General features: G+C 43.9%; 6 protein-coding genes across 10 annotated transcripts in view; all 6 read right to left on the bottom strand.

Annotated features, from left to right (window-relative positions):
* The window catches only part of nasp (nuclear autoantigenic sperm protein (histone-binding)), a 17,546-nt gene extending 2,213 nt beyond the window's left edge, over positions 1 to 15,333 (bottom strand). For both annotated transcript variants that reach the window (XM_084310432.1, XM_084310433.1), the window contains exons 1-11: positions 15,180 to 15,333; positions 14,104 to 14,148; positions 10,295 to 10,408; positions 9,760 to 9,840; positions 9,479 to 9,588; positions 7,266 to 7,318; positions 7,099 to 7,169; positions 6,329 to 6,402; positions 3,138 to 3,326; positions 862 to 1,016; positions 1 to 55 (exon numbers count right to left, since the gene is read on the bottom strand). The exon at positions 1 to 55 is cut by the window's left edge and continues 20 nt beyond it. In XM_084310432.1, the coding sequence (XP_084166558.1) occupies positions 1 to 55; positions 862 to 1,016; positions 3,138 to 3,326; positions 6,329 to 6,402; positions 7,099 to 7,169; positions 7,266 to 7,318; positions 9,479 to 9,588; positions 9,760 to 9,840; positions 10,295 to 10,408; positions 14,104 to 14,148; positions 15,180 to 15,217 (985 nt within the window). In that variant the 5' untranslated portion in view covers positions 15,218 to 15,333. The remainder of the gene's footprint in view (positions 56 to 861; positions 1,017 to 3,137; positions 3,327 to 6,328; positions 6,403 to 7,098; positions 7,170 to 7,265; positions 7,319 to 9,478; positions 9,589 to 9,759; positions 9,841 to 10,294; positions 10,409 to 14,103; positions 14,149 to 15,179) is intronic.
* A 31,815-nt stretch (positions 15,334 to 47,148) lies between these two features.
* On the bottom strand, positions 47,149 to 48,546 carry LOC311225880 (E3 ubiquitin-protein ligase TRIM35-like; the record flags this gene model as incomplete). Its single annotated transcript, XM_084311272.1, has 1 exon — positions 47,149 to 48,546. One exon carries the CDS (start codon positions 48,544 to 48,546, stop codon positions 47,149 to 47,151), a length of 1,398 nt encoding a protein of 465 aa, XP_084167398.1.
* A 16,665-nt stretch (positions 48,547 to 65,211) lies between these two features.
* LOC311225879 (calcium-activated chloride channel regulator 1-like) lies at positions 65,212 to 138,154 on the bottom strand (the record flags this gene model as incomplete). Its single annotated transcript, XM_084311271.1, has 14 exons — positions 65,212 to 65,546; positions 69,637 to 69,870; positions 70,727 to 70,894; positions 78,810 to 79,080; positions 82,406 to 82,621; positions 85,677 to 85,783; positions 96,895 to 97,069; positions 99,409 to 99,633; positions 102,895 to 103,122; positions 104,928 to 105,090; positions 105,822 to 105,927; positions 120,525 to 120,675; positions 131,019 to 131,156; positions 137,996 to 138,154. 14 exons carry the CDS (start codon positions 138,152 to 138,154, stop codon positions 65,212 to 65,214), a joined length of 2,676 nt encoding a protein of 891 aa, XP_084167397.1.
* Positions 138,155 to 150,226: 12,072 nt separating this feature from the next.
* Positions 150,227 to 189,537, bottom strand: LOC311224885 (proteasome subunit beta type-5-like). The gene is made up of 3 exons (XM_084310024.1): positions 189,296 to 189,537; positions 160,179 to 160,485; positions 150,227 to 150,857 (listed from the first exon to the last, which is right to left on the bottom strand). The coding sequence occupies exons 1-3, from the start codon at positions 189,512 to 189,514 to the stop codon at positions 150,574 to 150,576; spliced, it is 810 nt and encodes a 269-aa protein (XP_084166150.1). The 5' UTR covers positions 189,515 to 189,537; the 3' UTR covers positions 150,227 to 150,573.
* A 19,941-nt stretch (positions 189,538 to 209,478) lies between these two features.
* On the bottom strand, positions 209,479 to 245,314 carry LOC311225878 (hepatic sodium/bile acid cotransporter-like; the record flags this gene model as incomplete). Its single annotated transcript, XM_084311270.1, has 6 exons — positions 244,992 to 245,314; positions 243,130 to 243,334; positions 216,820 to 216,998; positions 213,024 to 213,223; positions 210,083 to 210,126; positions 209,479 to 209,526 (listed from the first exon to the last, which is right to left on the bottom strand). Exons 1-6 carry the CDS (start codon positions 245,279 to 245,281, stop codon positions 209,479 to 209,481), a joined length of 966 nt encoding a protein of 321 aa, XP_084167396.1. The 5' UTR covers positions 245,282 to 245,314.
* A 20,946-nt stretch (positions 245,315 to 266,260) lies between these two features.
* Positions 266,261 to 288,358, bottom strand: part of dock7 (dedicator of cytokinesis 7) — a 303,680-nt gene continuing 281,582 nt past the window's right edge. For 2 of the 4 annotated variants that reach the window (XM_084309449.1, XM_084309451.1), the window contains 8 exons: positions 286,839 to 286,853; positions 279,164 to 279,289; positions 278,452 to 278,541; positions 276,771 to 277,007; positions 275,581 to 275,724; positions 273,175 to 273,281; positions 270,295 to 270,462; positions 266,261 to 267,538 (listed from right to left, as the gene is read on the bottom strand). In XM_084309449.1, coding sequence (XP_084165575.1) covers positions 267,496 to 267,538; positions 270,295 to 270,462; positions 273,175 to 273,281; positions 275,581 to 275,724; positions 276,771 to 277,007; positions 278,452 to 278,541; positions 279,164 to 279,289; positions 286,839 to 286,853 — 930 coding nt within the window. In that variant the 3' untranslated portion in view covers positions 266,261 to 267,495. Of the gene's footprint in view, positions 267,539 to 270,294; positions 270,463 to 273,174; positions 273,282 to 275,580; positions 275,725 to 276,770; positions 277,008 to 278,451; positions 278,542 to 279,163; positions 279,299 to 286,838; positions 286,854 to 288,358 lie in introns of all 4 variants that reach the window. The other 2 variants (XM_084309450.1, XM_084309452.1) reach the window with 1 other exon arrangement.

Here is a 288,358-nt window from a genome sequence, read left to right as displayed (position 1 = left end):
CAGACCCTGAACCTCCATTTTCTCCAGTGAACGCTGAGGAAGTTGAGGCTCCACCCTGAAATAACAGCTCATGTTAGCATACAGGTACAGGTTCATAATCTTCAGTACAGAGTTATCCTCTTCCAGTCTTTACTAGAGTTAAAAAGACTACTAAAGGTTCACACTGCATTATTATAGAAGATGTGTAGAAGATGACAGAAAGGCTAAACAAATTCAGTTGTCATATGATGTTCTGAAATCAATGAGTAATCATGTTTAATAAGTTGTTTAATAAGTTATTTCAATATCAAAATAATGATTTAGCATAATCAAGCAACCATACAATCTACTGAAGGTACAGTAGTCTACACCAGGCCAATCTACTGAATGACCTGGTGGAGACCAGTGTGATTGAAAATTGTATAAACAGATGCAGAATTGGTACAATACAGTACGGCTCAATACACACAATTGTTAAGGGGATGCAGACCAGAGAAAGACGTTTGTCTTGTTTACATCAAGGTCCCCCATTTTCTGTAGTGTACCAATAGTCTACACCAGGCCATCCAACCAATCATGTACCAATCTACTGAATGACCTGGTGTAGACTACTGTACCAATCTACTGCATGACGGTGTAGACTACTGTACCAATCTACTGAATGACCTGGTGTAGACTACTGTACCAATCTACTGAATGACCTGGTGTAGACTACTGTACCAATCTACTGAATGACCTGGTGTAGACTACAATACTGTACCAATCTACTGAATGACCTGGTGTAGACTATGGTAAACATACCAGGGTCTGTTGGATGGCCTGGTGTAGACTATGGTAAACAGGGTCTGGTGGATGGCCTGGTGTAGACTATGGTAAACCTACCAGCAGGGTCTGTTGGATGGCCTGGGAGGCGGTGGCTGTTCTCTGGCTCTCCTTGGCGTCCTCCACCTTCTCCCGGACCTCTGGAAGCAGCAGCTTCAGCTCCTCCATCTCGGTGGCCGCGTCCCCCGCCGCCTCGATCATCTCCTGCAGCATGGCTGAACACAGACGGGGGTCAGTCGGACAGGGAGTTTCAAAAGATATTCAAATTGATTAGTCATTATACAGCTAACAAATTCAAATATGTAGTCCGTCATTGTTCTGACCAGGATTACACTTTGCCTCCCGATAGGAGGCTTTGCGTCTAAGGAACAGGGAAATGCCTGCCAGAAGAGAATGCTTACAAATTCTCCTCCATTCTGCCATCTGCAACACTATTGAGGTCACCAGCGCTGCACTCTGTGTTTAGCGCCGCCCAGGATTATAGTGATTGGTTTAAAGAATTCCAAATGAGCCAGAGTGTTTCCCCCGCCCCGATAGCAGAATGAGCCCTCTCTCGCTCTCCAGTGCCAACATAATGTGGAGAGAGCGTAAGGGTGGGACGATACATCGATCCAGATCGATATATTATCAATCATCAAATAGGATCGATGCAACGTAAAAAAGATTTTGAAAATCCCCTCGTGAGCATATCCGCCCAGCTGCAACAACAACAGTAGCTCAGCGCAGCTCAGCGTGTGTAGACGTTAGACAGCATTGCTTCAGAGTCCGCCAGCACCTACTGTATTGAGGGGTGCCCAATAGGGATGCCCCCCGAAACCCGGTTCTAAATTAGAAAAAAAATTAGTATTGATAAGCACCGACGTTATCGGTACTGCTAACGGTAGTGTAGGAGCGGATTAGCTACGGAGCTCAGAATGTACCACTATGAATTGAAATTGGGGGACCCTGATGTAAACAAGACAAACGTCTTTCTCTGGTCTGCATCCCCTTAACTATTGTGTACATTGAGCCGTACTGTACCCATTCTGCAATCTGTTAATAAAGTTCTCATTCATTCACCATCCATCTGCGACGCAACGGAGCGGATTAGCTACGGAGCTAACAGAGTACCATCCATCTGCGATGCAACAGTGGCAGCAACACTTGAAACGGAGTAACGTTAACGGTATGTCGAATTCATACTACACTACACGTATGAACTCGACATAACGGTAACGTTACTCCGTTTACATGAAGTGTTTAATTAGCAGCAATCTGTTGTTGAAAATGTAACGTTAAACCGGAAATGGAAACGCGAGGACAGGAAGCTGTCATGAAATCGTTGTAGTCATAATGTAGTCTTATTAACTAAAATATTTTAACAATAAAAAGCAGCAGCACTATTGGATAACCGAGTCATGTTTGCTATGTATTTCCCTCTTTAGGGGAGTAGGACATTTGTTTCACAGTTTTAGCATGATGTTTTATAGATGGCTAGGTTAAACACAGGTTTTTGTTTTAAGAGGGGGGTTTGATTTGATTGAAGTTTATTTCAAATATGCAACAAACAAACATCAAGTACAGATATAGCCTTAAGACGTTCAAATAATAATAATCTAAAAGAACCGATAAGAGTATCGATAAAGAACCGAACCGTTAAGCAGTATCGATAAGAGTAGTAGTATCGATAAAATCCTAACGATACCCATCCCTAGTGCCCAATAACCCCGACAGGCCCGGTACAGGGCTGGATTTAATATCACGTCATAAATAGATCAATACAGTCCGTAATGTATTAATTAACGTTGCATTTTTTCTTCTTCAAATGTAGCCAAGAGTAAAGACCCTAACCCTATTAAAACCGCAGTAAATATCTGCATCCAGGCGGAACACTGATGAATTAGCCCCTTTCGTGACTGATGCACGCCAACAAGGTTTGGCCGAGTGAAGACAGTCCCTTGCTCCTCAATAGGAAACCACCCTATTTTAACTCTGAAGAACTGGTCCGACGCGAAACGTTCGTTATACAAGTATCGCAGAGAAATTTCAAAGGTACTCAGTTGCACGAGGGTCTTGGACAGAGAACGGCAATGGTATGAAAGCTCAGCGTTGCTAATAAACATTTAAAATAACTTTTATAAATGTGTAAACATCACAGAGACTACAGTGCGGCTCTGCAGATATACCCTACTCCTCATTGCGGCGTTCAGGGGAGAGCAGCCATACGTTCTTCGCCGTTTACACATTTATAATTATTTTAATTTAAAAAAAATAAAAGTTTATTAGCAACACCGAGCTTTCAAACCATTGGCGTTCTGTCCAAGACCCTGGTGCGACCGGAGCTGCAGGTGGCTCACCCAGGCGGTTCTCGATGACCTTGATTGAACTGTTGTAGTGCTGGATGGCCTGGCTGTACTGGTCCATGTAGCACAGGGTGGTGGCCACGTTGTAGTTGCTCTCGGCCAGCAGGCGGCTGTGAGGGGGCAGGTGCTTCAGCTGCAGGGCCAGGCACTCCTGGAAGTCCTCCAGGGCCTGGGGATAGTTACCTGCTCAAGGAGAAGAGAAGGTTAGTTAGTCCTCCAGGGCCTGGGGATAGTTACCTGCTCAAGGAGAAGAGAAGGTTAGTTAGTCCTCCAGGGCCTGGGGATAGTTACCTGCTCAAGGAGAAGAGAAGGTTAGTTAGTCCTCCAGGGCCTGGGGATAGTTACCTGCTCAAGGAGAAGAGAAGGTTAGTTAGTCCTCCAGGGCCTGGGGGTAGTTACCTGCTCAGGGAGAAGAGAAGGTTAGTTAGTCCTCCAGGGCCTGGGGATAGTTACCTGCTCAAGGAGAAGAGAAGGTTAGTTAGTCCTCCAGGGCCTGGGGATAGTTACCTGCTCAAGGAGAAGAGAAGGTTAGTTAGTCCTCCAGGGCCTGGGGGTAGTTACCTGCTCAGGGAGAAGAGAATGTTAGTTAGTCCTCCAGGGCCTGGGGGTAGTTACCTGCTCAGGGAGAAGAGAAGGTTAGTTAGTTAGTCCCCCAGGGCCTGGGGGTAGTTACCTGCTCAGGGAGAGGAGGGTGAAGAGGAGGTTAGTTAGTCCCCCAGGGCCCGGGGGTAGTTACCTGCTCAGGGAGAAGAGAAGGTTAGTTAGTCCCCCAGGGCCCGGGGGTAGTTACCTGCTCAGGGAGGAGAGGGTGAAGAGAAGGTTAGTTAGTCCTCCAGGGCCTGGAGGTAGTTAACTGCTCAGGGAGAGGAGGGTGAAGAGAAGGTTAGTTAGTCCTCCAGGGCCTGGGGGTAGTTACCTGCTCAGGGAGAAGAGAAGGTTAGTTAGTCCTCCAGGGCCTGGGGGTAGTTAGCTGCTCAGGGAGAGGAAGGTGAAGATAAGGTTAGTTAGTCCTCCAGGGCCCGGGGGTAGTTACCTGCTCAGGGAGAAGAGAAGGTTAGTTAGTCCTCCAGGGCCCGGGGGTAGTTAGCTGCTCAGGGAGAGGAGGGTGAAGATAAGGTTAGTTAGTCCTCCAGGGCCCGGGGGTAGTTACCTGCTCAGGGAGAAGAGAAGGTTAGTTAGTCCTCCAGGGCCCGGGGGTAGTTAGCTGCTCAGGGAGAGGAAAGTGAAGATAAGGTTAGTTAGTCCTCCAGGGCCTGGGGGTAGTTACCTGCTCAGGGAGAGGAGAAGGTTAGTTAGTCCTCCAGGGCCTGGGGGTAGTTACCTGCTCAGGGAGAGGAGAAGGTTAGTTAGTCCTCCAGGGCCTGGGGGTAGTTACCTGCTCAGGGAGAGGAGAAGGTTAGTTAGTCCTCCAGGGCCTGGGGGTAGTTACCTGCTCAGGGAGAGGAGGGTGAAGAGAAGAAGGTTGGTTAGAGTTACAAGAGTCTTCAGGGCCTGAGGGTTAGGAGGAGGACAGGCTGGCTAAAAGGAACACGCCAACTTTGGGGGAAATTCACTCACTTGCCATCTACCCTGGAGTTAGACAAGCAGATACATACCCTTTTCTTCTGTGCATGCAGCATGCATTAGGCTTAGGGATGCCACAATCACGTTTTTTGCCACCGATAGTCTATGAGCCATATCAGCCGATACCGATAGTTTAGTTTTATAAAAATAAATTGAGATATCATTTTAAATTCTTTTATAAAATTATCTGAGACACATCGCCACCACGCAACAAGTCAAAATGCTCGCTATCTGCAAAAAGCTCCACTGTCTGTGTGTATACTCTGACTAACAGGGTCTGAAACATATAAGATATTCGCAGTGTTGTTATGAAGCATGATAGCTAATTAGCCAACAGCTGCAAAAACAAATAATGTCAATTATGTTATAAGACATTGATATCAGGAGCTATTTGTAGCTACTGCTAGCCGGCTAGATACCGTTAGACAATGCATCATGTATTAAACTAAAGTGAACTATTTAGTTTACTGGGTCATTTTGTTTAAACAGTGAGCCAACGTTAGCTACCTAGCTAACGGAGCTGCTCATGCTGACTATTGCCGGAGCTTGTTGACATGAGGAGTCTGGGAGGGGGAGGAGGGGCAGTGCGCTGCAGCAGCAGCTGTGTGCCTGAGAGAGAAGTCAGCGAGTGAGAACTCTGCTGAGAATTGGATCATGTTTTCCACGCGTCTTCGATTGGTTTTCACGATCTGCGAAAATAAAGCATTATCGGAATTCACCGATCTTATATTTATACTGATCGGTCGATACCGATCGCTGGCTCGGGGCATCCCTAATTAGGCTTAGGGAACTAATGCCCAATACATGCAGAGAAGAAAAGGGTATGTATCCGCTTGTCTAACTCTAGGGTAGATGGCAAATAAGCAAAAAAGTTGGCATGTTCCTTTAAGATTTAGAAATCATCCAGCTGCTGAGGGCATCAGAAATCCATAAAGAAAATATTTCAGGAGGTTTTTAATAGGGGTGGGGGGAAAAAACGATACATAGTAGTATCGCGATACTGTATCGATACAGGGACGCCAAGTATCGATATTTAATTATTCAGGGTTTTTTTTTGTATAAGGAAGTTGCATTGTTCATTTCAATACCTGTAATAGTACAGTAGTCCACACACACACACATGTGCATTCAGTTAAGTTGGAATATGACTAATACAAACAGTTCAGTTGTCAGGTACATGCAACACAGATTACAGTGTTTACATCCATCTGCTTGAGAAAATACCATGTTCTGCAATAAAAATGATTGAAGTGAGATGAACAGACTGAACTTTATTTTATTAGATAAAACATGTTGACAGTTTTACTTTGCAGTTGAAAATGGGTAATACATTTAATTAGAAAAGAAAACGCAATACTCTGCGTATCGCGATATATTTAGTATCGTGATACTATTGTATCGTGACGCAAGTATAACAATAGTATCGTGAGGTCTCTGGAGATTCCCACCCCTAGTTTTTAATGACAATTCTGAATTATGCCCATATTTATGTCTACATCACTGCTGTGAAGCGGTAAATTATAATTATCTCAGGAAATTAGAAGTGCATGTCATCACATTGCAGAAGAAAAAAAGCCCCAAACAAAGTACATTTAGGTGAAATGTGTCGAGGAAGAACCCACCAGACTCGGAGCTGACCTCGCCCAGCTTCAGGTAGGCCTGTGCAGCCATGAGCTGATCCTCTTTGTTGTCCTTTCTGCAAGACAAGAATAAAAGAGTTACATCTCCTTTCTGTAAGAGACAGGAATGGTAAAAGCTGCATATATATAGCACTTTATCCAAAGTGCTTTACAATTTGTTACTCACATTTTTACCGACTCACAGACGGCGGCAACCGTGCAAGGTGCCAACTTGCACATCGGGAGCATATAGGGGTTAAGAGTCTTGCTAAAGGACACTTCGACACGCTGCCCGGGAATCTAACCAGGAACCTTATTAATTTGTATAATGGCCAGACGACTGCTCTACCTCCTGAGGCACTGCACATACACTGGCTCTTACAGAAAGGAGACATAAAAGTTGTGTGCTAGACAAAGGCCTGCTGCTAACACATAGCCGCCTGCTGCTAAGACATAGCTGCCTGCTGCCGTTTGGGGTTCAGTGCCTTGCTCAGATATCAGCCACCCTTGAGTTACGAGCTCACCGCTGGCCAGCAGTCAGTGCCGGGACTCAAACCAGCGACCCTTCGGTTGCTGGCCGGCCCCATTACCTCCAAGACCACGGCTCGCCTGTAATATTAACATATTCTACACTGAATTTCTCCAGACCTCTCGGCAGAACCCGAGGTCAGCAGGAGCCAAGGACCACGACAGAACAACTTTGCAAAGTTAACATTACAGATTCTACCTTTAAAGAATTCTATAGCATTTGAAGGTCTACAAAGCCGCCTTACCTTTTGTAAATGACTTTAGCGACCTCCAGCATCTCCCAGGCCAACTGCAGGTTACCTACTTCCTCTTCTTCCTGCAGTACAGAGGGCCGATGTGAGAATCTGATTAATGTGATGTTTTGAGATGAAAGAACGTGATGTTTTGAGATTAAAGAATGTTGAGAGCCCACCTTGTCTTCTGTATTTCCATCACCATCTTCATCATCATCATCGTCGTCATCGTCTAAAAGTTAAGCCACAGGAAAATTACACAATGTAGTGAAACCATGTCACACCATTACCAGGTCTGGGCTCCAGTCAAGATTTCTCAATGACATCCTAGTTCTTCAATAGGGTGGGACAGCTTTCTCAAAAAGGTATTTCGACTTTAAAAAAGAAAATATCACATGTGAAGGAACCCAGGCCTGGCTATGCACAACGCCAAGACATCAGAATTTCATGACGGTTGTCCCAACGTGCTTTCACAAGTTCCAGTGAGTCTCTCGACTTTAATTCCATCTTATAAACACCCATGAGTGAGGTTCCATTACAGAACGCCATAAATCACCCAAATAAAACCCAGCTGTGCAAGCCAACCAATCAGTGCTCTGTATGTAAACATCTACTGCCTTCAGCGCTGTCCTCTTCGCCAATATCCTCCTCGCCAGTCTCTGGTTTAGATTCCTTCTCAGCTTCGTCCGTCTTCCCGTCCTTCAGCTCAGAGTCAGTCTTCCCGTCCTTCAGCTCAGCGTCAGTCTTCCCGTCCTTCAGCTCAGCGTCAGTCTTCCCGTCCTTCAGCTCAGCGTCAGTCTTCCCGTCCTTCAGCTCAGCGTCAGTCTTCCCGTCCTTCAGCTCAGCGTCAGTCTTCCCGTCCTTCAGCTCAGCGTCAGTCTTCCCGTCCTTCAGCTCAGAGTCAGTCTTCCCGTCCTTCAGCTCAGCGTCAGTCTTGCCGTCCTTCAGCTCAGCGTCAGTCTTGCCGTCCTTCAGCTCAGCGTCAGTCTTGCCGTCCTTCAGCTCAGCGTCAGTCTTGCCGTCCTTCAGCTCAGCGTCAGTCTTCCCGTCCTTCAGCTCAGCGTCAGTCTTCCCGTCCTTCAGCTCAGCGTCAGTCTTCCCGTCCTTCTGCTCAGCGTCAGTCTTCCCGTCCTTCGGCTCAGCGTCAGTCTTCCCGTCCTTCGGCTCAGCGTCAGTCTTCCCATCCTTCGGCTCAGCGTCAGTCTTCCCATCCTTCAGCTCAGCGTCAGTCTTCCCGTCCTTCAGCTCAGTGTCAGTCTTCCCATCCTTCAGCTCAGCGTCAGTCTTCCCATCCTTCGGCTCAGTCTCGCTGCCTGCCCCTTCGGTCGGGTCCCTTTCGGCCATGGCCTCGTAAACCTGCACTCGAAGCTCATCTCTGGTTTTCTCTGCCAGGCAGCAAGTGAGGACATGTTTGGTAGGCGTTTGGTTAAGAGGACAGAACAGTGTTAGTTAATGAAGGACAACAGGGTTAATTAAAGCATTACATCACACGCAGGAGTGGGTTGTGAGAATTAGACCATGCCTAGGGGTGGTCGTTAGAGCCCCCCCCTAGGCATGGTCTAATTCTCACAACTGCACGTGGTGTAATGGCTTTTATACAACTGGCGCATTAATCCAACCTTATTGCTATACAATAAACACATTAATTGAAGATTTATTGAAAAAACTATCCGCAGAAAAAGTTAAGTAACAAACCGTTAAGCAGTATCGATAAAATCCTAATTATACCCATCCCTAAACATAATAAGGTCATTTATAGGCCTGATATTCTATAATCATATTTCAACTAGCATGTATCCGGATGGCAGAATTCAGTACTGCATCTACAAAACCTGTTTAATCATCTTCCCTTTATTAATTTGCTTAGATTTTTGTACACGTGATCTCACGGTGCTGAATGAGCTCAGTGGTAATTTTTCATGTCTGGTTAATTTTAGCACGGTGTTATTCACTGTCAAAGACAAAAAATTCTAATAAATAGAATTGATACAATTTACTCAAGCCTAGTAACAGACACAATATGTCTGACACTGGGAATACATTCCCAGAGATCCATAGATGTCCCTAGATACCAAGAACATGCAAATGGACCTTGTAGAAGTGGAGCGATCTTCAATTTACTTGTGTATTTTTAGGTGGATTTTCAGAAAGTAGGGCTAGGGCTTAAGAGGTTAATGAAGGACGTCAACAGGGTTGTTTGTTATACAATTATCCAAAATCAAGCAATGAAAATGCTTGCGTTTCTTTGGCCCAGACTAAATGGTAGTCGCAGTGCAATCCAGAATATATTCTCGGTTAATGCCAAACACATGGGGTACAACAGCATAAGGATGAATCCATAGTTCTGCATCAAATGGATTGATGGTTATTCCAAAGAGACATCGTTACTGACCATCGAGGTTGTCTGCGCTCTCCACCTTGGAGCCATCAGGCTTCTCCTCTTCGTCCCCCTCTTCCTCAGGGACTCCCTCCAGAGCGTTACCCAAGACGCTGTTCTCCATCCTGCAGACAGGGGGCGCACCAACAGAAAACATATCTGGTACCTCAGACAAACAATGTTCTCAAATGTCATTATCCGAAGATGCCATGTTAACATCAGGTCGTTGGATAGTGTCCGGTGGACATGGAGGTTCTGGTGTTGGCTGAGGTCCAGTAACCGAACACCGTACCAACCTGGCCAGCTCTAGTAGAGACTTCCCACACAGGAAGAGGGCCTCTGCACACTCATCTGCTGTGTCCCCGTATCTCTGGGCCCTGAAGGACAAAACAAACTAACATTAACACCCGAGCCCTGTATGGAAGACATCTGCCTGTGCCTGGCCCTTCCCCTACAATACACTCCCACAGTGACACCCATCTTTTGTGTCCCGTCTTCTGTGATATTGTCATCAACTTGGACGTGTACTAGATAAGACTTGAGACTATGGACCCATTGTGTTTTCCAGCCAATACCTCTGAGCTGGAACTCTTTTGCTGGCATCCGTTTGCAAAATAATTCAAGGCGGAAGTTTATATATATATAAAAAAAATCAGTGTGTTCAAACCTCTAACTCTATTACAGTAGCACTCCAAGAGACAGTTTCCTTTCAAAAGAGGCCAGACACGGGCTATAAACGGTTCAAGAATAGCTTTCCAATTACTTGGCAATCGCAGGCGTTATATGCAAACACTGCAGCATCCCACAGGCCATCCTAACAGCAGTACTCACAGCATCCCACAGGCTTCCTGGAAGACGTTGACGGCAGAAACTATATCTCCCATCACCAGGTGTCGGTTTCCTGTGCCAATCAGTTTCTTTGCTTCCTCCATGACATCCACAGAACTGCAAAAAACAAAATCCAATGAATACATAAGACTTCCATTTTCAGATCAAGGCTAAAAACGTTTTTACAGGAGTCATTATGCGACAACCACACGTCACCAACATAACAGGAACCAAACAAAACGTTTACCCATCAACACTCTGTGGGCAATACCATGTGTCAAAAAAGGATTTGATCAACGACAAATCGGATACAGTTGGGGGGCCCCCCTTGACAAAAACATCCTCTTTATATAAAAATAAAAACATACAGCCACTAGATGTCACACTAAAGCACCATCAAGCCATGGGAAGTAGGGAGGGCATATACACACCAACCCTCAATTTGGACACTTTTAATAGTAAATCAATAATTAGTTGGAAAAGCAACACTTTTATTCTAAAACCTCTGGATGTATAATTATAGCACATAATACAAAGCAATTGATAAGCCTACAGGTCTTTTATCGGACAGTTATAGGCAGGTGTTGGCACAAAGCAGCTCCTCAATGGGTTAGGGTTAAAACAGGTGTTGGCACAAAGCAGCTCCTCAATGGGTTAGGGTTAAAACAGGTGTTGGCACAAAGCAGCTCCTGAATCCTTTCTGATACGAGTAGGGATGGGTACCGAATTCGGTACTTTTGAGGTACCGAACCGAAACACGTCGGTACTACCGAGTATCGAATCAAGTGAGAAACTAAAAAAAAAAAAATTATTAATTTCTTTTTACTTTATTTTTATTACTTTTTTCTTTTCATGTCAACGTTCACACGCACAATATATGCTTACCTAGGATTTGACTTGATTCAACAACAAAGCAGTCGGAGCAATGACAAGCCAAAAACTGTCGAAATTGTAGTTATTTGAAGTTTGGATTTTTTTTTTACGACTGAGGTAGGTAAATTAAATTTCTTGAGACTAAAGTACCGAAAAAGGTACCGTTGGGTACCGGTATCGATTCACAGGTACCGGTTCAAAAGGTACCCATCCCTAGATACGAGTCATGTTGTTATCCAGTTTGATGAAAATGGAATTCAGAAGGACCGACCCACCACTTGCAGGGATGGGTTCAAGTTTCAAGTTTCTTTAATAGTTGTCATACAGAAGTACAGAATACTTTCATACAAAATGCTTCTTACTGTTACGCTCCAGAGACTGTGCTAGACAAGATGGTATCAAATAACATAGTATAGCATGTGGTTTAGAAGAAGAAAATGAGGTCACAGTGTTCGGTATAGACATATGTACAATGTTCTGAGTTACCATATAATATACAATACTATGCAGTGTACTAATGTACAGTACTATATAGTGCAAAGCAGAAATGGGATGAGGTACAATTTAGGTACAATTTACAGTAAGGTGTACGAGTTGTAGTGCAATCCTTCATCAATAAATATAAAGTGTGGAGAGTGGGTGCTACAGTGTGTTTGTTTAAAGTGAGTGTGTGCTATAAAGTGTGTGGAGTGGGTGCTACAGTGTGTTTGTTTAAAGTGTGTGCGTGTGGATGTGTGTGCTATGTGCGTTTGGTGGTTGTTGTTGTGTAGTGTTCATTCATTGTTCGTTTAGCAGCCTGATGGCCTGGGGATAGAAGCTTCTTCTGAGTCTTTCTGTGCTCGCCTTGAGACTCCGGTATCGCTTGCCTGACCTCAGCAGTTCAAAGAGGCAGTTGTTCGGGTGACTGGAGTCTTTAATGATTCTCTTAGCCTTGCCCTTGCAACGCTTGTTGTAAATGTTCTGGAGGGTGGGGAGCCCCCCTCCAATTGTGCGTTCGGCTGAACGTGTCACTCTTTGTAGTCTGCTTCGGTCTTGTGCAGTGCTATTCCCAAACCAGGAGGTGATGTTGCCGGTCAAGATGCTCTCTATTGTACATGAGTAGAAGTTCTTAAGGATCTTCTGACTGACTTGGAACTTCCTTAGGCGCCTGAGGAAGTAGAGGCGTTGTCGTGCCTTCTTCACAACACTGTCAATGTGTGTGGTCCATGTCAAGTCCTCGGATATGTAGGCTCCGAGGTACTTAAAGCTGTTGACTCTCTCAACCGGTGCCCCGTCGATGCTGAGGGGGCTGTAGTCCTTGACCCCCGACCTCCTGAAGTCCACAATCATCTCCTTTGTTTTGCTGACGTTCAGGGAGAGGCTGTTTTCCTGGCACCATCCCGCCAGGACCTTGACCTCTTCCAGGTAGGCCCTCTCGTCGTTGGCAGAGATCAGGCCCACCACCACTGTGTCGTCAGCAAATTTGATGATTGTATTGCTACTCCGCTGAGCCACACAGTCGTGTGTGTACAGGGAGTAGAGGAGGGGACTCAGAACACAGCCCTGGGGGGCCCCTATGTTGAGGGTGATGGATGAGGAGGTGCAGTTGCCTGCTCTCACCACCTGGGGTCTGCCAGTCAGGAAGTCCAAGACCCACTGGCAGAGGTCATAGTTCAAGCCCAGGTCCCTGAGCTTGGCTATGAGTATGGAGGGGACTATGGTATTGAATGCCGAGCTGTAGTCGATGAATAGCATTCTCACATAGTTCCCCTGCCTCTTGTCCAGGTGTGATGCTGCTGTGTGCAGCACATGGGCTATGGCGTCCTCCGTGGACCTGTTGGGGCGGTATGCAAATTGCAAGGGGTCCATGTTTGCAGGGGGTTTGCAGTAGGAAAGGCACACGTAACATTTCCCAGATAACGGTACTCTCAATAATTACGCTAGTAATTGTTTAGGGAACTCTATTTTTAGAACACATCTTAAAGTCCATGGCAGCAGCAATAACGAGATATTGAGGAGTCACACTACCAATTTCATTACGTCGCTCCGGACATAATGCACAGCAGTTATCGTCAGTCAGTTACCATTTGTAATAATTACATTAACGCTAGTGGTGGGGGGAAATATCGATACAGTATCGCGATACATGGACACCAAGTATTGATATTTTATTATGCAAAGTAATTTAAAAAAAAAAAAAAGGAAGTTGCATTGTTCATTTCAATACCTGTATAGTACAGTAGTCCATTCATTCAGTTAAGTTGGAATATGACTAGATTAGTGTTGACATCCGTCAGTGTCTGCTTGAGAAAATCACATTTGCTGCAATAAAAATGATTGAAGTGAGATGAACAAACTTAACTTTATTTTATTAGATGAAATATGTTGACAGATTCACTTTACAGTTGAAAAAGTAATAAATCGCAATATTAATATCACAATATATTTTGAATCGCAATACTATGGTATCGGGACAATATCGTATTGTGAGGCCTCTGGTGATTCCCACCCCTAATTAACGCCACCTTCCACAGCAGGTCTCTGCTCATGGAACGGCATGGCACGTCCGTATCAATACTACGCAAACGGTGCGCAAAGTGGGAGACATGTTGGCCCAATTTGGAAATGCAAACACTAACGTCTGTATTGATCCTTTAAACAACAAACTTTTTGCAGAAACGTTAAGTGTGCTATCCATGCTCCACAGCTTCCTGCAACAGGATTTTAGAGCTAGATTTCAGAGTGACGTTTGCGTATCAGTGGCACAAACGAGCACTTTTGGCAGAGTATTGTGGTGGTAACCAACGTCAAATTGAGCACCCTAAAAAAAACACGAGTTCAGTTGAACGGTGAGTACTCCAGTAATCCATTACTCACTGCAATCCCTCATCTGCAGTGTTTTCAAGTGGCTCTAAAGCGAGCCTCAGCCTAATTGTAATAGTGTGGTAATCATGACTCACCCGTCTACAGCTGCACTGGTCGATGAACAGGGTTTTTCTTCCATGCTGGAAACAAGTCAATGAAAGTCAAATGAGTCATGTGATTCAACTCTGTTTGCTAACACGCCAGGAGTTTCACAGCAGCCTTTTTTTGGTAAAAATATACAAAACATTCAGGCATACAAGTAATTTGGTGACAGACTTCAAACATTAAAGTACATGCATTCTTCTGTCAAATTTAAGAGAAGCTCAAAATAAATTTAAATTAGAAACAACTTTAAGAAAGAAGTGTAGCTTTATGTACGTTTTGAAATTGTGCATATTGTTATCACTAGTCAATTTGTGATAATGTTTCACTTCTATGATAAACATATGTATGGTATGTGTAATACTTCCAGGTGTATTTCTCAAATCTAGTTGGTGATGAGAAATCTTAAAAAAAATAAATAAAATAAAAAAGCCATGCCTTGCACCGGTCATAATAGCAATAGTTTATAGAATGTCACACAGAAATCAACTTCATTCAGTCACGATACTTACGATTTCTATAATATATATATAAATGAATGACATTTACCTAAGCTAACGATACAGTGAGACATGTCAAACGTTATATTAGTTTGGGTATAAAACACTAAATGAGCAACGTTATCGATACAACACTTAATTAACTCCACTAGATGTTACCTGCTCGTTTAGCACGAAGCTAACTAGCTGCTCGGCTAAAGCATCGCTGTAGTTGAACGGTACTCGGCTACACACAGCTAGCTACACAGGCTACACACAGCTAGCGTTAGCAACTTCATCCGTTTTACGTTGTATCGCTAAGACAGCCGTCTAGTAAGATTTAAAACAATCACATAAAGGGATATAGTATATTATCATAGCTTATTAATAGGAGTGTGTCTTAGCGATACACAACGCACACAAACAAATTAAGTCGCTAACGCTAGCTGTGTGTAGCCTGTGTAGCTAGCTGTGTGTAGCCGAGTACCGTTCAACTACAGCGATGCTTTAGCCAAGCAGCTAGTTAGCTTCGCGCTAAACGAGCAGGTAACGTTGTAGATTATTCCAGCCACTTGCAACATAATGCTTACCTCGTGGAGCTCGAAGCTGCGGACGTTTCTTCTGGCATGATATATATCTAATATCTTGCAAGAAACAGGATACAAACTAAATGTCTGTCCAGGAGTGTGCAGAGAGGCGAGGGACGAGAGCAGCTCTGGACTGTCACCAAGTGGGACTGTTGTTGGCGCGTTTAAATAAGAGGAGAGGAGCGCTGCTTCCTGTTTCCGCTCCACCCGGAGCGCGGGAGATTGGAATTAAAGGGATACGTACCGCAGTCAGAGACCGTGTAGGTACAGGGCCTGCAGTCAGAGACCGTGTAGGACTCATAGGCAGGGGTGCAGTCGTAATATGGGCGAAGGCCAAACGCCCGCGCACGCGCATACATGTTCCCTCGGTTCTCGGTTCCCATGTTCCCATGTTCCCACAGAACAGATGATATCCTTCCAGTCGGGAGATCAAACAACCCCCCACCACACCTACAGGGCTTGTATTTGGTTGTCGGTATCCTATTATTATGCAAAGTCTAGGTGATAAGTGCCGGCGGCCGGGGTATACGGCGCGACGAGTCATTTTTGTGTCATCGCGCCGGCACTTATCACCTAGACCAGTGGTTCTCAAACTTTTTACACCAAGTACCACCTGAGAACGTAGCTGGCTCTCCAAGTACCACCATATGACCGGCGTTAAAATACAGTCTATTCAGATATGCGCAGTTCACACAGGAGGCAAATGTATTCCTAATACCATTATGTATTGTTAACTTTTGTCAGACACAGCCACAATGTACAAAGGGATAGCACTAGAACTAGCAAACGCTTCCACACAACTCATACAATGCAAGGGGCATTGAGAACATAATAACTATAACATTCTCACATAGCAAGTGAGAAAATTAAGAGCAACTGTATTTCAGCAAATGTACTTAATATTCTCTCTCTCTCTCTCACACACACACACACACACACACACACACACACACACACACACACACACACACACACACACACACACACACACACAATTATTTTGTTACAAAAACTTAATTTCCTGCATTCTGGTGCAGGGATTTTTGAATTTTTACCCTTTAAATGCCAGTGTTTGTGATGGGCATCACAAATTATTGTAAAAAAGAAAAGAAAACACATTTAATACATTTTTTAATGTTTACCATTTAAATGCCAGTTTGTGTGATGGCATCACAAATTATTGTTAAAAAAACACACACAAAAAGTAAAATATTTTCAATATATCAAATGCAAAGTAAATTTTTCTGGGGGGGATTGTTACAGGCTAGGCATGTGTCAATGATTAGCAGCAACACAGATTTTGATGGATTTTTTGTAATGTCAGATTTTTTTATCTGACATTACAAAACATCTAAAAATAAATGGTTATGATCAGGGCTGAAGTTGAATTAAAGATTTATGACTGTTTAGACTGCATTACTCTCTGTCACAGTGATCTCCTGGTTGTTCCCCACTTAGGTTATCTAACTATTGCGCCACCGCAACCAGAAACACTGGCCTGGCCTGCTTCTAAGTTCAGTGGCCTGACTGCAAAAAAAATGTTTACTGGATGTTTACTGTTAATGCCTGTGTGTCTAATTTGATGTTATGTTTAAAAAATAATAATAAAAAAAAAATAGTAAAAAAGAAAAAAAAAAATTGCTTTTTTGTAAATGTTTTCAAGTACCACCAGCAGTACCACCAAGTACCACTAGTGGTATGCGTACCACAGTTTGAGAACCACTGACCTAGACTTTGCATAATAATAGGATGCGCGCACTTCGGCCTCAGTGACGAAGCCCAAACGTCGTTTGACCGCGTATGCCCAGCACTGCACCCCTGCTCATAGGTGTCAAACTCATGGCCCGCGGGCCAAATGTGGCCCGCCACGTCATTTGATGTGGCCCCCCCAAGAGCTCTGGTAAAAAAAAAAAACGTTTTTTTTTTTTTTTTTTTTTAACATTAATCTTGGGTTAAAAATAGCGGCGTTAAAATAATTGTGGGTTAATGCGTTAATAAAGCTTTAACTTTGACAGCCTTAGTTATTACACATTCTTACACATACATGTATGTTGAACATCTGAGGTATTGATGAAGTAACAAAGGAAAAAAGCCAAAAGCACTTACTCCTCAGACATTCTTTGACAATTTCACCTCCCAAAATACAAAAAAGATCCAGGCGGAATAGGTAACAAAGGGTTGAAGAAATATTGTCTGAACTGTCAGATGCAAACTGGCTGTGTGACATAACCGAGCATCTCGCTCAATTGAATAAGAAGCTGTAGGGACGCAAACAAGTCCCACCCAAAACTTGACCAATATAGTTATAGTATATAACTATAACTATATATAGTGAACTGAGACAACCTTTATTTTGTTATTTTTGAGTACAGTTACAGTTGTGTGTTCATGCAGACACATAATAGCAATTTCATTACGAATTGAAAATGGTGGACCCTGATGTAAACAAGTCGAAAGTCTTTCTCTGGTCTGCATCCCCTTAACAATTGTGTGTATTGAGCTGTACTGTACTGTACCCATTCTGCAATCTGTTAATTAAAGTTAATTAAACTATCTTCCCTTAGTTGGATGTATGGCATCTGCAAGGTTGTGTGCAGCCATTTGTTTTTGTAACATCTGCTACATCTGTCCCACGTGTTCTTTGCAGCTCAGTTGTTAGTTCTGCCCCTCTTGACTGTGACAAAAAGGTTTTGAACAAACTTAATGTCATAGCTTGTATTTGATGATCTTCTTCTTTGTTATTTACTTGAATGGTTTGATCATTGATTAATGGAGTAATATGGGGTTCTGATAAACTAAAATTATTTGTTAAAATAACATAAGCTAACATATATTTTTACATCTATGCAAATGCATATGCAATATGTATAACTTGAATAAGTAATAAATACAGAAACAACATGTTTAACAATATGTAAATGAGTAGCTACATTTATTTTACATACATTAACATTTATACGGTCTTTGGCCCTTTGAGGGCAACTGTAACTGAGGGGTACAATTCCCTGACTGTATTATATAAGTATGGTATCATTAAACCACTACTGTCTTATGTACATTACTACTGGCCATACAGTACACAGGTATCTTTAGATGAACACTTCCCACAATGACTCGGTTCCACACAAAACTGGGTTTAAGAGTATTTATTAGCAGCAATGATAGTACATAATATACTTTACGTAGGGTGCGCTTATAAGGCAAAGGAATGTGCGTAAGCAAATCAATAACGTATGTCCATTCTCATATTACGCAGGAGATAATGAATACCACCTGTATCTTAGGAATTATATCTATGGTACTCTAGTAAGGTAGCGGGATATACTGGTAGGGTCCCTCCGGTTGTAAGCCAGCAAGGGGAGAGGATTTGTCGGTAGTAGAGTCTGGGTCAACGATGAGTAAAGAGACTCCAAGTACAGGAGACGGTGCAATAATCTCTTGATCCGCAGACGAATACAGCTGTTCTCCGTGGCATGCAGCTCCGCATGGAAGAAAGCTAGCCAGCCTCAGGCTTCTGAGAGGCGGGCTCGACGTTGCTCCTCACAGGGTAAATCCCACACAATTGTGGGTGTAGGCGATTCTCCGCTCCATCATTTACAGGACCAAAGCAAATATAATCCAGCCGAAAAGGGCTATGCATTCGTCGGGTAGGTTATCCAGTGTACATGTCCACACGGTCCTCGTCTAGGGCTCCTCGGGTGAAGGCGCCAGAGTAGGCTGCCCAGCCTGGATAAGCACACTAGCTGGTACGAGGAAACGTTGGTGATGCTGGTCACTGTAGAACGGTCGCCGCACGATACACTATACATAAATAGACTATTACTGAATTAATAGAATAGGTCGAACTCGACGGTACAGCGTTAAACTCTGATACTTCAGTTATTAATTCGCACGCGGTCTCAATGCTCTACTTGGGGCCAAACAGGCCATACTTCACCGCACGTTGTATCGTGGGTGAGGCTTCAACTTATTGGGTAACAGACTAAGACTAACAACTTTAGGCTAAGTGCTTCTGTATTCACCTGCGCCGTATTTATACGTTAGGTGAACAAACTAGTACCAGCTTTATTCCTGTCTCGTATCCTTGCGCAGAGCCGTTCATGCCCAGGCATGTCCCCGGCGGTGACTTTGAACTAGACCCTGGGGGTATGGCAATGGCGCCTAGGGGACCGCTGTCCAATAGGAGAACGAAATATTATGGTCTGTACTAGGTTAAAGGGATATTCCGTGTATATGTACAAGGAATACACAAGGGATATCAAACGATATACAAATACTATGCAATATATATCAATTAATAAATATATATATTCGGTTTAATCTGATCCTTCGTAACAGCCGCCTCCTAATTAGTCCCACCTAATTAGATAAGCAGAGACAGATTAACCGCACTGTCCACTACTCAATGTCTGTTGTGAGGGTAGGCAGTTCACAAAGTCAGGGGGTCATGGTCGTCATCAAGAGTGTCGGGGAGCCTTGGCAACTCTATTAGCCTCGCCACGAGCCGGGTGTATGTCCGCCCTTGGACGAGCACTTCTGCCGCTCTGACCTTTCCGTCGGCACCAGTGATCACTTTGCTTACGCGGCCGGCCGGCCACATAGCTCGGGGTAGTGACTGGTCGATAATCATGACGACTGTTCCTTCTGTCAAATTGTCTCTTTCTTTCACCCATTTCTGGCGGGTCTGTAGAGACGGTAGATAGTGGAGTAGGAAACTGTTCCAAAATTTGTCAGCCAATACTTGACTGTACCTCCACATTCTTCGGCCGTTCGCTTCTTCAGGCCTGTACACTGTGTGTGGTAGCGCGGGGTCCAGCCGCCCCATCAAGAGAGTGTTGGGGGTGACTGGGTCGACATCTGCTACATCACTTGAGACGTAACCGAGGGGTTTTGAGTTCAATACTCCCTCGATCTCCGTGAGGACTGTCGTGAGGACTTCTTCCGCCACGGTCTGGGCCCCAAGCACGGCGTACAGGGCTGTCTTTATTGAACGTACTTCTCGTTCCCAAGTTCCACCGAAGTGAGGTGCATTCGGGGGGTTAAACTGGAAATCAATCTGATATGGAGCGAGGTGGGTCTTAAGTTCTGGGCCCATAGCTTGGAAGCTCTCTCTCAGCTCTCTTTCTCCGCCTTTGAAGTTTGTCCCGTGATCAGACAATAATATAGATGGTTTCCCTTTCCGCGATGTGAATCTTCGGAAGGCCATAAGGAATGAGTCTGTGCTCATGGTTGGAAGGAGTTCTATGTGTATCGCTCGGGTGGTCATGCATTTGAATACAATACCCCACCGCTTCTCAGTCCCTCTTCCTTTCTTTACATACAGCGGGCCGAAACAATCCATACCGGTGGAGTGAAAGGGCTTGTCGCCGAGTCGGAGGCGACAGGGGGGTAGGTCAGCCATCCGGGGTATACTGGGCTGTGCTCGCCATTTACGACAGTCTAGACAAGTCCGCTGGAAGCGTCGTACTGCTTCTCTTCCTTGCAGTATCCAATAACGATGTCTGATCTCCACGAAGACTCTCTCTGCCCCGGCGTGATGCACGTCCTCGTCGTATTTCTTTATGATAAGCTCTGTGACCTTGTGTCGGCTGTTTAAGACTATCGGGTACTTGACGTCATCCGGTAAGTCTGGGGCTCTCCTCAGACGACCACCCACTCTGATGAGATTATGGGCGTCGCTCTCAGGGGCTAGGTGGAGCAATCTGCTGTCTGACGGGACTGGCTTTGATCCCTGTAGACAGTCTACATCGGAGCAGGTCCTAAATTATAAAAAATTATTATTATTCTGTTAAATCTTGGATCTCTGTGATTCTGACTCCCACGAAGACCTTGTATCTACACGAATCAGACTGGATCCATGTGAGTACGGTCATGGAGTCTGACCACAGGATTGTTCTTTGCACCGGAATGGTGAGTTCACGTTGGATTAACGTGGCGAGTTGCGCTCCTGCTAGGGCTGCGCAGAGCTCTAGACGCGGGATAGATTGTTGCTTGCGGGGGGCTATTCTTGAGCGAGCCAGGATGAAGGCAGTATGTATTTCTCCTCCCTCCTCTCGGGCCCGCAAGTAGGCCACCGAACCGTAGGCTACTTCGGAGGCGTCGCTGAAGACGTGCAGGTCTATCTGGCACGTCTCCGGCCTCACTGTGGGTGGGAAGTAGCTGCGGCGTATGTTGACACCTGGGAGTGAGCTGAGTTCTGTCTCCCACTCTCTCCATGTGGAGGCAAGGTGTTCGGGTATGGGGTCGTCCCAGCCCTGGTCCTTGTCCCATAACGCTCTTACAATCATCTTTGCCCTGGTGGTGTAAGGTAGAATACATCCCAACGGGTCATATTGTCTGGCGAGTGTTCTGTATACACTCCGTCTTGTGGTCGGTAGTGCAGTCGACCTTCCCTGCTCCTTGGTCAGGGGTGTGTGTTTATAATGGAGTGAGTCTGTTTTGAAGCGCCAGACTAGTCCTAATGTCATTTCTTGGGCTTCTCCTGGGATGGTCGCCATCCAGGTCTCGCTGCTTGCTGCCTTGTCCTCTGGGGAGAGGCTGCGCAATACTTGAGGGTCGCTGCTGGCCCACTGCCGGAGATCAAAGTCGCCTTTGATCAGGGAGGCGCAGAGCTTGAGTAGGAGGGCCTCGGCTTCTTCTGGCGTCGAGACGCTTTGCAGACAGTTGTCCACGTAGAAACTATTTCCTACACTTTGTCGGACCTCTTCATCAGCTGCTGGGTCCTCTGCGACGTGTTTTTGCAGTGCAAACGTAGCACAGCATGGGCTGCATGTGGTTCCGAAAGGGAGGACTTCCCATTGATAGATGGATGGTTGCTCGTCCCCGATCCTCTCTCTCCATAGGAACCGCAGCAGGGGCTTGTCCTCCTCCACTAGTCGCACCTGCAGGAACATCCCTTTGATGTCGCCGCTGATGGCCACCTTGTCTTGGCGGAAACGTAGTAACACGCCTAGTAGAGAGGGGCCGGGTGTTGGGCCGGGCAAGAGCTCTTTATTCAGATTTTGTGATCCGATCTGGTAGCTGCAGTTGAACACAATACGATCCTTGCCGTTGTGGTGGACTTTGTGGTGCGGCACGTACCATGATTCGGTCGTCTGATCGGCCTCTTTAATGTCAATTTTCTTTATGTGTCCCGCTGTGATTAGCTTGTCAATCTCAGCGCGGTACACAGTAGCTTGAGCGGGGTCTCTGGCTAGGCGCCGCTCTGTGTTCAATAGATACCGCTCCGTCGCTTCTTTTGGGGCGTGGAAGGTAGGCATACCCTCTCGCCTCATGAGTGGAGTTGCGTATCTCATCACTCCGTTGACTTTGGCTCTCTTTGTCCCCCGCTCGAGGAGGGCTATAGCATAAATGTCTTCCTTGGAACGAATGTGTTTCTTTTCGTTCTTAAAGGGCATTGTCTCTAGTGTCCATAGCCTCTCGACATGCTGTAGGAGGGTGGTGTCTTCTTCTGTCACTCTGGAGTGGAGGCAGCTAGTGGCTGCTGTTCGGTTAGGAGACCTAGAGAGGGGGCCTTGTAGTGTCCATCCTAGGCGGGTCTCGACTGCTGCAGGACAGCCTCTGGGCCCAGTGTGGACCCGGTCCATCGGGACGATGAGGTGTGCATGGTCGGATCCTATCAGCAGGGTCGGGGTGGCACCGTCTATGAGCGGTATAGGTAGTTGACGCAGGTGCACGTATTTATCCATCAGCTTGGCGATGGGGTAGGTGTACTGCGACAGGCCTATGTCTTGGCTGGTGAAAGCGTTAGTGATCCTATACCGTCTCTCTGGCTGCCCGCTTGCTGCGATAGTGAAGGAGACATTCTCGCCCTTTATCGTCTTCAGATCTCTTCTTATTGTCCGAATCGTCATCGTTTCTTCGCTCCCCCGCAGCCCCAGCTGGGCCGCAGCAGACGCGAGGAGAAGGGTCTTCTCTGACCCGTCGTCAAGGACGGCGTAGGTGTCCATGACCTTGTCTTCGTAACTCAATGTTACACGGACCACCTTCAAGAGCACCCGGGCGCCCCCGCTGCTGGCGGGGTCAATGTACATAACACTTGCCTTTGTGCTGCTTGAGAGTGCAGGCTTTCTTCTGTTACTGTCATGTAGGACGTCCAAGTGGGCTCCGTCACACCGACTACACCTCTTCTTTAAGCGGCACTCGGCTGCCATGTGACTGCGCGCACATCGGTAACAGCGTCGGTTGGACTTTATCCATTGACTCACCTCGTCGGCGGTCATCTTCTTGAACGTGTCACAGTGTGACAGCCAGTGTTCCTTTTCGCAGTACGGGCATACCATCTTCCACTTCTCTTTCATCGAGGGGGTACTGTGGGTCTTGTTGCTCGGTACTGATTCTGCTTGGTGCATGACGGTCACCAGTCTGCGGCCATCGTTTGCTCTCCTAGGTCCCTCTCTGGAGCTTGGTGTACTCCGCACGAACGTATCCAACCGTAGGCTGCTGACTTCTCTCGCCAGGAAGTCGGCTAGGTCTAGGAGGGATGGCTCGGGACCGTTAGGATCACGGTGGTCTCTTTGCCGCCTGAAGCGCTCTTGTCGGGCGGGCGGAAGCTTCTCTAAAATCCTCTCGACATTAGAGTTCGCGTGCAGTTCGTACATACCCTTTTCCTTTTGCGCCCCCAGCATCCCTACCAGGGATTGTACCTTGATAGACAGGTCATCTAGTGAGCGATTGTCTGTGGCTGGGGGTAGACGGTCAATATTCCTTATCTCTTGTATTACGTAGTCCCATATGCGTCCATATCGTTGGTCGAGTGCTGCTAGAGCCGCGGTGTATGGGGTAGTAGAGGTGGAATATGCCAGCGCTATATTGTGCGCTCGGGGCACCTTGAGGTGCTTGAGTAGGATAGCATACTTGTACGGTTCATCAGTTACATCGGACATCATTGTCTCTAAGCACATTCGTAGCTCTGTGTACTGTGCTCTGTTCTCGTGTGTGAAGTCCGGGAACGTCGGTGTGCCAAGGTACGATGCCATGGATGGCTGGCACATCGGTGAGCGTTGGAGGAGAGGCCTCCTAGGCGAGTCTCCTCTTACGTGTCGTGGTGGGCTGGTACCTGTCGGGTACCAAGGCCCGCGTACCCAGGTGCTGTTCCTCGGGGCTGGTCGTGCGTCAAGCTCACCCGTGAATTGAGTCGGGGGTCTGTAGCGCAGAGCCGCGGGGGTAAAGTCTGGGCTGTACTGGACCTCCTGGTCCTGTGGAGTACGGTGATGCTGTTGGGCTTGACTCTCCTCCTCTCCCTCTTCTTCTTCCTCTGGCAGGTCATCTAGATCCTGTAGTCGTCTATTTAGCCTCTCCGCGGTATAGGCCGGTTCTACCCTGTGGCTGGGTCTCGCTTGGACCGGTCGGGGAAGGGGTTCGGAGAGGGGTATAGGCTCTCTCTGGTCGCCGGGCTCAGGGTCGCTTGATCGGGTAGGGGAGGGTGCCCTTGACCCTTGTCTTGACGATGCCCTGGAGCCCCGTGCGGAGGGAGGGGGGGTTACCCTGGCAATCAGCTGCTCCATCATCGGCGCTTGTAATCGGTCGCGCTCGGCTTCGCGCTTGGTGAGAGCGAGGTCGCGCTCTGCTTCGCGTTGGGCACCGGCGGCGGCGCGCTGGGCTTCGGCGCGGTCTCTTACCATATTCTCTTCCGTCTGGAGGCGTCTAAACTCTAGGCGTATGCGGTCTTCGTCACTCCGTTGCTGCGCTTGAAGGCGTTCTCGTTCCATGGTAGAATGTTCGCGCTCGCTAAGCGTCTGTGCTTGGAGTCGATCGCGCTCGGTTGAGGCTGCCAGGCTGGCGATAAAGGCCTGCGCCAGCATCTTGTCCGCCTCGCTGGGGGAAGACGCCAGTGGAGGTGATCGGCTTCTGGTAGTACTCGTTGGAGATCCGTTCTCCTGTTGCGTACCGAGGAGATCCATCTCCGGGGTGCGCGTCTCTTCTTGTGGTGGGTCGGGTTCCATCTCTGGAGGGCTTTCTTTATCCTGGAGCTCTCCGGGGACTACCTCGTCGACGTTGGCGGGGGGTAAAGTCATGTCAGGTCCCTCCTGGTCCCCACCGTGAGCTTGGTCAGTTACGTTAGAACCCACTAGGGTCTCTACTGGCGGGGTAGCCTGGTCGGTAGGGTTGGACATAATTTTACTATCTACCTTTTCCGCGTTTAACGTCTGTAGAAAGCTAGGTAGTATACTGGCAACGTAATCCTCTAAGTACTGAGGTGTCTGCCGTCTACGCTGCGGGCGATCTACTTTAGGAGAACCGTTTTGTGGAGTGTTCATCATTGGCCATGTCAATATTAATACTACTATATTAATATTACGCTAGTTACCCTCCGGCTCGAAGGACCAATTGTAACTGAGGGGTACAATTCCCTGACTGTATTATATAAGTATGGTATCATTAAACCACTACTGTCTTATGTACATTACTACTGGCCATACAGTACACAGGTATCTTTAGATGAACACTTCCCACAATGACTCGGTTCCACACAAAACTGTGTTTAAGAGTATTTATTAGCAGCAATGATAGTACATAATATACTTTACGTAGGGTGCGCTTATAAGGCAAAGGAATGTGCGTAAGCAAATCAATAACGTATGTCCATTCTCATATTACGCAGGAGATAATGAATACCACCTGTATCTTAGGAATTATATCTATGGTACTCTAGTAAGGTAGCGGGATATACTGGTAGGGTCCCTCCGGTTGTAAGCCAGCAAGGGGAGAGGATTTGTCGGTAGTAGAGTCTGGGTCAACGATGAGTAAAGAGACTCCAAGTACAGGAGATGGTGCAATAATCTCTTGATCCGCAGACGAATACAGCTGTTCTCCGTGGCATGCAGCTCCGCATGGAAGAAAGCTAGCCAGCCTCAGGCTTCTGAGAGGCGGGCTCGACGTTGCTCCTCACAGGGTAAATCCCACACAATTGTGGGTGTAGGCGATATTCCGCTCCATCATTTACAGGACCAAAGCAAATATAATCCAGCCGAAAAGGGCTATGCATTCGTCGGGTAGGTTATCCAGTGTACATGTCCACACGGTCCTCGTCTAGGGCTCCTCGGGTGAAGGCGCCAGAGTAGGCTGCCCAGCCTGGATAAGCACACTAGCTGGTACGAGGAAACGTTGGTGATGCTGGTCACTGTAGAACGGTCGCCGCACGATACACTATACATAAATAGACTATTACTGAATTAATAGAATAGGTCGAACTCGACGTTACAGCGTTAAACTCTGATACTTCAGTTATTAATTCGCACGCGGTCTCAATGCTCTACTTGGGGCCAAACAGGCCATACTTCACCGCACGTTGTATCGTGGGTGAGGCTTCAACTTATTGGGTAACAGACTAAGACTAACAACTTTAGGCTAAGTGCTTCTGTATTCACCTGCGCCGTATTTATACGTTAGGTGAACAAACTAGTACCAGCTTTATTCCTGTCTCGTATCCTTGCGCAGAGCCGTTCATGCCCAGGCATGTCCCCGGCGGTGACTTTGAACTAGACCCTGGGGGTATGGCAATGGCGCCTAGGGGACCGCTGTCCAATAGGAGAACGAAATATTATGGTCTGTACTAGGTTAAAGGGATATTCCGTGTATATGTACAAGGAATACACAAGGGATATCAAACGATATACAAATACTATGCAATATATATCAATTAATAAATATATATATTCGGTTTAATCTGATCCTTCGTAACAGCAACCATACTGCTGATGTGGCCCTCTGTGAAAATGAGTTTGACACCCCTGGTGTAGGTACTGCAGTCAGAGACCGTGTAGGTACAGGGCCTGCAGCCAGAGACCGTGTAGGTACAGGGCCTGCAGCCAGAGACCGTGTAGGTGGTACAGGGCCTGCAGTCAGAGACCGTGTAGGTACAGGGCCTGCAGCCAGAGACCGTGTAGGTACAGGGCCTGCAGCCAGAGACGTGTAGGTGGTACAGGGCCTGCAGCCAGAGACCGTGTAGGTACAGGGCCTGCAGCCAGAGACCGTGTAGGTGGTACAGGGCCTGCAGCCAGAGACCGTGTAGGTACAGGGCCTGCAGCCAGAGACGTGTAGGTGGTACAGGGCCTGCAGCCAGAGACCGTGTAGGTGGTACAGAGCCTGCAGCCAGAGACCGTGTAGGTGGTACAGGGCCTGCAGCCAGAGACCGTGTAGGTGGTACAGGGCCTGCAGCCAGAGACGTGTAGGTGGTACAGGGCCTGCAGCCAGAGACCGTGTAGGTGGTACAGGGCCTGCAGCCAGAGACCGTGTAGGTGGTACAGGGCCTGCAGCCAGAGACGTGTAGGTACAGGGCCTGCAGCCAGAGACCGTGTAGGTACAGGGCCTGCAGCCAGAGACGTGTAGGTGGTACAGGGCCTGCAGCCAGAGACGTGTAGGTGGTACAGGGCCTGCAGCCAGAGATGTGTAGGTGGTACAGGGCCTGCAGCCAGAGACCAGGTGGTACAGGGCCTGCAGCCAGAGACCAGGTGGTACAGGGCCTGCAGCCAGAGACGTGTAGGTGGTACAGGGCCTGCAGCCAGAGACCAGGTGGTACAGGGCCTGCAGCCAGAGACGTGGAGGTGGTACAGGGCCTGCAGCCAGAGACCAGGTGGTACAGGGCCTGCAGCCAGAGACGTGTAGGGGGTACAGGGCCTGCAGCCAGAGACGTGGTGTAGGTGGTACAGGGCCTGCAGCCAGAGACGTGTAGGTGGTACAGGGCCTGCAGCCAGAGACGTGTAGGAGGTACAGGGCCTGCAGCCAGAGGCGTGTAGGTGGTACAGGGCCTGCAGCCAGAGACGTGGAGGTGGTACAGGGCCTGCAGCCAGAGACGTGGAGGTGGTACAGGGCCTGCAGCCAGAGACATGTAGGAGGTACAGGGCCTGCAGCCAGAGACGTGTAGGAGGTACAGGGCCTGCAGCCAGAGACCAGGTGGTACAGGGCCTGCAGCCAGAGACGTGTAGGTGGTACAGGGCCTGCAGCCAGAGACCAGGTGGTACAGGGCCTGCAGCCAGAGACATGTAGGTGGTACAGGGCCTGCAGCCAGAGACCAGGTGGTACAGGGCCTGCAGCCAGAGACGTGTAGGTGGTACAGGGCCTGCAGCCAGAGACCAGGTGGTACAGGGCCTGCAGCCAGAGACGTGTAGGTGGTACAGGGCCTGCAGCCAGAGACGTGTAGGTGGTACAGGGCCTGCAGCCAGAGACCAGGTGGTACAGGGCCTGCAGCCAGAGACGTGTAGGTGGTACAGGGCCTGCAGCCAGAGACCAGGTGGTACAGGGCCTGCAGCCAGAGACGTGGAGGTGGTACAGGGCCTGCAGCCAGAGACGTGTAGGTGGTACAGGGCCTGCAGCCAGAGACCAGGTGGTACAGGGCCTGCAGCCAGAGACGTGTAGGGGGTACAGGGCCTGCAGCCAGAGACGTGTAGGGGGTACAGGGCCTGCAGCCAGAGACGTGTAGGTGGTACAGGGCCTGCAGCCAGAGACGTGTAGGTGGTACAGGGCCTGCAGCCAGAGACGTGTAGGTGGTACAGGGCCTGCAGCCAGAGACGTGTAGGTGGTACAGGGCCTACAGCCAGAGACGTGTAGGTGGTACAGGGCCTGCAGCCAGAGACGTGTAGGTGGTACAGGGCCTGCAGCCAGAGACGTGTAGGTACAGGGCCTGCAGCCAGAGACGTGTAGGGGGTACAGGGCCTGCAGTCAGAGACGTGTAGGTGGTACAGGGCCTACAGCCAGAGACGTGTAGGTACAGGGCCTGCAGCCAGAGACGTGTAGGTGGTACAGGGCCTGCAGCCAGAGACGTGTAGGTGGTACAGGGCCTGCAGCCAGAGACGTGTAGGGGGTACAGGGCCTGCAGCCAGAGACGTGTAGGTGGTACAGGGCCTGCAGCCAGAGACGTGTAGGTGGTACAGGGCCTGCAGCCAGAGACGTGTAGGTGGTACAGGGCCTGCAGCCAGAGACGTGTAGGTGGTACAGGGCCTGCAGCCAGAGACCAGGTGGTACAGGGCCTGCAGCCAGAGACCAGGTGGTACAGGGCCTGCAGCCAGAGACGTGTAGGTGGTACAGGGCCTGCAGCCAGAGACCAGGTGGTACAGGGCCTGCAGCCAGAGACGTGGAGGTGGTACAGGGCCTGCAGCCAGAGACCAGGTGGTACAGGGCCTGCAGCCAGAGACGTGTAGGGGGTACAGGGCCTGCAGCCAGAGACGTGGTGTAGGTGGTACAGGGCCTGCAGCCAGAGACGTGTAGGTGGTACAGGGCCTGCAGCCAGAGACGTGTAGGAGGTACAGGGCCTGCAGCCAGAGACGTGTAGGTGGTACAGGGCCTGCAGCCAGAGACGTGGAGGTGGTACAGGGCCTGCAGCCAGAGACGTGGAGGTGGTACAGGGCCTGCAGCCAGAGACATGTAGGAGGTACAGGGCCTGCAGCCAGAGACGTGTAGGAGGTACAGGGCCTGCAGCCAGAGACCAGGTGGTACAGGGCCTGCAGCCAGAGACGTGTAGGTGGTACAGGGCCTGCAGCCAGAGACCAGGTGGTACAGGGCCTGCAGCCAGAGACATGTAGGTGGTACAGGGCCTGCAGCCAGAGACCAGGTGGTACAGGGCCTGCAGCCAGAGACGTGTAGGTGGTACAGGGCCTGCAGCCAGAGACCAGGTGGTACAGGGCCTGCAGCCAGAGACGTGTAGGTGGTACAGGGCCTGCAGCCAGAGACGTGTAGGTGGTACAGGGCCTGCAGCCAGAGACCAGGTGGTACAGGGCCTGCAGCCAGAGACGTGTAGGTGGTACAGGGCCTGCAGCCAGAGACCAGGTGGTACAGGGCCTGCAGCCAGAGACGTGTAGGTGGTACAGGGCCTGCAGCCAGAGACGTGTAGGTGGTACAGGGCCTGCAGCCAGAGACCAGGTGGTACAGGGCCTGCAGCCAGAGACGTGTAGGGGGTACAGGGCCTGCAGCCAGAGACGTGTAGGGGGTACAGGGCCTGCAGCCAGAGACGTGTAGGTGGTACAGGGCCTGCAGCCAGAGACGTGTAGGTGGTACAGGGCCTGCAGCCAGAGACGTGTAGGTGGTACAGGGCCTGCAGCCAGAGACGTGTAGGTGGTACAGGGCCTACAGCCAGAGACGTGTAGGTGGTACAGGGCCTGCAGCCAGAGACGTGTAGGTGGTACAGGGCCTGCAGCCAGAGACGTGTAGGTACAGGGCCTGCAGCCAGAGACGTGTAGGGGGTACAGGGCCTGCAGTCAGAGACGTGTAGGTGGTACAGGGCCTACAGCCAGAGACGTGTAGGTACAGGGCCTGCAGCCAGAGACGTGTAGGTGGTACAGGGCCTGCAGCCAGAGACGTGTAGGTGGTACAGGGCCTGCAGCCAGAGACGTGTAGGGGGTACAGGGCCTGCAGCCAGAGACGTGTAGGTGGTACAGGGCCTGCAGCCAGAGACGTGTAGGTGGTACAGGGCCTGCAGCCAGAGACGTGTAGGTGGTACAGGGCCTGCAGCCAGAGACGTGTAGGAGGTACAGGGCCTGCAGCCAGAGACGTGTAGGTTCGGGGTGCTAGTAGAGTAATAATGACGCACGTGACGTCTTTATATATATCAAGTAGGGATGTCCGATATTATCGGCCGACCGATATTATCGGCCGATATCGGCAGTAAAATGTGATATCGGAAAATATCGGTATCGGTTTAAAAAAAAATAACAATAACAATATTTGTTATATATATATCCAGTGAAATTATTAGTTACCTGAAATTATTCAGTTTTTTGGGGGGGGGACCCTGCATATATCGGTATCGGTTGATATCGGTTGATATCGTTTCGGAAATTAAGAGTTGGACAATATCGGAATATCGGTATCTGTTACAAAGGATCAGATTAAACCGAATATATATATTTATTTATTGATATATATTGCATAGTATTTGTATATCGTTTGATATCCCCTGTATATTCCTTGTACATATACACGGAATATCCCTTTAGCCCAGACCATAATAGTTCATTCTCCTATTGGACAGCGGTCCACCGGCGCCAGGGACCGGCCTCCGGAGCCAGGTTCAAAGTCACCGTCAAGATGTGTCTGGACATGCCCGACCTTGCCCAGGGATACGCGACAGAAATGAGATTGGAACTAGTTTGTTCACCGTGCGTATAAATACGGCGCAGGTGAATATAGAAGCCCCTTACCTCCTTACCCTTCGTCCTTAGTATGTTACCGATAAGTTGAAGCCTCACCCACGATACAACGTGCGGTGAAGTATGGCCTGTTTGGCCGCAGAATAGAGCATTGAGACCGCGTGCGAATTAGTAACTGAATTGTCAGAGTTTGGCGCTATACCGTCGAGTGCGACATATTTCTATTAGGTAAATAATAGTCTATTTGTGTATAGTCTATCGTGCGGTTAAAGTTCTACAGTGACCAGCATCGCCAACGCTTTCTCGTATTAGCTAGAGTTCTTATCCAGGCTGGGCTGACCACATGGCGCTTTCACCCGAGGAGACCTAGACGAGAACCGTATGGACATGTACGCTGGATTAATCTACCCGACGACTACATAGCCCTTTGCGGCTGGAATATATTTGCTTTGGTCCTGTGATTTATGGAGCGGATAATCGCCGACGCCTGCACGTGTTGGATTTACCCCGAGAGGAGTCAAGTCGAGTCGGCGCTTCAGAGAGCCTGAGGTCGACTAGCTTTCTTCACTGTGGAGCTACAGTCTACAAGAGAACCAAGCTGTATTCGTCTGTGGATCAAGAGGCTACTGCACCGGCTTCTGTACCTGAAGTCTCCCTAGTCATCGTTGACCAGACGTCCTACTACCGACAGATCTTCTACCCCCCCGCTGGCTTACAACCAGGGGAACCCCTTCCAGTATCTCCCGCTATATTACTAGTGTACCATAGACAGGGCCGCCTGGGAGAAATGCGAGGCCCTGTGCGAGATTTAACGCGAGCCCCCCCCCCCCCCCCCCCCCCAAGGTAAAAAAAAAAAAAAAAAAATTATATATATATATATATATTTTTTTTTTTTATACAGTCAACATATTCTTAAATAATAGCGCTGCCCGAGGCGGGGCATGATACAGTCAACATATAGCAAAAGAGAGAGCGAGAGAGAGCTCCCGTTCTACAGTCAATATACAGTGTACAGAGAGAGAGAGAGAGAGAGACACACACATTGGAAAGAAATTGAAATGCTATTTGGCCCTAAACAGAGAGTACACAGTGGCAGAATACCTGAGCACTGTGACTGAAGATCCTTGAGCACAGCCTAGCCATCGAGAAAGGCCGCCATAGGCAGACTGTGTGTGTTAGAAAGAGAGAGAGAGAGAGAGAGAGAACATGTGTGTTTGTCATGTGTGTGTGTGTTAGAGAGAGACTATAGCATGTATGAGAGATTCAAAAGGACAAAGATCAACACTTAAATCCAACAAGAAGAGCGTCTATACCAGAGAAACCAAAGCAGCAAGGAGCCAATGGCCGACATCAGCTAAATAGGCTAGCCAGGTACTGTGACACCAGGCCACGTGACACACAGCTTTGGCCAACGGCCCAACGCTACCCAAGCTACACAAACGACCATTCACACACAGCACATGTCGTATCTCCAAATGTTGTGAAGTAGCATATGTTTTGCCTGGAAAAAAACATCGTTATTAACAAAACATTCGGGAGGGGAAGGAAGGAAGAGTGGGGTAATGTCATGACATTTTACCTGCACGAGGAACGCAGGGCGAAAGGCCTGCAACACAGGTCTCCACGTTGACGAAAGGCCTCTCGCTGTCGGGACAAAGCTATGGCCAGAGCCTTGTCATGGTGCAGGCCCGACTACATCTTCTGTCAAAGATGATGTCGTAGTCAGAGTGCCAGGGCCTGCTATTCTCAAGGCTAACTGATAGCATCAAACGAACGTTCCCAGCTGACGCTAAACAGCTAACTGGCTAACAGTTAGCTCAATCAGGCACCTGGCTGCATGTAGTAGCCGCATAGCTTGCTTCTGCGTTAGCTAACAGCTAACAAGCTATGCGGCTACTGTCTACATACAGCCAGGTGCTCTCACCAGGCACACACAGTTAGCTACTAGTAGTACTATATATTAGCTAGTCGACCAGTTTGGCTCCAGAGAGAGAGAAAGATAGATAGGTCAGGACAGGTCCACGGCGGGTATATAATCATAGGTTGACTCACATAACGCAGTATCAATGAATGCGGCGCGGCCGGCGCCAATGGTAAAGTTGGAAGGAGACTTGGCCCACGGTGTAATTCTTCTTCTTCTTCTTCTTCGAGTACTTTCCGGCAGACTGGACACCTTTCGGCATATTGCTGCCTAACAGATTTATCTGCTCACAAGTTCTCTTCTCCTTCTTTTGAAAAGACATCCACTCGCCTCGCTCCTCTGAATAGCGCTGAATTATCTACCTCGTGTGTCTTCTTCTTCTATTTGGTATTACGGCGGTCGGCGGACGGGCCGGAAACACTATCCTAAAATCTGTAGAGCAGCAAATCCGCAGAAACCGGAAAACTGCAGTCTGCAGAGTCAGGAAGTCAGACACATTCTACAAACGTGTCTAATGTGAAATATATAAGCATATAAGCAAAACTAGATTTTAGGTCTGTGATGAAAAAGGGCCTCGCGGGAAGGGGGGCCTCGCAAAAAAAAAAAAAAAAAAAAAATTATTTTTATTTTGCGAGGCCCCCCTTCCCGCGAGGCCCTGTGCGACCGCACTGCTCGCACACCCCCTGAGGCGGCCCTGACCATAGATATAATTCCCTAAGATTCAGGTTGTATAATTACCTCCTGCATAACCAGAGAATGGACATTCGTTATTGATTTGCCTACGCATATTCCTTTGCCTTACAAGTGCATTCAAAGAATAATGTAAAGTATCCTATGTACCTTTTGCTCCATTAAATACTTGATTAATACCTTTGACTGGAACCGATTTCATTGTGGGAAGTGTTCATCATATTCATATATCGTGTACTGTATGGCCAGTAGTTAAAGTACATAAAGCGGTAGTGGTTTAATGATACCATACTTATCAATACAGTCAGGGAATTGTACCCCTCAGTTACAATTGGTCTTTCGAGCCGGATGGTAACTAGTGTAATATTAATATAGCGGTATTAATATTGACATGGCCTATGATGAACACTCCACAAAACGGTTCTCCTAAAGTAGATCGCCCGCAGCGTAGACGGCAGACACCTCAGTACTTAGAGGATTACGTTGCCAGTATACTACCTAGCCTTCTACAGACGGTAAACGCGGAAAAAGTAGATAGTAAAATTATGTCCGACCCTATCGCCCAGGTGCCCTATCGCTGCCGGTGCCCAAAGAGAAGCAGAGCGCGCCGCCGCCGAAGCCCAGCGCGCCGCTGCCGGTGCCCAAAGAGAAGCGGAGCGCGACATCGCTCTCACCAAGCGCGAAGCCGAGCGCGACCGATTACAAGCGCAGATAATGGAGCAGCTGATCGCCAGGGCGACACCCCCTCCCTCCGCACGGGGTTCCAGGGCCTCGTCAAGACACGGGTCAAGGGCACCCTCCCCTACCCGATCAAGCGACCCTGAGCCCGACCACCAGAGAGAGCCTATACCCCCCTCCGAACTCCTTCCCCGACCGGTCCACGCGAGGACCAGCTACAAGGAAGAAACGGTCTACACCGCGGAGAGGCTAAATAGACGACTACAGGATCTAGAGGACCTGCCAGAGCAAGAAGAAGAGGGAGAGGAGGAGAGTCAAGCCCGACAGCAGCACAGAACTCCACAGGACCAGGAGGTCCAGTACAGCCCAGGCTCTACCCCCGCGGCTCTGCGCTACAGACCCCCGACTCAATTCACGGGTGAGCTTGACGCACGACCAGCCCTGAGGAATAGCACCTGGATACGCAGGCCATGGTACCCAGCAGGTACCAGCCCACCAAGAGGCGTAAGAGGAGACTCGCCTAGGAGGCCTCTCTTCCAACGCTCACCGATGTGCCAGCCATCCATGGCATCATACATTGGCACACCGACGTTTCCGGACTTCACCCACGAGAACAGAGCACAGTACACCGAGCTACGAATGTGCTTAGAGACAATGATGTCCGATGTAACTGACGAACCGTACAAGTATGCTATCCTACTGAAGCACCTCAAGGTGCCCCGAGCGCACAATATAGCGCTGGCCTATGCCACCTCTACTACCCCATACACAGCGGCTCTAGCAGCACTCGACCAAAGATATGGACGCATATGGGATTACGTAATACAAGAGATAAGGCATATCGACCGCCTACCCCCAGCCACAGACAATCGCTCACTAGATGACCTGTCTATCAAGGTACAATCCCTGGTAGGGATGCTGGGGGCGCAAAGAGAAAAGGGTATGCACGAACTGTACGCGAACTCTAATGTCGAGAGGATTTTAGAGAAGCTTCCGCCCGCCCGACAAGAGCGCTTCAGGCGGCAAAGAGACCACCGTGATCCTAACGGTCCCGAGCCATCCCTCCTAGACCTAGCCGACTTCCTGGCGAGAGAAGTCAACAGCCTACGGTTGGATACGTTCATGCGGAGCACCCCAAGCTCCAGAGAGGGACCTAGGAGAACAAACGATGGCCGAAGATTGGTGACCGTCATGCACCAATCAGAATCAGTACCGAGCAGCAAGAACCACAGTACCCCCTCGATGAAAGAGAAGTGGAAGATGGTGTGCCCATACTGCGAATAGGAACACTGGTTGTCACAATGTGACACATTCAAGAAGATGACCGCCGACGAGGTGGGTCAATGGATAAAGTCCAACCGACGCTGTTACCGATGTGCGCGCAGTCACATGGCAGCCGACTGCCGCTTAAAGAAGAGGTGTAGTCGGTGTGACGGAGCCCACCTAGATGTACTACACGACAGTAACAGAAGAAAGCCTGCACCCTCAAGCAGCACAAAGGCAAGTGTTATGTACATTGACCCCGCCAGCAGCGGGGGCGCCCGAGTGCTCTTAAAGGTGGTCCGCGTAACACTGAGTTACCAAGACAAGGTCATGGACACTTACGCCGTCCTTGACGACGGGTCAGAGAAGACCCTTCTCCTCGCATCCGCTGCGGCCCAGCTGGGGCTGCGGGGGAGCGAAAACCAGATGACGATTCGGACAATAAGAAGAGATCTAAAGACGATAAAGGGCGAGAATGTCTCCTTCACTATCGCAGCAAGCGGGCAGCCAGAGAGACGGTATAGGATTACTAATGCTTTCACCAGCCAAGAAATAGGCCTGTCGCAGTACACCTACCCCATCGCCAAGCTGATGGATAAATATGTGCACCTGCGTCAACTACCTATCCCGCTCATAGACGGTGCCACCCCGACCCTGCTGATAGGCTCCGACCATGCAGACCTCATAGTCCCGATAGACCGGGTCCACACAGGGCCCAGAGGCTGTCCTGCAGCAGTCGAGACCCGCCTAGGATGGACATTACAAGGCCCCCTCGCTAAGTCTCTTACCCGAACAGCAGCCACTAGCTGCCTCCACTCCAGAGTGACAGAAGAAGACACCACCCTACCACAGCATGTCGAGAGGCTATGGACACTAGAGACAATGCCCTTTAAGAACGAAAAGAAAGACATTCGTTCCAAGGAAGACATTTACGCCATAGCACTCCTCGAGCAAGGGACAAAGAGAGTCAAAGTCAACGGAGTGATGAGATACGCAACTCCACTCTTGAGGCGAGAGGGTATGCCTACCTTCCACGCCCCAAAAGAAGCGACGGAGCGGTATCTATTGAACACAGAGCGGCGCCTAGCCAGAGACCCCGCTCAAGAGACTGTGTACCGCGCTGAGATTAACAAGCGAATCACAGCGGGACACATAAAGAAAATTGACTGGCGACGTCGTGCGCTGCTCCGCGCCTCCCTGATCAAAGGCGGCTTTGATCTCAGGCAGTGGGCCAGCAGCGACCCGCAAGTATTGCGCAGCCTCTCCCCCGAGGACAAGGCAGCAAGCAGCGAGACCTGGATGGCGACCATCCCAGGAGAAGCCCAAGAAATGACATTAGGACTAGTCTGGCGCTTCAAAACAGACTCGCTCCATTATAAACACACACCCCTGACCAAGGAGCAGGGAAGGTCGACTGCACTACCGACCACCAGACGGAGTGTATACAGAACACTCGCCAGACAATATGACCCGTTGGGATGTATTCTACCTTACACCACCAGGGCAAAGATGATTGTAAGAGCGTTATGGGACAAGGACCAGGGCTGGGACGACCCCATACCCGAACACCTTGCATCCACATGGAGAGAGTGGGAGACGGAACTCAGCTCACTCCCAGGTGTTAACATACGCCGCAGCTACTTCCCACCCACAGTGAGGCCGGAGACGTGCCAGATGGACCTGCACGTCTTCAGCGACGCCTCCGAAGTAGCCTACGGTTCGGTGGCCTACTTGCGTGCCCGAGAGGAGGGAGGAGAAATACATACTGCCTTCATCCTGGCCCGCTCAAGAATAGCCCCACGAAAGCAACAATCTATCCCGCGTCTAGAGCTCTGCGCAGCCCTAGCAGGAGCGCAACTCGCCACGTTAATCCAACGTGAACTCACCATTCCGGTGCAAAGAACAATCTTGTGGTCAGACTCCACGACAGTACTCACATGGATCCGGTCTGATTCGTGCAGATACAAGGTCTTCGTGGGAGTCAGAGTCACAGAGATTCAAGATTTAACAGAAGTAGCAAGCTGGAGGTATGTGGACACAAAACACAACCCAGCTGACGTCATCACCCGGGGAATGTCCCTGGATGACCTCACCCGTCACAACCTATACAGTGACGGGCCAGAGTTCCTCAAGCTCCCGGAAGAAGAGTGGCCTACACCCACCCCACGGGAAGCGAGTAAAGAGGAGGCAGAAAACAAGAAATCTATGTTCTGTGGATTGAACACACTCGTCTCCACAGACCCCGACATAGACGATTGCCTCACCCTAGAGAGTGTGCAGCTAAAGACATTCCTGTGGCACCACCCAGAGGTTCAGCTCACTACTGACATTACTGCAGCTGACTACGAAGAAGCGGAACTTCTTCTACTACAACGAGCCCAGAGAGACTCGTTCCCCGATGAGCTAGACTGTCTACAGGGAGCAAAGCCTGTCCCATCAGACAGCAGACTGCTCCACCTAGCCCCCGAGAGCGACGCCCATGGTCTCATCAGAGTGGGTGGTCGTCTGCGGAGAGCTCCAGACTTACCGGATGACGTCAAGTACCCGATAGTCTTAAACAGCCGACACAAGGTCACAGAGCTGATCATAAAGAAATACGACGAGGATGTGCATCACGCCGGGGCAGAGAGAGTCTTCGCGGAGATCAGACGTCGTTATTGGATACTGCAAGGGAGAGAAGCAGTGCGGCGCTTCCAGCGAACCTGTCTAGACTGTCGTAAGTGGCGAGCGCAGCCCAGTATACCCCGGATGGCTGACCTACCTCCCTGTCGCCTCCGACTCGGCGACAAGCCTTTTCACTCCACCGGTATGGACTGTTTCGGCCCGCTGTATATAAAGAAAGGAAGAGGTACCGAGAAGCGGTGGGGTATTGTATTCAAATGCATGACCACCCGAGCGATGCATATAGAACTCCTTCCAACCATGAGCACAGACTCATTCCTTATGGCCTTCCGAAGATTCACATCGCGGAAAGGTAAACCGTCTATATTGTTGTCTGATCACGGGACAAACTTCAAAGGCGGAGAAAGAGAGCTGAGAGAGAGCTTCCAAGCTATGGGCCCAGAACTTAAGACCCACCTCGCTCCATACCAGATTGACTTCCAGTTTAATCCCCCGAACGCACCTCACTTCGGTGGAACTTGGGAACGAGAAGTACGTTCAATAAAGACAGCCCTGTACGCCGTGCTTGGGGCCCAGACCGTGGCGGAAGAAGTCTTAATGACAGTCCTCACGGAGATCGAGGGAGTATTGAACTCAAAGCCCCTCGGTTACGTCTCAAGTGATGTAGCAGATGTCGACCCAGTCACCCCCAACACACTCTTGATGGGGCGGCTGGACCCCGCGCTACCACAGACAATGTACAGGCCTGAAGAAGCGAACGGCCGAAGAATGTGGAGGTACAGTCAAGTACTGGCTGACAAGTTTTGGAACAGCTTCCTACTCCACTACCTACCGTCTCTACAGACCCGCCAGAAATGGGTGAAAGAGAGAGACAATTTGACAGAAGGAACAGTCGTCATGATTATCGACCAGTCACTACCCCGAGCTATGTGGCCGGCCGGCCGCGTAAGCAAAGTGATCACCGGTGCCGACGGAAAGGTCCGAGCAGCCGAAGTGCTCGTCCAAGGGCGGACCTACACCCGACCCGTGGCGAGGCTAATAGAACTGCCAAGGCTCCCCGATACCATCGATGACGACCATGACCCCATGACTTTGTGAACTGACAGACCCCTCACAACAGACATTGAGTAGAGGACAGTGCGGTTAATCTGTCTCTGCTTAGCTAATTAGGTGGGACTAATTAGGGGGCGGCTGTTACAAAGGATCAGATTAAACCGAATATATATATTTATTTATTGATATATATTGCATAGTATTTGTATATCGTTTGATATCCCCTGTATATTCCTTGTACATATACACGGAATATCCCTTTAGCCCAGACCATAATAGTTCATTCTCCTATTGGACAGCGGTCCACCGGCGCCAGGGACCGGCCTCCGGAGCCAGGTTCAAAGTCACCGTCAAGATGTGTCTGGACATGCCCGACCTTGCCCAGGGATACGCGACAGAAATGAGATTGGAACTAGTTTGTTCACCGTGCGTATAAATACGGCGCAGGTGAATATAGAAGCCCCTTACCTCCTTACCCTTCGTCCTTAGTATGTTACCGATAAGTTGAAGCCTCACCCACGATACAACGTGCGGTGAAGTATGGCCTGTTTGGCCTCAGAATAGAGCATTGAGACCGCGTGCGAATTAGTAACTGAATTGTCAGAGTTTGGCGCTATACCGTCGAGTGCGACATATTTCTATTAGGTAAATAATAGTCTATTTGTGTATAGTGTATCGTGCGGTTAAAGTTCTACAGTGACCAGCATCTCCAACGCTTTCTCGTATTAGCTAGAGTTCTTATCCAGGCTGGGCTGACCACATGGCGCTTTCACCCGAGGAGACCTAGACGAGAACCGTATGGACATGTACGCTGGATTAATCTACCCGACGACTACATAGCCCTTTGCGGCTGGAATATATTTGCTTTGGTCCTGTGATTTATGGAGCGGATAATCGCAGACGCCTGCACGTGTTGGATTTACCCCGAGAGGAGTCAAGTCGAGTCGGCGCTTCAGAGAGCCTGAGGTCGACTAGCTTTCTTCACTGTGGAGCTACAGTCTACAAGAGAACCAAGCTGTATTCGTCTGTGGATCAAGAGGCTACTGCACCGGCTTCTGTACCTGAAGTCTCCCTAGTCATCGTTGACCAGACGTCCTACTACCGACAGATCTTCTACCCCCCCGCTGGCTTACAACCAGGGGAACCCCTTCCAGTATCTCCCGCTATATTACTAGTGTACCATAGATATAATTCCCTAAGATTCAGGTTGTATAATTACCTCCTGCGTAACCAGAGAATGGACATTCGTTATTGATTTGCCTACGCATATTCCTTTGCCTTACAAGTGCATTCAAAGAATAATGTAAAGTATCCTATGTACCTTTTGCTCCATTAAATACTTGATTAATACCTTTGACTGGAACCGATTTCATTGTGGGAAGTGTTCATCATATTCATATATCGTGTACTGTATGGCCAGTAGTTAAAGTACATAAAGCGGTAGTGGTTTAATGATACCATACTTATCAATACAGTCAGGGAATTGTACCCCTCAGTTACAGTATCGGTAAAAAAGCCAATATCGAGCATCCCTAATATCAAGGAAACTATAAAAGAAGGAATGGTCATCACGTCAGAACACCAGCGTTCTATGCTCTGCTTGGTGCCAGACTTTGGTGCCAGTTCTATTGAAGCTTATATTCGTTTTAGTTTTTTTTGGTTTATTTATTATTTGTCACAATAAAATACAGTAGAGTACTTTACGGTGAAATGCTTGGTTCTGTATATGAGCCCCAAAGTAAGTACAAGAGGAATATACAATATACAATCTAAAGTACAGCCGCCTAAGTATAATCTGAGTAGAGTGAGTAAAAATGAGTAAACAGTGAGGTACAAATGCAGACAATGGGGTACAAAACTTTAAGGTTGACTTTACTAATAAAGTTACTTTAAACTTTATTAAAATTCTCTAACATTATGATCGATAGGGTACAGACCTTCACCTTGTGTAAACTATATTGTTCACTCATAGTATGTATTCAGATTCAATTTTCTTTTTAATCTATTGTCTATATTTATTTTATTGTAACATATAACCAATAGGGCATACAGACACTCACCGGCACCTTTGTTTACACTGTTTACTTTTCTCATATTTTTATATTCAGATTTAATTAGATTGTTTAGACTGTTTATTCTTCTCAATACAATCAATCAATCAATAAAAATGTATTGCCTATATTTATGTCTTTCTTCTATTACCCTGTCCATACCTGTACCTCCCCTCCCCCCTCCCCCATGCTGCTGGGTGTCCTCAGTGTCATCATCTATAACATCATATACTCAGAACATTCTCCTGGGTGTCTCTCAGTGTCATCTACATCATATACTCAGAACATTCTCCTGGGTGTCTCTCAGTGTCATCATCTATAACATCATATACTCAGAACATTCTCCTGGGTGTCTCTCAGTGTCATCTATAACATCATATACTCAGAACATTCTCCTGGGTGTCTCTCAGTGTCATCTATAACATCATATACTCATAACATTCTCCTGGGTGTCTCTCAGTGTCATCTATAACATCATATACTCAGAACATTCTCCTGGGTGTCTCTCAGTGTCATCTATAACATCATATACTCAGAACATTCTCCTGGGTGTCTCTCAGTGTCATCTATATAACATCATATACTCAGAACATTCTCCTGGGTGTCTCTCAGTGTCATCATCTATAACATCATATACTCAGAACATTCTCCTGGGTGTCTCAGTGTCATCATCTATAACATCATATACTCAGAACATTCTCCTGGGTGTCTCAGTGTCATCTATAACATCATATACTCAGGTTGCAGGTTGCTCCGCTCTCCTCTCAGGTGTACCACCCTCTTATACCCTTAGCCCCGCCCCTCACACATGAACCCACCAACCCCAGGGCACCATCATCAAACACACAAGGAGCCCCAAGCTTAGTGGGCCATGAATGATTGACAGCTAAACACCCCTCTCAGTACCTACACATGGGCAGTTGGTCCCAATCAGGGTCACTACAATAGTTAAAACAAATAAACAATAATATTAACTTAACATGAAGTATAAACTTGTTTAATCCTTTAACCCCTTCTCTGCTACTGGGGCAACAGTGGCTCGGGAGGTAGAGCAGTCGTCTGGCAATCCGGAGGTTCCCGGTTCGATTCCCGCTCCTCCTGGGCAGCGTGTCGATGTGTCCTTGAGCAAGACACTTAACCCCTAATTGCTCCCGATGAGCAGGTTGGCACCTTGCATGGTTGCCGGTGAGTGAATGTGTAAAATGTGAGTAACAAATTGTAAAGTGCTTTGGATAAAAACACTATATAAAAAAGCAGCCATTTACCATTTACCATTTACTCAGTGTTTGTGAATATACATCATCACAAGTCACAATACCTAATACATACACATACATACAAGTACACATATCTACACTTAAGTGCACGATTCTTTATAGATTTTAATACAGTTATAGAAATAACGTGAATTCTGTTTTAGGGTGGATGTCATCTATGACGTGTCAAACGACTCTGAGTCTCTGACCATAAAAAGCATAGAAAGCGTGTCCGGCTTCCTCGTTGGTCCCGAGAGGGCAGACAGTACATTGCTGCAGTTACCTCCTATAACCACACGATGGGGATGTAGAGCCTTCAGTGATCTGTTCTCCAGAGGGATTTAACCTTTAGAAGTCATCCCCTTGACAGTCATGTCAAACCCACTCTTACAAAATTTAAAAAGCTTTTCACGGCTGTGCTTTTCTTTCCCGGAAATGGTCCCCCATGTCAGCATAGCTAAGCTAGTGAAACTCAAAGAAACTCCATTCCACAAACTATAATAACAGTAAGAAAAGATAATTGATTGAATGTACAGTATATGTAGGCTATGTTTATTTTATTTTATTTACAACCTTTATTTAAACTTGAAAGGCAACTGAGGTTTCCCTCATTATCAGTCACGTCAAGTGTATACAGAAATAAGCAAAAAACAATGCATATAAAATCACACAGCATATAAAATCATAGCAATAAGACAACAAGACGAGGCAAAGAGCAAGGATAACAAATTAAACAATTTAATACAATTAAAACACATACAACTTGGTTGACAAAGGTTGATGATCTACAGACCGCCAGAACAGAGTGGCTTTTATGATACACTGGATGGGTGTTTAGCTGGAGTTGAGGATGCAGAAAAAATTCTTATTGGGGACTGGAACACGGATATGCAACTGAAGGAAGCACCCGTCTTCAAGGCCTTCAGTAGGTTTTGTGATCTGCACGGCTTCAGCCAGCTAATCACCCAACCCACACAAGTGTGTGATTCAACACAAACTACCATTGATCTCATTCTGACCTGTGACAAGTCCAGGATCTGCAATAAAGGGGTGATAGTATGCGGGTTAAGCCATCATTATGATATTCTGTACCCGCAAAAAGCTAAAACAAAAGGCCGGCTGTCACAAAACAGTCACACCTAGGGACCTCAAAACCTATTCTAGCGAGGCCTTTAACCAAGAACTGGAGAGCCTGGACTGGGCAGATGAGCTTAGTGGTACACTAGTTGAAGAAACATGGCTTGGATTCAAAACCAAATTCTCAACAATACTAAACGACATGGCCCCCCTAAGAACCACCAGGGTTAAAAATCGCACTGAGCCATGGATGCACACTGAAATACTGACCGGAGTGACCGCTATGAAAACAAAACAGAGACAAAAAATGCTCTGAACTTTATAAAAGTCAGACAAAGCTTGCCAAAAGCTCAAACAGTGAACTCCAAGCCCACGATGAACTCAAAATACAAAGAAACAGACTAAGAAACGATGTAAACACCATGATCAAATTGTCATCAATGACAAAACTGAGGAAAACAAAAACAAACCCCGTGAACTTTGGAAATTACTCAACAACCAACTAGGCTGCAGCAAAAAACTAAAAACCAGATTTACAAACATAAACATAAAGATAGAAAACACTCTCATCACAGACAAGCTGGATGTGGCCAAATACCTAAACATATTCTTTACAAACATAGCCACAACACTGGTTAATAAACTACCCTCCCACTCATTTTGGGGTAGAACACATCGTAGCCTACTACAAAAACCTAGGGATCCACAAAGACGACTTCAAACTTGAAATGGTAACAACAGATGAGGTACTAAAAAAACGAGTAAAAATAGTCTACGAACAGGTCAAAAAGTACCTTGCGGAAAAAAATCTAATCTACGAATTCCAGAACATCCCACTCCACTGACACATGCCTTCTCTATTTGAACGACCACATCAAACAAGAGGTGGATGCGGGCAAATACTGCGGCATGGTCATGCTGGACCTACAAAAGGCTTTCGACACCGTCAATCACTCCATTCTGATTGACAAACTAAAAGCGATTGGTTTTGATAGTTTATCAGTGAGCTGGATGCAATCCTACCTGGAGGGGAGAGAACAGATGGTGGAGGTAAACGGTAATCTAACCCCCCCCCCCCTCCAAGTGAGCTGTGGTGTTCCACAAGGAAGCAGACCGTTACTGTTCCTAATTTATGCAAATGACATGTCGTCAGCTTGTGACTGCAACTTGTTCCTGTTCGCGGACGACTCAGCCCTGCTGGTCTCTGACAAAAACAAGTTACAGATTGAAAAAACCCTCAGCTCGGAACTTGGCAGAATCTGCACCTGGCTCGCTGATAACAAACTAACATTACACCTGGGTAAAACAGAGTCCATTCTCTTCGGATCAAATAACAAACTCAGCAAGACCAACGGCTTCTCTGTTACAGTGGGTGACAATATTGTCACAAGGAAAGATTAAATTACATACCTGGGTTCCATCCTAGAGGCAAATCTTTCCTGTGACAAAATGGCATTCAATGTAATAAAAAAAAGTCAACCAACAAACTAGATTCCTGTACCGGATCTCCTCTCTGGCAAACAAGAATACCCTGAAGACTCTAACAGGAGCACTCATTCAAGGGTACTACGACTATGCTTGCACCTCATGGTACCAAAGCACCTCAAAGGCACTAAAAACAAGATTACAAACATCACAAAACAAACTGGTCAGACTACTGCTTGACCTTACTCCTAAAACCCACCTCACCCCTGCCCATTTTGACAACCTAGGATGGCTTAGAGTAGACGACAGAGTACAGCAACTTGCAATGGGCCTGGTCTACAAGATACACTACACCTCTAAGGTACCCATGTACATGTCGAAATACTTCCCAAAGGTCAGTGAATACCACGACCACAACACCAGAGGGAGTTCCACAAATCATGTTCAACCCAGATTCGGCACAAACAAGGGACTAAACACGTTTTGTAATTATGCCACAGCAATGTTGAATGCCCTACCCACAGCCGTAAAATAATGTGAATCCCTACCCACCTTCAAAACTGCTCTCAAAGAGCACCTACAGGAGGCTGAAATTCGAAACTGGCCCCTGTAAATGTCCAAAATCCCCCTCCCACCCCCTCCTAATAATGTACAGTTTCCTCCCCATTGTATGTATATATTTTATGTTAGGATCTCTGTTTAACAGTACTGTATATTTGAATATCTTGTATGTCACAAATGTAACAGTACTGTATACCTGTATGTCATGTATCTCATAAATGTCATGATATATATATGTATATCTGTATGTAGTGTATGTCATAAATGTCATTATGAATTGAAAATGGAGGACCCTGATGTAAACTAGATGAAAGTCTTTCTCTGGTCTGCATCCCCTTAACAATTGTGTGTATTGAGCCGTACTGTATTGTACCCATTCTGCAATCTGTTAATAACGTTTTCAATCAATCAATCAATTTTAAACTCTGCAACAGAGGGGAGAATCTCAAGCGGACTGAGGGCCTTCATAGGAAAATCCTTTTTCGTATAACATCACATATAGCTCTGTATGATAGCATACAAATAATGCTGTATATATTGTATACATATATTTACCGTATACATATCTATCCACATCCGTCTGTACATACATGCACATGATCCTTTTTATATATCTGTAGATAGTATATCTATACAGTATCTGTACATATCCCTTACCTACTCTTACTAGTTACGTTGCTAGCCAGTATGATTTACTACCATAGTATATTTATACCTGTATCACTGTACATAATACTACAACTCTGTACATTATCTGATTAGCACCATTAGTACTTATTCATATATTTTATATCCAGTTTAATCACCTGTACATTGTATATTACTATTGCACTTTACTGTTACATTTGCACTCTGGTTGGATACCAACCCTATTTTCGTTGTACTGTACTTGTGCTGTATATGATGGCAATACATTTGAATCTAATCTATATACGCACATACATACACACACACACACACACACACACACACACACACACGCACACACACACACACACACACACACACACACACACACACACACACACACACACACACACACACACACACACACACACACACACACACACACACACACGCACACACACGCACACTATGATATATATTTTGTTATTATTATTTTGCCATCACTTTAAACACAGTCCAATTATTCTTTTTTTTTTACAACACTATGAAATGTTAACATTGTTTAGGTGGAGGCTTCAAAATGAGCTCTTTAGGTTTTCTTTGTAGGTTATTTCTTATTTTTTTGTAATTTCTGTGTATTTTTAAAATGTGCAAAATAAAAATAAACTAACTGTGTGGCTCCACTCGTACGGTCACCTCGCCGGGTAGGATCCTGAGCGGGTGGAGAGGGGAGTGGTTGAGGACGTACGGATAGACTCGCTCGGTGAACGTGTGTGTGACCGTGCGGAGGTGCGTGTCGGCGTCGGGATCGAAGAACGACAGCATCCCCGCGTCCCAGTCCAGCCGCACTCTGATCCTGCGCCGGTTCTCTCCCGCACGGCGGCCGGCGCCGCTCTCACTGTGACAGAACACTATCCTCCAGGGTTCCTCCTTCGCGCCGTGCCCCCTCTTCCGGACGGACCCCGCCGCCACACCCAGGAGCCAGTGAGCGCCGTCTCCCACCTCCACGTCCCAGCTGTGAGTGCCGCCGTCGAAGCCCTCGGAGCCCAGGACCCAGCCGCGGCGGTCCCACCTCTCCGGGTTGTCGGGGAGCTGCTTGACCTCGTCGTCGAGGTCACCGTCCCTCACGCTGGTCAGATCCTCAGACAGGATGAGTCCCGGGTGGGCAGTGTTTGGGTCCAGAACCACGGGAGTGTACCTCACGATCTCCTTCATCTTGTTCCAGACTCCGAAGGTCAGGTTGCCCAGGTGTTTGGCCTCGTCTATTAGTGCTCCCGAGACCAGCTGTGGATCAGGCAGCGGTCGCCGGGCTCTCGTCAAAGTGGCCTTGTGGTTCTGCAGGAACGAGACGTCTTCGGCTCTCAACGCCTCCTCCGCAGCGCCAATCGTGTCCGACAGGGTTGATATCTCTCTGTTCAGCTCCTCGATCTTCTCCTTCATCATCTGACTCTTCTGCTCCTCTTCCTCCCTAAGGGCGCCCGTCCTGGCCTCCTCTTCCTCTTGTAGAAACTGGCGAAGCTTCACAAACTCCTCCTTGATCTGCCTCTCTGTGCGCCGAGCCTGGACCTGAACGTGCGCTGCCGTGTGATCACAGCTCTGTTTCACTTCCTCCAGAGCCTTTAGCTTCTCCTGTAAAGACCTCAACAGAGTCTGGACTTCCTCCTTGAGATCCTGTGCAGCTTCATAGACGGGTCTGAATCTGTGGTCGGTGTGTTTCTTAGAGTCTCGACAGACGAGACACACCGGACGTTGGTCGTCCAGACAGAAGAGCGTGAGTCTCTCGCCGTGCAGACCGCAGAGCACCTCGGACCCCGCGGCAGCTCTCTGACTCCTCTCCTGGAGGAAGGCCTCACACAGGTTCTTCAGAGCGAGGTTTGAAGGAAAGCTCAGAGGAGACGTTGCCCTACACACCGGGCACTCCCGCTCCTTCCTCAGTTCCCAGTATTCACGCAGACAGGCTTTGCAAAAACTGTGGCTACATCGCAGAATGACGGGGTCTTTGAAAACGTCACGGCACACGGGACACGAGAAGTCCTCCGGTGTGAAGGACAACGGAGAAGACATTTCTGTTTGTCACAGTGATAGTCTCTCAATAGCCAGTGATAGTCTCTGAAATGTTCTCTGAAGTTAAGCGGCTGGTCGAAGGTTGAAGTCCCAGTATTCTCAGTCTGTTTTCCCTCTGCAGGAACCGTGTTCGTCTGGATCTTCTTCTCAGCAGCAGGTGAATCTTGATGTGTGTTTCACCACCAGTGACAGGTGGAAAATCACACTGACGCTGCACCTAAAGGTCTACAGACTGACCTAAAGCCCTACAGACTGACCTAAACTTAACCTAAAGCTCCACAGACTGGCCTAAAGCTCCACAGACTGACCTAAACTGAACCTAAAGCTCCACAGACTTACCTAAACTGAACCTAAAGCTCCACAGACTGACCTAAACTGAACCTAAAGCTCCACAGACTGGTCAGGTAGGACTGAACCTAAAGCTCCACAGACTGGTCAGGTAGGACTGAACCTAAAGCTCCACAGACTGGTCAGGTAGGACTGAACCTAAAGCTCCACAGACTGGTCAGGTAGGACTGAACCTAAAGATCTAAGAACTAGCTGCCTCTGTCAGCGTTACCTGAAGCTGCTCCCTCCTCCTCTGCTCAACAGGCCTGTGAGGACGGGGCTGACTGGCAGGTCCAGTTACCTGACATGTGATCAGGCTCATGTAAAAGGATATCTTGCAGAGAAAAAAAATAATCCTTCATCAAAAATTAAAATGCCTTTAGGTGGAGCACAGACGAGGATATTTAACGGGGGTTATTCCCCCTAGCGTGTGAGTAAGTAAGAAAATACGTTGTTACGGTTCAAAGTAATTTATTAATAAGAGAATAATAAAAGACTCTAGCCACCCAAACAACTGCCTCTTTGAACTGCTGCGGTCAGGCAAGCGATACCGGAGTCTCATGGCAAGCACAGAGATACTCAGAAGGAGCTTCTATCCCCAGGCCATCAGGATGCTCAATGACAATGACAATAACACTATGTAACAAGCCATCAAACACACTCACGCACTGCACACACATCCATATGTACACACTCACTCTAAATAAACAACTCACTGTAGCACCCATAGTGCACAGTGCCGACTTTACACACTTTAGACACTTTACCACACTTTATATTTATTAGCAAGAGATTTCACTACTCATACCTCATTGCACATAGCCAAGCCTTGCACCTTACCACCACAAGGTGGCACCACAAGCTACCTCATCCCATTTATATTGTATTGTAACTCTACTCTGCATTGTATAGTGCAGTGGTTCCCAAAGTGGGGGTCGCCAGATGATTTCCAAAAAAAATTAAAATAATAATAATAATAAAAAATTTATGCAGTCAGGCCACTGAACTTAGAAGTGTTTCTAGTTGCAGCGGCGCAATAGTTAGATAACCTAGGTGGGGAACAACCAGGAGATCACTGCAACTCACACAAGTTGGAGAACTATCTCTCTCTCTCTTGCTCACACACACACAAAGGGAGCCGCATGTGATTGGTGGAGGCGGGACCCTTACAAAAAACTAAAAATCCATCGGAATCAGTGTTGTTGCTAATCATTGCTAGCCTGTAATAATCCCCCCCAGAAAAATCTACTTTGCATTTGATATATTGCAAATATATGCCATCACACACACTGGCATTTAAAGGTTTAGAATTATAAAATGAATATGTGGTGTTATGATCAGGGCTGAAGTTGAATAAAAGATTGTATTATTTTCAATCTGACATTACAAAAAAACAGAAAATCCATTGTTGCTAATCATATGCTAGCCTGTTTTTTAACAATAATTTGTGATGCCATCACAAACACTGGCATTTAAAGGGTACAAATAAATAAATTCCAGAATGCAGGAAATGAAGTCTTTGTAACAAATAATTTCCTGGTGGGGGACCCCCAGACGCCTGTATCAGTTCCGCAACCGTTTCCATTTCCGGGGTAGGCCTGATTGGCCGAGACGGCCACGTGACGCGCGTGGCACGCCCCCGCGGCAGCAAGCGCCCTACTGCTGGAGTTCGCCTCACCTTTCACATCGCTGCCGTTGGCGAAAGCAGGATGAGGCGAGAGCGTAGATTTCGCTGTGTATCATTTAATCATTTATCATTTAACATTTGAAAGGCATACATTGTTGTCATACAGAAGTACAGAATACTTTTATCCAAAATGCTTCTTACTGTTACACTGTTAGAGACTGTGCTAGACAAATGAATGACTAATTCGGTCAGAAATAACGTAACTAATAACGTTAGTAAGCACTGCTTATATGCTTATTATGTCTGCGGGGTACAGTAAACGTTTCTCCCGGTACATTCTGAAGAGCACACCGCTGTATGTTGGAGAACCAGCGGTCTTCCACTCCTCCTCACTCGAGTGAGAGCAAAGCCGTGCACAGCTCAGCCCTGTGTGAGACGCGAGGAGGAGATGGGAGTCCTTCCAATCGGAATATGTTGTTTCTTTACACATATGTTGGATTATGAATATGTCTTTATAGCTATGCTGCCAGGCTGGTCCGCGACCCTCCGTGCTGCGATCACCAGCGGGGAGAATATGCTCACGCGAGCGGCATCGGCTTTGCTCTCACTCGAGTGAGGAGGAGCGGAAGACCGCTGGTTCTCCAACATACAGCAGTGTGCTCTTCAGAATGTACCGGGAGAAACGTTTACTGTACCCCGCAGACATAATAAGCATATAAGCAGTGCTTACTAACGTTATTAGTTACGTTATTTCTGACCGAATTAGTCATTCATTTGTCTAGCACAGTCTCTAACAGTGTAACAGTAAGAAGCATTTTGGATAAAAGTATTCTGTACTTCTGTATGACAACAATGTATGCCTTTCAAATGTTAAATGATAAATGATTAAATGATACACAGCTAAATCTACGCTCTCGCCTCATCCTGCTTTCGCCAACGGCAGCGATGTGAAAGGCGAGGCGAACTCCAGCAGTAGGGCGCTTGCTGCCGCGGGGGCGTGCCACGCGCGTCACGTGGCCGTCTCGGCCAATCAGGCCTACCCCGGAAATGGAAACGGTTGCGGAACTGATACAGGCCCCCCAGACCCCCCGCTTAAAAAGTGGCCTGACTGGGGGCTATATTTCGCACTATATTTCCTGACCTGAATGATTTCCCCAGTCTGGCCCTGGTTAAAAGCCTCCAATGCTTATTAGTGTGTGTGCGTTTGAACGTTTGCATGTTTCAACCATACATTTCCATTTATATAAAAAATTAAATAAAAAAATTATAAATATATTTTAATAAAAAAAATGTTTACCTCCTATAATAGTGGGGGTTGCGGCTCTCTGACACCGTTATTTCGGCGGACGCAGCCTGAATACTTTGGGAACCCCTGTAGTGTATATGTATATTGAACATTTTTGTTTTGTTTACACTTGTTTATGTATTTGACTTTCTATTTTATACTTATTATACTTATTTAATTTTATAATTATCTATTTCATCTAGCACACTCTCAGGAGCAAAACAGAAAGAAGCATTTCATACAAAAGTATTCTGTATTTCTGTATGACAACTAATAAAGAAACTTGAAACTTGAAACTTGAAACTTGAAAGTTGGGCCCCAAAGCAGAGACGGACACGCTGAGTAAAAATTTAATCAAGGGTTTTAAAAATAATTGCCATATCCATATCCACATCAACTGCTATATCGCTATTTCTTTGTCCCGGTTGTTTCAGGGATACAATGGGAGTGACTTTTATTATTCCACGCGCCTCACCTTGGCCACAGTCAAAGTTGTGTTTGCAAATGGCATCCAGGCACTTTGAGTCGGTTCCATGAAAGAGAAGGAGCTCCCAGCAGTTCCTACCCCTGCTGTTCTTCCTCATACTGTAGGAAGTGGGAAATCACGATCAGAGAGAGTTGAGTTTCTTTGACCACACATCAGTGTGCATCATTTATTAGCATAGCGTGCATACATCAACAAACCAAGCAAAGAGTTAATATGGCCGCTCTAGCTACCCACAATGCCCTGTGTCCTTAAAGTAACAGTGTAGGTGGATTATGTCCAGTCCATGTAAGTGTTCATGTAAGTGTCCACTACATATGTCCCCCCAGAATTCACCCTACTAACTCAAAAAACGGGTCGGTAAACGGACCTCCCGACCATAACGGCTCCGAATAACCAGAGCTGGCATATGAGATACCGCGGGACCCCCTTGTGGTGGCGAGGAGGGCAAAGGGCAAGGTGGCTATTGGGCGGTGAGGGACAAAGTGATTTAGGGTGACAAGGTTTAACACAGGGAGGTCGCCCTCGCCGCGGGGGCTGAGCGAGTGCAACGGGGTGATCCACATCCAAGTGAGCTGGCTTAAGCCGGTCCACCGACACATATTCTGGTTTACCGCCAATGTCCACCACAAAGGTCTTAGTTTCCGGCACTAGGACCCAAAATGGGCCATCGTAGGGGGGTTGAAAGGACCCGCGGTGGGCATCGTGCCGTATGAACACATATTCCGTGGCCTGGAGGCCGGGTGGGATACGAGTCCGTGGCAAACCATGCTGCGAGGTGGGGACCGGCACAAATGCCCTAGCGTTCTCCAAGAGCGAAGCCCGCCGTTGGGTCACAGACCCTGCCCTCATTCATCAACGTGGACTTTGACCTTGACCTACTTCCACACGTAAGCACGGAATTTAGAACTAGCGCACGCACAGGGAAGTCGGCATTCATCACACGTGCGTAAGCAGGCTCTACGCACCCCTGTCATGATGAATCCCACCTTGGCCCTGCGCCGCAGCTCGTGCACGCTTTCACGTATTTGCATACCAAAACCGCCCCGACCAACCAAATATGGTCAGGCCCTCCCCTTCAAATACCATGAGGGAATCCCTGTGCGTGGAATGTTGGAGGATGGCAAAGCGAACGAAAAAGAGAAACTACACAGACACCGAGGTGGAGGTCCTCGTAACGGAGGTGGATAAATAAAAGGCGGATTTGTAAACGGTGATGTCAGATATCAACGGCTCCCTAAGACCATTGCTGCAATTCTGCCTGGACAGCTCAAAATACTAATAAAGACCGTTCGTTGACCACTGTTTGGCGTTGGTTGTGTTGTGTGTCATTATAACCGTGCTGTACAATATGAATGCCTTTATTAGTTGTGTTCGATTGGCTATATGATTTTTAGAGGCATCTATTTTGTTGTCGGCTAATAAAGACCGCGCTGGAATATGACTGCCTTTTCCCGTGTTGTTTGATTAATACCCACGGATTAAAGTTCTCCTCAATTCTATTCCAAATCGCGATGGATCTCCCGTCAATTTTCTACCTGCTGCATGATTTCTAGAGGCATACTACTACAATCTATTTTGATGTCAGTATTGGGTAGCCTATATAAACAATATAATACGAGAGCATATACAAGAACAATGAATCTCACTGCATGTATGATGTATCCTGCCTTTCAATACATGAACTTGAATTCCATCATATAGTCTGTCCACTATCTGCATGGTGTCATTGCAATGCGTTTTCTATTCTTTCTTGTACAGTAAAAAGGGGGAAGAACACTATATTCATGACTTATTCTGCTTACAGCTTCGAAATTCCACTTGTTTCGTTTAACGTAAAGCCTTTTAAATATAATCAAAACGTTCCCGTGTTTCGGCGGTCTGTGCGCAAAATAATAACGAGTTGAGCTTTATGATTTATGATGAATTGAAAATGGGGGACCCTGATGTAAACAGGACGAAAGTTGGTCTGCATCCCCAATTAACAATTGTATGTACTGAGCTGTACTGTACTGTACCCATTCTGCAATCTGTTAATAAACTTTTCAATCAATCAATCAATCAAGCTACGCGGAGCGCAGTCAGTCAGTAGCCTACACCCCGTATATTCCGATAACGCTATATAAACCATGAATGAATGAATGAATGAGAACTTTATTAACAGATTGCAGAATGGGTACAGTACAGTACAGCTCAATACATACAATTGTTAAGGGGATGCAGACCAGAGAAAGACTTTCGTCTTGTTTACATCAGGGTCCCCCATTTTCAATTCATCGTAACATATATGACATGCTGCATTCATTCTGAGAGAAAGATCTATTATTCCAAATGCTATTTATAGGGTTTTGACCATAATTACACTACTGTTGCTATTTTACAATGAACTATAATGAACTACGGTTCATAGAACATCCAGTGTTATTATGCACAGAAGCTCATTTCCTTGTTGTAATAATATATTCTACCACTGGGCGCGAGGTACGCCAGGTCCGAAATGTGCGTAGATGTAAGCACGAAGTCAAGTTCAAGTTGAAGTTGATGAATCCCACTCTTTGCTTAGAAATGATCGTACGCACGGGTTACGCACAGATCTGTGCGTAGAACACGTTGATGCATGAGGGCCCTGGGGTCTGTGGTGTCAGGTACTCCCCGGGGACACGCAGCGGTTGGCCATAGACCAGCTCAGCTGACTATGACTGGAGATCCTCCTTGGGGGCGGTCCTGAGACCCAACATGACCCACGGGAGCCTGTCGACCCAACTACCATTGCTAAGGGTAGCTCGGAGAGCGGCCTTCATGGACCTGTGAAACTGCTCACACAAACCGTTAGCCTGCGGGTGATAAGCGGTAGTGCGGTGCAGTCTCACGCCCAAGTTTCTGGCAATCTCAGACCAAAGCTCTGAGGTGAACTGAGGTCTGCGGTCCGACGAAAAGTCAGACGGAGCACCGAACCGGGCCACCCACTTATATATAAATGCCCGAGCCACATCAGTGGACGTTGTGGATGACAGCGGAACGGCCTCTGGCCACCGAGTGGTTCTGTCCACCAGCGTGAGGAGGTATGTGAAACCATGCGATGGGGGCAATGGACCCACCAGGTCCACATTCACATGGTCAAACCTTCTTTCGGGCACGGAGAACTGGGACAAAGGAGCTTTAATGTGGCGGTGTACCTTAGCGTGCTGGCACATCACACAGGTCTTAACATACCCGCTCACATCCTTTTTCAGCCCGTGCCAAATTAACTTGGCTGACACCTGTTTTTGAGATGCCCTGTTTCCGGGGTGAGAGAGACCATGTATGATATCAAAAACATGACGTCTCCAACTGCTGGGCACAACCGGTCGCGGCCGTCCCGTGGAAACGTTGCACAGGAGTGTGCCGTTAGCCTCATTAAATGCCACATCCTCCAGCCTGAGTGCTGTGATGGCCGTCCTGTAGGCCTGAATGTCCAGGTCGGAAACCTGGTCTGAGGCCATGCGTGCGTAGTCCAAACCCACATGGACGGCCCGACTAAGGCCAGAGAGAGACAGTCCGCCACTAGATTGTCCCTGCCTGCGACATGCTGAATATCTGTAGTAAACTCCGAGATATATGCCAGATGCCTCTGCTGACGGGCAGACCATCTCAGTCACTTTGGCCATAGCAAATGTGAGTGGCTTGTGGTCTACAAACGCCGTGAACGAACAAGCCTCCAGCAGGGAACGGAAATGCCGCACGGCCAGATAGAGGGCGAGGAGCTCCCTATCAAAAGTGCTATATTTGCACTCATTAGGTCGAAGCTGCAGGCAAAAACACACCAGTGGCAGCCAAGCCCCACTCACCCACTGTTCGTATACCGCTCCAACAGCAGTCTGAAGCATCAGTGGTGATGGCAACAGGGCATTGGGAAGCGGGTGTGCCAGCCTGGTTGCATTGGCCAGGGCGGTTTTAGTATCGACAAACGCCTTGCGTCTCTCGTCCGTCCAGTCCACCACATGTTTGGCGATTTTACCCCTGAGAGCCTCGTACAGAGGTCACATTAGCTGAGCAGCCCGGGGGACAAACCGATGGTAAAAATGTACCATGCTGCCAAGGAACCCTTGCAGAGCCTTGATGGTGGGTGGCAGTGGAAAATTTGCTATGATGGGAGGGGAACTGCCCCATCTTTGGTGATGTGGTGCCCGAGGAAATCAATCCCAGACAGCCCAAACTGGCTGGTTAACTATGAGCCCATGCTGACTGAGTCGGTGGAAAAGGGTCCGGAGATGGGACAAGTGCTCTGCCCTGGAGGTACTGGCGACCAGGATGTTATCTAAGTAGACAAACAAAAAAGGCGTGCAGCGTTTTTAAGCCCAAATGGCATGCGCAAGAACTCAAATAAACCAAAGGGAGTAATCACTGCTGTCTTAGGGATGTCCGCTGGGTGGACCGGAACCTGGTGGTATCTATTTTTGAAAATATGAGTTTCCGGGCCAGGTGGAATGGAAAAGTCATGAATGTGTGGAACCGGGTATCGGTCCCGTGTAGTTACCTCGTTAAGGCGGCGGTAATCGCAACACGGGCGCCACCCGCCAGCTAGGGTGACCAGATGCAAAAAGTCCAAAAGTGGGACAACAGTAAGATTTTGGTGGGACAAAGTGGGACAACAGTAAGATTTTGGTGGGACAAAGTGGGACAAAGTGGGACAGATAGATTATTTTATTAGAATAACTGCCATGGTCTTCACTGAATAGATTTAAATCAAAGGTTAAAGGTTAAATCAAAATAAATACAAATTAAATACCACCTAACCATGTCTTGTGTTTGATATTCCCTGTTAACACAGAACTAGGGAAAACAGTATGAATGGGAGTGTTGTACTGTGTGATAGACACTTGTTATCTCAGCTGCAGTGACCTTGTCCGTCTGGCTATCATTGTTTGGTTTAAAAAGAAACGTATCCATAGATCTGGATGTTTCTTTTTGGTGAGCCACTTTCAAGTGAGACTCACGTCCACTGTGGCGCTTCAAGTCGTATTCTCCTCCATGCGCAATTGAAAACGAACTATGACACAAAACACAGAAAGCCTGCTGCGGATTGCCTGCCATCTGCCTCACCCAGTCATGTGTCGTTTGCCAGTCTTGGTTGTAACTGCAGGTCCGTTTCTTTTTACTGCTTTCCATCTTGAACTAGTTCGCTTGTAATGTTGTTGTGTTTTTTTTTACCAATCAGATTTGCGATATGAGGTAGCGTCACAAGTTCAACTCTCACGAGCAGAGCAGTGCGCTAAATTACTATAACCAATCAGATCTGCGATATGAGGTAGCGTCACGACTCAGTCACGTCACAAGCAGGCAAGCAGCGCGCTAAAGTACTATAACCAATCAGAGCAATGTGTGTGGACAAGAGGTGGGTTGCTACGTTTACTGTCTGTAGGGAGGGGCTTTTAGATGCATGTTTTTTTTTGGCTTCGAAAAGAGGGACATCCTCTCAATATGAGGGACGCGGGACATTTGGTCAAATGGTGGGACAGTACAACCAAAAGGGGGACACCTGGTCACCCTACCGCCAGCAGCCTTGGGGACAATGTGAAGGGGTGAAGCCTGAAGGCTGTCAGAATGACGGATAATACCCAGGTTCTCCATGTTGGAAAACTTTGCCTTGGCAACGGCCAGCTTGGCAGGATCGAGGCGTCGAGCCCGGGAGTAGACTGGCACACCTGCCGTAGCGATGTGATGCTCCACACCGTGCTTGCTGGTAGAGGACGAGAAGGTGGGCTGGGTAAGGACGGGGAACTCAGCGAGTAGCTGGTGAAACTCATCTGTAACAGACAACATATTAGACAAACCCACAGGAGGCGCTGCCCCGACAGTACATTCAAATGAACAAAAGGTGGTGGCATAGATCACAACAGGATTTAAATTTTTTTTATAATTTAATTAATACTTTATTTTTATTTTTATAATTTATAATTATTAAATAGAATAATTTTCTATAGGCTTGCCGTGGTAGTCAGTGATACTGGTGTCATTCTGTGTTCAGGTATCCACGAGTAAATTAATTGCCTTTAACAACTTATGCTTGATAAGTTTCAGTTTCACTTCTAGAGAGAATTTAACTTCACGAGACTGAATACTAGAGAACAGATGACATGTTAGAACAATGGCAGAGGATTATTTGGATTTAAACACAGTAGCAGTTCAACTGGAGAGGAGCTCAGATGATCAGTCCGGAAAAGTACGTTTCCTTTTTTTATTTGATCAGCTGTGCCTGTGAGAGTCCGGCGGGGGAGAATAGAATGTTGGTGTGTTTGTTGGCGACGTGACGCGTGTGTGTGTCTTTCCATTGGTTTCATTTGGTTGACATTATTGGGCGAACAAGAAAACGAAAGAAAACTGTAAAATTGTAATGACCCTGCAGCTGTTCCAATGTAAATGTGCCTTCCTCCGTGCACTTTCGCCCGCTCTGAAGTCGGACTCGATGTGCCCGGCCACGCGCGCTGTTCTCGCACGGACACGAAACCTGCGAGTGCCTGCATGCATGACTGGTGTGTTTGCGCTGTGAGGCGTATTCTTCGTATGGCTGCACGTACCGCACCGTGACGGCCGTACCGTAAATTCGTGTACATGTACCGTTACACCCCTAATAGGCACACAGAAAATCAGCACCCAGCAGGGGCACAGACACATCAACAGTGATGAAGTCCCAGCTAAACCGCCGCTCACCAAAACACAGTTCCACTAGCCTACTGCCATACGTGTGGATTGTAGTGCCATTGGCAGCTTCCATAGGGGGGCCGTGCCTGTCGGCCAGGGTGTCCACCCTTGACGCAGGCAGTACGCTTCTCTGTGCCCCTGTGTCGCACATGAAACGCCTGCCTGAGATGGTATCCCGAATAAACAGTAGCCTGCCGGCCCCACCAACGCTCATGGCCACTGTTGAGTGCCGGCCCGGGCGTTTCCCGGCCTCTTGTAAGTACATGGGGGACGGCATTGGTTAGCCCTGGCTCCATACTTGGTGTGAAGAAAACACCAGCCAGTGGCTCTCCCTCGCTGCCGAGGGGCTGCCACCGCAGCAGCAACGGTATAATCTCCATGGTGAGAGGTAGAGGGTTGGTCCTGGTAGAACACGGCCGCACAGTGTTGTTGGCTGGCCAAAAAGAACTTATCCGCCTCCGCGGCTAACATACGGCAGTCATTTATTGTTGTGTTGGCCAAAGCAGCCTTTACCTGAGCCGGTAACTGGCGTAAAAACAGCTGTCTGAAGAGAAAGTGGTTGGGCTCATGCTCTCCCATCAACGCCAGCATCCTATCCATAAGCTCGGACGGTTTACTGTCGCCCAGACCTTGCAATGAAAACAGCCGGTTAGCTCTTTCCACCTCAGACAGTTCAAAACACTTTAACAAGTGTGCCTTCAGCGTGCCATATTTGCCGTGCACCGGAGGGTTTGTGAGTAGACTCACCACTCTGGCTGCCATGTTAGTCCCCAGCACAGCGACAATGTGATAGTACTTGGTATCATCCTCCGTTATTTTCTTTATTGCAAACTGCGCTTCTGCCTGCACAAACCATGCAGTAGCTTGCGTTTCCCAGAACTCTGGCAATTTCAGAGCGACTGCTGCTTCCATAATTGTGTCCTGGGTCCGCGCAACAAACACTGGTATTTATTTATTTTTAAAGCCCTTATTGGTAAACAACCTGTTTATATCTCCTCACTGTTAGATTGGAATATTGGAACCTATTCAACTCGATCGAATGACTGGATGGTTCTTAGGGTTCCTCAAATTTGTTCTGAGCTAGGGAAATCAGCCTTTTCCTTTGATGCCTCTAACTCATGGAATGTCCTTCAACTCTCGTTGAAATTGGAGGTTCTCCCTTCCCTTGGAATGTTTAAACGTATGATTTCAGACCATTGCGTGACTACCTGTAACTGTTTTAGTTGATCTTTTAAAATAATTTTTAAACGTTTTAAAAATTTTTACTCTGGTGTTTACATTTCTGTGAATATAGTTTTTTATTATGTACTGTACAATCGTCGTTTCTGTAAATGAGGGAAACAAGAGAAAACCTCAGATGCTTACGATTTTAAATAAAGGTTGAAATGAAAATGAAAATAAGTTTCAGCGCGACTGCCTGCTCCATTGTTCAATCATTCTTGAAAGCGTCCAAGAACGTCAGGTTCACCAATGTAGGAAGTGGGAAATCACGATCAGAGAGTTGAGTTTCTTTGACCACACATCAGTGTGCATCATTTATTAGCATAGCGTGCATACATCAACAAACCAAGCAAAGAGTTAATATGGCCGCTCTAGCTACCCACAATGCCCGTGTCCTTAAAGTGACAGTGTAGGTGGATTATGTCCAGTCCATGTAAGTGTCCATGTAAGTGCCCACTACATATGTCCCCCCAGAATTCACCCTACTAACTCAAAAAACTGGTCGGTAAACGGACCTCCCGACCATAACGGCTCCGAATAACCGGAGCTGGCATATGAGATACCGCGGGACCCCCTTGTGGTGGCGAGGAGGGCAAAGGGCAAGGTGGCTATTGGGCCCACTACAATACGATAGTTTTTCCTAAGAAGGAAGTGACTACAACAGTAAGTACAAACAAAGCAACCAAAACAGGAGAAGGAGGAGTAAGGCACCCCTTACTTAGACATGTATGTAATAGAAATACCTTTGTTAGCTTGGCATGTGAAGGGATAAAGGTTGAAGGCAAGATTGTCCACTACATGTGTTCTGTTTGTATCCTCTTTGTTGGACAGGACAATACATTGTTAGAGTGCATTCATTCTCCTTATTTTCCTTTGTTGATAATCAAGCCTTGTATCCAAAGAGTTACTCTAGATATTGGAACTCAGCTGGTACCTCTTCTCTCTTCTAAAGGGGACATATTTTAATGAATGAATAATTTGTTTATTTCGAATGAATGAATAATTTGTTAATTTCAAATGAATGAATGTATAATTTGTTTATTTACCCCGCCCTACAGAAAGTCAAGTGATCTTCTGATTTCCTCCACTTCCTCAAAAGCAGGGTTCCTTTTTGGCCCCATGTCTTTGCCGTCTAATACGTTAATATGCTACTGGTGTAAAAGGTCAAGGTCAAGTTTATTAGCATGTCTCAAACTGGGCAATTCATGAACAACTTACCTATCTATTTTAGTGATTGGCTGCTGATACAAAGGATGTTGTCAAGTTTGGTTGCGATAAGATTACGTCACAATCACAAATAGAGGTTTCCAACGATACCAAGGTTGCCATGGTGCATGCAGTAGCCGCTTCAGAACAGTTGTGGGTAAAAGTAGTAACTTTTGGCGAATTTATGAAGAAATCAGGCAAAGTTAAGTAAAATAAACAAGTAAATGTGTGTTATTGACATGTGTACAGCAGATAATAAGAACTCCAAAAAACACAATAAACATACATAAACAAGAAGAACATAGACAGACATGTACATAATAATAATAATAATAATAATAATAATAATAATAATAATAATAATAATAATAATAATAATAATAATAATAATAATAATAATAATAATAATAATAATAATAATAATAATAATCAAATTTATATAGCGCCTTTCATAGAACCCAAGGTCGCTTTACAATCAGGACAAAAAATAGGGCAAGGAAAGTAGGGGGGGAGGGGGAAGAGGGGATGAGGGAAAGTAGGGGATAATGGACCTAATTTAATCTAAAACTAACTGATGGGGAAAGCCTTGGTGAAGAGGTGTGTTTTTAGAGCGGATTTGAAGGTGTCCAGGGTTGGGGCGTTGCGGATTTCGGGGGGGAGAGAGTTCCAGAGGGTAGGGGATGCCACGCTGAAGGCTCTGTCCCCAAAAGTCCGTAACCTGGTGCGAGGGATGGAGAGGAGACCTAGATCAGAGGATCGTAGGTTCCGGGATGGAGTGTACTGGTGGAGGAGATCAGACAGGTACCGGGGGGCGAGGGCATGGAGGGATTTGTAGGTGAGGAGCAGGAGTTTGAAGGTGATGCGGAACCTGACTGGAAGCCAGTGGAGATGGATGAGGGTGGGGGTGATGTGCTGCCAGGGCTTGGTGTGAGTGAGAACCCTGGCAGCTGAGTTCTGGACATACTGGAGCCTGTCCAGGGCTTTGCTGGGTACCCCGAACAGGACTCCATTACAATAGTCCAACCGGGAGGTGACAAATGAGTGGATCAGGGTCTCCGCCACAGAGTCTGAGAGTGAGGGTCGGAGACGGGAGATGTTCCTGAGGTGGTAGAAGGCAGACTTAGTCACAAGATCAGATAATGACAACAGTTAACCTCTTAACCCCCTAGACTCTGGGCTGTTATGCTCCTCCTCCCTCAGAATTTTCACATTTCTTTTTTTGTTTAGGTTTCCTGATGAGACTGTGGGCCGAATCCACAAAGGGTTTGCATGGCTTTTTCCGACGCTAAGCCGGCGCAAATAGCGCTGAAACACAGTTTGCTATCCACAGATGAGGCGCAACGGGTGAAATGAGGTGGTAACTGCGTTCCATCAGCATTGCGTCCGGTGCAATTACCGCATATTTAAATGAGGTAATATGGGCGGAACATGTTCCCCTTTCTATGCAAATGAGCCTCGTCCAAAAACGCTCCCAATCCTCAAAGCCCGGCACAAATTGCACCGAGCAGTTAAGGCGACGCACCTACCGTCTTCACAGACCTGGTGGTAACTAAGCGCAAAACCCTAAGCCATCTATAAAGGACACCAGCCACCCAGAGATCCCATGCAATCGTATTTATTATTTAAATATTGTTTCCCAATGTTGTCTGCGTTATTGATTGATTGATTTTGAAACAAGATTTAGATTTTGCATCATGCTGCAACTTTAATTGTGTCTCTATCTGCTTGTTTTATTATGTATTCATTATATAAAGCATTTTGAACGGCAATCCTTGTATGAAAGGTGCTATATAAATAAAGATTATATTATTATAATGATTGACTGCACTCACGTTCCAATTGTACCACCAAGCGGAAACGATTATGCCACGGCACACTCATATGCTCCAGAATAAACGTTTAATTTATAATGTTTCGTCGGGTCCATCGGGTCCATGAGGAGCTGGAAACACGGCCAATGAAAAGTGTATTCTGGAGTATATGATAATGCAGGTTCTATTATCCTAAGTAAACATTATTAAATACAACTTGATCACTCAAAATATTTGTTAATTATAAAATATCTTCATTGGCACAGTGCCTAAATTTGGTATAAAGTGTAACGTTCTGTGTTCTTGTCTTAGGAACCCCACTGTCATTCTGGAGTTAATTCCTCTGGTGGTTGGCATCTGCACTCACTGTTGGTCACGCCCTATTCCTGATGTGTCACTCCTTGTTCTGTCACCACTGGTTGCTGTCACCATAGATATATATAGAACACTAGATAGCTTGCCCGCGCTGCCGGCCAATGGAGAGTGACGTCACTGAACCGCCGCCATCTTGCCATGGGGCAGCCTTGAGTGAGAGTGAGTGAGCTGCACAGACAAAAATACTCATAACTCGCTGAAATATTGACGGATTTACAAACGGTTTGGTTTATTACAAGCATTATTAACGTGGCTATGATTCAAGCGGTTTGTAAAAAAAAAAACATCTTTAAATTTTTTATTTTTTTTTTATAAGTATGCAGTATCATAACTACATCTTTGATGTTTATAGCAAACCAACCCGTTTGTAAATCCGTCAATATTTCAGCGAGTTATGAGTATTTTTGTCTGTGCAGCTCACTCACTCTCACTCAAGGCTGCCCCTGGCAAGATGGCGGCGGTTCAGTGACGCTGGTGACTCCGCCTTAAGCTATCTAGTGTTCTATAGATATCTATGGCTGTCACTGTGCTGTCAATTACCTGTCCCTAATTGACGCATTGGAATGTTTGGGGTTTTGACTATATATTCACTTGTTGTTTCTCTCTGCCCCTGTCGAGGCTTCAGACCGTGTATCGTGTGGAAGGAGCTGGAGATTGTGCTGACCTTCTCGCTCTTGATTATTCTCCTGTATCTACCTTGCTCTCAAGTTGACGCCCGGCGTCTTTCCCTGGATTCTCTGTGCTCTGTGTTCTTACATTAAAAGGCACCGCTAAGAAAGAGCAATCATTCTCCGACTTGTATTATTTCCTCCTCTACTGGACTCACATTTGCTTACCTGCACCGCAACCGTAACAATAAAGATTCTGCACCATGGACAGTTCTGCTCAAAATATTTTATTTGTGAATGACAAACAAATGCAATGACAAAATAAACAAAATACAATACGGAATAAACACAATTGGCATCTGGATCGCGACTTGGAGGTCCTGACGGATGAGGATATAATGATGAAATCAAATATAGGCCAGGGCTGTACAACTTAATAAAGAGATTGAATCAAATTAAATGGGATATCAACTCAATTAAATATAGCACAATAGAATAGAATAGAATTATGAAATCAAATATAGTCCAGAGGGCTGTACCGCAAATGACATCACGTCATAAATCAAGCTCTGCAGACTCATGCTAAACTCGCGCAGTTAAGGGTGCAATTAGCACCACGCAATCCCTTCTTTGTGGATTCGGCCCATGTGTGTCTCAGCCACGGGCCACCATGAATGAATGAATGAATGAATGAATGAATGAATGAAAAAGTTTCTTTTTGAACATGTAATTCTCCATATTCCTCCAAACAAATCACGATCTAGCTCCATCAAACCAAACAATTATAGCACATATATATATATTTTTTTTAATTAAAAAAACATTAAAAAAAAATCTAAAAAAATTAAATCATAACAAAAAATAATAATTATAAACAAATGGTCAAGAGCAATGTGTTTGGTTGGCAGACATGTCCAAAAAAGGAGTAGAGGGAACCTAAGCTTATAGATCCCTACCCCCTTACATTTTTATTTGATCTTCCATTAATTTTACTAGATATAACATAATTTTGTATATTACAGTATAGAATATACTTTTACTTATAATACGAACATGACGGCCCAGACGGCAGCAACAACAGTGGCCACAGCATGAAGAGCCTGAGGACCGCGAGGAGAGCGACTGGGCTCCACGGGGACAGACTGACCGGTGACCTGCGCGAGGTTGGACAGTTCAGAAACAGCACCCTGTCCGCTTTGCGCCCGCGCTGCGAGGAACAGAGTGGTGCCAGCGGAGATGTTGGCGTGGAAGGAGAAGCGCTCTGAGGAGCCTGAATCCTGAGGCCGGAGGCTGGAGGTGTTCACGGCCTCGGCGTCGCTGAAGTTGGACCGGAGGAGCCGGGGGTCCCGGCTGAAGCGGATCTCGTAAGCAGTCGCTGGAAATTTTTTTAAAGAATTGAAACAATTTTGATTCTGTGATAGTGATAGACGTTATCACCAGCATCCTGGAAATACGACACGTCTGAAAATAAATGGTGCATTTATATAGCAGCTATTATCCAAAGAGTAAATCACTGTATACCTTCCTGGACATTTACATTTTACTATAGGTATACCTTCCTGGACATTCACATTTTACTATAGGTATACCTTCCTGGACATTCACATTTTACTATAGGTATACCTTCCTGGACATTCACATTTTACTATACAGTAGGTATAAATGGGGGACCCTGATGGAAACAAGACAAACGTCTTTCTCAGGTCTGCATCCCCTTAACAATTGTATGTATTGAGCCGTACTGTATTGTACCCATTCTGCAATCTGTTAAATAAAGTTTTCATTCATTCATTCATTCATCTTCCTGTACATTTTTTATTTATTAATTCCTTATTAGTATTTGCCACTTTGATAAACAAAACTGTCGGTAACCCCTCTATAGTTCATCTAGTGGCTAGATTCTAGCCATTTTGTATACATCTCAAATTAATACACAGATGAGACTTTGAGCTCCAAGCCTCGACTTTTAGCCTTTATCTTATTTTCACACCAGCGCTCCTATTCCTATGCTTTGTTTTTGCTCTTTTTATAAAAAATTTAAGGCGAGACAGTACTCCCTAATAGGCAAAACAAATATTTTAATAGATATCACTATGAAACTTTCCGAGTTTGTTATGTACATAAATACTAAGGAAAAATGTATTGCAAGTTATGTTCTGTTTACATATGGAAATGAGGCACGTCCTCATTAAATATGCACACATTTGCATATATCGCCAAGACACGAATCACCAACATGGATAATGCCAGATTCGAAAACTTGGTTTCATTTTGTTGATACATTAAAAAAGAAACGTTTTACAGAAGGGATTGTGGCTGTCTACTGTCATAATTCTTTTTTGGTTTTTGTCTAGTTTTGGTATAAAATGTACTATAAATCCGGCTATGAATGATATATCAACAAACCCTTCTGGAAAGTTTGGTGTGTGTAGGTACTAGGGAAATGTCTTTGTGTGTAAGTAAAATGCATAAAAACTAGTTTGAGAAAACAACCTCAAAGTTTTGCATTGTAAAATGCCAAATGAACAATTTACCTATCTATTTTAGTGATTGGCTGCTGATACAAAGGATGTTGTCAAGTTTGGTCGCGATAAGATTGTACGTCACAAATAGAGGTTTCCAACGATACCAAGGTTGCCATGGTGCATGCAGTAGCCGCTTCAGAACAGTTGTGGGTAAAAGTAGTAACTTTTGGCGAATTTATGAAGAAATCAGACAAAATGAAGTAAAATAAACAAGTAAATGTGTGTTATTGACGTTTTATTGTCACTAGTTTCATAGAAGACATGTTTAGAAAGCAAAATATAACAAAATCTCAATATCGTCGAAAAAAAGCAGAAATGTGATTTCGGGGGTACTGTCTCGCCTTAAAATGTTCTTATCTACTTTAGATACTATTGCTACCGCAGGGCCGCCTCAGGGGGTGTGCGAGCAGTGCGGTCGCACAGGGCCTCGCGGGAAGGGGGGCCTCGCAAAATAAAAAAAATAATAAAAAAAAAACATTTTTTTTTAAAAAAAAATTTTAAATTTTTTTTTAAATTTTTTTTAAATTTTTTTGCGAGGCCCCCCTTCCCGCGAGGACCTTTTTCATCACAGACCTAAAATCTAGTTTTGCTTATATGCTTATATATTTCACATTAGACACGTTTGTAGAATGTGTCTGACTTCCTGCCTCTGCGGCTCTGCAGACTGCAGTTTTCCGGTTTCTGCGGATTTGCTGCTCTACAGATTTTAGGATAGTGTTTCCGGCCCGTCCGCCGTAATACCAAATAGAAGAAGAAGACACGACACGAGGTAGATAATTCAGCGCTATTCAGAGGAGCGAGGCGAGTGGATGTCTTTTCAAAAGCCGCATGGATCAGAAAAAATTACACCGTGGGCCAAGAAAGTCTCCTTCCAACTTTACCATTGGCGCCGGATTGATACTGCGTTATGGTGAGTCAACCTATGATTATATTCCCGCCGTGGACCTATGCTCTCTTTCTCTCTCTCTGGAGCCAAACTGGTCGACTAGCTAATATAGTACTACTAGTAGCTAACGGTGTGTGCCTGGTGTCAGCGCCTGTATTGCTTTTCTCATGTTGTAGTTTCAGTGGTAGTGCGTTAGCTCATGGTTAGCGATAGCCGGGTTGAGCTAACTGGCTAACTGATAGCATCAAAGTAACGTGCGCAGCCAGCAGCTAACGTCGTAGCTAGCTGCCGGCTAGCTGCCGGCTGCGCACGTTACTTTGATGCCATCCGTTAGCCTAGGCTAGAGTTAGCTGTTAGCTTGTGCTACGAGTCGACCATTGACATTAGCCGTGAGAATAGCAGGGGGTTCTGGCTTATTTTGTCCCACCAGCGAGAGGCCTTTCGTCAACGTGGAGACCTGTGTTGCGGCCTTTCGCCCTGCGTTCCTTTTGTGCAGGTAAGATTAATGAAAATGTCATGACATTACCCCACTCTTCCTTCCTTCCCCTCCCGAATGTTTTGTTAATAACGATGTTTTTTTCCAGGCAAAACATATGCTACTTCACAACATTTGGAGATACGACATGTGCTGTGTGTGAATGTCTTGGTCGCTTGTGTAGCTTGGGTAGCGTTGGGCCGTTGGCCAAAGCTGTGTGTGGCCTGGTGTCACAGTACCTGGCTAGCCTATTTAGCTGATGTCGGCCATTGGCTCCTTGCTGCTTTGGTTTCTCTGGTATAGACCCTCTTCTTGTTGGATTTAAGTGTTGATCTTTGTCCTTTTGGATCTCTCATACATGCTCTAGTCTCTCTCTAACACACACACACATGACAAACACACATGTTCTCTCTCTCTCTCTCTCTCTTTCTAACACACACAGTCTGCCTATGGCGGCCTTTCTCGATGGCTAGGCTGTGCTCAAGGATCTTCAGTCACAGTGCTCAGGTATTCTGCCACTGTGTACTCTCTGTTTAGGGCCAAATAGCATTTCAATTTCTTTCCAATGTGTCTCTCTCTCTCTCTCTCTCTCTCTCTCTCTCTCTCTTGGATTTAAGTGTTGATCTTTGTCCTTTTGAATCTCTCATACATGCTCTAGTCTCTCTCTAACACACACACACATGACAAACACACATGTTCTCTCTCTCTCTCTCTCTCTTTCTAACACACACAGTCTGCCTATGGCGGCCTTTCTCGATGGCTAGGCTGTGCTCAAGGATCTTCAGTCACAGTGCTCAGGTATTCTGCCACTGTGTACTCTCTGTTTAGGGCCAAATAGCATTTCAATTTCTTTCCAATGTGTCTCTCTCTCTCTCTCTCTGTACACTGTATATTGACTGTAGAACGGGAGCTCTCTCTCGCTCTCTCTTTTGCTATATGTTGACTGTATCATGCCCCGCCTCGGGCAGCGCTATTATTTAAGAATATGTTGACTGTATTAAAAAAAAAAAAAAAATATATATATATATATATATATATATATATATATATATATATATATATATATATATTTTTATTTTTTTATTTATTTTTTTTACCTTTTGGGGGGGGGGGGGGGGGGCTCGCGTTAAATCTCGCACAGGGCCTCGCATTTCTCCCAGGCGGCCCGGCTACCATGTATGTATATATATATGTGTTTCATTACATGTATATACATACCAATTATTCACCTGTTCTATTCTCCATCCATCTCTCATCCATAGCAACACATTATTATAACCGACATCCTGTTGAACAGCCCATCTGAGGTTTCTCTCCTCCACACCGCCTGTGGTGCTTTTTTTCCCTATTGCTAGATTTTTAGTGAGTCGTTCCTTATCTTCATTGGCTAAATTCTGGGAGTGTTGCCTATATGGATTTGATGGTGTTTTTTTGGTTCTGGATCTATTGTGATGTTTCTTCTTGACCTGTAAAGCCCATGGGGGCAATTCCATGTGATCTCGGACTATATAAATACATTTGATTTGATTTGATGAGATTAAAAACACAACTTAGTGCCACCACAGGTCTCCTGCTCTACCTCTGCCCACGTCCAGGTCATCGCCGGGGGCCGTCCAGGTCAGCAGCACGGTGCCGTTCTCCAGACGAGCGCTCAGGTCTGTGATCTTGTTCGGGGGGAACACTGGAGGCGGGACGCTGGGGTCGATGTCCACAGAGAAACTGGCTCCTATGACCGTCCTGCTGAAGACGCCCACGTTAGCCTGTTGGTCCTCCTCGGAGACGGAGGGGTTGGGAGGGTTCAACACCACCTTTCCTGGAAGGTCAAAGGTCGAGGACACACAATTTAAATGGATAGATTGGTATTATTTTACCCAGGGCCTGTTTATGCCAGGGTGAGAAGGTGTTATATATATATTGGGTTTTTGTGTATCGTATTGTTCTATTGTGTATTTTATTGCCATGCTGTAGGTCGAGGGGGCGAGACCCAAGAATTGTGCTTTTTTTTGTGTGTAAATATGACGAAGATGCAACAATAAAGCTGAATCTGAATCTCATTAAATTATCCATCCATCCATCTAAGGTCAGGGCTTTGTGAAGCATGTTAACATGTATTGTGATACTGAACTAAACTACAAATACATTTGACTTGAAAGGGTATTTTCCAGCATATCATGAACATTTCCTTTAGTACACCTAAGATGGCTTCCATAGAATATTGATAATGATGTCCTGAGAAAGAACATTTCCTTTAGTACACCCAAGATGGCTTCCATAGAATATTGATAATGGTTTCCTGAGACAAAGCAACAGTTGGTTGTAGGTACAGTTTCTACGTCAAATGTATATACACTCTTTTCTGGACACTTTTTGTATCACAAACAGTACTGTATTTGCAAATCTGGTATGTCATAAATGTATAGATGTTGCAGTACTGTCTATCTGTATGTCGTGTGTGTCATATATGTTATGATGAATTGAAAATGGGGGACCCTGATGTAAACAAGACGAAACTCTTTCTCTGGTCTGCATCCCCTTAACAATTGTATGTATTGAGCTGTACTGTACTGTACCCATTCTGCAATCTGTTAATAAACTTTTCAATCAATCAATCAATCAATCAATCAATCAATCAATCAATCAATCAATCAATCAGGTGTCATGTACTGTACCGTCTTCTCCCACATATCCAGGGATGTAAAGAGCCCCACTGTGTCCACTAAAGGAGAACCTGGCTCCTCCATCATCGTTACGCACTTTGACTTTCAAGCTGTATCTCCCAGATTCACTTGGAATGAAGTATCTGGAATAAATGCCGTCGTTTCTGAAAGCATCAACACCTAATGGTGACAGGAGTAGAGAATCACATCACATATCACACTACATATACATCACATCACATATACATTACATAATATACACCGCATCACATATACATCACATCACATATACATCACATATACACCACATCACATATACATCACATCACATATACACCACATCACAATACATATCACACCACATATACACCACATCACATATACATACATCACATATACACCACATCACAATACATATAACACCACATAACATATACACCACATCACATATACATCACAACACATCACATATACATCACATCACATATACATCACATATACATCACAACACATCACATATACATCACATATACACCACACATCACATATATATCACATCAAATATACATCACATATACATCACAACAAATCACACCACATCACATATACATCACATCACATATACATCACACCACATCACATATCACACCACATCACATATCACACCACATCACATACCATGAAGTTTTCCATACCTATATTTAATTCCCTTAGTTTTACCATGTATAGGTAATTGACCATGGTACTGCCATGGTGCAAATTTTGTACTTAATTAATACTTATTTTAATAAAATTTTAACACTACCAAGGATGATGATGTCATGGTGTTTTGTACTTAAGTAATACTTAGCACAGGGCTAAGTTAGTGGCGGGCGCAGTGGGCAAGGCGCTCGCCACTAACGCAGGAGATGCTGGGTTCGAGCCCAGCTCTCGGCGTTCCTACCAGCTTGGCTGTGTTAGGGGTGGGAAAGCTGGTGGGTGGGGATTGGACGTTGTGGACGGCGACTCCTACAGGTCGGTTGGTGCGCCTGTACAGCAGAATCAGGAAGTATCGGGGGCAGCATGAGCCGCCCACATGCTACTCCTCGCCACCGAGAGATCGCGCTGTTCAGGTGAAAAGATGCAACAGCTGCCTCCTCGTGTACCGGAGGGGACACATGATGCAAGGCTTGGTCCTCACTGCAGCCAACCAGTGGGAGGCATAGTCTAGCAACGTTCGAGACAGGGGAGGGGAGAATTGAAGGGAGAATTGGCGAGGCGAAATTGGGATGGGAGAAAAATAAGGAGAAAAGGTGGATCAAAGTAATACTTAGCATAATCCAATTTAAACGCCACCATGGATGATGATGTCATGGTGTTTTGTACTTAACCTCTTAAGCCTGGGCCCTCATTCATCAATGTTGCATACGCACCAGTGGAGGTTTCTCTATGACAACACGTGAAATACAAATTCACTCATAATTCATAATTATTATTAATTTACATATACCTATATATATATATATATTTTTTTTATTATTATTATTTTTTTATTATAAATGTTTTCCTCTGTTAACACTTTCAGCGCCACGCCTGGTTTTCCGTTTTACCGCTTGAATGCCACCATCGGCGCCAATGTTAACGTTAATATCGCCTAATCTATGTTTTAAATTATGGCTATGTGTCTAATCTGCCCATCGCATTATCAAAGACTATTTTCCAGTCAGTGCTGTGAAGGCAGATTGTTTTTTTATCGCGTCGTTGCCGTTTCAGAGCAGTTAGAAAAGCCCCCGTTTTGATATAAAAAACAGCTCATTCTGGAGCATTCTATGAAAATCGTCTTTTAGTGGAATATTCCACAACGTTGATATTCGTCTGCCTTTTTATGAATCGTTTTCAAATAAACGCTAGATGATCAATATTATACGTGCACGCACGCACATTACGGCCGCGCACTGATAATCGCTCCGTTGATTTCCTCACGGACTTTTACAGTGAAACCGAAAGAAGACATTTCACAAAACAGCTTATAACTTCATCAAACTTACTCTGATTATCCTACCACTGATAACATAGAGTCCGTACCTGACATCAGATGGTATCCAACTGGTATATTCCAATTCCTGATCACCATTCGAAAAAATCGATACGTGTATGGATCCAACGCGATACAGTAGAACTCCATGATCCGCGGGGATCTGAGGCTCCAGAATGAACTCTAGTAACCCCGGCTGGATCAGTGAACTGGAAAATGTGGAGTACCGGATTTTTTTCCCCATTCATTTTCATTGAGTCCATTCCAAAATCACTTATGTCATCTGGGAGACGACAGGGGGCGCTTTTTTCCACAGTGATCGCCGGCGCCCCTCGGGGGTAGTCTCGGGTGATGCAATAATTTTTCAGATCGCAAAAAAATTATTATAATAATAATTCCGAGAAATCTCGTGAGTGGCATGCAACCACCTATAAAAAAACCAGAGAAATCTCGTGAGTGGCACTGAAAGTGTTAAAAACCAGTGAATTTTTTTTTCTTCAAAAATGGCCAAAATTGACAGCTCTGAGCAGGCCTGCACTGCAGTATTGCCTGCAGTAATTATTCGTGAAGAAAACTTCACAGGTGTGACCCATTGTTAATAAATAATAAATAACAGCGAATCAAAATAGGCTATTAACTTCATCTAAGCACGGTCTGTGCAGTTAAACTCTTGCCATTGAATGGATAACAAGGCTGTCAATCATTCAATCCACCAATCAGCTAATGGTTTCTCTTTGGCTGTTCTGTGGCTCTGCAGCTAGCATGATTGACAGCCTTGTGGCCCAATCAGATAATGGTTTCTCTTGTGCCGTACTGTGGCTCTGCAGCGAGCTTGTTTTCAAAATTATTTTTATCTCAGGAAGATAACTTGTCGTTACGCAAGTCTTGTGAATGTCTAAACAGGGCTGATGGCATTGATGAAGATGATATCAATAACAACAATGCCTCTCCATTGTGCATCGTTTGATGATATATATATTTTTTTATCTCAGTCGTTTTAAAACGAAAGCCTGCAGTGCTTAGCCTGGACGCAGCCGAAGTGTAGTAGTTCTAACGTCACTCGGGAGACAAAAGCCAAACATCAATTTGATGCAACAAGCTGGCTCGCGATGCACTATTGTTTACATTTTCCATGGGATTAATGCAAGCGGCTCGAGTCGGACTTGTCACATGGAGAAGCTGCACTATTCAACGATATGGGTAAGTCGTGTCTTCTTGGCTTTAGAATGTCAGTTTGTGTAACGTTACCGTAACCGAATTGAAACTGCATCATAACTCCTACATCGACCATGTCACTTTTCAAAAGGCATGAATGAATGAAAACTTTATTTAACAGATTGCAGAATGGGTACAATATACAGTACGGCTCAATACACATAATTATTAAGGAGATGCAGACCAGATAAAGACTTTCGTCTTGTTTACATCAGGGTCCCCCATTTTCAATTCATAGTGAAATGTATCTTGTGTTATTAGGAGCCCTGCTAAAGTTGGTAGCTAACGTTATATTGATAATGTTTCAATATTATCAGGTTGATATTATTAGGTTGATAATGGTGTCAGTGTTTCAGATAGCAAGGTGGAGATCTTTGTTAACTAGTAGAGCTTTGGTTGAGAGAGATTACAGTGCTGTCTCTTAAAACTCATAAACAAGTATTGAGCAAGACGAGTTAGTCTGTTGTGTTGTGCGTATTGTATGGGAGGGATAATGATGACTGTGTGTAACTAGGAGGGATATGAGGACTGTGTGTATGTGGCACTGAATTGATGTAAACAAGACGAAAGTCTTTCTCTGGTCTGCATCCCCTTAACAATTGTGTGTATTGAGCCATACTGTATTGTACCCATTCTGCAATCTGTTAAATAAAGTTTTCATTCATCATTCATTCATTCATTCATTCATTCATTCATTCATTCATTCATTCATTCATTCATTCATTCATTCATTCATTCATTCATTCATTCATTCATTCATTCATTGTCCTTGTGTTACATAAAACCCATCTGTGGCCTTGTGCAGAGGAAGGTGGTAAATACATGTTAGATATTCCAATGTACAGTTTTGCATACCATTGACTCTAAGAATGGTCTGTGTTATTGAAATCGTCACAGCAATATAGTTTGTTTATACTTCAGAAGTATGATATTTAAACATGGTCCGCAAAATGAATGGAAGCGAATGAGGAGCCTGACACCTGGGAGGAATGGGGGTGTTGCAGCGTTGGGGATGTTTAAAAAATATAATTTAATATATAATATAATATAATAATTTGTGCTTCACCTAAAAATTTGGTCAGCAGCCTCCACTGATACGCACAGATATGTCCGTAACCCGTGCGTACGATCATTTCTAAGCAAAGTGTGGGACATATCAATTTGAACGTGTGCTTGACTTTGTGCGTATATATACGCACAGCTCCGACCGTGCGTACCTGGCACCCGGCGGTAGAATATGGAGACTGCAGATGCGGAAATAAGCTTTTGTGCATTACTTCCAACACTGGCGCGTGTTCTGTATGAACCGTAATTCATTATAGTTAATTGTAAAATAGCGACAGTAGTGTAATTATAACGGGCTCACGCTCGAAGATGTTGGCCTGCTTGTTTGGCACGGGGGGGGGGGGGGGGGCAGACGCAGAACACCCACCTCCAAACGTGATTAAATATTGTTTAAAATAAAAAGCGAAATACTATTATTTTGTGTGTCATGTTTCCAAATAAGATTGGTCACAACGAAATGCTTTCTACTTCAATTTGTTGGTTAGAATAGATGACCTCCGTTGAAACTTCACTGAGACTAAAAGATAGTCTATTTGTGAGCTCCCGCACAGATGTGATAATAATAATAATAATAATAATAATAATAATAATAATAATAATAATAATAATAATAATAATAATAATAATAATAATAATAATAATAATAATAATAATAATAATAATAATAATAATAATAATAATAATAATAATAATAATAATAATAATAATAATAATAATAATAATAATAATAATAATAATAATAATAATAATAATAATAATAATAATAATAATAATAATAGCTTCATTTTATATAGCACCTTTCAAGAGACCCAATGTCGCTTTACATAGGGGGGGGGGAAATAACAAAGTAACAAACATAGTGGACAGACACAACATATAAATGATGATGATGGAATTCAAGTTCGCGTTTTTATTGATCACATAGGCAGGCTATACATAGGCTACATGGCACAGTCCATTGTGATATTGGAGATGGATCGAGCAATAGACTGTTACTGTCTGTACCACTCATGTAGCTGTCAAAGCTCCATCACAAATGCAGTTATGTGAATAGAAAGGTTCTTGTATATGCTCTCGTATTATTGTTTATATAGACTACCTAATACCGACATCAAAATAGATTGTATGCCTCTACAAATCATATGCAGGTAGAAAATTTACTTTAATCCCTGGGTATTAATCGAACGAAACGAAGAAAAAGCAGTCATATTCCAGCATGGTTATTAATGACACCAATGGCAAACAGTGGTTAACGGTCTTTATTAGTGTTTGCGCTGCCCTGAGGCAGCAATGGTCTTTAGGAAGTTAATAGATGTCTGTCAGCCTGTCGCGTATTTCTCCCAGGCGTTCGCTCGGCTTAGTCCATTATTTCACATCCCATGGGGGTGTTTCATTACCAAATATGGATAATCATGCACAAGCATTGACGGTAGGAACAAATGGTATTTATCAACACGGAGTGTGCGTACGACCTGTGCACGCACGGTTGATAAATCCAGATTTTTCTGTGCGTACACACATTATAAATTCCGTGCGTAGGAACGGAAATAGAACACTTTCTACGCATTGTTGATAAATGAGGGCCCTGGAGCCTATTTTTGGAAAATCTGCCTAAAATACACACCTAAGTAAATGGGATATTGCTCCACTTCTACAAGGACCATTTGCATATTCTTGGTATCTAGGGACATCTATCAGAAATATTGTGTCTATTACTAGGCTTACATGCTTTTGAGAAAGGTCAGTGATGGAGGATGAAGGGTTGGATTTGTAATGCAGTGATGGTGATACAACCAAAGCTCGGGTATAAGAGAATGTTTGCTACTGCTGTACTACACCCAGAGAAGAGAGGTTGACACGTAGTATATTCTGGGTTACCTGTTTATTTATTTATTTTGTTTTGTTGTTGGTTTTTGTGTGTGTCCCCCATGCCCCTTCCCCTTCCCCAAGCATAGCTGTCTCTTAATGATACGGTACAGACATGATGTTGATTAAGAACGTGATGTAAAGTATATCTGCATATCTGTACTGTTTTGATTTTGTGTTGAATAAAAAAAAAATATGATCAAGAACAGATAATGAAATCTACTGTAATCTACTGTACTTTTTTATTTTGATCAGGGTGCAACTGTTTTGAAACTAATTTCAAATCTAATTGTTGCTGCATGCAAAAAATAGGGAAGAGAAACTAACTGCGCTGTCAATAACGTTACGTTTTGTGGTTTATTATCCCGAATAATAAGAGATATTAAAGAAATTCATACAAAAGTATGACGCTTGAAACCCCATAGAGGTTAGTTCTGAAAAATTCCAATGCTGATCGACAGCTAGCGCTGCCCTCTACAAAATGGCTGCAAAAAAACTACAATTCCCATGGTTCAAAATGTCCAAAATGGTCGCCTCTCGCGAAATAAACAGACTAAATCGAAAAGTTTAATCTATCTAATAACACTTTAACCTATTGCTAAACTAATGTATTGATGATAATATACATTATAAATGCTGTTGTGACATGATTATGATGTTTATATTTGAATACGTTTGAAAATAAAAACTATACTTTTGTCAAACAGTCTGGAGATATTGATTTATGACATGATGTCATTTTGGGACCAGTACCGGTCCCGTCGGGCTTAAGAGGTCAAGTAATACTTAGTATAATCCAATTTAGTGGTACTTGGTGGTACTGCTGGTGGTACTTGAAAACATTTACAAAAAAGCAAAAAAAAAAAAAAAAAAAGGCCACTGAACTTAGAAGCAGGCCAGGCCAGTGTTTCTGGTTGCGGCGGCGCGATAGTTAGATAACCTAAGTGGGGAACAACCAGGAGATCACTGTGACAGAGCGTAATGCAGTCTAAACAGTCATAAATCTTTAATTCAACTTCAGCCCTGATCATAACAATTTTTTTTTCTTTTTGTAATGTCAGATAAAAAATGAAATACTCCCACTTTTCTGAAAAGAGTTGGTGTTAAATCTGACATTACAAAAAATCCATCAAAATCTGTGTTGCTGCTAATCATTGACACATGCCTAGCCTGTAATAATCTCCCCCAGAAAACTGTACTTTGCATTTGATATATTGAAAATATTTTACTTTCTGTGTGTTTTTTTTAACAATAATTTGTGATGCCATCACACAAACTGGCATTTAAAGGGTAAACATTCAAACATTTATTGAATATGTGTTTTCTTTTCTTTTTTACAATAATTTGTGATGCCCATCACAAACACTGGCATTTAAAGGGTAAAGTGTGAGTGTGAGAGAGAGAGAGAATGACGGACAATTGCTTGCTGTGTGTGAGAGAGAGAGAGAGAGAGAGAGAGAGAGAGAGAGAGAGAGATAGAGAGAGAGAATTAAGTACATTTGCTGAAATACAGTTGTTCTTAATTTTCTCACTTGCTATGTGAGAATGTTAGTTATTATGTTCTCAATGCCCCTTGCATTGTATGAGTTGTGTGGAAGCGTTTGCTAGTTCTAGTGCTATCCCTTTGTACATTGTGGCTGTGTCTGACAAAAGTTAACAATAAATAATGGTATTAGGAATAAATTTGCCTCCTGCGTGAACTGTGCATAGCTGAATAGACTGTATTTTAATGCCGGTTATATGGTGGTACTTGGAGAGCCAGCTACGTTCTCAGGTGGTACTTGGTGTAAAAAGTTTGAGAACCACTGCCCTAGTGCACAGAGGATTCTGCCAGACGCCTCTCTCCTACAGCGGTACAGCGCTACAAGTTACGCAGCACGGATACTGTTACCTAGCAGATTCAGACTGTACCAGTTACCATGGAAACCAGCTCACCTGCTCCATTGTCCAGCAGATCCAGGTCGTACGATTTCCCGTTTTCAGACAGCAGTGTAGCCGTGACGACAGCCAGAGTCACAGGAACGCCTCCCTGTTGCACCGCTCCATACACCACCAGAGGACTGCTGCCATCGCTGGACAGCTGGCTGATATGAGCCCTCACCATGAGGGGGGCGACGCCAGCGCTGGCGGCCTGGCTGGTGACGGTGAGGGACATGGCCTGTGGTGCTGGTCCACTGTTCAGGAGGCTGTAGGTCCACTTCCCTGCCTACAGTCCAGGAGAGGGAGAGAGCACGGCTCAAGCTAATACTACTGTATGTTATGATGGAGCAGGGCTCATTACCGGAGCACGGTTTACATCCCCCCTCGGAAAACCCGACAGCCCCGTGTGACGTCATCCACGGTGCTATTGCACGTCACCAAACAAAACACCTGAAGGCTCTAATCCTCATCTCATGGGATTTTAATCATGTAAAACTGGACAAATCGCTACCAAATTTCACGCAGTATGTCAGCTGCCACACCAGGGAAAATAGGACTCTGGACCCGCTGTATGCCAACATCAAGGAGGCGTACAGCTCCTCACCACTACCACAGCTGGGCCGGACGGACCACAACCTGGTTCACCCTGTTATGTGCCTCTGGTCAAAAGTCAGCCTGCGACCAAAATAACTGTGAGAAGGTGGTCGGAGGAGGCCCAAAAGTCACTACAGGGCTGTTTTGAGGTCACAGACTGGCAGGCACTCTGAGCCCCATGGAGAGGACTTTGATGGGCTCACAGAGTGCATCATGGACTACATAAACTTTTGTGTGGACCCCAATGTTCCATCAAGGACTGTTACCTGCTACCCTAACAACAAGCCATGGGTCACTAAGGACATCAAAGCCCTACTGAACGAAAAGAAGAGGGCTTTCAATGCAGGTAACAGGGAGGAGGTCAAAGGAGTTCAGGGGCTTCTGAAAACCAACCTCAGAGAGGCAAAAGACAACTAACGTCACGGTGACCAAATGTGTCCACATTTTTATAGGATTCTATCACATTTTCATAACAATAACGAATATAACTTACCCTGCACCTTTTTCATTGAGGTTTCTTACAAATTAACGATGTTTTATTTGTCCTTTATATGCGGATAACATTAAAATCTTAAATTGTACCATTATGTTCCCCTTTAGACAACAAACATAATGCTAATGATACACTTTTGTTAAGATAATTAGGTGACCATTCTCGGTCACTATATTCAGGTCGCATTAACACTTTGAATGCCGACGACGTGTATTCTCGTCTTATCAGACCCCCCGTTGAGTGCCGACGACGTGTATTGTCGTTTGTTTATTTTATTAGCGATCTGAATTCAACCGAGTCTCGCGTTGGTACAGCAGACTCTCTAGGAGCTCAGATGGGAAAAAACCGCCCCCTATCGTCTATCCCTGTGTAACTGCAGGTCAGTCGATTATACTGTGAGATCCCTGTGGGGGTGGCCAACTGGCTCCACTGTGCTGGCGAGCCGTCTGATGATGAGGGATCTGATCGCTAGTTGGAAAGCAGCCTGGAATATATATTTACAGCAGCCAATAATCAATCAATAAACGCGATCGATATTTGGAATGGTGATCAGGAATTGGAATAATCTTTTTTTTTTTTATCCACTTTTTTCTCCCATTTTTCTATATTTTTCTCCCATCCCAATTTCGTATCATCCAATTCAACCCTCCCCTGTCACGAACGCTGTTTCTTGCCTCCCACAAGCCGGCTGCAATGTGGACTAAGTCATACATAGCACAAGTCCCCTCCGGTACTTGAGGTAACAGCAGTCGCATCTTTTCACCTGCGCAGCTCGATCTCTCAGTGTCGAGGAGTAACGCGTGGGAGGCTCACGCTGCCCCCGACACTTCCTGATTCTACTGCGCAGGCGCACCAACCGACTTGTAGGAGTCGCTTGTTCACAACGCCCGATCCCCACCCTTCAGTTTCCCTCCCCGTAATACGGCCAATGTGTATTACTGCGGACGACCAGCTAAACTGAAAACAATGTGGAGAGCTGGATTCGAACACGCGAATCCTAGCGTCTCCACACTGGTGGCGAGTGCCTTGCCCACTACACCACCTAGCCGCCCTAGGAATTGGAATAATCTTTTTGGAGAACATCTGATCTAAGGTAAGGAGTCTATGTTACCAGTTTTAGGATAATCAGATCTGTATTCACTGAGATATCAGCATGTGCCGTGTATGTGTGTGTGTGTGTGATCTTGAGGAAATGGATAATAGATTTTTCAGCCCGCCTCTATAGCGTGCATAAGTACACATATACTATCGATAATGTAGCGTTTATTTGAAAACGATTCATAAATAGGCAGAAAAATGACAACGTTTTTGTGTATGCCAGAATATTCCAGTAAAGGGCGATTATCACGGAATCTATATATTTTCCTGAAAAACGAGGGCTTTTCAAAATGCTATAAAAGGGAAATGAACCGATTAAAAAACAATCCGTCTCGACAATGTTGACTGCAAACAAGTCATTGATAAACGAGGGGCAGATTAGACACATAATTTAAGACAGAGATTATGCGTTCACAACGCTATCATTGAAGTGGGTGGCGGCATTCAACCACGTTTTACCATCTTAACCAGTGGTAATCAAAGTGTTAAGAGTTATTGTTGTAACAGTACAGTAGTCATGGCTACACTGTAATACATTAAGAGTTATTGTTGTAACAGTAACAGTACAGTAGTCATGGCTACACTGTAATACATTAAGAGTTGTTGTTGTAACAGTAACAGTACAGTAGTCATGGCTACACTGTAATACATTAAGAGTTGTTGTTGTAACAGAAACAGTACAGTAGTCATGGCTACACTGTAAAGGCTCCCACATAGTCACATAGTCGGGCGGAATGTAAGCGGAACGGACTCTGCAAAGGTCAGCGCGTACTCAAAGCGTACTCAAAGCGAAGCTCAAAGCGAAGCTCAAATGTTCTACCCGCGCTCCCTTGGTGTCACACAAAAGGCTGCTTGGCGTCTGGGTTGACATCGACCTGCATTAAATATGACACCGATCGGCATTTACTCTGAACACTCACTCCATGCCATGAGAGAGTAGGGCAGGATCATGGTTCTATGGGTAGGATTGGTCCGGTAAAACTTTGACGGAAAATTTTGTTTTACTATCGCTAATCGGTATACATTCCAATTCATATACATTTGGACCATGTCTTTTTTTCACCATCTGAAGAAACTTGAGAAGTTTGAATGGCTTTTCTAATTTTGAAATCTTGGAAGCGGAGATAACCTAGAGACTCTTTATTTTTACATCGGTGGACGACGCCGTGACAGAAAGTGTAAATAGAGCGCAAGGATTGTGGGAAATGTAGTAAACTGGCACGAGAAATGTAGGAAATTGGTACGCGGTGGTACGCTCGACTATGAAACCTCAAACGACTGCGGACATGCCGCGCAGAGTCCGGTCCGCTCACAGTACGCCCGACTATGTGGGCGCCTTTATGTACATTAAGAGTTGTTGTTGTAACAGTAACAGCACAGTAGTCATGGCTACACTACATTTGCAGAACTGTCGAAACAAACAAACCGTTGCGGTTCCAGGAATATTCAGCTTGTAAGACTTGAGCGAGGCCTGGTGGGTGAAGGAGGATGTGGGGTACTCCACAGAGCCGGGGCTCTTCACCAGGATGTCGATGGGAGAGCTCTCGTACAGGATCAGGAAGCTGGTGTTGTTACCAACCGTTCGGTCGACAGACACAGTGCCGTTAAACCAACCTGTGACTCTGCTTCCTATACTCTCCAGCTGGACAGAGACAAATAAAGACATACATATTATAATAATAGTAAGACCATAAATGGGAATATGCATAATAATAATAATCGTAATGTATAGAAACCTTGAAACCAACTACACAGTAGAAAACCCAAAGTAGGTTTCAGCATTTATTTCAGGGCTTGTACAGACTGGATCGTGGCCCCATTGACTTCGCTTGTACAGACTGGATCGTGGGCCCATCGACTTCGCTTGTACAGACTGGATCGTGGGCCCAATGACTTTACTTTAGTTTTGTGGATAACTAGCCAGAGCTGCAGGTATCCAATTGAAAGAACAGCATGGATTGTGCTGAGAAAGGACTCTACCGACATCAGGGAGGTCAAATGTTCTGCTGTAATGTAATCAATGGGAGCCTCCCCCTACTGCTATTTACAGTGCCGTTTCCACCTGATGATTTCAGCCACTTATCTCACAAAAGCCCCAAACCATACTTTCGATTGGTAGAACAAACAGCCACTGAAATTGTAGCCAACCCCTGTGCCACACCATGGCGTTTGTCGGTTAACGATTGGTTGGAGAAATGCCAGTCAAAATGGCGTCTGTGTTTTTCATTCAAATGGCTACTCCCCTATATACCCAATAGGAGCCTGAGCATCTCTTCACTGCTGTTTTTAATTCCTCTAATAGAAATGACATTGCATGTGTCCGGATGGCAGAATTCAGTACTGTATCTACAAAACCTCCTGTAAATCATATGCCCTTTATTAATTTGATTCGATTTTTTGTACACGTGATCTCAGGAGAGTTTTCATTGTCTGGTACATTTTAGCATGGTGTTATTCATTGTCAAAGATATATAAAAAAAAATATAATTGATATTCTCCTTTGGTTCATTACAATTTACTCACGCCTAGTAACAGACACAATATTTCTGACACTGGGAATACATTCCCTGAGATACACAGATGTCCCTAGATAACAAGAACATGCAAATGGACCTTGTAGAAGTGGAGCAATCTTCCATTTACTTAGGTATGTATTTTTAGGTAGATTTTCAGAAAATAGGGCTAGGGCTTAAGAGGTTAAAATCATTGGTAAACAAACGTAGTGCTGAAAATATACACATTGACTGCTGTTTTGACAGGGTTAGGGTCTTACATTTTTACAATTACAAAAACAAACAAAATAAAGAAATGAGTGGCGTTAAGCATTTGTGTTAATTCGTTATTAATGAACCTCGCTAACTTTGACAGCCCTAATATATATACTTATTACATGGCGTTTTCACATTCGCCGAAATGCTTGCTTGTGATTGGTCAACAGCCCCCCGACAGCGGTCATTATTTTTCAATAATGACCGCTGTTTTTTCAATAATGACCGCAGTGCGCAGCTGTTGGCAATCAAGCCCACATCAGTGCAGCAAATCAGACACACCTGCCGCGCTGCACTGACAGCGGAGTGTCAGCGGAGCCAGAACAGAGGCTGCCCGCGATAATAATAATCACTTTATTTGGGCTGACAGAGCCACAGAACAACTGCGATTTGTCAAATGAATTAGGTATATTGTTAGTAAGTTAGCCATGTAATAAGCGGGATAATGTATAGCGCTGCACTGACAGCGGAGTGTCAGCGGAGCCAGAACAGAGGCTGCCCGCGATAATAATAATCACTTTATTTGGGCTGACAGAGCCACAGAACAACTGCGATTTGTCAAATGAATTAGGTATATTGTTAGTAAGTTAGCCATGTAATAAGCGGGATAATGTATAGCCTACTCGGTCATTGTCGCAAAATAATTGACCTTCACTACGTTTAAAACACCTCGGCGCGGCGCCTCGGTATTTTAAACTCTGTGTCGGTCAATTATTTTGCGACAATGACCTCGTAGCCATACATTATCCCTTACATATACGCCACTGAGAAGGGGATGACGCGGTGCAAGAATCTGGATCCGCGTCATCCGCAGAGAGGGGAATCCCGGAAGTGACAGCACGTGGCACCCGCAACGCATCACTCTCCAAGGAGGAAATCCCGGCTGGCGAGACACTGCTGCTGCTGCTACTGCTGTCGAAATCACGGCTAAAGGCGAGGTGGCCGGGATACGGTGAACGTGGCAAGACAGGTCGGCCGAAGGGAGCGTGGAGCGAGGAACGGGCGCGATAATAGCGTTTCCTCATTTCCCCGTTCCCATAGATCGAGGCAGTTAGGTAGCTGATTAGTACTGATGGAATACACACTTGCGCAGCACTAGTCACACACACCTCACACGCACACATGCCCAACACACCCACTAGCTGATTCGAACGGATAAGATACACCTGCGCATAATTAGTTGACGCACTAGTTCTCACGTGCACGCACATAGTCCCACACAGTACATTAACACTAGGATAGAGAGGAATAGGTTGAGCGAGTTGGAGTTGTGTTGTTGAAGAAGAGAGAGATTGGATATTCAGAGGTGCGACAGTGAGAGGTAGTAGAAAGGTGAGGAGAAAGCAGGAGGTGTTCTTTGTGTATCGGACCCTGGACTGGCTGAGATTCCCCCTTGTGTACTGACCCTGGACTAGACGACAACCTTGAGTATTGAACAATTCCCTTTTCTGTCAACGAGCCTCCTTTGTGTATCGACCCCCGAACTGTCTGACCATTCTATTGCTTTTCGTGCGCTTGTGGTGAGCGGGACATTGCGAGGCACAGTCTGCTGGATTTTGATGTTTTGCTATTATTTTGTGATTTAAATAAAGTGAACAAAAGAGACCGTGTGTGTGGAAATTGCAAGTTCTTGTGGGTTTTTGGACTGTGGCGAGCCTGTATTCTATAAGGTTTGTTACAATATACTTATTTTTATTCAAATGTGTACTTATTTTTTTTTATTTACTTTGACTTATTTACTTATTTTATTGCACATACCGCAGACAGTTTATTGTTTATTGTACATAAATACCTGCTTGTTTATTCTGTAAATGGTTGCTTTTCTATTCCTTTATGCTGTGGAGCAAATGGAGAGTAAGAATTCCATTGTACTTGTTGCATATGGCAAATAAAACAGAATGTGAATTAACCACAATGAATTCAACTTACCTGAATAGTCTGTTTAGTCAAATCTCCATCAGATGTCACGAACGAGGCGAAGACGTCCACCAGTGCGTTGCTGTTCAGGGTGTCTGACGCCAGGAGGAAATGGCCATCTTGTTGAATAATGATGTACAGGGTTAAACAAAATGGCCACCTTGTGGAATAATGATGTACAGGGTTAAACAAAATGGCCGCCTTGTGGAATAATGATGTACAGGGTTAAACAAAATGGCCACCTTGTGGAATAATGATGTACAGGGTTAAACAAAATGGCCACCTTGTGGAATAATGATGTACAAGGTTAAACAGAGACTCACTGCCTCGACCTCCTGCCAGGTTATCTTCAGTACATCATGGGAGTATTGTAGTCGAGTCATTAAATCTCAAGTCCAAGTCGAGTCTCGAGTCCCCAGTGTTCGAGTCTGAGTCCAAGTCTGAGTCACCAAAGAAGAGCCCGAGTCGAGTCCCGATTACACTAGTCCGAGTCCAAGTCATCAAGGTTGAGTCCATTCCACTCTGGCAGTCAAAGAGCTGACATACAAATAAAAAAGGTCTACAATTAAACATAAATGACACAGTGGTCACCATTTCAAAGGGAGTTTATTTACTTTGCGACACAATAGCCAAAAAAATGCACTAGCCATCAATATCTTATGCCAAATGATTAGAGCCTATTACAAAATAAATCAGTCAGAGTCCTCGTCTGCACCTTCCGAGTCTGAATGCAGTCCATGCTCGAGTCCAAGTCCAAGTCCAAGTCATCAGTGCTCAAGTCCAAGTCGAGTCACGAGACCTGAAAATCCGTCCAGGACTCGAGTACTACAATACTGCATCATGGGAGTGACATCACAAACCTCCAGGGCACTGCAACAGTTCAAGGTGTCAGTTCTCATACTGAGCTTTTATCAGATTAAATAATCCAGCCTCTTTTCTTTCCACATATCCATGTTATCTTCATTCATTAATGGCCAGACAGTGGATTTGGTGACCACCAAATATCTCGGTTCCATCATTGACAATCGTCTGACATTTTATTTGAACACTGAAATGGTCTGTAAGAAAGGTCAGCAGCGCCTCTTCTGTCTAAGGAAGCTAGCCAAATTTCAGGTGGATAAGTCCTTGATGATTTTGTTCTATAGGGCCTTCATAGAGTCTGTTGTTTCCTTTGCTGCCATTTGTTGGTATGGAAACCTTGGCAGTAAACAAAAGAATGCCCTGAATGGGATTGTGAGGGGGGCTAGCAAAATTGTAGGGGTATACAATTCAGCTGTCTGAGTCATATATATGATGAGCAGGTGCTCAGGAAGGCGTCATTGATTAGAGCGGACAGCTCTCACCCCCTAAATCCGGAGTATCAATTATTGCCTTCTGGCCAAAGTTTGGAGACCCCTGCAGCTAAAAACAATAGATACAAATGATCATTTATACCTACCTCCATTCGTGCCATCAATAGAGGAGGCAGGAGAGGGTGGCTTTGAGGTGGGTGGGTGGGGGGGGGATGGTTGTGTTTGCTTGTTTGACTGTTGTCATGATCTGATCCTGTGACCATCTACTGTACATGTCTGTCTGTATTCCTCTTGTTATGTATGTTTGCTGTGTTTTTTTGGAGCTCCTATTTATCTGCTGTAACATGAATTGCCCAGTTTGGGACATACTAATAAACTTGACCTTGACCTTATCAACGCTACTTTGAAGTTGATGAATAATCTATGCACGTTTCTTTCCCCAGCAAATCTCTTAGAACACGATTGTGCTAGCAGAGAAGTGTTGTGTTTATAGGTGATGTATTCTGTTTTAGGAGAGGGAGTGGGCGTTTTATTTGTTTGTGTACTTAGTGCCCTCTAGTGGCTGCAGATGACTGCAGCTGTAATACAACCACAGATCGTCTCAGACAGCCCGATCTCACTTAAAATAAATAAAGTACTAATCGACCACAGGAAAAATGGTACATTATGTACGTTATGTTATAGCCATGAGTAATATATTTACATATTGGGTAACACTTTATAATAACACTCAGTTATAAGACCTTTATAAGGTATTTGTAGATAATGAACTAATCATGAACAAATCATTTATATACATTCGTAAATTATTATTAAATCATTTATAACTATATTTGTATGACATTTACAAATTAGTTCTACATTATTTATAACTCATTATCAACATTGTTTGTACTTGATTTGTTCATCATTAAATAATGTTGTTTAATGTGTAGTAACACATTTGTAGATGCTTTGAAAAATGGATATGAAAAAACGACTATACTGTACCTCCATGTATTTGTTCATGTTCAACAAATGATTTGTTAAGACATTCATAAAACATCTATAAATCATTTGCAGATGCTATTGTGTGCCCTAATCTAATGTGAAGCCTATTCATCATTAACAAATGTCTATGTTTGTTTATTTGTGGACTTTTATGAATACACACGAAGCAATTACCAGACTTGTCTTTTCATGTTTAACAAATGATTTGTTAAGACATTCATAAAACATCTATAAATCATTTAAAGATGCTATTGTGTGCCCTAATCTGAAGTGAAGCCTATTCATCATTAACAAATGTCTGATACAGTTAATTATTTGTTTACTTTTTCATCACCTGTTACAAATATTGTAGACAGATTTCGGATACACCCTTCTTTGTGACATCAAACAGTGAAAGAATTATGACTAGGGATGATCGATATTGGCTTTTTTACCGATACCGATATTGTCCAACTCTTAATTTCCGATACCGATATCAACCGATATCAACCGATACCGATATATGTAGGGTTTCCCCCCCCCCAAAAAAAACGTAATTATTTCAGGTAATTAACATTACATATCTCTTGTCGTGTAATTAACACAACATTATGCATACTTTGACAATAAATAAAATAATAATTTGTTCTTACTTGCTTGCCTGGGTAAATAAACGTAAAATAAATGTAAAAAAAATAAAAAGACAGAGAGGCTGGACTTTGCCCGGCGGGGCCCTGAGTGTTGGGGGGCCGATGGGCGTGGGGTGGGGCTCTCGGGGGCATGGGGAATAGCGGGCTTGGCTCGGTGGGGGGGAGTCCCCTATCCTTTCCTCTACTGGGCCTGGCCCAATTGATTCAAGGGACCCGTGTCGATGGGGGCCCGGCTACGGGCGCAGCGGCCTAAGATATGGGGGGCGCCAATGGGCTCAACTCAGGGGGGTGGGGGTCAGCGTTTAGGCGGTTTGACCCGGAAGAGTGGGATCCCGTGGGTTGTGGGTTGGTTGTGCGTGGGGTGGGGGGCTTGGTGGCATGGGAGGTAGCGGGCTTGGCTCGGTGGGGGGGAGTATTGCCCCTCGCCCCTCTACTGGGTCGGGCCCAATCAGATTCAAGATGCCTGTGTCGCTGAGTGCTGGACCCCGCATGGGACGGACCTGGGATGCGGGGGAGCCCGGTTTCTAGGGGGGGAGGGTGGGAGGTTCCTCTGGCGGGGGTCTGGGAAGATGAGCGCAGCCGAGCTCAAGGGGCCTACATCATTGTACTGTTGTGTTATTGATGTTATTGTATATGTTGTGTTGTATGTCTATGAGTGTTCAATAAAAATTTACGTTTAAAAAAAATAAAATAAAAAAAAAAAAAAATGAAAAAAATTTGAAAACCGATATCAAATTTGTATGCCAATATCGGCCGATAATATCGGCCATCCCTAATTAGGACTATAGATAAATGCAATTTTATTAACATATAAAATACATGTGCATAACATTATAGTGTAACATGGGGGGGCACTAGGACCCAGGAGTACCCTGGCCAAGTATTGACAGAGTATGTAGAGGAAGTATCACGCGAGTTGTAGGTCGGAAATGATGGAATAGATTTACCAACAAAAAATCTGTTTAGCCTGCTCATACCATAACCCTTTCACCGCCACACTACCAAACGGTTAACCATTTCACTGCGACAATACACAGAAGGTTAACCCTTTCACTGCCACACGACAGCTGGTTAACCCTTTCACTGCCACACTGCCAACCCTAACTTTATGTCTGAGAAAATATGAATATACATTATACATCTTGTTTATTAGCTACTACACAGACCAACAGTCAGATCAATGAAATTTTTAACAAAGTGCAGCAATTTTAGGAATAATATATATAGCCTAGCGCAAAGGACCTTTTGTCTTTTGAAAGGTAACATTCCGAAGTTTCTTACACAATAAAGAAAAATCACCTTGAGTGCTAATGAAATAGTGTAACTGTTACGGTTCCACCTGCACCGTTAAATGAGACGGACTGGGGTTGTTAAATGAGACGGACTGGGGTTGTTAAATGAGACGGACTGGGGTTGTTAAATGAGACGGACTGGGGTTGTTAAATGAGACGGACTGGGGTTGTTAAATGAGACGGACTGGGGTTGTTAAATGAGACGGACTGGGGTTGTTAAATGAGACGGACTGGGTTTGTTAAATGAGACGGACTGGGTTTGTTAAATGAGACGGACTGGGGTTGTTAAATGAGACGGACTGGGGTTGTTAAATGAGACGGACTGGGGTTGTTAAATGAGACGGACTGGGGTTGTTAAATGAGAGGGACTGGGGTTGTTAAATGAGAGGGACTGGGGTTGTTAAATGAGAGGGACTGGGGTTGTTAAATGAGACGGACTGGGGTTGTTAAATGAGACGGACTGGGGTTGTTAAATGAGACGGACTGGGGTTGTTAAATGAGACGGACTGGGTTTGTTAAAGGGGAACTATTTTACTATTTCTTACACTATTTGGGCACTTTTACACAATTCCTGTGAGTCTATGGAACACCTCTGTAATATATATATATATTTTTTTTTATTCATTGTTTTGTATTTCTAATCAAGTCCTCAAAAACAGCATTTTTCTACCTCAAGATCTCGAGCCGTTTTGAGCCTGGGCTCCAGCCACTGTGTGCAGCTCATCATGTACCTGATGCCACACAGCCACATTAACATGCAGCGGTATCTTTCTGACATCACAAATCATCACATTTTCAAATGACTCAGTTCAGTGAGGGTGAATATTGTGAGGAGAATTGGAAGAATGCGCCAATATGAGAATTAGAGACATAGATCATATTAATATAAGTTCACATAGCTAGGAAACAATGCTAAACACTCGAAAATGCCATTTATAAGATAGTTCCCCTTTAAATGAGTCTGTCTGGTCTACAAAGGAGACTGGGTTTGTTAAATGAGTCTGTCTGGTCTACAGAGGAGACTGGGTTTGTTAAATGAGTCTGTCTGGTCTACAGAGGAGACTGGGTTTGTTAAATTAGTCGGACTGGTCTACGGAGGAGACTGGATTTGTTAAATGAGTCGGACTGGGGTTGTTAAATGAGACAGTCAATCAATCAATCAATCAAAGACGGACTGGGTTTGTTAAATGAGTCGGTCTGGTCTACGGAGGAGACTGGGTTTGTTAAATGAGTCGGTCTGGTCTACGGAGGAGACTGGGTTTGTTAAATGAGTCGGTCTGGTCTACGGAGGAGACTGGGTTTGTTAAATGAGTCGGACTGGGGTTGTTAAATGAGACAGTCAATCAATCAATCAATCAAAGACGGACTGGGTTTGTTAAATGAGTCGGTCTGGTCTACGGAGGAGACTGGGTTTGTTAAATGAGTCTGTCTGGTCTACGGAGGAGACTGGGGTTAATGCATGCAGATCGAGGAATCCCTGACGCAGCCACTCGATCTCTGAAAACGATTTCCAAACAAGCGTTGTTTGGACAAACTGACTACATGTGGAATGGTAACCGTTTTATAAAAGCAATAGCTCACTTCAGGCCATGGCATATGGTTATTATATCACAGAACTATGCCCCTTAGCTGAGATATAATAACCATATACCATGGCCTGTCGTGAACTATGCCCCTTAGCTGTGATATAATAACCATATACAATGACCGGTCATGAACTACGCCCCTTAGCTGTGATATATATATAATAACCATATACCATGGCCTGTGCAGTGGTGGTGTAGTGGTTAACACTGTTGCCTCACAGCTAGAAGGTTGTGGGTTCGATACCCACTTGGGGACCAGGTTGCCGTGTTGCCAGTTACCCAGGTGGGGTATCCCCGAGTTTGCATGTTCTCCCCGTGCTCGCAAGGGTTTCCCCTCCCAATAAGATACACCCAATGGAAAAACATGCACAACAGATGGCTAACGCTGTCGCGTCCCCGACGAAGACGGACAGGAGCACTTGGATTGGTCCCTGGGCAGTGGGCACGGCGCTCACTGCAGCCCTTGTCTGCTCCCGGCTGCCCTTGTCTGCTCCCGGCTGCCCTTGTCTGCTCCCGGCTGCCCTTGTCTGCTCCCGGCTGCCCTTGTCTGCTCCCGGCTGCCCTTGTCTGCTCCCTGCCCTTGTCTGCTCCCGGCTGCCCTTGTCTGCTCCCTGCCCTTGTCTGCTCCCGGCTGCCCTTGTCTGCTCCCTGCCCTTGTCTGCTCCCGGCTGCCCTTGTCTGCTCCCGGCTGCCCTTGTCTGCTCCCGGCTGCCCTTGTCTGCTCCCTGCCCTTGTCTGCTCCCGGCTGCCCTTGTCTGCTCCCGGCTGCCCTTGTGGGGAAGGACGGGAGGTGCCGAGAACATTTTGTGTGCGACTCAGTGTGTGTGTTCCTGTGGGTCACCCATCGCATGTGTGTGTGTGTGTGTTAATCTGATGACAAATAAATACTTATTATAATAATAATAATAATAATAATAATAATAATAATAATAATAATAATAATAATAATAATAATAATAATAATAATAATAATAATAATAATAATAATAATAATAATAATAATAATAATAATAATAATAATAATAATAATAATAATAATAATAATAATAATAATAATAATAATAATAATAATAATAATAATAATAATAATAATAATAATAATAATAATAATAATAATAATAATAATAATAATAATAATAATAATAATAATAATAATAATAATAATAATAATAATAATAATAATAATAATAATAATAATAATAATAATAATAATAATAATAATAATAATAATAATAATAATAATAATAATAATAATAATAATAATAATAATAGATTGGATTTTAAGAGAGAAGCGCCTTTCTCAGACTCAAGGACACTGTACAAGGAAAGGATGGAAAAATAAAAAATTTGAAAAAATATAATAAAATATATAAAAGATAAAAAATAAATTATGAATATCTGTGTATAGTAACAACAAGAAAAAACAAATAACAAAAGAGATAAAAAAGGAAGCAAGGTGCTGTCCAATTGGATGAAGTGGTTGAAATTAACAAACAAAACAAACAACAACAAAACAAAATCTGTGGCTTAAAAAAGACAGGGGTGGGCTACTTGGGAGCGGGGCCGTGTTGCGTGAAGGCAAGTGTGAACAGGTGGGTTTTTAGCTTGGTTTTGAAGAGGTTGATGGTGTCAGAGCCTCGGATGAGGGGGGAGAGGGAGTTCCACAGTCTGGGGGCAGCTACAGCGAAAGCTCGGTCTCCCAGTGTGGAACGCCTGGTGCGGGGGATGGTGAGGAGGTCGGAGTTGGAGGATCGGAGGCCTCGTGCTGGAGTGTAGGGGTGGAGTAGGTTGGTCAGGTACTTATACTTATATACCATGGCCTGATTAGCTGTGATATAATAACCATATACCATGGCCTGTTGTGAGCTATTGGCTATTGCTGAACAGGCGCCCCGACCGACCAGTAGGAGTCGCAGTTCACAACGACCAGGACACATATCCCACCGGCTTCCCACCTGCTAACACTGCCAATTGTGTTAGTAGGGACGACTGATCAAGCCGGAGGTAGCGCTGACAGCTGGATTAGATCCCAGAGTATCTGCGGTGGTAGGCGAGTGCTTAGTCCACTGTGCTACCCAGCCGCAGACGCATATTCTTAATCTTTCTATCTCAACAGGAAGATTTCCTAGTGTCTGGAAATCTGCCCATGTGATCCAGTGGCTCGGGAGGTAGGTAGAGCAGCCGTCTGGCAATCCGGAGGTTCCCGGTTCGATTCCCGCTCCTCCCGGGCAGCGTGTCGATGTGTCCTTGAGCAAGACACTTAACACTTTGGGTGCCGGAGGTTAAATTCATTATATACCATGGGTTGCCAGCTCTATTTGTCTATGGAGAAGTTCCCCTTCTTTGCAGGGCTATAACTTTTTAAATCCTATTGCTAGATTGCCATTATTAGGGCCCATTCAAAGTCCTATATGTATTGTTCAGGGTGAAGCAACGTTAAACTTTTTCATTCACATATTCATACTAAAATATGGTCTAATGTATAAGTATGTTTTCATCTCTTTCTGCAGCTTTCTCCAGAACGTGATTTATAGCCCCAAATGCATTATATTGATGATGAAATACAGTTTGATAGCGATCTGTGCCAGATAATAAATTTCAACGGCACGTACTTCTGGAAGTTACTACACGTCATCTGATGTTGACCGGATGGCCGAGGGGGCGTTTATAATTCCGTGGGCAGCGTTATTCATCTAATGTGGGTCAAATGTTCATCATAGCAGTTAGTATCGTACACATTGAAAAATAACGCTGAATCTTACCGTATCTTCCTCGCGCCGTTCGGCGATGAGCGTGGAACAGACATTTTCCTATTATGGGATGTAGAAATATCCGGTCCATTTCCAGGTTGTATAATAATATATACGTCCAAATCATGTTGTTTTTTCGAGTTATTTGCAGCGATCGATGTTCACTGTGTGAAGAGAGAGTCTCTCTAACATTAGCGAGTGCCCGGACCACATATGGAGTGAGTCCTGCCGGGTTAAAGGTAACATCCGTTTTTTCGATCTGCCGATCGGCCACCAGATGGCGGTCTTGAACCGCTAGAGGATTGAGAGGAGATCACACTTGTGTCTCAGGGCCCCTGGAAAGGAAATATGATTCCGATCACAGATTTTTGAAATATTGATATCAAAGACGAGTTACGGCGTCTTCGGCAACTTGAGCATGGCGGGGAAGGACGCCTAAACTCGTCCTTTGGCAACTAAAGTGTTAACCCCTAATTGCTCCCGATGAGCAGGTTGGCACCTTGCATGGTTGCCTCCGCCGTCGGTGTGTGAATGTGTGAGTGAATGGGTAAAATGTAAGTAACAAATTGTAAAGCGCTTTGGATAAAAGCGCTATATAAAAAAGCAGCCATTTACCATTTACATAAAGGTGGTCCTAGAGATAACTACCGTCCTATCTCCAAGTTACCTTGCTTAGCGAAAGTCTTGGAGTCTTTAGTGAATAATCAACTTAAGTCCTTTCACTCTGTACTAAGCCCACACCAATCTGGTTAGTTACTAATGACAGAATATCAGCTTTAGACAAGAAGAAACACTATGCTGCCCTCTTTATTGATCTGTCAAAAGCTTTTGATACAGTGGTTTGGATAGAAATGTTTGTGATTGGTTCCAAGATTATCTATCAGGGAGACGTCAGTGTGTAAAGTCGGGTTATGCCCAATACATTTTTATTAATCAATAACTAAAGGTGTGCCACAAGGTTCAATTCTAGGTCCTGTCCTCTTCACTATTTATATGAATTATATTGTGTCTTCGCTGAATGGTTGTCAATCCCATTTGTATGCAGATGTTACTGTTGTATATTGTATTGCTGACTCTGTACAAGTCTGGCCATTGAGAACTTACAACTTTCCTTTATTACCCTCCAGGAAGCTCTTATTAAACTTAAATTGGTTCTTAATGCTAGTAAAACTAAATGTATGCTGTTTTCTAGAGCCAGAAACATTGAATATGATGGTTTACACATATCTACCGTAAGTGGTTCTAGCATTGAGAGAGTCACTGAATATAAATATCTTGGTGTGTGGCTCGATGAGAAATGTTAATTTAAATTCCATGTTGAACAGAACATTGGCTTCCTATACAGAAACAGAACCGCTTTCCTTTGATTAGTAGGAATAGAGTTGTCGAAGCAGTTTTCTTATCAGTCCTGGACTATGGTGATGTAATTTATAGACATGCTGCGGCCTCAATCCTTAAATCCTTGGACTCTGTATATCACTCTGCCCAGGTGCAACAAACACTGGTATTTGTTCATTTTTAAGGCCCTTATTGGTAAGCTACCTCCTTATGCTACATCATTATTGAAATTGAATTCAATTCCGTTCTAGTGACTGGCTGGTCCTTAAGGTCCCTTGAGTTTGCTTGGAACAGGGTAAATCTGCATTTTGCTATGATGTCCCTAGCCTAGCTCATGGAATGAACTCCAACAGTGCTTGAGGCTTGAGATTCTCTCCTCTGTTGCAGAGTTTAAAACCTTGATCTCCAACCTTTGTCAATCAAGTTGTATTATGTTTCAATTGATTTGTTACCCTTACTTGTCTAATTGTTATGACTGTATTTGTGCTGTGTGATTTCATATGCCTTTTTTGCTTAACTCTGTATGTTTTGCTTAACTCTGTATGTACACTTGACTTGACTGTAAATGAGGGAAACCTCAGTTGCCTTTCAAGTATAAATAAAGGTTTGAAATAAAAAAGAAAATCAACGCAGTCATCACAGACCACCTTAAAACACCCTCTGTGAAGAGTCATCACAGACCACCTTAAAACACCCTCTGTGAAGAGTTATCACAGACCACCCTAAAACACCCTCTGTGAAGTCATCACAGACCACCTTAAAACACCCTCTGTGAAGAGTCACCACAGACCACCTTAAAACACCCTCTGTGAAGAGTTATCACAGACCACCTTAAAACACCCTCTGTGAAGAGTCATCACAGACCACCTTAAAACACCCTCTGTGAAGAGTCATCACAGACCACCTTAAAACAGCCTCTGTGAAGAGTCATCACAGACCACCTTAAAACAGCCTCTGTGAAGAGTCATCACAGACCACCTTAAAACACCCTCTGTGAAGAATCATCACAGACCACCTTAAAACAGCCTCTGTGAAGAATCATCACAGACCACCTTAAAACACCCTCTGTGAAGAGTTATCACAGACCACCTTAAAACACCCTCTGTGAAGAGTCATCACAGACCACCTTAAAACACCCTCTGTGAAGAGTCATCACAGACCACCTTAAAACAGCCTCTGTGAAGAGTCATCACAGACCACCTTAAAACACCCTCTGTGAAGAATCATCACAGACCACCTTAAAACAGCCTCTGTGAAGAATCATCACAGACCACCTTAAAACACCCTCTGTGAAGAATCATCACAGACCACTTTAAAACAGCCTCTGTGAAGTATGATGAAAACATACTGTACCTGTCATCTTTGCCATTTCTTCCAGTTGTTTGTCTGCCTTGTTGCCCAGAGCGACCGTGTGAACGATGGTGCCACTCCTCACAACTTGGCTGAGACAGTTCATTGGACTGCTTGACTCTCCGTCAGTGAGGAGGATGATCTCGTCTCCTCTTGTACTTCCGTCTCTACCCAGCTCCTAAAACACACCATTTCTGCAAATGTAACCCACCTGAATTTGATTGAACACATAGTAAACCAAACTAAAATTAAATTAATGTTGTTGTTTACATGCATGTAAATGGTAAATGGTGCATTTTTTTATCCAAAGCGCTTTACGCTTTTATTTGTTCCTCACATTTTACCCGTTCACTCACACAACGCCTGTCCCGTCTCCCCGTCTCCCTGTGAATGGCTGTCTCGGAGTGATGACCGGAGTGTTGGACGTCCCGTGATGAAGACCGGGAGGATGCGACCCTATCTGCGCCGCCGCTTCGCCTCAAATAGATCTGCTATCAGCTCTATCTTTAATCTTTAAAAAATGTTCAGTTGCTATCAGCTCTATCTTTAATCTTTCAAAACAAAAATCAGTTGCTATCGCTATCAGCTCTATCTTTAATCTTAATCGTAATCTTTCAAAATGTTCAGTTGCTATCGCTACCAGCTCTATCTTTAATCTTTCAAAATGTTCAGTTGGTATCGCATGCACTTATCTGTGTTTCACTACACACATGAGTGCATGCCTACCAACCTGTTTTATTGCAACACTACTATCACCAACATCTAAGAAGGGAGATCCCCCCTTGAATGACCCTTATAAGGCTTCTCTCCTCCACATTGCCTGTGGTGCATTTTTTTCCTATTGCTAGGTTTTAGTGAGTTTTTCCTTACCTTCGCTTGAGGTATGTCTGGGAGTGTTGCATTTATTTATTTTGCATTTATTTTAAATGTTTTGTACTTTATGGTGTTCTTGTTTTGTTCTTGACTTATTGTGATGTTTCTTCTTGACTTGTTTAAAGAAGACGTGTCCGGCCCATGGGGACATTAACGTGTGTTGTCGGGCCTTACAAATACATTTGATTTGATTTTGATTTGATTCACACACCGATGGCAGAAGCAACCATACAAGGTGACACGCTGCCGGGGGGGGCGGGAATCGAACCGGGAACCTCTGGATTACCAGACGACTGTTCTACCTCCCGAGCCACTGTCGCCCCTATGTATCCCCCCGCGTGAATATTTTCGGCAACCAACTTGTGTTTAGCGTTTCTCTGATTGGCCACTACGCCCATGTGACCGCGGCAGTGCGAGAGAGCTGCAGCGCGGAAATAGGCTGTCTATTGCCATTCTCTAAGACAAACTCTAACCTTAACCAGCTCCTTAACAGCGCCTAAACTTAACCCTTCTAACCATAACCAACTCCGAAACATTGCCATTCTCTAAGACAAACTCTAACCTTAACCAGCTCCTTAACAGCGCCTAAACTTAACCCTTCTAACCATAACCAACTCCGAAACATTGCCATTCTCTAAGACAAACTCTAACCTTAACCAGCTCCTTAACAGCGCCTAAACTTAACCCTTCTAAACATAACCAACTCCGAAACAATGCCTAACCTTAACCAACTCCGAAACAATGCTTAAAGTTATGCCTAAACTTAACGGCGAAAGAATGCTAGTGCACGTTAAAAAAAAAAAAAAAAAAAAAAATGAAGGGAATCGAACTTGCCAGCAACAGGCCGTAGGATCCACAGCAATGCAGTGCTGCCAATTGAGCTAGTTCTGGATAGTAAAAAAGGGGGGATTACTGCTACATAATGCTGCCGCGACGGAGCTCCGCGGCAGAGCAGACGCAAGTTGGGCGTGGCTAGACACAAGTTGGTTGCCTTTAATATTTAGGCATCCCCCCCCCCCCCTACCTCCCACTTCCCCCACATGGAATGCACCTGATTGGATAAAAGACATGCTGGTGCTCTAGCGCGACATCTAGTGGCTGAATGTTATCTATAGCATTCATATTATGGGGCGACAGTGAGCAAGACACTTAACCCCTAACTGCTCCTGATGAGCAGGTTGGCACCTTGCATGGCACCTCCGCCGTGAACGTGTGAGTGAGCGGGTAAAATGTGAGGAACAAATTGTAAATCGTTTTTGGATAAAAGCTGTTATATAAATGCAGCCATTTACCATTTATGGCACCTTTAACCCTTTCACTACCGCACTACCAAATGGTTAACCCGTTCACTGCGACAATACAGAAGGTTAACCCTTTCACTACCACACTGCAGAAGGTTAACCCTTTCACTACCACACTGCAGAAGGTTAACCCTTTCACTACCACACTACAGAAGGTTAACCCTTTCACTACCACACTACAGACGGTTAACCGTCTGTAGTGTGGTAGTGAAAGGTTAACCTTCTGCTAGTGAAAGGTTAACCTTCTGTAGTGTGGTAGTGAAAGGGTTCAAATAAATAAATAAAAATAAGTATTCATACAGCAATTGTGGGATTGCTTTTATGAAAGAATGAGTGTCTTTACCTCGAGGCCTTTCTCCAGCCCCAGACAGATCTCGGTCCCACCGTTAGCCACGGTGGGCAAGGCGTCCACCAGGGACTTCCTGGTGTCCGGCCCGTCGATCAGGGTCAAGCGTTTGGCAACCTGAGCCGTACTACTAAATGTCACGATGGCAACATAAGCACGCTCCTCGATGATCTTCTCCACGAAGAGCGAGGCAGCCTGATGCTGGCTGGATATTCTGGAACCCTGTTTGAGAGCAACGTTCTAACATCAGTCACGTGTTCCCTGTTTAGAGACATTTTTAGATTAGATTAAAATGTATTGTCACACAGAAGTACAGTACAACGAAAAGAAGTTTGGCATCCAACCAGAGTGCAAATGCAAAAGTGCAATAGTTATATACTGTACAATGTACAGGTGATTAAACTGGAATAAATATGACTGAGTAATACCATATAAGTTATAAACCATATAAACTCTGAACTCCATTGCCTACACCTAGGCTCTGTTACCATACTGTATGAACTCTGACTCCTACACCTAGGCTCTGTTACCATACTGTATGAACTCTGACTCCTACACCCTAGGCTCTGTTACCATACTGTATGAACTATGAACTCTGACTCCTACACCCTAGGCTCTGTTACCATACTGTATGAACTCTGAACTCTGACTCCTACACCCTAGGCTCTGTTACCATACTGTATGAACTCTGAACTCTGACTCCTACACCCTAGGCTCTGTTACCATACTGTATGAACTCTGACTCCTACACCCTAGGCTCTGTTACCATACTGTACGACTCTGAACTCTGTTGCCTACTCAATGTATACCTACCTACTGCTTTCACTGTCTACAACTGCTCTACACTGTAATCATAGTAATGAACTCTGTTGCCTACTCAATGTATACCTACCTACTGCTTTCACTGTCTACAACTGCTCTACACTGTAATCATAGTAATCATAATAATCTTAACTACCCACCTCAAACTACAGTCTACTCATATCTGTATGATGGCATGTGCTGTATATACTTTATGTTTGTATTTACTGAATATATATATATATATACAAATCTGAATATACCTGTTACAGCCACAGCCAGGGCTTTTCTCTCCCCTGTCTGTCAGCAGGTTCCCATGGCCATACATGGGCCCCTTCCTGTTCCCATCTCACCCTCAACCTACTCACCTGTGCCAGACGACACACCTGCCGGCTATCACCCAATTACCGAACCTGGATAAGAGGCCTGCACTCCTGCCACTCCTCGTGTTGTTTACACCTCCTGTGGTATAGGACTCTCTTCACAAAATTATGTTTTTGTGTGCTCAGTGACCTTGCTCTATACTAATCATTGTTCTCACTGGACCTCACCTCTCCGGCCTACACCTCGCCCACGGATCCTCACCAGCCTGCACCCTCATGGACCTACTCACACACACCATCGGCCTGTCACTCTTCCACTCCTTGTTCCCTGTCTCTAGCTCCTCTCACAACCCTTTGACCCTGCTTCCCCATACTTCAATTAAACATTCTAAACCGCTCTATTCTCCTGTGCCTGTGTTCTGCTCCTGTGTTCTAGAAAACACCTCACCCTAACAACCTGCATATATCTGTATGATAGCATGTACAATAATGCTGTATATATAGTATATATATATATTTATTCTTACCGTATATCCATCCACATCTGTCTGTACATACATGCATGTAATCCTTTTTACACATCTGTAGATACTATATCTATAGCTGTGCATATCCTTACTCAATCTTACTAGTTATACCGCTGGCCAGAATGACTTACTTACTACCATAGTGTATTTATGCATGTATCACTGTACATAATACTGTAACACTGTACATCTGATTAGCACTATTACTCAGTAGTACTAATTGATATATTTTATATCCAGTTGAATCACCTGTACATCGTATATTGCTATTGCACTTTACTGTTACATTTGTACTCTGGTAGGACGCCAAACTTATTTTCTTGTACTGTACTTGCATGATGACAATACATTTTAATCTAATAATGCTAATCTGATGTATGTACAGTGATACAGGTATAGGACACTATGGTACTAAGTCATACTGGCCCGTGTAAGAGTAGGTAAGGGATATACAGATATAGTATATAAAGGTATGTAAACAGGAATATATGCAGGTATATTCATTGTGGATAAATATATACATAAATATGTATATACAGTATTATTGTGCATGCAATTAAAGGGAATTCCACACTAAACAGAATTAGCTCATATTCTTTTCCATCTCACAGACAGTTGGACCATTCAGTCTAGATTTGTGGACAGAAATAAGTATTTGAAGGTAGATGCCATCAAACAGCAACCTCTAGGCCAGGGGTAGGCAACCCTAGGCACGCGTGCCTGCATAGGCACGCGGGGGCATTTTCATAGGCACAGGGGCAGCAAAAAAAAAAAAAAAAAAAAAAAAAAAAAATGAAATATTATAGTGAAATATTTTGCACTGTTGTCGCATTTATCTTGTTGAAATCCTCCCACAGGTTATTTTTATTATTTATTATTTATTGTTTCAATTTAGCTGGAAATACATTGCTACATCATTCAGTAACATTTGCAGAGCCTTATAACAAAAACATTATTACGGTCACCATTGTGACCAGTGGGATTATTCAACACATTTTATTATTTATTTTTTTATTTCATTGAACATTGCACATGTTAAAAGCCATTTTTTTTACTCTAAATGTGAGTATTACCAAGTCAACTTGTGTTCTTAAAACAATGACAATAAACATAGTTTTATTAGGTTGAAATAATGTGGTTGTGTACTTATTTTTCTGTTAACTTATTATGGATTGAAAACTGAAAACCTTAATGCACAGTAACTGAACTCAATATTTTTAAGTTCTGGTAACTTATTATTATATTTTTTTTTACAGTGTAGTCTTGCGATCAATCAAAACTTATTTACACGATATACCTCACATTCACCCTCCATTTACATCCTGGTGTTCTCCTGGTGTTCTCCATTAGGCCTGTAGGTGGAGCTATGACAACACATAGCTCGATGGTGTGTGATGTGTCCAAAAATGAATGGGCAAATGTGAGTGAAATGGTCGCACTGTATGCAGCTGTTTGTCTGCATTGCATCCCCCCCCCCCCCAACTCAGATTTAGGGTTGATACAACCATCATAATAATATTGTTAATAATAACAATAACAATAATGATGTAATAATGTAAAAATTATCATTAAAAAGACCCGATTATGAGGGAAAAAAATTACGATGCATGGAATATTGTTGAGGCACACTAGTTACAACTATATTTCAAACAGGCACTCCATGTCAAAAAGGTTGCTGACCCCTGCTCTAGGCTAAAGAGCCTGAGGTGTGGCCAGCAGTAGCCCCCCCTCTTTTAAATCTAACCCAAACATCAGACAAAAACAAAAGATGTAAACAAAGCCAAGATACAGATGCTAGCTTTAAAACTATTGAGAGATAACAAACATGTAACCTTCATGCTTCCTGACACGTCGAGCACCAGGCAGACGATTCGCCGCTGTCTCTGGACCACTGAGATTTCTACCGGAGGCGGGACATCGACAGGAAGTAGTTCATTATAAACCGAGCTGTCGACGGAACGCGTAGAGATCACTTCCTCCACCGACATCTCGTCACACATCCTGTTCTGTTTGTTCGGGGCCCAGATGTTGTGCGTGTCCTTGGTGCAGAAACTGTCCACCTGGAAGCACAACACAATGGTGACGTGGCGTTTTGTAAAGGGGCGTGCCAGTGTTTTGTAAATGGGCATGCCAGTGTTTTGTAAAGGGGAATGCCAGTGTTTTGTAAAGGGGCATGCCAGTGTTTTGTAAAGGGGCATGCCAGTGTTTTGTAAAGGGGCATACCAGTGTTTTGTAAATGGGCATGCCAGTGTTTTGTAAAGGGTCATGCCAGTGTTTTGTAAAGGGTCATGCCAGTGTTTTGTAAAGGGTCATGCCAGTGTTTTGTAAAGGGTCATGCCAGTGTTTTGTAAAGAGGCATGTCAGTGTTTTGTAAAGGGGCATATCAGTGTTTTGTAAAGGGGCATGCCAGTGTTTTGTAAAGGGTCATGCCAGTGTTTTGTAAAGAGGCATGTCAGTGTTTTGTAAAGGGGCATGCCAGTGTTTTCAACATCATTGACAAGAGCAGTGGTGCCCAACCAGTCGATCGCGATCGACAGGTAGATCGCGGGCTGATTTCAAGTAGATCTCGATTAATAAAATTCGATTATAAAAAATAATATTTCTTTTTAATTTTTTTTGCAAAATCAACTCTGCCTCTCTTTGTTAACTACAACAAGCAATGCTGTTTGTTATTTAAGATGAGGTCGGACTCGGCACTGACAGATTTGAGTTCATTATGCCATATAATATGTTCTGTCATGTGCATATTGAATGGGTATTACTAATACTATTAATACTAATACTAGCCGAGAGTAGGTCAAATTTTGGCTGGTAGCTCTCGGCTAGGTGGTAAATTAAAAAGTAGATCTTGGTTAGAGGCATGTCAGACGAAACAATCAGTTTAATCAGTGTAAACAATATAATTAACTCTGAATATAATAATGAGGAAAAATAAACAGGGTAGGGTAGTGCACCTTGTTGTGTTGTGTATCCTGTTTATTTTTCGTCATTATTATATTCAGAGTTAATTATATTGTTTACACTGTCTTTCTTCTAATATAACCCTGCCCATTCCCAAATCATATTCAGAAAGTATCACAGAGACTTATATTGCGGAATTAGTTATTATTAGTAAGACACAACATTTCCGTAGTAATTGACCACCAGACTCTTTCTCTTAAGGCATTAACTGGGTTAATTAATATAAATGTTATATTGTAACTGTCTAGTTACACATTGGTTCCGAAACATGTATGTTCCAGGCTGCAATTTTGAATCTGAGAGAGCTCTGGTCAGCGAAGCCGTCGCCGTTCACGAATCGCGACCTCCATGTTTTGGGGCTATTCATCAGAAAACTCGGATCCCGGTTCGGCTCCCATCCGTCGGGCAAGAACTGGCGGTTTTCAGCCTCTCTCTCTGGAGCTTAACGGAGTTTCGAGTTTGGGATTCACCGTGTTGAATGGGGCGTCTGAACTAAGCAAGGACCTCATGCGCATGCGCGGCGAAGAATGCGGAAGCGCCCTTGCACTCTTCCGCTGTCATTAAGCAACACGCCTCCTGAAAGGTGCTATATAAATTTAAGATATTATTATTATTATTAAAATGTTGGTGGCCCAACGCAACTGTCGCCCCTAGTAAGACCAGTTAGATCACTAAGACCAGTAAGACCAGTAATACTAGTAAACCTAGTAAGACATTTAAGATTAGTTAGACTAGTTAGACTAATACGATTCGTTAGACTAGCTAGACTAGGAAGATTAGTTGTTTACTGTGAGGGATATCAGATGGCTCAAGGAACACACCGTCACATGAAAGCAAAGCCACACTATCAAATCCCATTGGGCTGAAAGGGTCATACTAGAATATGGAGGCTGGTTTTACGTACAGAGTCCAGGCTTTGAAGGAACATGATGGAAGCCCTGGTTTCCTGCTTCCTATACACAAAGAAGCTACAGTCTGCAGTAGGTAAATCAGTCTGAGGATCCACGTCACAGTCCAGAGAGGGGTTGCTAAGTTTTCTCACAAGGCCTTTAACGTCTTCAGAACACCTGAAACAGTGAAACAACACAATAGCCTCTGTTGATACTTTGTTTAAAGCTGCACCGAGTAGTTCTAGGGGGAAATTAACATAAAGTATTATTATTGAATTCAATCTTTATTATTGAATTAGTCTCGCGTAGCCAGACCTCTCTCCACACTATGTTAGCGCTGTGCCAGCGTTGGACAGGGGTATAGCTGAACCCATTATCATTCAGCTAGCTATAGGGGGAGAAACGCTCTGGCTTGTTTGTATTTTCTTTAAACCAATCACAAACGTCCTGGGCGGCCAATGGCAGCAATTGGCAATAACCAATGGCAGCTTATAAATGATAGAAATCTGTGGTGCTGAATTTCCCTCTGGATTAATAAAGTAATTCTATCCTAGTCTATTCTATTATAAACTATATTTAAGCATTTAGAACCAGTTATTGTAGAGTTAACTAAGTGGTGCAGCTTTAGAAAAAACATATTAGACCATTAGTTGCACATAAATGCAGGTATGTACTGTACACAATGGTTCACACATATATCAACAAACTATGTCACCTGTTGAGGCCTTCGGTTGCAGAATTACAACATCGCTTTTAGCTACAGTATTTAAAAAAAAGTCTGTAAATGTTTACATAGTCAATGGGTCCTGTTGTTCAGCCTCACAATGCTATTGGATAGTAAATGTGTGTATAGGTCTCACCCTCTGGCCTCTGAAGTCGCTAGTGTATTTTTTATTCATGACGCTCACCTTGTGGCCTGGGGTACTCCTCCGTGCAGATAGAACAGCTGATTGGTGTCATATTCATCATAAACTCCCCATCGAAGGTGAGACCATTCGTGTACAAACAGCCTCTCTAGGGGAAGAAGTGAGACATTAAAGCATATGATGATGATGATGATGATGATGATGATGATGATGATGATGATGATGATGATGAAGACTTTATTCCAGACTCAAAGGTCCATATTACACATATAAAACCAATACAAAAAACAAGGACAACAACGTAGATTAAAATACATAAAGGCATCGATTCCAATGTTTCCACAAACCAGAGGAGTATCTTGTATCGCTTTGTTTGACATCAGTAATGGCACCTATTATTAATTTTTTTTACTCTAAGAGTCGACACATACATTTAAACATCAAGTTCCTCAGCAGAGCATGGAAGGTGAGGATGTGTGGAAGGGGACATTTTTTGTCACAAACAAATTGTTACAGGTGGGTGTTGTGGTAGGACCCAATAGCAGACAGAACGAGGAGGAAGCAGGCAGGACACAGCGGGTGTAATTCAAGAGAGGGTGCTTTACTCAACACATAAAGCTAAATACAACAACCAAAAACAAACTCCAAAACACATGAACAAAAACCTCAGCAATGCTGGAAAAAAGTCTAAACGTCAAGGCACAAAAGCTAACACAGGAAAACTAAGTACTATCAAGGAAACAACAGCTAAATGCACAGGAATAACACTAACCACAAATATGACAGGAAACAGGATAAACAGGATACAGGATAACAGAGCAATGAACCGACAAGGAAGGCAGGGCAGACAAGACATATATACACAGATTAATTGACACATGAGGGTTGATTGGAAACGAGACACACCTGGGATGGGAACAGAATGACAAAACAAGACTAAACACACAGGGGACATAATACTAAAGAGAGGAATACAACCTAAACCAGACAAGGGAAAACAAAAGGCAACAGGCACACTGGGAGAGACAACAAGATGGAGAGAACACTGATAAACATAGACAATTTAACCAGACATAAATATACACTGAGTCCAAGGGGTAATGATGGGAATTGTCCAGCAGGTGGAAGAAGAGGACCATGAATGAGTGGGGAGGTGAGGTGCAGGGAGAAGTCCAGGAATGTGAGGGGGACGAGGGCAGGACCGGGTGGAACGTAACACGAATAGCTTGCACTAGTCCATCTTGGGAGCTTAAGGAGGATCCTAAATGCCGCTATGAAAACCAGAGACAAAAAATGCTCTGAACTTCATAAAAGTCAGTCAAAGCTTGCCAAAAGCTCAAACGGTGATCTCCAAGCCCATGTGGTTGAACTTAAACAGCAAAGAAACAGACTAAGAAATGATATAAACACCATGATCGAATCTGCAAATGCAATGACAAAACTGAGGAAAACAAAAACAAACCCTGTGAACTTTGGAAATTACTCAACAACCAACTAGGCTGCAATAACATAGATACAACATAAAACACAGACAAGCTGGATGTGGCCAATTACTTAAACATTTTCTTTACAAACATAGCCACAACACTGGTTAATAAACTACCCTACCACTCAGGGCATTTGGGGTAGAACACATCGTAGCCTTCTACAAAAACCTAGGGGTCCGCAAAGACGACTTCAAACTTGAAATGGTAACAACAGATGAAGTACTAAAAAAACTGAGCGCCCTCCAACCTAACAAGGCCACTGACCATGACAACATCCCCTCCAAATTCCTCAGAGACTCAGCAGCCGCCATCACCCCAGTCATTGTGGGGCGGCGTGGCTCAGGGGTAGAGAGGGTCGTCCAATGATCGAAGGGTTGGTGGTTCGAATCCCGCTCAAGCCCATGTCCATCCCACTGCCGTTGTGTCCTTGGGCAAGACACTTAACCTACTTGCCTCGTATGAATGTGTATGCATGTGAATGAATGTTGGTGGTGGTCGGAGGGGCCGTAGGCGATGATTATTCGCCACGCTTCCGTGAGTCTGCCTCAGGGCAGCTCTGGCTGCAATTGTAGCTTACCACCACCGGTATGACTGTGTATGAACGAATAATGGACTCTGTAAGCGCTCTGGGGTCACTGGGGTGTCATGAAGAGCGCTATATAAATCCAATCCATTATTATTATTATTATTATTATTATTATTATTATTATTATTATTATTATTATTATCATCACCCACATAATAAACCTCTCCATAAAACAGGGACACGTCCCCAAAGACTTAAAAATTGCGAGAGTGACCCCCCTGCACAAAAAATAATTAGACCCAGGCAACTACCACCCTGTTTCTATTCTTACCTCCATCTCGAAAGTCATGGAAAACATTGTCTACGAACAGGTCGAAAAGTACCTTGCAGAAAAACGAATCTACGAATTCCAATCTGGCTTTAGAACATCCCACTCCACTGACACATGCCTTCTCTATTTGAACGACCACATCAAGCAAGAGGTGGACGCGGGAAAATACTGCGGCATCACGGCATGGTCATGCTGGACCTCCAAAAGGCTTTCGACACTGTCAATCACTCCATTCTGATTGACAAACTAAAAGCGATTGGTTTTGATAGTTCATCAATGAGCTGGATGCAATCCTACCTGGAGAGGAGAGAACAGATGGTGGAGGTAAACAGTACACTATCCCCCCCCCCCCCTCCCAGTGAGCTGTGGTGTTCCACAAGGAAGCAAACTAGGACAGCTACTGTACCTAATTTATGCAAATAACATGTCATCAGCTTGTGACTGCAACTTGTTCCTGTTCACGGACGACTCAGCCCTGCTGGTCTCTGACAGGGAAAATTTAAATTTACAGGTTGAAAAATCCCTCAGCTCTGAACTCGACAGAATCTGCACCTGGCTACCTGATAACAAACTATCATTACACCTGGGTAAAACAGAGTACATTCTCTTTGGATCAAATAACAAACTCAGCAAGGCCAACGGCTTCTCTGTTACAGTGGGTGACAATATTGTCACAAGGAAAGATGCAATTACATACCTGGGTTCCATCCTAGAGGCAAATCTTTCCTGTGACGAAATGGCAACCAATTTAATCAAAAAAGTGAACCAACAAACAAGATTCTTGTACCGGATCTCCTCTCTGGTAAACAAGAATACCCTGAAGACTCTAACAGGAGCACTCATTCAAGGGTACTACGACTATGCTTGCACCTCATGGTACCAAAGCACCTCAAAGGCACTAAAAACAAGATTACAAACATCACAAAACCAACTGGTAAACAAACTGCTTGAACTCCTAAAACCCACCTCACATTTATTGCATTCCCTGCCTCGCTCCGTTCCTTTAAGGTACTGTGAGGATTCTGTGTTGATTGGTCCTTGCCGAACACACACTTCTAAGTCAAGTATCAATTACCATCACGCACCTGATGTGTGTTCTAATTAGCGCCCCTGAGGGCTTTAAATACCTGGACTTCCCCTTCAGTCCTCGTCGGGTCGTTCTTTATTCTCTCTCCGTATCCGTATCTTATCGGTATCTGTATGCTGGTTCTTCTCCGGCGTGAGACGAGGTGCCAGCCATCGCCACCTGTCGCCGTTTGCCTGGAGTGGGACACACCCGATGCGCTCTTTAATTCTCTACGGGAGGTTTTCCAGTGTCCCACCCCAGACATCTAGCCGGCGCGCTACTACTCCAGACGCACATCGCTCCCTATCCTACGGGGGGATGCGCGCTCTTCAAGCCGACACGCCCCACTCCAGACGTCTAGCCGGCGCGCTACTACTCCAGACGCACATCGCTCCCTATCCTACGGGGGGATGCGCGCTCTTCAAGCCGACGCGCCCCACTCCAGACGCCTAGCCGGCGCGCTACTACTCCAGACGCGCATCGCTTCCTAATCCTCTACGGGAGGATGCGTCTCTCCGAGCCGGCGCGCTCTCCGAGCCGGCGCGCTCTTCTCCAGACGCTCTCCACTCCAGACCCCCGAGCCGGCGCGCTCTTCTAGCCGGCGCGCTACTACTCCAGACGCGCTCCTACCCCAGACGCGCTCCACTCCAGACCCCCGAGCCGGCGCGCTCTTCTAGCCGGCGCGCTGCTACTCCAGACGCGCTCCTACCCCAGACGCGCTCCACTCCAGACCCCCGAGCCGGCGCGCTCTTCAAGCCAACGCGCCCCACTCCAGACCCCGAGCCGGCGCGCTTTTCAAGCCGACGCGCTCCACTCCAGACGTCTAGCCTGCGCGCTCCTACTCCATCCCTGTAAGCAGCTCTGGCCCTCGCCCTGTCCAAGGCCTTAACCCTGTTTTCTCTGTCCCTGTCTCCAGCCCGCCTCCCCGGGCCTCTGTCCCTGTTCCCCTCTCCAGTGCCCCTGTTCCAGCCCTGTCCTTTGCCCTGGCCCTGTCCTTTAGCCTTAGCCCCTTAGCCTGCTCGCCTCTTAAAGGCACAGTGCCAATTTTTCCCTAATTCTTGTTTCCAGTATTTTGTGTTCTCCCTTAAAGGGACAGTGCCGCTTTTTGTTGTATTCAATAAATGCCCTGTTCTTGGCTTACTCTCATACCTGTCTTGTGTTGTGCGATTGGGGTTGGTTACAAACCATAACAGTACGACCCGACCTGTCGACGACCCCAGCCAGCACAGACAGTGTATGTTGAGTTTGTCCTTTGTTAGCTTCCCTGTTAGCTCCCCTGTTAGCCTGTTAGCTCCCCTGTTAGCCTTTGTTAGTTCCCCTGTTAGTTCCCCTGTTGACTCCCCTGTTAGCTTCCCTGTTAGCTCCCCTGTTTAGCCTGTTAGTCTCCCCTGTTAGCTTCCCTGTTAGCCTCGTTAGCTCCCCTGTAGCTAGCCATGCCCAGGCAGCTAACCCGGTCCCTCTGCTTGGCCTCCACTTTTTGTGTAGCTTTCCCACTGCTAGGACTGCCCCTTCAGCTAGCAAGGTCAGTTTCCCCACTGCTAGGACTGCCCCTTCAGCTAGCAAGGTCAGTCTTCCCCGCTGCTAGGACTGCCCTTTCAGCTAGCAAGGTCAGTTTTCCCCACTGCTAGGACTGCCCCTTCAGCTAGCAAGGTCAGTTTTCTCCCACTGCTAGGACTGCCCCTTCAGCTAGCAAGGTCAGTTTCCCCACTGCTAGGACTGCCCCTTCAGCTAGCAAGGTCAGTTTTCTCCCACTGCTAGGACTGCCCCTTCAGCTAGCAAGGTCAGTTTCCCCGCTGCTAGGACTGCCCTTTCAGCTAGCAAGGTCAGTTTTCCCACTGCTAGGACTGCCCCTTCAGCTAGCAAGGTCAGTCTTCCCCGCTGCTAGGACTGCCCTTTCAGCTAGCAAGGTCAGTTTTCCCCACTGCTAGGACTGCCCCTTCAGCTAGCAAGGTCAGTTTTCCCCACTGCTAGGACTGCCCCTTCAGCTAGCAAGGTCAGTTTCCCCACAGCTAGGACTGTCCTTCCAGCTAGCTTGTTCTCTCATGCTGGACCAGCCCTGTCTGCTAGCCTAGCTCCGGCAGCTAGCGCAGCCTCTATGTTAATGTAGCAGTACAGCTAGCATAGGCCCTGTAGCTAGCAGTGCCCTGGCAGCTTCCCTGTCCCTCTGCTAGCCCCACTTTTGGTGTAGCTTCCCCTGCTAGCATGGCCCAATTTTTTTGTTTGTTGCCTTGTTATGTCCCCTGCCCCTCTGTCTGTGTTTTTGGGTCGCCCGGTGGCTCCCGTGGAGGGGGGGGTACTGTGAGGTTCGCCTCTTCCCTGGACCTTTAATTCCTGTTCCCTGGACCTTTAATTCCCTGTCTCCTCACCTCACCAGCCCCCACCCTCGCGTTGTCGTTGTTTATTTATTGCATTCCCTGCCTCGCTCCGTTCCTTTAAGGTACTGTGAGGATTCTGTGTTGATTGGTCCTTGCCGAACACACACTTCTAAGTCAAGTATCAATTACCATCACGCACCTGATGTGTGTTCTAATTAGCGCCCCTGAGGGCTTTAAATACCTGGACTTCCCCTTCAGTCCTCGTCGGGTCGTTCTTTATTCTCTCTCCGTATCCGTATCTTATCGGTATCTGTATGCTGGTTCTTCTCCGGCGTGAGACGAGGTGCCAGCCATCGCCACCTGTCGCCGTTTGCCTGGAGTGGGACACACCCGATGCGCTCTCTAATTCTCTACGGGAGGTTTTCCAGTGTCCCACCCCAGACGTCTAGCCGGCGCGCTACTACTCCAGACGCACATCGCTCCCTATCCTACGGGGGGATGCGCGCTCTTCAAGCCGACGCGCCCCACTCCAGACGTCTAGCCGGCGCGCTACTACTCCAGACGCACATCGCTCCCTATCCTACGGGGGGATGCGTGCTCTTCAAGCCGACGCGCCCCACTCCAGACGTCTAGCCGGCGCGCTACTACTCCAGACGCGCATCGCTTCCTAATCCTCTACGGGAGGATGCGTCTCTCCGAGCCGGCGCGCTCTCCGAGCCAGCGCGCTCTTCTCCAGACGTTCTCCACTCCAGACCCCCGAGCCGGCGCGCTCTTCTAGCCGGCGCGCTACTACTCCAGACGCGCTCCTACCCCAGACGCGCTCCACTCCAGACCCCCGAGCCGGCGCGCTCTTCTAGCCGGCGCGCTGCTACTCCAGACGCGCTCCTACCCCAGACGCGCTCCACTCCAGACCCCCGAGCCGGCGCGCTCTTCAAGCCAACGCGCCCCACTCCAGACCCCACGCACTCTTCAAGCCGACGCGCTCCACTCCAGACGTCTAGCCTGCGCGCTCCTACTCCATCCCTGTAAGCAGCTCTGGCCCTCGCCCTGTCCAAGGCCTTAACCCTGTTTTCTCTGTCCCTGTCTCCAGCCCGCCTCCCCGGGCCTCTGTCCCTGTTCCCCTCTCCAGTGCCCCTGTTCCAGCCCTGTCCTTTGCCCTGGCCCTGTCCTTTAGCCTTAGCCCCTTAGCCTGCTCGCCTCTTAAAGGCACAGTGCCAATTTTTCCCTAATTCTTGTTTCCAGTATTTTGTGTTCTCCCTTAAAGGGACAGTGCCGCTTTTTGTTGTATTCAATAAATGCCCTGTTCTTGGCTTACTCTCATACCTGTCTTGTGTTGTGCGATTGGGGTCGGTTACAAACCATAACAGTGGAACGCCCTACCCACAGCCGTAAAATAATGTAATCCCTACCCACCTTCAAAACCGCTCTATAAAAGCACCTACGGGAGGCTGTAATTCGAAACTGGCCGCGGTAAATGTCCAAACCCCCCCCTTATCCAACCCCCCCAATGTACAGTTTCCTCCCCCTCAAATCTATATATTGTCTTTTAGAAACTGTCTGTCTGTAAATTAACAGTACTGTATATTTGTATATCTTGTATGTCATAAATGTCTGGATGTAACAGTACTGTATATTTGTATTGTATGTATGTCTATGTCATAAATGTTATGAATTGAAAATGGGGTACCCTGATGTAAACAAGACGAAAGTCTTTCTCTGGTCTACATCCCCTTAACAATTGTGTGTATTGAGCCATACTGTATTGTACCCATTCTGATCAAATGCACACGCACTAATTAGCATTGGAGGCTTTTAACCAGGGCCGAACTGGGGAAATCATTCAGGCCAGGAAATATAGTGCGAAATATAGCCCCAGTCAGGCCACTTTTTAAGCGGGGTGGACATTTGTTATTTGGAATTATTTTATTTGTACCCTTTAAATGCCAGTGTTTGTGATGGCCTCACAAATTATTGTTAAAAAAACAGGCTAGCATATGTCAATGATTAGCAACAACACTGATTTTGATGGATCTTTTGTTTTTTGTAATGTCAGATTGAAAAGAATACTCACACTCTTACCATAAGGGCCTAAATTGTCCTCTTCAAAAACGCCATAAAAATATTATGTTGAAATAATTTACCACTTTTTCTTTCATAATTATTTCTAACCCTTTAAATGCCAGTGTATGTGATGGCATCACAAATTATTGTAAAAGAAAACACACAAAAAGTGAAATATTTGCATATATCAAATGCAAAGTAGATTTTTCTGGGGGGGATTATTATAGTCTAACATCAGCAACAACACTGATTTTGATGTATTTTTCGTTTTTTTCTTTGTGTGTGTGTGTGTGTGAGAGAGAGAGAGAGAGAGAGAGAGAGAGAGAGAGAGAGAGAGAGAGAGAGAGAGAGAGAGAGAGAGAGAGAGAGAGAGAGAGAGAGAGAGAGAGAGAGAGAGAGAGAGAGAGAGAGAGAGAGAGAGAGAGAGAGAGAGAGAGAGAGAGAGAGAGAGAGAGAGAGAGAGAGAGAGAGAGAGAGAGTCCTCCAACTTGTGTGAGTTTAGACTGTGTTACCCTCTGTTGCAGTGATCTCCTGGTTGTTCCCCACCTAGGTTATCTAACTATCACACCGCTGCAACTAGAAACACTGGCCTGGCCTGCTTCTAAGTCCAGTCGCCTGACTGCATAAAAAAAAATATATATATATAATTATAATAACTTTTTATGAAATCAATACATTCTGGAAATCATCTCGCGACCCCTCTCCCACTTTGGGAACCACTGATGTAGACAGCCTGTGTTGCAGACTACAACAACGACTGTACTTTCTACGCCGCCTTAGAGTTCATAGTGTAGATCAAAAATGTATGTAACTTTTTGACCAATCTGTATTAGAGAGTCTCATCAGATACGGTATTACAGCTTGGTTTGGTAACCTGTCTGTACAACTAAAGTCCAAACTGATCCGTCTGATGCAGACTGCATGGAAGATCATAGGGGTGAAAGGTCACCCATCCCTGCAGTCTATTTTTTATTTAGTACATACAATTTATACAATAGTATAAAAACAAGGGGTACAAGGATAACATGTGAAAGTCTGTCGACTTGTTTCCAACATGGTCCCAAGAAAAATACAATAAATCACAAAGAAAGAGTTAAGATAAAATAGATACAACAAGTAGATAAAATAGACAACACAATTTTCTAAGAGCCTCATTACAGCATGTCATGTTCCTGTTCTTCAAGAGTGGTGCCAAAGCACCCTCTGCAACCTATTGTTGCAGATGTCGCTTCACACCCCTCTTGAAGACAGCAATAGTGGGGGAGTTTTGGATGGCCCTGGGCAGAGAGTTCCACAGCTGGCTGGCTGTAGACAGAAAGCCATTCTGTGAATAGGAACCCTTTCTAGGCTCATAAACTGAGAGCTGTCCAGACCGTAACTGTCGTCCGTGGACCTGGCCACGCAGGACAATACGAGAGCATAAATATCTGGGGGCAGATCCATTTAACATTTTATACATATGTCCCAGTTTCAGAAAGGAGACCCTCTGCTCCACAGGGAGCCATCCCACCTCATTGAAGTGACATGGCTCAATATGGGTTCGAGGTGGCAGATTTAGGACCAATCGTATGCAGGGCCGGATTAACGACCGGGCCGACCGGGCCGCGGCCCATGAGGGGCCAAAAAAGAATAATAAAAAATTAAATTAAATTTTAAATTTTTTTGGAGGCCCCTCGTCACTAGAGGCCCCACGTTTTTTTTATTTTTTTTTTAACTTTAATTTTTAATTTTTTGAGGCCCGTCGTCACTAGAGGCCCCACGTTTTTATTTTATTTTTTTTCCTTTTTTTTTTTTTTAATTTGGAGGCCCCTCGTCACTAGAGGCCCCAAATTATTATTATTTTTCTTTTACTTTTATTTTCTTTTCTTTTGGAGGCCCCTCGTCACTAGGGGCCCCAAATATTTGTTTATTTTTTTTTAACTTTTATTTTAAACATGTTTGGAGGCCCCTCGTCACTAGAGGCCCCACATTTTATTTAATTTTTTTTCTTATTTTGGAGATCGATGTCATACTGTGACACTGAATGATTGGCACTGACTGACGCTCTCTGATTGGCCACTGACATGTTTGCCCAATCGCGTGACGAGCTGTGTCTTTGCCCATTTCCTCGTCAAACAGCCTGCAAACTACCTGGCGTTCTATCGCCATGCTCTAAGACAAACTCTAACCTTAACCAACTTCGAAAGAGTGCCTAAGCTTAACCGTCGAAAGAACTTGCCGTCAGCCCGTCACGCTCTAAGACAAACTCTAACCTTAACCAACTTCGAAAGAGTGCCTAAGCTTAACCAGTGTAGAAACAGGCATCGGCCAATCAGAGAGCGTCTTGCCAGAAATGCGGCTAGGTTTAGAAATAACGCGACTAGGGGCCTCCACACCATAAATGTCATGTATGTTGTGTATGTCATAAATGTCTATATGAATTGAAAATGGGGGACCCTGATGTAAACAAGACAAACGTCTTTCTCAGGTCTGCATCCCCTGCCATAACAATTGTGTGTATTGAGCCGTACTGTATTGTACTCATTCTGCAATCTGTTAAATAAAGTTTTCATTCATTCAGTAAAAAAAATAAAAGAGATACGAAAATTAGAAATATAGGCCTCTCTCTTATACATGCCTCCTCCTAATACAAGCCTGGTATCCACTACAGTTGAAACAAATACAAGCCGGGGTTACTATTAGAGGAATTACGGTATTCTATATATTTTTTAAAGTGACATAAAAAACGTGTGTGTGGGGGGGCCTCCACAAGAATCTGGCCCAGGGGCCTCTGAAGTCTTAATCTGGCCTCGATCGTATGGTCTTATTTTGGCTGGTTTGTAGCCTGTGTTTACTTTCCACTGTAACACCACTATACCAGTACGTACTTGCATAGTCATATTGGCTGAGGATCATGCAGTTGGCAAGCAGTTTCATAGAATGCTATGCTTGCACCTCATGGTACCAAAGCACCTCAAAGGCACTAAAAACAAGATTACAAACATCACAAAACAAACTGGTAAACAAACTGGTCAGACTACTGCTTGACTTTACTCCTAGAAGCCACCTCACCCCTGCCCACTTTGACAACCTAGGATGGCTTAGAGTAGACGACACAGTACAGCAACTTGCAATGGGCCTTGTCTACAAGATACACTACACCACTAAGGTACCCATGTACATGTCGAAATACTTCCCAAAGGTCAGTGAATACCACGACCACAACACCAGAGGGAGTTCCACAAATCATGTTCAACCCAGATTCGGCTCAAACAAGGGACAAAACACGTTTCGCAATTATGCCACATCAATGTGGAACACCCTACCCACAGCCGTAAAATAATGTGAATCCCTACCACCTTCAAAACCGCTCTCAAAGAGCACCTACGGGAGGCCGCAATTCGAAACTGGCTCCGGTAAATGCAAAATATAGACTTAAACTATAGTAAAAATATTAAGACGTAGAAAAATAAGGCACGGGTGAGAATAGAGAATAGAAAGAATAGAGAAGAGTTATGTATCATTTTAGACACGTCTCTTGTGGTTTTGTAGCTAACTTGCTCCAGTTAGCATGACCATGCTGCAGTTGTCAGAGGCTTTAAAAGAGAACTATTTTACTATTTCTTTCACTATTTGGGCACTTTTACACAATTCCTGTGAGTCTATGGAACACCTCTGTAAGTTTTTTATTCATTGTTTTGTATTTCTAATCAAGTACTCAAAAACAGCATTTTTCTACCTCAAGATCTTAAGCCGTTTTGAGGCTGGGCTCCAACCACTGTGTGGCCTGGTGCCAACTGCCACATCAACTGCCACATTATTATGCAGCTGAGAAATCACAGATATCACAGATATGCACATTTTCAGATGACTCAGTTCAGTGAAGGTGAATATTGTGAGAGGAGAATTGGAAGAATGCGCCAATATGAGAATTAGAGACATAGATCCTATTAATATAAGTCCACATAGCTAGGAAACAATGCTAAACACTGAAAAAGGCCATTTATAAGATAGTTCCCCTTTAAGTAAATAACCTTTGTTCTGTTGTTGCCACTATCTTGAAGTAGCCTGCTCCTTCAAGGGTTGGGGTGTGCTGGAGGGAACTGGACCTGCATCATTTGACTAACTCAGACGAAGAACCATATAAGTCTGTTTGACGTTTTCAGAGGAACAATGTTTTCTAATTTTATTATCTAAAGATGGTAAGTCAGAATGTTGTGTTCATTCATAGTTAAAGTCTGAGTACTTTATTAGTAGAGGTTGAGTACTTTATTATCTAAAGATGGTAAGTTAGAGTGCTGTGTTCATTCATAGTTAAAGACAGTAGAGGTTGAGTACTTTATTATCTAAAGATGGTAAGTCAGAATGTTGTGTTCATTCATAGTTAAAGTCTGAGTACTTTATTAGTAGAGGTTGAGTACTTTATTATCTAAAGATGGTAAGTTAGAGTGCTGTGTTCATTCATAGTTAAAGACAGTAGAGGTTGAGTACTTTAGGACAAAGGACTTCTTCGTCAACTTTCCCCATCTTCCCCCACTCTCACCCGCCTGTCTGCGATCGCTTTTGGAGCAGACGCTCCTTGGCTACAACGGTGGTCAATCACTTTCGCCATCAGCGGTGATTGGTCAGTTCAGGACCGTTTAGGATGGAGCGGCCTGCCAAATTCCACTCACCGAATATAGACCTGAAGCACGCAAATTCAACTTTGAACGTGTATTGGATGATCGGCAAAGACAGGCATAAAATGAGCACATGAAGTGCAGACATAAAATCACAGTTTTTCACATTAGGATCTAACATTCAGTTTTAAAAGTAGACAATAATACAAAGAGTAAAATAGAATAGACAGAGTAAAATAGTGCAATAGTGCAGTGCAATAAAATAGAGTATATTAAAAGGCTATGGTGAAGAGGTAAGTTTTTAGCTTATTTTGGGAAATATTAAGAGATCTAGCTTCCTTAACTCATTCCCCGCCAACAACGTTTATATACGTTATTGGGCGCCATCCTTTGAACGCCAACCACGTATACAGTATATATGTTATTTGATTGCTTTTCCTTTTTTCCGATATTTTTATTCATTATTCATCCGGGGACCTCGGTGCTACCATAGGGAAGGAGTCTGAAATCGCCAAAGTGCAATACCGGCCGCATCCAGCTAGATGGCGGTATCGAGCACCCTTTGAAACCTTGTATCTTGGCCTGTGCAGCGGTCAAATGTCACCGGGCGCACTTTTCTTTGTCGGGCGAATGGAGCGGTTATAACGATCGGATTGAGAAGCGTCAAATGCTCGGACCGATGCATGATGTGTGGTGGATTATGTTGGCGACACAATCGACACCAATACTGGGACTTGCAATCAGATAATTGGAATATTATTTTTGGGGTACATCCTAGTGAAGGTAAGGGCTATATGATATCAATCCTACATTGATCCAACCATGTCTTCACCTCGATCACAACATGTGTGTGTAACGTTACTCCACAACGTATGCCGTTGGTGACGACCCCCCCCCCCCCCTTTCATGCATTCATGATAACATAATACCTATGATATAGATTTGATTTGGGAATAGTAGCGTGTACAGGCAAGAAACGGCAACGTTTATAGTAGAATTAACGTATAAGGCTATTACTCAGCCTTTCGGGTTCCAGTGGTAACGGGAGGCTAGATTGATGAAATATGAATGGAAATCGCTAATAAAAAAAAAACGATCAAAAACGAGATCTCTCGTCTCTCTGGCACTCAACAGTCGGCATGAATAAACGAGTTATCTCGTCTTTGGCACTCAAAGTGTTAAATATCATTATTGTATGTCCGTCTGTCCTGGGGTTCTGCCACACTTGACTGCCTTTTGTATTATCGTAACAATAGACAGAATAAGAGTAGTGCAATAAAATAGACATAAATTAGCATAAGATAGACAGAGTCTATCCTCATATTATTTTTACGCACAGTTATTGGCATGTTTGAAGGCTCACGGTGTTCCATTAAGGATACCAATTGTACACCACAGATACCACAAATTCTTCTATGAAAGAGAGACATCGAGAGGTTTTGTTTCAGATTTTTATCATCAATTACTAACGGCCTCGTATGAAACCCTACATCTAGACTCAGTCTGGAGGAGGGATATACCAGACCTGGAGATAGACTTTGACTGGCAAGAAGCCTGGGCAAATGTACGCCTTGCATCAAGGAACCCGGACCATCAACAAATCAATCTTAACTATATTCACAGGACATACTTAACTCCTATAAGACTGAACAAAATGGGTCTTAAACAAGACTCCAAATGCTCCTTATGTACAAATGGGGACGAAGGGACATTTATGCACATGTATTGGGACTGCCCACCAGTTAAGATATTTTGGAAAGAAGTGACCCAGCAATTGTCAAATCTCTTAACTCTGGATATACCTGTACACCCCTCTGTATTACTGCTGAATGATGTCTTTGAGCATGCAGTACCTCCACAGCTAAAGAGATTGGTTTTATCCGGTATCACAGTGGCTAAAAAGCTGATAGCATCACAGTGGTTTCAACCGGAAAAAATTTGCCGGAAGGTCTGGATTCTTACATATCTCGATGTGATTTATCAAGAAATATCAACAGCTAGAATTTTGGGTCTCAATGAATCCAAAATGGCAATGTGGTTAGAAGTGGTGGAGAGAATAAAAGCTAGCATATAATGGTAGTGTCTGGTTAGGAACAAATTATAATGGTTGGATTATCCAATGGGGGGTCCGGGAGAGGGGGGTACGAGCTGGAGCATATGTGTATTTGTATATCCTATTGTGTGTTGTCATGTTTGTTTATGTGTTTGTTTAAAAAATTCTAAAAAAATAAAATACAAAAAAATAAGATAGACAGAGTAAAATAGTGCAATACATTTGTTCTCATCTACAGTACAACAATCACAGTCTGGATGCAATGAGTCTAATGTTTGTTACAAAAACAAACACTTAGAGCCTCTTACCTCTTGGTCCATATAGTGTGAGGAAGGTGTCGTTCAGCATGAACTCGGGGGTAAAGTGCATGTATTCGCTGGGAGTCCCACACTCTCCATACTGCAGGACGTGAGGACTGTGATGGTACAGCCTGTTGGGCTTGTCAATGACGATGCTGGCCTGCAGACAGACGGAGACCATGTTGGGTACAGGTTGCTTTAATGACTAATGCAAAGTCAATGGGGTCAAGCTCACGTCCGTAACACTCACTCTTGCCCCCGTAGTTGCCTGCTACAGCTTTAACTAGTTCTTCATATTGCATTCATAATTTATAAATGCATCATACTTGTGAAGTAACAGTGTACTAATAACATGAATGAGTACATTATGGACATGATTCACATGACCACGTTATGTTATATTTGATTATATTCAAATGTATTGTCATCATACAGCACAAGTACAGTACAACGAAAATAAGTTTGGCATCCAACCAGAGTGCAAATGTAACAGTAAAATGCAACAGCAATATACAATGTACAGGTGGTTCAATTGGGTACAAAATATACAAATGAGTACTACTGAGTAATAGTGCTAATGTATGTACAGAGTTGTAGTATAATAAATAAAGCAGCAGTGTACTAGTAAGAGTAGGATATGTAGGGGAGAACAGGGATGGTTGTCACACTTTTTACTCTAGTGTGAATTGCTCATCATCAAAACATCTTTCAATAGTCATTCCTACATTAAATTGAAGCTTAAGATGTTGGCTTGAAATGTGTATCCCTCTTATTTTCCAACATATTGTAACAAAGAGGAAATTACCTATCAAAGACACTCTGACACATTGTGACAACCAACCCCATCACAGGGATGGTTGTCACACACTATGGGCAGTATGGGGTTGGTTGTCACTATGTGTTTTAATGGGGGACATCTTAAAAAGAAGGCAAGAATAACCGAGGATTTGGGACAGAGAGACCTACGTGCTCAGAGTTTTTGAATGCTTTCCCCGACGTGTTTATATTATTGCGGACATATTGGATTTAAGATTGGAACACTCCAGAACATACTGGAACATTCAGACAATGTAAAAATGAAATATTGGAATAATCTAGAACATCGAAGCATTCTTTGATATATGGAGCATTCTGGAATATCAGCAATACGTGGTCATTCACTCTACCAGAAGCCCCTCGGGGGAATAATCAACAGCTATCTAGATGCAGAACCACAGAGCCATCATAGCCGGCCGGCTGAAGATCACTCTACACAAAGATCATCGCCCACCCCGGTCAGGGGAAATGCTGCGTATACGTATTTAAAAACTGTTTTTTATTAACGGGAAATAATTTCACTACTTCTCCAATTAATACTTTAGATGTTTAAGCATAACAATGCTCTTTTAAGATCTAAGTTAATGTTCTCTTCCTTTTACTTGTTTTTTTTTTCTTTTTCATCCGCTCTCTCTGATTTATTGAGGCTCTCTCTTCAGTTCAATACCTTCATATTATTCATGGGTTACTATAAATTACTATAAATTACAAGTTCATATAAAATGTAGTGATTAGGGCATGACAATTGAAGCTTATTTTTGGTCTTTATTTTTAGTTTATCTCATTTAAATTTTTATTTATTTATTTTTTACGGGTAAGTGGCCAAGCCACAGTCGACATTCTACTTATGGTAGAATTTAGAGTGTTAGATCCTATGGTATACATAGGAATGTTAAGGATAATTGGATCATTCTGGGATATCCGGTGGTGCAAGGGAGAGAGTCATACGCAAAGGTTGTGTTCATGGAACACAATCCTGTACGACTCTCGGTGGGAGGGAAGGGTAGGGGATTTTTATTTGTATATATGTATGTTTTTAAGCTCGGCTCTCAACGGGACCTCACTAGTGGGATGTATATCTATTATTGCCTCGCACTCTAGAAGCATTACCAAAAATTACAATGCAACATGTATAGACTATGGCTAGTTTGAATATAATGATATGGAACACCGGGGAATAAATAACCAACTCAAACGCAAAAGCGTGCTCACACTGATGAAAAAAGAACATGTGGACATTGCTCTGCTAAGCGAAACACACATTCTAGGGAAAGACATAGGTAAATTAGCGGACAACATATACCATAATATCAGTCACTCCTCTATTGGTACGAGAACTCGGGGTGTAGCAATAGTCGTTAAACGTAAGTTGAATATTGTACTAAAGGGAGTATGGTCTGATGTAGAAGGTCGGATAACTATAGCTAAGATTGAACATAAGAACAGGAAAATAGCGTTGATAGCGGTATACGCCCCAAATTTGTACGAAGAAGATTTCTTCACTACACTAACCAATGCAATGTTAGACATTCCCGATTACTCATTTATAATAGGAGCGGATTTTAATGCCATCTGGAACCCAAGGATAGACAAATCTTACCTCGCCTTTTCCAGCGAACAAAAGAATTCATCGAAGGCATTAAAGGATTGGTCAAAGATTACAGGTGTAAAGGACTTATGGCGGTTACTTAATCCCACGACCCGAAAGTACTCTTGTTGATCTGCGAGACATAAGACACTATCCAGAATAGATTATGTCTTTGCATCACAGAGACTATTTGATAATTATGAAGTGGAAATGATACCCAACGCACTATCAGATCACTGTTATTTACTCCTTAAAGGTACATTTGGTATACTATCCTCCCGAGCCCCAAGATGGCGATTTAACTCGTTGCTGCTTAACAACAAGGAATTCATTACACAACTCAAAGAAGCTCTTATAGTATTCCAACGGGAGAATGCAAACTCGGTGCAAGACCCCAGAATAATATGGATGTCGGTAAAGGGAATGATCAAAGACTTCACGGATAGCTTTTCCTCCAAAATGCGCAAGAATCAAAGCACAAAACTGGATGAGCTGGAAACGCTTTACTCAACGTTATTTAATTCTCTGAAATACAACAACTCAACTCGACTAGAAAATCAAGTTAACGTACTAAAAATAGAGATCAATGCCATATACAGACAACAATCGGAAATACAAATACGCAGCACAAGACAACAGCAGTACTCCCATGGTTCCAAACCCAGCCACCTATTAGCCATGCGATTAAGAATTAATGCAACATTTGCAGATATAACTACCATTAGAGCACAACAAGTACTTGTAACAGATCCTGTAAAAATAAACGATACATTCAAAGTATTCTACTCCGACTTATATAAATCAGAAATGACCTTCGATCAAAACAAAATTGACACATTTCTTAATCAAATTATTCTCCCTAAACTTTCAGAGGATGACGCTAAACAGTTAGAAATACCGATCACACTAGAGGAACTCAAGAAGGCCATAACCGCAATGAAAAGTGGTAAGGCTCCAGGAAGAGACGGTTTCCCATCAGAAATGTACCTTTCTTGTTGGGACATAATTGGCCCCTTATTACTAAATATGATCTTATACTCAGTCAAGGAGGGGAACTTCCATAAAATTGACAATATTGTACTCATAACAGTCCTCCTTAAAAAAGACAAAGACCCCAACGAGTGCGGTAGTTATAGACCTGTAAGCCTCCTCGGAACAGATATCAAACTGTACTCTAAGGTATTAGCCATCAGATTACAAAAGCATATGACGTCTTTAGTTCACCCGGACCAAACTGGCTTCATAGGAGGCCGCCTGATCACTGAGAACATAAGACGTATACTGCACGTACTTGATGCCGACAAGGAGGACACCATACCTAAGGCGATGCTGTCCCTGGATGCTATGAAGGCCTTTGACAGGCTGGAATGGTCGTATCTGTGGGCAGTGCTAGAAAGGATGGGGTTAGGAAAAGGATTCATCGATATGATTAAAGTATTATACAAAGACCCATCGGCCATGATTACAACAGGCACAATCATCTCTGAAATATTTCCGGTATCACGCTCTGCCAGACAGGGTTGTCCTCTTAGTCCCGGACTGTTCAATCTATCATTAGAGCCTTTAGCACAATATATAAGACAATCCCAATCCATAGAACCTATCGTAATCAAGGGCACACAACAAAAAATCTGTTTATATGCGGACGATGTAATATTGTTCATGAAAAACCCCAACACCACATTGCCTCATCTGCTCAAGTTGATTGAGGACTTTGGTGATTTATCGGGATTTAAGATAAATTGGCCGAAGTCGGCTTTCCTTCCACTTAACACCCCTGCAAAAAAAGATACAACCCTCCCAGGACAGATACCGATGGTAAAACATTTCAGATGCTTGGGAGTGGAAATATTCCCTACCATAAGACAAACGGTGAAGCACAACTACACAAAAATCCAAAACAAAATCAAAGACGACCTTGATAGATGGACAAAACTTAAGAACACAGTACAAGCACGGATATCAATAGTTAAGATGGATGTACTACCTAAAATCAACTTCTTCTGTTCAATGCTACCGTTACCCCCTCCAGAGGGTTACTGGAAAAGATTACACTCCTCCACATACAAATTTATTTGGAATAACAAACCACCACGTATAAAAAGATCCACCGCACAGAGAAATAAAGCAGATGGTGGCATGGCATTTCCAGATTTTTTCCTATATTTTAAGGCGTACTCATTAAGTCCATTGACAACATGGTTTGACTCCCAAGCATTAGCATCTTGGAGAAAAATAGAAGAAAACATAGTAGCCCCACATAGACTGAAGGACATAGCATACACTAAACTACCAATCAAGCACTGTGAACGAAAATTTGGCCCCATAATTACTCATGCGATCCGGATATGGCGTGAATCACAAAAAAAAAATCCTAACCCACAAGAATGGCACAATCATACTCCCTTATTCAATAACAATGCTCTCTTAATTGGAAAACGACCTATAAGATTCCCTATATGGGAAGAGCAAGGCATACACTCATTAGGGGATGTTTTTAACAAACAGGGTTTTTGTAGTGATAAAGAAATACGCAAAAAATTGTATCTCACCAAGTCCACATGGCTTTTTCACAAACAGTTAGAGCTATGTTTGAAGTCTCACGGTGTTCCATTAGACAGACCAATTGAACACCACAGATACCACAAATTCTTCTACTCAAGAGAGACATCGAGAGGTTTTGTTTCAGAATTTTATCATCAATTACTAACGTCCTCGTATGAAACCCTCCAACTTGACTCTGTCTGGAGGAGGGATATACCAGACCTGGAAAATGACTTTGATTGGCAAGGAGCCTGGGCAAATGTCCGACTTACATCAAGGAACCCGGATCATCAACAAATCAATCTTAACTATATTCACAGGACATACTTGACTCCTATAAGACTGTGCCGAATGGGGCTCAAACAAGATTCCAAATGCACCCAATGTACAAATGGGGACGAAGGGACATTTATGCACATGTATTGGGACTGCTCACCAGTTAAGGCATTCTGGAAAGATGTGACCCAACAAATATCAAAACTCGTATCTTGGAATATACCTGTACACCCCTCGGTATTGCTGTTGAATGATGTTTTTGAGTTTGCAGTGAATCCACAGCTAAAGAGATTGGTTTTATCGGGTATCACAGTAGCCAAAAAGCTGATCGCATCACGCTGGTTTCAACCGGAAAAAATATGCCGTAAAGTTTGGTTTCTTACATATCTCGATGTAATTTACCATGAAATATCTACAGCAAGAATTCTGGGTCTCAATGAATCCAAAATGTCAATGTGGTTAGAAGTGGTGGAGAGAATAAAAGCTAGCTTATAATGGTAGTGTCTGGTTAGGTGCGAGGGATAGTGGAGGTACCTCCTAGACCCTAATCAGTCAGGCTTCAGGACTGGTCACTCCACAGAGACAGCCCTCATTGCGGTCACAGAGGCACTTCACTTAGCAAAAGCGAAAGGCCTCTCCTCTGTCCTGATTCTCCTAGATCTATCTGCAGCCTTCGACACAGTCAACCACCAGATCCTCCTCGCGGCCCTCGCAGGAATGGGAGTGGCTGGCTCTGCGCTGACATGGTTGTCATCATACCTCAATGACCGCTCCTACCAAGTGTCATGGAGAGGGACCCTGTCGGCCACCCGCCCCCTGCGGACGGGTGTCCCCCAGGGCTCGGTTTTAGGACCCCTTCTCTTCTCCCTCTACACTAAATCACTGGGTAACATTATCACGTCTCATGGCTTCTCCTACCACTGTTATGCCGACGATACTCAACTCTTCCTCTCCTTCCCTCCCTCAGATATCCACGTCTCTGAGCGGATCTCGGCCTGTCTGTCCGACATCTCCGCCTGGATGACGACCAACCACCTCAAACTGAACCTAAGCAAAACAGAATTGCTCCACCTGCCGGCCAAATCCTCCCCCCTGACCGACCTTTCCATCACAGTCGAGAATGCAGCTGTGACCGCGTCCCCGACCGCCAAGAACCTTGGTGTTGTCCTCGACGACCAGTTGAACTTCTCTGCTCACATCGCAGCGACAACCAGAACCTGCCGATTCCTCCTGAGCAACGTCAGAAGGATACGCCCCTTCCTGACAAAAGAAGCCACCCAACTCCTCGTCCAATCAACAGTCATCTCCCGCCTCGACTACTGCAACGCACTGCTCGCTGGCCTCCCGGCCACTGCCACTAAGCCTCTTCAACTCATTCAGAACGCAGCGGCCCGCCTGATCTCAAACCTACCGAAGTCGGCCCATGTCACCCCACTTCTTAGGGACCTGCACTGGCTCCCCATTGCTGCACGAATCCGCTTCAAGGCCCTTGACCTAGCATACCGTGCGGCAAAGGGAACTGCTCCCGCCTACCTCCGGTCAATGGTCTCTAACTACACACCCTCAAGACCCCTACGCTCTGCATCTTCTGGCCGCCTCAGACCTACTCCTATCCAAGCTCCGGGAGGGTCATCAAAGAGAAGTCGCCTATTCTCAGTCCTTGCCCCACAATGGTGGAATGAACTACCCACCCCAGTTAGGACAGCCGAAACACGTCCAATCTTTCGCCGTCGACTAAAGACTCACTTCTTCAACCATTATCTGAATTAAAAAAAAAAAAAAAAAAAAAAAAAAAATCTAACCCTAACTAACCATACTGTCATGCACTTGTCCTAATAAACTAACCTACACTGTAGCACTCAACACTTTGATGAACATTGTTACTCAGCTGATAGAGTTGTGCTCTTCCTGATGGCTTGTCGTACAGAACTTGTAAGTCGCTTTGGATAAAAGCGTCAGCTAAATGACTAAATGTAAATGTAAATGTAAATGTCAAGGTGGGGTCCGGGAGGGGGGGGTTCGAGCTGAGCATATGTGTGTAGGGTTTTTTTTTTAGATAACAGGTATTATGGGTATATCTTATATAAAACAACTAACCAAAAGGTGATCTCATTGGATGTGCCCTGACAATTAATGCTTGTATATCTTATCGTGTGTTGTCATGTTTGTTTATATGTTTGTTTAAAAAATAATAAAAAAATAAAATACAAAAGAAGGCAAGAAGGAAGAACTAAATTTGAAAGTTGAATTGCATTGACAAGTTGACAAATACATAACTTAATCCATCTTAACATGAACATAAACAGGAAAGACATCTTTAGGCCATCCTATATAACAAAATAAGAACAAAATAAATAGGCCTAACAATAATAGCCAACACAACTAGGCTACACTCATTCACTATCTGAGTTACAGTGATGGCAAATGTAGGGTCTGGGCACTCCAACTAAGCAGAGCTTGTGTGCCAACTGGTTGCACATCCAACACTTCTCCCATACCTCCCCTGAACGGCTGTTGGAGAACGTTTCCATACAAACCAAACAAAAACAATCATCTTCCTCTGATGAAGACTCCTCATGTCTCTTTCTTTTCTGTTTCTTCTTCTTGCTGGCTGCCTTTTCCAGCTGGGGTGGAGTACACTGGGATGTACTAGGCTTGGCAGGTGGTCTAGGCTGGGATGTACTAGGCTTGGCAGATGGTCTAGGCTGGGATGTACTAGGTGGGCTGGGGTGCATTGGGCTCTGCTCTGTCTGTCCTCAGCTCATCCATCACCTCCAAGTTGGTGAAGAAACAGTCCATGTTGTGCTAATTAAAGCACTGTCATGTGCTTGTCACATGTGACAACCAACCCCAAAGAAAATGTGACGACCAACCCCAACTGGAATGTCTTGCTGGTATCAAGGCTAACAACTGTCAAGCTTCCTCCGGTCGGCAACCCTCCTCCCGGTTCGGCTAGATCAGGTGTCGGACCGTCTCAACTCCCCTTCCATACACCCCTTCAAAATACAACATTGCCAACCGGTGGGCTGATGCAGATCTGGCATCAGCTCACTCACCAGCTTATTATTATTTTCTGCCATTTATGTTTATTATGTTTATTGTCTGTGTTGTCATTGTTGTCTCCACTTTGTTAGACTTGTGTTCCCCTGTCTGTGTTTTGTAAATATGTTTTAGTCTTGTTGTTTAATTGTTATTGTTTTTCCCAGTGTGCTCTGTGTTCTGTTGTTTCTGTCTACCACACCTGTGTCCTGTTTGTAATTACCCTCTGTCTCTAATCAGTGTCTGTATATTAGGTGTTGTGGGCCAGCAGTCACTTGCTGGTTCATTGTTTAATGTTACCGTTGTTGTCAGTCGTGTTTGTTGTTTTCTGTTTTAAGTAAAGACCTTTATTATTCATCACTACGCCGTCTCCTGTTTCCTGTTATACCTCTCCATTCTACACTGCAAACTGAGTTCCACCACATCATGCCAGCAAAGCGGCACCACCGTAACAAACAATCATCTAAAAATGTGTTAGTTAGCCAACAATAATCTAAACTATAGCTTTCCCTTCACACTTTTTAAGGGTCACTAACAATTGTTTCATTATAAACCAATTGTGTAAAAGCCTAGAAGAAAAATACTGAGGAGCTGAATATTTACAATTCCACATGAAAAACACAAAAAGTCCTCTCACCTAAAGTTCAGCTGTCTTACTCCAAAGAAGACTATGTAAGTGAGCTCTGATCCCAATTCTGGACATTTCCATACCAAAATATGTGAGAAAGCGCCTTTTGGTAGCGAAATATAATGAATGTGACAACCATCCCCATTCAGACAGATGGATATTTTCTTAGCTTTCTTATACGTTTAAAGATTTTCAATTTGTTCCTTCTGTACAAGAACCTTTGTTTATGTAAATAAACCATCCTTCTTCTGATATGAGATGACGACTCCAGTAAAAAAATTTCCAGCTGCATTAACGGGGGAGAGACAGTATTTTAGTCAGTCAGTCCGTGGGAGGAAAGAATTACACCAAACGAGGGCCTCAACAATACTAAATAAACACAACGCAGATACTTCACGTAAGGCTGATAACAATCAACGAAAGGCTGAAAACATTGAAATCCAACAAGGTATACAAAATCTTCAGACAAATATGGGTAGATATAAATTATATAAAAGATATACATGTAAGTATGCAGTATTATATATTGTATATATATATACAGCACTGTTGTACATGCTATGTACAGAGTATATGGGTAGACTATAGTAAGAGGTGGGTAGTTAAGATTATTATGATTACTATGATTACAGTGTAGGGCAGTTGTAGACAGTGAAAGCAGTAGGTAGGTATAAATTGAGTAGGCAACAGAGTTCAGAGTCATGCAGTATGGTAACAGAGCCTAGGGTGTAGGAGTCAGAGTTCATAGTTCATACAGTATGGTAACAGAGCCTAGAGTGTAGGAGTCAGAGTTCATACAGTATGGTAACAGAGCCTAGGGTGCAGGAGTCAGAGTCCTGTCACTATAGTCTCTAAGCCACGTGGGGTCAGAGTCACAGGCCTCAGATCTGCTTCAACTCCACGGTGAGCTAATGAATGCCTTGTCATGGTCCAGTTAAAAGGTCCATAACGCCAATTTCTCCAGACTTCCAAGCCTGAAATTTGGCCAGCAATACCTCCCCCACGCCCTATCACCACTCATCTCCAACCCACGCATCAGACCAAAACAAAGGATATAAAAAAAAAGTGTAATACCTGCAAGAGATCGCCATTTGGTGGCATTATGGATTCAACCTTTAATATCAAATGCCACCTGTGTTTTCCCCAGGCTCCTTTTCAACACGGACTGACGTATGACTAAGAGAAGAGCGTTAGCTCCAAACCTCACTTGCACTTATGGGTGCTTGAATAAACAACAAATAGTGTGAGGACCTGCATTACATTCCTCTATTGGTCCATCACCTGACTAGAAGGTCATTAGATGTATTCTTCTATAGGTCCATCACCTGACTAGAAGGTCATTAGATGTATTCTTCTATAGGTCCATCACCTGACTAGAAGGTCATTAGATGTATTCTTCTATAGGTCCATCACCTGACTAGAAGGTCATTAGATGTATTCTTCTATAGGTCCATCACCTGACTAGAAGGTCATTAGATGTATTCTTCTATAGGTCCATCACCTGACTAGAAGGTCATTCGATGTGTGTGATCACTGTCAAAGGTTTGAACTCACTTCACACAGTTCCACGCGTTCACATTCAGTTTCTAACAACGATGAGTTATCTCGTTACCTGGTTGTAGACTTCAGTGTTGGCTCTGGAGTAGTTTCCTTTTGTCCAGGACGGAGGGACCAGTATCGTCACCTTTTCAAGGTACAGTTTGTACCTCGTAGCCTTGTGTAGATATGAGGAACCATTTATCAGCATTTCCTAAAAGCAAGCAGTCAAATGAAACAGAAGGTAAAGAGTGAACATGGACATCGTCTTGTTGGATGTCCCCTTGAGACACATACTGTATATGTACTGTATGTCCCCTGAGAGACATATGTACTGTATGTCCCCTTGAGAGACATATACATGTACTGTATGTCCCCTGATATACATATACATGTACTGTATGTCCCCTGATATATATATACATGTACTGTATGTCCCCTGAGATACATATATATGTACTGTATGTCCCCTTGAGAGACATATACTGTATATCCCCTGAGAGACATGATTGATTGATTGATTGATTGATTGAAAACTTTATTAACAGATTGCAGAATGGGTACAATACAGTACGGCTCAATACACACAATCGTTAAGGGGATGCAGACCAGAGAAAGACTTTCGTCTTGTTTACATCAGGGTCCCCCATTTTCAATTCATAGTGACATTTATGACATACACAACATACAGATTTACAGATATATATTATGACATTTATGACATACATGACATACAGATATACAGTACTGTTACATTTGTGACATACAAGATATGCAAATATACGCTATTGTTAAACAGAGAGCCTAACAGAAAAGATATACATACGAGGGGGAGGAAACTGTACCTTAGGAGGGGGTTGGTGGGTGGGAGGGGGGGTTTGGACATTTACGGGGGCCAGTTTCGAATTGCAGCCTCCCGTAGGTGTTCTTTGAGAGTGGTTTTGAAGGTGGGTAGGGATTACATTTTTTTTTACGGCTGTGGGTAGGGCGTTCCACATTGATGTGGCGTAATTGCGAAAAGTGTTTAGTCCCTTGTTTGATCCGAATCTGGGTTGAACATGATTTGTGGAACTCCCTCTGGTGTTGTGGTTGTGGTATTCACTGACCTTTGGGAAGTATTTCGACATGTACATGGTTACCTTAGTGGTGTAGTGTACTATCTTGTAGACCAGGCGCATTGCAAGTTGCTGTACTCTGTCGTCTACTCTTAACCCATTCAGTGTCATTCATGAGAATTCTCGTTTCTGGGCCTAAGTCGTTCAGTGCCATAAATGAAGATTCTCGTTTCTGGGTAGTTTTTCCTTTTTTTCCGATTTTAATACCCTATTCAATGTCAGGGAGCTGTATTTTGCATGTAAAAGGCACAATGGGACTCCGAAGGTGCAGTACCGGCCGCATCCTACGAAACTGACTTTTCTTTGTCGGACAAGTGTAGCGGTTATAACGCTCGGATTGAGAACAAACAATTACTCCCGATCCGTGTTCTGTGGTGGATTATGTTGGCAAAACGATGGACATCAATACTTGGAATGGCGATCAGATAATTGGAATATTCTTTTCGGGGTACATCCTAGTCAAGGTAAGGGCTATATGATATCAATCTTGCGTTGCAAGAATGTTTTCATTGCGATACGAGCGTATGTGTGTAACGCTAGTCCATAACGTATTCCGTTGGTGATGATCAAAGCATCGAAAAACGCCCCCCCCCCCCCCCCCCCCCCCCCCCACCCTTTCATGCATTCATGATGGAACATAATACCTATCATATGCATTTGGTTTTTTTATTGTAGCGTGTGTAGGGACAAAACACCAATGGATTTAGTATAATGGGTCTGAGATCGCAAACGTCCAATACCGCCGCCTAACGCCTTGCGGACGTTATTGCACATCCTTGGAATGGTTTTATATCTATAGTTATGATATTTAATATAGTTTAAGCCCTGCAAACACAGGCATGTATCCTCATTCATTAAAGCGCTGGCACACACATACGGCCCACAGCGACCTCTGGCGCTGAATGTGTTAACACTTTATCCAACATGTCTAAATGTTAACACTTGTATCTCACATGTTTAAATGTTCCTTAACATTTTCTCCAACATGTCTAAATGTTCCTTAACACTTTTATCCAACATGTTTAAATGTTCCTTAACACTTGTATCCAACATGTCTAAATGTTCCTTAACACTTTTATCTTACATGTTTAAATGTTCCTTAACATTTTATCCAACATGTCTAAATGTTCCTTAACACTTTATCCAACATGTCTAAATGTTCATTAACACTTTATCCAACATGTCTAAATGTTCCTTAACACTTTATCCAACATGTCTAAATGTCCCTTAACACTTTTATCCAACATGTCAAAATGTTCATTAACACTTTATCCAACATGTCTAAATGTTCCTTAACACTTTATCCAACATGTCTAAATGTCCCTTAACACTTTTATCCAACATGTCAAAATGTCCCTTATTACATCCACACTGTAAACAATGACATACATTTTGGACCCGCCAAAGTTTTCTAAATGATAAATTCTTTAATCAATCATTTCTTTGGGGGAAAAGCAATACTTGTATTCTGAATGTTTCTAAAATCTCGGTGGATGTATTATTAAATAAGAAACAAAAAGAAAGTCTACATAAAAATTGGGGTTGTCAAAGTTATTAACGTGTTAGCGTGTTGTTAACATGTTAGTGTGTTATTCATGTGTTAAACACAAATGCATAATAATGCCACACATTTTTGGACGCATAACGCACGTAATTTTTTAAAAACGTTTGACCAGTTCATATATCAAGAAAGATTAATGTAATATTGGTGACAGACAATGAAAATAACCTCTCACATGGTACTGTGTGAGAGAGAGACCTTAAGCATTCAACGACCCGCCGGCGGGACCTTTTTAGGACGATTTGCCCACCGGCAGTTTGGCGACCCCTTGTGGCTCGGTGTGCATATTTTGTAATACAATATATATATATCGAATTGAAGTATGCAGTCCTCAAAAACTAAAACTAAAATGGCCAAAATGGCCATTGCAGGTTAAGCCTTAAGGTCCCCCTATAGGACCCCCTGCTTTTCTTTATCATAAATCGATCAATAGAGACCGTATTAGATCCCCAATTATCATATCATGGGGTATCATTGGAAAGCCACACTCATTGGCTACAACCCTGTGCAAAGATTTTCGCTGAGCGGATTTTGTCACCTGAAAGGGCAATCGACAGGCAACAAATAGGGCTTTAATTCTATCTATATATTGTATTAAAAGAAATGCACACCCGAGCCACTAGAGGTCGGCAAAGAATCGTCCACATGTGGGCCCTTGGATGTTAAGAGGTTAATGTTTTTAAATATATTTTTTTTGTAGCAAAGAGTAAAGACCATAACACTATCAAAAACAGTAGTCAAAGTGTATATTTTCATTTTACCGATGTTTTATACGATTTATCGGAAATACGAATTTATCGGAAAATGCTAATTATCGTAAAAACCGCAAAGAAATGACAGATTCCCTGAAATCCAGATTCAACCCTGCCATTGGAAAGAGGAGCATTTCCCCTATCCATAGATGTATGATTTGGCCATAATAAGGTCAAGGTCAAGTTCAAGGTCAAATAGGAATTTATAATTAAAATCGATTATCATTAATTACTGTATCTACAAATCCTTCTGTTTAATCATCTTCCCTTTATTAATTTGCTTAGATTTTTTTATACACATGATCTCAATAAGGTGGTGAATGAGCTCAGTGAGCATTTTCTCCTACCCGTATAAATATTTGATCAAAGATGCAAAAATCATAAATCATAATTTATATTCTCCTTTTCTTCATTACAATTTACTCAGCCTAGTAACAGACACAATATGTCTGACACTGGAAATACATACCCCCAGGTCCCTAGATGTTCCTAGATACCAAGAACATGCAAATTGACCTTGCAGAAGTGGAGCAATCTTCCATTTACTTAGGCATGTACCTTTAGGACGAAAACGGTCTACAGATTAACAGGTTAAGAGGTTTTAATATGGTACTGTGTGTGAGAGAGACCTTCACATGGTACTGTGTGACAGAGAGTTTTGTGATGCATGCCATGTTATGATTGCATATTTATTTGATACTAATTGCAGTACCTTTGTTTTTCTGGACAATATTTGTCAATTTGGTTATTTATTTGATTTAATAAACACACATTTGCATAAGGCAAGCATACTGTCCACTCCCATTGTTCATAAGAGTATTGACAATTTAAAAAATATCCATTTAAGGTACATTTTGAACAAATAAAATAAATTGCGATTAATATGCGATTAATCAGTTAACTATGGACAATCATGCCATTAATCACAGTTAACTACATTTACATTTACATTTAGTCATTTAGCTGACGCTTTTATCCAAAGCGACTTACAAGTTCTGTAGTCATCAGGATGGGCACAACTCTATCAGCTTAGTAACAATGTTCATCGAAGTGTTGAGTGCTACAGTGTAGGTTAGTATATTAGGACAAGTGCATGACGGTAAGGTTAGTTAGGGTTAGTTTAAAAAAAATTATTTCAGATATTGGTTGAAGAAGTGTGTCTTTAGTTGATGGCGAAAGATTGGACGGGTTTCGGCTGTCCTAACTGTGGGGGCACACCATTGTGGGGCAAGGACTGAGAATAGGCGGCTTGTCTTTGATGACCCTCCCGGAGCTCGGATAGGAGTAGGTCTGAGACGGCCAGAAGATGCAGAGCGTAGGAGTCTTGAGGGTGTGTAGTTAGAGACCATTGACCGGAGGTAGGCGGGAGCCATTCCCTTCGCCGCACAATATCAGGTCAGGCTGAGGGCCTTGAAGCAGATTCGTGCAGCAATCGGGAGCCAGTGCAGGTCCCGGACCCTAAGAAGTGGGGTGCCATGGGCCGACTTCGGTAGGTTTGAGATCAGGCGGGCGGCTGTGTTCTGAATGAGTTGAAGAGGCTTGGTGGCAGTGGCCGGGAGGCCAGCAAGCAGTGCGTTGCAGTAGTCGAGGCGGGAGATGACTATGGACAATCATGCCATTAATCACAATTAACTATCCAATCCAATCCAATCCAACTTTATTTATATAGCACGTTTAAAAACAACAAAGTTGTCCAAAGTGCTTCCCAGTCAATCAATAATATAGTAAAAAAAACACATAGACTAAACACAATACAATGCACACAGAACTACAAACAAATTACGGCAGCAGACTGTATAAATTTTTTTAAATCCTAGGGAGAACAGATGTGTTTTAAGATGGGATTTAAACATTGGGAGCGTTGAACAATCATGCCATTAACACTTTGAATGCCCATCACGAGATATCTCGGGTTATCATCAGCCCGCCCCCTGAATGCCCATCACGAGAATTCTCGTTTATTTTTTTTTATTAGCAATCTGAATTCATATTTCATCAACCGAGTCTACCGTTGGTAAACCTGCCCCACCAGGCGCTCAGATGTGAAAAAAGCACCCCCTATCGTCTCCCAGATGGTAATGCACCCTTTTGGATTGGACTCAATGAAAATGGATGAGAAAAAAAAACTCCGGAATCCACATTTTACTTCTCACGCATGTAACCGGAGCCGATCAGATTCATTGTGGACCCTCAGCACAGCGTGTAATATGTGTTTTACAGTATACGCGTTGGATCAATAAAAGGATCGATTTTTGGAATGGCGATCAGGAATTGGAATAATCCATTTGGATACCATCTGATCTCAGGTAAGGAATCTATTTCACCAGTCTTAGGATAATCAGACCTGTTTTCACGGAGATATAAGCTTTTCCCCTATATGTGATATGGCTGTTTGACTGTGCGAGCGATCAGGAACTAAGATAATCGATTTTCAGCTCGCAGCACCAGCGTGCACATATACTATCGATAATCTAGCGTTTATTTGAAAACGATTCATAAATAGGCCGAAAAATGACAACGTTCTAGAATATTACAGTACAAGACGTTTATCACGGATTCTTTTTCCCCCTTGAAAACGAGGGCTTTTCAAAATGCTATAAAACGGAAATGAACCGATAAAAAAACAATCCGCTTCAACAATGTTGACTGGAAAATGAGTCATTGATAAGCGACGGTCAGATTAGACACATAGCCATAATTTAAAACATAGATTAGGCGATATTAATGCTAACATTGAAGTGGATGGTGGGCATTCAAGCACTAAATGTGCGCCCCCTGCTGGGCACTGAAAGTGTTAATCAGTTAACTATGGACAATCATGCCATTAACCTCTTAAGCATCGGACGGCCCAATGGCGCATATCGCGGCACTGCGTTTACGCCGATCAACCAATAAATACATTGTTGGAAAGTTGAATTTGCCGCCTTTCAATCTTCACCCCACTCAACCTATTGCGTGATTCCATTCTCGAGTTACAAGACGAAACATCCGGCGAGCGTCATTTGACAAGCCGTTCGGACAAGTCACGAGTGACCACATCCAGTTGTGAGCGGTCCTGAACTGACCAGTCACCGCTGATGGCGAAAATGATTGACCACCGTTGTTAAACTTTGGACCTGTACTACATAAGACTTCAGGCTATGGAACAATTATGTTTTCCAGCTCCTACCTCTCAGCTGGAACTTAAAAACAGGCATCTGGCAACCAGTAAAAATAAATGTGAATACACAAAACGTTTACTTCAGTGTGTCCAAACCTCTGTTACTCTATTTCATTAGCACTCAAAGTGATTTTTCTTTATTGTATAAGAAACATCAGAATATTACCTTTCAGAAGACATCAGACTCATGCATGTGCTAGTATAAAGTATAATAAATGGCCAATTACTTTGGGTATGCAATCGTCAAAAAACAAAAAAAGAACTAGCCCCATTTTTGACCAATGCTTAAGTGGTTAATTACAGTTAACAATGGACAATCATGCCATTAATCACTGTTAACTATGGACAATCATGCCATTAACCGCAATTAGATATTATCTATAAACCTTTAAACTATTCCCAGTTGTTATGGGAACTCCCCTGGGCGCCCAGGTTGAGAACCACTGGCCTAAAGCGACTCGTTACCTTGATTCTGTGGATGAGGAGAGGATTCTCAGGCACCGCAGGGTTGATGGCCACCAGGAGGTCCTGATACCCATTCCCTTCCAGTCTGATCCCCCAGCACGACGCCGACAGGCAAGCCAGCACCAGCACCATCACCACGGCAACTCCCGCCTCAGCCATCACTCTGTGGGCCTGGTGTGTAAACTGTGGAGCAGGAACAAAACGCATTAGCCTGATCCAGAGACGGTGTCTGAGCCAGAACATAACGCATTAGCCTGATCCAGAGACTGTGTCTGAGCCAGAACATAACGCATTAGCCTGATCCAGAGACGGTGTCTGAGCCAGAACATAACGCATTAGCCTGATCCAGAGACTGTGTCTGAGCCAGAACATAACGCATTAGCCTGATCCAGAGACTGTGTCTGAGCCAGAACATAACGCATTAGCCTGATCCAGAGACTGTGTCTGAGCCAGAACATAACGCATTAGGCTGATCCAGAGACTGTGTCTGAGCCAGAACATAACGCATTAGCCTGATCCAGAGACTGTGTCTGAGCCAGAACATAACGCATTAGCCTGATCCAGAGACTGTGTCTGAGCCAGAACATAACGCATTAGCCTGATCCAGAGACTGTGTCTGAGCCAGAACATAACGCATTAGCCTGATCCAGAGACTGTGTCTGAGCCAGAACATAACGCATTAGGCTGATCCAGAGTACTATAAGATATGATCAGATCAGATACGATATTCCTTTATTGATCCCCTTGGGGAAATTAGGGCATCATACAGTAGCAGCATGGGTGGGGGGGGGGGGGGGGGGTACAGGTATGGGCAGGGTAATAGTAGAAGACATTAATACAGGCAATACAATTATAGTACAGTAGAAAAGTAAAAATAGGCAATGTAAACAATATAATTAACTCTAAATATACGCATCTGAGCAAGTAGGCAGTGTGATCAAAGGTGCAGATGAGGGTCGACTCTGTATGCCCTATCGTTTATATATATGTTTGTATAATATTATATGTTACAATAAATATGGTTATGTAGCCAGTCTCGTATTGCCATCTCTGCGTTGTGTTTCAGTTCGACCACTGTTAACACATTCGGCGCCAAACCAGAGATAAGTTGTGTTAACTCGCCATGTGTTGGACGCCAGACCCGAGATATCTCAGGTTTTGGTAGTTTTTTTTTTTTATTCAATATTTTTATTCATTATTCATCCACTGACCTCGGTGTTGCCATAGGAAAATATTTTGAGATTGCCAAAGTGCAATACCGGCCGCATCCTGCCAGATGGCAGTGTCGCCCACCCTTTCAAACCTTATATCTAACCCTGTGTTACACTCAAATGTCTCCGGGCACTATATTTAGATGGAGCCGAGTAAGTCGCTTCATCCGACCACTTCGAAACGCATCTGGCACACTCGATCCATAAGTTGTGCCAAATTATGTCCGGGACCAGATGGACACCAATACTGGAAATCGCAATCAGACAATTGGAATATTCTTTTTGGAATACCCCCGACCACAGATAACTATCTGACCGGATTACTCCTAAACTATACTTATATTCACCACGGAATAACGTGCGAACGTATGCATGAAATTTTTTTCTCTTTTTTGCATGTTCGACAGAAGAAAGTCACTGTCATGAATGAATGAATGAATGAATGAAAACTTTATTTAACAGATTGCAGAATGGGTACAATACAGTACGGCTCAATACATACAATTGTTAAGGGGATGCAGACCTGAGAAAGACGTTTGTCTTGTTTCCATCAGGGTCCCCCATTTTCAATTCATATAGACATATATGACATACATGACATACAGATAGTCAGTACTGCTACATCTATACATTTATGACATACCAGATTTGCAAATACAGTACTGTTTGTGATACAGAAGGAGTCAAGAAAAGGGAGTATATACATTTGACGTAGAAACTGTACATTGGAGGAGGTTGGGTGGGGGGGGTTGGGTACATTGGGATATTGACAACCATACTGGGTAATTTACATTGGAGGTGGTTGGGGGGGGGGGCGGGGGGCACACTGTATAAACAAGTAACACTGTACATTGAGGGGGGGGGGGAGGAGACACTGTACAAACAAACACAATTGTACATTGAACTATTGACAAAACCATACTAGGTAAATGACTGTACATTGGAGGGGGTTGGAATGATTGGGTTAGGATATTTACAGGGGCCAGTGTTGAATTGCAGTCTCCCGTAGGTGTCCCTTGAGAGAGGTTTTGAAAGTGGGTAGTGATCCACATTCCTTTACAGCTTTGGGTAGGGCGTTCCACATTGATGTGGCATAATTGCGAAACGTGTTTAGTCCCTTATTTGAGCCGAATCTGGGTTTAACATGATTTGTGGAGCTCCCTCTGGTGTTGTGATCGTGGTATTCACTGACCTTTGGGAAGTATTTTGACATGTACATGGGTACCTTGGTCGTGTAGTGTATCTTGTAGACCAGGCCCATTGCAAGTTGTTGTACTCTGTCGTCTACTCTAAGCCATCCTAGGTTGTCGAAGTGGGCAGGGGTGAGGTGGGTTCTAGGAGTAAGGTCAAGCAGTAGTCTGACCAGTTTGTTTTGAGATGTTTGTAATTTTGTTTTTAGCGCCTTTGAGGTGCTTTGGTACCATGAGGTGCAAGCATAGTCGTAGTACCCCTGAATGAGTGCTCCTGCCAGAGTCTTCAGGGTGTTCTTGTTTACCAGAGAGGAGATCCGGTACAAGAATCGAGTTCGTTGGTTGACTTTTTTTATTACATTGGATGCCATTTTGTCACAGGAGAGATTAGCCTCTAGGATGGACCCCAGGTAGGTAATTTCATCTTTCCTTGTGACAATATTGTCACCCACTGTAACTGAGAAGCCGTCGGTCTTGCTGAGTTTGTTATTTGAACCGAAGAGAATGGACTCTGTTTTGCCCATGTGTAATGATAGTTTGTTATCAGCGAGCCATATGCAGATTCTGCCTAGTTCCGAGCTGAGGGTTTTTTCAACCTGTAACTTGTTCTTGTCAGAGACCAGCAGGGCTGAGTCGTCCGCAAACAGGAACAAGTTGCAGTCACAAGCTGACGACATGTCATTTGCATAAATTAGGAACAGTAGCGGTCCTAGTATGCTTCCTTGTGGAACACCACAGCTCACTGTGAGGGGGGGGGATAGGGTACCGTTTACCTCCACCATCTGTTCCCTCCCCTCAAGGTAGGATTGCATCCAGCTCACTGATAGACTATCAAAACCAATTGCTTTTAGCTTGTCAATCAGAATGGAGTGATTGACCGTGTCAAAGGCCTTTTGTAGGTCCAGCATGACCATGCCGCAGTATTTGCCTGCGTCCACCTCTTGTTTGATGTGGTCATTCAAATAGAGAAGGCATGTGTCACAAATGTGTCACAAATGACTATAGTATTGTCTCCATAGCTAGAATATAGAATATAGATATAACTCTCCAAACATAGTGACGCACAGTGAAAATATGTTATGGAAACATGGCACGTTAGCCACAAGACCCGACTAATCCCTGGCGCTGAATGAGTTAAAGGATTGCCCCGAGTGAGTCTCGAACCCCGGTCTAACAACAGCAATGCATCGCTCTTAATACTTTGAGTTTCTTTACAAAGTTCAGTTCTAAATTACTTTATAGAACAACAGAGCAGTGCGTCGCTCTCAACTTAACAACAGAGCAGTGCATCGCTCTCAACACTTTATAGAACAACAGAGCAGTGCATCGCTCTCAACACTTTATAGAACAACAGAGCATGCATAAAAACAGTATTTCTACTACTGGCCAGCAGCGTACTAGTAAGAGTAGGATATGTACATATAGTAAAAGAATCAGAATCAAGAAGAATCAAGAGGTTTATTTGTCACATACATTATTACATACCAGGGCATACAGTGAAATGCGGGTGGTCATGCCCGCATCGATTGTGCAATAATACAATAATAAAATAGACATAGAAAAAAAACAGGTAAGACATAAGATGTGCATGATAAACATAGACATGCTAAATTCCTGAGAAGGCACTGGTTCCTATGCACACTACAATACAATATACAATTTTAATTATGTTATGCTTACTATATCTAAACTATACTATACAAGAACCACATCTGTTCTTTCCTTAAAGTGACTTTTATATTCCTCATTCCTTTCAAGTGACTGTTCCATTTTGTTTAAAGTGACATTTTGTTTAAAGGACTATGTGCAAGTAAGTACAGACAGGTGAGGATAGGTATATATGCGGTGAGAATATATATACTGTATATATCTACATACAGTATATACAGCATTATAGTACATGCTATGAAATATAAAAATTAGTACTACTGGGTGTAGTGCTGGGTGTAGTATGTTTATTGTTTATTGTTATTTGCACTTACAAACATACATTCTGGTAGGGCTGACCCCTATTAATGGATTAGTCGACTAATCGGTCGAAAGGAGCCGTAGTCGACTGGCCAACCTCTTAGTCGAATATAATAAGAAATTATTTTTTTATTTAATTTAAAAGAAAAATTATCATTATTTCCAAAAGAAAAGAGGCCTAGAAGCGTGGCTAACGCTAATGGCACGCATACCAGAGGCTAACTGCCTACGAAAACAGGCACAGAGGCACTGAAAGAGGATTTCACCCATCTAATGAACACACTAGACTAGACAAATATCAAGATGTATCCATCAGTGGACCAATTGCATGTTTTTGCAGAGGACAAGAAGCCTTCAGTCGACTCCTTCAGACATTAAGCACCCCCACAGCCCAAATGGAATGACTGAAGTAGTGCTGTCTTAAATACTTCGAAGCTTCGTTCGATGGCACAAGCTTCGAACATAAAAAAAAAAAACGAAGTTTAAAAAAAAGAAAAAAAAATAATTCAAAAGAAATTAAATTTTTTTTTTTTACTTCAGTGTGTGTGTGTGTGCATGGGGCCATTGGGTGGGGCCGGGGGACAAATACACTGGAGGAAAGTAACCCAGCTCAGCACTGCCCAAATTATATCATCACTATTGCCTGTTTGAAGGATATCATCCTCAAACACATATACACCGCCTACACGCCTATTCTCAGTCCTTGCCCCACAATGGTGGAATGAACTACCCACCCCAGTTAGGACAGCCAAATCCCGTCCAATATTTCGCCGTCGACTAAAGACGCACTTCTTCAACCATTATCTGAAATAAAATAAAAAAAATAAAATAAAAAAAATCTAACCCTAACTAACCTTACTGTCATGCACTTGTCCTAATAAACTAACCTACACTGTAACACGCAACACTTTGATGAATATTGTTACTCAGCTGATAGAGTTGTATCCTTCCTGGTGACCTGTCGTACAGAACTTGTAAGTCGCTTTGGATAAAAGTGTCAGCTAAATGACTAAATGTAAATGTGAATGTAAATGCCTTGTAGAATTCCACACATAAGAAAGAAAGATACTGGGATGAATAAACAAAATAGAAAATAAAATGTAGAAATGCATGCAATACATAAATAAATATGAATCTCCATATATGAAATAGAACATTTAGATAAGGTGCTACTGAGATGTTTTGGTGAGTTTTGTTTTTTTGTGGAAGTAGCCCTTCTTAAAAATGCATGAACATTCACTGATAATTGGTCTGTAGTGGAGTCTACAAGGTCTACATTGCCGGACCTTGTAGACTGACATAATTCTGTGCATAGTTTAGTCTACACAGGCCATATTTCAAATAATCAAAATCTTACTTCATTCATCTTAAACACTCTTGATTTGGGGGATTGGTAGTTCCCATGAAATCTGAAGTTGTTCAAACGACAACAGCGATCCACCTTGAATTAAATCACACAGCCGTGTTGGCTGCGTCAGTCACGAAAGGGGCTACTTAATTCATTAATCCAATCCACTTTATTTATAGAGCACATTTAAAAACAACAAAGTTTACCAAAGTGCTGTACAAGTCCCACAACATAAGATAAAAAAATAAAATTATATAAAAACAAATTTATACATTTTTTTTAATTCGAAGCTTCGAATTAAAATCGAAGCTCGATTGCTTCGATTGCCAAAAAAAATTCGAAGGTCAGCCCTAGACTGAAGTGATGGAGACCATGTTTGAAGGCAATCAAAAAGCAAATCCTCCTCAGATAGCACAGCAACCAGAATAACTGAAATACTTGATTAAACAGCTTTGTGATAGTACGGATGCACCGATCTGACTTTTTCAGTCCCGATACCGATACCAATACCTGGGTTTGGGTATCGGCCAATACCGATACCGATCCGATCCCATTGTCCAAATTATTTTTTACAAAAAAGTACTTCCATCATTCAATTAATAAACTGTATGCCTCACTGTCACTGTGTGGAAGAGACTGGGATCATTCTTTTGTGCAAGGCAACATAGTGCATTTGCGCAGCATTTGCACAGTTAGAGAGACCAGCTTTCTGTTAGAGAGACCAGACATCTGGAGGCTCTTCTGTTAGAGAGACCAGCCACCTGGAGGCCCTTCTGTTAGAGAGACCAGCCACCTGGAGACCCTTCTGTTAGAGAGACCAGACATCTGTTAGAGAGACCAGCCTTCTGTTAGAGACCAGCCTTCTGTTAGAGAGACCAGCCTTCTGTTAGAGACCAGCCTTCAGTTAGAGAGACCAGCCTTCTGTAGAGAGACCAGCCTTCTGTTAGAGACCAGCCTTCTGTTAGAGAGACCAGCCTTCTGTTAGAGACCAGCCTTCTGTTAGAGAGACCAGCCTTCTGTTAGAGAGACCAGCCTTCTGTTAGAGAGACCAGCCTTCTGTAGAGAGACCAGCCTTCTGTTAGAGACCAGCCTTCTGTAGAGAGACCAGCCTTCTGTTAGAGAGACCAGCCTTCTGTTAAGAGACCAGCCTTCTGTTAGAGACCAGCCTTCTGTTAGAGAGACTAGCCTTCTGTTAGAGACCAGCCTTCTGTTAGAGAGACCAGACACCTGGAGGCCCCTAACACACACACTTTTTAGTTTTGTATACTTTTAGACGTTCTCACAATCTCACTGTGCCAACACTAGAGCCTGTGGAGTCCCGCTCACTTAGGAGACAGGAAGTGTGGGGGAGGAGGGGGAGAGGAAAGGGTGGAGGCGAGGCCGGGAGGAAGAGGAAAGGAGTGGAGGGGGGGGGGTCGGTAGAGGAAAGGGTGGAGGCGAGGCCGGGAGGAAGAGGAAAGGAGTGGAGGGGGGGCGGTAGAGGAAAGGGTGGAGGCGAGGCCAGGAGGAAGAGGAAAGGAGTGGAGGAGGAGGGGGGGTCGGTAGAGGAAAGGAGGAAGAGGAAAGGAGTGGAGGAGGAGGGGGGGGGATCGGTAGAGGAAAGGGTGGAGGGAAGAAAACTGCACAACGTATGATGTACTGTATATCATGCCAGTCAGGGTACCCTGTGTATACTGCCCTGTACCCTGTGTATAAACTATGCACCAAAGTTATGACGTCTTGATTAGATAGAGCGCCGAGTGCCAAGTGGATGCAGATAGGCTACATCATTTATGATAAATGTTTTATTAAAATGTGTATGACTAGTCATATACTATAATAGTATAATACTATATTAGTGTAGCCTAATCTTTATCTGCAACTGTGAAGAAAACCCCCATTGGTTTAAACAGAATGAATAGACACATAAAAAAAGATATTACATTTTTATTTTATTTTTAATTCAAAATAAAAAATTCAAATGTCAACATTATGATCGAAGCATTCGGTACAGCCCTACACTCTCACACACACTAACACACACTTGACACTTTAAACACTAATCTTATTTATCTAAAGAGATTTGCACTACATCCATACCTCATTTTGCTATTGCCTTTTTAAAAGGTTTTTGTACCTCATTGTCAGCCTTTGTATGTCACTGTACTTAGAATGTACTTTGGTATATTGTAGTGTTGGGACTTATTCCTCTTTTACTTACTTTTTTACTGTATGAAGCACATTCTCAGGGGGCTCATACAGAACCAAGCATTTCACTGTAATGTACTTTATACGTGACAAATAAAAGCAAACATGAAACTTGAAACAAACTTGGAAAGTGGGTAAGCACAGTAGTGGTTGCATCACAGGTATGACAGTTGGCAGTGATTTATGTTTGTCGTAGTTGCAGGGGGCTATGAGACAAGACTGTACATGTGGTGGAAGCGGGAAGTGGCTTCATCAGTTCATCAGGGAGAGATGAGGATTGTCAACTAATCGAGGCTAGTTTTGTTGCAGATGCGGACTCCCTAGAAATAGGCTACACTGGGAGATTAGTAAAAAAGAACTATGTGATTGAATGTTCTATGCCTTATCTTGACTTTGTCTATTTTGCTGCTATTTTATGCTTATTTTATGTCTGCACGTTATGCATTGCTCTTAAAGTGTAAAGTAAAGTGCAGTAGTAATATACAATGTACATGTGATTAAACTGGGTATGAAATATAAAAATGTGTACTACTGGGTGTAATGCTAATCAGATGTACTGTATAGAGTTGTAGTATTAATATGTACAGTTATACAGGTATGAACTGAAGACACTATGGTAGTAAGTCATACTGGCCAGCAGCATAACTAGTAAGAGTAGGTAAGGGACATGTACAGACGGTAGAGGAACAGACACACATAAACATGGACATGTACACACAGATAGAGGAACAGGCACACATGCACACACACAAGAAGATGCAGAGTGGAGGGGTCTTGAGTGTAGTTAGAAGATGCAGAGGGTAGGGGTCTTGAGGGTGTGTAGTTAGAAGATAAAGAGCGGCGGGGTCTTGAGGGTGTGTTGTTAGAAGATGCAGAGCAGAGGGGTCCTGAGGGTGTGTTGTTAGAAGATGCAGAGCAGAGGGGTCTTGAGGGTGTGTTGTTAGAAGATGCAGAGCGTAGGGGTCTTGAGGGTGTGTAGTTAGAAGATGCAGAGCGGAGGGGTCTTGAGGGTGTGTAGTTAGAAGATGCAGAGCAGAGGGGTCTTGAGGGTGTGTAGTTAGAAGATGCAGAGCGGAGGGGTCTTGAGGGTGTGTAGTTAGAAGATGCAGAGCGGAGGGGTCTTGAGGGTGTGTAGTTAGAAGATGCAGAGCATAGGGGTCTTGAGGGTGTGTAGTTAGAAGATGCAGAGCGTAGGGGTCTTGAGGGTGTGTAGTTAGAAGATGCAGAGCGGAGGGGTCTTGAGGGTGTGTAGTTAGAAGATGCAGAGCATAGGGGTCTTGAGGGTGTGTAGTTAGAAGATGCAGAGCGGAGGGGTCTTGAGGGTGTGTAGTTAGAAGATAAAGGAGGGAGATGTTCCCTTCGCAGCTATGCCAGGTCAAGAACTCCTAAACTGGTCTGTGCTGCCCCTAAAACTGTGCAGACTAAACACTTTTGAACATACTTAAATCAGACAGCAGACGGTCTCTTGGTAAAAGTAGTCCAGAATCATTGCGTTTCATTGTGCAGACTATATTTCACATTATATAACAGTAACATGATAATTCACTTCAGTACAGTAAGGACCTGCAAAAATAATTCTATGTATTTCTATTTGATTAACAAAAAAAATATCCGAATCGGATATTCCCCCCCCCCCCCCCACCCAACCACCTCCAATGTACAGTCCCCACCCCTCCTACCCAACCCCCCCCCCCCCCCCCCACTCCTACCCAAACCCCCCCCCCCCCCCCCACCTCCAATGTACAGTTTCTACGCCTAATGTATATACTCTTTTCTTTCTGGACTCTTTTTGTATCACAAATACAGTACTGTAATTGCAAATCTGGTATGTCATAAATGTATAGATGTAGCAGTACTGTCTATCTGTATGTCATGTATGTCATATATGTTACGATGAATTGGAAATGGGGGACCCTGGTGTAAACAAGACGAAAGTCTTTCTCTGGTCTGCATCCCCTTAACAATTGTATGTATTGAGCTGTACTGCACTGTACCCATTCTGCAATCTGTTAATAAAGTTTTCATTCATTCATTCATTCATCGATGTTTTCTGCCTAGAGATAAATAACCACCTCGCACATCGTAATGAGTTATTATTATCATCATCATGTCTGGCAGAGACGCGCACTTACGTTTCCAAGACGCAGCGAGTGAAGTCCAGTCTCTGTTCCTCTCGTCGCCCTGATCGAAGGATTCTCACTAAACAAACTAGCGTTCAGCTGCTTCACCACTGGATGGTTTGTTAAGTAATATATCAGGCGAAAGACGTTTGATGCTGCAACCACGGACTTCCCCCCCCACGTAAATGTTGCAAACCAGGCGTTGCCTATTGTACTAGATTGCGAAAGTGAAAAAGTGAAAGTGATGTGATTGATTGAAAATTGTATTAACAGATTGCAGAATGGGTACAATACAGTACAGCTCAATACACACAATTGTTAAGGGCATGCAGACCAGAGAAATACTTTCGTCTGGTTTACATCAGACAGGGTCCCCCATTTTCAATTCATCATAACATATAATAATAATAACAATAATAATAATAATAACATCTTAAATTTATATAGCGCCTTTCAGGAGACCCAAGGCGCTTAACAGCTAAGGGAGGTGGACAGGGAACAACGTAACAACAAAATATTTATCAAAAGGAAAGAAAGAAAACGAAAGAAAAAAAAGGGGAAATCGGGCAGAGTCATTTACACATTTGGTGAAAAGGTGGGTTTTGAGTTGGGATTTGAAGGAGTGCAGGGATGTAGCACTACGGATGTTTGGAGGGAGTGAGTTCCAGAGGGTGTGTGCGGCAACAGAGAAGGCTCTGGGATCAACAGTCTGTATGTTGGTGGTGGGGATGGAGAGGAGACCGGAGTCAGAGGACCACAGCCTCCGGGGCGGGATGTAGGGATGGAGGAGGTCAGCTAGGTACCGGGGGGCAAGGGAGTGAAGGGCTTTGTAGGTGATGAGGAGGATCTTGAAATTGATGCAGGACTTGACTGGAAGCCAGTGGAGGTGGATGAGGGTGGGGGTGATGTGGTGCCAGGACTTGGTGCAGGTGAGAACCCTGGCAGCAGAATTTTGCACATATTGTAGCCTGTTCAGGGCATTACTGTGTAGCCCTATGAGGACAGAGTTTGCGTAGTCAAGACGGGAGGTGACGAAAGCGTGGATGAGTCTCTGCTACGGAGTCGGGGAGAGATGGCCGGAGTCGGGAAACATTCCTGAGATGGAAAAAAGATGATTTGGTTATTGTTTTTATGCGGGAATGAAAGGAGAGGGTGGAGTCCAGTATGACACCCAGTTTGCGAACTTCTGGGGAAGGGTGGATTAGGCAGCCGCCCACTTCAAGGAGGAGGTCTCCAACCTTCCGGAGAAGTGACTGCTTGGCCACCATGAGCTCAGTGTTCTTGCTATTTAGCTTCAGGAAATTGGATGACATCCAGGCCTTGATGTCAAGGAGACAGTTGACGAGGTGCTGTGGGGGGAGAGGAGTGGAGGGTGAGGTGCTGATGTAGAGCTGAGTGTCATCAGCGTAGGAGTGGAAATTGAGAAAATGTTTCCCGGATGATGTGACCAAGGGGGAGCAATTAGTAGATTGTGAAGAGGAGTGGACCAAGAACGGAGCCCTGCGGCACACCTTGGTTGACTGGGGCAGGGGTGGAGGTGGAGTTGCAGATGGAGATGGACTGTTTTCGGTCAGTGAGGTAGGACTCGAACCAGGTGAGAGCAGTCCCAGTAACACCCAGGAGGTCAGAGAGGCGGTTGAGGAGAATGGAATGGGAGACCGTGTCAAAGGCCGCAGATAGATCCAGGAGGATGAGGAGGCTGATGTGACCGGAGTCAGAGGCAATGATGTCACATACAAATAGACAGTACTGCTACATCTATACATTTATGACATACCAGATTTACAAATACAGTACTGTTTGTGATACAAAAAGAGTTGTATCACGTTATGGTGACGTTATAACACTGTCATTTCCAGTAAGTTACATAATTAATAATACAAACCAAATGAACTTGATTAAAAGTATTCGATTCAGATTCAAATGTATTGTCCTTGCAGAGCGAGCTTAAAGAGCCATGTAGACGGTGTGCTGCTACTCTAATAAACACTGAACACACAGAAGACACAGGCAGAGCTGTTAACAGCTGCAGGGACAGATGACAGTGTAAACAACTGGCAAAATAACTAGATCAAAAGGACCGTGATGAGAATACACTACGCTGCCGTGTACACGGTATGTATATAAATATATAACATTGGAGTAGATAGAATATAAATTAACATGCATAATTTAGGACAGAAAACGCAAGCAAAGTGACACCCTGGTGGAAAAAAAACAGGTTTTTATTGAGAATGAAGACAGTTTTCTAGGTTATGTGAAGCGCAGCAGGGAGCCTGCTACTCCCACAGGGCAGGGAACCTTCAACCCACTGTGGGGGAGGGGGGGCTGCTGCCACCCACTCTGCTATGGTAAAACATAAATGCTACAAAAGCTAACAACAAGTCCAGATTATGCGTGAAATCAACCCAGAAGATGATGCTCCGTATTAAACACTTTGGACAAACTTTTAACTGAAAAACTCACCCGTTATCCCATCCTCTCCTCCCCCCCCCCTCCCTCCCCATCAAATCCACTTGATTTATAAAGCACATTAACAGCTCCCCCCTCCCCTCTACGCCTGCTCCTTGTATTTGTGGTGCAGCACCAGCACGTCGTCCTGCGACACCTTGGTCCAGCCCTCACTGTGGACGTGGTACAGGTTGACCTGCCCGCCGCTGTAGGCGTCCCGGTAGGTGGCCTGGTAGATGGAGCGCCGGCCCAGCTCGCACGCCTCCTCCACAGTCAGGTCCTGACGCAGGCCGCTGTCCATCACACCATAGGCGTACATGGAGCCGGAGCCCACCGCGAACAGGTCCCCGCACACCCGGTTCCCCTCGGAGTCCACGTAGTACAGGCCTGTGTGGAGAGAGGAGGGGGGGAAGGGGGTAGGGGGGTAGGATGGAGAGAGAGGGGGGGGGGGGGGGGTAGGGTGGAGAGAGAAGATTACATTAGTCTCCGGCAAAAGCCATGTCAGGAACAAGTTAAAACACTGCTTCCCAAAACACACTCTCTAACGATGATCCCTGGTGATAGATACAGCTAGAGGGCGAGGCTAATCACTGACGCTATTGTGATTAAATAGCTATGTAACGTTACAGTACATAGGACTAGAAATGATAGCTTCTTGCTAAATCTTGTGCACCCATCTATTTGTTTAATGCAAATGTTTGTCAGTACACACTGTCCTTTATAAACAAAATCAACAACTAAAGGGCATAAATTATGCATTAATATATTTCATCACAATAGAATAGATATAGCTAGGCTACCGTCAAGTGATACTTGAAATGTGTATTTTTATTTTGTGTGCATTTCTATTTTGTCACAATATTATTTGAAAGATATTGTGTAAAACAGGGTTCGAAATTAACGGGGGCTCTGGGCAAAATGCCCTTGAAAATGGACAAAATGCCCTCGAAAATCAGCTAAGGGGGGCAGAAAATGCCCCCGACAGTTTACTAATTATATATATAATTATATATGATCTACAGTGCGAGCATTTCCCTTGTATTTTCCCCTAATAATATGTGTGTGTGCGCGACCCGGAAAAATCATTTACTCGAGACGAGTGACGATTACAAAACAGCTCCGCTGTTAATAGTCCCACATTACACAAGGCGCATAAACGTCCAATCACAGTAGCGCCCGAAAACAAAGTCACTGTACCGGCTTAGGCAAGTTATACATTCAGAATCAGACAACGCAAACAAATCAGCCAGCCATGAAGCCCATTCATTTTTATTTTGAGCAAAAGAGAGACGAGGAGAAAGAGGAATCCGGCTGACATGGTTTTTTGAAGTGATATTCGCACGTGTTTTTGCGGGTCCAGTCCCCACGGTATGTTGACAGAATTTGCAAAACACCTTATCGACTGAAGCATAAAAGTCATTAGGATACTGCTCTGCTCTGAATTTAGGGCTTAGTGGGGAATTTCTTCCGACGTTAACGACGCACCGAAGCAGCTAGACGCTTGGACATTTCTCCGTGTTGTGTGTAACACGCAGCGGTCCCCGCCTCCCTAGCTCCTTGCAACAAACGTTCCACCCAAAAACGGAATTTCTATTTCATAATGAATTAAATAATTGTATAAAGAATTTTCAATGTTCTGTCATCTAATAATATATTCCATTACCTTTCCTATATCAAAGTCAAAATGTTGGTATCATAACAACACTACAACATACAAAAGCAGCTTGACAACCGATATCCTTTGCGTTTGATTGATTGAAAACTTTATTAACAGATTGCAGAATGGGTACAATACAGTACAGCTCAATACACACAATTGTTAAGGGGATGCAGACCAGAGAAAGACTTTCGTCTTGTTTACATCAGGGTCCCCCATTTTCAATTCATAGTGTGCACACGCACAGTATAATATGCATGTGATAAATAGTTAATAAACTCTGTGTTACTTGAACAATTTTCACTGTGCTCCTAAATTTCTTTGTGTGCTCCTAAATCTTTATTTAGATTTTATTTATTAACATTTTATTTAGGAGCACATGTGCTCCTTGGGGAAAAGGTTAGCGTAGAGCCCTATATATGGAGACATTAACATTACATTATCAAACATAGGGACGAAGACTGTAAAAAACAATGTCAACAATGTTTTATAATCCTTATGTTAATTTTCATCATAAAAATTCAGTGCCCCCGAAATACAAAAAAAAAGCCCCCGAAAATCAATTAACACTTTGCTGCCTAAGGTTAAATTCATGATATACCATAGATTGCCAGCGCTATTTGTCTATGGAGAAAGTCCCCTTCTTTGCAGGGCTATAACTTTTTAAATTCTATTGCTACATTGCCATTATTAGGGCCCATTCAAAGTCCTATATGTATTGTTCATTGTGTCGCAACGTTAAACTTTTTCATTCACATATTCATAGTAAAGTATGGTCTAATGTATAAGTATGTTTTCATCTCTTTCTGCAGCTTTCTCCAGAACGTGATATATAGCCCCAAATGCATTATATTGATGATGAAATACAGTTTGATGGCAATCAGCGCCATATAAAAAATTCCAACTAGACGTACTTCTAGAAGTTACTACACGTCATCTGATGTTGACCGGATGGGCGAGGGGGCATTTATAATTCCGTGGGCAGCGTTATACCAATCATCTAATGTGGGTCAAATGTTGATAATAGCAGTTAGTATCGAAGACGGTAACGTTACACGCTGAAACTCACCCCAGTCTCCGCGCGCCGTTGGGCGATCATCGTAGAGTAGAAATCTTATCATTATGGGATATATTTTTACCCGGTCCATCTCCAGCTTGTATAATGGTATATACGTCCAAATCATGTTGTTTATCGAGTTATTGCCAATCGATCACTGTGTAGCGTGACGAGCCAGAGTCCCATGACCTATAGCGAGCGCCCGGAAGTACTACGGACGTCTAGCACAACCTCTATGCCACATCCTGTTTGGCGATTGCGCCGATCGGCCACCAGATGGCGCTCCTGAACCGCCAGAGAGCTCAGTGGGTCCTGCTGGTGGATCTCAGGCCAGCGGAGGGGACATATGAATCCGATCGCAGATTTTTTAAATATTGATATAAGGACGATGTAACGCGTCCTCCGGCAACTTTAGCATGGCCAGCAAAGACGTCTAAAGACGGTTCCCGGCACCCAAAGTGTTAAGGGGGGCAAAAAAAGCCCTTGAAATTTTTTTTTTTATTTCTAACCCTGGTGTAAAATGTAACTGTATTTCTGAATTGCAGCACTTAAAAACATTAAATGGACCGCTATATCTAATTAAATTGTGGACATTTATTCATTCCCACTTATTAGACACTATTTCTGATGGTAAAATGGGCGTAAAAAGCTAAAATTCTGAATTCTGACATTTTAAAACAGGAAAAAGCGTGATTAAGACGGGGAGGATGCGACCCTCTTTGCGCCGCCCCTGTGCCTCAAATAGATTCGCTATCAGCTCTATCTTTAATTTTTCAAAATGTTCAGTTGCTATTGCATGCACTCATCTGTGTTTCACTACACACATGAGTGCATGCTTACCAACTGTTAGTCTGCAACACTACTATCACCAACATCTAAGAAGGTAGATCCCCCCTTGAATGGCCCTTCTAAGGTTTCTCTCCTCCACACTGCCTGTGGTGCATTTTCCCCTATTGTTAGGTTTTAGTGAGTTTTTCCTTACCTTCGCGTGGGGTATGTCTGGGAGTGCTTGCATTCATTCATTTATTTGCATTTATTTTAAATTCGTTGGACCCTATGGTGTTCTTGACTTATTGTTATGTTTCTTCTTGACTTGTTTAACACTATGACGACCGGCGGGGCCCGGCGATTTAGGCCTCAGAGGACAGCAGAAAGTAAACAAACCGATGTACTTTCTAAGAGCTTTATATATAATTTATAGTATTGCTATCTGTCCATTCTCATTGTCACTTGAGTGCATAAACCGTGCCTTCATAATGGCTTAAAGAAAATAAAAATCCATCGGTTGGTTGTCATTTTATAGCGTCGTGAATATAAGGTTTATCGCACTTTTCGTCTCGTCTTTTTTCCCGGGAGCTAGATAATAGGCTAAACGTTGGCGCCGTTATATCAAACGCCATTTCTACTGTATATATACGAATGAAATAAAACAAACTGCGTAGCATCCGGACTATTACAGAGCATCTATGGATGAAATGAGGGTGGCGGGGAACGACGATTACTATTATTGATTACCAATAGTGTGCGTTCAATATAGCATTTTCATTGACCGATCACGTTACGTTATAAAACAATGTCCACTGGCATTTAAAGGGTACAAATAAAAAAAAATGCCTGCACCAGAATGCAGGAAATTAAGTCTTTGTAACAAGAAATGTCCTGGTGGGGGACCCCCTGCTTAAAAAGTGGCCCGACTGGGGCTATATTTTGCACTATATTTCCTGGCCTGAATGATTTCCCCAGTCCGGCCCTGGTTAAAAGCCTCCAATGCTTATTAGTGTGTGTGCGTTTGAACATGTGCATGTTTCAACCATACATTTCCATTTTTATATATATATATATATATATATATATATATATATATATATATAAAAAACTATAATAGTGGGGGTCGCGGCTCTCTGACCCCGTTATTTTTGGGTCGCGGCCTGAAAAGTTTGGGAACCCCTAGCACCGGAAATACGTTTATTTTGTACATTATCTAACGTTAACACGAACCTAAACTAATGTTACAACTAACCTAAAGTTAGTTTAGGTTCGTGTTAACGTTAGGGATGCCCCGATCACGTTTTTTGCCACCGATACCGATCACCGATCGTCTTGAGCCATATCGGCCGATACCGATCCGATATCGATAGTTTTTGATTAAAAAAAATTATAAATTATTTTATATACAATTTTTTTTTTTATAAAAAATATATATGTTATATAATTAGACTTGTACTTGTAGTTGTATTATCTGCGAGACATAGCCACCACGCAACAAGTCAAAATGCTCGCTATCTGCAAACAGCTCCACTGTCTGTGTGTACTCGAGTAGCCTCCAGCTACGGCCAGGATTCTCCGGCGCTGCAGCTGGACCCTATTGGTATAAATCACATTCAGCATGCCCTCAGCCCGAATACACATCGAATCAATGTTATAAGACATTGATATCAGGAGCTATCTGTAGCTACTGCTAGCCGGCTAGACGTCGCTCTTTTATTTTAGAACCCCCCGACCGGAAGTAAAAATGTACCCTCGTTATTTGCTTTAGTGTCCGGCTGTTGGTTTTCGTTAGCTAGCAGCATATCAACACCAGCCATGGGAATACCGTTTTCTAAATTGGGGAGGCTTTTAATCGTCAAGGTAAGAGGATTTTAAGTCATGGTATCCATAAACTTCAATCGGTTCGGATCCTTTGAATGAAATGATAATGTAAACAAACACTGGCGTCACGTTAGTAAGTATCACTGCATTGCGTGAAATCACTGACTGCGCCCCGAGAGGAGTGGTTTGGCAAAAAATAGTTCAGAGTATATTTGCTTAGAAAACGTAATTGTCGAATTCAATTATTTTTTATTTCTCCACGTGGTAAATACACAGGTCACAACATGTTTACAGGAACGTTTTAGAGTTGTATTTGGAGTGTATTTCGTGACTGTAGGGGACTGTAGGGAATTTCAGGGTAAAGGACTGCCCCACTTCCAGTGATGAAGCTAAGCTACGCTAACGGAGCGGCTGTTCCCTAAGCCTAATGCACGCACAGAGAAGAAAAGGGTATGCATCTTCTGTCTAACTCCAGGGAAGATGGAAAATAAGCTAATTTCCCAAAATGTTGGCGTTTTCCTTTAACCTGCAGTGTTGGGGCTCAGAGCTTTAACCTGCAGCGTTGGTGCTCAGAGCTTTAACCTGCAGTGTTGGTGCTCAGAGCTTTAACCTGCAGTGTTGGTGCTCAGAGCTTTAACCTGCAGTGTTGGTGCTCAGAGCTTTAACCTGCAGTGTTGGTGCTCAGAGCTTTAACCTGCAGTGTTGGGGCCATGCTTAGAGCTTTAATCTGCAGTGTTGGGGCCATGCTTATAGCTTTAACCTGCAGTGTTGGGGCCATGCTTAGAGCTTTGGAAACTGAAGACACAATGGTGACACAATGAAGCAGCTACTGAATTACACACAACCACACTAAATAATGGAAAAGTCACTTTAAAGGAAGGAGGTATAGTATAGTTTAGATACACTAAGTATAAAAATGGCGGAGTTAAAATTGTAAATTGTATATTGTATAGTAGTGTACATAGGAACGAGTTTCTCAGGAACTTAGCATGTCTTTTTTATCATGCACATCTTACCTATTTTTTTTTCTTCTTTCTATGCCTATTTTTATTATTGTATTTTGCACAATCGATGTGGGCATGACCACCCGCATTTCACTGTATGCCGTGGTATGTATGTGACAAATAAACCTCTTGATTCTTGAACCACAAGATGATTAGTTTGTTAGCTAAATCTTCTCATAGCCTCCCATCTCAGGTGGTGTGCCGTCAGATTGAGACATGTATTTAACCGCCCCCAGCTCACAGAAACACACAGCGTCCTCATGAGGACATGAACAGCTGCGTCGTCTCCAAGCGAACCAGGGCCTTCAAATGTGAACAGCTGCCTCCTATCCGGGTGAGGCCACGCCCCTCTTCTCCGTCGTGGACCCGGCACAGAATATTTTTAGGGGCACATTTTTAAATAACAATTTTACCATTATAGTGCACTGTGGTCCTTTTATTTAACATTTAAGTGCGTTTGTTTTCAGGTTTGTATCTTTTATAATGAACCAACTGAGAAAGTGTGTAAATCACTAATAGAACAAAAACAACAAACTGTGTGTGTGTGTGTGCGCGCGCTTGTAGTGCTCCTTGAATGAGATCACCACAACACACACACCATTGCATTAATCAGGAGGACAAGAAACTGCATAGCTTTGTTTCACAATGAAAAGTGCTTTATAAATAAAATGAATTATTATTATTGTAAATAATCCCATGAAAGGTTTATTATTTTTATGGGTAATTACGCGCTTCATTTGTGATGTTACTGGTTTCAGGGTGTGCCTAAAGTGATCAATGTGTTGGGCCGTTTATAGAGATCTATGCCAATTAATGTTTATGTATATCCGGGACTTTTTTTTTATAAGAATTGAGAGGCCTACTACGGTATTTGTATGTGACCTTTATTTTGAAAACCGTGTTGCGACGCAACCTTGTTTAAGTTTGCGCTTTTGACAGTGAAATGTTCAGTTCAACTTAGCTCGAAGGAAAGACTCTAATCCAAAAGGTTTAATGGACCTGTATGAGGCCATAGCTCTTACGGTGGGACTTTATAGAAGAGGAATGTAATACTTTCCAAACGAGAAATAAAGTGATTTTACCAGCAGTAAGTTGCAAGCCACTTTCATACGGGGAACCGTGACAATTATTAGTATTATCTTATTAGCATATTGTCTCATTATTAGATAGATAGGTTGATACTTTATTGATCACCGGAGGGAAATTTAAGTAGACAGTATTATTGAAAAACGTCCCAATAGGGGGCGACTCACCTAATGCATGGCTGAACTGAACATTAGAAGTGTGTCCCCGTCAATCATCACTGCCAGATCCGACTTAATTTCACCGGCTATGGTCGCTTATCATCTACGTGGTTGTCATAAGTAGTGTTGTCAAAAACATCGAAGTATCGATACATAGCGATACTGAATATTTAAAATGGTTTCGATACTAATTTCCCGAAATACCGATACTTTTTTCGTTACATTACCTGCCTGCAGACACTTGAGAAAAGGTTTTGCATTTTTCTATTGCAGTTTTGCACAATAGATGTTCTTAAAATACCTCTGTTCTATGTGAAATATGTCCTAGTAATACAAGAGTACAGTAATAGCTGCCATACCATACCAGTGTTTTACCCCTTCAGAAGCATTTATATAGACATTTTAAGATAAGTTAATATACCGTGATATATACCGTTACCGTCTATGCTTCAAATTATACCGTGATATGCATTTTAGACCATACCGTCCAGGGCCCTATTCCCCGTACCTGGTTCAACTAAGTCGATCAAGAGTCCCATTATCCAGATTCAATTAACCCGATGTTTGAATCCGGGATTTTCCTGTTCCTCGAAGGTGGATTCAGTCTTGTTCATTTGAACCAGACTTGAGACTCAGGATAATTGCGCGCGCCCGCCTCAGCTGAAAAGACAGCAAGTGTCGATAGCAGAAATCCTGATTTTCTAACGGCATTGATTGATTGATGATTTTTTGACTTTATTAACAGATTGCAGTATGGCTCAATAGCCTCGCCGACGAGTTAAATGCATAATCTATAGGCTAATTTTAAGCCCCTTATTACCCCAATCAATCAGATTATATTTCTTTAAACGTGCCTGCTGGCAGTAGGTTTATGGAATGGATAATCAAATGAGATCTTGCTAGCGAAAATAATTAGTTCAACAGTTTCAGAATAAGGATACGGCTCTCTTATCCTTTGATGGATGTATGGTTGATTTGTCTGGCACCGTGGTGTGATGGTTGGTCATTTTGCCTTTCACACGGACGACCCGCGTTCGAATCCCCCTTCTTCTAGTTTTCTTTTTCTTTTTGCAATGTAAATACTTCAATTTAGTGCACGTTGAGAGCTATATAAAGAATGACATCCTCAATTCATGTAGATTTATAATATTTTAACTTAAAACTAGGCTACTTTTGCGTATATTCATTAATATTATATTCCAGAAAAACTATATTGGAAACGCGGGGTTTCGAACTCGGGTCGTCCGCTTGACAGGAGTGAGCACTAGCCATTGCACCACTGTGCCAGATGGGATATATTCATTGTGTATCCATCAATGGACAAGAGACCCGTGTTTAGAATATTTTTCTTTTGAATGAAGTTTTATCTCTTTATTCTCAAATGCATTAATGTGACGTCAACGGCTCATTCAATTGCTCAAATCCGTCAAACAGCGCATCTCAGACATTTTAATCCCAGTTACAATATCACAATAACGTGTGAGTGATGATACAATTCAACAATCCTCAGATTCCTCGTAATTCATAATCCACAAAAACCACAATCCACGCATAGACACTTCCATTTTATGCTTGAATGAAACACAATCCGGGCGCTCCGTTAAGCAAATCTACAGCGGAGAATATATGAAACTAATCAGAGCCAAACGGCCGATAGGTTTCATTCATTAAAAATATCCCCGCGGGATTCACATTTGCAATGCGCCGTTATTAAAATAACCACATGCTGCGTGTATCGCGACTCCGAGCGCCGTATATGACGTGCATTATTTTATTTAGGACAAAGTAAATCTATAGGCTGAATATGATTTATTATCAGCATTTATTATACATTTCAAAAGCCCCCTCTAGGAAAACGAAGCACAAAAACATAATTCAGAATGGTATAATGGGATCTAGACTGAGAAATATTTCAGGAAGCGAGCTGGCATTTCTTTGCGGGGGCGTGGCCATGGTTCATCCAGCTAACTGAACTTAACCCTGCTCCGGACCAGGTTCAAACTTTCTGATCTGTTACCATGGTGATTTAGAAAATCCGACTTCGGGGAACAGAAAGGTCTGGCTTAAGTCAAGCTATGCTGAAAATTATCCGGCTAACTCAGTTAGCCAGGTACGGGGAACGGGGCCCAGGCCTGTGTGTGTGTGTGTGTGTCTCACCTGGCCCTCTCTTGTCCCAGCCACACACCATGGTCCCCATGCTGAGGCCCATGCCCTTGTACTGGTACACCATGTTGGCCAGCAGCTTGGAGGCCGCCGCCACGGAGATGCGCTCCTTGTTGCGCAGCTCGTAGATGCGGCACTGCCGCGCCAGCAGGCGCTCCCAGAAGCTGCAGTCGGCCGCGCCGCCCGCCATGGTGCCCAGCAGGTAGGGGTTGATCTCAATCACCTTCTTCACCGTCTGGGAGGCGATGTAGGAGCCCGCCGTGGCCCTGGAGTCCACCGCCACGATCACGCCGTGCTGGAACTGGAGGAGACGGGAGAGAGGAGGAGACAGGTGAGTAAACACTGAAGGAGACAGGAGAGGAGGGAACAGGAGAGAGGAGGACAGGTCAAGTAAACACTGAAAGAGACAGGAGAGAGGAGGAGACAGGTCAAGTAACTAAACACTGAAGGAGACAGGAGAGAGGAGGGAACAGGAGAGAGGAGGAGACAGGTCAAGTAAACACTGAAGGAGACAGGAGAGAGGAGACAGGAGAGAGGAGGGAACAGGAGAGAGGAGGAAGGAGGAGACAGGTGAGTAAACACTGAAGGAGACAGGAGAGAGGAGGGAACAGGAGAGAGGAGGAGACGGGTCAAGTAAACACTGGCTGAACGATTAATCGATATCGCGATTTGAAAGGATGCAATAAAAAATCGCCAGGCCTGCAATTACATTTTTATTTTATTTATTTAACCAGGAAGTCCCATTGAGATACAAGATCTCCTTTGCAAGGGAGACCTGGCCAAGATGACAGCAATAATATTTGCAATACATCACAGCAATAAAATGTGCGATACATCACACAAGAACATAATAAATGTGCATGTATACAATATACAATACATCACATGTAAACACAAAAACATAAAGCAGAATAGTCTACATGATAGTAAAAGTGTATAATACAGGGTAATACAGTAATTTTGCAGTTGGGACCCAACTACAGAAAGCAGCAACATTCTTCTTGTAGGAAGTTATGTAATACAGATTTAAATTCACCAAGAGAGACCAGGGTTTCTAAGTGGATAATGGTCCTGGGCCCCGTTCCCCGTACCTGGCTAACTGAGTTAGCCGGATAATTTCCAGCATAGCCTGACTTAAGCCGGACCTTTCTGTTCCCCGACGCTCGATTGTCTAAATCACCATGACAACAGATGAAAAAGTTTGAGCCTGGTCGAGAGCAGGGTTAAGTTCAGTTAGCTGGATGAACCATGGCCACGCCCCCGCAAAGAAAAGCCAGCTCGCTTCCTGAAATGATTCTCACAGTGTAGATCTGCATTATACCATTCTGAATTATGTTTCTGTGCTTCGTTTTCCTAGAGGGGGCTTTTGAAATGTATAATAGAACTAAATGCTGATAATAAATCATATTCAGCCTATAGATTTACTTTGTCCTAAATAAAATAATGCACGTCATATACGGCGCTCGGAGTGCGATACACGCTGCAGGCGCATTGCAAATGTGAATCCCGCAGGGATATTTTTAATGAATGAATCGGCCGTTTGGCTCCGATTAGTTTCATATATTCTCCGCTGTAGATTTGCTTAACGGAGCGCCCGGATTGTGTTTCATTCAAGCATAAAATTGAAGTGTCTATGCATGGATTGTGGTTTTTGTGGATTATGAATTACGAGGACTCTGAGGATTGTTGAATTGTATCATCACTCACGTTATTGTGATATTGTAACTGGGATTAAAATGTCTGATGAGATGCGCTGTTTGACGGATTTGAGAAATTGAATTAGCCGTTGACGTCACATTAATGCATTTGAGAATAAAGAGATAAAACTTCATTCAAAAGAAAAATATTCGAAACACGGGTCTCTTGTCCATTAATGGATACACAATGGATATATCCCGTCTGGCACAGTGGTCCAACGGCTAGTGCTTAATCCTGTCAACCGGGCGACCCGAGTTCGAAACCCCGCGTTTCGAATTTAATTTTTTTGGAATATAATATTAATGATTATACGCAAAAGTAGCCTAGTTTTAAGTTAAAATATTATAAATCTACATGCATTGAGGATGTAATTCTTTATATAGCTCTAAACGTGCACCAAAGTATTTACATTGCAAAAAGAAGAAAAAGACTAGAAGGAGGGGGATTCGAACACGGGCCATCTGCGTGAAAGGCAAAAGCACAAACCGTCACACCACAGTGCAGATAAGTAAAATATCCACCATACATCAATCAATAGATAAGAGAGCCGTATCCTTATTCTGAAACAGTTGAACTAATTATTTTCGCTAGCATGATCTCATTTGATTATTCAATGCATAAACCTACTGCCAGCAGGAACGTTTAAAGAAATATAATCTGATTGATTGGGGGTAATGAGAGATTTAAAATTAGCCTATAGATTATGCATTTAACTTGTCGGCGAGGCTATTGAGCCGCCTGCAATCTGTTAATAAAGTTTTAAAACAATCAATCAATCAATGCCATTAGAAGATCAGGATTTCTGCGATCTACACCTGCTGTCTTTTCAACTGAAGCGGCCGCGCGCAATTATCCAGAGTCTCAAGTCTGGTTCGAGTTAACGAGACTGAATCAGCGTTCGAGGAACAGGAAAATCCCGGCTTCAAACATCGGGTTAACTGAATCTGGATAATGGGACTCTTGATCGACTTAGTTGAACCAGGTACGGGGAAGAGGGCCCTGTAGCCAGGGCACGAAATTAACTTTTTGACTCACCGGCCAGTGGCGGGTAGATGGGAAAATTCTACCCGCCAAGCATATTTCTTACCGGCCAAAAAAAAATACGCATTTTTGTGTCACATATCTAAAAAAAAATTCAGTACATTTCAAGTAGATACGCTATTATGTTGAAGAATAGACACTTAAAGAGGCCAGAGTTAAATTTGTACTCTCTCTCTCTGAAGTGACTTCTCGCTATCTGCAAACAGCTCCACTGTCTGTGTGTATACTTAGTAGGGATGGGTACCTTTCACATTTGAACAGATACAAATACTATCGGTATTTAGTCTCAAGAAATTTAATTTACCTACCTCAGTCGTAAAAAAAAAATCCAAACTTCAAATAACTACAATTTCGACAGTTATTGGCTTGTCATTGCTCCGACTGCTTTGTTGTTGAATCAAGTCAAATCCTAGGTAAGCATATATTGTGCGTGTGAACGTTGACATGAAAAGAAAAGGGAAAAAAAAAAAAAAAAAAAAAAAAAAGGAAAAAATTCCTTTTCTCACTTGATTCGATACTCTGTAGTACCGACGACGTGTTTCGGTTCGGTGCCTCAAAAGTACCGAATTCGGTACCCATCCCTAATACTTAGTAGCCTCCAGATGCAGCCAGGATTCTCCGGCGCTGCAGCTGGACCCTATTGGTCAAATCACATTCAGCATGCCCTCAGCTCGAATACGCATAGAATCAATGTTATAAGACATAGATATCAGGAGCTATCTGTAGCTACTGCTAGCCGGCTAGATAACGTTAAGACAACGCCTCAGTGAACTATTTAGTTTACTGGGACATATAGAGCTAACGTGAGCTAACGTTGCCTACCGAGTAGGGGTGGGAATAGGGCTGGGCGATATGACGATATTATATAAATATCGGGTACAGTTCATTAACGATACACTTTTTAAACGTATCGTGGATATCGTGATGTTTTGCCCAAGAGGCTTGTGTCGCGTCAATCTGGTCCACACGGACACTTTTGAACAGCGCCGCCCCACACACACACTACTGCATCAAAAGTGACTACTTATGATAACAAAGGCATTCGTTTTGTGGCATTAACGTTATAATAATAATAATGCAGGACCTGTTCAGAGGTCTCTATATAGTTACACTTTCAATAACATCAGCGTATTTACATAGTGCCGACCGAGGTCGACCTAGATATAGCAAGCTCGTTCATATCTCAGCCCGTGCTGACTCAGTTGTGCCCATTCTGCGGTCTGTTAATAACGTTTTCAATCAGACAGATGTATGGAAAGGCTTTTATTATAACATCCGTTGAAGTAAAATCATTATGCCTCCAGTCGTTTAGTCCTTCTGCGGAGCTAAAAGCTAAACGTCGGCCGCGGCGAGCTGCCATTGTTATTGTCATTGAGCTCTCCAATGGCGGAAGTAAAAAATAAATACGCGCTTTCCGATTGGTGCTAAGAACAGCAGGGCGGGTGCAAGCGATGTGACGTAATTGGCAGACGCGACTGTCAATCAAAATGATTCTGTTTGCCGACTGAATGAATGAGAACGTTATTAAAAGATTGCAGCATGGGTACAAATAATACAGTACAGCTCAATACAACAACAGTCAACAGCGGACTGGAGGATGCAGACCAGAGAAAGACTTTCGTCTTGTTTACATCAGGGTCCCCCATTTTCAATTCATCATATTTCATATCTAAATCATATAATATCTCATTGCTAAATATATGCAATATATAATCTAATAATCCAATAATCTAAATCTAATATATAATATAAAAATGCTAAATGCATGGGTATTTTATTTTGTCTTTAATGTTAGCTTGCAAACTCAAATACTGTCTTGGTAAGCCTCATAATGAATTTTGGGGAAAAAAAGAAAAACATCGTGATGCGTATCGTGTATCACCGAAAGGTCAGAAAATATCGTGATATCATATTTAGGCCATATCGCCCAGCCCTAGGTGGGAATCACCAGTTACATCACGATACGATATCGATTCTTTGGACAACAATACGATATTTTCCGATATCACAAAGTCTGCCACGATGCCCATTTAACACAAGCAGTAACATTTAAATCGACAAAAAAAAGGCAATGGAAATATCAATTGACATTTTTATTTTTGATTTCTTCCAGACATTTAAATGAAAAACAATCTATTGTTTTTAATACAAATAGACCTCATGTTGACTGTTTTTTCTTTTCTTTTTTTTTTCTTATTAATGTCCTATCACAGCGCTGTATTTTGGTTGGAAAAAAGCATATTGGGAGTCAGAAGGTGCAGTACCGGCCAGATCCTGTTAGTGGGGCTATAATGCAGTAATCCCCCCTCCTTCCCAGTCCCTAGTGGACCTCTGCTGTGCTCTCTATCGCTCTATCAGCTTAGCTTAGTTAGCTCACGCTAACGCAACGTTAATTTCGGTATTTAACGCGACATGGGCATAAAGGAATGGCGAGGATGGAAAGCATGTTAGATGCATTTGACCCCTTGTGGGGAAAAAAACAGGCACTTATTTCGGGCAAAATAGGCGGACTCTGAAGCCACTCTGTCTAACGTCTATACACACGCTGAGCTGCGCTGAGCTACTGTTGTTGCTGCAGCCGGGCGGATATGCTCACGAGGGGATTTTCAAAATAAGAGTATCATATGAACCGAACGTTGCTAACTGCCGGAGCCATCGATATTATGACTGGAGCTGCGCTTGGGGCGAAATAGAGACCCGCACCAGGGTTTGCGTTAGAAAAAATTGTTGCCGGTCTCCGTGTCCGGCAAGATTTCAATCTACCGGACAAATGGGATCAATTCCGGTCAGAGTTTATTGAGCTTAAAAACAATTGATAGGCAGGCTATATAAATAATGACATCCTCAAGGCATGTAGATTTATAATATTTTAACTTAAAACTAGGCTACTTTTGCATATACAGTAGGGATGCCCCGATCGATCGGCCACCGATCGTTATCGGCCGATACTCAGTATAAATATGCAATCTGTGAATTCCGATAATGAGTCATATTCGCCGATAGCGGAAACCGATCAAGCAGCTCTCACTCGCTGTCTGTCTCAGACACACACGACCTGCAAACTGCCGCTGCTCCTCCTCCCTAGCCCCGCCCGCCCCCGTGTAGAGTTTGTAAACAAAGAGGTGCGGCTCCTCTGCTCGAGTCTGTAGTGCATTCGACCTGCGCTAACGTTAGCTACCTAGCTATCGTTACTGTTTAAACAAAATTACCCAGTCAACTATTCACGTTTAGTAGGCATTGTCTAACCGTATTTAGCCGGCTAGCTACCGATAGCTCCTGATATCAACAAATGATCCAGAAAGTCTAGTAGTTCATGTTCATACCTCAGTTAGCTTGCGTTAGCTGACGTTAGTTTACTGTTCAAAACGAAATGTCCCATTGAACTAAAGTTCTGTCTTAACGTCATCTAGCCGGCTAGCAGTAGCTACAGATAGCTCTTGATATCAATGTCTTATAACATTGATTTAATGCGTATTCGAGCTGAGGGCTTGCTGAATGTGAAATGACCAAAGCACTTAACGTTACCAATGGGGTCCCGCTGCAGCGCCGGAGAATCCTTTTTGGAGCTGGAGGCTACTAGAGTACACACAGACAGTGGAGCTGTTTGCAGATAGTGAGCATTTTGACTTGTTGCGTGGTGGCGATGTCTCGCAGATAATACAAGTACAAGTCTAATTATATAATATATACATTTTATATAAAAAAAAATATATATATATATAAAATCATTTTTAATTTCTTTTTAATCAAAAACAATCGGTATCGGATCGGTATCGGCCGATATGGCTCACAACTAGGGCTGCAACTAATGACTAATTTGGTAGTCGACTAATCTGCCGATTATTTTTTCGATTAGTCGACTAATCGAAAACCAATGTAAACAACAACAAACAACAAAAAAAAATTTAATTACCTATCTTTGTGAAAGTGGCTTCTCAGCTCTGGTCCAGCTGAAGACAGAGCAGAGGAACAGATTGGACATTGAGCATGACCTCAGAGTTGCTTGTCTACCATCACCCCAGACTTTGAGACTCTTGTCAGGACCAAACAACAACATCATAACATGATGATCCCATAGCAAATTAAAATAATGACTCATGAAACATTTGAATGTGGATCTTTAAGCCACTTTAAATGAAAATGTATTTGAAGAACAATACAGCAATCACTCCGTGTGTGTGTGTGTATGTGTGCGTGTCTTACTCTGATCGCTGTGTGAGTGAGAGGAGTGTGTGTACTGTGTAATTTGTGTGTGTGTCTTACTCTGATCGCTGTGTGAGTGAGAGGTGTGTACTGTGTAATTTGTGTATGTGTGTGTGTCTTACTCTGATCGCTGTGTGTGAGTGAGAGGAGTGTGAATGTGTCTGTGTCTTACTCTGATCGCTGTGTGTGAGTGAGAGGAGTGTGAATGTGTGTGTGTCTTACTCTGATCGCTGTGTGTGAGAGAGAGGAGTGTGAATGTGTGTGCGTCTTACTCTGATCGCTGTGTGTGAGTGAGAGGAGTGTGTGTGTGTGTGTCTTACTCTGATCGCTGTGTGTGAGTGAGAGGAGTGTGTATGTGTGTGTCTTACTCTGATCGCTGTGTGTGAGTGAGAGGAGTGCGTGTGTAATGTATTGTGTGTCTAGTCTGATCATCATCTCCTGCAGGGGAACAATGTTTTCAATGTCCAAAATTTGCTATGGGATCATCATGTTATGATGTTGTCTGGAACCCTGAGAAGCCACTCTCACAAAGATAGGTAGTGCACAAAAAAAGAAAAAAAAAAAAAGAAAAAAAATTAAATAAAGTTTTTTTTTTAATGACTAATCGACGCAACAATTTCTCGTCGACGATTTTTTATAATCGACGTCGTCGATTATGTCGACTAATCGTTGCAGCCCTACTCACAACGATCGGTGACAAAAAACGTGATCGGGGCATCCCTAATATACAGTCATATTCCAGCTGAATTGCCAATGGCTGAATTGGAGTATTGCACTGTGCGCGCACAACTGTCAGCTCTGCAGTTGCATGCTTCTCGCAAATCTAGCTCCCGCTGCCAAACCAAATGAATCTCGACATCGCTTCACCAATAGTCGTTATCAGAACACTACACACATCATAATAGAACACACATCGTTGTCATTATTAGACCTGCTTGGTGAAGCAACAATGAAACAAATGTAACTATTTTAATACAATTCAAATTGTGCCTAGAGAATTATTTTCACCGGACATTATGACCGGAGAGATTTAAATATGTCGGACTTCAACAGATTTTGCCGGTCAAAAACCGGTAATTACCGGACAACGGAAACCCTGACCCGCACGCGTGTAGCTTATTGCCAGCGGAAGAGTGCAAGAATGCTTCCGCATTCGTCACCGCACGCCAGTACGGTAATGTGCCTTTCCTTTCGCCCCGCTCAGACAAATGCATGTAGTACATTGCAACACAACGCAGCATTTCCGCGTACATTGCAACGAATCACTTGGAGTTTGAAAGTGATATCAGAAGAAACTACTCAACCTCGGCTGTCTTTAACTATGAGTGAACACAACGCATTGTAACGTTAACGCAGCTGTCAACTGTACTTTACTATGGAATATACATGTATATTATCGCGACGCGTCGTCACAGACTAAACAGTGTTCTGGATTTTCCTACAATGGATTATTGATTGTAAATTGAACCCTTGCACTGAAGAACCATTATGAATCTGTGTTGGAAAATGTTTTGGATCTAAATCACTTGGAGTTTGAAAGTGATATCAGAAGAAACTACTCAACCTCGGCTGTCTTTAACTATGAGTGAACACAACGCATTGTAACGTTAACGCAGCTGTCAACTGTACTTTACTATGGAATATACATATATATTATCGCGACGCGTCGTCACAGACTAAACAGTGTTCTGGATTTTCCTACAATGGATTATTGATTGTAAATTGAACCCTTGCACTGAAGAACCATTATGAATCTGTGTTGGAAAATGTTTTGGATCTAAATCACTTGGAGTTTGAAAGTGATATCAGAAGAAACTACTCAACCTCGGCTGTCTTTAACTATGAGTGAACACAACACTAACTTACCATGTTTAGATAATAAAGTACTCAACCTCTACTTGTCTACTGTCTGACTGAACACAACACTCTAACTTACCATCTTTAGATAATGAAGTACTCAACCTCTACTGTATTTAACTATGAGTGAACACAGCACTCTAACTTACCATGTTTAGATAAGTACAGTTGACAGCTGCGTTAACGTTCCAATGTGTTGTGTTCACTCATAGTTAAATACAGTAGAGGTTGAGTACTTCATTATCTAAACATGGTAAGTTAGAGTGTTGTGTTCACTCATAGTTAAAGACAGCCGAGGTTGAGTAGTTTCTTCTGATATCACTTTCAAACTCCAAGTGATTTAGATCCAAAACATTTTCTAACAGATTCATAATGGTTCTTCAGTGCAAGGGTTCAATTTACAATCAATAATCCATTGTAGGAAAATCCAGAACACGTTTAGTCTGTGACGACGCGTCGCGATAATATACATGTATATTCCATAGTAAAGTACAGTTGACAGCTGCGTTAACGTTACAATGCGTTTTGTTCACTCAGTTAAAGACAGCCGAGGTTGAGTAGTTTCTTCTGATATCACTTTCAAACTCCAAGTGATTCGTTGCAATGTACGCGGAAATGCTGCGTTGTGTTGCAATGTACTACATGCATTTGTCTGAGCGGGGCGAAAGGAAGGCGCATTACCGTACTGGCGTGCGGTGACGAATGCGGAAGCATTCTTGCACTCTTCCGCTGGCAATAAGCTACACGCACAGGATTTTCAAAATAAGAGTATCGATATGAACTACACGCCAGGTGGTGGGCAGACCTCAGTGTCACTCGCCAAACCTAAAATATGCCCGCCATTGGCGGGTGGCGGGCTCTAATTTCATGCCCTGCCTGTAGCCCATTCCATGCCCAAGGTGCGAAGTTTGAGAAAGCTGTTCCTAGCTAACCCTGCTCAAGACAGAAAACATCTGAGCTGAGTAAGGAAAGGGTGGGGGGAGCGGGGCTCGGGGGTGGGCATCTCTCTCTCTACTGGTTCAATTAATGTAGAAAAGTTGAAAAACGTTGCACTATAAAAACAAACTGGATAGTTGATAATAAATAGGGATGCACCGAATGGGAAATTCTTGGCCGAAACTGATACCGAAAATAGAAAACAGTTGGCCGAAAACCGAAAGGCCGAAAATGAACATGTGGAACATTATGATTATGGAAAAATATATGATTATGGCTAAACTTAACTTAAATAATAAATAATCACTATTATGGGTCCATAAAACATTTATTCAGCACTTCTGAATGCATACAGTACATTAATTCCATCTTTTCTCTGGCTGCGCAGCGGACATCTGTGCTCTACTGAGCGCACCTTTCTAGTCCCCAGCTGAATGTGCTCGCTTGACTCTGCACAGTAGACGCGCGACAGACAGACAGCGTCAATGTGAGAAACACAATTGAATTTGGATCTTTAAGCCACTTTAAATGAAAATGTATTTGAAGAACAATACAGCAATCACTCATAACAAGATAAATAAATTAAATAATACAAATTAAAGTGGAAGTGTACTTTAAATAACTTTTGTTTGCTGTGTGTGAGAGGAGTCCGTGTGTGTGTGTATGTGTGTGTGTCTTACTCTGATCGCTGTGTGAGTGAGAGGAGTGTGTGTACTGTGTAATTTGTGTGTCTTACTCTGATCGCTGTGTGAGTGAGAGGTGTGTACTGTGTAATTTGTGTATGTGTGTGTCTTACTCTGATCGCTGTGTGTGAGTGAGAGGAGTGTGAATGTGTGTGTGTCTTACTCTGATCGCTGTGTGTGAGAGAGAGGAGTGTGAATGTGTGTGTGTCTTACTCTGATCGCTGTGTGTGAGTGAGAGGAGTGTGTATGTGTGTGTGTCTTACTCTGATCGCTGTGTGTGAGTGAGTGAGAGAGAGGAGTGTGTATGTGTGTGTCTTACTCTGATCGCTGTGTGTGAGTGAGAGGAGTGCGTGTGTAATGTATTGTGTGTCTAGTCTGATCATCATCTCCTGCAGGGGAACAATGTTTTCAATGTCCAAAATTTGCTATGGGATCATCATGTTATGATGTTGTCTGGAACCCTGAGCAGCCACTCTCACAAAGATAATGACTAATCGACGCAACAATTTCTCGTCGACGATTTTTTATAATCGACGTCGTCGATTATGTCGACTAATCGTTGCAGCCCTAATATAAAGCATGTTAAATATAGGGATGCACGATAATTATCGGGCCGATATCAGCAATTATGACGTCATCACGATAAACCCGATAACGTTATTGATAGCTCCGATAATATATAATAAATTTTTTGGTTAAAAGAAATCCGGTGTGGGTGGATTTGGATGAAGGGCACTTGTTTTTATTATAGCCTCCTCCCGTTTTGCCAGTACTGTGGTACGACTGACAGCGTGTGGTTTAGGAACAGGGAGTTTTTCACAAATCCAGCGCTCCCTTTCTTGGCTGTGACGGGAACAAAATTAACTTTTTGACTTACCAGCCATTTGGCTGGTAGATTTGAAAAACTACCAGCCAGGCAGATTTTTTACCAGCCAAAAATTAAAAATAGCTTTTTAGTATATCGCCATGTGTTATTATTACTATATAATACTCTCATATGCTATTTTCAATTAATATCATAAACAACATAAGGAATATTAGCATAATTTTGAGTGGACTGAAGGAATGAGTCAGCGTTAATAGTTTTAAATGCAAATAATTTATTGAAACATAGAAGTGGGGTCGGGGACACACACACTGTTTCAACTCACCACCCCCGCATCATATTGTAGTCTAGTCTGTCTTCAAACTTCCACTCCTCTCGAAACCTTTTTATATTTGAATATCAACATTATCTGTGCATCCTCAGTAATCCTCAGTTTACTACAATATACTCCTCTACTGAGTCCTGACTAGTGACTTCATAGTCTTTCCAAACGCACGTACACACACAGAGAAAGAGAGAGTGCCACCCCCCCCCATTTCCCTTTCCCCAGTCCACACTGTCTGCTGTTCTCTATGGCTCTGCCGCTGATCAGGATTAGCTTGTTAGCTTACGCTAACATAACGTTCATTTCGGGCGATGTGGGCATAAAGGAATGGCGACGATGCAATGCATGTTAGATGCATTTGACCCGTTGTGAGAAGAAGAAAAAAACCACAGACTTATTTCGGCTCGCAAAATAGGCGCACTGCTGTGTAGCTCTGCTCTCAGGGAACAAACTTAACTTTTTGACTTACCAGCCATTAGGCTGGTAGATTTTAAAAACTACCAGCCAGGCAGATTTTTTACCAGCCATTGGCGGTTGGCTGGTACTTATTTTGTTCCCTGCGTAGTCACGTTACATTCGGAGGCAGACAGTCGATCTGCCAATTACGTCCCACCGCTTGCACCCACCTCTTCTTCTTACCACCAATCAGAAGCTCTTGTTCGTTTATTTACCTCCAGATTGTCGGCCATTATTCTACTCGGAGCTCAAAAAAAAATCCATAATTTCTCGAGTACCGATAGCAGTACCGATGACGTCGGAGCTTATAAATACAAAAAAAAAAGAAAATATATATATACAGAAAAAAGATTATTATAATACAATAAATATCGGTTATCGATATCGGTTATCGGCTTGAGGAGCATAAAGTTATCGGTATCGGTGTCAAAATCAATATCGTGCATCCCTAGTTAAAGACGCATTTATTGGACGCGTTGCGCGCAGAGTTTACATAGAAACAGCGCGACTCCCGACAGCGCGACATCATCACAACAACACGCGAATAATATGCATATTAGATCACTCAGTGATTAACCGCGGCATATAGTAAATAAGGATATAAAAGCATGTTAAAGACGCATTTATTGGACGCGTTGCGCGCAGAGTTTACATAGAAACAGCGCGACTCCCGACAGCGCGACATCATCACAACAACACGCGAGGTTGTTAGGTTGTTTCTGTTTCGGTGATATATTTTCAGTGAAAAAACTCTTTTCGGCCAAAAGCCGAAAGGCCATTTTTTGCTATTTTCGGCCGAAAACTTTCGGTGCCGAAATTTCGGTGCATCCCTAATAATAAACATTTAACTTCATTAGCTGAAGTATTCTAAAATAATTTAAGCCACTCTCCTTTTATGCGTGTGTGTGTGTGTGTGCACGCGTCTCATATCTGGTCTGACATCAGAGGAGTTTGATAGTATTTACTAGGGCTGTCTTAAATACTTCGAAGCTTCGTTCGATGGCACAAGCTTCGAACATAAAAAAATAAATCGAAGTTTAAAAAAATAAATAAAAATATTACTTGTCGACGAAGAAGCGAAGCAATGCCGTTTGTTATTTAAGACTGTCGGACAGATTTGTGTTCATTGTGCTGCTTTTTTAAAGTGTCCCGACCCATATAAAAATATGTCTTAATAAAACGTGCTTAATTAAGTCGAATTCTGCCTTTGTCTCTATCAACTACATATAAATATTTATATAATTGTTTGCTTGATAGACGAAGGTTGCAACATAATTATGTAATGTCATGTCGTTGGCTGTGAGAGAAGCCCCACTGCACCCAGGCAGCGCAGCCGAGTGAAACCTTGTTGGCTGCGTCACAGTCACGAAAGGGGCTACTTAATTAATTAATCCAATCCACTTTATTTATAGAGCACATTTAAAAACAACAAAGTTTACCACAACATTTTTTTTTTCTTCGAAGCTTCGAATTAAAATCGAAGCTCGGCCCCGAAGCTTCGATTGCCAAAAAAAGCTTTGAAGGTCAGCCCTAGTATTTACTGAGGATTGCCAGATAATGTTGATATTTAAACACAAAAAAAAAATACAAAATAAATATACATGATCATGCAACATAAAAAAATTGGGAGAGGGAGGGGGTTTTAGATTGTGTGTTGTGAAGTTTAGACTTCAGAGAGGGAGAGTAAAGTACAGAAAAAAAGGTACCGTTGGGCCGCGATAAGCAATAAATCGATTAATTGCTGCGATAATTAAAATTAATGCAATGATTTTGACGGGCGCGATTAATTGCTATTTGCGCGTTTGTTTTAATGAGGCGGAACCAGTGCCCCTTGTCAGTCACTGTCCGTGTGGGGGGCCGCTGGCCTTACTACAGAGCACAGCACGGGAGCTCCGTGGGGCAGTAGCAACGCCACATATAGCTTAACTACATTTCTCAATGGTGTTGCTCCTTTTAACCAAGTAGCGTTATTTATAGTGTAACGTTAGCTATTTTTAGACCCAAGTAGTTACTCGCTACTGCCCGGAGAAACTGGACTGCTAAATAAAGATGAAAGATCGAGTGTTGATTCTCATTCAATGCTAACAACATTAGCTAAATAGCTAACAAACGAAATACAACGTATAGCATAGCTACAACACAGAATAACGTTAATACAATTACATGCATCATTGTTTACAATGAACGGGTGGGGCTAGTCAAAGGACTGGACACAAGTTAAACATGAATTCATTTATTATAACGTAGTAGGTAGTTTCGAGTCGTGCTGCAGTGCCTACGCACCACAGCTATTCTATTATATACTGCTTTGACGCTTCCTCCTCATCGTTGATTGCCTGTAGTAGCTGCATCTAACGTTAGTAGCTAACGTTAAAACTAACCTAAAGTTAGTTGTTCACCAACAATCTCAATATTTGTTTTATCATTAGCTCAAAAACACAGAACCGGACGAGACAAGTTGGCCGCTTATAGGTGCCGCTAGGATAATAACAACAATACTTCCGGTCCGGTCGGTGGGCTTCAAAATAAAAGTCTAAAACACCGGAAAAGACGGAGCGGTGGGCTTCAAAATAAAAGTTTTGGGAAATAAATTCCTCAAAAATAAAATCTCTAACCGGTCGCAATAATATCGCTTATCGCGATATTTTCGGGGGCAATTAATCACCCAGCAAAATGTGTTATCGTGGCAGGCCTACGTACCGGTATCGATTCCCAGGTAAAAAGAAACATTTCTTGTCCTGAACAGACCCACCGCGTAGGCCAGATGCAAGCCACATTTTACAATAAACCTCTGTGGGGCTGCTTAAAAAAAGAAAATTTATAATCGCAAATGTAATCGCAATATCTGTCAGAAAGATCGCAATTAGATTATTTCCCAAAATCATGCAGCCCTAAAGGAGACAGGAGAGGAGGGGACAGGTCAAGTAAACACTGAAGGAGACAGGAGAGAGGAGGGGACAGGAGAGAGGAGACGGGTCAAGTAAACACTGAAGGAGACAGGAGAGAGGAGGGGACAGGTCAAGTAAACACTGAAGGAGACAGGAGAGAGGAGGGGACAGGTCAAGTAAACACTGAAGGAGACAGGAGGGGACAGGTCAAGTAAACACTGAAGGAGACAGGAGAGAGGAGGGGACAGGAGAGAGGAGAGAGGAGAGAACAGGAGAGAGGAGGGAACAGGAGAGAGGAGGGAACAGGAGGAGACAGGAGGAGACGGTAGGGCTGGGCGATAAAACGATAACGATAACTATCGCGATAAATTATTTCCTCAAAATAAACATGAAACGTGGTCGCCAAGTTTCGATATATCGATTTTCCAAGCTTGGATATGAGCACACGCACTAACAACCAATCAGTGAAGGAGATGGCCGACAGTGGAAGGAGACCCGGAAGTAGACCCGGAGGTAGGACTCAGTAAACAAGGCTGGCTAGGCTAATTAGCTTGCACGGCGCTATTTTACAGTTTACCTGCCGAGTTGGTGTGTCTTTTGAATTCTGAGGGTAACGGTTATAGTAGTGTGGGGCATACGGTGGACGTCGTTGCAATGTATTGGGGCGGAACAGAGTATTTTATGGTCATATTTAGTACATTTTCACCACCGTCCCAGAACCGTCCCGAAATACAATTTTAACCGTCCCAAAAATCAAATGTTGTTTCTTTACTTTGGTTGTCGTCTATAGTTGTTATTGCCATAAGAAACACCATTCAGAGAAGGGGAGAATAAATTGATTTAGTCAAAAGGCTCCCAAGTGGAAAGATTTCACAAGAATAATTATGATTAAAAATAAATATATATATATATATATATAAAAGTGTTTAACAAGGTGCTAGTATAGGGATATTTGGTCACGGTGCAACCAATTGGAGCCATGTTGATTATTCCTTCCATAGGAAAATATATTTGTATTTTATTTTGTTTTAGTTTTTGTTATTACAAATGTGTGTGTTATGGTTGAAAATGTTAGAGATAAATAAAGATCAAATCAAATCTAACTGAATAAGTTATCCCTCTTCTAACAAGAAAGAAAAACGTTGTTTAGCTTTAAACTATATAATGTCATTGCGTCCAGAGATTCCACCTTTGATAACTAAAGTAATGACACTTGACTAGTAATGAAACATGTCCCTTAGATCAGGGGTGGGCAACTTTGTATATGGTGAGGGCCACAAAATGTCCACAATCAATCTGGGGGGCCGCATTGTTTATCGGCAGTCCCGCCAGTAGTACCCCATCACTCAAATAGCCCTAATAGTCACAAGGTATATAAACAATTATAATTTGTTGTAACTTTGTTTTTATTCCATTTCAAACGCATTTAGTAATGCAATTTCAACTGTATGAATTTATAAACAGCTGAATTTAAAAGTATTGCTGTGTAACCCCATATATATACAAAAATTATCAATTATAATTAAGGCTTCTAATAAAATAAATGTATGAACTTAAAGCCCACTGCTCAACAAACACAAAGCAGCATTCCTGCTGCATTTCACTACAACAGTAAATCAAAAGTGCAATAATAAATGATTTTGTTAAATGTATAAACTTTTATCCTGCTACTAAACAAAACATTATAACACTGAAATGCATGTTATGGATATGAAGCACTCAGGAATGTTTTGTTTAGTAGCAGGATAAAAGTGTATACATTTAACAAAATCATTTATTATTGCACTTTTGATTTACTGTTGTAGTGAAATGCAGCAGGAATGCTGCTTTGTGTTTGTGTTATTAGTGTTATCTGAACACTACAAAAGTAAACAAGTAAAGTGCAAGTAAAGTAAAGTGCAATGCTACATGCCTCCCATTGACCCTTTATCAAACTGGCATGACATTCACCCTCGCCCCACAGTGGGTCAATAATGGTTATAATAATAATAATAATAATAATAATAATAATAATAATAATAATAATGGTCCCCTCTCTACACCTCTCCATCATCTCCCCCCCCTCTCTACATCTCTTCATCATCTCTTGCCCCCTCTCTACACCTCTTCATCATCTCCTTCCCCCCCCTCTACACCTCTTCATCATCTCCTCCCCCCCTGTCTTTAATGAGACACTTGTGGTCTCTCCATTTGGCGCACAATAGCAGGAATGTCAACTTCAATGTTTGTGCATGCAATCTGCATCAGATGAAATAATGTTTCATCCGACAGCCTGTTTCTCTACTTTGACTTGATGTGCTTCATGTTTGAGAAATTGCTCTCACATATGTATGTGCTCCCAAACATACTGGCCATAGAGAGGGCAAAGTCCCTGAGGAGTGGGAAGCGGGGCTCAGGTAGCAGTTTCCAAAACGAAAATCCCCTCTCATTTCTCTTTGCTTGAAAAAAAGGATCTGACTGTAGCTCGCACAGTTCAAGCTGCAACGGTGGGGGCTGCTCTGACACCGTAGCGGTGTGGGGGCCGGCAAACAGCGCTATCCGTGACTGCATGCCGTTGAAATCTTCAAAGCGATCATTGAATTGCATTTGCAGTGTTTCAATGTCGCTCCTGTACTTTCCGACGGCTCAGCCATTGGATTTCTGTGTGTAGCTGCAAGTCGCCATAATCAGTGTCCATCTCTTCCAAAAAGGAGACAAACTTTCTATGGTTTAGTGACCTGTTGCCTCCACGAATTAGATTGGTAACCTTGGTAACCAAATCCATAACATGGCTGTAGTAGTCAAGCTTCTTGGCACAGAGAGCCTCCTATATCAGATGAAAAAAAAGAAAAACGATTTAACGACTCTCGCATATAATTTGACTACACTCGACTCGCATTGGTCATTATAGTGACCCACAATAGATGGAAATTATGTTAGCGAACTTACCTGATGTATAATGCAGTGCAGCATTGGACACTCAACGCCACTCTGCCATAGAAGCCCGGCGAATCCTGTGTGTTTTCCTTTCATTGCCGGTAGAGCTGCCGCGGTATCGGTATTACCGCGGTATCGCTGTTACATCATGCCCACCGCAGCGTTGGGCTGGATACCGGCATCACCGCTGTTTTTTATTATATTATTATTATTATTACGCTCTCGTTGGGCTTGCGGCTCTGCAGATATACCCTACTTCTCTGTCGAGATTCCAAGCAACCCTATTGGGTACCAGAAAAGTCACATGAAACACTGCAGACCACTGATTGGTCAGAAGAGATACGCGTCACATGCTTGGAGCATCTTGCAGTGCTTTTACTTCCTGAATCTCAGCCATCACAACACGGCTAATAGTACGTTAGCTCCCACCGGAGACCGGAGTGGATTACCGACGCCGTCGCTCCTCAGGGAACGAGGCATAATGATTTTACTGCAACGAAATGTTATAATAAAAGCCCTTCGTTCTATACACTTGTCTGATTGAAAACTTTATTAACAGACCGCAGAATGGGTACAACTCGGCACGCTCTGAGCAAAGAAAGGAACTTAGATATTAATTGAGTAACGCTTGCCTTGCTATGTGGTCCGGTAAATACGAACGTGTAACTATACTAACGTTAATGCCACAAATCGAATGCCTTTGTAATCATAAGTAGTAACGTTATAATAATAAGAAGAAGAAAGGGTCGGGGGGGTAACCGGCGGGCGCGACACCGAGGGGAGACTTCGAATCCGTGTTTCACTTTTAATAACGAATGCGTGCATGCCGAATCCCAAACAATATTCATGCTGCAAAGTCATCCTCTAAAGATAGACATTTAGACTATATGCTATATAAAGAGTAGACTACAAAAAAAATGCATTCAAACTTTTTTTTTTTTTGTGTGTGTGTGCGGTTATTACCGCGGCGGTAGGAAATATTTTGCAAATGTGTGCGGTAAGGAAAACATCAATACCGCGGCAGCTCTAATTGCCGGTGCTCCATCGGTAACAACAAACCCCCCATATTGCTGCACGGCACTTCAACAGCGTTTCATATGTCCACACTAGGGCTGACCCCTATTAGTCAAATAGTCGACTAATCGATCGAAAGGAGCCATAGTCGACTGCCAACTCTTCTTAGTCGAATACAATAAAAAAAATAAAAAAAATAAAAAAAATAAAAAAATAAAATAAAAAAATAAAAAAATATTATAATTATTTTTTATTTATTTTTTTTATATTGGCCTGGGGCCGCATGGAACGTCGGTGAGGGCCGCATGCGGCCGGCGGGCCGCCAGTTGCCCGTCCCTGCCTTAGATCGTGCTGTCCTCCTGGTCGAACTGCTGCTAAATTCCAGATGGCCCTCCTCACTGAATATGGATTCATTGTGTAGCTGAAGTGAAGTTTGCCTATAGCCTGTCGTCTATTTCTCCGCGTTCGTTTCGATAAATGTAACGTTATGCCAATTAACTTGCAATGGTAGTAACATTACGTGTTAGTATAGAATCGAATAGAAATCCTTTAATAATCCCGAGGGAAATTCGCCACTACAGAGCAGACTATGTATCGCTCACATTGAACAACAATAAACATTTAGGTCAATATAGGACTAAAATAGGAATAACAATATAATAATATTAACAATAAGAATAAAATAGTGAACTATGGATTAATCAGTGGCAGTCTGATACGTTAGTCAGTAACGTTAGCTATAATAAGCAGCTATAACTAGAACGCGTCGATAACTCTATACAGTTCCAATAGACTAACATTACACTTGTGATTTAAATGTGTCCTCACCTTAGACTCAGGCCCTGGGCCTGGGGTAGTATTGCTGGATGTGGATGCAGTTCCTTGTTGGTCAGTTTGGGACTGTTCTCCGCATCTTCTGCTGTGTTCACCCTCTTCAAATAGCGCAGCATGTTTATTGTTTACAGTGCTCGCTTCACTGAGAGGATGCCACAGTGACAGTATAGCGTGTTTTTTTTATTTATTTTACTTTTCGCTGTGTTTTTGTACAGTGGAGAAAGCCTAGGTAAGAGAGATTTCCCTCACCTAGTCACCTGTTAACACGTTTTAATTTTTTGGAGCGAGATTCATTTGGGGTGTGATGCTGCTGCTGCTGCTGCTGCTGGAGCGCGACTGGCTGCTGAGAGGTGGGTATGAGCTTGATGCTGCAGCGCGACTGGCTGAGGAGTGGTGGGTAGAAGCTTGATGTTGGATTAGCGTATCGCTGCCTTGGGAGACGGAGATAGACATTGGATTCGGCTAATCATGCAACGTTTAGATTCACCATTTGACAGCAATATATGCGCGCACTGACAGTCGCTAATTTACATTTCATGTGAAAAAAAAGAAAAAATCCTCCCCGTCCCGGTTGCGTCCCAAAAAAGATTTCTGTTCGTCCCAAATCAATATTTGATCGTCCCCGGGACGACGGGACATCGTTAGTCTCGAGCCCTGCTGGCTAGGCTAATTAGCTTGCACGGCGCTATTTTACAGTTTACCTGCCGAGTTGGTGTTTTGAATTCTGAGGGTAACTGTTATAGCAGTGTGGGGTATACGGTGGACGTCATTGCAATGTATTGGGGCGGAACAGAGTATTTTAGGGTCATATTTAGTACATTGTCATGAGATACTCTGCTTGCTTTGGCTAACTCAGGGTTTGTACACCTTTTCCAAGGCAAAATGCAAGCATTTTCAAGGTGCATTTTCAAGATTTTCCAGCATCTTATGCGGTAAATTTAATATTTACTCAAAATGATTATTTCACTTCTTCCATCACATTAAATCAGATGTTATTGTGCTATAAACAACCAAAATGATGTAGACTTGGCATCATATATAACCTGGCTGAGCCGATGTGTTATGCAGTAACGTACTGTATATCTGTATGTCGTGTATGTTATAAATGTCATGATGAATTGAACATGGGGGACCCTGATGTAAACAAGACGAAAGTATTTCTCTGGTCTGCATCTCCTTAACAATTGTGTGTATTGAGCCGTACTGTATTGTACCCATTCTGCAATCTGTTAATAACGTTTTCAATCAATCAATCAAACGTGACGAGCCAGGCCAATTTTAGCATGTTAATTTATGGAATATGCAATCTAACAGCTAACGTGAACTTTACAGTAAATTACATGGATAATAATGTTAACACTATGGGTGCCGGCCAGAAATCCGGAAAATGACTGGATTGCCAGCGCTATTTGTCTATGGAGAAATTCCCCTTCTTTGCAGGGCTATAACTTTTTAAATTCTATTGCTACATTGCCATTATTAGGGCCCATTCAAAGTCCTATATGTATTGTTCATTGTGTAGCAACGTTAAACTTTTTCATTCACATATTCATAGTAAAGTATGGTCTAATGTAGGGGTGGACGGTATGGTCTAAAATTTATATCACGGTATAATTTGAAGCATAGACGGTAACGGTATATATCACGGTATCATCGTTTTTGATAAAAAAAAAATTATTTTTATTTTATATACTTTTTTTTTTTTTTTTATAAAATATATATATTATATAATTAGACTTGTACTTGTATTATCTGCGAGACATCGCCACCACGCAACAAGCTCCACTGTCTGTGTGTACTCTAGTAGCCTCCAGCTACGGCCAGGATTCTCCAGAGCTGCAGCTGGACCTATACTCGAGTAGCCTCGAGCTACGGCCAGGATTCTCCGGCGCTGCAGCTGGGCCCTAGTAATGGTATAACTATAACGTTAAATCACATTCACAAGCCCTCAGCTCGAATACGCATCGAATCAGTGTTATAAGACATTGATATCAGGAGCTATCTGTAGCTACTGCTAGCCGGATATATAACGTTAATACAACGCCTCAGTGAATTATTTAGTTCAATGGGACATTTCGTTTTGAACGGTGAACTAATTTGCGCTAACGTGAGCTAACAGGTAGCATACACGTCTCTACTAGACTTTGTGGAGCGTTTGTTGATGTCAGGAGCTATCGGTAGCTGGCCGACTAGATACCGTTCGGTTAGACAATGCCTCATCATGTATTAAACTAAAAGTGAATAGTTGACTGGGTCATTTTGTAACGGTAGCTAAGCTAACGTTAGCTCAGGCCAGGGAGACGCCGCCGTCCTCCCGACAGCTCCTGTGTCCCGTCCCATGACTAGACTACTAGACGGTCTAGACCCGTGTTTACATGCGTGCGGTAGGGGCTGGCACGCCCACTGCGCGAAGCCTCCTAAATAACTTTTTCCAGTTCGCACATATCTAGTATTATCTATGACTAATTCTATCTATTTTTAGGGGCAAATGCGAGTGAAATAGTCCGCTGTGGTTACATGACGTCATTGCTATTTTAGAGCTGCCATACCGGTTACACGGTATAGTCAAAATCCATACCGTAGAGCAAATTCATACCGTTTATACCGTATACCGTTTATACCGTCCACCCCTAGTCTAATGTATAAGTATGTTTTCATCTCTTTCTGCAGCTTTCTCCAGAACGTGATATATAGCCCCAAATGCATTATATTGATGATGAAATACAGTTTGATGGCAATCGGGGCGATATAAAAAATTTCAATTGGACGTACTTCTAGAATGATCTACGTATGATCTGATGATGACCGGATGGGCGGGGGATCGTTTATAATTCCGTGGGCAGCGTTATATCCAGGGAGCGAAATTAACTTTTTGACTCACCGGCCAGTGGCGGGTAGATGGGAAGAATCTACCCGCCAAGCATATTTCTTACCAGCCAACTTTTTTTTGATAACTTTTTTTTATTATTATTTTATATAGATTTTTTTTTAATAAAATATATATATTATATAATCATACTTGTGATTGTGTTATCTGCGAGACATCGCCACCTCGCTGTCTGCAAACAGCTCCACTGTCTGTGTGTATACTCGAGTGGCCTCCAGCTCCAGCAAGGATTCTCCGGGGGTGCAGCTGGACCCTAAACGCTACATTCAGCATGCAAAAGAATTCTCCGGCGCTGCACCTGGACCCTAGTCAGCAGCCCTCACTCATGCGATGTAAACCAGGGACTCGAATACGCATGTTGTTGTTTTAGGACATTGATGCCAAGAGCTATCTGTAGCTACTGCTGGATGGCGTTGGGACAACGCCTCAGTTAACTATTTAGTTTTACTGCGACATTTCGTAGTGACTAGTTACCTAGCCAACGGAGGTATTATGCACTATTGCTGGAGGATTTGTTGATGTCGGGAGCTATCCGTAGCTAGCCGGCTGGATAACGTTACACAATGCCTCGTGTATTAAACTAAGTGAATAGTTGACTGGGTCATTTTGTAACGGTAGCTAACGTTATCTCACGAAGGTCCCACACTGACTAGACTAACGTCACGGTGAGGCAATAGCCTCTGTTTACATGCAGGCATTAGCAGCAGCAGCAGTGCTAACTAACGTTACATAGTTACAGAAACAGAAACAGGTGGGGAGGGGGTAACAGCAGCAGTGCGCGGTGCGCGCTGCATGTCTGTGCTGAGACAGCGAGTGAGAACTCCGCTAATGAATTGGATCATGATTTTCGGTTTTCACATGACTATTTGATTGCCCGTCACACGGCGCTCAGACGTCTCAGTGGGAGGCGCCAAACGTAAAAACTGAGCGCAAATGGCGGGTGGCGCTCTCTAATTTCGGTCCCTGGTTATATCATTCATCTAGTGTGGGTGATATGTTCATCATAACAGTTTATATGGAATACGATCAAAAATAACGCTGAATCTTACCGTATCCTCCTCGCGCCGTTGGGCGATGAGCGTGGAACAGTCATTTACTTATTATGGTATGTAGAAATATCGGGTCCATTTCCAGCTTGTATAATAGTATATATGTCCAAATCATGTTGTTTATCGAGTTATTGGCAATCGATCGCTATGTATTGTGTCGAGATCGAGTCCCGGGACCTATAGAGAGTGCCCGGAAGTAATATGGACGATCAGCACTTCAACCACATAACTTCCTGTTTGGCGCTTCTGCCGATCGGCCACCAGATGGCGCTCTTGAACCGCTAGAGGTTTGAGAGGAGCTCAGAACTGTGTGTGAAGGCTGCGGATGGAAAATATGATTCCGATCACAGATTTTTGAAATATTGATATTAAAGACGAGTTACGGCGTCCTCGGCAACTTGAGCATGGCGGGGAAGGACGCCTAAACACGTTTTCGGCACTTAAAGTGTTAAAGAGGTTCATGACAGCTGCTCTTTCAACGTCACTGTGACTGAAGCATTAAACCATTAACTCTAGTTTAATACATGATACGTTGTCTACTGATGGCGCATAATATCAACAGCTGATTCGTTGTTAGTAACGTTACAGATATCAGCTAACGTTAGCTACTGCTAGCCGTTAGCTCCCTTAGCTTAGCTGGACACCTTTATAATTACTGCATGGAAACGGAGTAACGTTAACGTTTAAACGTTAACTTGAGGTCATACAATACTACAGTCGACATAAGGTTAACGTTACCCCGTTTCCATGAAGTGTTTAAATAGCAGCAATCTTGTTGAAAATGTAACGTTACTAAATGCTCCGAGCATAGCCTCTCTCTCTCCCTCGTTATCTGTCTGCTTGAGAAAATACCATGTTCTGCATCTGCAATAAAAATGATTGACGTGAGATGAACAGTTATTTTTAAATGTGTGATCTAAAGATAAACAAAGGCAGGGAGAGAAATTAACTTTTTGACTCACCGGCCAGTGGCGGGTAGATGGGAAGAATCTACCCGCCAAGCATATTTCTTACCTGCCAACTTTCTTTTGATAAAAAAAAATTATATATATATAATCATACTTGTGATTGTGTTATCTGCGAGACATCGCCACCTCGCTGTCTGCAAACAGCTCCACTGTGTGTGTATACTCGAGTGGCCTCCAGCTCCAGCAAGGATTCTCCGGCGCTGCAGCTGGACCCTAAACGCTACATTCAGCATGCAAAAGGATTCTCCTGAGCTACAGCTGGACCCTATTCAGCAGCGATGTAAGCCAGGGACTCGAATACGCATGTTGTTGTAGGACATTGATGTCAGGAGCTTTCTGTAGCTACTGCTGGATGGCGTTGGGACAACGCCTCAGTGAACTATTTAGTTTACTGCGACATTTCGTAGTGACTAGTGAGCTACCTAGCCAACGGAGGTATTATGCACTGGACTATTGCTAGAGCATAAAATGTCGGGAGCTATCCGTAGCTAGCCGGCTGGATAACGTTACACAATACCTCATGTATTAAACTAAGTGAATAGTTGACTGGGTCATTTTGTAACGGTAGCTAACGTTATCACCACCACGCAACAAGTCAAAATGCTCGCTATCTGCAAACAGCTCCACTGTCTGTGTGTTAGGCTTGGGCGGTATGACGGTATACCAGGGTATTTAGAAATCCCGACGGTATTGAAAATCAATACCGTCTAAACGGAGTTTTGTTGTAGTGCACACACGCGCACTAGTTCACAACGGCGTTCACGCTTTACGGTAATGTTGCGACAGTGCTGTGAAAATACCATAAAGCGTTGTGGTAACAAGAGTGTGTGTTGTTGTTGTGTGTAGGATGCTGTGGGCTAACTGCTACCATTCTGAGAGCTTAACGTTAGCACTAGATTGCTGCGGGCTAACTGCTACCATTCTGAGAGCTTAATGTTAGCACTAGATTGCTGCGGGCTAACTGCTACCATTCTGAGAGCTTAACGTTAGCACTAGATTGCTGTGGGCTAACTGCTACCATTCTGAGAGCTTAACGTTAGCACTAGATTGCTGCGGGAGAACTGCTACCATTCTGAGAGCTTAACGTTAGCACTAGATTGCTGCGGGCTAACTGCTACCATTCTGAGAGCTTAACGTTAGCACTAGATTGCTGCGGGAGAATGCTACCATTCTGAGAGCTTAACGTTAGCACTAGATTGCTGCGGGAGAACTGCTACCATTCTGAGAGCTTAACGTTAGTTCAAGTTCAAGTTTCTTTATTAGTTGACATGCAAAGATACAGAATACCTTCACATGGAATGCTTTTTTCTGTTATGCTCCTATGAGGATCATAGGACGCTTGGATCATACACATACAGCTCATTACAGTAATATTCCACAATTATTACATTTTAGATAGTAATAATGGTACAGAGCCTTGAGACAAACATATGCATATTCACCACCGCAAACAGACTGGCAGCAGTCATAGGCAGCGCCATTTACGGAAGGAGGGGGGAGTGGGTTGGGGTTGTTACAGGGCTGTAGGGGGGGGGGGGGGGGAGTGGGAGGGGGGTGGAAGGTGGGGGGGGAGGTCTCCCTCACACGAGGCAGCCAACAGTGCAGCGCCAATGCAGAGGAAGGGGGGGGGGGGGGGGGGACTAGGGATTGGGGTTGTGGGACGCCGCTCGCCACTCTTATCTCCCAGAGAGCCTTCGACTCCAGAGCTCTCGGTTCGACCTTGGTCCAAGAATTTGTTTTGGCTGACTGGCACAATTTATCCCAGCCACTAGATTGCTGCGGGAAAACTGGCCATCTCCGTGATTTGTCCCCCCGCTGATGATAATGAAAGTCATACCATCATATACCGTATACCGGGGTATTAGGTAATCAAGGTATAACGGTATGAAAAAAGTCATACCGCCCAAGCCTAGTAGCTTGTGTGTGTGTGTGTGGGGGGGGGACTGGGGACGGCGTTGTGCAGGTCGCGAGTGAACTTTTTTTTGTCTTGACGCTACACAAATTGATGGATATTTATCGGCTACTGCCATCGGCACATTCGAGCTTATCGGCCGATAGGCCAAACAAGGCACTTATCGGCCGATACCGATACATCGGTGCACCCCTAGTTTTAACGTTAGCTACTAACGTTAGATGCAGCTACTACAGGCAATCGACGATGAGGAGGAAGTGTCAAAGCCGTATATAATAGTGCGTAGGCACGACCCGAAACTACCTGTTATAATAAATTAATTCATGTTTAACTTGTCCCTGTGTCCAGTCCTTTGACTAGCCCCACCCGTTCATTGTAAACAATGATGCATGTAATTGTATTAACGTTATTCTGTGTTGTAGCTATGCTATACGTTGTATTTCGTTTGTTAGCTATTTAGCTAATGTTGTTAGCATTGACTGAGCATCAACGCTAGATCTTTAGCAGTCCAGTTTCTCCGGGCAGTAGCGAGTAACTACTTGGGTCTAAAAATAGCTAACATTACACTACAAAGAACGCTACTTGGTTAAAAGGAGCAACACTATTGAGAAATGTAGTTAAGCTATATGTGGCGTTGCTAGTGCCCCACGGAGCTCCCGTGCTGTACTCTGTAGTAAGGCCAGCGGCCCCCCACACGGAGAGTGACTGGCGAGGCGTACTGGTTCCGCCTCATTAAAACGCGCAAATAGCAATTAATCGCGCCCGTCAAAATCATTGCATTCATTTTAATTATCGCGCCGATTAATCGATTTATTGCTAATCGCGGCAGGTCTAATGAAAATGCTCCATCACAAGTCACCTCAGGATCAGCAGACATGTTACATAAGATCTGCCAATGATTTGTTTGAACTAAGTTACAGGAACAACGTGATCAAGGCGGCTGGGTGGCGTAGCGGAGATTGCGCTCGTCACCAATGCAAGAGACTCCGGTATCGAATCCCAGTCTCAGCATTGCCTTCGGCTTGGGCCGGCCGTCGTACTGGCTCATTTGGCAGAGTCAGCGGGTGGAAGTCGATGGGTGGGGATTGGACGTTGTGCACAGCAACCCCTACAGGTCGGTTGGGAGACGCCTGCACAGCAGAGACAGGAAGTGGCGAGGGTAGTGTGAGCCTCCCACGCGTTACTCCTCGCCACTGAGAGTCCACGCTGTCTGGTGAAAAGATGCGACAGGCTGCCTCCCCATGTATCGGTCGGAGGGGACACGTGATGCAAGGCTTCTATCCTCCCTACAACCGACAAGTGGGGGGGCATAGTAGAGCAACATTCAAGACGGGAGGGGAGAATTGGATACACTAAATTGGGATGGGAGAAATAAGGAGAAAAAGTGGATAAAAAAAAAGGAACAACGTGATCAAGCTGGAGGTTTTAACTGTTGATTCTTCCAGGACCAGGGTGTAAAATAATCAAAAGCCTTTTCAAATACAGTTCAGACTCTGGGGGGACATTTGGTGGATATCTGAAGAGTGGTCAAGTAAGAGGGCAGTTTACCAATGATGGCTTTGTAAATCAAATGTACCAGTTTATGAATCTCCTGGTCGTACAGTTTCTGATACAGCACACAGTAATCAGTTAGTGGTGCAAGGTTAGTAATAATATAATATAATAATTAATAACACGTGAAGCCGAGGCTGCCGAGTAGTAACGCTTCTGAAGTTATAGGAGACACTTACGAGCAGTACTGTAATTGATGTGGCTGGGTTGAATAGCAGGTAGCACTATTTTAATTTAGTATTACAATTGGCTATACATATTTACATTTAGACTTGAACGGTTAAATTTTTTAACAAAATCCGTGACAACAATAACTGACATCACAATAATGTCCGTTTCTAGTTGCACTACAACTCATACCTCATTGCACCAAGTTGTACCCGGCCGATCCCATTCCTGCATTGTACCTCACTGTTACTCTTTTTTACTCTGTATTGTATATTGATTGACTGAACACTTTGTTTACGTACTCTTGACTGTCTATTTTATACTTTGTATCTATTTTATCTAGCACACTCAGGAGCTCATACAGAAAAAAGCATTTCATGGGAAAGTATTGTGTATTTTACTATGACGACAACTATTAAACAAACTTGAAACGAGTTAACGTTAGTAGCTAATGTTAGCTGAGCTGACGAGGAGATGAGTCAGCAATAATACCCGTTGATACCACGCTTGGTGGCGTTTTACGAATACAAGTATGTATTTCAACTAAGATATAGCATGTGATTAGTGATTAGCTAACGTTAGTTCAGCCGCATTTTAGCCCCTTCCGTGGCTGTGCTGCACCGAGTGAACCCACAGTTGCTCCTCAATAGCAAAGCAAACCAAATTATGTTGACCATGGAGGATGGTTCTGGCCGAACCGTTCCTTATACAAGTATCACAGAAGTTTCAAATGTACTCACAGTTGCACGAGGGTTTCGGACAAAATACGGGATGGTTTGAAAGCTCTGCGTTGCTAATACAATTTTTAAATCGTTTTTATAAACTGGTCAACACTGCTCAAAACGGCGTTGGGTGTCTGCGCTGTGATCACCGGCTAGCAAGCCCACGTTAGCTCCTACCTTGAAGGCCAAGGTGGTGGTTCCGTGAAGGAACTCGATCTGCCTCTCGGGACCGTCCCCGGCGGCGGCGTGCAGCGGGGCGGCGAAGCTCAGACCGTCTCCTCCCAGGTCGCTCTGTCCAAATCCACAGCCATAACCATAACCAGAGGGTTTAGCATCATTATCAAATCCAAATTTCGCCCAATCACTGCCCAAACCCAGTACACTTGCAAGCGCCATCTTTGAAATTAGTGTGATGCTGATGAGCAAGCACTTCCGCCGCTTATGGTGAGACAAGTAGCTCAATCCTGCTGCCGGCGATCAAATGACACAGCGCCCTCTACAGTTCTGATGGACTAAACCTGACCGACTAGAATTGTAGGAAAATTAAATAATAGACCAAAACTCAAGCTTTCAAACACCTTTGAGGAGTGTGATGAACAGTGATGCCAGTAACTCTTGATTTGATTTGATTTGAAATCTTTATTTCGAACATGTAAATGAATACAAACAAAATAAATAACTAAACAAAATCAAAACATAACTCAAACTAAATAAATAACTAAACAAAAGCATAACTCAATTGAAACATAAAAAGGAGTAGGAAGAAGTATACACTTATTTAATCCTACCCCTTTTCCACTACTCAAATGAGTGTACTAATTATATAAAAAAATATATATCTATGCAAAAAAAAACTACTGTATATATGTAAAACATGAAAGAAAAAAAAGAAAGATGTAAACACCGGTGAATATCAAGTCCCTTCCTCATCCCTGTACCTCGTGAACATAATTTCCTTATAAATCAGTTTGAATTGTCTCATGTTTGGACATTGCTTTAGCACCACATTCAGACTGTTCCACAGTTTCACTCCACATATTGAGATGCAGTGTCTTCTCATGGTAGTGCGTACATTAAGAACTTTTCAATTGAGTTCTCCCCTCAGATTATAACCCCCCTCCCTATCAAAGAACAGTTCTTGAATGTTTCCTGGAAGTACATGACTCTTTGCTTTATACATTAATTGTGCCATTTTAAATTCCACAAGATCATTTAACTTTAATGTTTTTGACTTTAAAAATAATATGTTTGTGTGATCACGATAACCTGCAATGTGAACTTAAGGTTATTCTATAACCCTAGTTATATGAGTATAGTGAGCACTCTGCTCTATTGGAACTATCCCTTTAATCCATTCTAATAATGAAAAAACGTTCACATGCACACACCCACTTGCCTGGCCACACCCACATCCACTCCTATATAAGTGGGGTCGTGGCCACACAATCAGCTCCTTCGAAAGTCTTTCACCACCAAAGGAGAAGACCGTGGGGTCCTCAGTGAGTCAGAGCAGAGCGCTCGCTATACTCATATAACTAGGGTTATAGAATAACCTTAAGTTATAGATCGTATAGCTTTACGCTTTACGCTCTGCTCTATTGGAACACAGGAGCTGAGCAGAGCGAAAAGCTTGACAAATGTACCCGCTGAGGCCCCCTACAACCATCAGAATCGGGGAGGATCCGAGCCCCAAATCAAGTGAAGGCCCTTCCCCCCTTTGGCACGCCACTCTGAAGCACTCTCCTCAAGAGGCTACCCTCCCACAACACTGTGGGGCCAGTCGGCGTGCCGGGGAGACAACCCTCCAAGGAGGTTGATCCCTCAATCCAGGCAACAGGCCCCAAGAGCAGAACTCGACCCGTGCCCGGAGCACTGCGGACTAGACAGGCGCTTAAGGGTCTACTGCAAGAACAGTATCCCGGAGGAAGGGGTGTTCGGTATGCTGTGCACCATGTCACAACCTCCACAAACCCAACCCCGCCAATTCCAGCGGGTTCAAGGTTCAAAGAAGAGGCTGACACAATTGGCAGACATCATGAAAGATGCAGGGGCATACTCTCGGGCAGACGGGGTCAGGCCCGGCCTCAACCCGAGAGTCGACTCTGCTACCAACACACCGGGGAACCAACCACCCCCCTATGTTTAGTTTAACAGGAGGCGGTTGTTCCCTTAACCCACAAAGAAAACTCAGAAACATAACTGTGTGTATACACAGGCTATACAAGCAGCACAAGTGTTTCAGTCTTCAAAGGGTTAAGGGATGTAATAGTGTTTATCAATTCAAAAAAATTATAAAAAAAAATATTTAGTCAGTATGAAAATCAAATGTGATCTGGATAGTGAGATCTTTTCTCTTCTTTTTTTTCCCTTCTCTTTCTTTTATTCTTTATTCTTTATTATTATTATTATTATTTAAATTTTTCTTGTTTAACTGTGGATTATGTGTTTCTTGTATAATGGTATAAATTATTATTTGTGTAAATTAGGTTGTACGCCGACAATTAAGTAAATACTTGTTTAGTTTAGGAATAAGGGGCAGGTAACTATAAGATTTATTCTTCTTCCTGCTCCTTTTGTCCATGGAATGATATTTATGATTGTGTAATGAAGAAACTCTGACTGTATGATTCCATGTGGCAAATAAATACTCTGAACTGAACTAAACTGAACTGATACAAGATACAAGATACTTTAATGCCACACAACGATGGTTGGTGGTAATTGTTTGCGGTACAGTTTGTTAAGCACTGGTTACATCAACATGAAACATCAGACATCAAACATCAAACCAGGCGCGGAACTTTGTTCCTAGCGGTGGGGGGGACATATTAGGGGGCGTGGTCAGTGACGTCGCAGGGGGGGGCCAATTTTTTTTTTTTCTAATACCAGGTGTGCAATACGCATTTTCCCAGGCGGTGGCGCCTCTTGTAAGAAGTGGTCATCGTGGAGCCAGGGCTTGTCCAGCTGCACGTCCGCTAATTTAATATAATGATACTGAATTTTTTTTTAACTCTGTCAAAATAAACGAGCTGCATAGGCATAATAAACTGTAAGCGACATATACATGTTTGCACTGTCTTTTTTCTATTATAAAGTGCCTCTCGAGACTCGGGTCCATAACACATAACAGATCAGTCATTTGATTGTAATGCAGGTGCTCGCATTATAAATCGAATGTATGCGAGACAAACAATGTAATCGTTTTGATGCATACATCTCTGCCCAGCCTACCCCACCTGTTGCTGTTGCGCCCCCGCACAGAGAGACCCATATGTATCCCCGCACCAGAACGCTACGACGGGGACGTCTCTAAATGTCATGCCTTTATTTTTCAATATTCACTAGTATTCGGACAACAGCCGCACACTTAAAGTGATACATCTAAAATCGCTTACCTTACCTGTCGGGGGTCCAGGACTCCTGCGTTAGAATGGGCGACAGGCATCTCTCCACTTCCCTCTGCAATTCGTTCCCTGCATACATCGCAAAAGGTATTCGACCACCCTCCCGGGGGCTCGGATAGTTCTTGTAACTGCCTCCGTGTTCAAGTTTAAGTTAAGTATGATATCATAGACTATGTCAAATGTCATGACTCATAGTAGAATCGGCTGGCTTGTTCGCCATCCGCCAGGGAAACCGCAGATATATATTCCTTTACTGCGAATTGAGAGCGTCCCAAAAATGATTCCAGGCCGCTATTTCTTTACCAACGGATTTCCAGTTCCGCGTTGACGCTTCCAACTGGTTCATGCGTCGGCTACACGCTGCTTTAATAACACTGCATTATCGAGACAGCGCCCCTATGTATGACTTTGAGGATCTGGCAATGAATTCCAAGAGTAGGGTAAATCTGCAGTGCCGGCACTGTGTAGTAGCGACTAGCGAGTCACAGTGCTGGCCGCCAGGCCGCGCAGTTGCAGCGGTTTTGGGGTAAAAACATGGGGAGGACAAATACTGCTTTCTGAAATCATGCGGGGGACATTTTCCGGGGACCCCCCCGCAAGTTACGCCCCTGCATCAAACGCCCCCCTCCCACCTCCCAATCCTCACAATAAATATAAATACATACAGGACAGTCATGTGTAACACTAACAGTGTCAGTGATCAGTGACAGATGCTTGTGTAACGGAGGTACCGCATGTCTATCCACAGTCACGAGGGACTTGTATAGTGAAGTGACTGTGGACGTTAAGCGGTACTGCAAGTAAACTCACTCCCCAGAGGCATCCAGACCCAGTACTTAGAAGTGAATTCACCTCTTGGTACAGTGGTCTGTGATGCCGCCCGCGGTGCGGGAGACCGGGGTTCAACTCCCACTCAGGGCGATCCCTTAACAGGGGTTGAATCGTGAATATACATGAATATACAATGTACAGGAGATTAAACTGGGTATAAAATATGTAGATTAGTACTACTGAGTAATAGTGCTAATCAGATGTATGTATAGAGTTGTAGTATAATACATAATAATAATAACTTTATTTGTATAGCACTTTTCATACAGAAATTGCAGTTCAAAGTGCTTCACAACAGTAAAAAATACAGGCATAAGCGAGCATAAAAAAGATAAAAGAGGTAGCATGGTAAGGTAAATCACAGTTTTTCACATTAGGATCTAACATGCCTCTCTGTTTACAGTTTCATTCAGTAATAAAACTAATAAAATAGAATAGACAGAGTAAAAAAGTGCGGTTTGATTCAGTTTAAAAATAGGCAATACTAAAAATAATAAAATAGAATAGACAGAGTAAAAAAGTGTGATAAAATAGTTCAATCAAAATATACAATAACAAATAACAGAGCATCGCTCATAACACTTAATAGAACAACAGAGCAGTGCATTGCATGCTCTTAATACTTTGAGTTTCTTTACAGTTCAGTTCTAAATTACTTTATAGAACAACAGAGCAGTGCGTCGCTCTCAACTTAACAACAGAGCAGTGCATCGCTCTCAACACTTTATAGAACAACAGAGCAGTGCATCGCTCTCAACACTTTATAGAACAACAGAGCATGCATAAAAACAGTATGTCTACTACTGGCCAGCAGCGTACTAGTAAGAGTAGGATATGTACATATATATATATATAGTAAAGGAATCAGAATCAAGAAGAATCAAGAGGTTTATTTGTCACATAGGGCATACAGTGAAATGCGGGTGGTCATGCCTGCATCGATTGTGCAATAATACAATAATAAAATAGACATAGAAAAAAAAAAACAGGTCCTGACTACAGGCCTGGTGAAGCGGTTGAAAGTGAAACACTTTCACAATACTAACCTGTTCCTGTTACACACTCTCTCAAGTTACCAAACCATCTGATTCAATAACGTTTACAACAGAGACCCTTCAAAGACACACGCACGCACGCACGCAGGCAGGCAGGCAGGCAGGCAGGCAGGCAGGCAGGCAGGCAGGCAGGCAGGCAGGCAGGCAGGCAGGCAGGCAGGCAGGCAGGCAGCAGGCAGGCAGGCAGGCAGGCAGGCAGGCAGGCAGGCAGGCAGGCAGGCAGGCACAAACACACACACACACACACACACACACACACACACACACACACACACACACACGCACACATGCACACACACACACACACACGTTTGAATGATTGATACAAGTATGTCAAGGACCAAACACTAATAATGCAATCAGATATTGAGAGACAGTTAGTTACAAATGTGTCTGACTGGCAACAACAGTGTTGCACAAAAACACTGCTTGGCCCTTTAGAGACACCAGCCACATGGAGGCCCTTCTGTTAGAGAGACCAGCCACCTGGAGGCCCTTCTGTTAGAGAGACCAGCCACATGGAGGCCCTTCTGTTAGAGAGACCAGCCACCTGGAGGCCCTTCTGTTAGAGAGACCAGCCACCTGGAGGCCCTTCTGTTAGAGAGACCAGCCACATGGAGGCCCTTCTGTTAGAGAGACCAGCCACATGGAGGCCCTTCTGTAGTTAGAGACACCAGCCACATGGAGGCCCTTCTGTTAGAGAGACCAGCCACATGGAGGCCCTTCTGTTAGAGAGACCAGCCACATGGAGGCCCTTCTGTTAGAGAGACCAGCCACATGGAGGCCCTTCTGTAGTTAGAGACACCAGCCACATGGAGGCCCTTCTGTTAGAGAGACCAGCCACATGGAGGCCCTTCTGTTAGAGAGACCAGACACCTGGAGGCCCTTCTGTTAGAGAGACCAGCCTTCTGTTAGAGAGACCAGACACCTGGAGGCCCTTCTGTTAGAGAGACCAGCCTTCTGTTAGAGAGACCAGACATCTGGAGGCCCTTCTGTTAGAGAGACCAGCCACATGGAGGCCCTTCTGTAGTTAGAGACACCAGCCACATGGAGGCCCTTCTGTTAGAGAGACCAGCCACCATTTTCAAATACAACGGCCATTATCAAATACAGTAATCAAACACAGAATACTTGTTACCAAAACTAAAGAGACTATGCAATGGTAATTTCCTCATACAGTAACCCCTGTGATAGACTGCAGTATAGTGCTTGTGTTTTTATGAAAGATTATTTGATTACTTAACGTTTAATTGTTACAGTAAAGAAAAATACATACAGTAAAGCTCTGTATTTTACAGTAAAAACAAAAACAGTTACAGTAAACAAAATATTGTAAAAGAAAATTTGAATAAAAAAATACAACTTCATGGTGCTCAAGCAGCATCTTGCCTCCCCTCGGCATTTGGCCAAAGAATTTCATTGACGTCACATCTGACCGCCATGTCTACAAGTGCCCTCTCCTGCTGCACAGAGAGAAGACGGCCACGTCCTCCACTTGGTGGTGCTCGTTCAGTTCTAATGTACAGTAAAGATAACAATTACAAAAATAATTCACACCCACACCATTAGTATTTATGAAATATACTGTAACAGACAACAATATCAATCTCACAATTACTGTAATTTCAATATGCAGTTACTGTACAGTAAATTACACATTACACATACACCGATTATCTCTCTCACTGTAAAAAATCATATAATGGATGCCACCGTTGACCTGTTCAGGTTTGGCTGCACCACCCTGCCAGCTTCAGCCAGTGTTAGACCTCGGTTCACTGTATTACGTGGTCAACAATTGTGGTTATAATTTAATTTGAGACAGATGTTCTTCTGCCTCCTTGGCCACGACCACGACCACGACCACGACCCTGTCCTTTGTTGCCAACCTCAGCTGCACCAACTTGCTCCATGTTGCTCCTTTCTTCAGGTTTTTTAAGCAGCCTTTTATGTAGTGGTGAAGAGATGATCAATTGTATTGCAATGCTACTCACCTGGGCAAGGTTGTTGAAGGTAATGAGACATTAATACAAACACCTGTTGAATTGATTTAGTGATCTGCATTTGTAGTGATAAGCAATTGAACATTGATGTAGTATTAGGTGGCTGTATTCTGAGACTGGAGCATATGATTTAGAGTTTGGCACTTTGTATGAACAGTTTTGCACTTTATATGTAAGCATAGCATTTAGTATCTTAGAATATGAATTTTGAAAGTCAGTTTGGCTATTAGCATTTTGAGTTTTGCACATTGAAACTCCAATGTTGTTTTAGTTAAAAGAAAAAAATCTTACTTTTCACAGTAACACATTACTTTTTGGTGTAAGTAATCAGTAAAGTAGAGTTACTTTTGAAATGGTAACTAGTTACTATTTTTCAGTAACTAGCACAACACTGATCATAACCACCCTGAACTATGGTTTGGACCATGTCTACCATCATCACTATTGCTACTGTCTGATTGAATTCTGCCACACACTATGGTTTCCCCTCCAGAAAAAGAGATACACCCAATGGAAAAACATGCAGAACAGTCCCTGATGAAGACGGACAGGAGCACTTGGATTGGTCCCCGGGCACGGCCCCATGCTGCAACCCATGTCTGCTCCCGGCTGCCCTTGGGGGGAAGGACAATGGGATGGGTCAAGCGCAGAGACGGAATTTCATTGGCGACCCAAAGAGAGATGCATATGTGTGTTCCTGTGTGTGTCGCCCCTCGACTATCATAACCATCCTGATTATCATCATCATAATTATCATACCATCCACAATATCATTACTTTGCACTTTGTTCTATGTCATTATGCGTTATTATTATTATTATTATTATTATTATTATTATTATTATTATTATTATTATTATTATTAGTAGTAGTATTATTAGTAGTATTATTATTAGTATTATTATCTATTCTACTGTACCCACCATGCTGCTTGCACACTTGACTTGACTTGATAGAGTGTCCTACCAATGTGCAAAATCCCTACTTATCAATCAGGAAGAAAGACTGTCAGGTTTTAAACAGTTTTTTGTCTATTCTATTTGACTAACAATTGTATTGCACTGCACTATTTTACTCTGTCTACTCTATTTAAAATGTTCTATTTTGATGCTTGTTTTATACTAATTGTATATCTGCACTTTATGCATTGCTCTTGTGCTCATTTTATGTCTGTCTTCTTTTGCTACTGTGAAGTACTTTGAGCTGCAATTCTTGTATGAAAGGTGCTAAACAAATAAAGTGTATTATTATTATTATTAATTTTTCAAGAATGCCAAATTTGCTCAGTATTTGCAGATCTGACTTGAAGGAGGCTGCAGCCCGCTGGTCACAGTCTCATCAGAAAATGTAAACAAAGTACTAATCGACCATACCTGTAGGAAAAAAGGTACATACTGTACATTATGTTATAGCCATAAGTAATATATTTACGTATCCAAAACCAACCCTACGGCCGGGAGTTGAACCAGCAATCGTTGTTGTAACTGAGGGGTACAATTCCCTGACTGTATTGATAAGTATGGTATCATTAAACCACTACCGTCTTTATGTACATTCCTACTGGCCATACAGTACACAGGTATCTAATGATGAACACTTCCCCACAATGAATCGGTTCCACACAAAGCTGTATTTAAGTATTTATTGCAGCAAAAGGTACATAATATACTTTACTTTACTTCACTTTGAATGCGCTTATAAGGCAAAGGAATGTGCGTAGGCAAATCAATAACGAATGTCCATTCTCATATTACGCAGGAGGTAATCATACAACCTGAATCTTAGGGAATTATATCTATGGTACACTAGTAATATAGCGGGAGATACTGGAAGGGTCCCCCCGGTTGTAAGCCAGCAAGGGTAGAGGATCTGTCGGTAGTAGAGTCTGGGTCAACGATGATAAGGAGACTCCGAGTACAGGAGACGGTGCAATAAGATCTTGATCCACAGACGAATACAGCTGTTCTCCGTAGCATGTAGCTCCACATGGAAGAAAGCTAGCCGGCCTCAGGCTTCTGAGGGACGGGCTCGACGTGGCTCCTCACAGGGTAAATCCCACACACTTGTGGGTGTCGGCGATTCTCCGCTCTATTAATTACAGGACCAAAAGCAAATATAATCCAGCCGAAAAGGGCTATGCAGTCGTCGGTAGGTTATCCAGTGTACATAATCCACACGATCCTCGTCTAGGGCCCCTCGGGTGAAAGCGCCATGATAAGCAGCCCAGCCTGGATAAGCACTCTAGCTGATACGAGGAAAACGTTGGTGATGCTGGTCACTGTAGAACTTTAGCCGCACGATACACTATACACAAATAGACTATTACTGACTTAATAGAATAGGTCGCACTCGACGGTACAGCGTTAAACTGTGACACTTCAGTTATTAATTCGCACGCGGTCTCAATGCTCTATTTGGGGCCAAACAGGCCATACTTCACCGCACGTCGTATCGTGGGTGAGGCTTCAACTTTAGTTACTAAGACTTCTGACTAAGTGCTTCTGTATTCACCTGCGCCGTATTTATACGCTTAGATGAATAAACTAGTACCAGCTTTATTCCTGTCTCATATCCTTGCGCAATACCGTTCTTGTCCAGGCATGTCCCCGGCGGTGACTTTGAACCTGACTTTGGAGGCATGGCCTTGGCACCTGTGGACCGCTGTCCAATAGGAGAATGAAATATTATGGTCTGTACTAGGCTAAAGGGATATTCCGTGTATATGTACAAGGAATATACAAGGGATATCAAACGATATACAAATATTATGCAATATATATCAATCAATAAATATATATATTCGGTTTAATCTGATCCTTTGTAACAGTTGTAGTCATGGGCGAGTGCTCTCACCACTATCTAACTATGATTATAGTTAGGACTGGAGTTGAGGTTAGTTTTAACATTCACCTAACATTTATGGTTAATATTCATAATATATAATGATCATTGCATTTATATAGTGCTTTTCTAGACAATCAAAGACAGGGATTGATGTCAGCGTGGAAGGTGCACTTCTCAGCCACTTCTCAGGTGGTTCTCCAGGAGACGTTGGATGACGAGGCGGACGTGCTGGATGTGCTCCTCAGCGCTCCTGAGGAACACCAGGATGTCGTCGAGGTAGAGGACCACAAATATGTCCAGCATGTCCCTCAGCAGGACATTCATGAGTGCTTGGAATACCGATGGGGCGTTGGTGAGTCCGAAAGGCATCACCCAGTATTCGTAGTGGCCACGGGGGGTCTTGAACGCCGTCTTCCACTCGTCCCCCTCACGAATCCGGACCAGGTGGTAGGCGTTCCGGAGGTCCAGCTTTGTGAACACTGTGGCTCCGAGGAGGGGTTCAAAGTTGGAGCTTATGAGGGGGAGAGGGTAGGTGTTGACAGTGATAGTGTTGAGCTCTCGGTAGTCGACGCATGGCCGGAGGGACCCATCCTTCTTCTTGACGAAGAAGAACCCCGCTGCCACCGGGGAACGAGAGGGTCGGATGAGACCCTTGGCCAGACACTCCGAAATGTATGTCTCCATTGCTGCCTTGCACACAGGAGTCTGCTGTCTGGTCGGAGCTCATTGGCGCAGTCGTAAGGCCGGTGTGGAGGCAGGGTGCGGGCTCTCTCCTTACTGAAGGCCTCTCCCAGGTTGTGGTAAACCTCCGGTACAGAGGAGAGGTTGGGAGGAACTGGAGGCGGTCGTGGTGGCACTGATGGGGTCTGGGCCGAGCGAAGACACTGTGCGTAACAGGCGGTGCTCCAGCTGAGGATGCGTCCCTTGCCGTAGTTGACATGGGGAACGTGGAGCTCGAGCCAGGGTCGTCCCAGGATGGGACGGGCCTGGGGAGACTTAAGCACGTAGAAGCGGATCTCCTCCACATGGTTCCCGGAGATGGTCATAGAGAGGGGTCTCGAGCGGTGGGTGAGGGGGCCCAGACTGTGTCCATCCAGGGCTGAGATGGCGAGTGGGGAGTCCAGACCAGTGAGAGGAAAAGCTGCAGAGCGGGCCAACTGGGCGTCCATGAAGCTCTCGTCCGCTCCCGAGTCAATGATGGCAGAAAGGGTTCGTCCTGGCCAGGAAAGGGTGACTTCGAATCTGGCCGGGTTGGTAGATGATGGGGAGTGGGAAATATGACTCATCCAAAATCCCCCTTCAGGTACGTCTATTCTTTTGGTCGAGAGGGGCATGTGTCACGGAGGTGCCCCTTCCCCCCCGCAGTAGAGGCACAAGCCCTGCATTCTCCTGCGCTCCCTCTCTGCTGCAGTGAGGTGGGCCCGTTCCAACTGCATAAGCTCCTCATCTGATGGAGGTTGACTCCCATACAGGGAGGATACTGGCTCTGGGCGCGGGGAGAACTGAAGTGGGATCCGGGAGATGTGGTGAGCTGGCCTGATGACGGATCTTCTCACTACAAGGTTCCAGTCAAGGTGTTCATCGACGTCGATAGCCAAAGGAATCAAGTTGTCCAGGGTGGCCGATCTTTCTCTGACGAGCTCATCCTTGATGACCTCACTCAGCCCTTGGCGGAAAATGCTCCTCAGCCCTGCATCATTCCACCCACTTTCAGTGGCAAGGGTACGAAACTCTTTAGCAAAAGCAGCGGCCGTACGGTTCCCCTGGGAGAGGGACATCAGACGCGCCCCCGACATCCTGCCTATCTCTATCTATTTATTATGGTTCGAACATAATATGCCTGGTGCGCATGCGCGGTGACACCAATGGCGGAAATACACGGCTCGCTCTGTAAGTACCACTCGCTTTGTAACAATGATTTAAACTGTTTATTAGCAACTCCGAGCCTCCAGACCCCACTGTAAAGCTGTGTTAAACCCATATTGTACGCTGGGTATCTTTGAAATTCATATCTGATATATATTTGACACACCCCGAGCCCCCCGATCACGCTTGGTACCTTCTTTTGAAAATGGTCGTGGTCTACCTGAGAGTGACTGCGGTAGAGCCCCAGCACCGCAGTCATGAAAGGGGCTAGCCCATTCCTTACAATATCATATTAATATTGTTAACAGAAATGGCTATGGGGCGACAATAATCTGTACATGAGGCATGGTTTCCGTATGTGGCCTTGCTCTGCTGGCAGCGTTTTATTCACATTGACTCATACCACAACAGCTCATGTGTGTTCCTCTACGGGAGAGGCATTTGTGGGAAGAAGGAAAAGTAGGAGGGAGCCGAGTCTTATATACTCCCAACCTGGCGTAGACTGTAGAAGCTCCGCCTATAGTGCCCTCCAGTGGACACTGATACGGTCACCGTTGTCGCCATCTTGTCTGTAGTTGTCATCTCGTCCACAGCCGTCATCTTGACCATAGCCGCAATCTCGTCCATCGCCGCCATCTTGTTTGTGGCCGCGACCTCGTCCGTCGCCGCCATCTTGTCCATAGGCGCCGCCTCGTCTCGGGCCGACATCTTGCCCATGTGCGTATCGGGCGCTCTGGTCTCGTTTCTTTCGGCACTCTTTGTCTGTGTGCCCCGATGATCTGCAGAAGTTGCACCAGACCGTCTTGTTGCAGTTATCCCTCCGATGCCCATTCTCTCCGCATCGCCAACACGTCAGCTCCGTCGTGGTCCTGGCCTTCTCCCTCTGTGTTGCTCAGGCTTTCAGTGCTATCCCCCTCGCCTCCGCGGTGTCTGGGTGGATATCCTCTGAGGCCTCAAAGTTCCGCAGCTTGGCTTTGAACTGCCCCAATGTCATGTCCGTTGAACCGTGGGTAACCAGTAGCGCGAACGGCCTGTACAACTCCGGTAGTCCTCTCATCACCATTGCCATCATTAACCCCTCGCCGGGTGCCTCTCCCGCACTCTTGAGCGCCGTCATGATCTGCTCAGCTCGGATGATGTATTCTGTCATCGTCTCTGTGTGCCCCTTCTTCAGGGCCGTCAACGTTACGTAGAGGGACACTACTCGGGGCCTTCCCTGTCCGATGTAATGCTCCCTCAACACTCCCAGGCTTTCTCGGCCTTTGTCCTTCGTGTCACGGAATATCAGCCCCAAGCTTGTATCGTCGAGCAGCGGCGCCAACTCACAGTATGAAAACCTCAGACATTATAAAAGTTCCTGTTTTGTATATAAATGCCTGCACAGATTAGCCCCTCCCCCTCTCAAGGAGTTTATCCACGAGAAAAGGAACACTGGATTAGCCACTAGGTCAAACACCAGAGGGGATTGTGAGGTCCATTTTAGAAAGACCGCCTTCAGCAAAAATGTTCTATCAATAAAGGGAAGTGGAACATGGAACAGCCTTCCGTCCCCTTAAGGGAATGTACCACCCTGTCCACCTTTAGGGGCCAACTCAGGAAATGGCTGTTAGACAGCCAAATATGCACTCATTAGGGATGTTAGTGATGTTGTACTGACTGAATGTCATGTTAGTGTGGTCATGTCAGTGATGTCAGTTTTTATGAGTTTTTATGAATGAACGTTGTATGGTCCGTTTTGTGTTTGTTTTATGTTAGGACTACGGGTGGAAATTAGCCCTGTGCTATTCCCAGCATATTTACATCCTTATCATGCTGTGATGTTATGCATACACATGTAAATGATGTTCATTAATTTGCATTGTCCTTAATAAACAAATCTTAAATCTTATGCGTCCGCATTAAGCTTGTCGTCTTGGGCTTGTTCCTCCGCCGTCAGTGGTCCCGCGGGGGCCGCCAAGATCACCGCCTTGAGTCCCACGCCGTGCATGCAACATAGCATGCGCTCTTCCCAGAGCTCATATCCCTCCGCTTTCCCATTAAATGAGGGCCATTTGCTTCTTCCCTTGGTCGCCATCCTCTTTCTTGGTGGTTGGTGGTTGGTGTAGCTTAAGCTTCGTTGGCCTAGTACGCTAGCCACGCGGTACTCCCGGTGCTACTCTGGCCTACACGTCAACTAAGCTAGCTACCCTTATTATTTCGCCCCTGCGAGATCTGGGCCCATAACCTGTTAACAGAAATGGCTATGGGGCGACAATAATCTGTACATGAGGCATGGTTTCCGTATGTGGCCTTGCTCTGCTGGCAGCGTTTTATTCACATTGACTCATACCACAACAGCTCATTTGTGTTCCTCTCCGGGAGAGGCATTTGTGGGAAGAAGGAAAAGTAGGAGGGAGCCGAGTCTTATATACTCCCAACCTGGCGTAGACTGTAGAAGCTCCGCCTATAGCGCCCTCCAGTGGACACAGATATATATGCAGTCATAGGAGCAGTAGAGGACAGTTACAGTTAGTTACAACCATACATACACCCTCTAGATTCAACAAATATGATATAAGTTATCTATCTGTTATGGGAACAGAGGAACGGGACCCAAATAAGAGAGTGAAACAGTCCAACAGTTTAAACGCTAAAACAAGCGTGTATTTATTTTATAACAGAGAAATTCAACAATATGAAAAATGTACAAGGCATACAAACAATGAACGGTGGAAATGTGGTGTCAGCAGGTCGGGACCTAGGTTATGAGGTGTGTGTTAAAACCCGAAGTATGTGTGATGTAGCAGACTATGTGTGTGTACTTAATATGTAAATAAAGTCTTACCGTGTTGAAAGTATGTAGTGGAACATGTGGCTTCGGCCACGCTGGGGCGAAACAATAACTGATTCCCGAGGGGGGAAATAACACGAGGAACTTGGCGAGGCAGGGGGGAGAATATAACAAGGGAATTTAACAGCAGCGGTGCGTTCCTGATATCAACTGTGGTTGCATGCACGCTAATGGCGCCACATGCACGCATGCACGCGCGCTCCCGCGCATAATAAATGTCCCCTCGCTTGAGCACAGACTACAGACAGTGCCTAATTGCCTCTACGAATGGAATGTAACACATATCATTCACAAGTTAGGTGTGAATGTATCCGAGAACGTATTTAACACACCTGACGACCGGCGCTATTGATATGCAAAGTAGCCCAGGTGGGTACTTATAGCGAGTTGGCGAGTGCAGCGCATTCCTGTGTGCGTGCACGCGCTTCTGCTCAAATCTTTGCTCAAATCTGACCCTGCACGGAGTGCAACCCCGTCCCATGACCAACGCATGCCTGATTAACGGGCGGATGAACGCGACGAGTATCCGAGACGACGCCGTGTCTTCCAGACTAGATGGAAGAGAGAAAAAGAGACACGATATTAGTTGACCAGTAAACATCTACCCACGCTGGAGGGGGAGAAGAAAACGAGGTTAGGGTTACAAGCATTTGAACACGCGCATCAAAAACAACGAGGTTAGGTAGCAGACAATAAATGACAACAATCAACGAGAACTAAGTTAGACAGAATGTCAAAACTTTCAAAAGGAAATAATTAAGGCGCAACAAACCTACTGTTCCTACAGAACGAACTCGCATCGACTGCTGGCTGCTGTCAGGTCACTCAGGTGTTTATAGTCCGGAAAGAGGCAGCATTCTATAATTGTTCATTAGCACCCACCTTCAAAAACACTCTCAAAAAACACCTACGTGAGACTGCAATTCGAAACTGGCCCCTACAAATGTCCTAACCTAGTTGTACAGTAAATGACCAAGTAAGGCTTTGTCAGTATTCCAATGTACAGTGTAAAATGTGTGTGTGTCCCCTTCCCACCCCCCCCCCCCCCCCCCACCTCCAATGTACAGCCCTCACCCAACCCCACCCCACCCAACCAACCTCCTCCAATGTACAGTTTCTATGCCAAATGTATATACACTCCTTTTCTGGACACTTTTGTATCACAAACAGTACTGTATTTGCAAATCTGATATGTCATAAATGTATAGATGTAGCAGTACTGTCTATCTGTATGTCATGTATGTCATATATGTTATGATGAATTGAAAATGGGGGACCCTGATGTAAACAAGACGAAAGTCTTTCTCTGGTCTGCATCCCCTTAACAATTGTATGTATTGAGCTGTACTGTACTGTACCCATTCTGCAATCTGTTAATAAACTTTTCAATCAATCAATCAATCAAAGACGTGAACGTCTCGAGAGACGTACGCCTCGGAGTCGTGTCAATGCGCCACACGTCCTCAGGGGGGAGCCAACAGGCTGAGGTACCTGCTCAGAAGCAGCCCTCACAACACTATCAATATCAAAAAAGAATATACCTATCCACTACAGCAAATGATAAATAATTACAAAAATACTAGTTCACGTTATTTTCAAGCTCCTCTAACTTATACGTATACTTCCTGTTCATATCTGCATTTAAACATTTCAGTAATTACTTGTTTTTATTGCTACATCAAGGCCATTCCAAATGGATAGGCTACCCCACAAACTGAGATGCACTTGCTTTTGAGAGTTGTATGGACAATAGGTTGTATTTGTAATACATGTTACATTTAGTGAATATATAACTTATGGCTATAACATAACGTACATTATGTACTGTACCTTTCTTTCCTGTGGTCGATTAGTAGGATACTTTATTTTTTTTATTTTTTTAACATATTTTAAGCGAGATGGGGCCGGCTGGTCATATGTACCACAGAGACCCCCTGCTGACTGCCGACCTGCAGAGTGAGTAAGAGGCCTCTCTCCTGAGCTCAGCTCTACCGCAGCTGTCAACACACACAAGCTCAACTCAAGAGCAAAGCAGTGGTTCAGATGTACATACAAAAACGGTATGACGTGACATGTTGTGACATTTTATGATTTCGTTTATGACAGAATAATGCAAATAATGTACAGAGCTAAAGTAAAGTTACTCCCAGACTGTGTGCAAAGGTCTTTTTCACTACAGGACAGCAAATATGATTTGAGATGTTTGTACGTTTACTGTTCAAAAAGCTAAGAAAGGGATTAAAAGGAGATGTGTTTCTATTGTTGGAGTTAACTTGTGAGCTGTTTTGGCGGGAGAGTGGCAGGGTGAGCTGTTTTGGCGGGAGAGCGGCAAGGCAGCGGCTGGGTGAGCTTTCTTTTCAGCAGCTCCTGACCAAGCCCATGTGATGTGAAAAGGTTATCACATGTGATATTATGCCCCTTGAGACCGGCTGTCATGTCCAACACAACACGCAGGCCCTGGTTATTTTCTGGCCTTCCAGTAACACGTTTCGCTGTGTAAACCTATTCCATACAGGCGTAGCTGCTCCTGGCATCACATACTTCCCAGATCCTGATCCCATACTTGCCTGGTTTGCTTGGGATGTACTGTTTGAATGGACAGCGACCTCTGAAAGGGACCAGGCGCTCGTCCACTGTCACCTCTGGGCCTGGATTGTACATCAGTGGTAGGCGCTCCTCCTGTCCCAAACATTCCTGATGGCAGCCAGTTTGTCGTCTCGCCGGAGGAATGGTTGTGTAGTTCTGTCATCAAATCGTATAACTCGTGAGAGAGGACATGAAACTGTTTCAGGGACATCGTTGACCGGAATATAGGCCTCCCTGACTCCGCATCCCACAGACCTTTTGTAACCTCATTGTTGGACCGATATACTCCTGCTAAAAATCAACAGACCCATGTAGGCTTGGAGGTCAACCTGGTCCAAGGCTTTTCATGTGTCCGCAAACACACGCCTCCCCTCCAAGTTTGTGATCTCCAGTATAATTTCCACAATGGACTCTGGTAAAAAGAGTTGGAAGCTGGACTTGATCTCATCCACACGAGATGTTCCATACCGTGTTGGCTCTGGCGTCATCCTAACAATATGTTCCACACTTGCTCTGCCTCCTCTGTCCTGGGTGGATGAATACCAGAGCAAGTTGCCATTCTTGGACTGGAATGTCACCCCCTGCCACTATACCTGCCCTGTGACTCTCAGAGCCCCACGCTGCCCTGTAGCGTCTATTCGTGGCGTATATAACTGGCGTAGATAAGGTAATAGCGTAGGTCAGTGGCCAATCAGAGCGCAAAACTCGAACGTGGAAGCACGAATTGTTTGGGCTTCGAATAGACGCCACCCGGCCAGCGCCCTCCTCTTCACATTGGCTGGGGGGGGGGGGGGGGGGGGGGGACGTTCGCGCAGATGACAACCAATAAGAGGGACATGGTGTCAATTTGCGTGACGCGTGAAAAGAGACAGTTTTGCTGTGCAATCCCGCACAATGCGTGATATCTGGTCACCCTAATGTACATAGTATATTGTATTGTAACTCAGTTACTTTTCTACTCTGCATTGTACATTGTATATATGTATATATTGAAAACTTTTTGTCTACATACTTGACTTCTATTTTATACTTATTATACTTTTTATACTTATCTATTTTTATCTAGCACAATCTCTGGAGCAAAACAGAAAGAAGCATTTTATATAAAAGTATTCTGTACTTCTGTATGACAACTAATAAAGAAACTTGAACTTCTGTATTGTCGCTGTGAAAGGGTTAACCCTTTGGTAGTGTGGTAGTGAAAGGGTTAATGATGATACTAATACATCTGAATGATGATATTGATTAATGATCACTTTAACTCTTTTGGATTTTGCAGTGTTTTTTTTATAATAAATCTTTAGTGAAAAAGCACAGACGCTGTTGTTTTACAAAGAGAACATAATGAATAGAGTACATGTGTCATCACTCAGGGACACGTGTTGTTAGGGGCCACTTTATGAAAACATTGTTTCATGAGAACCTCGCAAGCCAGAAAAGGCATCGACAAGTTACCCAAGATTCCTTTCGTTCACAAGGCTCATATTCCTAATCATTGAAATGCATTCATTACATTCAACAAGTATGAAACTGTACATAATATACATGTTGAATACAAACAATACAATAATTAATATTAGTCATCAAATCTCTAAATGTATAATTCGTATTTCATAATTATACTGTACTAGTATATCATAATTATACTGTACTAGAATTTAATAATTATATTGTACTAGTATATCATAATTATACTGTACTAGTATATCATAATTATACTGTACTAGTATATCATAATTATACTGTACTAGTATATCATAATTATACTGTACTAGTATATCATAATTATACTGTACTAGTCATTCATAATTATACTGTACTAGTGTATCATAATTATTCTATACTAGTATTTCATAATTATAATGTACTAGTATATCATAATTATACTGTACTGGTATATCATAATTATACTGTACTAGTATATCATAATTATACTGTACTAGTCATTCATAATTATACTGTACTAGTGTATCCTAATTATACTGTACTAGTATATCATAATTATACTGTACTATTATGTCATAATTATACACACTAGTATATCATAATTATACTGCACTAGTACTTCATAATTATACTGTACTCATATATCATAATTATACTGCACTAGTACTTCATAATTATACTGTACTCGTATATCATAATTATACTGTACTAGTATATCATAATTATACTGCACTAGTATATTATAATTATACTGAACTAGTATATTATAATTATACTGAACTAGTATATCATAATTATACTGCACTAGTATATTATAATTATACTGAACTAGTATATCATAATTATACTGAACTAGTACTAGTATATCAGGACATGGACATCAGAGAGCTCTGGAGTGGGGCTCTGGAGTGGTTCCAGGTCTGTAGTCAGAGGGGACTGTGTAGTCCCAAACAGGAGGTCTGCTTTTAGTCAGACAGCCTTTTCCGTGAGAGCAGCCCACACCTGGAACAGTCTGCCAACACGGCTCAGGGAGTATCAAAGTTACATCTCATTTAAAACTAACTTAAAATCATGGTTGAGAGATGGTCAAGTGTGCGACCATTTTAACTGAGGGGTTGTATTTTAATGTATTTATTTGTATGTATTTTAGTGTATTGTAACCTATACTGATTCCTACTGTGTTTTAATTATTGTATTATGTTTTTTAACTGAGGGGTTGTATTTTAATGTATTTATTTGTATGTATTTTAGTGTATTGTAACCTATACTGATTCCTACTGTGTTTTAATTATTGTACTATGTTTTAATTATTGTTGTGCTCATGTCACCTGCCCCAGAGACTACAGTTGAAAATTAGCCAACTTGGCTAAACTGGCATATTTACAGTCAAATGTTCCTTAATATGCACTGTCTCTGTATTTTAAACCAATAAATACAAAATACAAAATACATGGACATCAGAGAGCTCTGGGGTAGGACATGGAGGACATGGACATCAGAGAGCTCTGGGGTAGGACATGGAGGACATGGACATCAGAGAGCTCTGGAGTGGGACATGGACATCAGAGAGCTCTGGGGTGGGACATGGACATCAGAGAGCTCTGGAGTGGGACATGGACATCAGGGGTTCAGAAGTGTCCCTTCCACCATCCTTGATTAATCTGTGATCCTCCAAAACTGAAAAATTGTCGGCATCTTTGAGGACATTCCAAAGCCGTAGGAAACGCACAGAGGATGCCCGAGATGTACGGGAAACGCACAGAGGATGCCCGAGATGTACGTGTCTCCTCACGCGGAAGAGTTTCTTGAAGATCTTAGGCTGTTAAGACGTCACTACAAAATGTGCATGTGAGTGAGAGTCTCCTCTCCTCTCCTCTCCTCTTCTCTTCTCTTCTCTTCTCTCCTCTTCTCTTCTCTTCTCTTCTCTTCTCTTCTCTTCTCTTCTCTTCTCTTCTCTTCTCTTCTCTTCTCTTCTCTTCTCTTCTCTTCTCTTCTCTTCTCTTCTCCTTTCTTTTCGTCTCCTCTCCTCTCCTCTCCTCTCCTCTCCTCTCCTCTCCTCTCCTCTCCTCTCCTCTCCTCTCCTCCTGACTCTAAGGTACCTTCACCTCCACTTTGGCTTCAACCGCTCGGTATATGGGCTTCTCTGTGAGACAAAAGGGTGACAATAGAAATGTAGAATGTAAATAGTGCATTATCTTCATATCTTTAGCAGCTTGTGAGACACAAAGCACTTTACAATGTAATGACTGTGTACATGTTTCAGTATGGGTGGTCCCAGTGGGAATTAAGGCCATGTCCAGACGAAAACAATTTTGATCTTTTTCGTTTTCATTTCGTTTTCATTTAAAAAACGTTTTCCGTAAAAGCGAAATAGTCTCAAGAAATAAGTGCGTGCCACAAATGTACAAAATAAATGTCTTTCCTGTTTTAGACGTCGCTCTTTTATTTTGAAATCCCCCGACCGGAAGTGTTATCGTTGTTTGTTGCTAGCAGAATAACTTGTGTCGTCCGGTTCTGTGCTTTTGAGCTAACGTAATGCTAGTTTCCAAAGGAGAGGAGAGAGAGAGAGACCGCAGCTCACATGAGCAAAATGCAGCTACAGCCCACAGGCAATCGATGATGAGGAGGATTTTAATCGGCAGGAGAGAGAGAACGTGTCAACGCCGTATATAATAGTGTGCGCGCAGCTCAAACTACCTGTTACTATTAAATTAATTGATTGATGTTTAACTTGTCCCTGTGTCCAGTCCTTTCGACTAGCAAACGTTGTCTGTATTTAACGTTACCTCATGATACCACTGTCTTATTGTAGCAAAAGTTGTCTGTATTTAACGTTACCTCAGGATACCATTGTCTATTGTATTGAGTTGGTTAGCTATTTAGCTAATGTTGATAGCATTTTGAATAGCATCAATGTTAGCTGGCTGGCTACAGCTCAACACCAGCCATGGGAATACTATTTACTAAATTATGGAGGCTTTTTAATCATCAAGGTAAGAGAGGATTTGTCATGATCAACTGAAGGCATATGCTATGGAACAGTATGTGCTTGGCTACTACTTGGGTTTTCAGAAAAAGGCCCGCTATGTGACGCTAATCTCTAGCTAGTATCGTGTATTTCATCACAGTAGCCTCCCGGTGTTTAATAAACACTTCTAGCCAGGACGCGTGTAGTCTTTTACCAACAAACTTGCACTTCCGCCTTCGGGTTCTGCAATCTGATTGGCCGCTGACATACACTCTCTCTACGCCCAAACAGCGCGTTACGCTAGTTCTCAGCACTTATTCTACCGGTAATGTGGTAGTTGTTGCCACGGTATTGAGTCTTTGGGTGAATACTTCATTGGCGGGGAAGAAGAACACTGATAGCGGTGTGTGGACCGTCCTGCGAGCCCTAGGCCACCGTCCCACAAGCCCCAGACCACCGCCCCGCGAGCCCCAGACCACCGCCCTGCGAGCCCCAGACTACCGCCCCGCGAGCCCCAGGCCACCGTCCCGCGGCCCCAGGCCACCGTCCCGTGAGACTTGTTTCCTGTGCGCCTAAAATTCTACCTGGTCTCGTCCCGTGGGGCTCGCGGGACGGTGGCCTGGGGCTCGCGGGGCGGTGGTCTGGGGCTCGCGTGGCGGTGGCCTGGGGCTCGCAGGGCGATGGCCTGGGGCTCGCAGGACGGTCCACACACCGCTATCAGCGTTCTTCTTCCCCGCCAATGAAGTATTCACCCAAAGACCCAATACCGTGGCAACAACTACCGCACTACCGGTAGAATAAGTGCCGAGAACCGTGGGAAGTGATGCAAACTGTCTTGTCGTGTTTTGAACATTTATGTTGTGTTGATGGAATCACGTTAATATAGAGAGATGAAAACAATACGTTATTTCGATTGATATGAATTGGATAATGCTAGCAGGCTGCAGGCTGTTAGAGGTTAGAGGCAGAACTAGCGTAACGCGCTGTTTGGGCATAGAGAGAGCGTCGTTCAGTGGCCAATCAGATTGCAGAACCCGAAGGCGGAACTGCAAGTTTGTTGGTAAAAGACTACACGCAGCCAGGGCATATCTGGACATATAAGACATATATGTATCATGTTTATTTTTTGTTGGCTGGGTTTGCGCATGCGGATTAAGGGATGCTTAAGGGAGATGTCAATCTGTTGTCAACGGTGGTAGTACAGGCACAGTACATTTAGCTGTAAAAGCCTGATCAAGCTCAATAGCTTCTGTAACACGAACGCAACTACTCTGTACAATGCCATTGTTGTTGTGATGTTGGCCGAGTTTGCACATGCGGGTTAAGGGAGAGGTGGGCTATCGCGTCATCGGTTCAGGAAAAGACTCGTATAGGCTTGTAAAGACGGCGACGCAAGGGGAGCGTCTTCAGATTTGCCCACTCTGGGAGCCGGTTTCAGAAAATAGCGTCTTCAGGCTCCCAGAACGCAGTTCCGTGTGGATGAAAGGTGCATACTAGGGGTGTAACGAATAACGATGCATCGATTATTCGAAATGCATCGATTCTAATGTGTTAGAATCGATGCATCGATTTGAATATGTTAGAATCGATTATAATTTAAATTAATCAAAATTAAAAAAAATTTAAATAAAAAAATTTGAAATGTTTGTTTTGTTTTTTTGTGTGTATTGTTTTTATTTACCTATAGTCCATTCATGCTGAGTGAATCAGTTCCCCAGACACATTTGTGTATTCACATTTTTTTGGGGAATTAATCGAATCGAATCGTGATCAAATGAAGAGATTTCATGATGCATTGAATCGTTGCCTGAATAATCATAATCGAATCTAATCGTTGTGAGGTCGCATCGTTACACCCATAGTGCATACGATCAAACACTTTGACTGATACGACTGAAATCGGTTTCGTCTGGACATGGCCTAAACCCCAAACCCTGGCAGTGTTCTGGTGCCATGCTCAGAGCACCACGGCCTCAGACAGTATCAGAAAGAGGACTGGTTTGAACTGACGAGTAGAGTGAGCATCCCAGCCCCCATCCCAGCAGATCAACACAGGCAGCTGTGACCTTTACCCTCAGCTGGTGACCTGAATGTTTGGTAACATCTGAAGAACAGGATAAACAACAAGGCCTCCCCTCCCTGGAAGATGATGTATATGAGGGGGAAGAGATAGAGCGATCCGATGACCTGAGGGTCAAAGGCCACCTTCAAGATGGTGGCACACAGCTGGATGTTCTGACAGCCCGTCTCCATGGAGATGGTCCTCCTGCACCTGTAGGAGAGGTAGAGTCACGTTAGCATGCTAGCTAATGTTAGCACGCTAGCAGAAAAGCATAGCGGTTTGATTGATTGAAAATGTTATTAACAGATTGCTGAATGGGTACAGTACAGTACAGCTCAATACATACAATTGTTAAGGGGATGCAGACCAAAGAAAGACTTTCGCCTTGTTTACATCAGGGTCCCCCATTTTCAATTTATCATATGGGGGGCCATTGTCTCAAAATCGATGAGTTTCTTTGTGCCTGGGAACCGTTGTGCTATTTAACACAAACTCAAGTGATGAAGACAAATGTATTTCTCAGATAACGTTGATTCCATTCATTCCATCATTTCACATCAGCTAGTTCAGTCACTTGTTCAAACTAGTTCAGATGCTATCGCCGTGAAGCCACAAACAGCCAAGGATCTTCAGTACAGAGTGTAAACGTTGCATCATTATTACTCTACTAAGACCCCAAACATTGATCTGCAGCCGACTATATCCTGTACCTGCTGTTGTTAACATATATAATTTCATTTGGTGAACTGAGTTTCACCGCAAAGTAAAACTAGAGACGTCTGCAGGACGGGAGACAAACCAGAGACGTCTGCAGGACGGGAGACAAACCAGAGACGTCTGCAGGACGGGAGGTAAACTAGAGACGTCTGCAGGACGGGAGGTAAACTAGAGACGTCTGCAGGACGGGAGACAAACTAGAGACGTCTGCAGGACGGGAGGTAAACTAGAGACGTCTGCAGGACGGGAGACAAACTAGAGACGTCTGCAGGACGGGAGGTAAACTAGAGACGTCTGCAGGACGGGAGACAAACTAGAGACGTCTGCAGGATGGGAGGTAAACTAGAGACGTCTGCAGGACGGGAGACAAACTTGAGACGTCTGCAGGACGGGAGGTAAACTAGAGACGTCTGCAGGACGGGAGGTAAACTAGAGACGTCTGCAGGACGGGAGGTAAACTAGAGACGTCTGCAGGACGGGAGGTAAACTAGAGACGTCTGCAGGACGGGAGACAAACTAGAGACGTCTGCAGGACGGGAGGTAAACTAGAGACGTCTGCAGGACGGGAGGTAAACTAGAGACGTCTGCAGGACGGGAGACAAACTAGAGACGTCTGCAGGACGGGAGGTAAACTAGAGACGTCTGCAGGACGGGAGACGACGGCAGAAATAATGTTTAGCAAAACTCTTCACTTTTAAGACATGATTATATTTGATTAACGTGAGACGATAACCTCACATGGCAGCTGGCTTCACGGGAATCCATCTTGTCAGGCTTCAAATTACCATTATGCACTTGTCCCCAAACCACAGTAGTTGGGACCAATCGCCGTCCTTTGAGGAACTACTGGCAACTAGGGGCTGGTTTAGGTGTAACTAGTGTTTGAACTACTGGCAGCTAGGGGCTGGTTTAGGTGTAACTAGTGTTTGAACTACTGGCAGCTAGGGGCTGGTTTAGGTGTAACTAGTGTTTGAACTACTGGCAGCTAGGGCTGGTTTAGGTGTAACTAGTGTTTGAACTACTGGCAGCTAGGGGCTGGTTTAGGTGTAACTAGTGTTTGAACTACTGGCAGCTAGGGGCTGGTTTAGGTGTAACTAGTGTTTGAACTACTGGCAGCTAGGGGCTGGTTTAGGTGTAACTAGTGTTTGAACTACTGGCAGCTAGGGGCTGGTTTAGGTGTAACTAGTGTTTGAACTACTGGCAGCTAGGGGCTGGTTTAGGTGTAACTAGTGTTTGAACTACTGGCAGCTAGGGGCTGGTTTAGGTGTAACTAGTGTTTGAACTACTGGCAGCTAGGGGCTGGTTTAGGTGTAACTAGTGTTTGAACTACTGGCAGCTAGGGGCTGGTTTAGGTGAATACCCTGAAGACCCTGGCAGGAGCACTCATTCAAGGGTACTATGACTATGCGTGCACCTCATGGCGCTTAAAACAAAATTACAAACATCACAAAACAAACTGGTCAGACTACTACTTGACCTGAACCCCAGAACCCACCTCACCCCTGCCCACTTTGACAACCTAGGATGGCTTAGAGTAGACGACAGAGTACAGCAACTTGCAATGGGCCTGGTCTACAAGATACACTATACGACCGGGGTGCCCATGTACATGTCAAAATACTTCCCAAAGGTCAGTGAATACCACAACCACTACACCAGAGGAAGCTCAACAAATCATGTTAAACCCAGATTCGGCTCAAACAAGGGACTAAACACGTTTCGCAATTATGCCACAACAATGTGGAACGCCCTACCCAAAGCTGTAAAGGAATGTGAATCCCTGCCCACATTCAAAACCGCTCTTAAAGAGCACCTACGGGAGGCTGCAATTCGAAACTGGCCACCGTAAATGCCCAAAACCCCCACCACCTCCTAATAGACAGTCTCCTCCCCACCGCATGTATATATTCCCTCCCCGCCGTATGTATATTTCCCTCCCACCCACCCACCCCCTCCTAATGTACAGTCCCCTCCCCATCGTATATACTCTGTCAGGATCTAGGGGTAACAGTACTGTATATTTGAATACCGCTTATGTCACAAATGTATCAGTACTAAATACCTATATGTCCCTATGCCATAAATGTCATGTATGTTGTGTATGTCATAAATGTCTATATGAATTGAAAATGGGGGACCCTGATGGAAACAAGACAAACGTCTTTCTCAGGTCTGCATCCCCTTAACAATTGTATGTATTGAGCCGTACTGTATTGTACCCATTCTGCAATCTGTTAAATAAAGTTTTCATTCATTCATTCATTCAGGTGTAACTAGTGTTTGAACTACTGGCAGCATAGGCGCTGGTTTAGGTGTAAATACAGTGTTTGAACTACTGGCAGCTAGGGCTGGTTTAGGTGTAACTAGTGTTTGAACTACTGGCAGCTAGGGGCTGGTTTAGGTGTAACAACAGTATTTGAACTACTGGCAGCTAGGGGCTGGTTTAGGTGTAACAACAGTATTTGAACTACTGGCAGCTAGGGACTGGTTTAGGTGTAACAACAGTATTTGAACTACTGGCAGCTAGGGGCTGGTTTAGGTGTAACAACAGTATTTGAACTACTAGCAGCTAGGGGCTGGTTTAGGTGTAACAACAGTATTTGAACTACTGGCAGCTAGGGGCTGGTTTAGGTGTAACAACAGTATTTGAACTACTGGCAGCTAGGGGCTGGTTTAGGTGTAACTACAGTGTTTGAACTACTGGCAGCTAGGGGCTGGTTTAGGTGTAACTACAGTATTTGAACTACTAGCAGCTAGGGGCTGGTTTAGGTGTAACTACAGTATTTGAACTACTAGCAGCTAGGGGCTGGTTTAGGTGGAACTACAGTATTTGAACTACTGGCAGCTACGGGCTGGTTTAGGTGTAACTACAGTATTTGAACTACTAGCAGCTAGGGGCTGGTTTAGGTGGAACTACAGTATTTGAACTACTGGCAGCTACGGGCTGGTTTAGGTGTAACAACAGCTGTTCCAAACAGTTGGACGACATCCCAGATGGTTCTGTATAACAGGTCAAGTAAGTGAAGCAATTCGATATCAACCTTTTAAAAACGTTTCCCGGTGAATGTGTATGGTGTTACTTGACTTACTGGTGATTGACTTTGAAGATGGTGGAGATGACGTATCCCAGGATGTAGCCGGTCAGAGGCATCAGCGCAGCTACAGTCATGAGCTGAGGAGAGAAAACCACCCAGATGCTGCCCCCGATGGTGATGCCAGACATGACACCAACGGCCACCGACGAGATGAGCAGGATACTGAGACCAACCTGTCAATGTCAGAAACATCACGTTCTGCCTTCAGAAAGCTTTATAAGAAACATCACGTTCTGCCTTCAGAAAGCTTTATAAGAAACATTACGTTCTGCCTTCAGAAAGCTTTATTATAAGCAGTACTCGAGTTGTGAAAAAAAAACAGGGGGGATGGTCAGGGCTGCAGATCTCATGACAAGTTTGGGGGGGGGGACGCAGAGTAGGGGTGTCCAGGGGAATTGTCCCCCGGTAGAACCGGTAGAATGATTTTAATACGCAAATGAAGCTTTTAGGAGTATTTTGAAACTAGAATTACAGCGCAGGAGTAGATACACTACTCTTGATAGCACATATTATTGGGGGGGACAATTCATATTTTATTTTATTTGGGGGGGACATGCCCCCCCCCCCCCCCCGGGATCTGCAGCCATGGGGATGGTGGATTTTATCATATGGGGACATAATTTGTGCTGATAATGGCACAGAGGATAAGACCAAATGTGTACCGTAACTTTTTATTACTGTAAGCACAAAGATAATACACTTGTAAAACAACATGCATGATGTTATTATGGATGTTTGGCACCTCAGAATTGGAGTCAGTCCCCGCCCGGGCTGCGTGTACCACTTCCGCAACGCATTTGATTTCCGGGGTTGGCCTGATTGGCCGAGACGGTCACGTGACGCGCGTGGCACGCCCCCGCGGCAGCCGCAGCGGCAAGCGCACTACTGCTGGAGTTCACTTCGCCTCAGTAGGAGTTAGATCATTTTGTGTACTGTACTGTGTAGGGACTGTCCTGCTCCACTAGGGGCAGGCTTTTCTCATTCACTAGGCTGGGGGCGGGGCTGGCTTTTCTAATTCACAGGAGCGATCTTTTCTACTCTACGTTGGCTTTGAGAGTTGTGTGAATGAATGAAAACTTTATTTAACAGATTGCAGAATGGGTACAATACAGTACGGCTCAATACATACAATTGTTAAGGGGATGCAGACCTGAGAAAGACGTTTGTCTTGTTTCCATCAGGGTCCCCCATTTTCAATTCATATAGACATTTATGACATACACAACATACATGACATTTATGGCATAGGGACATATAGGTATTTAGTACTGATACATTTGTGACATAACCGGTATTCAAATATACAGTACTGTTACCCCTAGATCCTGACAGAGTATATACATATGATGGGGAGGGGACTGTACATTAGGAGGGGGTGGGTGGGTGGGAGAGAAATATACATACGGCGGGGAGGGAATATATACATGTTTGATTGATTGAATTGATTGAAAACTTTATTAACAGATTGCAGAATGGGTACAGTACAGTACATAGATGTAGCAGTAGGCCTACTGTCTATCTGTATGTCATGTATGGGGACCCTGATGTAAACAAGACGAAAGTCTTTCTCTGGTCTGCATCCCCTTAACAATTGTCGTCCACGGTCTATTTAACGTTATGTACAGTAGTTGTGTTTGATTGATTGAAAACTTTATTAACAGATTGCAGAATGGGTACAGTACAGTACATAGATGTAGCAGTACTGTCTATCTGTATGTCATGTATGTCATATATGTCCTGATGAATTGAAAATGGGGGACCCGTCCCTGATGTAAACAAGACGAAAGTCTTTCTCTGGTCTGCATCCCCTTAACAATTGTGTGTATTGAGCTGTACTATATTGTACCCATTCTGCAATCTGCTAATAAAGTTTTCAATCAATCAATCAAAACAGCTCAATACATACAATTGTTAAGGGGATGCAGACCAGAGAAAGACGTTTGTCTTGTTTACATCAGGGTCCCCCATTTTCAATTCATCATAAACAGGGGTGTAAAAAGTACCCAGAAATTATACTTTACTACTACTATTATACTAAGTACACTGTACAACTGTACAAGCAAAACTGTACATTGGAATATTGACGAAACCATACTTGGTCATTTACTGTACATTGGAGGGGGTTGGGTTAGGACATTTACAGGGGCCAGTTTCGAATTGCAGTCTCCCGTAGTTGCTCTTTGAGAGTGGTTTTGAAAGTGGGTAGTGATTCACATTCCTTTACAGCAGGGATCAGCAACCTTTTTGATACGAAGTGCCATTTTTAAATGTTCTTGTTAACCAGTGTGCCATATCAATGTTAAGGTTAATTATGACACCACATCACAATGTAAATCTCCAACAGATCTGTAATTCTATTCCATCCATATAGGCAACGTGCATAGCAATAGTTTTAATAACCATTTTCCTCTCATAAATATATAAGAGAATGCTGCCGTCTTTATGAGATGCTTGCTTGCCATACCTGGACACATTCAGCCTTGTCTGCCTCATCCTTTAAAGTTCTCATGTTTGGTCTCAAAATGGCGTTTAACACTCAATGTTCGGCAAACAACAACAGACTGACCCTTCTCATTGGCTCTGACCATGAAATATCCCTGGTATATCAGTCAACCTACAGTACCATAAATAACAGGCTGTGCAACTGCCAATGGCTGTGAAAGAAGTAACTCAACATTTCCAAAAAGGTTCCTCTTACACATTTGCTAGTGTGCCATGTTGGTTTAGATAATGTGTACCAATGGTGGCACTCGTGCCTAAGGTTGCTGACCCCTGCTTTACAGCTTTGGGTAGGGCGTTCCACATCGATGTGGCATAATTGCGAACCGTGTTTAGTCCCTTGTTTGAGCCGAATCTGGGTTTAACATGATTTGTGGAGCTCCCTCTGGTGTTGTGATCGTGGTATTCACTGACCTTTGGGAAGTATTTTGACATGTACATGGGTACCTTAGTCGTATAGTGTATCTTGTTGACCAGGCCCATTGCAAGTTGCTGTACTCTGTCGTCTACTCTAAGCCATCCTAGGTTGTCAAAGTGGGCAGGGGTGAGGTGGGTTCTAGGAGTAAGGTCAAGCAGTAGTCTGACCAGTTTGTTTTGAGATCTGCCAGGTTATGACATTTATGCTTCTACCTAAAACCAGGTTATGTGAGTAGCTGGGATTGGTTCAGGTTCTGATATTGCTGTACAGGCCAAGATTTCACTGATCGCTTTAGTACTTAGACACATAGCACTATGTTGTATCCTCTCACCAGGCTCCAATGCAATGGGGCACATTTTCACATGATGTTGCTGTCAATGACGCATTATACAAAATGGTCATCAGTAGTGGCCACAGAAATAAACCCATATTCCATAATGGGACTTGAGTATACTGAATATTTGACCATACCAAATATCTCATATAAAAGGCCTTCTAGTAGGCCAGTTGACTAACTCACATAATTAGCATCATATAGCCACAATACTAACTAACAATGCTTTACTTTTTCTCTTTCCTTGGCATGTCTCCCAGGGGGCCCGGAATCACTACTTACTGGTCTGTTTAGTCCTATCTCATTCCTCATCTCTCCTGCTCCATCCCTCATCTGCTGACTGTGGTCATCCTGTCCTGGGTGTGTTTGGTCTCCTGCTCCACTCTTCTTCAGGCTCTGTGATCCTGCACCTTTTTAGGGTGGAGGATATCGGCAGCCATTGGACGTGGTTGGCTGCCTGAATTTAGCTTAAGTCTATTGCTCTTTTTGCCCAACAAAGTAACTGCAATTTTTTTGAGGACCAGCACCATGAAAGGACAAGACAATCTGAATGTGTGCACATAACCTCACCATGCTCACTGAGAACACCTGCACAATGAGGATTACAGTTGATCACAAATTATGTGCTTGTTTATGTGTTGTGCTTGTAGTAGTAGTGTTAGCTTGTGTGCTATTTGATTGTTATTATTTACACTGTTTCTAAACAACTCCTAACTGATCAGAAAAAGATACTGGAATATGTTGTTTCTTTACACATATGTTGGATTATGTAATTGGTTTGTCTTTTTTATTGGTTTGTCATGACAAACCAATTACATAATCCAACATATGTGTAAAGAAACAACATATTCCAGTTAACGGTATATTTTTTTAATGATTTGTTACGGCGAAATCAATACTTCCATTTGTATAAATTGCATTAAGCGGACCTTAGTATTGCTGCCTGGCTGAGGGGCTTGTTGCGGCTCATGTGCATGCGCACGCTCGGCCAATCAGAGCAACGTGGAAGGGCTTGTTGCTTACCGAAAGTATTCACGCGGTTGGGGCTCCTTTTGCACAAATTACTGCATCAATACAGCTAAATATATACTTTTCCACGATATTCTAATTTATTGAGCTGCACCTGTACATCACTGTGCTCAGGAGGCAAAACGATGTCTAACATGCCTGCCATGTATCACAAACGGTACTGTATTTGCAAATCTGGTATGTCATAAATGTATAGATGTAGCAGTACTGTCTATCTGTATGTCATGTATCAACTTTCAAGTTCAAGTTTCTTTAATAGTTGTCATACAGAAGTACAGAATACTTTTATACAAAATGCTTCTTTCTGTTACGCTCCAGAGACTGTGCTAGACAAAAGATAAGTGAAATAAAATAGTATAGCATGTAAAAAAAATAGAAGTTAAAATAGAAGTCACGTACATAGACACAGTGTAAGGGCCATATGAGTGTTTTGATTATGTCGGTAGCTTCTCCGATATATATATATATATTTTGTAATTGTGTTTAGTTTAAGGCACAATTAGGCGCCGGTGTGTAGAGGCCAAGGCCAACTTGTTGGATTTGTATTGCTAGAATATTAGAATTAATTTTGTCTAGAATAGTGTCTTATTTATGTTTGAACACTAGAGGGCTCACCGCCTCCATTATAGCCAGCTGGAAGTCATGAGATTACTTGAATGTAATTCAAGCATATATACCTTTAGGAGTTGAACATGAAGTAGTATTTTAACTTTGGGTGGAATAAAGTTTTAGAAACATTTGGGATGAATACACCTTTAAAGCTATTTGTGGGAATACAAAAATAAAAACGAAAGAATGGAAAAACATGCAGAACTGATCGCTAATGCTGTCACGTCCCTGATGAAGATGAACAGGAGCACTTGGATTGGCAAGGTATTGTATTGGAGCGGACCCACGACAGGATGAAGGATGACAGGATGGGTCAAGCGCAGATGACATTTCAATGGCAACCCCCCCTAAGGAATGCGTGTGTGCTGCCCATCTCACATGTGTTACAAATAAAGACTTCATAGTCCCATTTCATTCATTTATTCATTCAAACGATTTGGGGTTATAAGTAGGGCTGTCAGTTTATCGCGTTAATTAGATTAATTAATTACACAGCAAATTATCGCGTTATGAAAATTAACTCAAAATTAATTACAAAAAATTTTTTTTTTTTTTTTTTTTTTTTTATATAATATTTTTTTTGTATCTCATTCATTCCATAAGAATGTAGAATACACATTTACAGATGTTTTTTAATATGGTCCATTTGCATGTTCTTGGTATCTGATTCTAGGGACATCTATGAATCTCAGGGAATGTATTCCCAGTGTCAGAAATACTGTGGGCTAGATCCACAAAGAATGAATTGCACAGTGCAAGTTGCACCCTTACTTACAATTCATTATGAATTGAAAATGGGGGACCCTGATGTAAACAAGACGAAAGTCTTTCTCTGATCTGCATCCCCTTAACAATTGTGTGTATTGAGCCGTACTGTATTGTACCCATTCTGCAATCTGTTAATAACATTTTCATTCAATCACTCAATCTGCGCTGTGATTGATTGAATGAAAATTTTATTTTGAGTAAATTGTAATGAACCAAATGAGAATATCAATTTTTTTTTGTTATCTTTGACTGTGAATAACACCATGCTCAAATTGACCAGACCTGAAAAATCTAAGCAAATTAATAGATGGAAGATGATCAAACAGAAGGTTTTGTAGATACAGTACTGAATTCTGCCATCCGGACACATGCAATTTGAAATATGATTATAGAATATAGAATATCAGGCATAAAATGGTTATGCGATTAAAATGCGATTAATTAGATTAATTAATTACAAATCCTGTAATTAATTAGATTAATTTTTTTAATCGCCTGACAGCACTAGTTATAAGCTTTAAAAGGATTTGGGGAAGACACCATAACACAATTGGTTATTCGAACCTTTAAAACCATTTGGGTGGAATACACCTTTAAAATGATTCGGGAAGACACATTTGGGTATTAGAACCTTTAAAACCATTTGGGTGGAATACACCTTTAAAATGATTCGGGAAGACACATTTGGGTATTAGAACCTTTAAGACCATTTGGGTGGAATACACCTTTAAAATGATTCGGGAAGACACATTTGGGTATTAGAACCTTTAAAACCATTTGGGTGGAATACACCTTTAAAATGATTCGGGAAGACACATTTGGGTATTAGAACCTTTAAGACCATTTGGGTGGAATACACCTTTAAAATGATTCGGGAAGACACATTTGGGTATTAGAACCTTTAAAACCATTTGGGTGGAATACACCTTTAAAATGATTCGGGAAGACACATTTTGGTATTAGAACCTTTAAAACCATTTGGGTGGAATACACCTTTAACTGTCCTGCTACTGTTGCATCACTGTGATGTACTGTCCTGCTAACCATTTGGGTGGAATACACCTTTAACTGTCCTGCGACTGTACATCTACTGTACTGCTACTGTACACCTACTGTACTGCTACTGTACACCTACTGTACCGCTACTGTACTGCTACTGTACACACCTCCTGCACATTGTGATGGTGCTGTCCTGCTAACCATTTGGGTGGAATACACCTTTAACTGTCCTGCTACTGTTGCATCACTGTGATCCACTGTAGTGCTACTGTATTATAACCTTTAAAACAATTTGGGTGGAATACACCTTTAAAATCATTCGATTTGGGTTATAACCTTTAACACTATTTGGGTGGAATACACCTTTAACGGTCCTGCAGCCATTTTACCACTGTCCACTGTACTGTACTGTACAGTCCTGCTACATCACTGTCCTGCTAACCATTTGGGTGGAATACACCTTTAACTGTCCTGCTACTGTTGCATCACTGTGATCCACTGTACTGCTACTGTATTATAACCTTTAAAACAATTTGGGTGGAATACACCTTTAAAATCATTCGATTTGGGTTATAACCTTTAACACTATTTGGGTGGAATACACCTTTAACTGTCCTGCAGCCATTTTACCACTGTCCACTGTACTGTACTGTACAGTCCTGCTACATCACTGTCCTGCTAACCATTTGGGTGGAATACACCTTTAACTGTCCTGCTACATCACTGTGATGTACTGTCCTGCTACATCACTGTAATGTACTGTCCTGCTACATCACTGTCCTGCTACATCACTGTGATGTACTGTCCTGCTACATCAATGTCTCCTGCTACATCACTGTCCTGCTACATCACTGTCCTGCTACATCACTGTAATGTACTGTCCTGCTACATCACTGTCCTGCTACATCACTGTGATGTACGCTACATCACTGTGATGTACTGTCCTGCTACATCACTGTCCTGCTACATCACTGTGATGTACTGTCCTGCTACATCACTGTCCTGCTACATCACTGTCCTGCTACATCACTGTCCTGCTACATCACTGTGATGCTACATCACTGTCTTGCTACATCACTGTGATGTACTGTCCTGCTACATCACTGTCCTGCTACATCACTGTGATGTACTGTCCTGCTACATCACTGTCCTGCTACATCACTGTCCTGCTACATCACTGTGATGTACTGTCCTGCTACATCACTGTCCTGCTACATCACTGTGATGTACTGTCCTGCTACATCACTGTCCTACTACATCACTGTCCTGCTACATCACTGTGATGCTACATCACTGTCCTGCTACATCACTGTGATGCACTGTCCTGCTACATCACTGTGATGCTACATCACTGTCCTGCTACATCACTGTCCTGCTACATCACTGTGATCCACTGTCCTGCTACTGTTGCATCACTGTCCTGCACAGTACAGGACACAAAATGATTTAACTGCCTCTCCTTCGCCTTTCACATCGCTGCCGTTGGCGAAAGCAGGATGAGAGAGCGTAGATTTAGCTGTGTATCATTTAATCATTTATCATTTAACATTTGAAAGGCATACATTGTTGTCATACAGAAGTACAGAATACTTTTATCCAAAATGCTTCTTACTGTTACACTGTTAGAGACTGCTAGACAAATGAATGACTAATTCGGTCAGAAATAACATAACTAATAACGTTAGTAAGCACTGCTTATATGCTTATTATGTCTGCGGGGTACAGTAAACGTTTCTCCCGGTACATTCTGAAGAGCACACCGCTGTATGTTGGAGAACCAGCGGTCTTCCGCTCCTCCTCACTCGAGTGAGAGCAAAGCCGCGCACAGCTCAGCCCTGTGTGAGACGCGAGCAGGAAGGAGGAGATGGGAGTCCTTCCAATCGGAATATGTTGTTTCTTTACACATATGTTGGATTATGAATATGTCTTTATAGCTATGCTGCCAGGCTGGTCCGCGACCCTCCGTGCTGCGATCACCAGCGGGGAGAATATGCTCACGCGAGCGGCATCGCTGAGCTCTGGTGACGGTCTTATTGGGGCTTATGCCGAGAAGCAGTAACACAACATTGCAACTGTTGTGTTACTGCTTTCTGACCGAATTAGTCATTCATTTGTAGCTATAAAGACATATTCATAATCCAACATATGTGTAAAGAAACAACATATTCGATTGGAAGGACTCCCATCTCCTCCTTCCTGCTCGCGTCTCACACAGGGCTGAGCTGTGCACGGCTTTTCTCTCACTCGAGTGAGGAGGAGCGGAAGACCGCTGGTTCTCCAACATACAGCGGTGTGCTCTTCAGAATGTACCGGGAGAAACGTTTACTGTACCCCGCAGACATAATAAGCATATAAGCAGTGCTTACTAACGTTATTAGTTACGTTATTTCTGACCGAATTAGTCATTCATTTGTCTAGCACAGTCTCTAACAGTGTAACAGTAAGAAGCATTTTGGATAAAAGTATTCTGTACTTCTGTATGACAACAATGTATGCCTTTCAAATGTTAAATGATAAATGATTAAATGATACACAGCTAAATCTACGCTCTCTCATCCTGCTTTCGCCAACGGCAGCGATGTGAAAGGCGAAGTGAACTCCAGCAGTAGCGCGCTTGCCGCTGCAGCTGCCGCGGGGGCGTGCCACGCGCGTCACGTGGCCGTCTCGGCCAATCAGGCCAACCCCGGAAATCAAATGCGTTGCGGAAGTGGTACACGCGCCCGGGCTGCCATGGCACCACTGCGAGTCTTACAGTTAGGGTCAAAAGTGGCTGTAATGGAAGTCTATGGTCTTGTAGGTTAACAGTCCCAATTCACCATTTTGTTCAATTCAACAAAGTCAAATGTGTTTCTAGAATATTGAATTATAGTGTATTTAAAAACGCAGTTAAAAGCAGTTAAAAGCAGCTCAAAACTGGTATCTAAAGGGTTGATTTTCAATTGTGATGAATTCAATCATTATGTAAATTAAACAATAACCCCTTCTGAAAAAAGGAATGAGAAAAATATTGATCCATCATCATTTTATTGCTGTTCAAATACAAATATTCGATCTTACCATTCCCAAAATGCTAATTGAAACTGCTTAGAAAAACATATTCAAAATATATTAAAAAGTATACAGAAAATACAAAATAGGGCCAATCTTGTCAATGGCTGCCTACCCCACTCTCCCCCATCTCATAGACGTTTCCAAAGATTTCCATAATCATGCTTTTTGTCCTCAATCTTCTTTGGTATAAAGATTCAGCACTATGGACAGGTCTGCTCAAAATAATTTATTTGTGGATGACAAACAAATGCAATGACGAAATAAACAAAATACAATACGGAATAAACTAAATAAACACATTTTGCATATATCCCAGTCTGAGCGCAGTTGTGATATCCAAACGTGGCAGTGGAAAAATATGGGTGATTTTGCGCAAGCTCCCACGCACGTGCCCGTATTCCGATCCGCGCAATAATATTCACGGGGGTAGGTCTCCTCGTGGGACACAAGTTCCCAATGCATTGTCCCGTGGGATAATGCCCCCCTGCGGCGATATTAATTGAGGGGCGGATTTGCGGTGGAGAAATGAATCAGAATCAGATACAATGAATTTGATTTGGTCGTTTTCGGTGCGACATTAGTGGACAGACATTCACAGAGAGATAATACAATAAAGAGGTGGAGTAAAATTAAATGAAATATGAACTAAGTTAAGCACAATAGAATATAATATAATTATGAAATCAAATATAGGCCAGGGCTGTACAACTTAATAACGTGATTGAATCAAATTAAATGGAATATCAACTAAATTAAATATAGCACAATAGAATATAGTACAATTATAATATTTTTTTTTATTGGAATAGGACAGACAAACATATGCAATGGCGAAAGATAGTGACAAAAACAAAGGACGCAATGTGTCATGAAAATATAAATTAAGCAAGCTCTATACATTATGAAGGAAACTAAATACAATACGAAATTAACGGAATACTAATGGTGAAAAATACTGTTATGTCTATGCCTCATTTATTTCCCCCCTTCCTGATATCTGCCAACAGTGCTGTCCAGGCCCGTGCACACATAGAGGCCAAGGGGTGCTTGAGCACCTGCCTATTTGAGCCTCATCAAAAAAGTGCCCTTTTTGGAAAAAAACAAAAACAAAAAAAATTTAGTTTTTTTTAATTGTTACGCAATTATGTCAGGATAGAATCAAAATATTAGGTAAAGAGAGAGAGATGCCCCATATTCCATTGCAGTTTGCACGGCCTCCTCAGCGTGCCTCTCCGCGGACCTATATATTTTATGCATAGCGTGGGTGGTGATGATGATGATGATAGAAACCGCTGTGGTGCATACAGTTGAATGCTGGTATTACACTCATTGAGGGACACGAAGAAGTCAAGTCCGATGGGATTTGGGAATCTCAAATACAAATCGGGATTGGAATAAAAAATGCATTTATATTAAACAATACAGAATATACAGCAGTTCTTGGTGTCTGTAGGGTAAGCACTTATTCCCTCCCCCCTTATGGAGATGTATGGGCCTTTTAAGTCAGTGATAAAAGTGTCTTTCAAGGATAAGTGAGCTCCTGCACTGTGCAGCTTTACTCCCGCTGCTGGGGTGAAGGGACGAGCAGGATGCCACTCAGTTGCAAAAAGTTTTTAATTCTTCCTCCAACAGGTTACAAACCTTGAAACAAGACACACATTCAATCAATAACTACCACAATACTACTATCATTCTTAAAACAAATCGCTTACACACATCCACTCACCAGCTCTCAATCGTCTCCCTTCGCTGCTGTCAAATTCCCCGCAACTCCATGTTTACTAGTTCCCCTGACACCACGTGACGTATCTCGACCAATTACAGCCCACTTCTCACTACGTCCCTGGATCACATGTGAAATGACTACATCTCCATTCACAACTTTAACCAAGCATACAGTGCCTCCATACATCCGAAAATGAAACATATTTATAATCATAGCTCAACTACCACTAATCAAACATTCACATAAACGCACAGCATAAAAACACAAAAAAAAACATTACTTATTTACACACACAGACTAAAGTGCATCTAAACTCCACCACCACAATAGAAAGCTGCACACCTCCCACTTGGTATCCTGGACTCTAGACCCAAGGAGACCACAACAAATAACCGCTCTCCTTTGGCGGTGGAATCTTCGGATCAACCTTCTCATGGGGTGCTGTTATTGCTCTTCTACAGGTAAGAGCACCACGAGTCTTCGGACGTCTCTGCTGAGGACAATAGAGAGTCTATGATCGCTGCTGATTTTCTCCGGACGCTTGCCCAAGGCCACTGGACAGCTGGGGCACGTTCTCACTTTGACATCACGGACAACCCCATTCACGTCAGGGGCCACCTCCACAACCCGGCCCAGCCTGAACTGACCCCTTAGCGCGTTCTGATCGGCAAGCCAAACAAGATCTCCGACTGCCACATTGCGAGCCTTACTATGCCACTTAGGCCTGATAAACAAGCCTGGTCCAGCAAGCTGGCTCCACCGCTGCCAGAACTTGTTTACTTCAGTCTGGACTGCTCTCAATCTCACAAATGGGTAGCCCTGGAACTCGTAGCTCCGTGAGTCCCCTGTGGGTCCAGCCCTCCCCAGTAGCAGGGTGTTGGGGGTGATCACCTCTACCGCGTCATCTTGGACCTGGAGTCTGGCGCCGATCGGCCTCTCATTTGATAAGTTGGCTGCCATGTAGAGCATAGTTTGGAACTCTAGTCCTGTGAGGTCCCCGCCACCCCCCACATTACTCAGCGCTTGCTTGAGAATGCGGACTGCTGCTTCCGCCGCACCATTCCTGTGAGGTGAGTCGGCTGGGTGGAACACCCAGATCCACTCGGTTCCTTGTCTGGCAGCCTTTCCCCTTACTTCATCCTTGTCGAGACTTTCTAGGAAAACATAGAGTTCCTTCAGTGCAGGCCGAGCTCCAACAAAGTTTGTGCCCCGGTCTGACCAGATTTTCTTCGGGTGTCCTCTGAGCGCTGTGAATCTCTGGTAAGTGCCCAAGAAGCTCTCTGTGGACAGTCCCTCCACCATATCGGCGTGGATAGCTCTAGAAGCCATACAAGAGAACACCACACCCCAGACTTTCATCCTAGACCTCTTCTTTGCCACATCCCTGACCATGTATGGGCCAAACAGATCCAGAGTTGTAAACTCAAATGGGGCAGCCGGCTCAGTCCGCTCCGAGGGAAGGTCAGCCATAACCTGCTGGCACATCTTTGCTCTGGTCTTCCGGCAGGAGACGCAACAGACCCCAACCTTCCTTGCAACCCGCTGAGCCTGAACCACCCAAGCCTTCCTCCTCATCCGCAACATAGTACCAGCGACTCCCTCATGGTTGGCTTCATGAGACTCTCGCGCCACGAGGGTGCTGACCCAAGCTCTATAGGGAACCAGAGGCACTCCTGACTCCCCCACTGCCCGGGCCCTTCCAAAGCACACCAGAAGCCCTGACACCTCCTCCCTGACTACCACGAGCCTGTTCAGTGTTGACTCAGGGAATGCTACCCCTTTTTGAGCTGCCAAACAAAGTTCTCGGAAAGCGGCCCCAAGCTCCCATGCGTCGAGGACAGGCTTGCCCTCTTTCTCTTTTGAGTGCTTGGCCTCCCACTCTGCTCTCTCTATGGCTCTTCCTCGGATTAGCCACTTGTTCACCGCTCGGCGGACCCAGCTGATCACTCCACAGAGCTTGGTCAGCCTGCTGAACTTCTCAGGTTTGACGAGATTGACGATGGCTGCCCCCCAGAGCTTTTCCTCGCTTCCGGACTCGCTAGAGGGCTCTTTTTCTCCTTTCTTAGAGAGCCCGGGAGCCTTGTCCGCCTCGCTCGGAGATTTCTCGGACGAACTTGACGCCTTTTTCAGTTGGGCTCGAGTAAGAACCGCCGTGAACGCCCTCCTCTGGAGCCTACACACAGCCTCTCTGGTGTTAGCCGCTACCTCTGCCGCGGACTTCATGGGCCACTCTTCCACAGGCCTTATTAGAAACTCGGGTCCCTTTTGCCACTTGGAACCTTCATCCAGGTCTTCCGGGGGACATCCTCGAGTGACGAGGTCAGCGACATTCAGATCCCCTGGGATCCACCACCAGTCGGCTACTGGCCCTGCCTTCTGAATCTCCCCAACCCTGTTCGCAAAGAACGTCTGATACCCGTAACTCTCCCTCTGAATTGCTCCCAGTATAGTTTGGCTGTCTACAAAGTGAAACCACTTCTCTACCTCCAGACGGCCTTGCCTCTCCCAGAACCCTTTCAATCTGGCTGCAAAGACTGCACCACAGATCTCTGCTTTGATTACATCGCCCTTCTGGTCAAGGGGTGTCAGCTTGGCCTTCGACTCGACGAGACGAGTGTCCACCCCTGCTGATGTCTCCCACCTCAGATACAGGACAGCTCCGAAAGCATCATCACTTCCATCAGAAAATGTCACACCCCACGGCCTCCCTCTCCATCCGGGAGGAGTGAGGCTTCTCTCAAAGCCAACTTGACGAAGTCGACTGTACTCCTCAAAGAGCTTGATAGCTTCTGTTTGGAGGTCTGCCGGAAGAGGATGGTCCCACGTGTCTTTCTTCGAGCCCCCTCCCCCAGCCACCTGGAAAGCTCTCCTCACCAGACTGGCCCCTTTCTCTTTGACCGGGGTAGCAAGCCCAATAGGGTCATAGAGCCCTGCCACCTGACTCAGGAGCTCCCTTCTGGTAATTCTGGAGCATCAGGTCAGGTGGCAGGGCTCTATGACCCTATTGAGCTTGATAGCTTCTGTTCGGAGGTCTGCCGGAAGAGGATGGTCCCACGTGTCTTTCTTCGAGCCCCCTCCCCCAGCCACCTGGAAAGCTCTCCTCACCAGAATGGCCCCTTTCTCTTTGACCGGGGTAGCAAGCCCAATAGGGTCATAGAGCCCTGCCACCTGACTCAGGAGCTCCCTTCTGGTCAGAGGATCTGGCGTCTGCTCTCTGACCTCCCCCTCAAGAAGGTCGACCCCTGTCCTCATCTTCTGCTTTCTTTTGGAGAAATTGATCGAGACCATCAGGAAGAGCCTGTCACTATCAACATAGTAGCCAACGCCGAGGGCCTTGTTGTCTTCCTGCCCTAGCTGGTTGGGCAACACCAGGGTTTGGAGCGCCATGCTCGGAGTCTCAATAGATTGCTTGGGCTGACTTCTTTCATGCCTCCCACTTTGACCGGACCGAACCCATGGCTTGAGAGAAAAGCCCCCAGCGGTGAGGATCTCTTCCACTCCTCTCGTGATCTTGTCCAGCTTCCCTCGGTCATTGTGGGATGTGAGGATATCGTCCACATAGCTGTCCTCCTCAAGGACCCTCCTCTCCTCATCCATGTGAGAGAACTTGGGAAGCCTCGCCGTTTCCCTCATAGCCAGCTGTGCTATGCACCCAGCTGGCCTGTCTCCGATGTTGACCCGAGTGATGGCGAAATCTTTGATCTCTTCCTCTGGTGAGTCCCTCCAGAGGAACCGATGAAGGTGGACCTCTCTTTCATTTAACCACACAGAATTATACATCTTTCTAATATCTCCTATGGCCGCATGCTCTCCTGTCCTGAACCTGAGCAGGACCGCCCGGATGGGATTTAGAACATCCGGACCCTTCAGCAGAATGCTGTTCATACTCGTCCCTTTGAACTCCTGGCTGCTGTTCCAGACAAGGCGCACTGGCGTAGTGACAGAATGTGGGTTTGGTGCGATTAGATGACTCACGTACCAAACAGGCCCTCTCCAACTGCTGATCATGTTCTTCTCCAACTCGATGGCTGCTCCTCTTTCCACCATCTCATGAACTTGTGCTGTATACGCCGTTCTCCACAATGGGTCCTTCATGAGGCGCTTTTCGGTCCTCAGGAACGTCGCTTCCACCACCTTCCTGTTGTATGGAAGCGAAACAGGATCTTCTGTCCAGGGGTATCCTGCATCCCAGTGAGGTGAGTTGCTATGGTTGTCAGTGGTCACATAGGACAGACCTTCTTTGATCTTTTCTAGTTCCCTTTCGCCTACTAGAGTCATCTCCTTTCCCCCTGGCTGGCAAGTCCCGCACCGACATCCCCCGCACTTTGGCTCGCAGGCGGCTCCGATGCTATCCCACCTCCACCATTCAAGAACTTCTTTGCTGGTCGTGGCTGTGTTTCTGACCTCCTCACTTTCTTGCTCCGGGCCCTGAGCCCCTTTTCTGGTGTTTACCAGCTCACAGGAGATCTCCTCCACCTTGACTGCCTTTGTTCTCATAGAGCGTGCAAAATGAGTCTTTGAGTTGTGAATTGACATCTCCATCTCCTCAAACAGATCAGGGTGCGCTCCCCCCACAGTCTTCCCTAGTGGGCCGTCCCACAGCACCAGGTCTCCCACTCTTTTCATCCGCTGTGGAGCAAGCCGACCCTCCCGGTGGCTGATCAAGAGCTCGATCTTCTCTGGCCGGACCAGCTCCTCTGTCTTGACCTCTGGGAAGAACTTTTGAAGCTGCTTTGGGCTAACGACCTTGCCTGCTCTGGCGATTTCATCCAGGCCATAACAGACTATCTGGTGGGGACTCCACATGTCCTCTGAAATGCGCATCCTGACCTTGAGCAGGTACCTTTCAGTCTCGACTCTCACCTTCATTCCTCCGACCCCATGCACAACCAACGTTATTTTCTCCCCTCTCAGTCTGAGCCTTTCGGCAGCTTGGTGGGTTATGTAGTTAGTGTCGGACGCGAGGTCTACCAGGGTCCCAATAGTTTGCCCTCCGTTTGTCGTGACCTCCATGATCATCATAAGCACAGGATGCTCCCTCAGGCCAATCTCTTCAAGGAGACTACCACTCCTAGTGTTTGTACTCATTGACACCGTTGTTTGGTTTGTAACTGTGCAGCTTTACTCCCGCTGCTGGGGTGAAGGGACGAGCAGGATGCCACTCAGTTGCAAAAAGTTTTTAATTCTTCCTCCAACAGGTTACAAACCTTGAAACAAGACACACATTCAATCAATAACTACCACAATACTACTATCATTCTTAAAACAAATCGCTTACACACATCCACTCACCAGCTCTCAATCGTCTCCCTTCGCTGCTGTCAAATTCCCCGCAACTCCATGTTTACTAGTTCCCCTGACACCACGTGACGTATCTCGACCAATTACAGCCCACTTCTCACTACGTCCCTGGATCACATGTGAAATGACTACATCTCCATTCACAACTTTAACCAAGCATACAGTGCCTCCATACATCCGAAAATGAAACATATTTATAATCATAGCTCAACTACCACTAATCAAACATTCACATAAACGCACAGCATAAAAACACAAAAAAAACATTACTTATTTACACACACAGACTAAAGTGCATCTAAACTCCACCACCACAATAGAAAGCTGCACATGCACTGATTAATATAGTTCAATATTCAATATTTGATCACCAAAACCCCCCAAAAAGCATAAAAAGGGGGCCCCCCGCCCGAAAAGGGCCCTTAAAAATCGTGCTCGCGCTCTCGGTTAATATATACACACAAGTGTAGCGCCCTTTTCAGCCTTTGAGCACCTGCCCCTCTAAAGTCCTGTGCACGTCCCTGGTGCTGTCAGGTGCAGACTGCTCCGCGAGCCAACTGCGCTGGAGCCTATCAGGAGCAAACTGCACACATTAGGGCAGGGCTATTCAACTAAATTGTTCAGGGGGCCACATTGTCAGAAACCCAAGGGGCCAGGGGCCGGACTGCCACGGCGCCTCCCCGTGCTATGAATATGTGTACACTTGACACAACACGCAACCACATTCACAACTTTTATTTAACTACATTGCAAAAGTAGTATACTTTTCAAAAAAAGTGCTTCATTTATGTGCCACATCTGCAACATCTCCTGCAAAAAGTGCTTCATTTATGACTGTGCAACAACTGCAACATCTCCTCTTCAACATTTCAATATAAAAATAAAATAAAAAACATAAAAAAGTGCATGATGTGCATCTGAACATTCTAACATCAACACTTGAACAAAAAACACATTTATAGTGCAGCTGAGCTTATGAAAAAGTGCTTCATGTCTGTGCAACAACAGCAAATCACAGCATCTTATTAGCACTTATTGTCCACTCTTAACTCTCAAACATCAGGGGGGGTGGGGGGCAGACAGGCCTAGCCTACTTACACACATCTAATGAGAGAGATTGCACTTCTTTGACTGGGCAATCTCAGAGAAAGAGGGTTCATAGGAAGTGAGGGCTACCCGCAAACAGTGATGCAAATGCTCATTTGTCAAGGAGGCACGGTTGCTTGTTTTAATGGCATTCATGTGAGAGAAACTGGATTCACAGGTGTATGTTGAGCCAAACATTGTTAGCACAGATATTGCCAGCATTTTAATTTGGGGAATGTGTTGACATGAATACACTTTATCCAAAATGTTGTGGTGGATTCATTCTCAAGTGCCTGTTTCAGAGCAGATGATGCTTGCATGTCAATTATTTCAAGTTGCAGGAGATGTGAAGTGATGCAAGGAACTCTTGTCCTTTTGTGGAAATAGCAGCTACATTGGCAAATGGGTTGCTCATAAAATGCATCAATTCTCTGGGCATGTCAAATTCATCTAATCGACTTGCAAAGTTTTCCCTCAATTTATCCATGAAATCTGTCATTAATTGAGTGACTTTTGGCTCAATTGTGCGTGTGAACGTTGACATGAAAAGAAAGAAGTAAAAAAAAATAATAATAATAATAATTTTTTTTAAATTATCATGTAATCTTTTGCGGGCCGGTCAGAATCATCCCGCGGGCCGGATCTGGCCCGCGGGCCGCCAGTTGAATAGCCCTGCATTAGGGCATGTCTGCACTATCTCATCCGTGCAATGTGGATAGCTCGCAAAGACGGAGCAGATACCGCACGCTAAACTCATGCAGTTAAGGGTGCAATTAGCACCGCACAATCCATTCTTTGTGGATGTTGAAATAGCAGTAAAGCCATGTTCATTAATAAAATTACATAAGGGATGGGAAGGGGGGATGACCGTTTTAGAAGGGGGATGATATTGACTGTTTTTATTTCAGGGGGGATGCCATCCCCCCTCAACTGGAGTACTGATTATAAGAAACATTACGTTCTGCCTTCAGTAGGTTTTATAGGAAACATTACGTTCTGCCTTCAGAAAGCTTTATAAGAAACATTACATTCTGACTTCAGAAAGCTTTATAAAAAGACATAGTTCTGCCTTCAGAAGGATTTAAAAGAAACATTACATTCTGACTTCAGAAAGCTTTATAAAAATACATAGTTCTGCCTTCAGAAAGTTTTATAAGAAACATTACGCTCTGCCTTCAGTACGTTTTATAAGAAACATTACGTTCTGCCTTCAGAAAGTTTTATAAGAAACATTACGTTCTGCCTTCAGAAAGTTTTATAAGAAACATTACCTTCTGCCTTCAGAAAGCTTTATAAGAAACATTACGTTCTGCCTTCAGAAAGTTTTATAAGAAACATTACGTTCTGCCTTCAGAACGTTTTATAAGAAACATTACATTCTGCCTTCATATCTTATTACCATACTCTTCTCATCTATGTTTTTATACTAGTAAAAACATAGATGTGTGGGGTGGAGCGACAGCAACCACCTCCAACTCAACACCAGTAAAACCAATGAGCTGGTGGTGGAATTCCGGAGGGGCAAGAAGAGGCCCCCCCCCCCCCCGATTCCCATCACCATCCGAGGGGATGAGGTGGAGGTGGTGGAGTCATATAAGTTCCTCGGGGTACACCTGAACAATAAACTGGACTGGTCGGACAACACAGAGGCTCTCTACAGGAAGGGACAGAGCAGGCTGTTCTTCCTGAGGAGACTCAGGTCCTTCAATGTTTGCAATATTCTACCAGTCTGTAGTGGCCAGCGTTCTCTTCTATGCTGTGGCATGCTGGGGGGGCTACATCAACTCGAGGGACACCAACAAACTGAACAAGCTGGTGAGGAAGGCTAGCTCCGTGGTGGGAGTCGAGCTGGTCAGACTAGAGGTGATGGCAGAGAGGGGGATGAGAAGGAAGCTGGCTGCTATCCTGGAGAATCCCTCCCACCCCCTCTACGACGAGCTAGTCAAGATGAGAAGCACATTCAGTCACAGACTCATACCCCCCCGACACTCAACTAACCACCTTGGCCAGTCCTTCATACCAGGGACTGCTGCCAGACATCCAACTACAAGTACTAGGAACCTAAAAAGGACAATAACACTACCTTATGCATACTGCACCTTATGTGAATACTGTATTTCAGTTAGTTAGTTAGTTAGTTAGTTAGTTATATTGATTTGTTATATTGTTTACACTGCTTGTTTTTACTACCTGTACCTCCCCTCCCCCCAGGGACGTGCACAGGACTTTAAAGGGACAGGTGCTCAAAGGCTGAAAAGGGCACTATAACTGTGTATGTTAGAACCGAGAGCGCGAAGTGCGCAAGCCCGATTTTTGGGGGCCCTTTTTGGGCAGGGGGGCCCCATTTTTATGCTTTTTGGGGGGTTTTGGTGATCAAATATTGAATATTGAACTATAATAATCAGATAAGCTCACTTATCCTTGAAAGACACTTTTATCACTGACTTAAAAGGCCCATACATCTCCATAAATGTTCAGGGGGGAGAGAATAAGTGCTTACCCGATAGACCACAAGAAGTGCTGTATATTCTGTATTGTTTAATATAAATGTGTAGAAATCGTCGGAAAGGAGAAACGCACAATTTCTATCTTGCGACAACACCAAGCCATGTGTCATTTATTATATTTTTAGCACCAGTGACAGCTGTCAGATCTATGCCGTGCTAGTATCCGACAGCCCGTAGTAAACAAACATTTTATCAATGACATTCCACCAGTGCGTCTTCTCTAAGCCCAACCCCAACCAACCTCCTTAAAGTGACAGTGCCCCATCAATACATCAAAACAATACAATCGTGAATTATGTCCATAGCACCCACTACATACGTCCCCCCAGAATTCATCATAACAAAAGAAGTCAATGAACAGGAGGGCGGAGAACTCTGCCATAACGGCTCCGCCTGACCCCTGTAGCGGCCGGCGCCTCTGCAGGGAAAACCTTAAGGGCCCTACGGCCACTCGGGCACAGGATAGGTGGCGAGGGGGTCTCGTGGGCCTTACTCAGAAGACGGGGCAAGGTAGGGGGTCGTCCCCGCCGTGGGGGCTGGGCCAGTCCAACAGGTTTGCCCAAGTCCACATGAGCCGGTCTATGGAAATGTGTTCCAGCTTCCCGCCCATGTCCACGACAAAGTACTTGTCTCCAGCCTCCTGGACACGGAACGGACCGTTGTATGGAGGTTTCAAGGGGTCCCGATGGGCATCGTGACGGATGAAAACATATTCCGCTGACTGCAGACTTGTAGGGACGTGCGACCGGGGGAGGCCGTGCTGTGAGGTGGGGACCGGTGTGAATACCTTAGCCTTCTCCAGAAGCGCTGTCCGCTGCTGGGCTGCAGACCAGGGGGCAGTAATGTTAGGGATGAAATCCCCTGGCACCCGCAGAGGCTGACCGTAAACCAGCTCGGCCGAGGAGGTCTGAAGGTCTTCCTTGGGGGCCGTCCTGAGACCAAGCATGACCCACGGGAGCCGGTCGACCCAGCCGCTGTCAGTAAGGCTGGCCCGAAGTGCTGCTTTCATTGAGCGGTGAAAGCGCTCGCATAACCCATTGGCCTGTGGGTGGTATGACGTAGTCCGGTGTAGCTTCACGCCCAGGCTCTTGGCGACCGTGTTCCAGAGCTCGGACGTGAACTGTGGGCACCGGTCTGAAGAGAGGTTGGCTGGAGTGCCAAACCGGGCGACCCAGGTTCCAATAAAGGCCCTGGCCACCTCGGCGGACGTTGTGGCTGACAGTGGAACTGCCTCTGGTCAACGGGTAGTCCTGTCTACCATAGTAAAGAGGTAACTGAAGCCGTGTGAGGGGGGCAGGGGGCCCACTAGGTCAACGGTCACGTGGTCGAACCTCCTTTCAGGTACAGGGAAGTGCTGCAGGGGGGCCTTGGTGTGACGGTACACTTTAGCGCGCTGGCACTCCAAACAGGAGTCAGCCCAGTCTCTCACATCTTTCCTAAGCCCAGGCCAGACAAACTTGGCGGACACTAGTCTCTGCGTAGGTTTCTTTCCCGGGTGGGAGAGGCCGTGAACAGCGTCATAAACACGCTGCCTCCATCCTGTGGGAACGATGGGGCGGGGCTGTCCCATAGAGACATCACACAGGAGTGTGGTGTCAGCGCTGTCAAAAACCACATCCTCTAACCGCAGGCTTGAGGTGGCTGACCTGAAATCTCGCACTTCAGGGTCAGTAGCCTGGTCTGCCGCCATACCGGTGTAATCCAGCCCCAAGTGGATGGTGCCCGCTACAGCCCGGGAGAGGCAGTCTGCAACAAGGTTTGCTTTACCTGCCACATGTTGAATGTCAGTAGTGAACTCTGAGACATATGAGAGCTGTCGCTGTTGAGGGGCGGACTATGGCTCAGACACCTTGGCCATGGCAAACGTCAGCGGCTTGTGATCCACGAAGGCCGTGAACTGGCGGGCCTCCAGCAGGAAACGAAAATGGCGGATGGCAAGGTAGAGGCCGAGGAGCTCCCGATCGAAGGTGCTATACCTCCGCTCGCTGGGGCTTAACTGGCGGCTGAAAAAAGCGAGCGGCTGCCAAGCCCCGCCTACCCACTGTTCAAACACTGCGCCCACGGCAAAATCTGAGGCGTCGGAGGTGATGGAGATCGGGGCCTTAAAGGAAGGATGTGCCAGCCTGGTGGCGTTGGCTAGGGCAGCCTTGGCATCCAGAAAAGCTTTGTCTCTCTCTGCAGACCAGTCGACAGCATGTTTTGGTGCTTTACCCCTAAGGGCCCGTACAAAGGCTGCATAATCCAAGCCGCCTGGGGAATAAAGCGGTGATAAAAGTTGATAATTCCGAGAAACTCCTGCAGTGACCTAACCGTGGGCGGCCGGGGAAAATTCATCACAGCTTCCACCTTCATGGGAAGAGGGGCCGCTCCCTCTTTAGTGACTCTGTGCCCCAGGAAGTCAATGGTCGACCGCCCAAACTGGCATTTGGCCGGGTTGATTATCAGTCCATGCTCATTTAGCTGCTCAAAAAGCATCCGGAGGTGGGACATGTGCTCAGCCTTAGAGGCGCTGGCTATGAGGATATCATCCATGTATACAAAAAGAAAATCCAAGTCTCGTAGCACAGAGTCCATAAGGCGCTGGAACGTCTGTGCAGCGTTTTTGAGGCCGAATGGCATGCGCAGAAACTCAAATAGCCCAAATGGAGTTATGACTGCTGTTTTGGGGACGTCCAGCGGTTGGACGGGCACCTGATGATACCCACGCACAAGGTCTACCTTGGAAAACATTAATTTCCCTGAAAGGCGGGCAGAAAAGTCTTGAATGTGCGGGACTGGGTACCGGTCCGGCGTCGTAGCATCGTTGAGCCGGCGGTAATCCCCACACGGGCGCCACCCCAATGCCGAGGCGTTCCATGTTCTCGAACTCTGCCTTGGCAATGCTGAGCTTGACCGGGTCGAGGCGCCGAGCCCGGGCATAGACCGGAGGGCCGGTCGTGGCGATATGATGCTCCACTCCATGCTTGGCTGTAGATGATGAGAACGTGGCGGAGAGCATGCTAGAGAGTCTGATGGAGTCTGCACCCCCAAGCGCACCAGCATAAGAGCAGAACGTAATGGCATCAATTAAGCTGCAATTTTTTACATCCACTAACAGTCCATAATCACACAAAAAATCAGCGCCTAGAAGAGGGACGGCTACATTAGCTGTGATAAAGTCCCAGCCAAACCGTTGGCCACTAAAACACATTTCGACATACCTGGTGCCGTAGGTGCGGATGGGGGTGCCGTTGGCAGCCTCCATGGGGGGTCCGTGTCCGCCGGATAGGATGTCCACTCTAGAAGCTGGCAAGACGCTCCTCTGCACGCCCGTGTCGCACATGAAACGCCGCCCGGAGATGGTGTCCTGGACAAACAGTAGCCTGCCAGCCCGACCGACGCTCATGGCCACTAACGAGCGCCGGCCCGGGCATCTCCCGGCCCACTGAAGCTGCACGGCGGGCGGCACTGCTTGGCTTTAGGTCCAAACCGTGCATGATAAAAACACAGCCCCGCGTCACGCTGCTGGCGAGGGGCTGTCGCTGCGGCGGTGATATTCCAGTCTCCCGGCGGTGAAACAAAGGCTTGGGTTGGGAAAACTGCCACTGCACAGTGCTGTTGACCAGCCAAAAAAAACTTATCAGCCTCCTTGGCCAGAGCGCGGCAATCGTCTATAGTGGTGTTGGCCAGAGCGGCCCGAACCGGAGAAGGCAGCTGCCGCAGGAAAAGTTGCATGAAAAGGAAATCAGGCTTGTGCTCTCCCAATAAATCCACCAGCATCCTATCCATGAGCTCCGATGGCTTGCTATCACCGAGCCCTTGCAAAGAAAACAACCGGCTGGCCCGCTCGGTATCGGAAAGTTCGAATGTCTTTAATAGATGAGACTTGATCGTGTGATATTTATCTCGAGCCGGAGGGTTCTTGAGGAGGCTCACCACTCTGCTGGCTGTCGAACTTCCCAGGGCTGACACCACATAATAATATCTTGTGGTATCCGAGGTAATCTCACGCAGCTCGAACTGTGCCTCCGTTTGCGCAAACCATGCCGAGGCTGACGACTCCCAGAACTCAGGTAATTTCAGCGAAACTGCGTTCGTAGATATGTTGCCGCGGAAGCGTCTTCAAAACTTATAACAGGGTCACCAATGTAGAAATCGTCGGAAAGGAGAAACGCACAATTTCTATCTTGCGACAACACCAAGCCGTGTGTCATTTATTATATTTTTAGCACCAGTGCCAGCTGCAGGGGTGCAGTCGTAATATGGGCGAAGGCCAAACGCCCGTGCACGCGCACGCGCATACATGTTCCCTCTGTTGCGCACAAAACAGATGATACACCTTGTCTCATCCTTCCAGTGAAGTCGGGAGATCAAGCAACCCCCCACCTACAGGGCTTGTATTTGGTTGTCGGTATCCTATTATTATGCAAAGTCTAGGTGATAAGTGGCGCGACGAGTCATTTTATCACCTAGACTTTGCATAATAATAGGATGCGCGCACTTCGGCCTCAGTGACGAAGGCCAAACACCGTTTGACCACGTTTGCCCAGCACTGCACCCCTGGCCAGCTGTCAGATCTATGCCGTGCTAGTATCAGACAGCCCGTAGTAAACAAACATTTTATCAATGACATTCCACCAGCGCGTCTTCTCTAAGCCCAACCCCAACCAACCTCCTTAAAGTGACAGTGCCCCATCAATACATCAAAACAATACAATGGTGAATTATGTCCATAGCACCCACTACATATGCATTTTTTATTCCAATCCCGATTTGTATTTGAGATTCCCAAATCCCATCGGACTTGACTTCTTCGTGTCCCTCAGTGAGTGTAATACCAGCATTCAACTGTATGCGCCACATCGGTTTCTATCATCATCATCATCACCACCCACGCTATGCATAAAATATATAGGTCCGCGGAGAGGCACGCTGAGGAGGCCGTGCAAACTGCAATGGAATACGGGGCATCTCTCTCTCTCTTTACCTAATATTTTTATTCCATCCTGACACTTTTCAGTTGGAAGGGCAGTCTATATGCGCAACGGTTAAAAAAAGGGCACTTTTTTATGAGGCTCAAAAGGGCAGGTGCTCAAGCACCCCTTGGGCTCTATATGTGCACGTGCCTGCCTCCCCCTCCCCCATGCTGATATGATGCCTGAATTTCCCCAAGGGGATCAATAAAGGAATATCTTATCTTATCTTATCTTATCTTATCTTAGTATTAAGATTCAGCTACAGCCATAGAATCCTCTGAATTCCGGAAAAGAACAGTCGACACTATGTGGGTTTAGTGCCATATGTTTAACTTTTTTGGTAAACTATATACAAATAATTGTAAGATTTCTATATTTCTTTTTTAAAGCAATACTTTTATTCTGCAGCTTTCTAAAAGCTCTGTGTATGTATTAACATTACTCTACATAAGAATGTTATCTATAGCACCTTTAAGTCAAAACAGCAATTTAGTGATATTGTCAACTGCCAGTCTGAGGGGTAACTTTACCTGATATAGTGGTGGACTATGGAACTAGCAAGTTTCGCTTGATGGCTTAAAAGCAAAGATTTCACAAATTCCTTTTCTTTGTTTACTTAAGGTGTCTACATCACCAAGAGTTAGTCATTGATGTTGAAGTAAACAACTCCTGGGGCAGACCTGGGACCAGTGGTCACTGAACATATACGTTGTTGTCATGGAAACGTCATCAATCTCCAAACCTTTTTTTCGCCCTCAAGTCTAGACATTGTCTAGACCCATGGTGCAATGCTGTGTTTATTTGAGGCGAAAAAGGGCCATTCCTGTCCCTTAACAGCCCCCAATCGCTGACCTGTCACACCACGAGAGGTGAGAGGTCAGCGACATGTCACAACTGGTAAACCCCCGGTATTCACCACGTGCTGCGCCCCCCCCCCCCCCCCCCCCCCCCCCATGGGTGGAACTGGCCTAAACGCGGCGTTAGACGGTGGAGTGTTGGTGTGGCGGCGGAGCCTCCCTGACCTTGATGATGACGGGCGAGTAGCTGGGCTTGTGATGGTTGATGGCGACGCCCACGCCGCAGGGCACCAGCGTCATCAGGAGGGCCACGGTGATGCCCACGTAGGGCACAGCGCTCTCCAGGTCGTTGAAGCCCTGACAGTACAGGAAGAGGAGCAGGGGCATGGCGCCCAGGGCCGCCACGGTGGAGCATGTGGTCATCACAATGCTGCATAGAGTTCAGAGTTCACACTTCATTATCCTGCCTCCCCCACACTGTGAGTGCTGAGCTGCCACGTGTTGTGTTACTGTGTTACTGTCTTGTGTTACAGTGTTGTGTTACTGTGTTGTGTTACAGTGTTGTGTTACTGTGTTGTGTTACAGTGTTGTGTTACTGTGTTACTGTCTTGTGTTACAGTGTTGTGTTCCTGTGTTAGTGTTGTGTTACTGTTGTGTTACAGTGTTGTGTTACTGTCTTGTGTTACTGTGTTGTGTTACAGGGTTGTGTTACTGTCTTGTGTTACTGTGTTGTGTTACAGTGTTGTGTTACAGTGTTGTGTTACTGTGTTGTGTTACAGTGTTGTGTTACTGTGTTGTGTTACAGTGTTGTGTTACTGTGTTGTGTTACAGTGTTGTGTTACTGTGTTGTGTTACAGTGTTGTGTTACTGTGTTACTGTCTTGTGTTACAGTGTTGTGTTCCTGTGTTAGTGTTGTGTTACTGTTGTGTTACAGTGTTGTGTTACTGTCTTGTGTTACTGTGTTGTGTTACAGGGTTGTGTTACTGTCTTGTGTTACTGTGTTGTGTTACAGTGTTGTGTTACTGTCTTGTGTTACTGTGTTGTGTTACAGGGTTGTGTTACTGTCTTGTGTTACTGTGTTGTGTTACAGTGTTGTGTTACTGTGTTGTGTTACAGTGTTGTGTTACTGTGTTGTGTTACAGTGTTGTGTTACTGTGTTGTGTTACAGTGTTGTGTTACTGTGTTACTGTCTTGTGTTACAGTGTTGTGTTCCTGTGTTAGTGTTGTGTTACTGTTGTGTTACTGTTGTGTTACAGTGTTGTGTTACTGTCTTGTGTTACTGTGTTGTGTTACAGTGTTGTGTTACTGTGTTGTGTTACAGTGTTGTGTTACTGTGTTGTGTTACAGTGTTGTGTTACTGTGTTGTGTTACAGTGTTGTGTTACTGTGTTACTGTCTTGTGTTACAGTGTTGTGTTCCTGTGTTAGTGTTGTGTTACTGTTGTGTTACAGTGTTGTGTTACTGTCTTGTGTTACTGTGTTGTGTTACAGGGTTGTGTTACTGTCTTGTGTTACTGTGTTGTGTTACAGTGTTGTGTTACAGTGTTGTGTTACTGTGTTGTGTTACAGTGTTGTGTTACTGTGTTGTGTTACAGTGTTGTGTTACTGTGTTGTGTTACAGTGTTGTGTTACTGTGTTGTGTTACAGTGTTGTGTTACTGTGTTACTGTCTTGTGTTACAGTGTTGTGTTCCTGTGTTAGTGTTGTGTTACTGTTGTGTTACAGTGTTGTGTTACTGTCTTGTGTTACTGTGTTGTGTTACAGGGTTGTGTTACTGTCTTGTGTTACTGTGTTGTGTTACAGTGTTGTGTTACTGTCTTGTGTTACTGTGTTGTGTTACAGTGTTGTGTTACTGTGTTACTGTCTTGTGTTACAGTGTTGTGTTCCTGTGTTAGTGTTGTGTTACCGTTGTGTTACAGTGTTGTGTTACTGTCTTGTGTTACTGTGTTGTGTTACAGGGTTGTGTTACTGTGTTGTGTTGTGTTGTGTTACTGTGTTGTGTTACAGGGTTGTGTTACTGTGTTGTGTCCAACTGAACAACCATCTTAAATCTGACTTTTAGAAGCTCTGGACATTTCAAGGACTGTTACCTGAGGTTCATGTCACCTTTCAGAGCCAGGGCGAAGATGTTGGACAGGTTTCCACCCGGACAGCAGCCACAGATCAGCACAGTCACAGCCTCCATGGGGCCCAGCTGAAAGACCTTGGCCAGGCTGAAGGCAGTGAGGGGCATGATGCCGAACTGAGACACCAGCGCGATGACCACCCCTCTGGGCCGGAGGATGTGGGCCTTGATCTTAGCGACCTCCATGGTGCAGCCCAGCGACACCATGGTGATGAAGAGGATGATGACTGTGAAGATGCTGATGGCTCGGTCCATGGCGGGGGAGAAGGGGTTGATGAAGGCCGAGCTGCCATTGAGAGAGACGTTCCCAGATCCCAGATCTGTGTGGCTCACAGTGGCGTTCATCCTGACGCTCTCTGCTCACTGGACCGTGGCTTCTCCCTGAGACACCAAGCAGAGACAATACATCCAAGAATGTGTCAATGAAGGTGGCAGACCTCTGGGTCAGTGACTGGACTAGGGTCACCACGTCACCTCCTCCCAGCGGGGGAAGTGATTGACACACTCCCCTGTCACCATCTTAGTCCACCAATACTTTTGTTATTCCATTAGTTGTTAATCAAGGCTTTCCCCCTCTATGAATTATTTATTTCTTGAAAAATTATAAGCACCATCTCTGGTCAGCACTAGATTCTTAATAATCAGCACATCTCTGGTCAGCACTAGATTTATAATGATGAGCACATCTCTGATAAGCACTAGATTTGTAATGATGAGCACATCTCTGGTCAGCACTAGATTCATAATGATGAGCACATCTCTGATAAGCACTAGATTCGTAATGATGAGCACATCTCTGATAAGCACTAGATTTATAATGATGAGCACATCTCTGATAAGCACTAGATTTGTAATGATGAGCACATCTCTGATAAGCACTAGATTTATAATGATGAGCACATCTCTGATTTACTAGATTTAAAGAGGCCATTCAGCATGGTTGAACGTGGGAAACACTTTAACAGATTTGTCATTGAAATCAACAAATCTATTAGTAGAAAAGGTCTTGTGACTGTTTTGTTGGATACGAATGTCTCTAACAGAGGACAGTCCTGGAAAGGACAGTGTTTTTCTTCATGGTTTATAGAGCGAACGTGGTTCCCTTGGTAGCCAGTCAGGCCAGGCCTCTTGTCTCTGCTCCCAGTATACAGCGACAGACCAGCGCCCAATCAGAGCCACACAGAACAGCCTCGGCAGGGAACCCAAAGAGGCCCTTTCGATGGGGAAACTGTATTCTCTCTACAGATTATTGATAGACTCAATAAACAGCAATTTGTTGAGATTTGTTGAGATTAAAGATTTTACAACAAGTACAATGGAATGCCACAGCATGACGTAGGTAGTTATATTACAGTGTAAAGCAGTTGTAGGCAGTAGATAGGTATTGATTGAGTATAGGCAATAGAGTCCAGAGTTAGTATGGTATGGGCAACAGAGCCTATATATACATATATTATTCAGGTGGGTGTCTGTGTGTGTGTACATATAGTATAAACAGCTATATTTAACAATATATATATACATAATGCAATATAGATTTGAGTTTTTATCTCATTCTTGTTTTTAGACGATAACATTAAATGTCAATAAGTTATAATTCCAGGTTCAGAGGAGTTACAAATCATAATAATAATAGTCATAATAATGAAATCACACGATAGACAGTTTCAGAGGAGCCACACATCACAACAATAATCATAATAATGAAATCACACGATAGAAGAAACAAAACAAACGCATTGAAGACGTTTTCTAACTCTGTCCCGGCGATAACATCAATAGCACCAATAACATCCAGTAACAGAGAAAGAGAGAGAGGTGGTTTCTTACCTTCATTGCGTGTCGCCTTGTGCAGTTGAAATCAGTTCTCCTACTTATTGCTCTCTCTCTCTCACACACCTCCCCATCCCTCCCTACATTCTTCACCCCAGAGCCTCTATTCTCCTCCTCTACATGCCCCCCTGTCACATGGGATCACAGTCACATGGCATGGAGGGGGGGGCGTTCAGATAAACTCACTCGTCTAGACCGCTCGTCCTTAAACAACACTCTCACCGTCTTTGGTCAACAAACTTTTTACGGGTTTCTCTTCATAATGAGGTTAGAATGCCGGCGATTTCTGAGCCACACTTGCAGAGAATGAACGCTGTACCCCTCCTGTCCTGGGGGCAGAGGCGTGGAAATAGAGTGAACGCTGTACCCCTCCTGGGGGCAGAAGCGTGGGAAAGACCCCCGTTAGGCTCACTGGGCTTATTGTCAAGCTCTTTTATTCAGACCGCCTCACTTTCATGTGTAAACAAGCTATCAATGAATAATTATGCAACAGGGCCTGTCGGCCTAAATATTAAAGGCAACCAACTTGTGTCTAACCACGCCCAACTTGCGTCTAGCCACGCCCCCGCGGCGACGCGGCAGCAGCAGAGCGGAGCGGCAGGCATAACTTTAAGCATTGTTTCGGAGTTGGTTAAGGTTAGGCATTGTTTCGGAGTTGCTTAAGGTTAGAAGGGTTAAGTTTAGGCGCTGTTAAGGAGCTGGTTAAGGTTAGAGTTTGACTTAGAGAATGGCAATATTTTTTAACGTGCATTCATTTCGCCGGTTAAGTTTAGGCATTGTTTCGGAGTTGGTTAAGGTTAGGCATTGTTTCGGAGTTGCTTAAGGTTAGAAGGGTTAAGTTTAGGCGCTGTTAAGGAGCTGGTTAAGGTTAGAGTTTGACTTAGATAATGGCAATAGACAGCCTATTTCCGCGCTGCAGCGCGAGGCAATAGACAGCCTATTTCCGCGCTGCCGCTCTCTCGCGCTGCCGTGGTCACATGGGCGTATTGGCCAATCAGAGAAACGCTAAACACAAGTTGGTTGCCTAAAATATTCACGCGGCCTGTCGGCCTGGCATCACCGTGGACCGTGGCAGAGAAGCCCCTCCTTGCCCTCCTCACCGCGGGGGCCTGGCAAGGCGCTCTCTGTTTACCACTCACTTTATTGCACCAAGTTGTTGCTTTTAATCTCCAAAGGTATGACACAGATTAGGTCAACGGAACCATGTGTTCTAATCTCCACTGAACCCATGTACAGAGATTCCTTACTAGCGTGCAATGCAAGGCACTGAATCACACCTTGCTTTTCTGAACATATTTCCATGAAGCCCATGTCTGTAATGCATTATAAACATACTTATAATGCATTATAATCTGTTTATAACTCAGAATAATTATAGTTATAAGCACTATAACTATAATATTCATAAGGCATTTTTTATTTTATTTACATGTGTTATAATTATATAGTTGTATTTGTTTCAGGTTTGTAAAGAGTCACTTTTGTTGATCAAATCTTTACATAAAACTAAAACATACAGCTGCAGGTAAAGTAGGATTCAGGTATAATCTTAACTGTTATTATATGTATTAAACAGGTAACTACTGTAATATAGTCTGGGCTGCAACATATCCATCATATTTGAACAAATTTGTCATAATCCAGAAGAGGTTCATCAGGATGATTTCCCACTCTACTAGATATGAACCATCTGCACCTCTGTTCCACAAATATTCTCTACAAACTTATCAATCAATTGACAAACTTAATGCTCATTCATATTCAAGTTCATTAACAATAGGCAAGATCTTCCTGATACCTTCCATAGTTTCTTCATCTTTTCATCAGAATTTCACTCATATCCAACAAACCATAGTAATAAACTCCACTTACCTTTCTGTCGGACAACTAGCCATCAATTCAACATTAGCTTTAGAGGTCCTAAACTCTGGAACACTCTAAATTCATCATGGAGGTCAACAACCTCCTTATCCATATTCAAAAAACAATTAAAATCTCATTTAATTTCATCATAAATCACCATCACATTAAGTTACTCCTGTGCATCAGTGTTACATCTACTGTTAGTATGACTGCTTGTTTCCTTTTCCTCATTATATACCGTTAATATGTTATTCTCCTCTTCTTTGCCCTCTTGTACTAAAAATTGTTCTTGTTACTGACTTGTGTCAATCTTCCATGTTTTCGCTATAGTGTCTGCCTTATGTCTCTGTTCCTGTTTTCTAGTTTATTTTGTCGACCATGCTACACATGTAATTCGTTCATATTGTTTATGGACAATGAGATGGGAGTGGAACTTTGTACAAGGCCTTTGCGCTTCGTTCCCTCCTAGCACTGTTTTTTTTTCTTTTTTAATAATGTGCTAAATAAATAAACTAAACTAAATATCTATAATTAACTGTTATTATATGTATTAAACAGGTATTATCTATAATTAACTGTTATGATATATAAGATGTATAAGAATAAACTGACTTCCATTATGAGAGTACAGAAGAAGGAATACTACAATAAAATATTAGAGGACAGTAAAAATAATATACAAAGGACCTGGAAAATAATCAATCATATTATTCAGAGTAGAGCTTATAAATCTGAATTTCCAAGTTATTTTCTAAATAGCTCTGATGCTAAAGTGGACAATGTAAAAAACATTTTTGAAGATTTCAATGACTACTTTGTGGGTGTTGGAGCGACTTTTGTAACGTCCCCAGGGCCAGCCCTTGCTGGGCCGGTTATGAGAATGACATTGGACAGTTCCTCCCTCCTGACAGTGGTCTCCTACCTGGTCCCCTACCTCCCTCTAGTAGCCAGAGGAGCCTGATGGTGCAGGCGGCCATCTTGTTATGGTTCAAAATAATAGAGTTAATCTCTAGTTATTTATTATCTTGGGCCATCCCTGTCTTTGTTTGATGTCGTCTCCCTGTCTGGTTGTTGTGTGTGTTATTGCCTTTTGTGTCTAGTTTGGTGTTATTGATTCTGTGTTTTGGCCTGGCCCTGCCAGGTGTTGCTCGTTGTAATTAGTGTCTGTATTTAAGTGTGGGTCTGTCATCACTTCCTCGTGGCGTCATTGTCTCCAGTACCCTCCTTGTTACCCTCACTTACCTCCGTGTTCCCTTGCCCATCGTGCCTCTCCCGTGCCTTGCTTCATGTTCTTGAGTGTTGTAAGTAGTTTATGTATTCCGTTTTCGTTCCTCTTTTGTTTCTCGTGTCTCAGTCCGTTTTGTATTAGTGCCAGCTCTGCTGTGTCTGTTATGTCCCGTTTTGTAATCGTGTCGTCTGCCAAGTAAAGTCAAGATATTTCAACGTTACCCTGCCGTCTCTGCCTCCTCTCTTTTTGGTCTGCATATTGGGTTCTCCTCTCCTTCTGTCGTCTCCTAATCCTAACAACTTTGGCCAGCAAAATTGTTGTGCCTGAGGATAAAAAATATATGTTTAATAATCTGATGAATGGTAATATTAGCTCTATGTTCCTCTGTGGGGTAAATGAAATTGATATAATTGAAATTGTAAATAAATTCAAAAACAAAACATCAACTGATATAAACTCAATTGACATGGTAATTATTAAAGAAGTAATTGATTCTATTGTAAAACCTTTGACCTATATATGCAATCTGTCTTTTCAAATAGGTGTTTTTCCTAATAATATGAAATCAGCAAAGGTAATTCCAATATTTAAAAATGGAGATAAGCATCGAATGGACAATTATAGACCAGTGTCTCTACTTCCTCAATTTTCTAAAATATTAGAGAAATTATTTGTGAAACAACTGGATCTTTTCATTGGCAAATACAAAATATTGAGTGAACACCAGTATGGGTTTAGGGAAAATAGAACTACTACATATATGCAGTCAATCAATCAATCAGTCAGATTTATTTATATAGCACATTTAACATGACACGTGTCAACCAAAGTGCTGTACAGAGGGTAGATACATAGATATATATTGACAACAATCACACTCTGTTTTATGGGAGGGCACACAGGCAAGCACACAGGAAAACGGGGCATGAGTCAGTGAACGGGAAAGGCTAGTAGGTAGAAGTGGGTTTTGAGCCTAGATTTGAAGGCATCTATCGAGGGGGCAAGCCTAATGGAGGTGGGGATGCTGTTCCATAGTTCAGGGGCTGCGACAGCAAAGGCACGGCCCCCCCTGAGCTTGAGGTTATCCTCCGGACTGTCAGGAGCCTCTGATCGGCTGACCTGAGGGACCTGGTGTTGGAATAGGGGGATAGGAGGTCTGAGATGTAGGAGGGGGGGTGACCATTAAGGGCTTTAAAAACAAATAGGATGATGATGATGGAGATGGTAGAAAAAATAACAAAAGCAGTTGAAAATTACGAGTGTTCTATTGGTATTTATATTGACCTGCAGAAGGCTTTTGATACAATAGATCACAGCATATTAGTGAGAAAATTGGAGAAGTATGGGATACGAGGTATAGCTAACTCTTGGCTGAAGAGCTAGTTGGAAAACAGACAGCAAAAAAAAAAGTGTGCAAATTAATTACACTGTGTCAGGATTTAGGAAGGTCACCTGTGGATACCCCAGGGATCTGTGATAGGTCCAAAACGTTTTATACTTTATATTAATGATATGTGCAATGTTGCTGAACTGTTAGTTTAAAATGTATATTTAGGCCGTGAGCCAGTAGGGTTGGTCGTTACCATCTTGGGGGACTAACTTTCATAGTGATTTTTGAGAAGGTATACACCCCTACTGCTAGAAAATATGTGATAGCAATGCAGCAGTTGCCTCCAAATGTGTGCTATCACAGCTTTTATAACACTACCAAGCATATCTTTCAGGCCTCCTGTCTGAAATTACATGCCCCAAATTAATCATGATAGCTCCTGAACCATAAGGCCTATATGCATGTTTCTGGTCTCCTGTGATAGGTAACAAGCTAGGACATATGAATCCAGTGTAAGTAAACCCACATCTATTACCATTCCAGAGTAAATGGAGATACAATGAAGGAAAACATCATGTTTTACCCTCGCCTGGTACATAATCTTAATTTAAAAGGCCATTATAACCAATAACCCATGGATAATAATGCAACTGAATGTGTTCTCCTACTCCTTGACTACAAATCTAACTCTGGATGTGATGAAAATACACAAAAAATACAACATTTATGATACCGTTTAAAAAGGTATACTCAGATGATGTAAATGTTTTGGCCATGGTTACCGTTTACATGTTGACTGTTTGCTGGTAATTTTACTCCAAAACACTATTTCTTTCAATACTGCCATGTTACAAAAACATAAATCTCCCCAAAACATTGAAATAGTAATAAAAAACAATGAATATTGATCAATATGCATATTCAACATTCATATAGGGCCACAGAGTGTCATGCCATGTCACCTATCAATGTGTTCAGCCCAGTTAGACCTATATAATGATATAATATATAATGTTTTCAGAAAAATATTTGTTTATTTTGGAAAGTACAGACAGTTCTCAGTCTCTATCCGTGGCGCTGTTGGTGGCGCTCTACAATTGGTTTACTGTTAATAACCTAGTAATCATAATAATTTCCCAAGTCTTCCATGTCTTCCACATCTTCATCAGAACTTTCCACACTATCTGAGGTGGATGCCTGGTTCTCACAGTCTGCCAGTCTACACATGTCATTTCACCTGAGGCCATTTGCAACACATACATCTTGGGAGTGAACATTTCTTTGGACAGTTACAGGCCAGTAGATCCAGGACGGCATCGGATGCTGGCTGGCCTTCCGTCCAGTCCACCACCAACTGTTCTTCTCTCTCCATCTTCCAGCCTCTGCCAACAGGGCTTGGCACTTGTGGGTCCTTCTCCAAACATCTTCTCCATATACCAGCCTGGTAGTTGGCTTTCTGTGCATGTTTTGTTAAGCAGTCCTTGCATGGTGGGAGTTGATGACTTTCAAGTTCACCTTTTTTGGCATAGAAAATGTGATATCTGAGCTGATTGACCTTGGTGGTTGATGCTTTTGGGACATACAGGAGACATGTAAATGTATCTAGTTTGTCCCTCAGCTCTGGGGAGAGATCCCATTCCTGACCCAACTCTGAGAATGTGTCCTGATTTTGCCTATTGCTGGTCAGAATTTTTAGGGCACTTGTCTTCCCTTTGCCTGCAAAAGCACTTACAGTGTCACATCCTGTATATGCATGCAACCCGATGAGAGCCCTACACACGCGAACAGTGGCAGCAACCTTCCTGGTGTCCACAAGCCTTGCACAGGATTTACTGCCACACATCTGGAACAATGGGGCCTCAATCTTGTCACAGAATGCTAAAGACATGATAAAGACATCTGTGTCTTCTGAGCAGATAACTACAGATGGGTATCCCTCTCTTTGTGGCATGGGCAGCATGGAGAAGTAGGCGGCCATCTGCTTCTTGTTGGCATTGAAGAGCTGACACCTCCTCACTGTCCTGAGATGAGATTCTGTAACATTTGTCATTCACAGTTTCATACAGAATCTTGTCTTGTAGCTTTGCTCTGTACTCTGCCTTCCTCCATTCATCGACTATACAGCTAATGAGACTAGTTTTGTTACTGACTTTGGTCAGGAAGCTCCTCCACTGCCTCACCATCTGTGTACCTGTGATACCTTGCAACTCATGACCAGTCTCTTCACCCCGTAGAGATCTTTCACTGTTCTTGATAGAGTTCTCCTTGTATGTGTCAAACACAACATCTATTCTGCTACTCTGACTGCCTTCCCTCAGAGCCATACCCAGAACTGTTGTGGCAGCATCTCTGAAAGTAACTTGATCACCTTTCACTCTTTGGACCAAGTTCATTCCATCAACCACTGTAGCAGAGTTCCCTGGGAGTTGCTCTGCTACTGCTAAATTTTTCTGTAAGGTCGTGGCCAAAGTAGCTTTATTTGTCTTTCTCAGCAATCCGCCTGGTGTGGACTGTGGACAGGGCCCAGGAAAATCGCCCAAGGGGATGAGAAAGGATATCTTCCATATATAGACTGCGCCCTTGTGCCATCACTTTGATGTGTCCAAACAAATACCTGTTTGCTTTTAAGATGATTGCCCTCCCACTTGATTTCACTTCTCTCTTCCTACACATATCACTGAATGTGTTTAGCCTGTTGGTTTTCATTGGGTCATGGAATTTCTTTGCTGGTGGGTCTTTCTCCAGTCTCTCATCCTTGAAGATTGTATTGCTCACCAATCTCATATGCATTGATCAGGTCGGAGGCAATCTCCTTGGGGGCTGTCTTTGCTGTAGAGATGCTAATGAGGTCCCGCTTCTTTGCAAATGGGTTGACCCATTCCTGTATGAGGCTAACCACTGCTGAAACTGCTTCCTCATCTTTCTGGATTCTTGGCCGCTGTAGCTCTGTATGACAAACCTCTGATTTGTTACCTTGCACCATCTCCCTTAACTGTCCCAGGAATGCACTGTGGTGCTCAGCTGTTATGTAGTGACGCTTGACAGCTCCAGCATTCAGGCTGAACCTTGTTGTGCCTCCAGGAGTCTGTGTGTCTTTGTTAACTCTGACTTCAGTAGCCTGGTCCACAGGGATCCGTCCAAAGGGGTTGTTACTTGACAGCTGCACCAAGAATTGGCCTGTCTTGAAGGCCTCATACACAGCAGGGCCCTATTCCCCGTACCTGGTTCAACTAAGTCGATCAAGAGTCCCATTATCCAGATTCAGTTAACCCAATGTTTGAAGCCGGGATTTTCCTGTTCCTGGAACGCTGATTCAGTCTCGTTAACTCGAACCAGACTTGAGACTCTGGATAAGTGCGCGCGGCCGCTTCAGTTGAAAAGACAGCAGGTGTAGATCGCAGAAATCCTGATCTTCTAACGGCATTGATTGATTGATTGTTTTACAGATTGCAGGCGGCTCAATAGCCTTGCCGACAAGTTAAATGCATAATCTATAGGCTAATTTTAAATCCCTCATTACCCCAATCAATCAGATTATATTTCTTTAAACGTTCCTGCTGGCAGTAGGTTTATGCATTGAATAATCAAATGAGATCTTGCTAGCGAAAATAATTAGTTCAACTGTTTCAGAATAAGGATACGGCTCTCTTATCCATTGATTGATGTATGGTGGATTTTCTATTTATCTGTATGACGGTGTGACGGTTTGTCCTTTTGACTTTCACGCAGACGACCGGGGTTCGAATCCTAGTCTTTTCCTTCTTTTTGCAATGTAGGAATAATTCAATTTGGTGCACGTTGAGAGCTATATAAAGAATGACATCCTCAATGCATGTAGATTTATAATATTTTAACTTAAAACTAGGCTACTTTTGCGTATAATCATTAATATTATATTCCAAAAAATTATATTGGAAACTCGGGGTTTCGAACACCGGTCGCCAGGTTGCCAGGATTGAGCACTACCGCTGCGCCACTGTGCCAGATGTGATAGTTTCATTGTTTATCCATTAATGTACGAGAGACCCGTGTTTAGAATATTTTTTCTTTTGAATGAAGTTTTATCTCTTTATTCTCAAATGCATTAATGTGACGTCAACGGCTCATTCAATTTCTCAAATCCGTCAAACAGCGCATCTCATCAGACATTTTAATCCCAGTTACAATATCACACAAAATCCACAATCCACGCATAGACACTTCAATTTATGCTTGAATGAAACAAAATCCAGGCGCTCCTCTCCTTCCTCGCTCCTCATCCACAGCGGAGAATATGAAAGGAATCAGAGCCAAACGAGCGATAGGTTTCAATCATTAAGGATATCCCCGCGGGATTCACATTTGCAATGATGCGCGTTGTTAAAATAACCACATGTGTACATCGCACCTAGCGAGCGCCACGGTATATATAACGTGCATTATTTAGGACAAAGTGAATTTAGTATCAGCATTTTGGGTCTATTTTACATTTCAAAAGCCCCCTCTGGAAGAATGGAGCACAAAAACGTAATTCAGAATGGTATAATGCAGATCCTAGACTGTGAGAATCATTTCAGGAAACGAGCTGTCACTTCTTTGCGGGGGCGTGGCCATGGTTCATCCGGCTAACTGAACTTAACCCTGCTCCCGACCAGGCTCAAACTTTTTGATCTGTTGTCATGGTGATTTAGACAATCGAGCTTCGGGGAATGGGAAGGTCCGGCTTAAGTCAGGCTTGACCGAAAGTTATCCGGCTAACTCAGTTATCCAGGTACAGGGAACGGGGCCCAGGATGCTTCTCTGGGTGGTTTTTCATCTGAGAGAAGTAAGGGGACAGGTACCTGGCATAATTTATCTTATCATAAGCAAAGCCCCATGGGATCATACTTATTATAGCATGGAGGTGCAACTCCCAGTCCCCCTCACGAGAGGCACGCAGAAGGCCAAGTATTACGTTATCTACCATGTCAATGTATGACATCCAGAATGCAGAAAGCTCTCCATTGTTGTGACGGAGGTGTTCCAGAAAGTCTGTCCACAGGGTTATCAGCTCAGCTAAGAGGTGACTTTGGAGCAGATTGTTCACCGTCTGTTGGTTCAAGTCACTGGCCATGTCTTTCACATTGTCCAAGAATGATTTGATCATCCCACTCTTTTCTGGAATGCTGTCCTCAACCCACAGTGTGAACTCTGAACTCTGCCCATGCGAGTCTCATCAGTGCTTCATAGATGTACATGTGGACCCTGACAGCACGGTTATAGTGTTTACCATCAAGGACATACAGTATGGTATGGAATGTCCCCATTCTGAGAAGAATGTTGGAGAAGCGCTCTTTGTGCTTCCAGGCAATTTCAGTGGCTTTCGCATAGTGCTTGATCCATGACTACCACAATTGATTCTAGATGCAGTTCCTTTCTGATTATCTCTGATTGATTCAGGATTTCAAACACTGGTCAACTGTGTGGCTGGTGAATTGATGGTTGGCAGATACCCAACTATATCTTGTGAGATTGGTTCTTGGTCCCCTAGTGCTGATATTAAAACCAGTCCAGCTTGGGATTGTCTGATTCTCTGTATCTGTTTGCCTTGCAAGTGCCCACACCAGGTTCTTCTTGCAGGCAAGAAGAGCAGCTTCCTTGGTTTCTTGGACACAGTGTTCCCTGGTTGGGAGAGGCTGTGGGCCCACACGCGCACCTGCTACATATACTCCCAGTTCTTGGTCCTCAATGGTGACCGATCTCTGCTTCAGTTTCTCAATGTGTGGAAGCTCAGCTCTTGGTAGTTGTGGTCCATAGACATTGGCCTGTACAACTATGCCATTGACTCTATGTGATGTGCCCTTTCCAGTGAGAGTTTCCTCAAGTCTATCAATATTGTCCAATGCAAGATTGATGCTGGAAGTACAACTCTTTGAGTTGAGGCTGTTGCTAGCTTTTGGATACACAGAGCCGTGTCCTTCTCTTCAAGTTGGGAGTAATAGACCCCATGCCCAAGCTTGTTCAGTGTTTGGATGAGCTCAGTATTACCTGTCCTTACTGCTGTGGAATAATAATATAATGCCCTCATCATGTAAAGACATTCCCCTCCCGTGTCCCCTTACCTCTGTGCCCCTCCCCCACCCAATTGACCTATCAAATGGGACGCCTTTTCCTTAATGATAAGCAAGCAGTGCAAGAATGCGGAAGCATTCTACCGTAGTGGCGTGCGGTAATGCGCCTTTCATTTTCCGCCGCCCGTGCGTGCACCGGCGTGCTCGCTCAGGTGCGTGCGTGCGCCGGCGTGCTCGCGCGAGGTGCCCGCGCATGCGCATGAGATCCCGCCTTGGTTCGACACGAGCGGAGCTCAATATATATAAGTCACCGCCCCTTATTCAGTATCTGGAAATAGCTCAATTGGCAAGACTACATGGCTGTGGATCCTATGGCTCGTTTGCTGGCGAGTTCAAATCCCATCAAATATTTTTTTTTAACGTGATTTTTTTTTTAACGTGTATTCTTTCGCCGGTTAAGGTTAGGCATGGTTAAGGTTAAGGTTAAGGTTAGGCATTGTTTCGGAGTTGGTTAAGGTTAGAACGGTTAAGTTTAGGCGCTGTTAAGGAGCTGGTTAAGGTTAGAGTTTGTCAAAGAGAATGGCAATATAATTTCTATGGTTAAGGTTAGGCATGGTTAAGGTTAAAGTTAAGGTTAGGCATTGTTTCGGAGTTGGTTAAGGTTAGAACGGTTAAGTTTAGGCGCTGTTAAGGAGCTGGTTAAGGTTAGAGTTTGTCAAAGAGAATGGCAATAGACAGCCTATTTCCGCGCGACAGCTCCCAAAGCGGGCCTGAAAAGAAAGGCGCTTTACCGTAGTGGCGTGCGGTGACGAATGCTTCCGCATTTTTGCACTGCTCGCTTATCATTAAGGTAGACGCAAATGGGACCACATCCCCCACCCAATTGACCTATCAAATGGGACCACCCCCTTTTAACTATATAGGGCTCCTCCCGACCAGAATCCGGGTCTCTTTACCTGGGTCATTTCAGCTGATCACCTGGGGCGAGAGCCTCAGCCATTCTCTCTATGTACTATATATATTTCTATCTGTTTGGTTAATAAACCTCGTTATTATCCAAACCTCGGTTGACTGAGAACATTCTTCTTCAGGATATCCACAAATATCCCACAGGGGCACACAGGTAAGGGGACACAGGGGAGGGGAATGTCTTTACATGATGAGGGCATTATATTATTATTCCACACTGCATAAGGAAGTAGAAGGTGGTTTGTGTTAAAAATGTAAACATGATTACTTGATTAAAATGTATCTTACGCTTTCTTCTAGCATCACGATCGGCCATGCTTGCTGAAAGAGGGGTGTGGCTCTAATGCAGTCCACTTTAGATGATGTGGAACAGTGGTTGGCTTATAGACATCCAATAAAATGTTTGTTCATATGGGTGGGTGGAGTCGGATAATAATAATAATAATTATAGATCTAGACAGCCTTTAAAAGTCATGTCCATGGATCAAATGGGATATCTTTATAAATTGTATCATAAATGTTGTATTTTCTGTGAATTTTTATCAGATCCAGAGTTACATTTGTAGTCAAGGAGTAGGAGGACACATTCAGTTGCATTATTATCCATGTGATATTGGTAATAATGGTCATATTGCCTTTTAAATTAAGATTATGTACCAGGCGAGGATATAAATATGATGTTTTCCTTCATTGTATCTCAATTTACTCTGGAATGGTAATATATGTGGGTTTACTTACACTGGATTCATATGTCCTAGCTTGTTACCTATCAAAGGAGACCAGAAACATGCATATAGGCCTTGTTCAGGAGCTATCATGATTCATTTGGGGCATGTAATTTCGGACAGGAGGCCTGAAAAATATGCTTGGTAGTGTTATAAAAGATATGATAGCACACATTTGGAGGCAACTGCTGCATTGCTATCACATATTTTCTAGCAGCAGGGGTGTATACCTTCCCAAAAATCACTATGAAAGTTAGTCCCCCAAGATGGTAGCCGTGGCCCAGATTTGGGGCCCTGGCTCACGGCCTAATTGCTCAGGAAGTAATTTAAAGGAACTTCTGTTTGATATGTGGAATGCCCTCCCCGACCATCTGAGAGCACCACAGTCCGTTAAGGTTTTTAAAAGGGGCCTAAAAACTTTTATTTTTAACAAGGCATTTGCCTCAATTATTCTTTTACTTTTATTTTTACTTCTATTCATTTTATTATTATTATGTTCTTCCAGTTCATTGGTTTATTTTATTCATTTTAATTGTTTTTATTCATTTAACTTTTTATCTTTATCTCCTGTAGCACTTTGAGATTTTCACAAATATAAAGTGCGGTACAAATTTAATTTATTATTATTACTATTATATTGAAAGAGAGCTTGAAATTCTCAAAACTTGGTTTTATGTTAATAAATTGTCTCTCAATATTAAGAAAACTAAATGTATGGTTTTTGGTAATCGAAAAGAAATAGAGGGGGATATCGACTTTAGATCAGAACATACTGGAGGAACCCTAAGAACCATCCAGTCATTAGATCGAGTTGAATAGGTTACAATATTACATTCTAACAGTGAAGAGATATAAAGAAGGTGCTTACCAATAAGGGCTTTAAAAATAAACAAATACCAGTGTTTGTTGCGCCTTTAAGCAAGAGAAGAGAACCCACCCTGCCTGTCATAAAGGAAACAATGGACAATCATATCCGTCACCAGTATATAAATCTGAGAGCTGTGTAATAAACCAAGTCCAGAGTTTTTTATTATGTTTTTGGTAGATATTTTATTGGTTTTTGTTACCGGGCAGTCCGGTAGAGAGAGAGAGAGGAAGTATGGGAGATAGACGGGGGAAGACATGCGGCAAGGGTCGGCGGGTCCGGGAGTCGAACCCGGGACGGCCGTGTTGCACCGCAGCGCTGTACGTGGTGCGCCACCCTGGCACCCCCGAGTCCAGAGGTTTAAGAGTTGATGCCACAGCATGCCTATAACTTACATCACCATAGTCTAAAACTGATAAGACTAATAATAATAAAAAATTCAATCATAAATAAATTATCAAAAAATAATAACTAATTTAAGATGAACAGGAACTTCCTGCAGAGCCTCAAAAGAAAGCTGCAACCTCTCAGTGGCCACCTGTACAGAATCAGCAGGACAGCACACAATTGTATCATCAGCATACAAATGGAGATGACAACCATTCAAAGAAGGAACAATATCATTGATGTAGATCATAAAGACTTCAGGACCCAGAACTGAGCCTTGCGGCACACCTATAGTTATAGACAAACATTCTGATTGGGCTTGAACTTGTAGGCCTACATTTAACCACAGAGACTATGGATAGCGCTGAGGGCCATACAGTGTGTGTCAGACACATCTAATCAGACAATGCAGGAACAAATCGGGTTGCCCATAAAAACACGGAGCAGTGGGCGGCTACGTGGCGTAGTGGGCAAGGCGCTCGCCACGAATGACGGAGACGCTGGGCTTGCCTGTTCGAGCCCAGCACTCCACATTGCTTTCAGTTTAGCTGGTCGTTCATACTAATACACATTGGCCGTATTAGGGGGTGGGAAACTGATGGGTGGGGATTGGGCGTTGTGGACAGCGACTCCTACAGGTCGGTTGGTGCGCCTGCGCAGTAGAATCAGGAAGTGTCGGGGGCAGCGTGAGCCTCCCACGCGTTACTCCTCGCCACTGAGAGATCGAGCTGCGCAGGTGAAAAGATGCGACTGCTGTTACCTCAAGTACCGGAGGGGACTTGTGCTATGTATGACTTAGTCCACATTGCAGCCGGCTTGTGGGAGGCAAGAAACAGCGTTCGTGACAGGGGAGGGTTGAATTGGATGATACGAAATTGGGATGGGAGAAAAATATAGAAAATGGGAGAAAAAGTGGAAAAAAATTAAATAAAAAACACGGAGCAGTGTTCTGCGAGAAAATTAAAGTCAAGTGGACCTTCGCTGGATGCAACCCCTCCCCCACACTGTGGTGGCCAACCACAGCAGAAGACGAGGGATTGGGTGGGGTTAAAAAAGCTCACAGCAGGGCAGTCAGGTGGCGTAGCGGAGATTGCGCTCGTCACCAATGCAAGAGGCTGCGGTCTCAACTCCCAGAGTCAGCATTGCCTCTGGCTTGGGCTCATCGCTATACTAACCCGTTTGGGTGGGTTAGGGGGAGGGAAGTCACGGGTGGGGATCTGGCGTTGTGGACAGCGACGCCTACAGGTCAGGTCTGGGCGCTTGCTCAGCGGAGGCAGGACTTGAGGAAGGCAGCATGACCTCCCACGCGTTACACTTCACCAATGAGAGTTCTCGCTGCCAGGTGAAAAAAAGAGGCACTGGCTGTCGCCGTGCGTATCGGAGGAAGCGTACGGAGGACTTCAGGTTTCCCTTGTCCACACCAACGTACCACTCTGCATCGAGGTGCTGCATTGTCTCAATCAATCAATCAGATTTATTTATATAGCACATTTAACATGACACGTGTCAACCAAAGTGCTGTACAGAGGGTAGATACATAGATACATATTGACAACAATCACACTCCGTTTTATGGGAGGGCACACAGGAAAACGGGGCATGAGTCAGTGAACGGGAAAGGCTAGTATGTAGAAGTGGGTTTTGAGCCTAGATTTGAAGGCATCTATCGAGGGGGCAAGCCTAATGGAGGTGGGGATGCTGTTCCACAGTTCAGGGGCTGCGACAGCAAAGGCACGGCCCCCCGAGCTTGAGGTTAGACCTCCGGACTGTCAGGAGACTCTGATCGGCTGACCTGAGGGACCTGGTGTTGGAATAGGGGGATAGGAGGTCTGAGATGTAGGAGGGGGGGGTGACCTTTAAGGGCTTTAAAAACAAATAGGAGAACCTTAAAATCTATCATGTAGCGTACTGGAAGCCAATGAAGGGAGGCAAGGACAGGGGTGATGTGGTCTCTCTTGCGGGTTCCGGTCAACAGTCTGGCAGCAGCGTTTTGTACCAGTTGTAAGCGGGACAGGGAAGACTGGTTAATGCCTATATAGAGGGAGTTGCAGTAGTCTAATCTAGATGAAATGAAAGCGTGGATGACTCTCTGAAGGTCTGCAGGGGAGAGAAGGGCTTTGAGTTTGGCAATGGTGCGTAGTTGGAAAAAACATGCCTTTACCACTGAGTTCACTTGTCTGTCAAATTTAAATTGTCTGATGAGATGTGAATGTGTAAGGGCGTCCAAGCGTGAAGAACACACACTCAGGTTGTGGGACAGGTTGATTGATTACCTGGTCCCTGTGTGTTAACTAGGAATAAAGACTGTGGACTTGTTTCTGTGTTGTGCATGGGTTTTTTTATGTTCCAAATCAGTTTCAATCTCCTTGGTGAAAATACATTTGTCCTTCTCTGGTTGAAAGGCATAACTATCGCTGGTATTAACCGTTTATTTTTTAAAGCCCTTATTGGTAAACTTCCCTCTTACATCACAACACTGTTGGAATGGAATCGTGGAACCTATTCTACACGTTAAAATTACTGGTTGGTTCTTAGGGTTCCTCCAGTTTGCTGTGAACTAGGAAAACTGCTTTTTCCTTTGATGCTTCCAACACCTGGAATGCCCTCCAACCGACTCTGAAGCTGACCACTGTGTGTCGACTTGTAACAGTCTAAACACATTTTTGTTTATTCATATTTATTTGTTGTGCCCATATGTATGAATTTGGTGATACGCGGTGTCTTGTTTTGTGAGGTAATTGTCGCTGTAAATGAGGGTAACCTCAGTGTCTTACGAGTTGAAATAAAGGTTTGAAATGGAATATACAAAATGTAGTGTAGTCTTTGTTGAAGACATTTAGTGTTTCTGTCTGCTTGTTGAAGACATTTAAGTCTCATTGTTGAAGACATTTAGTTTCAGTCTCATTGTTGAAAATACATTTAGTTTCAGTTTCTTTGTTGAAGACATTGTGTTTCCGTCTCTTTGTTGAAAATACATTTAGTGTTTCAGTCTCATTGTTGAAAATACATTTAGTTTCAGTTTCTTTGTTGAAGACATTGTGTTTCAGTCTCTTTGTTGAAAATACATTTAGTGTTTCAGTCTCTTTGTTGAAAATACATTTAGTGTTTCAGTCTCCTTGTTGAAAATACATTTAGTTTCAGTTTCTTTGTTGAAGACATTGTGTTTCAGTCTCTTTGTTGAAAATACATTTAGTGTTTCAGTCTCCTTGTTGAAAAGACATTTAGTGTTTCAGTCTCCTTGTTGAAAATACATTTAGTGTTTCAGTGTCTTTGTTGAAAATACATTTAGTGTTTCAGTCTGCTTGTTGAAAATACAGTTAGTGTTTCTGTCTGCTTGTTGAAAAGACATTTAGAGTTTCAGTCTCCTTGTTGAAATACATTTAGTGTTTGTCTCCTTGTTGAAAAGACATTTAGTGTTTCTGTCTGCTTGTTGAAAAGACATTTAGAGTTTCTGTCTGCTTGTTGAAAATACATTTAGTGTTTCTGTCTGCTTGTTGAAAAGACATTTAGAGTTTCAGTCTCCTTGTTGAAAATACATTTAGTGTTTCAGTCTCCTTGTTGGAAAGACATTTAGAGTTTCAGTCTCCTTGTTGAAAATACATTTAGTGTTTCAGTCTCCTTGTTGAAAAGATATTTAGTGTTTCTGTCTGCTTGTTGAAAAGACATTTAGTGTTTCAGTCTCCTTGTTGAAAAGACATTTAGTGTTTCTGTCTGCTTGTTGAAAAGACATTTAGTGTTTCAGTCTCCTTGTTGAAAAGACATTTAGTGTTTCTGTCTGCTTGTTGAAAAGACATTAACTAAATGTCACTTGTTCCTGTGTTCTCCTCCAGGCTTTGAGATGTGCAGTAATCCCTCTGCTGGGTGTCATGGTGGAATAACTGTAGTGGTTCTCCAGTTGACCACCTCAGGGCACAGCAGGCCGCCGGAGAGGCGGAGACCCATCCTGCAGGTCAGCTGATGGAGCCAGGCCGCCCACGAGACCGGTGTCCACAGGCTAAACATGCACTCTTCTGGGTTTCAGCGCTGGAGAGCAGAGTGAGCAGCAGCCTTCTGTCTGTGCTACTAGCCGAGGATTTCCCTGAAATGTTACGAGGAATCAAAAGGGGATTCAGGAGTGAAGCTCCTCTGTGACGTTTGTCTAGGTCTCACACATGATGTGAACAAATTAAACTTGTACTCTTTAAGACTCCAAATCTTTGACTAAAAGTCTCAAAATCCCTGATTAAATCTAAATTTCTAAGTCTCTAATGTCTGACTAAAAGTATCTAAATCTCTGACTATAAGTCTCTAAATCTGACTAAAAGTTCTGAAGGCAGAGGAGACTATATGTGTTATCAGGCAGAAAACAGATGAACTGTTGTCCCAAAGTGGAAAGATTATACAAAATAAAACACTGTACAGTAATTGGACATTAAAATATTTATTTAGTAAAATATTTAAAGTAAACAAAAACAAAATACATAAAACTATCTGAGGAAGTTTTAAACAAGTCCCTAACTTTAAACAATGTAGCTTCAACTAAAACTGATAAAAGCATCATGATAAATAATGGTACATTGTTTTGCATGGTTTCATTTGTTGTCCATTTTGGATTAAATAGTAAACTTTCAAGTTGTAAAATGCTTTGCTACACCATAATAAAAAGTGCACACATGAAACCGAATACAGATTTGACACATAACATATGCAGATGAAGGAATATATTGACATAATGAACGTCGCTGTGGTATTTTCCCTCATCAGACACTTCTCATAGTATAGGGAGTCATGTTTCTGTCATTGGCACATTCACTTAGCTTAATAGACATCATGTTAGCGTTCCTCATTCAAGTCATTGGGTCCACTAGCTGCAAGCTATAGCTCAACAGCAGACCTCGTACCCAGGTGTTGCTATGTGATAAAGAATGGCTCTCTTGCGACATCAGATCTGATCCGAGACCTGGTGATAACAGCAGACCTCGTACCCAGGTGTCGTGCTATGTGAGAAAGAAAGGCTCTCTTGCGACATCAGACCTGGTGACAAGCTGAAAACACCAGACACCGACATTATGATCAGTTTTTCCCAATGAATGGCGTCACTACTGGCCGTCTACAAAGCTGTTATTAGTCGCCAGATGATGTCACACATTAATTTGTATATTAAAGGTAGAGTAATCATTAAAAAAAACAGTAATACAGCCACAGAGGTTTTAGAGGTGCGGAATAAACATTGCTTTTCCTCCAAAGTAATTATTTATTATTGAATTTATCATTTAAAACAAAAAGACTGTTGTGTTTATTGTTCTTTGAATTGTTGTTTACATGTTACGCGCATGTATCCCCTCCCTACCTGATTGGATAAATGACATGCTGGTGCTCTAGTGCGACATCGAGTGGCTGAATGTTGTCTATAGCAGGGGAGACAGTGGTTCGGGAGGTAGAGCAGTCGTCTGGTAATCCGGAGGTTCCCGGTTCGATTCTCGCTCCTTCCGGGCAGCATGTCGAAGTGTCCTTGAGCAAGACACTTAACTCCTAACTGCTCCAGATGAGCAGGTTGGCACCTTGCATGGCTGCCTCCGCCGTTGGTGAGTGAATGTGTGAGTGACTGGGTAAAATGTGAGAAGCAAATGTAAAGCGCTTTGGATAAAATAGTTATATAAATGCACCATTTACCATCTACCATTTATATAGAACCTTTAAGATTTCTGCCCGGTTAAAAACTCTCTGAGGTCTGGGCTTTTTTGGAATTCTGAACCCCCCCCCCCCCCCTTGCTGGGCCCTTTAGTGGGATTTTCAATTATTATTATTATTATGAAAGTACAGGTTCACATCTTCAAAATAAGCCATCACATCAGGCAGATACTTTTCAATCTATGTCTTATGAATCATGCTTATAACACACAACTCTTTTCTGAGCTACAGTGCTTCAAAGAAACCTGAACCATTTATCTTGTCATGTGTAATAAATACATTACCCAGAAAGCAATGTAACCCCCCCCCCCCCCTTGACTTGACACATTTTAGAGAGCAGCCCTTTGTTAGTCTAATGACTTGTGACCCCTGCTTCTGTGACCAACCATCTATGAAATCATAGCACTGATTGGAGACAAAATAAGCGATGAAATAGTCAAACAGGCTACAAGCTGTGTTTTACAATCATAAAACACAAAATTGTTACAAATCCTAATTACAACTTCGGGTGGAATCTCCTTTGGGTGGAATTCCATAACATGCGGAGGTACACGGCGCGTGCACACGCACACACACACACCAAACAACTAGATCTGTAGTCTTTAGAGACACGATCATAATGAGACGTTTGTCATTATGAGTCTCCTGAACAATTTAAAACCAATAAGGAATCGATCAGAGCTTCCGACGCGGCGGTATGGTCACTTTTCCATGACCATTCGCGGATTCCTGGAGATATGCGGTGTGCGAATAATACACACACACACACCTTTACGCTTATAGCAGACTTAACTTACATATCAACATTATTATGTAACATTTGGCTACTTGAGAGGGAGAGAGAGAGACAGCTCCGAACGTCAATATTTTTTTTCATAAATATAGTCACTGATAATCTGAAGAAAATCACTTAAATTAGTGACAAAGTCGCTATGAAAACGGATTCTCTTAGCTAGCTTACAGCTAACAATACCCATTGGTTTGAATGAGGAATGCCAACAAGCTATCTTTGGGGTACCTGTAGAACACATGTAGAAACGGTGACGCTCCCCGCAATAAATGCCTGGTTAGGAAAAAAAATACTAACATTCAAAATGTCAACATTTCCATATAAGATCCACTTGCTTCATCCCACAGCTTGTGCAACAGGCTGATCTGTAAACCACTTAAGACACTGGAATGAAGTACAGAGTGAAGACATCCTCACGTCGCAGACACCGCCCTGACGCGCCACTGTTACCTGTACCTGACGGTGTAGACGAGGCCTTCGTTTTGGGGATACAGCACAAACAGTATTGAGATGGAAGTGTTGTCCTCCATCCGAGAGGTCCGACGAGAGCCTCTTTGATATCGGATTGTAATTATTGGACTATTTGAGCCTGGTGCTGGTCCGGTTATCAGGACACCTCTAGTACGGAGCTGGAACACTTGTAGCTTCTCTCTCTCTCTGTCTGTCTGTCCATCTCTCTCTCTCTCTCTCTCTCTCTCTCTCTCTCTCTCTCTCTCTCCCTCTACCTCTCTCTCAGTAATAAATTAAGGTTGTCGTTATCTCTTCTCTTCTTCTTCATCTTCAGAGGTCTAGTTTCCTCAGACTCATCCTGCTGAAGGAGTCTCTGTGTGAAGAAACAGAAGAAACGTCATGAATTACAGTCCAAAACCAGGTGGTTCCTGTTTTGTGTTCAGTTTTTGACGCCTACTCTTATGAAAATAAAAATATTGATATTATAGAAACATAATGAATAATAACTAGTAGGGATGCCCCAATCACGTTTTTTGCCACCGATACCGATCACCGATCGTCTTGAGCCATATCGGCCGATACCGATCCGATACCGATCGTTTTTGATTAAAAAATAAATAAAAAATAATTTTATATTTTCTTTTTTTTTATAAAATATATATATTATATAATTAGACTTGTACTTGTAGTTGTATTATCTGCGAGACAACGCCACCACGCAACAAGTCAAAATGCTCGCTATCTGCAAACAGCTCCACTGTCTGTGTGTATACTCTGCTTTGGAATCACATTCAGCGTGGGGCCTGAGAGTGCTGGGGCTGACGTTCTGCAGATGGATACTATTGAGTCAGAGCGATAGTTCAACAGGTTAGCATGATAGCTAATTAGCCAATGTTCAGCTGCAAAAACGAATAATGTCAATTATGTTATAAGACAGGAGCTATCTGTAGCTACTGCTAGCCGGCTAAATGACGTTAGACAATGCATCATGTATTAAAATAAAGTGAACTATTTAGTTTACTGGATCATTTCGTTGTGCTCTAACGTGAGCTAACGTTAGCTACCTATGCTAACGGATGTCTCATGCTGGCGCATCCCTATCATTCTTAAACTGAAATGCGCATTTGTTGATATCAGGAGCTATCAGTAGCTAGCCAGTTAGACAACGCCTCATCATGTATTAAACTAAAGTGAATAGTTGACTGTGTAGTTTTGTTTAAACAGTAATGTTAGCTCGGTAGCTGTTAGCTCACGAGCGATAGCTAGTTAGCCAACGCTACCCAGCACTTGCGAAAACGAATGCCAAACTGTCACGTTAATATCAGGAGCTATCAGTAGCTAGATAACATTAGAGACAACGCCTCATGTATTAAACAAAAGTGAATAGATGACTGGGCCATTTTGTTTAATGCTGGTTATGTTGAAAAAGGAGCTCTCCGGTGCTCATCCACTCGACTCTTGCCGTAAGAAGGGTTTGTTGACAACATGACACGGATCTGGGAGGAGGAGGAGGGGCTAGACGCGCAGCAGCAGAGCTCTGTGTGGCTGTGAGAGAAGAGCGAGTGAGAACTCCGCTGAGAATTGGATCATGTTTTCCGTGTCATCGATCGGTTTTGACGATCGGCGAAAATAAAGCATTATCACCGATCACCGATCGCATATTTATACTGATTATCGGCCGATAACGATCGGTGGCCGATCGATCGGGGCATCCCTAATAACTAGGGCTATCATATTAACACATTACTTTTTTTCTCTCTCCAGATTCATTTGGAAAGAAAATTGTTACCCTATGCCCGATAAGTACTTATGATTACTTTCTCTAATGAGAAGTACTTATGATTACTTTCTCTAATGAGAAGTACTTATGATTACTTTCTCTAATGAGTTATCCTATTCATATACTCTATAACTACCTACTATGCTAATATGTCTTTACTACTATGCACTCAAGACTGTAGCACCCAAGTTCAACCCTGTTTGAGGAACAATATTACTGACCCTTAGATGCCACAACTTAAGTCGCTTTAGATAAAAGTGTTCAGCTAAATGACTAAATGTAAAATGTAAATGTATTTGCTCATAAATCAGTTGGCCTCTACTGCACATCAACTCATACATTAAACCATAAACTGTGACTTCAGTGTCCTCCATGTTTACATTAATCTTCGATATTGTTCATTTGCGCTTGCGGGTCAGTTCAGCAACAGTGACCAGTTCACACTTAATTCGTAAGCTTAGCATTGTATTGTATTTTATCTTAGTACTTTTATCATGTCTATTTTATTATCTAGTCTATTTTATTCTATTATTATTTGTATTTTTTGCACAATCGAAGCGGGCATGGTCACCTTCATTTCACTATATGTCTTGTGTATGTATGTGACGAATAAACCTCTTGAATCTTGAAACACTGGAATCTGATCTTGGCCACATTTATAAAATAATGTGAACAGCCAAACCCAGAAATCTGAATCTGCAATACATGAGAATTGAGCAGTGAGGCTTGGTGTGTGAACCATGCAGCTATCCCTTCCTTCCCCAGGAGTGGCTGATCAAACACAGAAAGCGGTAAGATGACAGAATGTTGTCTGAAGAGACCAAACTACCTGGTCAAGCCGTCCGTTTGCTGCATGTGTTTGCAGAATCAAAGAGCAAGATGGAGCGTTTTAATTGTACAGTTGAAGAGTCCTCCGCCACACACCGACACTCACTCAACGTCCTTACGTTCTGTTGTGAGAACATAATACTGTGATAATCAGACATTTAAAATTGTGTTTTCTATATGCATATGTATATATATGCAAATGTCTGCTCTCTCAGTTCTCAGAGCTCCGGAGACACAGAACGTGTTTTAAGTTTTATGCCTGATTAGCACGTCCTCCTCACAACAGAACGACAGGAATGACATCAAACATCAGTGAGATGCGTCTTTAACACATAAAGCATAGACAGGGAGAGGGAGAGAGAAACAGAGAGTGAGAGAGCGAGACAGAGAGAGCGAGAGAGAGACAGACAGAGAGAGAGAGAAAGAGAGAGAGAGCGAGAGCGAGAGCGAGAGTGAGAGCGAGAGAGAGAGAGAGAGAGAGAGAGAGAGAGATAGATAGAAAGAGAAAGAGAGAGGGGTACCTGTGTGAGTTAACCTGGAGGACAGGCTTGTATAGCTGTGGTATCTTCCTGTTGATGAGTGGTTGCAGGGCCTCTTTGAGGCGGTGGTAGTTTCTCTCCAGCTCTCTCTGGTACTCCTTCTGGTCCGGTCCGATCAGACTCTTGTTCTTACGGAGAGCGTCCTCACACCTGCACCAGACAACATGTAGTCATTCAGCTGTTCTTACTCCTCACACCTGCACCAGACAACATGTAGTCATTCAGCTGTCCTCACACCTGCACCAGACAACATGTAGTCATTTAGCTGTTCTTACTCCTCACACCTGCACCAGACAACATGTAGTCATTCAGCTGTTCTCACACCTGCACCAGACAACATGTAGTCATTTAGCTGTTCTTATTCCTCACACCTGCACCAGACAACATGTAGTCATTCAGCTGTTCTTACACCTGCACCAGACAACATGTAGTCATTCAGCTGTTCTTACTCATCACACCTGCACCAGACAACATGTAGTCATTCAACTGTTCTTACTCATCACACCTGCACCAGACAACATGTAGTCATTCAGCTGTTCTTACACCTGCACCAGACAACATGTAGTCATTCAGCTGTTCTTACTCATCACACCTGCACCAGACAACATGTAGTCATTCAGCTGTTCTTACACCTGCACCAGACAACATGTAGTCATTTAGCTGTTCTTACTCCTCACACCTGCACCAGACAACATGTAGTCATTCAGCTGTTCTCACACCTGCACCAGACAACATGTAGTCATTCAGCTGTTCTCACACCTGCACCAGACAACATGCAGTCATTTAACTGTCCTCACACCTGCACCAGACAACATGTAGTCATTCAGCTGTTCTCACACCTGTACCAGACAACATGTAGTCATTCAGCTGTTCTCACACCTGTACCAGACAACATGTAGTCATTCAGCTGTTCTCACACCTGTACCAGACAACATGTAGTCATTCAGCTGTTCTCACACCTGTACCAGACAACATGTAGTCATTCAGCTGTTCTCACACCTGCACCAGACAACATGTAGTCATTTAGCTGTTCTTACTCCTCACACCTGCACCAGACAACATGTAGTCATTCAGCTGTTCTCACACCTGCACCAGACAACATGTAGTCATTCAGCTGTTCTTACACCTGCACCAGACAACATGTAGTCATTTAGCTGTTCTTACTCCTCACACCTGCACCAGACAACATGTAGTCATTCAGCTGTTCTTACTCCTCACACCTGCACCAGACAACATGTAGTCATTTAGCTGTTCTCACACCTGCACCAGACAACATGTAGTCATTTAGCTGTTCTCACACCTGCACCAGACAACATGTAGTCATTTAGCTGAAGCCACATACGAGTTGTGAACAACAAGTCAGCAGGAAGGGAAGGGTACAACTCTGGCAGCTAAGGGTGAGTGGCGTTGTTTGTCAAATAGTGTCCAATTATTTAGGTCCAGTACATAGTAGTATACACATATTAGCATAGCAAGTAGTAGTATAGTACATACAGGTGCATCTCAATCAATTTGAATATTGAGGACATATATTGGTTGCCTCCCTGCCACATTGATTCAAGCAAAAGGAGCCACGACCAAGTATTGGGTGCATTATACTTTTCAGTAGGCTGACATTTCTGTATTACAATTTTCTCAGATACTGAATTTTGGGTTTAGCTGTAAGCCATAATCATCAAACTTGAAAGAAATAAAGGCTTGAAATAATATTTGTTTGTGTAATGAATCTATATAATATAGGATTTTCACTTTTTGAATTGAATTATTGAAATAAATGTACTTTTCCTCTATATTCTAATTTATTGAGATGCACCTGTAGTAGTATAGGGCACAAGTATCGTGTGTTTTATTATAAATAACAATAGATGTAAACTATTCACTATTCTGTAACCATAGATATAGAATATTCATTATTCTGTAACCATAGATATAGAGTATTTATTATTTTGTAATGATTTATTCTTCTCTTAGTGTGTCACTCCATACCTCCTAGTGTGTCAGTCCATACCTCTTAGTGTGTCAGTCCATACCTCTTAGTGTGTCAGTCCATCCATACCTCCTAGTGTGTCAGTCCATACCTCTTAGTGTGTCAGTCCATACCGCTTAGTGTGTCAGTCCATCCATACCTCCTAGTGTGTCAGTCCATCCATACCTCTTAGTGTCAGTCCATACCTCTTAGTGTGTCAGTCCATCCATACCTCTTAGTGTGTCAGTCCATCCATACCTCTTAGTGTGTCAGTCCATACCTCCTAGTGTGTCAGTCCATCCATACCTCTTAGTGTGTCAGTCCATCCATACCTCTTAGTGTGTCAGTCCATACCTCCTAGTGTGTCAGTCCATACCTCCTAGTGTGTCAGTCCATCCATACCTCTTAGTGTGTCAGTCCATCCATACCTCCTGGTGTCAGTCCATCCATACCTCTTAGTGTGTCAGTCCATACCTCTTAGTGTGTCAGTCCATCCATACCTCTTAGTGTCAGTCCATACCTCTTAGTGTGTCAGTCCATCCATACCTCTTAGTGTGTCAGTCCATACATCTTAGTGTGTCAGTCCATACCTCTTAGTGTGTCAGTCCATACCTCTTAGTGTGTCAGTCCATCCATACCTCTTAGTGTGTCGGTCCATACCTCCTAGTGTGTCAGTCCATCCATACCTCTTAGTGTGTCAGTCCATACCTCTTAGTGTGTCAGTCCATCCATACCTCTTAGTGTGTCAGTCCATACCTCTTAGTGTGTCAGTCCATACCTCTTAGTGTGTCAGTCCATACCTCTTAGTGTGTCAGTCCATACTTCTTAGTGTGTCAGTCCATCCATACCTCTTAGTGTGTCAGTCCATCCATACCTCTTAGTGTGTCAGTCCATACCTCTTAGTGAAGTCTTTGAAGCAGAGGCGTAGTTTGTTGTGGTGTCTGTAGAGTTTGGGGTCGCTGGGGATTTCACACAGGAACACCTGAGCTACTTCTAGAGGACCCTGAAAACACAACATAGATATTAATGATAATAATATTTCACCTCTAGAGGCCCCTGAAAACACAACATAGATATTAATGATAATACTAATATTTCACCTCTAGATGCCCCTGAAAACACAACATAGATATTAATGAGATACTAATATTTCACCTCTAGAGGCCCCTGAAAACACAACATAGCTATTAATGATAATAATAATATTTCACCTCTAGAGTAGGGATGTGCATCTCCATCACGAGGCCGATGCGATGCGCATCTCGATACGGTGCCAACAATACGATACATTAACGATACATTTGAAGCACCGGGCGATGCAATGCGATACAATTCACCCCCTGTTGAGATACGATACGATTCGATACGATTTGATTCAACATAATGCGATTCAGGGCGATACGATGCGATTCAACACGATGCAAAATAATGATACAATTTTATGGTATGACAGAGGATTTGGTTGTATTCCTTATATGCAGCTTATATTATTATTCAAAATAAAATAATCTACTGTAAGACAATTTATATAAAAACTCTTGGGTGCCTAAGAAGACTTTTGCATAAACTGTCTTTTCTATCCACTTTAGCTAAAAAACACACACAATGTATATACACACTACTGTGAGACAATAATAATCATACACAAAGGGATAATGGCTTATAACAGACTTAATGATTTATTTATATAAACGTTATTTATATTGTAACGTTTGGCCACTTTAAATCATTAGAGAGAGAGAGAGAGAGAGGAGAGAGAGAGAGAGAGAGAGAGAGAGAGAGAGAGAGAGAGAGAGAGAGAGAGAGAGAGAGAGAGAGAGAGAGAGAGAGAGAGAGAGAGAGAGAGAGAGAGAGAGAGAGAGAGAGAGAGAGAGAGAGAGAGAGAGAGAGAGAGAGAGAGAGACTCCCCGTCGACAGTTGATGATGTCACACACACTAGGCTAGGTCACTAGGATGCGTCTACTCTATACTTTCCGTCAACAACACACGGAGCCAGGCAGCCAGCCTGGATGGATTCATGAAGCGATATGATTAAGAAACTAATAGCCAATAAATGTGAAGTTATCTTTGAACCCCTGTTGTCAAGCGTCTTCAATATACCCCCCCCCCCTCCTCACTAATGGAACTGGTGTTGCAGAGTTGTTAGTTAGACACTAGTTTAGCGTTAGCTGAACGGCTAACTAGCATTAGCCATGTTGAATTCTATTCATGTCTCCTCCTGTTTGTTGATAACTGTGACGCTGCGCTCCCCTTAGCATTAGTATCAGCTGTGTGTGCAGTCACAGTGCACTTCTGACAGAAGTGGATGAGAGGAAATTATATTAATGCATCGGTTTTGAGCGATGCAAAGACGCTACAACAAGATGCATCGCGAGTTCAGCCTGCAATTTTGCCGGTGCGGACTTATTCCACCGGTGCACTTGCATCGTAAACGTGTATGCCGGCGCACCGGTGCAAATCGATGAATCGTCACATCACTACTCTAGAGGCCCCTGAAACACAACATAGATGATAATACTAGTATTTCCCCTCTAGAGGGCCCTGAAAACACAACATAGATATTAATGATAATACTAGTATTTCCCCTCTAGAGGGCCCTGAAAACACAACATAACATAGATATTAATGATAATACTAGTATTTCCCCTCTAGAGGGCCCTGAAAACACAACATACTGTAGATATTAATGATAATACTAGTATTTCACCTGTAGAGGGCCCTGAAAACACAACATACTGTAGATATTAATGATAATACTAGTATTTCACCTCTAGAGGGCCCTGAAAACACAACATACTGTGTAGATATTAATGATACATACAATACTAATACTCCACCTCTAGAGGGCCCTAGAAACACAACATAGATAATACTAATACATACAATACTAATACGCCACCTCTAGAGGGCCCTAGAAACACAACATAGATAATACTAATACATACAATACTAATACTCCACCTCTAGAGGGCCCTAGAAACACAACATAGATAAGACTAATACATACAATACTAATACTCCACCTCTAGAGGGCCCTAGAAACACAACATAGATAAGACTAATACATACAATACTAATACTCCACCTCTAGTCTAGAGGGCCCTAGAAACACAACATAGATAAGACTAATACATACAATACTAATACTCCACCTCTAGAGGGCCCTAGAAACACAACATAGATTGATATCTTTCATGTTCCCTGCATCATGTCTGTTCATGAACATGCTCTTTATTTTAATCTGTGCGTCGGTCGGACTACATTTACGAATGCACACAAAGGTCAAAGATTGGAACCCTCACCTGGTTGACGGTGGTGCCCACGGACCCCTGCAGGACCATCTGCAGCATCTTGGCGTCGGAAGGGTCCTGGTGGGTGGCAAACGCCAGCTCCTGGGTCTTCTTCTGCATGTCCTCGATCGCTACCTCTATAGGCATGGAGATTATCTGAGAGGAGAGGGGGGAGGAGAGGAGAGGAGAAGAGAGGAGGGGAGAGGAGAGGAGAGGAGAGGAGAGGAGAGGAGAGGAGAGGAGAGGAGAGGAGAGGAGAGGAGAGGAGAGAGAAGAGGATGGGAGAGGAGAGCAGAGCAGAGGAGGGATAGAGATGATGGATAGAGAGGAGAGGAGGATAGAGGAGAGGAGGATAAAGGAGAGGAGGATAGAGAGGAGATGAGGATAGAGAGGAAGATAGATAGGAGAGGAGGATATAGAGGAGAAGAGGAAAAGGAAGGAGACAATTTAACCTCTCAAACATCGGATGGCCCGAATGCGCTCGTCTATCAGCTCCGGGCTGCGTTTCTCCCGATCATTCAATACATTGTTGGAAAGTTGAATTTCCCGCCTTTCAATCGTCACCACACTCAACCTATTGCGTGCTTCCAATCTCGAGTTATAAGGCGAAACATCCGACGAGCGTCATTTGACAAGCTATTCGGACATTTTCGAAAGTTTTGGAGTTGTATTTGGAGTCTATTTCATGACTGTTGGGAACTAGGCTACACTGGCACACCTACTTCCAGTGAATGACGCTAAGCTAGGCTAACGGTGCGGCTGTTTCCTAAGCCTAATGCATGCACAGAGAAGAAAAGGGTATGTAATCTGCTTGTCCAACTCCAGGGTAGATGGCAAATAAGCAAATTTCCCAAAAAGTTGGCGTGTGGTTAACATGAGATAATATAATTACATTTAAATCAACAACTTTACTCAACTCCTGAAAAGTGAATCTTCTTTTGAGCATTATTTTCGTAAGGCTGACAATATTCAACAACTTCTTTTGTGGTATGAAGTTTTAGCTCTGAAAGTCATGTGCGTGTGCAATGCATGTTGTTGATGTAGGGGCAGGCGTGCCCGTGTGTGTGTCCATATGTGTGTGCATATGTGTGGGTGTGTGTGCATATGTGTGGGTGTGTGTGCATATGTGTGTGTGTGTGTGCATATGTGTGTGTCTGCATGTATGTGTATGTGTGCGTGTGTGCATGCGTGTGTGTGCTCACCTCCTCCTTGTGGATGATGTTGATGCGTGTCTTGATGTAGGGGAAGGCGTGGGAGGTGGTCAGGATGGTCTTGCGTTTGAACTGCTCGTGCAGGTCCCCGTGGGCGCGGCCGTCCAGCGTGAAGGGGGTGCAGTAGACGAAGCGCCGCAGGTTGTAGTTCTTGTCAAAGTAGGTGATGCGGTCCTTCATCTCGTAGGTGTCGAAGTACGGCTCCACGTAGGTGATCTGCACGAACGCCTGGAGGAACACGGGCTCAGGTCACCTCCTAACGTACCGCCATGGAGCTCAGGTCACCTCCTAACGTACCGCCATGGAGCTCAGATCACCTCCTAACGTACCGTCATGGAGCTCAGATCACCTCCTAACGTACCGTCATGGAGCTCAGATCACCTCCTAACGTGCCGCCATGGAGCTCAGATCACCTCCTAACGTGCCGCCATGGAGCTCAGATCACCTCCTAACGTACCGTCATGGAGCTCAGATCACCTCCTAACGTACCGTCATGGAGCTCAGATCACCTCCTAACGTACCGTCATGGAGCTCAGGTCACCTCCTAACGTGCCGTCATGGAGCTCAGATCACCTCCTAACGTACCGTCATGGAGCTCAGATCACATCCTAACGTACCGTCATGGAGCTCAGATCACATCCTAACGTACCGTCATGGAGCTCAGATCACATGCTAACGTACCGTCATGGAGCTCAGATCACATGCTAACGTACCGTCATGGAGCTCAGATCACATCCTAACGTACCGTCATGGAGCTCAGATCACATCCTAACGTACCGTCATGGAGCTCAGGTCACCTCCTAACGTACCGCCATGGAGCTCAGGTCACATGCTAACGTACCGTCATGGAGCTCAGATCACACGCTAACGTACCGTCATGGAGCTCAGATCACATCCTAACGTACCGTCATGGTGCACCACAGTTCACATGTGAACATCATGTATATATAATAACTATAGTTATGTAGAGGTAAGTCTGCTTTGACTACTTCATATAGATTGGAGCTTATGGAGCTTGTCTCGTCTGTACTAGTCCTTTGTCCTGTTTACTTGTAATGTTATGATGTAAGTATTGTCTGTGTGTGTACTAGTGCTTTGTCCTGTTTACTTGTAATGTTATACGTTATGATGTAAGTATTATGACTGTGTGTGTACTAGTCCTTTGTCCTGTTGTAATGTAATGTTATGATGTAAGTATTATGACTGTGTGTACTAGTCCTTTGTCCTGTTTACTTGTAATGTTATGATGTAAGTATTATGACTGTGTGTGTACTAGTCCTTTGTCCTGTTTACTTGTAATGTTATGATGTAAGTATTATGACTGTGTGTGTACTAGTGCTTTGTCCTGTTTACTTGTAATGTTATGATGTAAGTATTATGACTGTGTGTGTACTAGTCCTTTGTCCTGTTTACTTGTAATGTTATGATGTAAGTATTATGACTGTGTGTGTACTAGTCCTTTGTCCTGTTTACTTGTAATGTTATGATGTAAGTATTATGTCTGTGTGTACTAGTGCTTTGTCCTGTTTACTTGTAATGTTATACGTTATGATGTAAGTATTATGTCTGTGTGTGTACTAGTGCTTTGTCCTGTTTACTTGTAATGTTATACGTTATGATGCAAGTATTATGTCTGTGTGTGTACTAGTCATCTGTCTTTTGAAACACTGACCTTGTTGGGGTCCAGTTTACACTTGTCCACCGGGTTAGAATCCTTTATCACCTCCACCTGCTCCTCTCCAAACCTCTCCCCATAGAAACCCTGGGGACAGAGGACAACATCCACTTATGCTGGACAGACACCATCCACTCAGGGTGGAGTGATAGTGGACAGACAGACAGGATCTACTAAGGATAGAGTTATATTGGACAGACGGGATCTACTAAGGATAGAATTATATTGGACAGACGGGATCTACTAAGGATAGAATTATATTGGACAGACAGGATCTACTAAGGATAGAGTTATATTGGACAGACAGGATCTACTAAGGATAGAGTTATATTGGACAGACAGGATCTACTAAGGATAGTTATATTGGACAGACAGGATCTACTAAGGATAGTTATATTGGACAGACAGGATCTACTAAGGATAGTTATATTGGACAGAAAGGATCTACTAAGGATAGAGTTATATTGGACAGACGGGATCTACTAAGGATAGAATTATATTGGACAGACAGGAATCGGATCTACTAAGGATAGAATTATATTGGACAGACGGGATCTACTAAGGATAGAATTATATTGGACAGACAAGATCTACTAAGGATAGTTATATTGGACAGACAGGATGGAACTCCCCTTAAGGACCCCTGGAGATCCCCAGACTCCATGTTGAGACCCACTGTCCTAGATGATCTGAGCTGGTGTGATCTTACCTCGAGCCGGTGTGAGATCTCTGCCAGCTTGGTGATGGCAGGCTCTTTGTACACAAACTCCTGCTCGTCCAAATCTCCAAACTTGGATCCGTAAAAGCCGACTCTGAAGTAGGTACCGAACATTCTCTTCCGATCCTGCATGAGGAAGACCACAGAAACTTGTCTCACACACTCGCACAGAGACAGGGTTTAAATACACGTTTGCTGTGCTCAGCTGAGTCTTTGTTTAGCTATAGCAATGATAATGTGAATAACCCATTGGTTACAGAGTCCATATCCCAGTTCGACCTGGATGAAGTGAGAAAGGATGACTGGAACAGTGAGGTGACATTGGCCTTTTTTCTCTCAAAAAAACGACTTCCCAGATGGTTCAGGTTAAAGGTGCTATAGATAACATTCAGCCACTAGATGTCTCACTAAAGCACCAGCGTGTCATTTATCCAATCAGGTACATTCTACAAGGGGAAATGGGAAGTAGGGAGGGGATACATGCACGCAACATGTAAACAACAACATTCATTTAGGACCCGCCGACATAAAAAAAAAAAAAATATATATATATATATATATATATATATATATATATATATATAGTTGCAATACAAATGATTCAACCCCCATTGCACATTAGGTGTATTGGTGAAATATACAAATGTTCAACTGTTTACAATAAACTAAATAATAATAATAATAATAATAATAATAATAATAATAATAATAATAATAATAATAATAATAATAATAACAATAATAATAACAATAACAATAATAATAATAATAATAATAATAATAATAATAATAATAATAATAATAATAATAATAATAATAATAATAATAATAATAATAATAATAATACATTTGTAGATATGGTGTACATAAAAACCTTGGAGATCATTTTTCGTGATGATTCGTTTTTAAGAATTGTAAAGGATAGGCAAAAATAAGCATGTGCTTCAGCCTATTCCTTTTTTCGGTCATTGAGTTTGGATTTTGTGTGTGAGCTTACTTTGAATATGTACATTTGTGATTTGTGATTTTTCTTTCTTTTGAAAGAAAATAAATCAAGTGTGTTTTTGATTGATCTGTAAACAAAGACCAAAAATAAACTATTCATCATCATCATCATCATCAAACTAATTACACAAGAACTGTTTAAGTTGTTTAATGAAACTATATTACATGGGTTGTTTTCCAAATTCAACACAAAATGCTACTTTTAATGACTACTGCAGTATCAAAATTATTCAACCCCTTCAAGCATCTTCAGTACTTAGTAGAGCACCCTTTTGCTGTCATAACCTGCTGCAAACGTGATGCATATCCAGACATCAGCTTCTGGCCTCCAGTTCAGTGATATTCTTTGGTGTATGTTTTGCAACCGCCTTCTTCAAATCCCACCAGAGATTCTCTATGGGGTTCAAGTCAGGTGGTGGCCACTCTAAAAAGTTGGTGGACTTTGAGGTCTGCTTGGGATCATTGTCCTGTTGGAAGGTCCAATGACGCCCAAGCTTCAGCTTCACCATAGACCAAGTCTTGCTGCAGGTCTTTTGCAGTCACTCGAGGGTTTTTGACCACTTGCCTCTTTGGGAATCTGGTGTCAGCCACTGATAGCTTCCTCTTTCTGCCACGTCCAGGTAGTGTAGCCCCTGTTCCTTTAACTTTGAACTTGCAAATTATGCATCCAACTGTATTTCTAGGAACATTGAGTGCTTCTGCCATCTTTTCGTATAATTTTCCATCAATTATCACTTTTTGGACAATTCCTTTGACTTGTAGACTATTTCTAACATGCAATCAAACATCACTCAACAAACCCCTAGCCAGTCCAAGTATTATGTATTCTATCTCAAGCACACCTTAACTAATGAAGCCCTTGAATAGTTGCACCAGGTGTGCTTGAGACAGGGGGTTGAATAATCTTGAGACAGGGAGTTGAATAACTTTGAGACAGGGAGTTGAATAACTTTGAGACAGGGAGTTGAATAACTTTGAGACAGGGGGTTGAATAACTTTGAGACAGGGGGTTGAATAACTTTGAGACAGGGGGTTGAATAACTTTGAGACAGGGAGTTGAATAACTTTGAGACAGGGGGTTGAATAACTTTGAGACAGGGAGTTGAATAACTTTGAGACAGGGGGTTGAATAACTTTGAGACAGGGGGTTGAATAACTTTGAGACAGGGGGTTGAATAACTTTGAGACAGGGAGTTGAATAACTTTGAGACAGGGAGTTGAATAACTTTGAGACAGGGGGTTGAATAACTTTGAGACAGGGGGTTGAATCGACTGCAGTAGTGATTAAAGGTAGTATTTTGTGTTGAATTTGGATAAAAACCATGGTCATTTTCATTTTATTTAAGTATTTAAAGTAAACTGTTCTTGTCTACTTTGTTTATTGCAAACAGCTGAAAATGGTAAATGTTTGCCAATAAGCCCAATATGCAATGGGGGTTGAATAATTTGTATTGCAAGTGTATATATATAAAATAATTAATCAATATATATATTTTTTATTCCACACTTTTCTAAAAGCTCTGTGGATGTATTATTCTTTAGAAAACTACTCTACATAAATTGTTGATCTATAGCACCTTTAAGCAATAGAGAACAATACATTTTCTAGAATGCCCATTTTATTTGTATTTGTCCTTTATTTAAACAGGTTGTCTCTTTGAGATCTCCTTTTCAAGAGAGACCTGTGTACAATAGAACACCTTGTACAAACACCTGTACCTGTACCTGTACAAACACCTTGGACAGACGAGTACAGTTCACACATAGATCACCATACGGTATTCCAACACACATAGATCACCATACGGTATTCCAACAACAGACACACATAGATCACCATACAGTATTCCAACAACAGACACACATAGATCACCATACAGTATTCCAACAACAGACACACATAGATCACCATACAGTATTCCAACAACAGACACACATAGATCACCATGCGGTATTCCAACAACAGACACACGTAGATCAAAGGAAACGCTCACAATCAACATCTAAAAGGTCAGAGTTCAAAACCTGTAAATCTTCTAACAGAATTGGAGAGAGAGAGAGTTGGTTCTACTTTCGAGGTTTTCTGCAGCTCATTCCATTTGTACAGAGCATAGTATTTCAGATAAGTTTTACCAAAAGCTCAGTGTGGAAAGTAAAATAGGAGAGTGGCTAAGTAAAATAGGGGAGTGGCTACGTAAAAGAGGGGAGTGGCTATAAGTACTTTCGGTACTTCCGGTATAAATTTGGATGACGGGAGACGGGCAGGGATGACAGCTGGCACCAAATGACAGCTGGCACCAAATCCATTCCGAAGAAGAGACGGACATGGACCCAGTGCTTTGTTGGCGTGAAAATATGCAGAGAAACATTAAATATCTTTGGGGAGGGGTGTGAGGAACAGGACTGAACCAAAGTTGGCCAACAACTCCAGGCTGCAAACTCAACACTTTACACACTGACCACTTGCTCTGTCATCACTGAAAGTTCGTAGCCTTGACAGGACAATGGACAAAAACCTCTGAATATTCGGAGTGTCCCTGTGTGCATGTATGACTAACACATCACTGATGACACGTCAAACTAACGCATCACTGATGACACGTCAAACTAACGCATCACTGATGACACGTCAAACTAACACATCACTGATGACACGTCAAACTAACACATCACTGATGACACGTCAAACTAACTAATCCGTTACTCTATGTAGAAATGTTATCTATAGCACCTTTAAACTTGACTTCAATTTCTACATTGGCTCAGTCCAGTTCCAGGTTCACACCACTTTTAATCTTTTTTTTATGATAAGATATTTAAAAGAAAATGTATGATCAGGAGAAATGAAATAACCCTCAAAACTAGTAACTTACCACAACACACATTTAAGTAAAGTGGGGAAGGAAGGTCGGCAACCAGGGAATCAAATAGGAGAAAAAACAGAACACATTTTAATCAGGACTCAATACTCAGAGACTTAAAGGGAATGTTCAGATGTTTGGACGTTAAAGGAACACGCCAACATTATGGGAAATGCGATTACCGTCTTCTCCAGAGCCGGACAAGAAGATAGATGCCAATTTCCTCTCTGTGTGTTCAGTAGAAAAGCTATCCTAGCTTAGCACCAATGAATGGAAGTGGACCGTATCCACTTCCATTCATTGGCCGCTAAGCTAGGTTTCAGCCGGATAGGAAAATTGGTATCTATATTCTCGTCTGACTCTGGAGAAGACAGTGAGCGCATTTCCCATAATGTTTATTTTTTTTAAGAGGTATGAAATACTTGCTAGTACCAGTAGTAGTCTAGTTGATGCAATACCATTAGCTTACTCACAAAGTGGCGTGGTCAATGTTCTGGTCTGGTTCTGAGTGAACCGGGAAGCTTCAGACAGGCGGCAAACGGGTCACAAGACAAAAACGGGTCAGTCCTTGACACCGTAATATGCAGAGGCAGAGGTTTTACCTATCCACCACAGAAGACTGGCCCCCAGCATGTTGGAATGCAGCCCAACACATAGTGACCATGCATCACACTGGGACCAGTTCCAATATGTAGTCACCTTGGGGAAATTCAAGCATCATAGCAGCATGGGGGAGGGGGGAGGGGAGGTACAGAAATGAGCAGGGTAATAGAAGAGAGACGTAAATCTAGGCAATACAATTTGATCTGAATATAAATATATGAGAAATAAACAATGCAATCAATATAATTTGATATGAATATAAAAATATGAGAAAAACAAAGGGTGAGAAAAACAAATGAGTGTAAACAAAGGTGCAGATGAGGGTCTGTATGCCCCATCGATTATATTATACGTTACAATAAATATAGGCAATAAAATAAAGGTAAACAGTATAAACAAGGTGCATGTGACTAACTGGCATGGTATATGTACAGTAGGTAGGTGGTCAAGTATTTTGCCTGCATGGTGTGGAGGATCAACACATGTTTGTCTCGTGACCTCGTTCGCTGCCCGTCTCAAGCTTCCCCATTTCCCACCCAACTTTACTACCAGCTAATATTTCATACGACTTCATGTCCAAAAATCAACAAAAATAAAACATAAACAAACAGCAACAAAAACATACTTGATTTCAAGACAGAAAACGTGACAAACAAACTCAACACAGAGGACCTAGCCCATGCAAGAGAGAGAGACACAGAGAGAGAGAGAGAGAGAGAGAGAGAGAGAGAGAGAGAGAGAGAGAGAGAGAGAGAGAGAGAGAGAGAGGAGATAGGAGAGAGAGAGGAGAGGGAGAGAGAGGAGAAAGAGATGAGAAAGAGAGAGATAGGAGAGACAGAGAGAGATAAGAACGAAAGAGAGGGAGGGAGAGAAAGAGACAGAGAGAGGGACATAGATAGAAAAAGACAGAAAGAGAGAGAGAAAGAGAGCGACAGCGACAGAAAGAGATAGAAAGAGAGAGAGAGGGACAGAGACAGACAGAGAGAGAAAGAAAGAAAGAGCGACAGAGACAGAAAGAGAGAGACAGAGAGAGAGACCGAGACAGAGACAGAGAGACAGAGAGAGAGAGAGAGAGAGAGAGAGAGAGAGAGAGAGAGAGAGAGAGAGAGAGAGAGAGAGAGAGAGAGAGAGAGAGAGAGAGAGAGAGAGAGAGAGACGTGGTAGTAAGTAAGAACGATAGGTCCACAGCCACCTAGAAACACAGCATTCAGGGCAGCATTCAGTGCCTGGAGCGCTCTGTCATCATGCAAACAAACCACATGAAACAGACACAACATTAACACCTGTTAAAAGAGTAGCATGAATGACACAAGCTTAGGGTCGACTTAGTTTGGGACCTTCCAAAAAAAAAAAAAAAAACGAAATTACAAAAAAAGAAAAATCAAAACCAAAACGGGATGAAAGCAAAGCGTTGTGGGATTACTTTGACTTGCATCCTCTTGAGTTTGGGAGAAAGTGTCCAGAAGAGTTCCAGAGATCAGGATCCTGCTTGGTGTGTTGAGAGAGCGGCACAGGTCCAACACGGTCAGCGCGTGGCAGAACTCATCCATGATTCATACAATGTCTACAGTACTTCTCATAATAACAGTCACATGACCTGATGGCCATAGACTACGTTTAACGGCGGGGCTAAAAATAACCCAAGTTACCAGGTCTACCTGTGATCCAACCAGGTCTACCTGTGATCCAACCAGGCCTTGATACCTGGAACGCAATCTTTAAAGGAAAGGCTCAACATTTTTATAAACCAATCCTATTGATCATAGATCAACCCCTTTCTGAGGTCATAGGTCAAGCCTTTTCGGAGTTCATAGGTCAAGCCCTTTCTGAGGTCATGGGTCAAGTCCTTTCTGAGGCCAAGCCCTTTCTGAGGTCATAGATCAAGTCCTTTCTGAGATCATAGATCAAGCCCATTCTAAGGTCATATCTAACCCTTTCTGAGGCCAATCAAACAGTCTTACCTTGCCATGCATTCCATTTGTTTTCATACACTGCTGTGATAGCAGGAACCAGTGACGGAACTGTTTGAAAGGACTCTGGACTTTAAGAGAAATGGTTTCCTCTGCCACCAGCTGGCCCTGGTGTTGATACTGCATTTTGCCAGGAGGGCGGCGCCAATTTAGCAAGAAACAAAAGGTTTTGAAAACATTCTAAAAGGGGGGATTGGTTAGTGATCACTAGGATCCAAACGGTTTTTACAATTCTTCCTAGAAGGTAAAACGGAACTGAAATCGAACCCTGGAGGTGAAGATGAGACGACAAGTGAAATGTGACAAGATGTCAGTGCTGCCAGTGAGTGACGTCTGACAGACAGACAGACAGACAGACAGACAGACAGACAGACAGACAGACAGACAGACAGACAGACAGACAGACAGACAGACAGACAGACAGACAGACAGACAGACAGACAGACAGACAGACATTCACCAAGACCTGTAATCATTAGTGTCACACTGTGGCTCCCATGCACTTTAACAAGCTCCTTCTCCACAGAGAGAGGAGGAGGAGGAAGAGGAGGAGGAAGGGAGGGGTTGACGCCCCTACATGGCAACAGGGCTCCCAGGGTAGACAGAGTCGTCTGTGGATCTGAGTTAAATAGAATTAGTAAATTCTTAATGTTTGTTTTAACCTGCTTGATGTGCCAGTTGGACAGGGTTTTACCACATAGGAAAATAATATAATGACTACATAATATAATATATAATAAATATTTGGACTATTTCAACCAATTTCATATACATTTCTAAGAGCAGCTGCCTGCACTAACCCCCCTCCCTTCAGTACTGCCGCTATGTCCAACGATGGATTACTATATGATCCCCCTCAGCCAATAAGCAAAGAACTCTCCTTTTCAGGGTGGCGGAAGTACCGTGGTGACTAAAAGACTAGTGGATTGCCATGTCAATCATTTATTTCCAACCGGTCGCATTGTCTCTCAATGCAGTAAACCCCGCCCCCTCCGGGCTGCAGGCAGGTTCAAACATCACTTAATTTTCTGAATCCTATTTGACTGAGGTCCTGTTGTCTGTGGGTGTTAATGGGTGGGATGCACAGTACGTCACGTAGCAGAGGGAGAGCGGCAGGACGCCCCGGCAGCCAGCAGGTATAGAGATGAGAGGAGATGATAATAATAATAATAATAATAATGGTGACAGTAGAACAAACGAGCCAAGCAGGAACTGTGAGCCACCTACCTCCCAGCCAGTACTCTGTGACAAAGAGAATACAGGACACAATGTGAACCAGCACACACACCCACACTGTACACTCTTCAAAACCACATGTTGCAAATAACCCCAGATGTGCTGCTCCTATGGATCTAAAGGCCTATATATATATATGTATATATAATATATATATATACATTTTACATTTACATTTAGTCATTTAGCTGACACTTTTATCCAAAGCAACTTACAAGTTCTGTACGACAGGTCATCAGGAAGGGTACAGCTCTATCAGCTGAGTAACAATGTTCATCAAAGTGTTGCGTGCTACAGTGTAGGTTAGTTTATTAGGACAAGTGCATGGCAGTAAGGTTAGTTAGGGTTAGATTTTTTTATAAAAAGAATAATAAAAAATCAGATAATGGTTGAAGAAGTGCATCTTTAGTCGACGGCGAAAGATTGGACGGGTTTCGGCTGTCCTAACTGGGGTGGGTAGTTCATTCCACCATTGTGGGGCAAGGACTGAGAATAGGCGACTTCTCTTTGATATATATATATATATATATATATATATATATATATATATATATATATATATATATATATATATATATATAAACATTTCTAAACATGTTTCTTTATTTTACCATTTTTATGTTCTTTGAAAGTATTTCATTATGTGACATAGAAAACTAATTTCTATGTTAAATGTAAACATGTTTTTCTAAATGTATACATGTTTTTCTAAATGTAAACATGTTTTTCTAAATTTATACATGTTTTTCTAAATGTATACATGTTTTTATAAATGTATACAAAGGAATCGGCCGGTGGTTGGACTGATTTTGTGAATATAAATGTCCATGAATTATTAGCACATTTGAGTGCCAACTGGCTTTTGACACCTTTCAATGGATTAAAACCAATATATAGATAACATAAAACCATCGATATATAGACAATATAAAACCATCGATATATAGATCATATAAAACCATCAATATATAGATTACATGAAACCATTCATACAAAAACACGTCACACTTTAAAGGCATTTAGTTTCAACACACGGTAAGAGTGGAACTTCATTCCGTAACCGTGGAAACAGTGGTCAGCCCTCATGCTCTCTTTATACCATCCACTATAGTTACTGTTACCATGCATGCAACAAAGTAACACATAAGTCATGAAATAAATACATGGGGGGAATAAGAAATCGCAAATAATGATCAGGTCAGGTCCAGATGTCAGACATCATGTTAGCGCTTTTTGTCAATGCGTGTCTAAATATCATAATACACAATAGGGGACATTTTGAGGTAGTGACAACTGGGAAAAATCATTTGTGAAATCAAAGGCATTCCCTTAAAAATGTCCCCCCACCCCGGTATCGAGGGTTATGTGACCACATGTGTTTGTCTGTTGCCTAGGCTCTGGAGCTTTTAACCGCATGTGACCGAGACCTGGCATGTTCTGTTGCTCCATATGGAGCGTCGTATAATGTCTCTTCACTGCAGCTAAAACATCCTGTTGAAAATACCCAAGGT

This window comes from Notolepis coatsorum, assembly GCF_963971535.1.
Source record: "Notolepis coatsorum genome assembly, chromosome: 3".
Lineage (NCBI taxonomy): Eukaryota > Metazoa > Chordata > Actinopteri > Aulopiformes > Paralepididae > Notolepis > Notolepis coatsorum.
The sequence above is the reverse complement of the archived record's forward strand: the minus strand, read 5'-3'. Positions and strand labels throughout refer to the sequence as shown.

Coding starts and splice junctions, on each gene's coding strand:
- LOC311224885 (XM_084310024.1), bottom strand. CDS start 189,514: ATGGCGCTTGCAAGTGTACTGGGTTTGGGCAGTGATTGGGCGAAATTT. Junction 160,486..189,295: donor CCACCACCTTGGCCTTCAAG/GTAGGAGCTAAC, acceptor CGTCTCCTCCAG/TTCCAGCACGGCGTGATCGT. Junction 150,858..160,178: donor CTGGGACAAGAGAGGGCCAG/GTGAGACACACA, acceptor CTCTCCACACAG/GCCTGTACTACGTGGACTCC.